Source organism: Idiotropiscis lumnitzeri, chromosome 4, assembly GCF_059441095.1.
Source record: "Idiotropiscis lumnitzeri isolate Australia: NSW breed Sydney's pygmy pipehorse chromosome 4, RoL_Ilum_1.0, whole genome shotgun sequence".
NCBI classification, from domain to species: domain Eukaryota; kingdom Metazoa; phylum Chordata; class Actinopteri; order Syngnathiformes; family Syngnathidae; genus Idiotropiscis; species Idiotropiscis lumnitzeri.
Window position 1 is genome coordinate 10,717,942 of NC_142394.1, and position 232,505 is coordinate 10,950,446.

Genomic DNA, 232,505 nt, shown 5'->3' on the forward strand with positions numbered 1-232,505 from the left:
GGCCTGAAGCCCAAGAGCATCATTTGAACATGCATAAAACCTCACAGTAATGTTGCCAGGTTCAGAAGTTAGAATGCAGTGATCAACAAATTTGAACTAATTACATTAAAAATGAATTGTTGACATGACTCAAGTCAAACTGCATAACAAGTTTGTGTATCTTTCAGCACTTTTTTTCCATGGCCATTGTTCAATATTTTTCAAGATGCATTATTAAGAGTATTATGTACGGTATAAACTATATTCACTACATATATGATCAGCTGAGTGAAATGGTGAAGCCACAATGACAGATTGACTCTGAACAACCTGAGTGTGAGTCTCACTAAACAGCAGAATGTCCATCATGATTCAATCAACTGCCATATAAGACAATTTGGGATGGAAACACACTGAGAAACAGATGTTTCTATATGTGTTGGAGTCATTCAATTAGTACCTTTCACAGGGTGGGTGTGGGTGTTCCATTGACGTGTGAAAATACTCACGGGAACATCACTGGAACAAGTGTGTGTGCAGCCAAATGTTCACTAGCTCCAAGTGACAGATTTACAGTAGAAAAGTGGCCATTCAAAATGACGAATGTGAAAAATGAGAAAGAGAGACACGTAAATGTAACACTACGCGCACATGCACACACGCAAATACCTAGACACACACATTCACAGTGAGTTTTCTCAGAAGTCATAACTTTCTATAGTGTAACATGAGCTGAGAAACTTGACGGAAGCGTGTATATAAACATTTGATGATTCAATTGTGAATAATAATTATTATCACGTTCCAAGTCACAGTGAAAAAATAAGTGGCCACTGCAAGATAAAACAGTGAAAAAAAGGAAAACTAGAGGACTTCAAAATCATGGGAACCCAAACATAAATCTTAAAGGACCTCAAAGATTTTTTTTAATCTGTCAAATGTCAATTTCTTAAAGTTGTTTGGTTCTTTATTTTTAATTTAAAACAACAACATCAATTCCAATTGACATGGCCCAAAAAGTCCCCTTTGACTCATCATAGTGGACTCATCTAGACCTGCATTTGTTATGGCATAGCACGGCTGCTTAGGTAGATCAACAGCGAGTGATGGTGATATACAGTACGAAACACAAGGCATACTGGATGGCCATTGTCATTGTAATATATCAATTCTACCTCAGAATATAGCACAAACACAGAGCAGAAGAATTTAGAACTTCAGAAGCAGATATTTTCTACTAAATGGGGTAAAGTTGTTTATTTATTGATCCCAGTGCACATTTCTTTCTAAGTAAATGCCCCTTTAACTTTTGAGCTAGTTGAAAAGTTCTAAAGCCATGAAATGTATTTTGGAAAAACAAGCTGCACTTTTTTTTTAATCATAGCACATAGCAGCATCAGATAGGAAAGGAAAAAGATAGAAATCTTCAACCCCTGCAGGTGAAACGACCTAAACTATTTTGGTGCACCAACGCAATCGCAAAGTCCAACACATTTTCAAGCACAAAATGCATGTTTGCTATTTTGCATTTTCATCTCCTCCCTCTGTCCTCATTGGGGGTTACAATGATGGGCCGGGGTGGGGGAACGGGAGGCTGATTATCACAATGAAATTATCCTGATTTTCTGCTCCACTTGGAGCCGGGGGGCCGAGCAGCTGCTGCCTCCCAGATCGTCCCATCCGCCTCCCCTCTAATCATTTGGAAACAAAATTTCTTGTGGGCTGGAAACCTGCCGGTTCCTTCCATGACGGCTCTGGACAGCTGTGTTTGTAGAAGCGAGAGAGACAACAGAAACCAATGGAAGCAGCTTCTACTTTTGTTGGGTGTGTTTTGCTGTTGGTCGTGTGTTGTTGCATAATTACATTGTGAATATTTTGGCTGGGTGCAAAAATATTTGATAAAGCAGCGGAAGCAGCTGTGTCTCCCTAACGCCTGCAGGTTTTTCTCATATAATCTGTTTGTTATTGAATGTGTTGCAAAAAAAGGTGGTAAAAGCAACACAAGTAAAGTCACTTGTCCCGCACACGCTCATTTTGTTCGTCGACGGAGGCTGCCACCAGCACTTTAAATGATAAAATGGAGAATTTTGATGCTTTAATTTGAATCAGTGGCAATTGAGTGTAGTGCACGCTTTACAACCCTGGATAGCAATAAAACTGGACGTCAAGAATATATCAATTCATTTATTAAATTTCTCTTCTTTTGTCACAATTCCCGAATTGAATTAAAATCAAATGACTCAACATGCAATAATAGTGCATCTTTAATTTTAACTGCATTCCAAATCATTCAGGTGGCATACCAATAGAGAAGTTTGCAAAGTTGGGCACAAAATTGAATACAAAATATTTGGTAAATAATGATTTTGTGTGTGTTTGCATGGGCCATGCCTGTGTGTTTGTGTGCGTGCGTGTGCACACGCCGCAAGCCAGTTGGCAGAATGAACTCTGGCACATCAAACATGTTGTCATCAGATGTGAGTAAGCTGTGCTTCTTGTGTCTCATCTGTACTTTTGCATCATGCATGAATGTCTGTTTACTGTATGTGATTGTGTGCATGTATAGATAGGTAGTTAGGTACGTAAATAGGTACATAAAAGTGCAGGATCCAAAGGGCCAAGAAGTGGTCATTTTTGGGCGGAGCTTCGCTTTGATTTGCAAGCAAAAGTTTTATATACGAGCGCTGAATTCAAATCAACTCCACAACAAGCCGCAGTTTGAAACATAGCAAACAATTCTTCCCAACAGAGGCTTCAGGCAGTTGAAGTTTAATCTCAAACCAAAAATAAAACATAGAGAATTACAATGAAAAACACTGCAATGACCAAAATGGTAGAATATGCATATATACAATCATACAGGCAATTGAAATGTAATTAACAACTGCGAGTATCTCAGTAATCTGCTGTAATATATTGAGTTGTTCGAAGTAGAAAAAGAATATACGCAATATAAGTTTTGTTATATTGTCTGTTGACATGTGTTGTTGCACCATTTGTGTTCAAATACTTGTTCCTGGTTCCTTAGTGTGACGCCACTCAAAAGATGCTATTCTTCAGCTAGTCCATGGCATTTCACATTATTCATTAGCTTCGAGCGAGAACACTTACAGGTATTTATGGGTGTCCTTTAGATATAGTCAATTTGTTCGTTTTATTATTTGTCATTAACTTCCTTGGTTTATTTTGGTTTTGGGTTGGCATTTCGTTCCATGTTTTTCTTGTTTTTATTTTGTCCATGTATCTCTAGTTAGGTTATTGGGTCCATCTGTGCTTGTCACCCCATCGTCCCTTGTGTAAGCAAATCAGCTTCCAACACGTCTTGTCTCGTACAGGTGTTCCTCGTTGTCTCGTTAATTTGTTTGTATTTATTTCCCTGTTTCCCATTCCATTGTCATTCGTCCTTTACATACCTCATGTTAGGTTGCTGTTAGGTTGTTTTTGTACCAAGTCCGAGTGTTTGTTTAGTTTCTCTGATCACCATTATATTGGACTTTTGTCATTTTTGAGTGTCATATGTTTGCATTTTTTGTTTCTTTAACAAAACTATTCCTTTTCTGTACCCCTTGCCTCGCTTCCCTTTGTTTGGGTCCTCCTCCATGTCAATCTCTGACAAATTTGACCGCACACTTTTGCTTGGAGTGTAATTTTCTTAAGATTTGTACACTATATGCCAAACTGCTGCTTGTTGTGAACTGAGCGTGTTTGAATTCACTACCACAATATAGCGCTGAGATCTCAAAGTGAAAGCAAAACATCATCTAAGTCGTGGTATATACAAAGTGCTGTGAGAAAGTATTTGACCCCTTGCTGAGTTCTTTTTAAAAAGAATTTTTTGTCGCTCACAATTGTTTCAAATCATTAAACCAATTTAATATCACACTAAGACAACCAAGGATATATAAAATGAAGTTTTTAAATGATGAATTTACTTACCAAGGCGGTTAAACAATATTTATAGCCGACTTCACTTTGTCTAACATATTCTATTTAAGTGATTTCTCGATTCAACAAACTCAGCTTTCCAAAAACTGTGGTGAGTCACAGTTGCCTGGTGATTTCACAAAGGGGGGCAATTACTTTTTTCAAATACGACAAGATAGGTCGGTATTATTTCCCTCACTTCGTAAATCAAATCATCACTTAGAAACCGCTTTTTATATATCCTTTGGCTGTCTCTGTGAGATATTAAAATTGGTTTGATAAAATCAAACAATTGTGAGTGATAAATGTGCAAAACACAGAGATCAACAAGGGGGAAAATACTTTTTCTCAGCACTGCATATATATATATATATATATAGATATATCGGGGTTTCAACTTGTGTAAAGGCTGAATATTGGATCTACATGTACTTTAGTTCTTGTACTGATTTCTAATCTCTTTACATAGTACCAGTGTACATACTGTGCTGGCCTGGGCGTTTGACCTCCCTCACATTGTATCTAACACAGACAACATGTAGTTAGTTACTCAACACTGCAGGGCACCCTCAGCTGTGTGTGAGTGTAGGTAGTGTGTCTCAGAGCGACTTGACATGTTCACAGTGTAATTTGTCTCTGTTTCCCATTTAGAGTGAAAGATATGTTGTATAACCATCCACCGCCTCTGGACAAGAGCGACAGATAATGAGGCGCCTTCTGTCACGTCACATATGCAACGTATCACGTGCGCCTAGAGCTGCAGTGACAGCATCAAGAAGACCTCGACTTTTGGCTGACAATATGGCATTGTTATCTTCAGCTATTAATGAATGAGGTGTGCTGCAGAAAGCAGAGGATAATGCACCTTTCAACATTCATTATTCATCACATATTGAAAAAAGCGTAAACGTATAGATGGTTAAAAAGAGAACAACAACCGGATACACGAGGACACCATTAAAACAAAGCTCTCAGTGGATACTGGATTCATTATCCGTTCGTCTTCTATAATAATAATAATAATAATATTCCCTTTATTAGTCCCACAACGGGGAAATTCGAGATTCGAACCCAGGCCTCCGGGGGAGACTGGGTCCTGAACGCGGCGCCTTAGACCACTCGGCCATCCTATACCGCTAAGATCCTATTTCGGGTTGCAGGTAGCTGGAGCTTATCCCAGCTGGTTTTGGTAAAAAGGTGGACATCACGAGTGTGAATGGTCCGCCCACTGGCTGATCAGTGACAAATCCCGATCTTCCACAGGCATGGAACAATTGTGGTTTCAAAGACTAAAACTGCATGTGCATCCAAGTGCATGGATAATTTCTACCCTTTTTCCACCGATGTCTTGTTTCCACATTTTGCACTCAAATAGCCTTTTGTTTCTGCTTGACAGTTGGTATTGTGTCTGATTCTGGCAGTGATGAAAACCTTCCATATTTCTTCTCCTTTGCATTCTTTTGCATTCAATTTTCAAATTGTAATTCTTGTCCATGTTTTGAGCTAACATTTGCGGATTCCTTTGAAACGTAAGGGGCTGTATAACAGATAATTTAGCAGTGGAGGCTTCCCGTAAATCTTCCAGCCTCAAATGAATTGGTGTTTCTTCCACCAGAGGATGAATTTCCTACACAAGCAAACAATGTGGTTTGACTGCTTTGAGCCTAGCAGTGCAGGTTCTGCGACTGGACACATTTTCTCACATGCTTTTGGGAGCCTTTGTAATGGGCCAATTAAAGAAGGTTGAACGTTGTGGCCATAACTTCAGAGGTTATATTTGGCACAATCACAACACTGCTCATCCACAAAAGAACGTCACACCTAAATTGAAGCACAGTGGTGGCAGCATCATTAAACAAAAACTGTTCTTTTTCAGGTGGAATTGGGGCTTTTGTCAAAGGGAAAGGAATCATAAACAGTTTGAAAAAGCAGCCTTGTACAAAACCTTCATGCTTCTGAGAGAAAGCAAAAAAAAAAAAAAGTCAGAAAAAGCCTACGAGAACATTTGAAATGTATGCAGGGTTAATCAAGGCACTTTAAAGACCCAGTGCGAAAATGCCAAATGAAATCTTTTTGTGTCAGAAGTAAAGTGATACAAATATTAAAACATGAAAAAAAAAAATTTGGTATATTGGACAAAATAATTGTTTTCCTGAAGTGACATTCTGCCGAGCGACAAACCCGGAAGTGTGACGTCATTCCAAGACAGCTATGGCAGAGCTCAACCTATAAAGTGTATTAATCCAGTTAGAAATTGACTCGAAAAGCTAAATCGGGAATCCTGGTATTTGAAGAGGAGCTTGTTGGAATTATGTTCGTGGGACCATAAATGCACGAACCAGATGCTCAGGACAGGTAGGATGATTTGCACGGGCAGGACATTTTGGCAGAACACCGGACATGAAGTGGAGTCACATTGAGACTGGAAGAATGGTAAGATATATAGGCTGGGGTTAATAGCTTTGAGTTATTGTTTTCAATTCGATGCTCTGTCGTTCTATAAATGACGCACGGTGAGATTAAGTCAGTTTATTCTGCTAGTACTGAGACCACACGTTATAATGGGCTGGTTTCCTATGTTGTCATTGGTAATGTTTTTAAGGTATATATATATATATATATTACGCACTTGACCCCGCCCGCTCGTTCTCCTCGGCTCCTTGGTCACACAACAGTCTTTTTTTCCCCCTCCTTTCTCACCATTCTTCTACAGCGCATGCGCACTCCGGATACATACATCACAGCTGTCACTCACACACAAGCTGTCGCGATACAAGCAACACACCACACATTTTTCAAAATGGATTGCAATCCATTTACGTGCCCGATTTTTTTGTTTTGGTCAATCAAACAGATGCTTCCCAGAATGCGAACAATGCATCACCACACAGCGCTGAGGCATTTCGGCTAATAACGCAACAACAATGGCAGTTGAATGAACAGCTCACCGGACAATCAACAATGCATTACAATGGCGACTGGCGACTCGTCATTCTGTGAATGACGTCATTCTCGAAGAATACCGGAGAGATTCGTTGTTATGGTGTTGCTATGGGTCTAACCATGAATTTAGGACCCCTGCATTAAAAATATAGTAATGTGGGTATTCTTGAAATAGATTTATTCCATAAAATAAGGTTGGTCAAGTTTACTTCACACTTGGTCTTTAAATAGTGGCAGTTGTGTGCTGACGTTAACATTGGTTTGAAAGTGAAGGTTTATACAAGTTATAGGTCTCATTAATGGTAAAAATATATTTTTGGATCATGTATTTTGCACCCATTTTTTTTCCGTCACAAGAACCTGTAATTTGAGCAGACGTGTGTGTTTCTATCCGCACTGCATCATTTGATAAACTTCACCCTTTCCTTTCAGTCCGATGTAGTTTTCAGTAAATGTTTCCAATGTGAACAAAAAGTAAAGGTCTGTTAGCAGCATTGTATTTGCATGAATTCCAAAATATTGTATCTTAATCATTGTCATAATTAGAACTGAACATAGCGGTAGCCACCATTGGATATTAGAGTTACTTGGCTGCATGAAAATATTGAATTAGACTATTATTAATAGAAACAATATAATGTCCCACTAATAAAATCTAATGGCTATGCAGACAACTTTGCTGCATTTGTAATGATGGTAATCTGAATTGTGCGTGACCTTTGAGTCTGAAACCCAAGAAAGTGCCAGAAGCATTTTGTGTTGTTACACCAAAATACTCTTAATTTCTTCGACAATGTTCCTGTATTCGTCTATAAATATGCATCTGGTCTTTCTGCACTTGTGTGTATGCCTGTGTGTGTGAGAGCATTCAGATGGCCCTCCCTCCGAATGAATTATTTAGAGGAGAGTCTCCTCGACTTATCCACGGTCGAGCGGCCTCTGGCACGTACCGTTCTGCTCACAGCGGCACAAGAGACCCTAATTCGGCAACGTCTGCCGCTGTCTTACCCAACAGCGCCACACACTCTTCCCTGCATGCTCTAGTCCACAGCTGATGTCCCTTTGCCGCGTCCTCACTTTAGCGCAACTTCTCCACCAAAGAGATCCAGTCTTTTGGCGTTTGAGGCGATAAATTTAACGAATATGTCACAATGTCATATTTACCAATACATTGGATTTAAAACAAACATTGTGGATAACCGCTATCTCTGAGCCGCACTACGTGTCCGCAGAGAAGAACCACGTAAAATATTTATCCATATGGATGACTTAATAATGTAGTATCCCTCAATTTAGCACCCTGTGCTTTGCTGTGCTCAGCTTTGCTCCAACTGCCACCAAGCACAAGAAGTCCAGTTATTTAAGCTTTGAACATATCACATTTTCACACTTACAAATTCCGATTTATGCGCTGGAGCAGCTTGTAGAAGGCGCCCCTTCTTCAACCTGAGGCTTGTCTGTGTCCTTCATATCTTACAGGGGAGGTGGAAAATGCATTGCTGAATTCTTCAGGTGCTTAGAATATTCAGGCAGTCTTGTTTACTATTTTAGGTGAGGTATTTACTGCCGGTTGTTATTAGCAGGATTATGCAAAATCTGTTTTCTTCGTGGCAGGGTGCATGCGCTAAAAGACATTTTGGTATGAGTATGACAAGTGTGGATCCAAGATTACGTTACTGATTATGGAGCATTTTCATTAAAAAGGAGGGGAAATCCATGAAGCCTTACACTACGGTGCTGATCCAAATTGTGATTGTCTCGCTATAGCAGGAGGCTGCCATCTACAAATTCCAATCTAATTGCCCATGTTTCTGAAGGGCATCTTCGTAAAATGCACTGTCCAAATATAGCCGGAGTCACTTCACAGTGTGGTAGCCTAATGTTGATGTGACCCCCCCCCCCTCTATGAGCCAGACTGATGGGATACAGCTTCATCTCTGTATTTTTAACTTGACTCCAACCTCTCTCCACAAGTAATCCCCAGGCAGCGAGGTCCTGCCTCGCATCCACACAAACATAAGGTGAAGCTCACACTTTCCATTTCTCACTTTGCAGGTGTCGTGCAGCCTTCCCCCACCTCTGCCAAGCACACACATATTGTACACACACAAGCATGCACACACACATCGAAATATGCTGCACGCAAGGGGGGATTAAGTGTGTGATCGAGTTGCTGCGAGCCACCGGGTAGGCCCATTTGAAGCCAAGCTGCGATCAGAGGAAATTTGTGTCTATAACCACCAAGAACCTTCAGCGGGTGTGCGTGTCTGCGCTGACACATTCAGACTGAGCTGTGACCATCGATAGACGCACGGAGGGAAGAAGAATGCAGAGAGTGCTGTGCTTTTGCCTTGGAGAGGACACGAGAAGTTCATTTCCCCAAAAACACATCAACATAAATACAGCAATTAAGTTCAAAGTCTTATGTGGAAAATAAAGCTAAATAATATTACATGAGAGTAACTCATGACAAAAGTCTTCATCCAACTTGGCACCAAATGTGACCAACAGAATCACTATTGCATCACTGACACATCATTATTGACACTTACTACTTCATGCTGTTAAGTGTGCTTAAATCCACAGTCCTGTGATTAAGATTCATTGGAAAATTAGTGGCCAAGATTAAACAAACATGAAAGTGGACCATTTAAAGCAAACACATTGGAAGATTAGGAATTTATGTTAAACATATTACTGATTAGAATATTCAATAATCAACGTTTTCACTTGGATTGTGGTTTACTGTTAGTATTTAATTAAGGGTTAGGGATTATATGCATGCAATATTAAAAATTGGAAAATACAGAATCAAAAAGTATAATGTGGGCATAAATGAAATATAATACAGTCTGAACACTGACTTAACAGCGAACCAAGACCTATTTCATGCGCTTGCACTTGAGTGCAGCTTTGGTATAATTTTCTCTCATTACTTAGTCACTGCGAATGCAAAGTGATGCATGAAAAAGTTAATGGAGTTGATAAAGTGTTTTCGAGGAGAGATTCCTGATATTACTGTGGACTTTGCTTTTCTTCCCTTTCCTCTTTTAATACAGAAGAACTCCAAAAAACTGACAGACGTTTTCTCCCCTGAATTTAATTTCCATGATGTAATCCAAACGGTTTTATACATGGGCTACCACTGTGATGATAATTCTACTCATTGTGACAATGAGGCAAACCAATATAAAGCCGTAGCAGTGTCTCCATGCATTTCTCACCCGTATTCCAAGAACATTTCTACAAGGATATGTCAGGTGTTTTAAAAAGAGAAAAAAAAACTACAGGCAGTGTTTCACATGATCCATCTGTCAGAAAGAATTGTCATAGATAAATATGAAAGATCATGCTGTCACTTTCTGAAAAGTACATTGTCTCTCACTAAATTTATATTAGTACATCCTTTTTTGTTCTCTTCAAGACAATGACTACGTTTACAAGCCGTCAATATTCGAGTTCAGGTCAAAAATCTGATTTTAAGGTCAAAATTCAGATTGTCAGAACCATTTGGAACACGTGTGAGCAGACATGAGCAGACTCGTGTACACACGGTAACTGTGATCAATTGCAATATCCCCGTCCAAATTGCATGACGCAAATAGTCATAATTTACTTACTCCTGTCAATAAAGGAGATTTTATTCATGTCTTTCGCCAAACTAATAAAGGTCTCATTCAGGTGTTTAAACGGCCTTGTGCAACCGGACTATTGCGAATATTCCATCTTTTTTTTGAAAGCTTGCAAACGTAGTGCTTTGTTCAATGTTTTTCGGAAAAATCCTCTGGACATTATACATAGGTGCATATATGAGAAAATAACAATAAATAACATTTGAAATACAGTATTTACTGTGCTTGAGTTGAACACTTATAAAAAGAACACCATGGCTGGTAGAAAGCGTAATGTACATGAAACGTACTTAGCCATCTTGACTCATATATTCACTTCCAGTTGTCTCTTATTTAATGGTGCCTTGACATACGAGCGAGCCGACTTCTGAGTCGAGTTGAGATTTTGGAGATAAGAGCCGTTGTTTGGCTGATTTTGTGCTTGGATTTGCGAGCAAAAATTTAAAAGATGAACATTGTATGCAATGAACTCAACTCACTTCACAACTTTCAGTTTGTCATACAGTGAAAATTTCTTCAAAATGATTCTTTTTATTGCCACTCCCGATTGAAGATTACCATTAAACTCAACGTAAACATACAAAAGTACAATATCATCGTGTGCTATTTTTCATATTAAAAACATTGTTGCAATCTTTTTTTCGGGGGGCGGGACCAACGGGAATGGATACATTTCCATTCATTTCCAAGGCGAAAGATGATTTGAGATGTTTTTGAGTTATGAGTATAATCACAGCTGAATTGAACTCATATGTCAAAGCAACACTGTATATAGGATTAAAATCATTAAAGGGTCTGGAAGATCTATAGAATACCACGTTTTAGGATGGAAATATTCGACTGGTGGGCAAATCATATGCAGCAATTGTGACCACAGTGATTATACAGGACTGTACCTTAACAACAGTTGAGAGGACATTTTGAAAGAAAACAAAAGGAAAAAGAGGAAAGACACCACGTGCCTCAAGGAAGACACGGTGACATTAGTGGCATTTGAGGACAAAGTCATCGAAAACAGACATGAGTTTGTTACTAACAGTTATAGGGGGGGTACACAAGAAGGCTTGCGTGCACATCAGTAGTGTGAGGCACGGGGTGATTGAGGAATTCTGGGTAAGTCAAGTGCAGAGATGTGCCATTGACGGCGAGAGGTGATGACACCCAAGGGAAGATCAAGAGAAGGGAAAGAAGACAGTCCAATGTGAAGTGAACGACCTGCAGGATAGATTTCTTTCCCACAGTGGTGACCAGCGAAAGTGTCCTTCATTTAAAAAAGCTGATGAGTGGCTGGAGGAAGAGCCCCAGTGTTCCCAGTACACACACCATCACAAACACCCACAGGAAGATCCTGTCAATGACCATGGCAACGTACTTCCAGTCGTCTTCCACCTATTGAGGACAAAGAAAGACAGAAGAGGCAGTTATTTATCTTGTACACTAAAAGAAATCATAAGATACAAATGATATATGATCATATTATATTTGAATACTCCACACATATTCACAGTTCAGCATTCGCCTTTTTGCCAAGTTTTTTGGGAAACATCATCTTTTATTTGCTGAAATAAGTTGTTCACTGTTTATATGCACAGGCTCAAGCAATCGGCAAAATAAATACATTGCTACGGTGCCATATTGTGTCATCTTGTGGCCAAACAATTACAGTAAAGAGAGTGGAGGAGCTTCAGTTAGTCAGACCATAGCCTTGTCTAAAAAAAAAATGCGCTTTGTCACTATCTTGTGGCATCTGCGGGCAATCAACTTGTCCAAAATGGTTTGTACCTTTTTTAAGTCAAGTCAATTTTATTTGTATAGCCCTTAATCACAGACAGTCTCAAAGGGCTTTACATAACCACAGTTGATTACTCGCTGGGATGGGTCCCTTACACAAGTGAATCGGGAAACACTGTATTTAATTTACGGACTACGTGGACCAGGTCTGTGACTTATTTCCGATTTCACGCTAAAGAGCCCGACTGCAGTGGAAACAAAATTAGACAGCGGTTTATTTTTTGTTAGTTGTGTGTAGCAGACATTTCGACAATTATCAAATTTATTGTACAGCTAAAAGTTAGCAGGATTTAGTCACGTGCCATTATTTTTTTAAATGGAAGAACTATGCTAGCAGCTTTGTTGCCATGGCGTACGTTTGAGAGATTTACAGAACTAGAGACAAATACCTATCGTAACAGCATAAACTAGGTTGCCACATCATAAATTGTGAGGATCCAATTTGAGAATATTTGTGTCTGACGAAGGCGGCCACAAATGACATGTTCCAGTCGAACTACGACCCACTGTGATTGACAGACGGCACCTTTAGGAAAGCGGTGGAAGCTGTATTCACTATTATAATGACTCAATCCTGTCAAAAAAGGTACACAGCAATGCTTATTTGAGCCTTCCACTATCGTATGGAACTTTAAAGTTTCCTTCACATGATGCAGTAGTTATATATATTTTTTCTGTCCATTTTCATTTTCCAGCAGTTTTTCATGAAGCAAGACGTTAGCTATAAACTAATAGGCCAAGGAATGGCAAGATTAGAAATATGTCACGGACTCCGTACACCATCATACAAACAAACCGAGGTAATACCATGACAAAGTGATCAGTTGTAACGTGTGTTTTTTATAAAGTGGAACTGCATTATAAGTCGAACGCTGCTAAGTGACCCACCTTTGAGTGTTTGTTCGTATACATTAAAAAGGTATGTGAATCAACAAGAGGTAAATTGCCCAATCGTGAAATTTCTGTCATGTATTAGATTTAGTGTAATGTGAATGAAATATTATGAAGATAAGCGTATAACGAAATATGAACGTGCCTGAGTAGTTATGTACTGCATTTATGTAGGCATATGTATGTCCAAGTTTAAGTGCAATTGTATATATAGTAGGTTTGTATATTGACTTTTTCCCTTTTTTTTATTCTTGGGGTTTATTATATAAATGATCTACTGTATGAACTAAAAATAAGTCAAAATACACAAAGAACAGGAGATAGGACTAGGAAAGTTCTGTATTTCCTCCTACTCCCTTTTGAACATGTAAACTGTGCTTATGGCGATCATTTTTTCGCCCTTTTTAAATCTTTTACTTTTGACGAAATGAATTTCTGTTTATATGTTCAAAAAAAATCAACCAATCAAAAAAGGTAAACATCTTATGACAGTTAAGAATGGTGAAAGACACATATACATATAACCTTCCCTTCAAATGTTTTCGATGGCATCATCTCTAACAGTGTGACACAGTTTCCCTCCTGTGATACTAGGACGATACATGTGAACCAAATACTGTAAATGTCAAGCTATTGAGGTGGCTGCCCATGTGAGCATACAATTAGTTTTAGCGCTGAAGCTACAGTATGAGGTCAAAACATGTTTGTATGTGTGCGTGTATGTGTGTTTGCGCTGGTTTACTCTTTGATCGTTCAGGTGTGTAGAATCGGATCAAGGCTGCTGTGGCCGTAATGCTATTGTTGTGCCCAGAGAGGAGCCTGCATGGCTTTTCTTCACAACCAGATCACAGCGTTACAAAGAAAAGATGGCGCAACAAACATATCAGGCCCATCCAGAGTGTGAGGATGAGATAGGAGAAGCCCTTCCAACAAGCTTTACTCTCCTTTTTTTAGCCTCACGCTAACACTCTCAGTATAGAGACACACACCGGGTAAAGTAGACTGGGGGTTTGACTCGCATATCTTTCTGGCTCTCTAATGTTGTAGGTATGGAACAGAACTCAATAGTTTTTGTTCTCTGCCTCAATGATGTCTTAAATCTTTTTAGAGGGTGCTATCAAAAGGTCACCCCACCCCTTAAAGATTGCGGGGCATAAGTTCATTTCTTCTAGAGAATTGCAATATGGGCTTCACATGTACAGTGGCAAAAAGTCTACACACCCCTTTTCAAATGCTAGGTTTTTGAAATATAAAAGCGCGAGATAAAGATACAGTACATTTATAAACGTGTTCTGTTGGTTCCACCTGTGCAACAAAATTAAAAGAAATCAAATATTTTGAAAACGGGAAGTGAAAACACCTGAAATAGCTCTTGTTACTAATTACTCTTAATTGTCTCTGTTAAGAATGCACTTCCAATTAAGTGAAAGTTAAACCGGGTGTCATTTGTTTGTTAAGCAGAGTTGTCGGTATCTGCTGTTTGTAGTGACTTTTAAAGCAAGTAATAAGTTAAGGACCTCAGCTATTTGATTTTTTTGTTTGTTTGTTTTTTTTTTTTAACGTAACGGTGGCAACACTGACTGAGTGCCACTCGTTTAATCCCGGAAACTAATTCTTCCGTCTGTGTTAAACCGTTTTAGCATTTGATGGGCTATGATTTGCGACCTCACCACATTGTGCAACTGTAATTCATATTTTAAATTGCAACAAAACCAGTGGCCGAGAGTCCTCCACTCGTGAAATCAGTGGCAGAACCCCGCACACTCGGCTCGCAAAGTTCAATTATCCTCCCCCAATTGATTAATGCCTTTTGTAATGGAAAAGCGACGGAGGCCAGGCCAGACCAGGCCAAGCCAAGAAGCAGATCGGTGCCAGGTTGTTCTGAAACCTGTAATGGAAAAGCGCTTATATATTGTATACCCTCATAATACTCGCATTATTGAACCAAAAAAAAAGAATCCGCTAATATTTCAAAAATTACGAGCTGTCAATAAATCTTCATTTATTTTTTTTGTGATGCCATCATAACAGTGATGACAGACTCAAATCGTACAGTGGTGTTTAATAGCAACTTAGCAAAATGTATCGTTAGGAGTCACCTGCCGTTTTACGCTTGTACGATAGTCAAAACATTGTTGTCTGTACAGTTCAAGTTTATGTAATGTCAACCGATTGACTGTGTTCTATATGTATTATTTTCATCGGTGAATGTTTTCAAAAGTATGAGTATAGGAAATAGATCATAAACAGATTGTGTTCAGCCTTTAACGTCTATAATTTGGATATTATTCACTCGTTCCATTTTCAGTTGGCAATGAAAAAGTGACAATTTATTTTGGTTTGTTTTTAAATCTAATGAAAAATGACAAATTTCCAGATTTTTGTGATTTACTTATTTTTGTGTTTATTTTACAAATGTGGCTGATCACGTGATGGGTGTGGTCATGGCCCAGATTGATTGTAATATGGAAAATCTTTTTTTTGTGTGCGTGTTAAAACAAGTAAAATATTGAATCATATTTTCCACTTCAGTTTTTGATTTCCAACTTTAAAGTAGTATGAATAAATACATTTTATAAATACATATAAGTAGTATATAAGTAGTACATATGAGTAGTATATTTGATCATACCTCTTTGGCTTTGTTGCGAGTCCTCATGTTCTCGGCGATGTACTTCACGCTCTCAATGGCCTGCTTGACCTCGGGCGAAATGACAGAGAATGCCACGACGGCGTTCACTTGAGAGGGGGAGTTCAAGGCCCTCGGCAGTTTGGGCAGCTCTGACTCTGGGGGTCTCTGTGTCTGAGGGCCCTGAGATGAAGGGGTCACCTTGGGAGGAGGGACAGGTGTGGGAACCTCCTTGCCTCTGTAGGGACATCTTCTGTTCATATCCCTCTTATTGTCGCGGTTCATGTCACCATACTCGATACAGTTCATGGAGCCGCCCACTGAGGAAGCGCCTCCTCCACCTGCTCCACCATCCAGCGGTGGGCAGGCCACGCCCCCTGTGATACCCCCAACGCTCACACTTCCTGACCCGCTTCCGACACTGTTCTTTCTCTTTTTATTCCCTCCGCTGCTCGCTCCTCCTCCCGTTCCCGCTGTGATGCTGGCAGTTGACGAGCCGCCTTGGTCAATTGGCCGCCTCATCAGCATGACTCTCGGCAGCACGCCGAGGAACACGGACCTTACCCACTCGGGCATCGTGTGAGTCATGGGGGTGCGGTAGTGAACATTCAGCACGAACACGGTGATGACAATGCTGAGCGTGACAAAAATCATGGTGAAGAGGAGGTACTCGCCAATCAGCGGGATGACGAGCGACGTGGAGGGAATGGTCTCCGTGATGACCAACAGGAACACAGTGAGGGAGAGCAGGACAGAGATGCACAGCGTGACCTTCTCGCCGCAATCGGATGGGAGGTAGAAGACCAGTACGGTGAGGAAGGAGATGAGAAGGCAGGGGATGATGAGGTTGATGGTGTAAAAAAGCGGCAGGCGGCGAATGTAGAAGGAATAAGTGATGTCTGGGTAGATCTCCTCACAGCAGTTATACTTGATGTCATGCTTGTAACCAGGTGCGTCAATGATCTCCCACTCTCCGCTTTCCCAGAAGTCTTTGAGATTCACCTAGGTCATTACAAATTTAAATTAAAAGGAAGCCACAAGTTGTTTTTAAGTGCATATAATGTGCCAAAAGACCGCTTTGACATTCATACCTTTGAGCCAATGAGCACCAGGTCGATCTTAGCCTTGTCATAGGTCCAGGAGCCAAATTTCATGGAGCAGTTCTGGTAGTCAAAAGGGAAGTAGGTGATGTCCATGGGGCAGGAGGATTTAAAGATAGCTGGCGGAACCCAAGTGATGGTGCCATCAAACTTCAACAGTGCCTTAGTCTTGTCCTCCACCAGAAAATCCCCCACAGCACTATAAGAGAGCATAGCCAAGAAACCCAAATGTCATTTGCACGTAAAGGTCGACACCATATTTATCAGGAAAGGTCTGCACACGGTTAGCTAAATAAGAAAATTTGACTTTTTGTTTATTAAAGCGCTTTAGTAGAGTAAATCCACTTGAGCAGCCAGAATAAGCATGCAATCACAAGAGTACTGTGTGATCCAATAAGGGTGAAAGCTGTTCTGGGTCTAAAAATGGAAATTGAAACACACAACACTCATCTCTCATTTTGCAAGTTGAGACATGAGACAACCATGGGACAGACTTGAAAATGCGTGTTCCCCAAAATTTCAGTGTATTGCCATTCACATCAAAATTCACCGTACGGTTAGTTACTTATTATAAGTGGGTGTATGAACATCATAAATACATTTAGTGAACCTTCAGCAAACAATTTGTTGTCTCTTCGGTAAAGTAGTAATCTAACGTACTTGTTGTATAAAACAATATCTGGCCTCCATATCTTATTGGACGGAACTCGGATGAACTCAATTCCATCATACTCAACCGGTGCCCATCTTAGTTTGTAGTCATTCCAAACCTAGACGTTAGAAAAAAAAAAAACAATAGCCCAAATAAATCCATTAGTCTTTTTCATTACTTTTCAACAATCAGGAAAAACATTACGGCTGACCAATGAATTCCACTTACATGTCTCAGCCATAGATTGGTTTCCATTATTTGATTCACCTCGTCCTGTCAAGAAAATAATTGTCACCTCATAAAACATATTTTAGCTTTCTTTCATTCTTCTCAGAGTGATGTCTAAGGTTCTCTTACCACTTTGACCAGTTGCGATATGGACACCTCAAACTCCACCGTGACTGGATCAGACACATTCTCCACTGGTCGGATGAACTGGTTGTACCTTCGGAATAACCTTCGAAATAAACGGTCCTCTGCTTTGGATGCAAAACAGCCTAGTGAAAGAAAATCAAAGACAAACTGTTTGAAAAGCATTAATGAAATGGGAATACAGTATGTAGTGTGATGAACGGTCACAAAATACAACCACATCAATGTTATTTTCCACTATAGACGCGACTGTCTGTCTCTGTAAATGAGCTTCACCTTTAGTAAAAGAGATCTAAGCAAATGATAAACAATCTTTAATGATATAGAGGCACCGTTTCTACAATGAAGTGAGAAAAGAGAGAAGAGATGAGATATCATTGTGTTCAAATATTTATGAGAAACATACTCAGACCTTAACTTCCTGGTTTGACTTTGGAATTTCAAAGCGTCAATACAAAAGGACGACGGTGTCGAAAGATGTCACGCCAATGAGAAAATATTCTTGACTCCAGAGAAAACTACTGTTCGACTCTTTTTGTCATAGAGTACATATATGCATGAACATTGCAAGACTGGACTCAAGGTCACATTGTGGAAAAGTGCCAGGAGTAACACTGCTGCCTGGGATGGCATACAGACCCCCTCACGCCTGTCCGAGCAGAAAATCTTGCCTCGCTTGGGACAGTGAACACTCACCCCACCAGCACACTGCACCAGTGTCCTAACAAAGCTCCAAAGCCTCCACTTCTATGCAAACATGAGTCATCAACATTAGAGTTATCAGCATCCGTGTACATCTCCATTAGCTCCAACATGATTCACGATAGAAAATATGGAAAATATGTAAGGTCAGCAATCACTTATCGACACCAAACTCAATCAAGCATGCCTTTGCTGACCTTGCATTGTACAATGAGACACAGCAATGTTGCAACAGAAAATGACCTCACCTCAGTTCAGTGTTACCAATAGCCGATAATCTAAGCCAGTGCTTCTCAATTATTTTCTGTTACGCCCCCCCGCATCAAGAAGAAAACAATGTGCGCCTCCACTCCACCACCCACTCTCCGCCACAACTATAAATAATAGCAATTTTGTTGCGAAACAAACCTACACCGTAGAGTTAATACTCGCCGCGCACAATGGGCAATGAGAGCGCCACTGCCACCTACTGGAGTGGATGTGCAATTACACTTTAGTGTAGTATGGCAAAAAAAAAAGCATGTTCCCCAGGGTGACACGCGCCCTCCTCAGCATTGCACCGCACCCCCCAGGGGGGCCCGCCCCACTATAGCGAAGCACTGATCGAAGCAAACATACAGTAGGCAAATAAAAAATGATCAAGCCACATTGCTTCAAGGTCGATGCTTCCGCCAAGCCTTTTAAGCGGAGAAATGATGAATTCAGCCCCATCCCAAGTACATCAACCTGTGCTGCACTCATCACTATATATATGGAGGTCAACGTGCTTCACCGACAGGGCAACTGGAGCGCAATCCCTTGTACACGCAAAAAGCTACATCCACCGAAGCCTAAATAAAACATGCAGCTTTCATACAATATCTTCTTGCATGGCTTCAAATTGTAGGCATGTTTAGACCCCAGTTATTGTATTCTTATCTGTATTATTATCATCTTTAAGGATGAGGAAAAATTCTGCAAAGATTGCATTATTGGGAAGCAACATCATTTTCCATTTTTATAGATAGCTATTAATAAACACCACATGAACATAAAGCGGAGTCTTCCGAGGCCTATGCTGGCTAAAGTTTAGACAACTTCTTTATGACTGGAGACTCTAAAAGTCATAAAGAAGTTATACCTTTATTGCCCTGGGGACTACACATGATGACGGAATGTAGACATCCTACATTAAAGGCTGCATTGCTGTGTGCACATCTGGCTCTTGGCTTGTGATTGTCCTCTATTCTGACCTGTCCGGGGAAATAACGGAGATGATTTATTGGAAAGGTTGCCTTACTGACGCCTCAATCTGATGTGCACCAAGAAAGATTAAAGTGTAAGACAGGGGGAAAGCTGAGAAAGCAAGTATTTCGATTTAACGTTGCACAAGAATGTCACAGTTCTGAGTGGCGGTTAACCTCCTTCTCCGGGGGAGTGTGGTCAGGGGAGGAAGAACCTTACATGCATCATAAAGCGAAAAAGATGAACAAATGATGATTAAATAAACATAATTTTATTTCCAGTTTTCTGGTCTGTACTTTATAGTGATTGGATTTCTTTGCCCAAATTGCATTGCTGAATTTAATTGAAATTCATGTTCATATAAATACGGTATATGGGAGGGACATGAAGTGTGGCAGCAAGCAACGTCCACTCACCTGAGATTGCGCGATCCCTTAACCACTGGATTGAGGAGGATTGTTTTGGCAAGTGTCTGTTTCTGTCTCCTTACATCTCTAATATTTGCAGGACCAACACAAGTTTAAAAAAAGGCATGAAATGAGGCAAACTGTATTTTGCCACACATAAGCACACTTAGCATTAAGCAAACGCAGGCAACTGCCAGGTGCCCTGAGATTTTCACCAGCCCACAAACATCTCATTTAAAAAAACAATTACTGGTAATTACATTTTCATAGATTTAAAGCAATTAGTCATATTTTAGTCTGAATTTACATGCTTAAACACACTAGAATGCTTAATCTATCATGTTCGTTTCGACTGCTCCCCCACTCCATGCGCTATTCTATTTTCAGGAAGAGTTTCAAACAGGTCAGAAAATATCAGCCGACTGCCAGGCTGCTCTTTTTAAAAATAAATACATTACTGTGATTTGTCTTCTTTGTAATTGCTAAATGTGACACAATGCCTCATCAGCCATGAACATCACCACTCTTCACTGCTCTTCACCCAACCTCAAATTCACTCAATGTTGTTGCTCTTGCATATATTACCAAGATATACGTATTTACTTCAAAAACCTGCACTGGAACACAAATCATGATGATCATAATGAAAGAGTGTTGCGTCCAAAATAATGTATGTAAAGCTTACTTATTTGGTTTATGGTGAACAAAGACAACATAAAAAAGGATAAAGATGGTCAATGAATTTCCATTATTTTTATGTATATATTTCACTACGTTCACGTTGTTGTTTATTTTCTTTTTCTTGATTAGAAACATTAGACACCAGAGAGGGATTTCAAACATTTTTTCAACTTGAGCGTCTGGGAAAAGTTGGACATGTATAATGGCTTTCCAGAAGTTTCCTTGGGTCACTGCAGAGGCAAGCTGCGTTTTCCGTAGTAATGAAACAGTCGCCCTCCTGAGACACTTGTGCAATCTCATTGCCTGCTACCTGCTTTTGAAACACTTGGTGCACTCCCACAACCTTGCTTAAGCCTCTAATTGGGTGAGGGGGAAGGAGGGCAATTATAATCAGTCAATTAATTGCACCTTATGTTCGCTGTTGAAAAATAAGTTGAGCTATTTTTTTTCTACACTGGAACTTTGATTTTCATTACTCCATCTCAGTAGTGATGACAAAAAAAAGTTAATTAGAACACTTGGCCTCTGTTGAGCCGGTGTCCAACTTTTCCATTATGGAACAGTACCATATTATTTCAAGCTTTTCGAAGTAGAGGTTTGGTTTGTGCAACTCCAAGAGTGTATTCATGAAGGCACGTGTGACACCAACAGAGTTGGTGGTAAAATATTCATGACTTGTGATGTTTTATAAAGATTTCATAACAGCTCAACGTGATTCGCTGTGACTGAGCTCCAGATAAGATCAAGAACAATTTAAACAACCTAAAAGAGGGTTTGAAGGGTGAGTAATGCATTGTAAACTGACATTTTCAATTTCATTTTAATTGAATTAAATGAAATCAGAGAGTTTCTTCATCATTCCAACATGTTAAATGGAATTGACCAAAATGATGAGTGGCCTCACATCAAGGAGCTCTTTCTTTGAAGCCTCCGCACGAGAGATGGGGACTTAACCTTATCTTGCAGTCCTCGACTTGGGCACCCTTCCATCATCATCTCTCCGTTCTTATTCATAAAATATTTGTCCTGCGTCCTTTTAAAGCTCTTCCGTCCTTGCATTTCACCAGAACCCCCCCCCCCGCCAAAAAAAAGCAGCCGTGCATGATGAGAGGCTAAATACTGATGTTTCATAATTCATAAACATTATGTAAGGCTTATTAGCAGGCAAATTTCCGATTTACACCCACTTATCATAATTTCCGGTCTACAAAACACACCTGATCAAAAGCCACAATTGCAAAATTTTGCCATAAGAAGGGATTTGTATATACATCAACCAGTTTGAATGAATAGCTGCAGGTCTCCATGTTACTAAATGAGGTATTATCTATATAATTAACACCGGTAGATGCCCCCCCCCAAACAATGTCAATCGCAGCTACCGATACACAGCGTATGGGAAACTTTCTCAATCTCTTGTTGTCGCAGGAGGAAAATTCACAAATGAGCTCCGACCAGGCTTGCAGTGGAGCGGTGGCTGTAATAATTGCATTTCATCCCTTTACTCAAATTGCACACAACCTAAGATGCTAATTTTGGCTCTCATTTGCTTCTTCATATAGCCGCGCTTATTGCTTCTGTATTTTTGCCAACTTTCAGTGTTGATCTCTCTCGCACTCTCTCTTGCTTTGTCTGCCCTTTTTCAAAAACATTTTCTTTAACACACTTGACCGGTGCACCTCGCAATTTAGTCACTAAACTTTAGACCAGCTTGGAACAGGTCTAAGTAGTGGCGCAGGTGGTATAATGAGATTGGAGTGGGCACCACCCCTGATCGTTTGTCTGCCCTCCTATGGCTGTGCCGCCTAATGGTTTAAAATATAATACAACGATTGAGAGGGTTTGATGTTTGCTCCTCATATATGTTGCTGCTCCTTTATAGATAAATAGTGTATGTTACATTTGATCAATCGTCAACCTTGTGTAGGTGTTCAACGTGGTCTTAGCAGGTGGAAGGTTTGGACTTTCTGCCACTGATTTGGCGCACTGCCAGGCACGCCTCCAACGACAATCCCTATGCTGCGGTGGCAGGCCCAGTTTGGCTCAGACTGGTCCACCAAATTGGCGAACACATACAGCAAGACTTGAATTGATATGAAAATCAGGATCCGACAGCATTTACTCCAAGGTGCAGATGCACTGTCGATGAAAACACAGCCACAAAGAGTTTACTTTCTATGGTCCAAATCAATTGATGTTTGATAATCCCTCTAAAAGTCTCCATCAGAGTGAATACGAGTGTGAATGGGTGTCTATGCTGTATTGGGCCCTGTGATTGGCTAGTCCAGGGTGCATCCTGCCTATCCCACCCCAAATCAGTTGAGATAGGCTCTGATCCATCCAGGGCCCTCATGTGGACAAGTGCTATCGAAAATGTATGCATGAATGTTACTGGAAAATAGTGCACTTACTAAACTACAGGTGCGTATGGTTCCCTCTCAAAGCCTTGTGAAACCTGTTTATATTTCTCAAGCTCAGACTGAATAATCGCCGACACTTTTGTTCATCAAAATGAGCCCCACAGCAACAGACATGAACGTGATGACAATGTGACAAAGACTTTGTTCTGGGGCGAATGAAAACAAGTTGAGCAGTCACGCGTGTTCGGCCTCAAATAGCCGCTATGATTGAGAATTAGCCAGTGTGCCTCCATATCTCATGGCTCCAGGAACCTAAAGAGCCAAAGCCTGTGGGAGGCTCTTTGATCAGGCATGTGCTTAACAGGATGAGGCTGGGAGCGAGTGCTGGACACTCTGAAGAAACTAATTACCCTCCAATAATACACGGTTGACAGCGAATGCGTTCGTGTGTGCATAAGCGGATGGACTGCGTGGACAAGAGGAAAAGGGGGAGAGTGCCAGCAATGAAGAGGTTTTGAGGCCTTTTGATGTTCTGCTTGTGACATGTTGAGTGATGTAAAAGTTCTTCAACCTACTCATTATATACATTATATAAACCCCGGCCGAGGTTTTTTACATGGGGGTTCCTATGTGCTCCTTAGTGTGTGTGTTTTTTTTATCTATGTGTGTGTGTGTGTGTGTCTCTGTGTGCGCAACACGCGTTCTCTCACCTTTGCCTGGAACAGCATGTGATTTTTGTTTCAGTGATGCGTGAAATCCAGTGGCCTCTTGCTCGCATGCTTTCATCTCTGAGGATGTGGGAGTTGATGTCTGATGCACTGAGAAATGTTAATTTATCATACAATGACGACATGTCTTCAAGACAAAATATGTTTGGAACTAGGAAAGAAATGTCATTTTTTAAACTCTGTCAAGCCTGAACCTTTAAAGACAGTAATTGACAGAAAAATCATCTTTGAAAAATTACCATGTACTGGAAATCAATTTCCATACACAGTCAGACTTTCCATTATGTATCATAAATATTGTACATGATTTACATCCGTTTTTTTTTTTATCTGGATTCAGTGATTTTATGTCATGCAACCATTTGGCGAAATAAAATTCAGTATATTCCAATTTTTTTTCAGTGTATACTAATTAAACCCCAATATAGGCCTTTTGTTTAGGGCAGCCAAAGGCACACCTGTGTTATAACCATGCTGATTAATCAGCATTTTGATATGCTTAACTTGTTCGGTGGATGGATTATCAAAGGATTGAAGGAAAAGTGCTCACCAACTCAGATTTAAACAGAGGTTTGAACAGCATTTGAGAAAAATACACATGGTGTACCTTATACATAATGTGTATTTCTCTCAAATCAAAACAAAAACTATGTAGACTGCTCATAGTTTTTTCTCTCTTCCTCTTGTGCATTACAAATATTTTTTTTCCGTTGTATTCATCTTATTATTATTATTATTTTTATTCTTATTATTCTTATTATTAATATTATTATTCCTATTATTATTATTATTAGCAGTAGTATTATTATTATTAAAAAAATAGAAACAAACGCAGAAGTTTTGTTCAGGTTTTTTCATAGCATACAGCTGGCGTTTGCCCCCCCCCAAAAAAAAAAAAAACATTACATTTGACATCAGTGGAGGCCTCAAACACTTAAGGTATTTCATATGATGGGTTTGGATTCAAAGGGTTTTGTGCGATCATGGACAACAAGCCTGACTTTATATGAATATGTTTCCCCAGGTGGAAGTGTGCAAGCAGATCGTTTTGTATGTTCTCTACGCATTACCTTCCATATATCAACTCGGCAACAAACGCGCATACGTGATGTGAAGTTATACATGAAGGAAGGTCAGATCAGGTAAGAAACCAACACATGGCACAGAAAAAGACAGATGTACATTTTTTTGTGTTTCATCTCCAGTGCACACGGAGAGATGTGTTGGATGAAGTGAGCAGATAGAGAGCCAAGAAGCCTTCCAGGTAAAATGTGAAGCAAGTCGAGATGCGAACACGGCGGGGGTGTTGAGGAAGGTGGTTGCTTCATGAACACAGAGACATCTTATGATGGACAAAGCCAAATATGACGAAGCGAGGGTCAAAACATACAAAGTCATCAAAGCTGTCATATTCATTGCACGCCTTTTCCATTAGAAACAGACAATTATGAAGATTTTTTCGCGGGAATATGGATGTTGCTGTTGAAGACATCAGTAATTAGCAATCATCACATTATCATGACCTTTTGGCCCTTTTGCATTTGCATGAGACACAGCAGGCTATTACTTTGTAATTGGTCATTTATCATAGTTGTTAAAATCCCACGTCGCGTACGTTGGGACAGCTAAAGCCATTCTTTTGTTCAGCCTTGATGGATTTTTAATTTTCCTTCCGGCACACAGACATTAATTTGCTGTGCAGGCAATATTTATTTTTATCATTAACCGTGTTTTGCTCACCATGCTGAACTGTCACCCACATGTTAAAAAAAGATTGCGGTCTTTAACTAACCAATGCTAAGCTAAAGCAGTAATTATAGCATTTGGAGTATTTGCATGAAAAATATTTCTATGCGGTGGCCCGACTGGTGAGCACGATGGCCTCACAATGCGAAGGTCATGGGTTCGATCCCGGCTCCGGCCTTCTTGTGTGGAGTTTGCATGTTCTCCCCGTGCCTGTGTGGGTTTCCTCCGGGTGCTCCGGTTTCCTCCCACATTCCAAAAACATGCGTGGCAGGTTGATTGGACGCTCTAAATTGTCCCTAGGTATGAGTGTGAGCGCGGATGGTTGTTTGTCTCTGTGTGCCCTGCGATTGGCTGGCAACCAGTTCAGGGTGTCCCCCGTCTACTGCCCGAAGACAGCTGGGATAGCCTCCAGCACTCCCCGCGACCCGAGTGAGGACAAGCAGTACAGATAATGGATGGGTATTTCTAGGCCAGGAATGTAAAACAGTCAAATAAAAAAACATAAGTATGTGTGTCTTCTTCAACTATATCGCTGGCGTTGATCAAAATTCCTCAAACATCAAGCCCCATTCTTGGTGATTTTCATATTTTTTCAAAAATTGCTACCATTTTTCATCAGCAAGCACGTTTCATATCATTCTAGTTAAGACAAAGAACGAAAACATAACCCTCTGCAACAATATCTACGTGAGCTACCATCAGCACTCATGGCGTGAGAATCAAGTCATTATCTGCCGCCTTGTGACGGGAACGTGTTGCACTTGCAGCTGCAGCTAATGTAGTGAGCACTGCTAATGTTTTCTCGTCTCTGCAGTGCGGCCAAAACAGGGGAGGCGATCACACACAACATTAGTGAATCATCAGTGTTCACTTGGGCGTGACCTGACACTATAGCTAGGTGCTAAATTACAACCGGGAATGGTCTGTGGAATTGGTCTTGATCAGGCTGGCAGACGTAGACTACAAAACAGAGAATCGATCGACTGTTGTCGAATACTTAGGAGAAAGTCGTACCTACGGCAAGGAATAGTGGAATGGATTATCACTCACAGTAGAAGTTGATACAGCCTGACTGAACTTTTTAGGGGAACCGGTGATTGCTGAGAAAAATTTATGCTGACGAAAGCAATCAAAGTATTGATTTGCCTTCATGTTGGAGCATCATAAAAGATAATAGTAGTGCTTTCTATTCATATTGAATAGTCTTTAGATCATTATTAATCTTTAAGAGGGGGTGGGATCAGTTGTGAATTATTCACATTCCTTCTTATTCGCAGCAGAGCTCAGTTCCTATCACCCGCTTCTGAATGCAGTGTTTACTCAAAAGGACCATTCGAGAAAATCACTCTGTATGGAAATCTGTGTTTTAATTGATCATTTGCGTACATAATGTAATGTAATACAATTGCTCTGGGGACAAAAAAGAAAAGAAGACAGAGCCTGCTAAAAATGTTAGGTTGATTAATATTATAAACTTGTCCCGTCACAAACATAGCAAATATGACGTTATACCTGAGGCAGCCATGTTCCTTGCTTCTATTTGACCTGGATGCTTTGAAATCACATCTTGTACATTCAAAGTTGTTTATTTCGGACGTCTCAAATGCAGCACTGTCTGTGTGTGTTCAGGTCGTAAAAGGGAAATGTATTGAACTCAATCCATGCGGTAGAGTGAGACCTCAGCTTCTGCCTGCAGTTGTAATTCTGAATGTGTGTAAGGAAGTGGCGTGGGTGGGGGCGGGAATGGGGGGTCTCAGTGGCAATAATCATACGGCAATTGTGCTAAGCAGATCCTGCAGCCCCCGCATGGGCCTTAAGCCACGCGCAACCACACGCGTTCTCGCTGATTGCCTGTCAGACTTCAATGCAACTTTATTACATCTGGGAGGGGAAACCAGAGAGCTGCTTGCTAGCATCAAACTCAAGGGAGCATTCAAGTCTGGCGCTTGGCGACGCGGTGATGCAAGGAGACATCTCATTGCAAGCACATCCAAGCAACACAGGCTAAGTGTAAACAAAGCTGCTCAAAGGGAGAATCCAAAGCCAAAAGTGATTTGACATTCAGGGTACGTAATGCAATACTACAGCCAACCAACAGATGGCACTGTGTGGTTTTTCATACAAGGTGGTGACCAAATTGGGCAATTAAGGTGTGTGTAGATCATATTCCTTCCTAGTGTCTTCCACTTCAAAGCATCATTCATTGCAGAGTGCATCTTCAGCATCTAAATTAAATGCCAAACCTCAGATTCACACCTCCTTTTTTTCTTTAAGAAAATTACGTGGTTGTAATTACTATGGCATGTGATCCTCCAATCTTGAGTACAATGACAATAAAGAGCATTCTGATTCTGTTAACAATATGTGGCATAGATAGATACAATTGTTGGGAGAGACATAATAATGGACAAATTGATTTATTTATTCATTGTGAGGAACTGACTAATCGTGTTACCAAGCAATTTAGGTTTATCCAATTCCCCATTGTGGATTCCTAGTCATTAAAAGAACACAGACCACCGACACAGCAAGCTATCTGAAAAGCAAAAGTGTAATGACTTTGATATTGTGTCAGTCCTTCTTTCATTGTGTGTGGCAACCAAGTCCTCTGCCTCAGCTGCCAAAGGGATTGTGACAAACCCTCCCAAAAAAAAAAATCCAAAATGAAAAAAAAAAGAGTAATCACAGCCTTCTGTTGTATTCTGCTTCTTTAAATATCAACTTCTAGTAAATGCTATGTTATTAACATGCCAATAAAAAAACAGTAAATGGAGCTAAAGGGTCAAGCCCAAAACCTAATACAAATCAGTTTCATGCCAGCTTGGCCAGACATCCCTCTAAGCGGCTTCATCAGGCAAACTGCTGTGGGCCGCTAAAACATATTATGCAATTCAGCTGATTTCAATCACTAAATCCTAAACCTTAAGACACTGTCTCATCTTCAAAATTTGCTGATGTGCACCACAACCAACCCACAAGCCGCCTCTTTTTCGAATGTCATATGTGTGAATAATAGCGCTTTGTATGCCGCACACCTCCAAGCCACTAGAGTCAGATTATTCTTCGGAAATAGCTTGATGCGACTGACTGCAGGTTCAGCGTTTCATCTCTTGTGTTGACAAATTATCCGATCATGGATGGCAGGAGACAATACCCTCTGCAGCGCACAATTTAAACCCCACTGTGATTTCCTCTGTGGGTTTTCTCAGTTATCTGCATACACAGTCCAGTGCAGAATCATTCTAGCCAATTAGGAATTGAGCAAAGAAGTCGAGGGCACAATCCTGTTGTTAATTTTCCCCGCAGGTTTGTACCCAAATAAGCAGGAGGACTGCGACCACTCACAGCAGATGTCCTCTTCTTTGCCCTCCAATGTCAGTACTAACTCTGTGTCTGTTGTAGTCATTGTCCAGTTACCTGACATTTTCCCAATTTTAGGGGGTGGGGGCGACAGGTTAGCCATCTGTGTCAAATCTGTCTTGATGAAGAAGAGCTGAAAGAGAAGTCGATCCTTGTGTATGCGTCGAGTTCAAGGCGGTGTGTGATCCAACAACATGCACACGATGACGACAGTGTGACAATGTGAAGCACTCAACACTGCTCCCGAGGGGGATGCAGCATATTTATTTCTGCAGTTAGGGCTTTGAAAGTGAAAAGTTAAAAAATATTTGCACATAACGAAACAGTCATGAGAACCAAAGTCCTTCTTATCTCTGCGCCGCTCTTCTCGCTTGGGAAAGACTTAGGGTCTTTTGGGAGCAACTTTTAAATGCAGCGGTATTTAGTGCGAGCAGCCATTCACATAAGATGCAGTAGCTGTGTCATGCCCTGCAGAGTTTGAGTGACGGGCTGAAAAAGTGTTGCGCAAGCAGTCAGACCACCAAAATTATTGCTATTTAAGAAAGTTGTTATATATCATCCGTAAAAATTGCTTATTTAGCTCTGGGCTTGCTATTCACAAGCGAAGATTTTCTCTTGGGAAATTTGCTTCACTTAACTCTGTGAATTGAATGAAATTCAGGGAATTAAAATAACACTACTGAAATGACAAAAATTTACATTTAGAAACACATAGAAAACTGGTGGAACCACAAATATTAAAAATCATTAGCTAATGGAAGAACACTTCATGTCAGCTAATCCTTGATGTGAGACTTACTTCCTATTATTACATCTGAATATTTACTTGGACAAAATTGCTCTTCTCCTGCATTTATTGTTCAACGTGAATAGCCAAAATACCAACTGAAACAAGCTGTAAATAACATAAACGACATAAATATAAGATGGTCCCGCAAAGTCTTCATTACGCACACGAAAAAGTAATGACTATGTCCACTTCAAAATCTGAAATATTTATTACATACATATCAACCTTTCTGATCTGAGTAACGGTTGCCGAAGCACTCAGTCATGGATTGAACGGGAAAAACAGCTAAACATGAATATAAAATGAAAGCACTCACAGGAGCAAGGCGCAAACGCTAACACTGAACGAATGCCATGGTAAATGGCCAACCCAAAGTTCCGTTAAAGCTCCAGATGTCACTCACTAAGCCACGCCCCTTAAAGGGGAAATCAACCCCAAAATTTTAGTTGAAACATGGCATTCCGATTAATATTTTTTTTGCAGCGTATGAGTCAAGCAATAAAATCGAACCAATTTTGTCTATCTCAGGGGGTGTCCATTTTGTCACTTATGTTGACTGAAAATGACATCACAGTTGCTCAAGACTGAGCAAACAACCAATCACGGCTCAGCTTCAAAAAACAGGTCAGGCGTGATTGGTCTTTCACTGCACAAATACTATTGTGCGTAGAAGTGACTTTCGGCTTCATTTCGTTATTTCGTCGCATTATTTTAACAGGATTTATTATGTCACAATAAAAAATGTAAATGGAAATTAGGGTAAATAATGTTTAAGTGTAATAATGTATAAATATTTTTTTACCCTTAAGCCAGTACTAGGCTGCTAGTCGATCATTGGGGAAGCAGGGGTGCCCATCAGAGCCTCTATGCAGCCTGTTTTGGATGTGATTCAAATGATCAGCTCATCGGCAAGCTTTGCAAGAGCCTGATAGCAATCCCGATAATTTGGCTCAGGTGTGTTGGAGAAGCGAAACTTCTAAAACATCCAGGATACTGGCCCTCGAGAACCGGACTTGGACATCCATCCCTGCCTAAAGCACTGACTGAACATCTAGCGAGATTTGTCTGAGCTCTGCTTTGCCGTCATCTATGCTGCTCACATAGTCTGCAAGTCCTTATAATGTGACATTTCACTTTCTTTTTGACATGTCATCTCACTGCATTCATACTACGTGATGTCCACTAACTGAAATGCAAACCATACAATTTAGAGCTGGTTAGAAAACTATTCCACTCAATAAGTTCTGTCAAGCACCACAACATTACTTTCTCGCGGAATTCTTTCCTCTGCCTATGCCCAATTAAGACCTCTGGCCTGTGTGTTTGCAAGGGACCCACATCCCTGCACATTGCATCAACATCAACCGTGTTTGTATTAACGTGTTTTATACAAACTATAAACTGCATAGTAGCTCCAGGCATTGAGGTATGGATATAGTTATATATCTACTGTATTTGCGTTCGCTGTCCACATAGTTGCATCTGAAAGAGAGCATGTACAAAACCTGTACAACAGCAAGAGATAATAATACAATAAAAAAAAAACGATTTGTTTATTAGCACTGGATTGCAAGTTCAGAGCTACGTGGTGACCAAGAGTAGCCATGACTACTCTTTGTTGCTTTCTGGTAACCCTCACATCAAGGGATAATTGAGCCTTTTCTGCCATTTCTTACATTTCCACAGACAGCTCTGTCACAATTTATTTAAAGTAAAGGCATAACTAAACAATAAACTTACAATTGCTCTAAAGGCAAAGTTGAAAAGAATCCACCTTCACTAAAGAACCTGACTCCTGGACTCAATATGAACAAAACATTACTTTCTTGCTATAGTAAGCAAACATGGCTGAGATGTCATTGTTCATCATACCATCCACAGTCACAGTTTCATGAAATGAAATGCACATCTTCTTGCACAGACACTCCTAATACAAACAGGAACAAGTGTAAGTAAAAAAAAAAAAAAAAACATTTAGAATAGCAAAGAATTCGGAAATTTGTGTGTTATTGGGCTTTTTACCATTCATTAAAATGAACGAGCCATCCATCGCTGTATGCAAAATAGCTTTGACCGTCTGTGAAAATTCAACACTTTGATTGGCTGTAAACTAGCGAATCAGTGCATGAGATTGAAGTAGTCTGTGTGCTGGCACACAATAGCAAAGCAACAACAAAGAAATGGTATTATCTTGTAAACTAAGCTCGGCAAAATGTTGCTTTTTATTCAGACTTGCTCCTGCTTGTATTATGACTGTTTTGGGTAAGGTTCTATATATGTTTGTGTATTTTATTTCATGAAACCTTGAATGGGCATTGTATGCTAAACAATGACTTCTCTGTAACAAATGGTGTAAAAGGGAGACGAATGGTATGTATGGCCACCCCACTAAAAAGTTCTGGCTACGCCCCTGCTGTGTTGTTAGTCTGGTTCAAAACAGGTAGAACATTTCTGGCAACTTTCTTTAATTCCAATGGAAAGTTTCCAGCTTGGAACTATCGTGGAATTTTGCAACCCTCATTATAACTGCACTGCATCATAGTGAGGTGCTTCTCATATTTATCTTTTCAAGCAAGATGTCACTACTCTCCAACCACATGAAATGACAATGTTAAAAATGATTTGCCTTCAATTGGTTTGCTGATAAATTACTTGTCTTTTCTCATCCCGCTGTCTTTGGCATCCTCTTCAAGTCTGACCTATAATACATCTTAATCTTCTCCTTTATTGCTCATTAACGCGGATTTACCTCACTTTGCTTCCACAAAAAAACTAAAACCAATTGTTTACAGATGCAAGTTGTGCCGTGCGTGTAAATTGTCACTTTTGAGGGTTGTTTTTGCTATATGTGTGCGCTTCCAGTGCGCTTACCTTGCGCTGTGAGGAGGACCAGCAGGAGAACGACGCTTGTTTTCCCGGGAAGAATCATGGATGCATCGGGTAATCTGGGATGTTCTTCGGGATTTAAAAAAAAACGTGATGGTGTTTAGTTGAAATGTCCTCTTAGTGATCAGCTCGGACGTCAGTCACGCTTCAGATTAAAGAATCATTTTTCTTTTACGCGCCGCGAAGGAGAGATTTGGATTTGCGGTGCGCTTCACCGGACAACTTCGGTGCCTCCCCTCCTACCCTCACTCCCTCCTCCTTGGGTCTCTCTCTCTCTCTCTCTCTCTCTCTCTCTCTCTCTCTCTCTCTCTCTCTCTCTCTCTCTCTCTCTCTCTCTCTCTCTCTCTCTCTCTCTCGCTCTCTCTCGCTCTCTCTCTCTCGCTCTCTCTCTCTCGCTCTCTCTCTCTCGCTCTCACCCATCGTGACTCAGAGGTGATAAGTTTGCAGTCATGGTTTCCAAATAATGCCCGAGGACGTCCAGAGGACTGTTAAAATGCTCAGGAAGGCGTTACGCATTTAGGGGTGCGTGCGTCTCTTGATTTGTTTGCACGGTTGGATTTGCGCGCGCTAAAAACTAATCGCACATCTGATTTCCATCTAACGTTGTGAAAAGTTGAAAATATGAGGACGCGCAGCTCAAAATTTTGGGACAAATTCCAATTAAAGTGTCCGTGGGAACCTTTCAGATCTGTTTTATTTCACTTCAATGCCTATTCTCGTTCTTTTGTTTGCAAAGGGAACCACAGCTGCCAAAGACTGGAGTGGACATGAACAACCATTGGTACAACTTAATTGTTTTCCATTCATCAATTTTTCTAGACTGCTTTTTCATGCCATAAATATTTTTGGGTTAATAAACATAAGCACAGTTCAGGTATATGACTATGTGTGTGCTATTGGCTGGCAACCAGTCAAGTCAAACTTAGACGAGGTAGCCTCCAGCACACATGTGAATCTAATGTACGGGACTAAACATTATGTAATTTGCTTAAATTTGTCCCCTCGCGTCGCGGCTCCTAAACCCAGAGGGCAGCCATCATACGTCGACACTGTAATTGACAACACGGTTATGAGAGATTTTTTTACATCAGGATCTCTGTATGGACTCATAAGAGCCTCTCAAAAAATTAACTGCACTCCCTACATCGACCAATAAATTATCTCAGTATCATGAATAATAACTTAGAGAGGTTTACTAATGGGCTTTGCTTTCATTTCATTGTTAATTGTTCTAACAACATGATGCAGACGAATCTTTGGCTAGCACTCAGAGATATACCTTAAGAGAACATTTTCTCTTGCATTCTTAACGATGAAATATGCATGTAATGCGTTCATTACACACGTACACACCACATACTGTAACGACAGAAAATAACCTCAGAATTCCGCGGAGAAATCGGAGTAGTGAAGTCAGGAACGCATGGCAATTGATAACGCAAGATGATGAGCAGCGGCTTCACTTCTCATTACAGCAAGTAAGTGGCATTGTTAGTCCATAAGTCTGTGCGAGAATAAGCAGTTCATTAAATGGATGGATGTATGGATGATTTTCCATAAAAGTTTTCATCGGAACTCTTCCATGGGTTATGCAGGAAACGGGGCAATCTTTAGTTGGTGCACATACTACTTAGAAGCCGTCATTTGGAAATTTTTTAAGAATTTGTTGTGCCTCTCAAGACAGCCAATAATAAAGGACAATGAGAAAGTCCACAAAGAACAAAGACCCAGATTAAGAAGGCTACATACAGCATTTATTTGCAGTAAACTAGTTTTCTAGTTTTTTATAATTCAGCCCATTTATAGGGTATTGAATAAAGGGTTTCCATAAGGCAATTTGAGCCTTTTGGAAATCCAACTTGTGCCCCCAAATTGTGTCAAAGGGCAGAAAAATGCTAATGTTATTGTGGGCCATCTTATTGGCCCTGTGAGGCAAAATTGAAATCTAGAACAGTCTCATTGCTTATACAGTTATAGTTCGATCAGCCAACAGAACTGATTCTGAAAGTATTGAGCAGGTTGTTGAGAATATATGCTGGGAATAAATTTCTCCCATTTCATGAAAAAAGAATGTTAGAATTTTGGTTTTAAATGTAGTAGGCCTTTGCTTCTGGTAGTAGTTTGGTCAGCTGAGAAGGCCTTGCAAGCCCTGATATCACACCACAGTAATATTTGTATTTAAACGGGTGGAGTGAGCCCATGAATGTTAATATACTGAATAACAATATAGTTGATTTTGTTTTCTTGTGTGTAACGTTTTTTTGGGGGGTTTCTCTTAAAGCATAAAGCTGTATTTTACAGAACTGCACTATTAGCGAGAGTACCTCTGACCTGCACATCACCAACAGATAAACTGGAAATGACCCATTGAGGCACTTAATTGATTTTATGCAAACTGCAATGCTCGGGCAGCTTAAAGCATTAGCAGCGCTGTAATAGTAGAGCTGTGTGGGCTGCTCTGTCCATCCCAATCAAATAATGGGAAGCGATAATTGCGTCGGGGCACTATGCTGAAATGCATTGTATTCATGGCTAGATTGCTGTGTCTCCTTACTAAACGAGTAGGAAGTTGCTTTGTTAATGTCTGACACGGATGTCTTTCAGGAAATCGGATTTTTTACATCTAAATATTTAGCAGAATCTTCAACAGTTTTATATTATGTGGAGTTCTAGAGCGTATGCTCACGCTGTATGAATAGCTTTAAAAGTTGATTAAAAATTGCCCATGGACTTGATGAATAGCAGTCCTGTATATGGTTTTATTATAAATCATTCATCCAAAAAGACATTGTGCTTTATTTTTGTTGCCAGGCATCCATACACTCAGCGTAAAAATTGACTTATCTTAACTTTTGTGCCGTCAGAGTCTAAAATGTAGTCTACTTTTTTTAACCAAATTTGCAGGTGTGCCGGGGGGGGCATGTACAAAGTAATAGATAACACCCTTGGTCCCCGGAATGCAAACACGTTTAACTAGACTTGCCCCGGGACTCAAAAATTAAGATGCGCACATTTTTATGCTGAGTGCAGCCTACTCTCTGTGACCATAATATCAGGTGCGTCTAAGACGAGGCGTCCGTGTGTCGTAAAGCGGCACCAAAATGATGATGCATCCGTGCAAAAATAAATCTTACTTGAGTCACAGGCGGTGTAAAGACATTTTGGTGCATTTCATCGAGGCGCAGGCAGACTCATTCTGTGTTTCGCTTATGTGTGTGATGGTCATCCTATTTCATTCATAAATATGACAACAGTGTGGGTCAGTCACTTTGAATCAATGAAGAAATCAATTCATTCAACGAATTATAATCATCATCATTTTTAAAAAACACTATATCGGGGTCACATATATGCACGATAGAGGGTGCGAGATGATCTCCAATTGCCCTTTCACATGCATTGATGATGACATCATTTGCAAGGGGAGATCTTGCTGTTTACCTGTCAAAGTCACTTGGCGCGCGACAGTGTAATGCACGGACAAGCGTATTTCAGCTTCCACAAGTCAAGCTCGGCGTGCGCGTATTTGTGATTTCAATGCAGATGCGGGATGACCCGGCAATTTCCTACTTTCCATTCCAAAACGATGCACAACGGACGAACGTCTAGAAAATACCAGAAGAAATAAAATGTAAAAAACCACAGTAAAAAAAATAAAAAAATAATATATATATATATATATATATATATATATATATATATATATATATATATATATATTGGCACTGGGTATTGGACTCCATTTACTTGAAGCTTAATGAACAAATCTTTCTCTGAATGTTCTGAAGTCCTCTTTCCATTCCAGAGCTATGTTGAGCAGATTCATTTTGCCCAGAGGAGTTTATTAACACGGCTGTTATTTTAATCCGCGTAAAATTGCCCTGCATCGTACTATGTCAAATATGTTGTGAAACTTCTCAGTGCACTTGTATCCCACTCCCAACTGCAACCACAATAATAAACATACCGTTAAATGAAAGCGGTCTGTGACAACTCTGCCATCCATGCAGAGGAGACTGGAAGACAAAACATGAAGTGACAAGCACTTATTTTTTATAATATTCACTGGCAGTTAGTACACTCTACTCTGGATACCCCTGAGGTGAAAGTCAACATGTTGTATCCACTAACAATGTAAGGATATGCTCAAGAGGGGCACTTCTATTATGTTTGACACAGCTTTTCTTGCTCCATCACGTCACACAAATGTTAGCGTCACACTAGTCACATGTGACAGCTAGATCAGTGGATCTGACGCAACGTAAGCTGCTGCTCTGCTGCGTTTGTGGCAGCAGGAAGGAGCCTCGCACGTTTGTTGCTGGTAGGTCAGCGGCCAAGAATCTGATGACCAGTGGAACTGCTCAGTCCTCAATTTTAAGCTCAATTAGTTTTGTCGTTGGGAAGGTTGTTCTCTTGGGTCTGGGGATTGGAGGCTGCGCTGATTACAGTTGGAGGCCTCCCGGCGGAATCGAAAGGGGGTAAAAGCACGATGGTGCAAGAGTGGGCATGATGGATGTGATCTCATGCAATTGCACGCAAATAGTTGAGCCTTTTAAGGCATTTTGCACGTCATCCTCAGTGTAAAGCTGTCGCCTGCCATTTAATCCACGCTGCCTTCAAATGTGATGGGATAGAAAACGTTTCATGCCTGACAATACAGACCATTAAGTCAAAAGTCACATTAGAAGAATAATATAATATTGCAGATAAACTCTGCTTGGGATTAGGCACTGAGATGAGGATGATGATGATGAAGATGTTGATGTGATGACTACAATAATGACTAATTTGTTGTTTTTGGCTAATTGTATTTTTTTCCTAATTTGTTTATATTATTATTATTCTGTTTGATTAAGATAATTGCAACTCAATCATTTAGGACAGGCATGAGCATTTGGCGATCCCTTTGATTCATTATCATTTTTATTTATTTCTTTAATTTTTTATAAACCAATAAAATTCTCCAATAAACTCTGAAAAACATTCACTATATGTTTACAGGTGGACTGTGACTCAACCTTGGCTTTGTCATTGTGTGCTCACACAAGACAGGCATGATGAAGAGCAACAGGCAAATCATGAAAGAGCTCAGAGGAAGCAGAAAGACCTTGAGGCCCTGATGGAGGCGGCCACAGGAAGAAGAAAAGGGCAAATCGTTACATCAGTGAGAGTCAGACAGGAATGTCCACGTCCATTTCCTTCAATGTGACACTCACTGTGGCTTTGTTTTTTTTTTTGTTTTTTTCTCTCATTTATGCTTACCTTCTACGGGGATCTCTCGTTCATGCATGTCTCAATTATTACTTTCAATTATCTATTATTAATTTTATCTTTTTTACCTCAGGTATGTCAGCAATGCTCTTGTGTATATAGAAGCCGAGTGGACATTAAAGATGGCATATTATTTTGCCTGCCTGTTTTAATAAGTACAATCGTGCATGTTCTCTGTCCAAATTGGAGTAATTATTTATGAGTGCCGCAAATGAGGAGTTTTTCAAGTTATGAGCATTGCTTGATCCATTTTGTTTCTTTTTTGAAAGTTTGTGAGTGTTTGAGTAAGTGAAAAAAGGGGCGTGACAATTGCACTTTCAGGCCTTTATTTTTTACAAACAGTCAAACACAAATATGAAATGAAAACACTCAGAAGGAGCATGCAGCAGACATCACATTGAACTGATGACACAGTGAATGGTCAACCACTTCTGAAGTCACAGTAGGTGATGTCATTTGCTAGGCCCCACCTCCTTAACGGCATTGTTACCACCACCTTATTTCTTGCCATATTCATTTATTACGTTTAATAATAATAATAATAATAATAATAATAATAATAATAATAATAATAATAATAATAATAATAATAACTATAATAATAATTATAATTATAATTATAATAATTATAATAATAATTATAATTATAATAATTATAATAATGAGGCATTGGATTTTCTGAACAATCGTTTCTCTTAAGTAAAAGATGCACCACTGTATCATTATCATAAAGGGCAGAATAGGGAAATTGGAGCACTTTCAGAATCAGAGCATAAAATATATGCCTCTTTTTTTCCATGTGCGGGACTTGACCTATAACCCCACAATCTAAACCTTCTTCTGTCCGATCACTCTAATCCCAACACTGCTCTCTTGCCGCTTTCTGATGACCCATTTAAAAAAAATCTCTCAGCATCTTCCTTCTTGTCCTGTCAGTCAGCCTGTGACCCTCAACCTCCTCCAGCCCATCAGGGATAGCCCCCCCCTTCCCGAACCTAACTGCTTCCTCCTCTCCCATCACATTCCAGTGACAGTAACAGCACTGCCTCATTTATTCCATCCATCCAGTGCTGACTAACTGCTGTCTGTGCAGCCATTTGGTGGCCTCCTGCAGCCACTAGTGGTGGATACTTTCTCCTGCTTGAATGCAAGGCTCTTAAGTCGTTTGTACCCACAAGGCTTTCGGAAGGACACCTTCAGTCTTATCTCTCTTGTATTGTGACTACATGTCAGAATTTGACTCTTTTCATCAACATTGATTGCATTGATTTCTCTCGAACTGTAAAGAAAGCTTCATATTGTTTGTATTCAATGCAAAACAGCGACTAACACTTACTGTAGAATAAATACTACGCTAAACTTACAACTTTGTGATTTGAAATTTTATATATAGCTTGCGTCAATAGCTCTATAGAGAGATAGAAAATGGATGGAAAAGTGTATAAAATCTTTCTATACTGTAAATACAAATTTTATACTTTAGTGAGATGATAGATAGATAGATAGATAAAATTCATTTTTAATTTTTGTTTTCGTTCTTAAGTACAATTCCGAGTTTGCACCTTTTTTTTAAAGGACAGGAGCTTGTTAAACACATTTACTAATACCACACAAAGAGTGTGAACCCTTTGCTACCTTGCTTTTTGTTTTGTTGGCGTTCTGATATAAAAGACAACGCTGCAATGACTCCATCAACCACTAGCAAGCAGCATCGAGAATTAAAGCCCCTGAGGTAAAACAACTTGAGGGAAAATTTATTGCTGAATCAGTAACATTATGGAGTTACCTCAGAGGCTATTTGGAACCTGCAGTGATGTTTGCATCACCTTTGTCTACTCCCTGGAGACAGCAGCTGGGCCTGCAGGATGAATGAGCCCCTGACGCAATTGCGTGCCCGCCACACATTCTCTAATGCAGTTATGTAAATATCGACCGGGGTGCTCCAATGGCTAGGATAAATCGTAACGGCCCTGAGGAAGATAATGGACAAGATGGACGGCAACGGTGGACAACAGGAAACACATCAAACTGCTGACAGGCTGCCTCAGTGTCGGAGCATACGCATGCATGAATGTATATATGCGTGTTTATCCCACTCGTCATAGGTTTATTTAACTGCTGACACTCACCAGACTGCATCACAAGCTCAGGGGATGCACACACGGGAACATATACCTCTTGTATTTGCTGAGTGGGCTCCCAAGATGAGAGATGAGATGACAAATAGTAGAGAATGAATACACATACATGTCGTGTAAGCGCTGCGCCCTGCACAGAGGATAAGCACTTATTGATTTGTCAGGAGAACATGAAGAGGTCCTTAATGTTGACTGCAAGGAGTCCACGTCTCCATATTTATGACCAGGCTTCATCCCCCCTCCCTTTCGCAACTTCAACTAATCCAATGTCATCGTTTCCATAAACCGCATCGCGACACCAAATCACAGAGCGTGACTTGCTCCCCTTTTTGGATGTGAACTCATCTATAGTGCATTTAAGGACTACTGTTTTGTTTTCAAATACAAAGGGGTAAAATCTCTGTTATTAATTGTTGCTACACGCAAAAAAAAAAAAAAACTAAAGTAGACCAGATCAAATTTGATGTAATCTCCAGAAAGGTATATGCAGGAGAGTTACAGGACTTTAAAAATGTATTCTGATACAGTTACAAGTTGCCTGAGAAATAATTTATTTAGTAATGTAATCCAAGTACCATCATATTAAAGTAGCCTAATAAAACAAGATAAATGGAGAGATGGGCTGACTGATTGATTCAAGTCCATTTGACCAATTGCTTCATTGCACGAGGACTTTACAACAGCTTAATAGCTAGATAGAGCCATTTTATTCATCCCATGAGGGAAGGTAGATTTGCTTGCTCCTTAACTAAATTGTGATAATGAGTGGTTAAAAAAAAAAAAGAGGACAAATAACTGTGAGTGACACTATAATTCATAGGAAAAGACCCAAGTGTGCATAGAGTATATCTTTGGAAACTAAAGGCAAAGAAAAAGTACCTCACTGACACACACGCTCAACAAAATATAATATTCTGAACGCCATGAAGCAATTGTCACCTCCCAATCTTCATTCAGTAGTTGCTCTCATGGATTGTGACGCAGATGTCTACAGTCTTATTTATGAGTCATGTGGCTACGCACAGAAATGTGCAAGTACAACTTTGCGGCATAATTGCCGAATCTGACTCCAATTCCACAGCTGTCACAACGTCCGTGGGATTATGTCGCACGTTTGTGCGTATGTTTGTGCGTGTGCATTTACTTTAATGATGTTGTGAGCCCATCACTGTCACGGATTAGCATCAGCGCAAGGAATTGTGTAAACGTGATGTGATCGGCGGTGGCATGATGCCACAAATACCCAGATTTGTATGATACCTTCAGGCTCCATTTTTGGCCTGCCGTCACAGTTTTAGGATTCATCTTCTATCTGATAACGAGAGCAAGAGAACACAAGATTTGCCAGACTTATAATCGTGTGCATGTGTGTGTTGTCAGCATTGCACTGATACGTGTTTACATAACTTAACCGAAGGTGAAGTTAAGCACCCTGCGGTTACAGAATTGTCAATGAAGCCTTTCGTTAGCTGACCAATTTAAAGTGAATTAAGCACAGTATATACATGATGCAGATTCTGAGCTTTGGGTTGCAATTCTGAGAGGGGCTTTAAAATGTCAGCAGGTTACGAGTTTACTCCTGGACAAAAAAAAAACAAAAAAAAACCTGCTGACCTGAGACTCTGGGCAGAAGTATAGTGGCGGGGCAGCTCAGAGAAATAAGGTGGGGCCATCTAGAGCAGGTCTATTCAACTGGCGGCCCGGGGCCCAGATTGGGCCCCCCAAGCCTGGTGGTCTGGCCCGTGGACGACTGCTAAAAAGAAAAAACAGACGTTTGCCACATGTACACACCGCCTGGGAAAGTAGGAGGCGCTGTGGCGTTGTACGCTGCTATCTCTACCGACAGTAGAAAGAGAATAATGAAGTCCTTCTTCCTGCACTTAAAATTGAGGTAATAACAGAGCGGGAGAGGCTGAGAATTTTCATGCCGGATGTTCCCGCCCAAAGCAGGAGGAGAAAAGGAAGAAGAATAATCAGGATCGTTTCAGGCTTCTACAGAGCTTGTTGATGTGCTGATCGTTTGAATTGGGGGGGAGACCTAAAACAGGCAGGATATGGCTCTCCAGGAACCGGCGTTCCCTACCCCTGCTATATACTATACTAGGGTCTTTGCCAAAGTCAGCTCGGATGGGCTCCAGTTCACCTCTGACCCTAAAAAAAACAATTAAATGGTTGCATAGGAGATAATAGTACAAGGCAGTTTGATGAAGATTGATAGAGAATTGCCGTCTGTGGACAAGAAACCTTTATGCAACTACAATAAGCTGTGAGCAGAGTTAAATGGTGTGATGCCTCTGCTTATATTGCTGAGTCCAGCAATGCAGAAGCGAATGAACAATTAATGTTTCATCAGATCAGCGCGTTGCTTTCACTCTGCTTTATTGATCCAGTTAGCTGACATCCACTCATTTCCTGACATCCATCCACAAGACAAGCAAAATGACTTATAACAAAAGATGCAGGAAACTTTTTTTTTTTTTTTACTCACATTGGCCTCAGTGACAGATGTAATGACAGTAACTTGTACTTCTTATAGAAATAATGATGACTTGAATGAATCTCTGAGAATAGAACAGAATTTTAGACAGGAAAAGCAAGAGAGAGGTGGCGTTTTTTTGTTCCTGTCAGTTGAGAATGTTATTGCAGCAATTTCCTTGAAGATGGTTGTGTAAAATTTCTTAGTATGTTTTTTTAGGATCAAGCGGAAAGCTTATGGTCATCAGTTGTGTTGTTTTTTTGTCACAGAAGCAGTCCCTCAATATGTTGATCACCAGTCTGACTCCAAAAACCATCTTGTGCGTGTGTGTGTGTGTGCGTGTGCGTGTGCGTGTGTGTGTGTGAGGGTGAAACTTCAAACTGTTCAAATGTTTGCGCTGCTCAGTATTATAACGATGTGTTCTACTGAGAGAGGACACATGGAGGTGATCTTCTTCTGTGTATCCACATCATTGTCAGTTCCCTTTTTTGGCACAATGTGTTCGCTTTTTAATGTCTTTTTCTGTTTGTTTTTGTCTTCGGGCTCTCGGGAAAGTAAACTAGGGTTTTGCTTCATGCGTGTGGAGCCGGGAGAGTAGAAAAGAATCCAAAAAGAAGTTAAAGGAGTACAAGGACCTGAGCCACTAATTGACATGTCATTAACATGCCATTTGGGGAGATTATTAAGTCAAACTTATGATGCACTCTAGAAGGCAATTTATCACCAAATTAATTTTGGTAGACAACTTAAGTTACTGCCAGACGGTTTTGTTTGATTTTGCTGATTTTTTTTTTAAGAAATAAAAACATTATCAACAACTCATCTTACTGATGACATGCTAGAAAAGGACCACAGAGGACAGATTCTTTTGCTAGTGAAGAAGAGGCCTCAGTAATGTCATTTTTCAGGACTATTGATTTTTACAGATCAACAAGACATGGTTGGATCCTCACTTAACATTTTGTATTCATCTCCAGTAATGGTTTGGCAAGATGACGAACTCAAAATAGTTGCTGACATCTTGGGACACACCAAGAAAATCTCCAATAAACTGCAATTTATGGAATAAAGTCTTGGGGCACACATTTTCTCCCTCGAATCCCCCTTAAACATTTATTATTAATCTTAACAGGATGTTCTGGACATCTGTGAGTTTGGGGAAGTCACTTTTCTGTTTCAGCATGACTGAGTCCTGGTGAATAAGGCAAGGTCCATTAATGGAAACTTGAATGAGTTTCGTGCTGAAAAACTTGCCCTAAATGCCATCAAACAACTTTTGGGTGAACTAGTACAAATTGTTATTTCCAACTCCACTGTCAATTTAAATTATCATTGGAATCGAAGAGGTCATACAGGGAAGATGAATTTGGACCCAACAATGCTGACATGGTCCCACAGATCTCAGCAATAATCTGTTTGAATGATTTTCACTATTAGTGATTTTGATCAAATGAAAACAACTAAAGCAGCCGTTTCTTTATCAAAACCAGATGAATTTCAGTTCTCCTGCTTGATCCGATGGCAAGACGAGTGGAGGATAAAAAAGCTGAGTGAGTTCAGGAGAAGAAGAGGTGCGAGCGGAAGAGGGCTAAAGTGCATCAGAGTGGCAGGTGATGTGGACGTTCTGTAACGTGATAAAAAAGATCGGCTCTGCGCTTTGGAGACTGGGGTAGGAATTAAGGTTGATTTTTTTTTTTTTCAAGTTCAGGTGTCATCATTCAGTTCTGGTCCATGTCTTCAACAACGGGGGTGTTGTAACTCTGGAACAGAGGCTGCATGAAGAGGCCCACGGTTCCCACCACACATACGCACACAAAGATCCACAGGAAGAGGCGGTCGATCACCATCGCCACGTATTTCCAATCCTCAATGATCTGTAACAAGACAGAGGTGAGATTTAAAAAAAAAAAAAAATACCAATGTTGCATTTATGCAAAATTTCTAAGCTAGTTTAATGTAAGTCTGTTTTTCAAATATTCATTTTATTTAGTTAATTTAGTTTAAAAAAAAATGCAGTCAGGTACCTGAGGTACAAACAGCAGTTTCACGCTAATAAAACTATATTTGCCACAATATTTACATCAAGGGCAGAAAGGAATGCGGTTGTTAATTTAGAAAAATATGAGATGAGTTTTATATACATCCATCCATCCAGTATTTGAACTGCGTTTACACTTGGCGTAGCAGCATGGTTTCAAGATGCATCTTCTGAGCACGTAATCAAAAAATTATGAAAATCAAAGCATTTGATGTTGATGAAGACTTATTTGCAAATCACACACACATTGATGAATGTACTTAAAAAAAAACTTACCCCTTCATCATCATCCTCACTCTTCATCTTGTCCGCAATGTAGCGCACACCATCCACAGCATCCTCCACATCGATGCTGCTTTTCAGCGTTGTCCTCCTCCTGAACTCTGTCTTGTCGGCAAAGTCGCTGAACGTCCAGCCGTGGCGTTTGGCCGACTCCTCGTTGACGTAAAACGATGACGACGAGTCGGCCAGTCCCAGAGACCCTGTCCCCGTATCGGCTCCCGCTTTCTTCTCCGAGAAAGATCGCTGTTGGTGTTTTTTCCGGAACCTCTCACGTATGTTGGATCGGCCTGGTCTCCGCATGAAAAGGTAGGAGGGAAGTCGGTACATGAAGACACGTTTGACCCAAGGAGGCATGGTGTGCGTACTAGGGGAGCGATGGTGTACGTTGAGCACGCAAACACTGGTGACAATGGAAAAGGTGACCAGCACCATGGTAAACATCAGGTACTTCCCGATCAGAGGCACTGCTAAAGATGTGGGTGGCACAATCTTTGAGATAAGGAGTAAAAACACAGTGAGGGCCAGGAGCACGGAGATGCACAGCGTCATCTTCTCACCGCAGTCCGACGGCAGGTAGAAGACCAGAATGGCCAAAGATGTGATCAGGATACAAGGGATGATCAGGTTGATGGTGTAGAAGAGAGGTTTTCTCTTGATGATGAAGTCGTAAGTGATATCCAGGTACCTGATGTCATCGGGGTCTTCATTCTTGCGCCCCGGCAGCGACACAATATCCCACTCGCCGCTGGGTTTGAAATCGTCGCGGCTGGCAAAGTCACTCAGCAAGATCAGGTCGATTTCGGTGTGGTCGTACGTCCATGAGCGAAACTTAAGGGTGCAGTTCTGCTGGTCGAACGGAAAGTCGCGCACCTCAATCTTGCAGGCCGACTTGTAGATGGCGGGAGGGAGCCAAGCCACTTCCCCATTGTTGGAGACCACCGCGTTGGAGTAGAAGGAGACTTCGTAGGTGCCATCAGCGCTAAAGGACAGACAGGGAAAGTTTAAGAGGAAGAAGACAAAAACACAACGGGAAAAAAACAGCACTTCAATCTAGCCAGTATCATGTCATATCTTTGATTGTCTCTCGAAAGAATCAGAATCAGAATCAGAAATCCCTTTATTGTCATTGTACTCAAGTGTGCAACGAGATTAGAAGAAACTAGTAAAGTTCTTGTTCAACAATGTATAAAAGTTGAAAGGTGATCAACTTCCAGTCCACCTGAGATGTGATTTTAAGGTTTTCTTACTGACTCATAAAATATTACACGGCTTAGTGCCTTCTTATCTTGGTGCTTTATGTGGCGTCAAGAGCCTTACACTCACAAAATGTTGTTCCTTCGGTGACTAAAAAGAAGTCAAAAGCAAAAAGCAACAAAAGCCTTCCCTAATCGGGCTCCAGAACTCTGGAGTGCCTTTCCAGTGAAAATTAGAGTAGGTATTTCCATAGAAATGACATTGGATTTTTTATAACAGTTTTAATTACTGTTTTTGTGAATATTACGTAGTTGTTAGATGACGCCTTATGACAGGTGCATGTTAGGTTTGTCAGAATGTTGTGATAATCCTTGGGGGGAAAAAAAATCTGTATCAGAACAAACTGCTGCAGCATGTCAACGATCTCTTCCTCACCGGCCTCCAATGTGCTGAGACACAGCATTTGACTTGATCTCACCGAAGCTAAAGGCGATGCATTATAGATACATGGACTATCAATTATAAAGTAGGTCGGGAATCCAGCATTACATTCACTTTCTACTTCTAAGTGAAGAGGAAGGTTCAGGCTTGGAGAGGACATGTCGACAACACTAAAAACGGGCTCCTTCCTCTTCTTCATTCTCGACATCAAGCCCCATCATCTTCTATCATTTGTCCTCGGGATCCATTTTGCTTGTTGTGCGGTCTTAACGTTGACCGGCAATCTGTCTTCATGACAGTTTTATGGCTACGAGGCGCGCATAAACAGTGGTGCACCGCTTCTGACCACAACACACATGAAGCATATCCACACAATCAAATGAGCTTCATCCATCTCACATTTACAGTTGATTGATTTATCATCATTATAATCAACATTCCCAAGAGGCAGCAGTGTAGTGGTCTTATAATTTACGTCACCACTGATACTAACATCCATATGTGGCGGCGATTATTCATTAGCATGCCGGCCAAGACACACGCCTATTGGATTTAGTAGCTTGATGCGAGGTCACTCTCTCATGGCTTTACTCAGCCCGTGATTGATGTTTATGGTATTTCTGGAGTGTCCTCTTATTTGCAATCAGAGTTTTTTTCTTTGCAGGGCTCCTCCCACCACATACCGGGACCACTGTCTTGTTCACTAACCCTGTCTTATTTGCTACTCTTTCCCACAGAGTGGAGCGCTATCATCATTAAAATGCAGCAGAATAATAAAACTTTGAAGTCAAGGGGCCAAATATTTGCACACACACCAGCACAATGATATATCTCTTAAATTAGCATTTCCTTCATTTTATGAAACTTTTTTCATTGGATGTTTGTCATAATTAATTTAATAACACCAACCAGAAAATGTGAACGTTTCAAATAAAATTCTAATCTTTTTTTAACCAAAAATAGTCTAATATACTGTCATTAAAATGCATGTTGACATCACAAACAAACATTGATGATAACAGTTAGTGTAAAGAATTATTGTAGTCGGTATGCTTCAACAACATGCGGATGCAACTGCAACACAAAGCAAAAACACAAAGATTAAGATGTTCAGTGAGAAAATGAGTGGTAGTTGAACAAAATACTGTAAATGACCTTTAGGATTTAAACTGTGCCAAAATCTTGATCATGAAATAATGTTTCCTTTCAGAGATTTTGCCATGTGTTGATTATCTTAAAAGAGGTGTGCCACCGTAGGAGGAAGCGGATATGTGAAAAAAAAAATTACTACTGAAACAAAGATGGTTTTGTGGTGCGTCTAGTCCTGTGTTTTTCTTGTTTCATTTTTAGCAAGTTGTAACCCTACTTGTTGTAGAGGACGATGTCTGGCAGCCAAATGTGTTGTGTCGGGAGGCGGATTTTCTTGATCCCATCATACTCATCGGGGTCCCACATTAATCTGTAGTCGTTCCACACCTGATGATTGTTTAGACAAAAGACAGTGAGAATACAAATGCCGCAAGTGTTTTTCAATTCTCAAACACATAAACGTATTTTTTAACAAAGATTCTGAAATTTCCGAAAACTGATCAATAAAATGGAATAACTTCAAATTGTGTGTGCCTTTATAAAATCTTTTGCGAATATTTGAACATGAATAAAACATTTTCATGAAAAGGTATTCTAAATTTGATGCACCACAGAGAAAATTGCCAATTATATGAAAGTGAGGCTTCAAAATGGTGAAAAATTAAGCCATCCTCACCCCTCTCAAATGTTGCGGGCGGGTCTGCTGAATGCCTTCTCAATTATCAGTTGTCAATCAAATATCACTGTTACAACCAAGAAAAATGGATTTGTTTTGTATTTTATGTTTACATTTAACTGAATGTTAGCGCTATTAAAAAATAGCTTATCTGCTCAAAGCCGCCAATCGTGGGAATATATTATTTTAGTTTATTTGACAACGCGGTGTTCCAAAGCCGCAACGTAAAAACAGCGTGAGTTAAGACATGGGACCAAGAGATGACAAACCTGCGTGAGCCAACAGTTGGTGGTCATGATCTGTTCCCTCTCGTTCTGAAACATACACAGACTGTAGGCTCACATCCTTATGCCTCTTAGTGAGAATTCTATTTATTATCATCATGATGGCATTTGAATGACTGGCAAAGCTGATCTTCCTCACCACATTGATGAGCTGGGCGAGAGACACTTGGATGTAAATGGTGACTTGCTGGCTATTGTTGACGGCCGGTCTGATCAGTTTGTTGTAGCGGTCTGCCGACAACAGGTGACCCACCAAACGTTCCTCCACCTCTGCACACAAAGCAGCTGCAGGCACAAACACAAAAAAAAAGTGTTATTCAGGACTGTGCTTAGCATTCAACATAATGTATATTCACTGGCATATACAGTATGTGATCGTGAATAAATAAATATAGATATTAGGGATGTTCCGATCACATGATCAGAATCGGGCCCGATCATGTCATTTTCAGCTGATTGGAAATGGCATAAAAAGATCAGGTTTTTAAAAACACATTTTTTATTATTTAGGGCTACAAAGCAACAAAATAATCCGGAGGTAAAAATATATAGAGAGTGTACATTTCATATTAGGCAACATTGCAACACAGCTGGAAAGAGTGGAAGTCAAGAAAGCAGTGCGGGAATGTTCAGGTAGTTGTTGAGGGAAGCCAACGTGAAGCTAGTGACACGTAAAAATCATAATGTCTGCAGTATTGAAATATTTTTGTGTGGGAAGTGGAGACAGAGCAACGGCAACTTGAAATGTCTCCAAATTGAGCCTTTTTTTTGGGGGGTGGGGTTGGAACAGTGTTTCGACACCGTCCGGTCAGTTTGCAGAATTCGCCAAGTCAAGATGGTGGCACGCATAGTTACGGCAGTGTCTCATGATTCATTGTATCGTTCCAATGATGCTCCAGCTAATCATTCAGCAGCAGGGCGTCTCCTGCCTCAGAGGCTTCTTCAGTTTGACACGAGCGTCACAAAGACATCACTACCGAGTGCGTTTTCAGTGCAAGATCTCTGCAACATAAAACGGACGAATTGGAATTCCAATTCACTGGAAATCGCGATGTTCATGGCTTAAGTGTTTTGATCACGGATATTTTGTTCAACCCAAGGATATGCGAAAACTAGGAGGCATATTCACGTTGTTGTATAATTCTTACAGAGTTTACTTGATTTGGATGCAAATGCCCAAAAAATAAATGCTGAAGGTAAAAGACTGAAGTTAAAACACATATTAGTCATTTAATTTCAAATCATTTGTGGTTGCGGTCAGAGTCACAAAGATGAGATTTGTGTGCGTTCATATCCCATGAATGAAGAGATGAAGTTATTTTATGCATGAGCTGAGCTAAATGACATGATTAGCTTCAGATCAATAGCAAAAATCCACATCGCAATCCGTCCCTTACTTTATCTATTATTGAATATGAACTATCACATAGTTAGTTTATGTGCATCATATTACGACGTATTTATTATATTTTCTGGACAGTAAGCCCTTACTTTTTTCCCTACTCCTTGACCCCAGTGAAAGTTTGAGCTTAGCTGACAGCCAGTATCCTGCGTTTTACACAAAGTCAGGCTGTAGTTAACCTAATGAGGAAAAGAAGAAAATGGAAAATGGAAGGATGTGTGGATGGATGATCTCGTAGTATGATGGAGTTCTACCATTTTTCATAAATAAAAAACAACTTTGTAGAGTCCAGTATATACAGCCGCTATCAGCACCATGAGGATAATTTTTTTTCTGTTACAACAAAGATCAACAAAAATGTCCCAAAACTAAATAAAACACCAAAGTAGCTTCATACAATAATGACATGTTACAGATGGAGATTGATGCTTGACACAAATTGCTGCATATCATGTGTGTTAAACAGTTACAACAAATTGCAAATCCAAATGCAAGCCCGAGGAGGAATTTAAAACATCTCTCACAAACCAAAAATGGCACAAATAAACATACACTAATGTATAGAATGCAATAACGGACGGCTGCATACACAGTAAATGTGTCTACGGCTGCATATAAATGTCACCAAGTGCAAATTTTGTTTTGAGCACCACTTATCCAGATGTGACAACATGGTTCAAATGGTTCAAAACAATTTAGTAGAGCAAAGCTTTAATGTGGCTCAATGGTTACATTCTGACAAGATAATTGGATCTGATAGCACTGACTCGCTAAATATGTGTGCATCCAAACACACTTTTTCTCTCAGCTGATTTTCTTTTTGTACCTCAATGGACAAAACCGACTCGACAAACAATAAAGCCTCATAAGAATGACACCACATGAAGCACTTCTCATAAAGGGGCATAATATATGTAACGGGATGTCGGCGCCGGCGAAGGACTGGGCTGGCCTGAGATAATGACGGAATGATAAATGATGGACTGATGTTACCAGCATTGCACAGAACGTTATCCCCATCAACAATGCTCGGTCTCCATCCCTAAACTAAATGCTTGATGCAGCAGTAAGACTGACCCGTCAGAGGCAGTACGGTGCCACGGGGCATCTCGACTGTTGGAAAACACAATGAAGAAAGACTAGTTGAGTACAGTAGCGCCTTGTGTCCGGCAACAGGACAAGCTTCAGGTTGCTTCCCAATTGGCCATTGTTACCATTCACGTCACAATCACGGAGTCCGTGCAGCGGTCAACTTCTTGTGTGGAGCCCTAGAATCAGGCCTTTATTGACTTTTTATTGACAAGGCGGGATTCACATCAATTCTTGATATTATGGGACAGATTTAAGAGGCCAGTGTCAACCAGAGTGTCATCACACATTATTAAATTTAATGTAGATGGTTTTATTGCTGGTAGGCTCGCTTTTGTTAAAAAAAATGAAAAGTTTTTGTTTCACATCTTAATATCAATTAAAAAAATGTTCACATTCCAAAGTGTTACTTAAAATATCACCTGCATAGAGCATTTTTTATTAATAAAAAAAATCCTACTCAATTCTTGGAAAAGCAAGCTCAGGCATTCCAACTAATTCTATTCCATAAAGCCCAAATATCTTCTGGCTGTTATGCAATCGTATTCCATTGGACGCCAAGCCAAAAATGTCAAACCACAGAGTGCAATTGCCTCTAAATAAACATTCCACTTCTCTGATTTTGACTTCCCTAATTTCATCATCTCAGCCGAGTGCTTATCGGGACGATGCATTCATATCAGGCTAACGTGGGGTTTCAAGGGGGCCTCATGTTGCATAATGTGTGTGTCTGAAGTGATTAGCTATGCTTACTAGTTACCCGGGGCCACATGTAAACACATTTGGTTTGATCCTGCCGCCGCGCACAGGTTGATGTTTGTGCTTGTTCTGATAGGATGCGTCATATCTGAGGTGTCGCATAACATTGTTTGGCTGTAGTGAGTGAACTGAATCGGGTTAAAGTGACATTATGAACACAAGCAGTTGGAAAAGTCTAAAACATGTGTGGGCAAACTATGGCCCGGGGGCCACATGCGGCCCATTAAACGTTTTAATCCGGCCAGCCGAACTTGAAAACAATTAAATGAATAAACTTGGTTAATGTTTTATTTTCTAAATACTCTGGTGTGTCAAAGTATTTTGTTGTATTGCTTTTGTTCATTTTCATTTAAAATTAAACAAATTTTTTTCTCTGATGAGGTGAGGTTACCAAAACACTCCATCCCTCTGCTCCCGGTCCGGCCCCTCAGTCAAATTTTAGAACCCATTGTGGCCCACCAATTAAAAAGTTTGCTCACCCCTGGTCTAAAATAAAATGCAATGCTATTGCTGTCCATTGTCTTTATCCCTGGCGACTCCCGCTGGCGGTTGTAGGGAAAGTGCACTCCATTGCTTGCCCAACTGTCCAATCGATACAGCTGCTTTGCGGTCAAAAATGACTAGTTCTTTCCCAAATTATACCTATTTTGGGGACACACATTTTTATTTTGTGGCCATAATCAACTTATTTTGTGTGCATATTAAACTTTTAAACAAATTTGTTTTTTGTGCCCACCAATGAGTAATTTGCACACATTATACTTATTTCATGTGCACCACTAAGTATTTTGTGGCTACTCAAATTAAAATGTATTTCGCACTTAATACCTGTTTTGTAAAAACAAATGATCATTTCATGGTCTCAAATGAGTCGTTTAGGGAAAGAAATTAGACTTTAGTGTGCAAGTTATACCTATTTTGTGGCCACAAATTATTATTTCGTACACAGGTTAAGCTAATTTTGTGGGAGCAAATTATTTTGTGTTCACAAATAGAATTTTTGTGATCACAAATAAGTATTAAGTGTGCAAACACATCATATTCTTGGGCTTCATACAAATCTAATGGTACAAGCAGGACATTCTTGTCAAAGCGTTTTGGTTGTTTTGATTCTTCAGTTTCATGTTTTCCATGTTTTTCTTTGTGCGTCTCATTTATTGCATACACTTGTGCGTGTCACCCTTGTGTAAGAGAATCAGCTCTGTCCTAGTGAGAGTTTAGTTTGTTATGTTTGGTGTTATTTTGGACTTAAGTATTTTTGAAGAACCTCATTTTCCTTTTTGTTTAGTTCAATTAAATACCCTTTAATTTACCCCTACCTCACTTCCATGCATTTGGGTCCTCTGCATCAAACTGCCACCAAGCCGATCCTTGACAATTCTGATCATATAGCATCTTCTCACAATGTTAAAATGTAACCAATACCAAGAAGCTTCTTAAAAGACAACACAAAAGTAAACGTGATATTCAAAGTAGTCTTCCTGGTATTTGCTGACCTATTCTAGATTACCAGCATGGATTGGAAGGAAAATGCACAAGGAGAAACGAGCATACACTCACGCACACGCTCATGGCAATAGCTGCTGAAGTGATGTTTAAATGCCGTGCTGGAAGGGCTCACTAATTTGGTGCTCGAGCAAAATAGCATGATGGTCGATTGATGCTAATGAAACAATTGCGTGTGTGTGTGTGTGTGTCTTATCTACTTAACAGATGTATTTGCGCATCCATACTGACTTCCTACATTGTAAAAATCAAGGATCATCTTCGTATGTCATGTCTATTTACAACACAAACACTATGTTGCATGTCAGCAATGTGCAGCTCATACAAGAAAGAGCCAGATTTGACACACACACACACACGCACACCCCCGCACACAAGAACGCACAGAGTCACCGCAGGGCTGTTTTCATCCATGTAATCAACACAGAACACAGTCTGACTGGGTCACAGAGCTTCAGTGACAGTTGCTGGTTTCAAACACGCTGCCAGAGTTTTGTACATTACAAACTCCTGAGCCTGTGCATGAAGGTTGCTCCCATGCGCAGATAATTTGATGTTTACAGTGTAATGTTACAAAGGACATTTATGTGTTTTTAGCATTCTCAACACAAATGGGACGTCTGCACAATCGAATGAGATTCTGCCTTTGCAAAATAATAATGCTCCTTTGTGATTGACTTTTACAGTGAGGTATTAATTGAACAATGTTTATTGCTGTTGTGTTTTGCTGCGGAGTACAGCCGCGCTACGACATACTGAGAGCTGTTTAAAATATTGCAAATGTCAAAATATACGATAAGCTCGTGTTGTTATTGCACTTTATCCTTCAATTGGCAATTGTGCGTTATTTAAAGCCTTTGTGACAGCCTGGTTTGCATTCATGAATCATGTTTGCTTGACAGGACAGTCAAAACTGCGGGGCAAAACAGCAGAAAGCAAATGTAGAATAGACAAGAGGTCAATGGTTGTTTTTACAGCCAAAAGGGACAAACGCATCCGCCTAGAACAACAAAAATATGTTGCTTAATATGTTACTGGCTGATCTTTCTTAAAAGTAGTCACAAGAATTAGCTTTGCTTTTATTTGAATAGTCACACATTTGAGTCAATCGGACCGTGCGAAAATATGAACACCGATGACCTCAGCTGCCTACGATACTATTCAAAATGAATTGAGAATTCAAAACAGTCTGCCTCACACGTGACTGATTCTGGGTTTGAATCTCATCTCAGGCCCTTCTTGTGTGGAATTTGTATGTTCTCTCCAGTTAATCCGTCTTCCTCCATTGTTCCCAAAAAACACAAACACAACACAAACTACAATGCCCATACGTGTGAATGTGAATTGCAATTGACTGACCACCAATCCAGGGTGTGCTCAACCTCGCGCCTTAAATCTGTTGGGAGACGCTGCAGCCAACCTGATGAGGACACGCACTATCGAAAATAGATTTAGTTCTTCATTTACAAGACAGTAATTACATTTCAGACAGTGACAAGAACAAATGTGCAGAAGCCGTGGAGCACAACAGAGTCCATAATGCAGTACTGTCACAATCAGCAACAACCAACAAATCCAAGTCAAAACAAAAGTATTCGATCCAAGTCGGCTCAAGGATGACACTGCTGTTGATCCAAATGGGTTTTGCACTGTAGAATTGTAGATGTGCCTTGAGCGCTCGCTAAACATGCAAACGTCTGAGTAGTTTAGAAGACTGCTCAGATGGTTCATTTGATATTCATAGGCTCGCTGTATTTCATTTAGCATGTTTTGTCTGAGTGCAGATGAATCAAAAGTGTCCCGATGACCATGCAGGAAATGACGTACCGTAAATTCAACGTCAGTGTCTTATAAGTAGTTTCAACATTATAGCTGTAGGGGGAGCACCCAAGATGTCAACGCTCCTGTTCAGGGACATTGTGAGAGGGAGGAAGGATGACTGATGGTTGGCCGTGCCAACAAAAGTGAAGTCAGCTCCATGTATAAATGTTTTTTTTCACGTTCCTTTCATAAAGATTTTTTTAAGCATTTTTAAAATCAATTTCACGATATGTCCTATAAGTAATTTCGGAAAGTTACTGTTTATTAGACTAGATAGATGGAATTAGGAAAGATTTGAAAACAGCAGTCATTGTTAAAAAAAAACCTCCAAATGTCAGAAAAAGCCTACTAGAACATACGTTTGTTTGGGTTTTTCAGAAGCATTGGCGACAGGTGTGTGCTGACTCCCATTAAACATGAGTTTTAATGTGAATAATTAATTCTGAACACTTTCATATCCCATGAGGGTGTGCACACTTGTGCAACCACATTATTGCAGTAGTTTGTATTTTGACTACTCGCCCTTGACAATATTTGGTAAAATATTGAGTTGTACAGGGTGTCGGTCACAGTAATGATGGAAAATGTTTTGCAATGATTTATAAATCACAAAAATCTGGTATTTGAATTGGGAAGTGGAGATTTTTATATTCACTGGATGTCATTGATTCCACAGCACCAATTTTAGAATTCTATATTAGAATCCTAATTTCCAAAACATTTTGGTTAAATTGGGCCATTTTACCACAGTATGCCTATCCAAGATGGGACTCTCATGGCTTTCTCTTACTGCAGGATATTGTCGTCTAATTTTAACAGAATCTGTTATTGTGATTTCTCATATCTGTGAGAAAAGACATTGAACGCAATTTGGTTGAATGATAGCTGCCATTTGACATGTTTAGTGGAAAAAAAACACCACACATTTGATTTCACTGGTTTGCTTGCCCGAAGGCCTCGGGCGTCCTCGAGCTGTCGCGTTTGACAAGGCAGCAAACCCAAGTGTGACAGCTGCATGGCCAGATTCCATGTCGACGTCACCCGGGCCGAAAATCAGCAGAGGAATATGTGCGTGGTTAAGCATTCAAACTGAACCAGTAGTGCAAACACTTGTGATCTGACATCAGCAAGATACACGTCTCCTGACATCTCAAAGTGTGTGAGTTGGCAGCTTTGGGTGACAGAGTCACGAGGTTTTGTATTTGCGGCCACACCGAAGGCTGTCACATTCTTCACGCCTGCAACGGGACGTCAGGACAAATGCAAAGAAAAGGTGCTCTGCCAGAAAGCAGAGGTACATCGTAAACACATCACTCCACATTACGCTAACACGGATATCTGAGTGAAGAGGACACATTCTGAGAGTTGGAGCATCATGACAAGGTTGAAAATCTCAAGAGACAGAGAGAACTCCCCACAATAAAAGCGCACTGTCAAGTTAATAAAATCACATGACGAAAAAAAAATTGTATGTTGCGTTAGAGAGATTACACTACACTAGGAATATCGGGTTTTATCCTGATGGGATCAGAACCAGGCACAAAATCATTCATTTGTTTGCAATAAAAGCTGCTAAAGTCAGTTCAGTTGCTGTGGAGAAGTCTTCAGACTAGAAAGTTTGTAAATCTGCTCTCCAGGATGGCAAAATTCTCTTGGACTTCATCTCACTCAGGACACCATCATTTCCAGCACCTCCCTCTAGTAGGCGCTGTTGAACAAGCAACATCAAAACCAATCAGACTTTCCAAGATCTCCTCCTGCCATCAAAATAGTACGGGAAATGATTTTTACTAATTTTTCATGCTGTATTCAATTTTTGATACACATTATCATGTATTTAGCATTACACTTTGAAAATCTTCCAGACAGGGCCAGCACGACAGTGAAATCACAAAGAAGGCGGATTTGACATCATCGAGACACAACGCTGACTTTCTGGCTGTGAGGTGTGCTCATTGTGTTTTTTCTTCGGATTAATTTTGTTTCTCCTTTAATTAATCAATAAAAATGGAGCGACCAAAACTCACCGACAGCTTGTCATCGCCATCTGCATCGTCTGAAGACGACAGTGACATCACACACGCACTGGGTCAAATAGGAAGTAAGCGGAGCCACCAAAAAAAAAAAAAAAAGTAAGCGGAGCCACCTCACGAAAATATTGAGTTTTCTGCCCATTTTTTTTAGGCTTTTTCATTTTGTTTGTATCAAAGTAATCATTGGAAAGTATTTAGGCTAACGTTTTCTTCACTCAGTTTGAAACACGTCGAGAAGTCTTGAGCTGTCAAAATAAAGCCAAGACGAGTCGATTGGACACGTCCAAAGTTGGGGAGACTTTGGGGAGGATACCAGGAGGTCTCATCACACATGTATGCAGACACACACATACACTAGTGTCTGTCTTGCTGCACTCTACACTCCTCAATAATGTATTGCCTCTAAAAATAAGAATGCCATCATTTCACATGCGCTAAGACTGCAACACAATCAGAGGTTATTCACTATGACGCTCATACCAAATAAATTTGTGCTAAACAAAAGCTAGTCGGGTTTAAAAAGGATAAATAGGCCACTGCTGATCCAAATTTTGCTTCATGTAGGGTGACTTTTAGAGATGTGATGTAATGTCAATTATTCAGTGGGTGGCCATCTGAGGTGGTCTTTCTGAGGACAAAAAAGCTGAGATCAAACCCTTATTTTTTTATATTTACAACTAACCCATTCGTTTTTGTCGGTTATAGGTCACATTATGTTGTGGGGAGAAAAGTTGTGAATTTCTCATGGCTTCCTGGGGTTCGGGGGGAAGGTGCTTTAAGTGGTGTAGCTTTCAGCATTTGTAGAGAAGTCTTAAACGTGGGTCCCGGGATATTTCAGGAGGGCAGCAGTTTGAGGGTCGGATAAGTCACTTGCAACAAATCATCATATTATATTTCAAATGTGAATACCTACATATTGACAAAGGCGAGCCAATAAAACCATAACACTAAAGTAATTACTTCTTCTTTGCGCCAATTAAAAGCCATCACATAATTGTGACGTATTGTCACATAAATCATGAATGAAGTGTTTTGATTTTAGAAATAAAAATCTACAGTATTACTGGAGTAAAGTCAGATTTTTTTTATTTTATTTATTTAAATTAATTTTTAAAAATTCTCAGAATTTAGTCCTTTTTAAGAGAAAAAAGGAGTTTATCAACAATAAATTGTGTTGTTTTAAGAGAATGAAGTTGTATTTTTTAAATTCAATTGTTAAAGTATGACTTTCTTCCCTCTTTAGCATTTATAATATAATATAACAATTTAATTCTCAGAAACTAGCATAAGCGGACTAAAATGTTTACGCAGCCCTTGTTCAAAAGTCTGGTTTTGTTACATAAAAAAAATTCTAATACTTTTTCCAATTTTTATCATGTGATTGATCACCTATACACTCAATTGAAAAAATAAATTAACATGCTTGAGACAAAGTAAACATAAACAACAGAGATAGTGTGCACACCCTCTTGTAATTGAGATGTTCAAAATCCTCACGTTAAATGGGAGTCAGTACACACCTGTCAACATTTAAAGTTACTCTGGTTAATCCCAATTCAATTTGGCTGTTCTAGTGTTCTTTTCCTGGGAGTTATTTATTTTTATTTTTGTATTCAAGCAGACGGGAAAGGTTTCGGGGTAACTCACTGGTATTTGGAATTGCTCACAATTTCCTCCACCCAAAGAAAAACATCCTAATGATTCTGTCGCCATTTTGCATCACTGTGGAGATGGTGCTCTTTTGGTAATTGGCAGTGTTGTTTTTTTCACCACCTTTTGGAATTATATCTGAAAAGTTCAATCTTAGTTTCATTAAACCATAACGAACGCAAGTGGAAAAAAATGAGTTTCAGTTGTTTATTTTTTTATTTCTGCTCTGAAAAAGATTAAAGACAAAATCGAAGGAGTTGTACAGGTAATAATTAATGTCAGAAAAAGTTTTGAAAGCATTTCTGTCACAAAATCTTCGCATTTGATCAAAGAGGGTGGACTTTTTACTTCCACTGGGCATCTTTGTTCTAAGATAGCGATTTATTGTTGCTGAAAAAATATGACTTTAATCTCACAAGATAAAATGTGATTTTGTCTTGTAAATGGGCATTTTTTTCTTCGATGGCATTTTAAGGAAACACGTGGTTGTCATGCTTAATTGGAGTTAGAATTATGAAGAGGTCCTAGGAAAAAACGCTCCCCTGTAAGGGATCCCTGGAGCCAAAAAGTTTGAGAACCACTGTTGGTCGTGAATGACAAGCGGGGCGGGGCGATTGCAGCTGACTGCTGCTCGAATTTTCAAGACTTTGCGTGCAGCAGCAAGAGGAGTTGCGGTACTCAGAGAGCAACAACATACAAATAGGTGCCAACATCGCGACTCATCTTCATCAGCTCTTGCCAAAAGAGCTCATTTGCGACATGTCAAGCAACAGCTGTTGGCCTGAGAACAAACTGGGATGAAACATGCATGTTTGTGCCCATCCACATATGTGGGAGGACCCGGGGCCACACACAATAGTGTGAGTGCTCCATACACTTAACCTGGATTCATTTTACTCCTTTTAAGTAATAAAATATATAAATATAGTAGCTTGTGAAATAAATCTGTCCCCTTGAACTCAACCTTCTGCCACATTTCAGGCTTCAAACATAAATATATAAAATTTGTTGTAAAGCATCAACACCAAGTGGAACATTTTGTGAAGTCGAAGAAAATCCATTTGATACTTAGAACGTTTTTTTCCGATAAAAACTGAAAAGTGGGGCATGCAAAATCATTATAAAATGGATGAGTCAAGGGAAGAGACTTTCTGTACTAAATTTATCAATTCTTCCGAAAAAGGAACCTGCTCTTCAGTTTTAAGTTCGGTTTTCCAGGTGGGGAACAATCGGATTATGGCTTTTTGCAAATATCATAATGTTTATTGGTTGAAGGTGTGCCAGGTCTCATTTTCTGTATGGGAGTGGATCAAACCACTCAATCATAACCACGTTATCTGTTTTGATGGTTTCCCGTGTGCCCAGTGGGAATCATTCAACATCAATATGACACCTGACTGGGTAGTAATTGCCACACACAGAACTGATCTCTGGGTCAAAAATATTTTGTTCGCATCCAACTCACCCAAGTTTTGAACTCACATTCAAACTTTTAAAGCAAAGTTTTTTTTTTAAGCCTGTTGAGTTGTGAAGCAGCTCATGCACTGACAGAAACCACATCAGTGCACCGTCCTCTATTTTTAATTAGGGTTTTATTAGGTTTCTCTCAAAGAATCCACTTCCAACACTCTTATTTTTAGATGGCCTTGGCATTGCCGGAAAGCCATTAATGCACATGCATGAAGGAAAACAAAATCACATCATGAGATTACATTAGGTACAAGGCAGTACTTGTGTGTGTGTGTGGGGGGGGGGGGTTGCGATACCTGGTCTACATCCCTGCGTGAAGCTATTTGACCACCACGTCAAATTATGTTAAATTTATGTAGTTTGTGTTATTGCATACTTTTTAGAGCAAGTTATTAGGGACATCCATGACTGTGATGCTGTACAGTTCTACCAATGTAAACTGCAACTGCAAAAAACTCTGATATTAATACTCTACTTGTGAGGAGCTTAACAAAGTAACATTAGAGAGCACTTTCCATAAAGACTGCAACTGAGATAGATAGATAGATAGATCGATAGATAGATAGATAGATAGATAGATAGATAGATAGATAGATAGATAGATAGATAGATCGAGCTTTTTGTTGATATTAGATTGCATAGGTGTACCTAATGATGTGGCCAACACAATTCATCTCGTAGAAAGTAGCACTTAAGGAATCCGAACTGAGATGTGCAACGCTTCTCTCACAACCACCGCAACCTTCATTGTTCGGTTATTTTAATGTGGACTGTATATTTAACAGAGGTAAAGAAGATTAAGCTTCCCCGAAAGAGTCAACGCGCCGCTGCGCATGTGACAAGTGACGATTTATCCAAAACATGTTTGATTCTCTTTGACTGACGCCCCAAAGTGCAAGCCCCCCGGTCCCGATTTGGAAGGATATTGAAAAAGCAGATTACTCACTTCGTGGCACGGTGGCAACCAGGAGAAGCAGCGCAGCTTTAGCCAGGACCGCCATCGTCCAGAGGCTGCGAAAACGCGCATAAACTTGCAGATGACGCTCTTTTTGTGCTCCTCTCCCACTGAAGACTTGGAGTGCAACTATAATGGATTAGAAAGGCCGCTGGTGCGTTGGATGCCGCCGGGGAAAAGTGTCTAGTTGAGGCTCGGAGGCATGGAGAGCTCCACTAACCGCTGCCTGGGCGCAGTCAGTCTGCAGGAGCGCACCGATAGTGCCTCAGCGGCACCCGGCTAAAAAGAGCACAGTGTCCCCCCTTGTTTTCCGCCGATGCAAACGAGGAGTTGAGAAATGTGCAGCCATGCAGGAGAAAACAGCAGTGGCACAATCGTGCTAAATGCAAGGTGGTTATTCTTCCGATAAAAGATGCTGGCTCCCCGGTCTTCACATGGCTCTGCCACCCGCCCAATGCGCTCCAAGGACGGCTTTCACTTGCACGCCAAGTAAATTAAAACCCGAGCTGGGAACCCTGGCTGGGCTTTAAACCACTAGCCGGGAATCCTCACTGTGTTTAGCAACCCTGTTTGGGAACTCTAACTATGCTTTAAAAACCTCACTTGGAACCCTAACCTTGTTTTAAATCCTAGCTGTGACCCCTAACTGTGCTTTACTACAACCCTACCTGGGAACCCTGATTGTGCTTTAAAACCCCACCTAGGAACCCTAACTGTGCTTCCAAACCCTAGTTGGGAACCCTAATTATGCTTTTAAATCATAGCTAGAATTCAAACTGGTAAAACCACTCCTGGGAAGCCTAACAGTGCATTACATAAAAGAAAGGACTCTGATTTCACCGACCAACCATCTTCAATGTGACGTCACCCGACAATCATGACCCCCATAATCACACAGACAGGGAATGGCAATACATATATTTACAACATTAGAAACAAATATTTATCTCTTCATTTTACATTCAGTTAATTATTCAAAGTTACTTCACGTAACACGTAAATTGTACTGACTTTGTGAAGATAAGCCCTTATCGCCCTGCATGTAGTTATTTAGTGAAATGAATGAATTTCTATCCTGATAAAATAATAATTTATTTATGGAAAACAAGGAAAGTTTGAAGAAGGTTTGTCTGAACAAATTTTGATGAACCAGAACAACAATTTATCTGAATCAGCCATCTTTGTTGTTTACATTCCCCTCAAATGTGTTCTGGTCGGAACTAGGACAATACAAGTTTGAGACTGTTGGCTTTAGCTAAGATGCCAGGGGGCCAAGGTCAACAGGGTTGAAAGTAGAAGGGCCATTGGGAGCCAATACCATAACTTCTGTCTTCTTTTCAGTGAAATTCAAGGAATTAAGTGACATCCAGATTTTGATTCCCTCTATACAGGACAGAAGTGGTCTTTTTGGCACAGTGGGACATAGATCTGATTGTCTTCCGCAATGGAAGGAAATTCCATGTTTTTGTACAATGGTACCTGAGCTAGTGGCCAATGAATAAATAATAGTCTTTATATATATTGGGAAAATAAAAGTACTCTAATAAATCAAGCAACAGCAGAAGGAAAGTGAAAAAGAATTTGTCGGCAGCGTGCCACTGAGTTGATGAATCAGACATGACGGCCATCATTTTGTACTGCACATTCATGTCATGGTGATGCAGCCGCAGCTGGTGGGTCAGAGGTCTGATCGGTCTTTTTGGTGGGGTGTGAGAGTCTGCGCATGAGTGGAAAGGCTCAAGGCATCCTCAGTCTGCACATTTCTTGGCCTCCCCGGAAGGCCCCTGTGGTGGTGAGTCGGGAGGGCTGGACTCTACACGGAAATGAATGTGCGTCACTCATAGTGTACACGCAGAAGAAAAGGAAAAGTTAAAAAAAATAAAGAAATCAGGGGTCAACTGAGGCTAGAAAAAAGATTTGAGATGGGGGAAGCTGCAAGAGATAACCCAGAATAAGAACTCAAGATATTAAGCACAAAGCAGAGATGAGCAGACTAAAAACGAGCATGACTTATACGCTATGTGCCAATTCAGGGTCTTCATTCTCAGCAGGACCCGGCCTACTCGGTCAACAACATCTCAACCTTTGTTAGATGGGATGGCATTGAGAGGACTCGAGAGAGTGAAACCAGTTACTTGGACCAACATTAATATGATCATTAGTCGTAATTATGAAAACGACTATTTTGCACTTCCATTTACAAGTAGTCATCCATTTTCAACATACGTACTTGACCTCACGAGGGGCACAGGTTCCAGCACAACTGCTGGATAGGCACGCTGGGATTGGCTCCATATCCCAGATGACTTCAAGTAAGAGGCAGGGTACACCCTGGACCGGTCAGTCGATTTCAGGGCAAGACAATATTGAGTCTTTGCTGAAGAATAGCTCTTCATTTTATCCAACCAGTGCTCAGTTTTTGCAAGTCAAAGTAGATTCGCCACTGTATTTGAGTCACCTTTTTCAACGACTTGAGAGGCAAAAAATTCAGAACCTCTTTCAGCCGTTCCGCACATGCAACAATAAACATATTAAATGAATCTCTTGTCGTTATGAAGGCAGCTTTGGACTGTAAGTGTCCATGTTATTGTGTTTTTTTTGTTTTGTTTTTTTTTGCACAGCAGACTGCCCAAAGAGTCACACATTTCTTTTTGGACAAATGTAGTCATGAGAGCGTATGCAACATCAAGTCTCATCTGAACTCAGCTTCACATCATCACCACACAACCAAGTGATTTCATGGCTGACTCATTCGTGCACACAACTCAAAATGAACCCCGTCACAAGCAAGCCAATTGTATTAACTTACCATCTCGTTCCATTACAGACACTCCACTGCAGTCCCCCACCTGTCCTGTCTAATGAACATTATCCATGCAACCTAAAAGCAACCGTGGGGAGAAGAGGGAGGCCAAACCTAATCAGAGTCACTGAGCACTCGTTGTTAAGTCTAAATAGCAGCACGGCACACACAACACGTAAGACAAACAGCTGTTATGAGTTTAGCAATGTTTGTGATAACTGGGCCATCTCATACAGTACATCGACCTGTCCATAGCAAACTGTTTTAACTTGGACCAGATATGGCCCGGTAAATGTAGCCTAATTATATTCTAATGTGTCAATACAAATGTAAATTTTTTTTTATAGAGTTTGTGATAGTAAACATTTATGTCTGCGTCCTGCAAACCAATGAGGGAAAATACAATCAATCAGAGGTGGCAAAAGTACTCATACTCTGAATCCCAGAAAAAAAAAAGATGTGGAAAATGAAATTAAGTGAGTGAGTACTGAATAGGGCAGGAACATTTGAACCAATTTCTTCCATTGCTCATTATGGACAATGTGAGGTAAGTCACCAACAGACGGACTTATGACTATCTGCAGTTGTTTGTTTACATTAAACATTAAGATGCTGCATTCAAAGCAAGTGATGAGGTGATTTAATCGCAAGATTACAATTTCCTCTTTCATCTATGAACAACTTCACGCAATTTGATGACTGTGAAATAAGAGGGAATAAGACTCTGGACCTCCTGTATGCTAATGAACAAAGTTATTTGGCAAATATGACGCAAGGAGTAGAGAACGGAATCTGATAATACATCCGTCACAGTCAGTACGACAATCATCAGTATACTTTATGTAGTAGCTTGAAGGGTCTGCAGTACGTCCCTGCTGCTCCCAGCTCGACAGTCAACCCGAAGAGGCAAATTCCCTCTTTGCCTGCCAATGCAGACATGCGTCTCTTGGAATGACTGTAAGACTGGTGGCTTGTCATGACAAGTCATCGTTCTTATCCACTGGACAGAATCAGAATGATGTGGAAGTAACTGCACCTCATAGTCTATTTTTCTCTATTTTGCATCGACCTTAGGCTTCCTCCTCATGTTTTATTTCTTTTTTATTTGGACTATTGGTGACCTTTGTGTCCATTCTTTCCACTCATGTACCCATGCTGCATTTTGAGAAAAAAAACGATTTCCGCAAATGATTCACCTTCCTGAGTTTCTAACAGAGAAAACTGTATAACTGGAAAAAATCAACATGGTTGTAATATACGTAACTGTACATACAAACTCATTTTCGTGAAGCCCTCACGGGACCACTCCGTCTCCATGGCAGCCCTGTGACACATAAAGCTTCTCACGTAATCTTTACTTGAGGGAGAAAGCACACAGAACACTGCAGCGTAATCCAAAGCCAGCAGCAATCTGACAGGCTCGGATACCGAACACGTGTAGCGGGGAGGAAATGTGACATTTAAACCATAAACCATGTTCCCATGTCGTTGTCATGCTCATATCCGACAAGTGTCTTGGAGAAAAGGATCGTCAGACCTCCACCAAGGAAGATCCCCATGAATCAGCCTGCTTGCTAAAAGCCAGTGGACCATCATTTGACCAAATGACTTCAATATCAACTATGATACTGTGAAGAGATTCACCTCTGTCGTTCATCATCAGTTCATGGAGTGTACACAATTTATTATTTTTAAAATAAATACAGCTCCAACCTTCTTTTCACACACATATGGCAGTTCCGAATAAAATAAATAAAATTTAAAAAGTAAGATGCTCCAATTTGTATAAGGGCGCAAGTTGATCTAAACATGAAAACGCATTACATACAACAGAACTGTGGAGAAAAAAACAATGTGTTGAGGTGCTGGTGATGTTAAAACTCTATCTCTGATTGATTGTTTTTCCTTGGGCATGGTGGTTTCTTAAAATGAAATTAGAGGCACAAGATGGGGCCAGAGAAGGATGATTTTTTTTCGCTCAAAAGCATTTTCATCATATATTACTGACAGATTTAACAAAATTGATTTAATTTTTTTTTTTTTGACAGCGATGGCTGTGCATATGGAGAAACACATGGCTTGAGGGGTGCTGGAAAAACATTGTGAGATTATTTTGTAATAATACATTTTTATAAACATGAACAAATGTAATTCCTTTTTCTCTGAAACTTTGATTCATGAATAATATTCAATTTACTAATTAAAATGAAAAACTGAAACGATCCCTTTTCCATAGTTTGAGCTATACAGGATCACGAGGATATTCTTGGCCCGCATCAAAACTGACCGGAAGCATAATCATAGAAAAACAAGTTCAGTGTTTTATGTTATAACTATAAAATCTGAGTGACTTTTTTTTCCCCTGGTAGCTCCCTGCAGGGTGAATGAGTGTAGCAGACTATGGAGAAGACTGGAGGCTTGTGTTGTCCATATCAAGCATGTCCAAGTATAATTCCAGTGTCACACATTGCACATGTCATAAGTAAGCTGGCTCCACAAGCTCGTCTTCTCCTCTTTGAATTAAAGTCTTCACCTAACTTTACCTCTCTAACTGAGGCCCTCCCAGCTTCTATATCCATATTAGTGTTCACATCCCACTACTGTAGTCTGTCTGTCTGTCTGTTTCAATCGTCATTTGTGTCCTCCTTCTACTCGGCTCGCTTTCCCGCGCAAGTGTGTGACGCCGTGACAGTGATACAATCTGACAGCCAGGCCGCTCGCCATGCGACGGGGGAAATCCCCTTCAAATAAATGTTTCTCTCTCTCTCTTGCCCAATCTCTCTCTCTCTCTCTCTCTCTTTCTCACACACACACACACACACTTTTCATTTAAAGAACAACTTGGCTAACTGATGCGCGCACGTTTAACCCACAAACTGCTGAGTGCAGGTGCATGCATTGTGATGGAAGAAAGGGAGACAGAGAGTGCTTGCATGTAAGAGTGTGACCTTAAAGGAAGCAGGCAGAGCGCCGTGTTTCACTTTCTTTTGATATGTACATAAGAGCACAATGGAGAATCCATGTAGTCTTTCAGCCTGGGACAGCACACACACGCATCCCTGCATGTTAATCTGTGAAGGACAGAAGCACAAAGTCATAGTGCTGTTGTGGGCAAAGTAGAGCCCGGGGGCCACATCCGGCCCACCCACAGCCTTTGATTGGCCCCCGCAGGGACCATGAAGTGAAAATAAAATTATGCTATTACTAAATTATGCAGTGCTTTTATTTGGAAAGTGTGGTGCAAGTGCAGCAAGTAAAGGCTATGACTTGTGTCTGCGGTGTTGCCTATTATAACATATTAAACGTATTAAGCTATAACATATCTACACACATAGCATTTTATTGAAACAAGATAATGCTTTTTCTCAATACGTTATAGACAACATAGAACAAAGATGAAGTTAACGTTTTTCTTGGCCCTTAGCAAGTGTTCCAGTTTTTCATGTGGCCTTGTTTCAAAATTAATAGCCCACCACTGTCATAATGATTCTCACAGTCTTCCATTAATGCAGATTATCTTTAAAAAAGGCAATTTAGAAGAAACGGTTCATTTTTGCCTTAATAACATTTAAGTTACTATATTTGTTTACTGTGTTTGTCCACGACCATATTCAGTGGTATGAAAAAGTGTTCTTTTTTTTTTTTGCATGTTTGCCACACTTAAATGTACATCGTCATCCAACAAAATTGCGGTAAATATCAGTTAAAGACTACCTAAGTAAACACAAAATGCTATTTTTATATGAAGGTTTTCATATTTAAGGGAGAATGAAGGAAAAAGTGATTGTCCGCTAAACCTAATAACGGGTTGGGCCACCCTCGGCAGCAACAATCAAAATCAAGCATTTTCTACGAATGACAATGAGTCTTTCACATATCTATGAAGATGTTTTGGCCAACTCTTGTTGCAGAATTGCTTTAATTCTTCAACACTGGAGAGATTTAGCGCTGAACAGCCATTTAAAGGTTATGTCACAGCATTTCAATCAGATTCAAGTCTGGACTTTGACTGGACCACTCCAAAACTCTGCTTTTGTTTTCATTAATCACAGTTAGTCGTCCAGGTCTTGAAATAGCATAGCAGCCTCAGACCATCGCACTACCACTACCATGTTTGTGATGCATCAACGAGACTCACACCTTTCAAAAAGTTCAACTCTCTGCTCCTCAGTCCATTGAGTATTCTCTCGGTCATTTTTATCTTAATAAATGAAAAGCAGTGACCTGAGCCTGCGTTTAGCATCTTTGAAAAAGTTACATATTATCCTACATTATAGTCCAGTGGTCGCAAACCACCAGATCGCCGGTATCGATGCACAGATGACAATAAATGGAGAAAAAAACTTGCAGTTGATGTCTCTGTCGCATTACGTTGATGTTAAACGCACAATTTAGTAAAATGAGTTCGATTATTACGACCGGAGCGGCACAAAACGACCACGCTACCCCCCCCCCCCTAAGGTGCCATGTTTGTGCGAATAATAGTTCCCTTGTTGACGCATTGTGAATTGTACATTTATCCCTCGTGGTAAAATAACTTGATTACATCTGTTGTTTGAGCCACAGGATACATATTAATACTGTGCTCCTGTGGGTTGTGCATGTAGATGCTGCGTGTGTCCTCCTCTGCGTCACCACATGACTCCAAGTGTGGGCTGCCAGCGAAACAGCTGTGTGCTTGCATAGAACATGCGCCTGGGGGATGATGTACTGAAATTAATGTATATAAAGTTGAATATTAAAAGGAATTGTTCTCTGACAAGCAAAAAAAAAACCACTCGAATTCCGGCAGATGTTGACAGGGGGTAGTGTAAAAAAACGTCAACACCATCTTGTGGTAGTTTCAATGTAGCGCATCACTAAAACAAAATTGGTGGAAACAACGGGGAGGATGGGCGCCAAAAAAGTAATTGAATTTACACATGATGAAAAATCACCTCGAAAGCTTACGTTAAGTAAATTGGGTCAGTTTCAGGTATATTTTGGGGGTGCACCATCTTAATACAAAAGGTGCGCTCCTTGGAGCATCCATGATCCAAATCGCCTCAAAGAATGAGGACAGGGGTGGGGAAAAAAAGCCAACGACCAACTTTAAAAAGTTTATATCAAGCCGTTTATTTGGTATCCAGATATTCATACATTTATACAGTATATATGTAGTATAGTGAGATATCTATATAACGTGCCACTGCAAAGTCACAAACATTCAAACTAAGAAAATAAAAGGAACCAAAAATGCATGTGCTTAGTTTAGTGCTGTGAAGCACTTGTAAAAAGTGGAGACAGGAATGAAGTAATTGCCAGGCAGGACAGTCATTCATTATGGTCAAAAAAATTATTAATTCATGATGATGTGTCAACTTAACACAAAGAAACAATGATTAAATAGTGGCACCATGGACCCTTGAATACAAACTAGAGAAAAAGGAATTTATTAATACACATCGTTTATACTGTACATAAAGACGCATAGTGCAGAGACGTACAAATGGGGCATTACCAATCGCTCATGGAAAGTTGTCATGTTTTAACTGACACACACGCACACATGGACACCCACACACTCATGCGCATATGTCTAGAAAAATCTTACACACAATCCCCTTTCCGAGGCTTGCATAATAAAGATGACCAAAATACATGTTAACTCTCATGGTGTACACACCAACACGCACATTAAGTATGCAAAGTAGGAAGGGTGTGCCGTAAAAAAACAAAAACAAAAAACAAACAGCGGGCACACACACAACTTCAATCGACATATGAAGGAAATTGTGTGTCTGTTTGTCCGTGTGTATACAATCATGTACATGTATGTAACAGATGAGAAAGAGGCGGAGCAGGCAGTGCTGAAAATGTCAAGCACATTATGTGATCACTCAGAGTCTCTCTGGACCTCGGAGGCGTCTGCCCTGCAAATGGGACATGTACGATTGGCCTATGGAAAGAGAGGACTGGTTTAGTTCACGCCATTAAAAATGCACATTACTGCCACCTAAAGGAATGGCAAGATAAAGGTTCCAAAGAAATCGCCAGTCATATTCGTTATTCTGCTCTATCCTCTCTCTGTATGTATTTCTGCTCATTGCACCAAAGTATCCTAAAATATATCTTAACTGTAACACCGATGGCAATTTCCATTAGCTCATCTATGGAGTTTTGCATAAGTTAGCGTTAAAGTAGCAGACTTTTATTTGACAAAATAAGCTTTGGTAGAATATTTTGGTATTAAATTTTTTTATGTTTTATTTTGTTTTGTCAGTTGTAAAGAAAAGTTAAACTGGGGGAGACAAACACATGACAAATGACACTTTGCGTCTTTAGAAAATTGTGACAATAAGTGAGAATGTGAGAGGGGTAAAATGATTAAAAAAATGTCACATAGTCTTTCTACATCATGGAATTTCATCTTATAGAGGTTGAGTCAGGAAAATATCCCCAAAAATAAATGACGGTTCGCTTACTGTAATAGAAAATTTACTCTAATGTTCGGAAAGAAAGAGTAGGGTCTCTGGCGCGTTTGTCCACCAATCGAATGTGAAATTGAGAAACCCATTATATTCGTGTAATTCTGAAAATATGTCTGTGAGTCAGCCGTTTTGAATTGTTACGAAACTGTAAACTAGACACTGATGGCTTTGTGCAACTGGCATTTATTTGCAGTTTGGACACAGTGAAGTGAACATCTCTGAAAGGGGTAGCAAAGTTTAAACAAGCCTCAAATACCAACAAAATGTCACTAGGTTTGTTGTTTGTTGATTTATTAATATTTTTTAAATAGTCGCAAGAGGGTGTAAAAAAGTTGCTAAGGTGACAACACAGGGAAGCCACTTGCTTTGTCATGTCTCTTCCTCAGTTGTTATGTTAACAAATGCATGGCCAATGATTTGTGAGAAGTAGATACTGTGCTGTAAATGTGTCTTCAGCCTTTATGTAGTTTGACTGAAGAATGTGAAGAGAATTTGCTTTATAAAGACACCTGGAAATTGTTGAAAATTATGAAAAAATATTCATGAAGATAAGACTCAATTTACCATCAGGCTCTGTGCATTATTTCCCTTTTAGCTGCTAAGCAAATTCACCTAAGTTGTCATATATAATGGATTATTTCAGGTACAATTCGATATAATCGACAGACAAGCTGGAGGAGGTTTCAATGAGTTGTGTGTTGAATTCCAAACAGTGCGAGTCAGCCAGCTCCACGGGGCGGGTACGCACCTTTAGCCACTTGTCGACACACTTGCCGTGGAATTCGTGGCTGCAGGGCAGAACTCGCAGCAGTTGTCGAGACTCAAAATCACTCATACACACCACACACCTGCGAGATGACAACAAAAGCACAACAAACTTGGAGTGACAAACTGAGTTTGAAAGAGCTTCAAAGGGAGTATTTTGCCTTATGAAATTGCTTTAAATAAGTGGTCCCAAGCCAAACTAAAACTTTTTTTATCATTAGCAACTGAAATATATTTGCAATTATTTATTGGCGTTTGCACTTACAGCGTTTGTTCAGACTGGTGATTATTTGGGTTGAAGCGATAGGAGGGAAGTTGCTCAATATCTCCCTTGGTAAGTCCTCTGAGTTTGGCCTCCCCGAGACGCTCTGCAAGATTGAGGAGTGCCTGCAACAGAAAATAATTAGTATTTAGGTTCAATTCAAGCGTATTTTTGAAACTGTCCAATCAACAAACCTCATAATTTTCTACTTCGCCATCATCGACATCCAGCTCAAGACTGATTGCAGGGCCAGTCGGCTGGACTGGCAGCATTGATCTAAAAAGAGAACATTTTGACCCGTTAACAACATAAATTCATTTCCATTGAAAAACTGTCCAATCAAGTAAATTAGATTGCTAATTCTGGGGGGGGGAATCACTTGACAAAATGATCAACGTGTATACTTTCTCAAAATGGGAAGCTGTCTTCCAAAGTAAAAATGGAGTGGAGATCAACTTACAGGAAGTAAGGCAGGAGGCTGGGGTGATAAGGCGAAGGCGGTAGTGGCTGTTGCGAGCGGTACCTTCGGCCAGCGAGCCGACGGGGGATGAAGTTTGGGTAGGACTGGGAGACAACAGACAGAGGTGCGTCAAGCTTGATGGCGTGCCATTCAACAGCCAACTGGAACAGTCTTAGCACTCACCACTCCAAAGAACTCCTGGGGCAGGGGCTCGTGGGAGAGGAAGTGGAGCTGTGTGGAGTGAGGGGTGAGGGCGGGGTGGGTTGCAGGGGGGTAGTGCAGTCCCGCACCCAAAGAAAGATGCTCTCCCAAAAGCTCCACATCATTCTCTATCCTTTGTAAAGGCTGTAGGAGGTAAAGGAAAGGGGTGGGGTCACAAGTGTGTGATCTCAGCACTGACAGATCAATATCATGAGAAATACAACAACTGTATTTATACATCACTTAAATGATTACACATTGGTGTCAACATTGGATCATTCAGAACTTCAAGTGAGTTGTCGGCACGGACTGTAAAACATGCCACTTGATGACTGTGTCCCACTTGGTGTTGATTCGTCACCCCCCAAAAAAAAATAATCTTTGAAGCCTGAAATGTGGCAAAAGGCCAAAACGTTCAATAGGGCTGAACACTTTAGCAAGCCATTGTAACATACAGAATCCTATCCAAAAGGATGACACTTAAGATGAAAATGAGACGGGAGACCGATGTTTGATTTGATCTTTCAGGTCAAAACATTTGGAATCATTTACAGTGTTTCCTTTTAAACATTCCTTAGGTACAGTTTGTATTTAACCTTTATGTGCAATGCATTTCGTTGCATGGCATTTTTTTTTTTACTATATTTAAGCCCAGTGATAATGTTCAAAGGACGTAATTTAGGGTCTTACAATAATGACATTTCTTTTTTAGAAATAAAACATCTTGTTTTTGATGAACACGCAGGCCTACTAAGCTACTGTATTTTAATGCTGGTCCTCATGGTCGTATTGGAAAAGCCAAGAATATTTTTAACTGAGTCAATGCCAGCCATCTGCACTAATCACAAGCCTAATGCCCCAGTGATTTAAGAGCATTTTCGATTTTGCAAGTCACACAGAATATTGTGTTTGAGATTATTTTTTTTTTTGTATCAAACCTACCAAACGAAAGACGAGACTGTCTTCTTTCACCAAAAAAAACCCCAAAATGTTTATACAAGTTTGTTTCCTCTAACTTCTGAACGGTGACTTTATTCTATAAAATCAGTTAATTTAACAATTAGGAACAATTTTGACTGAAAAACAAACTATTTGGTGAAATACAAGCACCATGAGTGACGCCAACTCATCAGGACTACAGCTGTTAGTGGCTGTTCACAAGAAGACGTTCTCATACCCGTCATATTTCCAAAATTGTGGCTGTACATAAGTTATGACACACATATACTTCTGCTATCAGAACACATCCTTTTTAACTTCTCAGCCATGACAAAGACCGACCATCGTGTAAAATCCAACAAAACATGTGAAAGAGGGAGGGAATGGGCAATCTATTCAACTTTGTTGCTTTACGTTCAGAGTGTGTCAAGATTTACTGATTGTGGTAATTAATTTAGGTAATGGTTAGTGAGGTAATAAACTGCTCTTCTGTTAAAATTATGTGTGAAAATGTGTGTTGTGGCCCTGAATTAACTAGAGTCAGTAACTGTAATTTTGCAAAAACATTAAGATTACTGGCAATTATAATGTATTACTGTAACTTTTGTAATGCGTTCCTCCCATTGGTGTCTGCGATATGCAGCCAGATCGAGACATTTTCCAAAGGTTTTCTTTATAAAGACCAGAATTATCAAGTTCTTACATCAATAGCTATACCATTGTACAGCCAAAAACGGTGCTTTTAGGCATTGTATGGTTTCTTTTGCGTCAGTTAGTCTCCTGGTACACTTTTAGTGGTACTAGAAATAAACAATAAATTGAAGAAAACGTGTCGGTTTTATAATTTTTTTCTTGGCTGTACAAACAGAAATATGTTCCCTGTTTGAATGAGTGGTTTCGATTGTCCAACTACAAGTCTGTTGACGTTATTGCGCCACCATGATAATTAAGTCTTGTTGTATTCTTCTGCCTTGCCACTTAGTGCAGAAGGTAAGAAGATGTACCGTAGTATAAGGCAGGCGAATGAACAGGACGAGTCAAGTGTTATTTCAGTCTGTGCTGCAAGCCGCTAAAAAATGAACGGCCGTAGTTTTGACACCTCGAAAAGTATTGATATCGAGAATCGTTTGGAAACTGAATTGAACTGGAATCGTTGAAATTAACATGAAGCCCAACCCCACTCTTGGCTCCTTTGTTCTCCATCTGTCTTTTGTACCCCTGGCAGTGACTTCCAACATTTGCAATAAATAATATGCCGTAATGCTACATAATGACATTTAATACGGCTATTGGCAGCATGAATGCCTTTTATTTGACACTATAGCGTAGAGAGCAACCAGCGCGAGAAAGGTCGAGTAAAAAAAGAGTGGAGTAAAGTTAAAAAATAAATAAATACATGTGCAGGGGGAAATTCTGATTCACTGGAAACTTTAGAGAGTCACCAGTGCAGGTGTTCAAAAAAGTTCATTTAGAATGCTGCTTATAGCCTCAAACAACCTATGCTTTGCTACTTACCGAACGGGCCTGCTGTGTCGTGTAGGGTCCAAACTGTCCAGGCTGTGGCAGGTGAGGTGGATGGTGGGGAAGGTGTGTGGGAGGATGTGGGAGGTGAGGAGGTGGGGGGAGGAGAAAGGCTGGGTCACTGGACAGCAGAGAAGGGAATGGGTAGGCCATGGGTAGGTGCTGCACGGAACAAGTCTGCAGGACCTGACAAGAAATAGGAGATTTCAGAATACAAATGACTTGGTGCAAACAGTAACTGGGTAGAAAATATCCAAGCAAAGCCTGAAGATGCCCAAGATGTAGACTATATTGTATAAACGTAGCTGGCAAACCCACAGGAGGAGCGACGCTGCAGACAGGATAGTGCTGTCCACTGAAGACTACCGAGCATGCTGGGATTTGCTGAGGGGCTGAACGAGGCGGCAGACCAGGTGGAACGCCCGGGGGCGACACAGTATAAGACACTGGAGCTGAACCCTAAAAAAATGGAGAACAAGGATAGTAAGTTAGTAACCATTTTTTAATAGACACAATGGTTGTCTGAACTTTTGGGATCATTTGTAGTTCAACGAATGCACAGGAATGATCAGGATTAAGAGGTGATAACAGGGGTCAGTTGAATTCCAATATGTGGGAGTGAGTCGTTCATGGACAGCGCAGGTTTTGTGTCGTCAGGGCTGAGTCGTCGTTCGGGGGCGATGTATAGTCCAAGGGTGAGTCTTGGTGATTGTGATTGCCAGGGTGAAGACAGCTCCAAAATTTCAGCTGAATCCAGTGGTGGATGTAGCCCAGAAGTTTGCTTAATCGGTTCTGGAGGGAGAGGTGTGGGGGTAGAATTTCATTGCGCGCTTGTTGGTCCTTCGTAGTCGTGCAGGAATCGCATTTTATCTAAGCCTGCTCCTCAGTTGTTTTGTTTTTTGTTGTCCATAAAATGGTTTCCTTTTTCTTGCCAGTGCCATAAACCAAGGTTGATTTCTTGGTGTTGATACAATCTCTTGCATGAGCCGATGGCGTTTGTCAATAATTCGTTCCCAGTCAGGTCGAGTTGGACGAAAACTCCTCACTTTTGGCTTTGTTCCCAGCAAATTCCAGGGAGGGCTGGTGGATAGAGCTACCCGTCTATTAGCACGCTCGTGTCCACTGGTGTGTGGTCTCATTGCCTTTTCCCATTCATCTCCGCAACCACTCTGAGGCGATGGATTTTTGCCTCCACAGCAGCCATCTTCTGAAGGAGTTCTTGGGAGTCTTCTGTGGAGACGAGAGGTATCTTGCTTCTGGCCTTGTTGCTACCAGCAGTCTTAAATTAATTAGCAGGCCGTGTTGACATTATCTTGAGGAGGCAACGCCGGCTTTATTAAAAAAGTAAAAATAATACTGCCCTACTGACATAAAAAGTATCCAGAAGTCCAGAGAGCGAGAAAAAAAAAATGAAATTATCAACGAAAGGAGCTGACCAGCTGGCATCTACACACTACTCAAGCCGGATGCAAAGAAGAGTGGAGAGAGTTCTGAATTGCAGCTCAAATACATTTAAGACAAACCAATCATTTGAAAAATAACCAATCAAGACTAATTGACACAAATTCAAGTCGTCATTGAAACTCACCTGTTCCTGGAGGTCCAACACCCCGCTGCTCTGTTGCTGTGATGGGTGTGGGTGAGGGTGAGGGTGCTGCGGATGTGCCGCAGGGTGCATCAGTCGGGGAGACAGGTTTGACGATGGATGAAGGGGCCTTGGGGAGGGATTTGACGGATGGTAAACTTGGCGTTCTTCCAACCCAGGCCCTGGTCCTCTAGGGGGCTGCTGGCTATAGAGCGGGTAGCCCTGAGTGGGGGCTGAGTGACGGTAGTTCTCGTCTTGTTGGACTGGTGACAGCCCATGATGGGAGTGCAGGTGGTGATGGTGGAGGTGGGGGTGGTGGTGAGGGTGAGTGTTGGGGTGGTGATGGTTGCTGTTGCTGTTGTAATGGTGGTGATGATTGTGCGTGTGGTGATGACGCGTTAGGCGGTCTCTGCGGCCACGCGGGCGTCGCATTGGAGGGCTGAGAAGGGAGAAGAAGAGGCGTCGGTATAAGATATTGTATGTTGCCCTTCGTAAATATGAAACACAAAACCAATCAATAAATGTTTCTTGAACTAACTTCAAAACGGAGCTCAGATGATTGAATCTTTAATACAGAAATAGGTTTTGATTTTATTTTTGAAACATCAGAATTTTAAAATTGACAAATGGGCCTGCTCTTTAAAAAAAAAAGGAAAAAAAAAACTTATTCTGTCACTGCTCTGAAATTGCTCCACAATCATCTTGCATATTGGAGGCTAGCGTTTGCGTCTGCTCTGGCAGGCGCACACCTCATGTGCCGCCAGCCTCCGCAGCACTCGATTAGTGGGCTGATCCGACAGCACACCGCACTGTCCTAAGTACAGCGTGAAAAGTCCATTACCCTGAGACATCATTACTTTATTTCTTGTCTGTGATTAATATGAAGTAAATCTATTAGTCACACTGGCATGAAAATAAATAGATAAAATAAAAGTGAGTGGGTGGGTGTGCTCACCTTCTTCGATTGCGGACAGGTGTGTGACATCTCTCTGTTGCATAGTGGGCATGTGGCCTGAGACTCGGGGGGAGCTCCCAGGGGCGAATGGGAGAGGAAGGGGTAGAGGGAGGGGCGGAGCTTAGATCTAAAATGGACTGCTGGGAAAGACGCTGCCTTTTTGGGCTTGGGCTGTCTTCCATCTGTGAACAGTGGACCAAGAAGGGGTCGTGGTTAGGTGGTTATTCAGGAAAATGCGCTGTAAATACATGGAAGAAATCACTACAACAAAGTTAAAAGACCCAAAAAAAAAAAAAAAAAACATTTGTAAACTGAGGCCAAATGCAGCGATCATGTTTCATGGCTTACTTTGTCTCGATCCTCACTGAACACATTATCTGGATGAAAGTGTAGCACTCCTCCTGCAGGCAAAAGAGAACGGGAGAGAGGGGGAAACATAATCAGATAAAGACTGCGCTGAGAAAAACATCATCACAAGACACAGGCATATGCCTGTTAAGCCAGCAGGACAAACTGGTCGCTTCAATCGGATTTTCCTGTGCAGGATCACAAAGGATGTGAAACAGTGATCGGTCTGTTACTCCAAATACAAATGGGCATCAGATCTTGACCTAATCAGTGTTGCGCTTCTTTGGTCTGGCGGGCTTTTCCAATAGCTGCTTGAAAATAAGCAGATGAAGCTCTCTGTGTAATAAAACACACTGGATCTTTCATTGCCTCTGATGATGTACCAAAAAACATCTGCCACCATTTGCTTTTCCTTGTTCAAGGGACTCAACTCCTCATCACTGGATAGTCACATGCTATCGTTATTACTTTACTCAGTTCTCTCTATTAATTGACAAGCCAATGTGCAATATGTCACGACGAAGTGATAAGGCTTAAATTACCCTGAAACAGCTGGAGGATTTGGGGATGGATTCGGAGTTCATTCCAAAAAAGATCTAGATATCATATCTTTACAGAATACAAATGCAGCTTGATTCTGGAAGAACAGAAATGCTGTAGTGTACAAAAAGATTACATTTAGATAGACACCAATTTGCAAAAGTTCATAGATAGCAGGCCTCCTGACTGAATGATGTCAAACATGAATTAATTATTCAAAAACAAATTATCCTAATGGACCCAAAAGGTCCAAGGCACGGCAGTTTGCTCAATTTATTTTCGGTATAACTGTAAGGAGAACCACATATTCATGAGTGAGAAACCAGAGCTTTTGAAGCAGCCCATCATGCAATTCTAACAACACAAAACTTCAACAGAAGTGTTCTTAAAAAACAAAATATTTCACTTTAGAAAATAATGTCAATCCACTCGGCAAAGTACAAGTGTAGTAAAAGCTGGAGTTATAAAAACTATGCTACAGTATCACCATCCACATTTAGTTGGCATTTCCACAAACGCAAGCATATTTTCTACTTCCTCCAATATTGTTTTCATCAGTAGCGTTGTTTTTGTTAATGTGTTTTGCAATTTTTTTGTATATGACTCCGAAACCATGTTTTTTTTCTGTTTTTGGCCAGAAACATTGTTTATGCTGTGCCCCCTGTCTAAAACAACGCATCACAATGAAATCCCAACTTGGCCAATTCCTATTAATTAAACAAGCAGCAAAGAAACGTCTTAGGATGGGATAATAACCAACAAACATCCCAGTAATGTAATAAATATGCACTGGAGAAAAACAATGTGAGGCTGGCTGCTTATCTAACAGGGAACATGTGCAATCTGAATGTAGCACACACACACATACTTTTATGCAGTATGAAAAGACGTCCTTCAGATGACAAGATTTTGGCTTAAGCATGGCCCAAAAATATTTCATCACAAAGAAGAAACAAGAAAAAAAATCTCTCCCGCTTCTACACCCTCCATTCTGTCTCCCTCCTCCAACGAGTCTTCTCAGAAACAACAGATCTGAAAGCAAACCCCACCCCTTTGTTGTCCTTTGCAGAGCCACTCGGGGGCCATGTGAAGTTGCGATAGTGACGGCTCAAAGACGCCCCGCTAGCGACTGTGAAGAACACACGCCAAGACGGCTGACTGACCAGCTGACATTGGAGGCAAAACGTTGCCTTATATCTTTCTCCATCAACTTCTAGACCTCGCTGGGTTCTTGTCCTTCATGTGTTTTATAGAGAACGAGATCTTTTCAACCTGGGGGCGGGGGGTGTCAAAAGAAGGGACACTGAGGCAGAGTGATGGGGCTCTGCTGGAGAGAAAACAACCTTATTTCCTCCGAATAGTGGTGCCCTTGAAGCAAACACAGAAACTACTCACAAGAATTGACAGCATTCTGCAAGTGAATAGATAAAAGTGGTCATGTTTACAAAGATAGGTCTGCAGTGGATGATTGTCTAACAATGCGACCCATGACCAAAGGGCTCTTTCTTTGATTTCCGCAGCTTGCATTTGGCTTGGGTTGCTTTTGAGCTTCAATGCATCAACAAATCGGTCTTAATTTGAAGTCAGTAGCTACTTAAACATTGTCTTACCATTTTAACAAAACGCAAACAAAACAGGGAGACAGAACAGGACGCTGTGAAGCCTGCAACAGCAAATGTGTGTGTAATAGGGATAGTCAGAATAATGCACGCCAACACTATTAAGTGACATGTCACGCCTCTGACTGTGGAACATTGGCTCACAATCTAAAATTCCAGACTGAGGACGGTTTTGCTTCGGTCAGGGTAGCCAGAAGACAGAGTTATGGGGGTGGGTATTTTAAGGCAGTAGAGTATTGTCTAAACAAGTTCAAAGGAGCTACAGATTATGGGTGAGATTCACACAAGAATCACTCACACACACCACACACTCAAGAGCAATTCTGCAATGATAAAAATCCAGGGGGATAATTCCTCTCTGATTTGCAATTACTGAAAAATATTCAAATCTAAAGTTTGAATTTAGCTTAAAGTTTGAATTTAATCAGTGCATTGAGGCCTTGCTTACTCCAAGTAGTGATCTTGCTCAAGTTTTTTTTTTTAGTGTGCACACACTTGGTTTATATTATCAATTTGTATGACACATTTCTTAATGGCCGCTCAGTGGGGGTTATTATGGCATTTCTGGCAACACAACAGCAGCCTGGTATAAAACATTCATTCATGCCATTCTCTGTCTTTGAAATGAATCAGATTTCAGATCGCACCCAGTCTGATAGCACATAAATGGCATTACTTTTTCATTTGTAAAAAAATTTTTTAAAAATCTAAATCTAAATTAATGAGTGTGGTTCAACAGCAGTGAAACAGCTCACCTTTCTCTAACAAAAATAAAGATGACTGTGTAAATACTCAGCATCTAGACAGACATCAGGCTCTTAGATCCAATGTTAATTTATGCAAAATTATGCTCATGCGTAATTTGGAGGGAGGCAAACAAGTGAGGTTTGCAGAGAGTGGCGAGGGTAAAGACTACATGCAACATACAGGGCTAAGTTGAGCCCCCCATTTGTTTTTTGGACAGATACGCTCACTGTCCACAACAAACAAAACATGAGCACATGAGCATGCTCTGTAACCATGCTCGTAACTCAAAGCACTTGTATCTCAAAGCATATTACTCTCTAACGATTGCAAATGTTAATGCCATTAATGCGTTCCAACCTCACCCCTGTCATAAAAAGCTTGTGATGCTTTTTGTTTTGTTTTTGAGAAAAAGAGCAGTCTATAATATTGTAATGTATAAAAACATACAGTAATGATATTGACAAATTTCCATTGTTCAAAGGGACAGACGGTGTGTAGAATTTAGTGCCAGTTAATGGCAGACTAATTGAATGCAATGACCTAAATCTGAAGCATGTACATTTTGAAGCACACGCAGTAGGTGCCTCAGCGAGACCACACTTCGCTAGCCTACCACCAATTTCTTCAGCAGAGGTGCAAGCAAAATGTCATCACAAACTACTCCTGGTATTCCCTCAAGTGCCGAAGTAATTGCACTGCATTTGTCACACATGCTATAGTCATTGATCTAGCAAATTTATGATCAGGTGATTGATTCCTTTGCATCTCTGTAGCAGGACAATGGCGGCAAGACATGTCACCGTCATGTAAGGTGAGGTGCCACCCATGTAATATAATCTGCAATAAGACCTACGATTTTATAAATAAAATGTGATAGAACTTTTTGCATATTATTGATATTAAAAGTGGGTTTTTAAAATTAATGAAAAATCGAAGCATTGTACACACCATCTCATGACACAATGCTATTCATTAGTCCTTCTATGGTGTATCTATTGACATGTCAGCGTTTAGCTCACTGTCTTCAGGGCAAAGTTATGTAGTCACCGTATTTAAAATACACAGACTGCAACTCTTACGTCAATATGACAGAAAAACTTCAACTTCAAGCGGCAAACAGATTGAAACCTCTTATGTGAACAATTTGCTATTTGCAGCTTGTTGCTTTCCACCATACAAAGATCATATCTCAACCTTTTGCACAAGAAAAACATAATCAAACAAATGACAGCTCTGGCGCAAAAAACTTCGATTTACACATATCTCAAAGAATTATTGCACATTTCAATTCAAGAAATTAAAAAAAAATTGCATTTATAAAAGTGTTTTTCTTAATTGACATTGTCAGAGGCGTAAAAAAATGTACCACATTCATATGTTATCAGCAGCTCAAATGGTATCTCTTTTTTCCATTTGCGAGGGATTTAGATTGTTTTCTTAAAGTGAACATCATTCGAAGCACAATTTGACCTGATCTTAAAACTGATTTATGGTACTTAGTGGTTATTTTGCTGTGGCAGCAACTCACCACCTAGCATTTTGCCGTGAATCATGCAAGAACTACAAGTACAAATTCGACACCTGTAAAAGTGTGCCAGCTTCTGGCCTAGTGGGCAGAGCAATTGCCCTGAAGGCGCTGCTTTAATCCATCACGTCCCACTCTGCACCTTTTTTATTTATTTCTTTTAGTATGTTTAAAATTTCTTGCATCCAGTGGGGAGTTGTTAAGGAGCTGTTTTTCCCCACTTATTTATTGCTGGATTGAACAGTTGTAGGTAAACAATTTCGATGTAGCTTGTGAAACTAAAGTTGGAAAAATGTTCAGGCCCCACAAAAATAACAGTTTATGGTTAGGGTATGGATAAGTAATACTAAAGGAGGCAACAATCTGGAAAAAGGGCTGGGGTTAGTGTTAAGAAAATATTCAAGAGTTAAAAAACAAAGTTTAGGTAAGGTGGTGATTATGAAACACAAAGTTACTGCAATGACACTACCGTAACAGCCATAGCTGAAATGGGGATCCAGTTGAAGTAGAACCCAGTTGAACCCTAACACGGCATCATAAAATAACCAATTTGCGGCCAACCTATTGTAATCACAGTAAAAATAGCCAATTCATGAGAGGCCCTAAATTCCTCACTCTGGTGATTGACCAATCAGAGACGTTCGCTGCAAAATAACTCCTGCCTTTATGGTAAACAACTGGCGCATACTCAGTGTCACAACACAACAAAACTAAATCATAGTGTCAATTTTAAACTACTCACGTGAGAAAAGCAAATACCTCGTTTGATGTGGTGCAGTTCTAAAATCGTGCAAATTACTGCTAACATCGTGTCAAATAAATACCTCAATCAATCAAAATACATCAATGTTATGGTTGGAAGAGCGAATTTGTGATACACTACTATCGCATTGAATCTTATTGAGCTGTGGAGGTGAGTTCAAATAGTGACAAACGTTATCTAAACCTGCACTACAACACAAAGGGGTTTTGTTCGAACTACAGCTACTCGATGAAGCCCAGAGGTTGCCTCATAGTAGTCTTCCTCTAAGCTATCACGTACGAATGTTATGGTGCATCTCGCAGGCCCACGCCACTTACCGTTTCCAGGGTGCCGGTGAGCTCCGTGTCGCTGCGCCCCTGCGGCCAGGTAAGCGCCCGGCTGCTGCGGCTGACTCTCTGGGTAGCCCCCGCGACCGCCGTGGTGCGGTGCCCAGCCGGGGTTGTTCTGCTGCGGGAAATTAATTCCTCCTCCTCCTCCGCCGCTGTTCATCATGCTCCCGTTACCAAGCGCGTTACCGCCGCTGTTACCTCCGGCGGGGTTGCTCACGGCGAAATGATAGAAGCCGGACCGGGACCGAGAGCGTGTCCTCGGGGGGTCCATGGTGGGCTGGAGCTGACGAGGAAGGCGGCGGCGGCGGCGGTGGAAAAGTAGGCGAGAGACTCAAAAGAGAGGAACCTCCCTCGTCAGTCTCGCTTTAAAACTACGTAGCTCGAAAGATGTTCCTAGTGCTCCCTAATGCATTCGAAATGTGGGTTTTAACAAGACATTTGACATCTTTAAACCCGAAAAGTGATGAATAAAAAAAAAGACCAAACAAAAATATGTTGACACTCTATTGTCTTTTTTCCTTCACTTAGTTGATCAACTATGGTGACTTCTAATAATTACTAACAAAATCAACACATTTGGTTTCTTACTAATTAACTTATCTTCGATATAAGCAAATCTTTTCGTGCATGTATCAGAGAGCTTTACTGGGCGAGTTAAAGCCCCAACAGAAGCAACACGGCTAAGCTACCAGGCGTTAGCGAGCAACAAGCGAAGCAACGAGAGCGACACAGTTGTCGCCCTAACTTTTATATTTGAAATTACACGAATCGATAAACCTACCGCAAACGGGGCACTTTCACCCCTTTGCGATGGCAAACTATACTGACACGTTCATTAGCATAATGTCGGCGCCCCCGAGCTAGCACAAGCTAACAGGAAGCGGGCTCCGGCAGGAAAAACAAGTCTAACCGTGGCGACGTTACGTTATGTCGACGTATGACCGGCAAACGGTGCTTACGGGTAAGATGCTTTCGACAGAGTTCTTCACCGGGCACCGTAGATGAAAAATATGAACGTTTTTTCGCGTTAATTAAACCCCCTTCTTGGGTTCGATATCAAATGTTTTCTCCGGTCAGCGGGGAGTGTAGTGAAGATCAATCAATGGGAGTTTCATACTATGTCCAGTGAGACCCAATCGATCACTGAAAAACTATGCAACGCATACCTGCCTTGTTTTGGAGTAATTAACGCACACATAATGTCCAGGGGAAAGTAAAATATTTAACGTGTACCTGAAAATAAAATAAATGTGCCGAAACAGCACAATGATTGATTTCAAGCGCAATCTTGTTTGCAGCTTCTATTACTAATGCCTAGCAAGACTGCAGGCTGTCGCCCAGCTCATTAATAATTCAGCAGCTTCAAACGAGAACTACTACGGTACTAACTGTACAAGATTGAACGCGACGCGTTTCACGTTGCCATTTTGAGCAGCAGCAGAAAGAATTAACCATACATTTTATTGTGACACCAAAGGTATCACCATAAATGCTAACGATTCAACGTGACTGCATTTGTCTCTAAATTTCAAGACGGTGTATTTGTAAAATCAAACTTATAAATTATTCGTATTGATAATTATGCATGTATGAGGTTTTTTTTTTATTCAATTGCATGTCATTTAAATGATAGCATACCAATGTAACAAAGTCGTGCAGAACTATTGATACAACATAGAGCAAGTAAAAAAAATTTTTTTTTACTCGTTTATAGGTAACATTGTTTCCAGTGGTGTATGTTACATTTCACATATAATACCAGGGAATGTGTTTATTATGCAGTATTTAGTCATTTGGGGGGCCCAAGGCAAACTCAGTTATGAGGTCCTCCACGTGCATGAACTGCACTGGCATTTTTTTCACCTCAACACAAGGTCTTTATTGATGATGCTTAAAATCCTTCTTGGGAATTTATCTACCTCGTGAATCATTTCAACGCTTACAATGTATTTGATTCGAACATAATCAGCATTCAACATAGTGTGTCACTTATCCTGAACAGAGTTTGAGGGGAGCGCTGGAAACGATCTCAGCTGACTTCGGACGAAAGGTGGACTACACTCTGAACTGGTCGCAAGCCAGTCACAGGGCACACACAGACACCGTCACTGAGCATGAACTGATCTCATGCTGCCTCTACCCAAGGCAGACAAGAGTACCATTACACTATCACTGACCTCATTTCACATACTATCAACCGTTTTAAGACTCAGTATTACAGTCACATCTTTGTGATGAAAAGCAGCCGCACATCACCCTCCATTTCATTTCTCCAGCACACTCCTCAGTTGTGTAACAGGCTAACTGCTCATGGCAAGTGTGTCTGGTTGTTGTTGTAAAATACACACATTGGTGTCACTGTGGATTAAAGTTGAAACCGGATAAGATTTTTGTTTCCAATTTCATCCCACCTTCTTTTTTTTTTACCACACTTTATGTTCCTCACAATTGCACCAACATGTTTGCTTTGTTTCATCTTCCTGAATCAAGTCTGCACATTTGCAGTAAGAAGGTGGAAAAGCCCATTGCATGAGAGGGGAGCAGGTGGCAGTCAAAACGATCATGATAGAGTAATATGCTTTTTTTATTGCTTCAAATTTAAGTAAAAAATATGAATACATTTTATTTTATTTTGGGATCCCATGGAAATCTTGAGCCTTAAGAAATGGCTTGTTTCCCTGAAGTAAGTGACCATACCAAATTCTACTATACAATTGATACAGGATGATATTTTAATATTTATGCATTTGCAAGTGTTGGTGTGAAATCTCACAAGTACATATCTTCCATGAAAAACAAACACATGTTCATCAATATTAAACCTGGGCAATTTTTCACATGAATTATGATAGTGTGGTGTACGTGATAAGGGTTTTTATATTGGGGGTGTTACATTATATTGACTACTTCCTCATTTATAAATCACCAAAGTGCTTCCTCATTCTCAACAACCTGACCACATAATGACTGAATGAAAAGGGGAGGGAATATGCTTGAATCAATCACTATTTTCAGGAACAGCACAAGGAAAGCACAGAGGAAAAAGCTATGCGGGTGCACTGAGGAATTTCTGGACTGCATTGGAGAGAATTGAGGCCAACTTGGATTAAACCAGGATTGCAGACGCTCCCAGAACTCATAACGTTCTGGATCATGTCTGTGCCCCCTAGAGTGGTCCACAAGCGGAGAACCCATATCACTGCTCTGCCACTCTACTACTCAGGGCACCTGCTCAAGAAACACTCCCACGAGACGGTGAGGGCAAATGATCAGAACTGGTTTGGAATACAAATGCAGCGTGAAGCTCAGCTATCCTAATGACACCTATCATCTTCAGGATTTCAAGAAATACTACGCAGAGCTGCGAGGCGACACCTTGTTCCTATACAAAGACGAAACGCAGGATACAGTGAGACAAACTCTTGCATTTTCTTTATTTATGATTGGCTAAACTCATCATTGAGCAAGCATAAATATAAGACCGATTTAAACATTGCTACTTAATAATCACAATGACAACTAGGGTGGCTGTTTATGTACTGAAAATTGAGTAGTCCCCATAAAACAACCAATGAGTCGTAATTCATAAAACAGATGGAAAATTGTAACATTTGCCAGCAAACACACCAAAAATTGGACATTATTGAAAACAACAGCAATTCAAACACAATTTAAAAAAACAGTATTCGGAATCTCTCCCTATCCACTATATATTTAGCCCTACATTATGCTACATAGTGAGTTTGCCATTTTGTAGTGCTGTTTGAATGTCTAGTGAGGATGTCAAAAAAAATTTTCTCCTAGGCGTCATCATAGTCTTCCTCCCATGGTTTTGGGCCATTATGACAGTGAAATTAAAGTGAATACCATATAACCACTTCGTCATATGATTATATATATATAAACAGGTTTTCCTGCATTTGTTTGTTATTATGTATATCTATTTTTAACAACAATTTGAAGTTTAAATCAATCGTAGTGGCAAGTAAATATTATAGTATGAGTAGTGGTAATTGGTCAAAATAAATGGTTGTAAAACCAATGAAGAAAATTTTTGGTGCGGATTATCTGCCAATATAAATATCCAAAATAAAAGTCCTTTTATTCAGAAACATTTCATATTGCTTTAGTGGGGCAAATAAAATTATACTGGAGGCCGTATCTAACCCCGAGGCCTTGAGCTAGATACCTGTCGATTCAGTCAAGTCGTTTAAACGAAGTCCTTTCCCTGTCAGTACACAGAAAAGCTGAATCTACTTCAGCTGCGGTCCATGCAGTTAGCTTCTCCGTATCAGAGGAAGATGCCCACTATCTTCACCCTCATGATGCACACAGATGAGGTCCACTTGAAGGTGTGCCCCAGTTCAAAAAACAAGCTTTGATACGATAACTGCAATTCATTTGATTTATACATTCATTTTTTTTATTTATTTCCTTGGGCTGTGCAGATGGACAACCCTGATACAGGAGAAGAATGGCGGAGTTACATCATGACCATGGTCAAAGTGAGCTGACAAACACTTTCAACCAGGGGTGCCAAGATCCAGTCCAGGAAGGCCGCTTTCCAGCATGCGTTCAATCTCTCCCGGCTGCAACACACCTGATTTAAATGATCAGCTCATCAGCAAGTTCTGAAGAATCCTGATAATATATCCTGCTCATTAGAATCAGGTGTGTTGCAGCCGGGAGAGATGGAAAACATGCAGGACGCCGGCCCTCGAGGACTGGAGTTTGACACGCTTTAGACGCTCTAATACAGGGAACGATTTTAAGACCTCAGGAAGCCATAGGCAACGTATGAAAACATTTGAGCATCTTGGAAAAGCACAACGTTAAATAAATGAATAAATACCGTATATATATTACTACCACATATGATACAATAAACAAACCAATGTTCATAATTTCAAGTTATGGGCACTTAGGTATAGTCACTAGGGTGGATTGATGGGCAGATGGACGGACTGATGGAAGGTTAGAAAGAAACAGAAGGACGGGTGGGCAAACAGATAGGTCTGGTGAGAGAAAGAAGTATAGAAGGAGCAAACGATAAAGAAAGAGAAACAAAAAAAAGAAATGCAAAAAAGAAATGTGGGAGAAAGAAAGAAAGACACAGTGGGAGTTCTTTTTTTATTGACATAATCACTGGCAGGATGAGAGGGAAGAACCGAGTGCACCGAAACCAGGAAACATTCATGCATGTGGTCAACAATTAACTAGCCCATTTAAACACAAACTTGCTTGGGGTTTTTGTTTTATTTTGTGGGCGATTTCAGTTTCAGTGAGACTACAATTCCCTTTAAGCAACAAAATGGAGTCGGTGTAATAATCTACTTGCTTCCATCAATCCACCCATCCATTTTCTATTCTGTTGGATGTTAAGTAATTCTATGTCACCCTGCAGAAAGAGATTCCCAGTCAGGTGCAGCTCCTGCCGGGGCAAAGGTTGCTTCTTGAAGATGCTCTGGCTCAGGAAAAGATGAGAAGCTCCCAAGTACAGAAACCCCCCCTACCACCTCGACCGGCCCACCTTCTTGGGACCCCTGCAGCCGACCCTCCCAATAAGGACACACCTGACTACAGCAGCCCAGAGATGTTACCGTGACTACCATTTTGTTATTTCTATTGTTTTTAAAAAAAAAAAGTCCAACCATTAAAGGTTTTCTCTGATTCTTTCAGGTGTTTCTTCAAAGTAACTCGACAGGAGGCTGAACAGATGTTGAAGCAGAACCCTGAGTATGGAGGCATCATTCTCCGCCCGTCTACCATGGCCAAAAACTATGCGCTCACCCTCAGGCAAGACACACCTAAGTAAGTTACTGATTGTTATTATTAATAATTACTACATTGTCAGATTAAAAAAAAAGTATATTATATATATATATATATATATATATATATATATATATATATATATATATGTACGTATATATGTATGTATATATGTATGTATATATATATATATATGTATGTATATGTATATATATATATACACATACATATATAAATCATTTTGTTTCAATTTTTTCTTCTAATTGACTTTTTTTTTTTAATCTTTTTGGTGAACAAGTTTGAATAGGCATTGTAGTAATAATAACTTGTGTTTTAGGGGGCCTGTCATGAAGAACTACAGGCTGACCTGCACCAAGTCAGGATTCATCATCCAATTGGAAACAGCAGTATGTTACAGTGACGGTGTGAATGCTTGGTGGTCTTTATATGTGCCCTGTGACTGACTGGTGACCAGTTCAGGATGGAGTCCGCCTTTTGACTCAAGTCAGCAGGGATAGGCTCCAGCGACCCTGAACATAAGCGCGGTTGAAAATGGATGGACGTTTTTGTGACTACAGTAGCAATGCGTCACCTCAGATATATATGTAATATTTTTCCCTCATAAAAATGGTGATCAAAATAGATCTGAGAATGCAGTGCTATTCTGCATCACTGTAAGCTTCAACCCCTATGATAAATAATTAGATTATGGTAACAACAATGTTGGTATCTTCTGTGACACTGTATACAGGACTATTGTCAAGGACATTTTTTTATCTGCCTAAGACAGTCTGTTTCCCTTCAGGTCGAAGTCTCTTCCCTGCAGGAGGTACTGGAATATTTTCTCGAGAAGACAGAATACCGACTTCATCCTTACACGCTGGGTGACGTCTACGACACTCGCATTGGTGAGCACTGCATGGAATTAGTGACAGTCTTGAATTTTTGTCCCAATGACTGAAATACTTTCACACTTTAGACTGAAATTTGCCCAAATAATATTCAAAAATATGTATTATACAAGCTCATTTCAGCATGGTGTGAAAGGATTTCAGTAGTTTGTGAGCATTTCACTCCATTATGTTTTTTTTTTTTATCCATTATCTGCCACTTATCCGGGGTTGGGTTGCAGAGAAAGCAGCTTCAGCTGGGAAGCCCAGACTTTCCTCTACCCGGCCATGTCTTCCAGGTCTTCTGGAGGGATCACCAGGCGTTCCCAGGCCAGTCAGGACAGTCAGGAGCCCGGACACACTGCGAAGGAAACTCATTTTGGCCGCTTGTATCCGAGATCTTGTTCTTTTGGTCACAACCCACAGCTCATGGCCATAAGTGAGGGTAGGAACGTAAATCCACCAGTAAATCGAGAGCTTCGCCTTTTGCCTCAGCTCCTTCTTCATCACAACAGACAGATACAGCGTCACAGCAGACGCTGCACCGATTCACCTGTCAATCTCACGCTCCAGCCTCCCCTCACTTGTGAACAAGACCCCAACATATGTGAACCTTTCCACTTGGGGCAGGATCTGTTCCCCGACCCTGGAGAGGGCAATCCACCCTTTTCTGACTGAGAACCATGGTCTCAGATTTGGAGGTGCTGATCTTCATCAAAACCGCTTCAAGCTTTTTAACCACCTCGGTTACCCAGAGATAGGCAAGCCCGCCTCGGCATCTTCAGGCTCTACTTCCTCAATGGAAGGCGTGTCGGTGGAATTGAGGAGGTCATCAAAGTATTCTCCCCACCGACTCACAACGTCCGGAGTCGAGGTTAGCAGCACCCCATCCATACTATAAACAGTGTTTATGGTGTACTGCTTCCCTCTTCTGAGACGCCGGATGGTGGACCAGAATTTCCTCGAAGTCGTTTTTCATGGCCTCACTGGACTCTTCCCACGCCCGAGTTTTTGCTTCGGCAACCGCCAAAGCTACATTCCACTCGGCCATCCAGTACCAGTCAGCTGCCTCCGGAGTCCCACAGGCCAAAAAGGCCCGATAGGATTCTTTCTTCAGCTTGACAGCATCGTGTCCACCAGCGGGTTCGGGGATTTCCGCCACGGCAGGCACCGACCAACTTGCGACCACAGCTGCCTCAACAATGGAGGCATTAAACATGGTCCACTCTGACACATTGTCCCCCTGCCTTCCGCGGGAGGTGGGCAAAGTTCTCCCGGAGGTGGGAGTTGAAACTTGACTTTGCCAGACGTTCCCAGCAAACCCTCACAATACGTTTAGGTCTGCCAGGTCGGACTGGCATCATTCCCAACCATCAGAGCCAACACACCACCAGGTAGTGATCAGTTGACAGCTCCGCCCCTCTCTTCACCCGAGTCTCCAGAACACGTGGCCGCGAATCCGATGATACGACTACAAAGCCGATCATTGAACTGCGGCCTAGGGTGTCCTGGTGTGCACAAATGGAAATCCTTATGTTTGAACATGGTGTTCGTTATCGACAATCCATGACGAGCACAGAAGTCCAGAAACAGAGCACCGCTCGGGTTCAGATCGGGACGGACGTTTCTCCCAATCACACCCTTCCAGGTCTCGGTGTAATTGTCCATGTGATCATTGAAGGGAGTCAACGAGGGGGGAACAGCCAGGGGGCAATAACTATTCCCACACCTGCTCGGCATCTCTCACCTTAGGCAACTCCAGAGTGGAAGAGTGTCCAACCCCTCTCTCTCCATCCATCCATCCATCCACTAGTGTATGTGAATAATAAAAATAAAAACCACCAGTGTGGGCAAAACAAGATTTCAGTTGGGCGTATGTCAGAGCGCATGAGAAAAATCAAAATGCAGTTGCAATAGTGAGAGAATTTCAGGAATATGTGAGAGGTCATCCGCCCTGACGGTATCTCATACTTTTACAGAGGCGCCACCTCCAGTTTGCATCACTTCCTCAAGACAGAATAATGTACCCAAGGCGCAAGTGGCGCCCGTGATGCATTCACAGACTAAACCTGGGGAAGGTGAATATGTGGTTCCTGAAGATCACAACGTGAATAAAGGTATGAATAAAAATCCATCCAAGTATTACTGTAATGTTTTGCGTTCAAAGAAACTGAAATTCTAAATGACTTTGGAATAGTTCAGATGGATGAAGAACTGTGGCAAGTTGTACAACTGCAGAGAAACTACACCAGGAGCGAACGCACTACGAAAACCTTCACTGGCACGGCATCATTTTACATGCAAAGTACATCCATGTGAGACGTTTACAATATCGTTAACATTCAAAGTGGGGATCGAAAGTTTTGACCCGAGGTAAAAGTATGTATTTAATGTGCATAGAGAAGCCTAGAAAAAAATGGTATAATCTTCAAAAGAAATCAAATTACAGGTGACACATTATTATAAAAGATTTTTTTAAGTTCTATTTTAGTTGCATCATTTATCATTTAGTTTCAAAAAAACAAATAATGGCATCTGCCAAGGTTTGGGCATCCTGTAGAGTTAAAACCTTGTACTGCCCCTTTTGGCAAGTACTGTATCATCTTGTTAACATTTTTTGTAGCAGGCCAAAAGTCTTTCAATTCATGTTTGAGGTATCTTACCCCATTTTTCCTGACAAAAGTCTTCCAGTTCTTTGTGATTTCTGGGTTGTTGAAGCTATCTTCAAATTCAGCTTTTTTGCAGATGGCATCATGCGGTTTAATTTGCAGTATTTTTTTTTTTCAATCCATTTTTCCTTCTATTCCTGAAATGTCGGTTGCAATACAACCCCAAAGCATGATTGCTCCACCCCCATGTTTAACAGTCAGACAGAGTTTTTTTCACTTAAATTGGTGTCCTCTCTTCTCCAAACACGTTGATTTTAACCTCATCGGTCAGCAGAACTTGTTTCCAAAGTGCATCAAGGTCGTCTTTATATTAGTCTGCAAAATTTAAACACTGATTTTTGTGGTGAGGACGGAGAAGAAGTTTTCTTTTGATGACGCTTCCATGAAGACCATATTTGGTTAAAAATCTCTTTGTAGTGGAATAGTCTAGCGCAGCTCCAGTGTTTGCCAGATCTTTCTGGGGGGATTGAGCAGTCAAACGTGATTGCTTGCTTTTCTCAAAATCATGCCAGCTGTTCTGTCTGATCATTAACTGCTTTCTTCCAGTTCTTGCTTTGACTTCCATCCCTGACTGTCATTTCAGAATTACATTCTGAACAGGATATTGGCATCTTCTTATATCCTTCTCCTGCATGTGAGCATCAATTATTTCCATTGTGCCGATTGTTGAGGTAACGTCAGATGAGTCGGGCCATTTCAAACCTTTTAGATTAACATAACTTGGTCTTTCCAGATCCTCGAGAACAATCCATGACAGATCTCAGCTTTCCTAAGGGGGAAGGGCTTGCTATAAAACTCTACAAACTGCCCACACTTTTGCAGACGCCATGATTTAGTTTTTTTTGTTATTTTGAACAAAATGGTGGAAATAAAAACGAACTTTTTTGGACCTATAAGAATGTGTTATGTGTACTTTGGAGTTTTTTTTGGAGATTGTTCCATCTTTCCTTTGCTTTTTCTGCACATTAATGCATACTTTTACCATGGGTGCCCAAAGTTTCAACCCCACTATATTTAGTCATTTAGAGAATATATTCTTCCTTGGGGATGTTTTGCCTTGGGCTATTTATTTAAGGACAACTGGTTACTGCAACAAAATCCAATCGGTCTTCTATTATCCCACCAACTGTTTATACCGTCTTTTAGGTTTATGGAATTTTAAATATGATAGTTCCAAGACCAAGTTAACAAAAGTGGGTTTATAGAATTTGCCACTTCATTAAGATGAAACAAGCTGAAGTCCAAAGTGGACCCTAGGTTAATCGCCTGAGGCTCTTCCAAATTTAATGTATTATTATCATCATTATTATTATAATTTATTAGCATTTCGTGTTGGCCAGAATAAATATTACTAATGTTGATCTTATGTGCACTGGAGTGAAAAAACGAGAAAAAAAAGGGTGTTTTGTTTTTTTTCAATTATTTAATTTTCGCACCAACACAAGAAAATCAAATGTTTCAAAGAATCAAATATTTGTATATGTTGTTTTATTATGCTTTTCTTCATCGGTACCATGGATCATATTATAGGATTAAAGAATTAAGACCATTCATCACTCTTCAAAGGCAGCAAGACTCAGCACAAAATATATATTAAAAAGAAAAAAAATAATAAAAATCCCTTTCGTCTCCTCCTTCATTGTCATGTGATTCTAAGTTAAGTTTGCACATTTTGTCTCTCATTCTTGTTCTTCGCACTTTTTAGGGACATTAATCAAATAAGGAAATAAATAAAACATCTGTAATAACTTAGCATCTCTTGGTTAAAAGAAAAAAACACAAATAAACCCAGAATTCATTGGGAGTTTTTGTCCCCCATCGAAGACCCACCTCCCCATTTAAGTGACATTACTTCTCGGTGAGTGACAACTGCAGGATCCTCTCTAGTTCCTCCTCTTCCTCTTTATGCTTCCTGTAAAATGGTAGCAAATTATGTCGTGTTGTTATAATCTTTTGGGAACAAACATTTGAAGTCAAATGGGTTCACTGTAACAATGTGTTGGGGTCGGGAAAGGGAAACTAATTACATTGATGGTATTTATAACTGTCTATAAGCTAATCAACGCTTCCTAAAGGACAACCTCACCTGTCTATCTCCTCCTGCTCACGGCATGACAGCTCCATGGCGATGCGCAGCTGTTCATCGAAGCTGCTCGCTCCACCAAAGTGTCCCGATAACGGCGGCTCGGTCGCTGTGTTGTAGGAGAGCGCGTAATTGGTGGCGGGGTTCAACGGGGAGTCGGATGGGGGCTGGCTGGGCTCCTGTGTATCATCTTCCCCTCCTCTGCTAGCCAACGAGATGGACAACGACTCCTGAATAGCCCTGTTCAAAAGAGGTAGAAATTGGGAGGAAAGAAAGAAAGGCATCACTGCTGGGCCTCAGTAGAGAATGACTGGGAGTAGTCGCTGTTCCCCGAGTGGGTTGAAAGGAAGCGCTAATCACAGAATTCTATTCACAGATGCTTAATTACATTACTTAATTCCTTTCTTCCACCAAATTAGGCAGATACAATCATGATTTTAGAGAATGGACTTCCACACTGGTTCGCCAGACAAACTGTTAGCTCACCTCTCCAGCTGAGTGTCTTCCTCATACAAGGGTGACTGAGGGCCTGGACGACTGTTGGTCAGAGCCTCCCAGATGGTCACCTAAAAAATTTTAAAAGTAAGAATGTCAATTACAAAGGCTAACCTGTGTCAATCAATATGCTACACTTCTTTGGCCGCTGACCATGCATGTCACCAGACAGCACAGGAATTACACCTGCAATTTCTCAAAGTGTATTTCTAGACGGCAACATTGCGAGAATGATGGTGACTGAGGTGGCGTCCTCACCTGGTCGCTTTCTGTGCCAGCGTCCAAAAGGCTCTGCTGGATGGCGAACTGCAGCAGGTTGTCATCTTCGTCTCTCATTGGCTCGCTGCGTCCCGGTCCGAGGGTGGTGTAGTCCGCCGGGGGCTCAAACACAGAAGGGTCCACCTCGCAGTGGAAGGGAGCAGCTGACTGCCCTGTGATGATAGTTGACAACAAAATGGAGATGACTGCTACATGCGACATTCATTGCTCTTGATTCAGGAAATAAACATCAAATGTCATTTTGCCAACACCTCACTACGGGACCACGGCACTTGGCACAATCCGAGAGAGGCTGATTTTGGAAAATTCTACTCTGACCATATGAAATATCATTAACACACATTTTGACTGAACTTTCCCACTCGCCAAGCTATTGTAGCGGCAGTGGGATGTTTGTATGTTTTTATGTTTAATCTTTTTGTGAAATTTTCCAGAAAAGCATTACTACTTTTTAACTCCAATCGGAATCTTCTCGGAAGTGTCTGGTGTATGTGATATTTATACCAGCCATTGTCCAAAGGCTATATTTTTGCCATACTGGTAGCGCCACCTACTGTCTAAAGAAATATATATTTTTTATTTGTTTTATGTTTTTCCGCTTGCAGTTACCTAGATACAGTATACCTCATGTTTGCTCAGAAGACAGTTTAGGCAACAATTTTCGCAAAAAGCTGTCACCATGGCAATGCTCCATTCACCAAGAAAACAACATTATTTTTATACATGTAATTTTTCTAAAATATCAGGCCTGGCAGGAATATCATTGTTTTAGTAGGTTATTGTGCGATTCAAAAAAATGGACCAACAACACCACCAACAAATTTTTAGCCAAGCATCCCCGGTTGGATGCGTCATCAAGATTTAGCCAAAGTTGGAGGCACGTAATAGCCCAAGACTTACAAAAAGTCACTGCAGCCCCCATTTTAAACTCAAAAGGAAGTCATTCATTTTGAAATTTCTTTCGAAATGTGCCCAATCTATGGCTGGTCGTAGCATAGTTTATTAAAATAGCTTTTAATTTGATTTAAAAAAAAATTCCAAATCCAAGATGCGAGTATCCCAACATGCTAGTACAATAACGTGCTGGGGCTGAAAGGGCTCTTTATGAATGCTCGCATCTCTAGTTAGTACTATTTTTTTACTCTTCAAAATAAGGACCCAGAAGAAAAAGGCTGAATTTCGGTAATTTTATTTTAAAATATAATATTTAACCTTCAACATCAGGTAAAAAAAACTATGAAAAAGTCAAATTAACCAGTCAATTTAAAGAAAAAAAAACATTTTAAAACAACGTGCCAGGTCAAGGTGGGCGGATAACAATGTTCGTTATTTCATATTAGTCTACCGATAATTACATTACTACCCGGACTATAAGCGGTTAATTTTTTCTTCCTTGAACCTTTTAATGTGACGCAGTTAATACATTTTTACCAAACAGTTGACTACTGAAACTGTCCAAGACCGCCCACATACTCATTATTTATCATCCTCTTGTTGGTTGGAGTGTGCACACATGAGGGAGAGAGAAGTGGGGATGCTTTGTGGAAGTGAATATAGAGAGTATATTGTACAAGTGCCAACAGCTCTCAGTTTTCTTCCTGTGTTTTTTCCCCCATCGATATCAAATTGAGTGCAATTTATATCGATATTGATCAGGTGTCTATCGCGATATACAGTGGCTGGCTAAAGTATTTGGCCTCCTTCAACCTTTTGGCACATTTCAGGCTTTAGATGAAGATATAACATTTTATTTTATTTTTTAGGTGAAGAATCAACAACAAGTGAGACACAATCGTGAAGTGGAGCAAGAATCATGATATATTAATCATTTTTTAGAAATAAAAAAAATGAAAATGCGGCGTTCAAAATGATTCGGCTCCCCTGTATTAATAATTTTTAAAACCATCTTTTTGCTAGGATAACAGTTGAAAGTCTTTTTTGGGGTATGTCTGTATCACATTTGCACATTTAGAGACAAAAATGTTAGCTCCCTTTCTTCCTTGCAAAACATCTTAAACTCAGGTCGATTAGATGGAGAGCGTTTGTGAACAGCAGTTGTATATCACTTGAATATCAATATTGAGAGTGAATTAATAGTTACCAGCTTCTTCTGAGCTTTCTGGTTTGTGAACCGTCACTGAGCTCACTGGCTCGTCACAGCCGCACAAGTTACTGAAGGTCACTCTGGCATTCAGCACGTGAAAAAGTGGAATCTCTGCAGGGGAAAAGCATTTCAATCAGAAAAGCAAATGAGGGAAATGATAACTAGTCCCCTAACGGGACATGGCTCTCACCTATTTTAACTGGAAAACCTGGAGGCAAGCGTAAGGTGATGAAGTCCCGCAATTTAGCAAAGTGAGCATTGGAGATGGCCATGAGGTCGATGATAGGTGTCACCTGTTCGGCCAGCGACAGAGGGTGAGACTCACTCAACCACAGATTCGCCTTGAACCTGGAGATGACGCAGATGGAACAAATGTTGAATTCCCTCATGCATGGTCATGTCTTGTTGCCATGGCTCAGTCATACCTCTGCACTTTGCTAGTGAGCTCGATGGGACGTCCAATGTCCCGGCCGTTGAGGTTGAACTCTGGATTGAAATATTCTTCAGCCGTGATGGCCGTGGGGTTGTGTGGACTGGCACACTGGGACACATTACTCTACATGAACACATGAGAGACACTGAAATGGCAACTTATGTGACAAACAAAAATGTGGAGCACAGTACATAGTGTTTTATCGTCACAGCAAGGTGCCAAATTGTCTGTTTGTTCGTATTGGTTCTGTACGGCAGTCAAAATCAAATCTTCGTCTAAGCCGAGATTCTAAATTCGTTTAAAGGTGCGAACACAAGTGTTTTATTGGATCGCGTGCTCATTTAACATGTTCAGTATAATCCATATATAAAAATTTCAGTCCCTCTCGGGGTCTAATAAAGTGTTATTTTCTTGAAGGAGGCGGCATGTGGTGTAGGTGGGATCATTTGATTCAGCAGTGCTTACCCCATTGTGAGCTGTGTGCTGTTCAGCTATTCCCAGGAAGGACTGCAGAGGAGTTTTGGAGCCTGATTGGGATATATTGCAGAAAATGAAACGGACATCATGTATTCTACAGTTTAAGGTTTCAATCATGTACTTTTGGGTTTGATTTGAAATATATGAATATGAAATTGATCTGCGAGCTCACCTTTGCTCCGGGATTTATCCTGGTCTGATAGATGCTCCGTTCTTGACCGAGTTATCAGCTCCACATTGGTCGCACTATAAACCTTGAACACCAACAGAAAGTGTTATCTCTAAATAAAAAACATCCACAGTTCACACTGCAAAGTCTAACTTGACTCGCCATATTTATTGTGTATAGCTGGACACTAACGAGACATAATTAGTGCAGTAGGTCATGTTTTGGAATCAAAAATACACTACAGTGTACGCATATGAAATTACTCCTCCGAGTAACCTGTCAAAAAAAAAAAAAAGAAAAAAATCCCAAGTCTCACCTTGGCTTCATATCCACTGACCATTTCACTCTTCTCAGAACGCCAGCCCCAAATACCAGACTTGTTCCTAAAGAGAAAAGCACAAATAACCATATGGCTCACAACTAGCCTGTTTTATGTACAGAGGAACCTGGACTTGCGTATGTCCCCGTTTTAAACAATTCAAGTTGCAGGAAATTTTTGTTGAAACATTTGCTCTAACTTATGTAATATTCTCAATATATGAACAGTCGTGGAATGGACTAGCGGATGGATCTATTTTGTGCTGCTTCTCGGGCTGCGTAACATTAATGAGGAATGTGCATTAGACATTGATGCAAAGTACTAAAAAATAGTTGTATCCCCCCACAGCAGAAATCCCTTGCAATTGTAGGAAGAAGTTACGCCTCCGCATCTTTGATCATCCAATCACAAATGATTGACATGACAGACTTAACACTACACAATGTTATTTATTGAATTGTATCGTTTCTTTACTTAAGCAACAAATGGGTAATGTCGGTGTAATCACGTCAAAATAATCATCTAACTTTCATCTATTTACAATACATTCCCGCAATTACAGATGCTAGAAGCAGCCGCGTCCACTCTAAGGAAGCTTTCCCTCCCTCACTTGCTAGTGATAGCGCGAGTGAGACAATTTTTAAAAAATGACGAGAAGAAAATGCGTAGCAAATTACAATGTGACAACCGACTGATTTTTTTTTTTTTGTATTGCCTTTCTTTTTAACCACATATTGATTTAAAAAAAAGCCAATTCTAACTTAGTTTGGGGGCTGAAATATATTAATTGTATATCCATTTATTTCAAACATGCTCACGGAACTAATTAAGCTTGTAACTTGAGATTCCACTAAATTCAACTATGACCCACTCTTAAAGCTTACAACCTTTCATTATTTCACTCGGGGTAGAGACTGAAGGATCATTGATCTAAATTCAAACAAGTCAAAAGCATTTCCTCACTAACAATATACCCTCTGGTGGCTCTTACAGCACAAAAGAGGCATTTATTTTCGACAGTACATGCGCCTTACCGCTCAAAGGCAATGTTGTGCGTGTTGAGGTGCGTGGAAACGATGGGTGACGTAAGTCTTTGCGCAGTGTTTTCCTGGGAAGGCTGCATGGCGGCCAGCAGGGATGGCGCATCGCGAGGAGACAAGACAAGCGGCTCTGTGTAAACCACCTGCTTCTCATGGTCCACCTCCATGACCACGGCTCCATTATCTACAAAGGAGGAGGGCGGAATGACTTTGGAGCACAAACGGCTTGGTCGGGGAAGACCTTCGCCACACAAACCTCCACCCTTGAAGATGTAGCTCCGTCGACCTTTCAACCAGGTCATGTGCTCAAAACCTAGGAGGGTTGTATCGACACGGAGACACGAGCCACTCTTCCACACTCGGTACACGTCACTGGGGCACACCTTGGACACCAAAGGCACTGAAGGGGAATACATACAAGTCGGTTTTGAAGAAAGAAGACAGGAGCTGTGATGTAAACATAACAACTAAACATTAAAAACGCCTGCACAATGTAAAGAGGTGAAACACAGAACCCACACGAGGAGAGAAGTAACGTTTTAAATGTACACCCAAAAATAAATTAGGTTAAAAATAACACAATTTTGGTTCAAAAATGGATCAATCCACTAGTTGGGTCAATTTGACAACTTTCTTTTTTTTGTTTTGTCTTTTTTGTCGTGTTGTTTTTTTGCAGAAAACAACTAAAAATTGGGGTGTTTTGGTAAAATTGACCCAATTAGTGGATCGGCCTATTTCTGACCGAAAATGGTGTTAATTTTAACCCAACTGTTTTTAAAGTGCAGAATGACACTATCACACTCAGAGGAGTCCCTAGTGTAGTGTCTCTCTCATATCCATAAAACAGTAAACAAATATATTGGATGCAGCCCAATAAATGGTACATTAAACGATTAACGTTCTTGGCTAACGGGCACTGGAATTCGACGCCCTACCATGGCAATATCTTTTGTATGGTACAAAGACCGCAGGCACATCTCAAACTTTTAACAAGTGTCCGTGGTTGATATTCTCTGTGCCCTAAACCATAAATTGAGACTTTCAGAGATAAAGGAATAACATTTACTCATGTTAACTTATTTACTAATTAATTCTACTTATCTAAAAATAGATATACATATAATTTTAATATTTTTTTCTTTTTTTCAGGTACGCAGACTGATATACACGCTAGTGTCCCTATTATTCAAGTTATTTAACATTTTAGCCTGTATTACTGGTTAATAATAAGGCGTGTGAAACGTATCATGAGGAAAAAGTGCCATTTTGTACATAAGGCATTTGCAGTTCGAGTTAAGGCTGTTTAATATATTTTTTTTACATTGTAACATTCACTGAATGTCAGTTAAATATGTTATATGATTGCCCTTGAAATTGTTTTTGTTGTATTTCCACTACTTCCCGTGGGGAAATGTTTGCAATCTAAATGAATCAGAAGCTTTTTGTGTTTGAACTTTGAGGTTCCACTAATAGTAGCTTCAGTGGTGAAAAGATGATTAATAAAAACATAGTCACCCCAACTGGTGAACTCCCACTTCATCTCCACATAGAAATCCTGCGCCTGTAACAGAGATGAAAACAGAAAGATCAGACAACTCAGTGTTTATCCCACATTTTAATGAGCCACTGCAAAGTTTACATTACAAAAGAAATCTCAAGACACACAAAAATGTCACCAAATGAGGACAAAGACATTAATTACCATTTAATGGAAGAGACATAAATTGTTCTGCCTGTCACTATACTTTGCTGTCATAGATAGACGACAGCAGATCAGATTATCTCTTGCAGTATACAGTTTGGGAATCAATCAGATAAACTTGGATCAAATGTGGGAAAAAGTTGCAGCTTCATACTTGTTTATTCTTTTTTTTCCTACCTGTCTTAGTTTGCTCAATAGCTCTGGGATGCCTGCCAGCCGCTCAGTCGCCCGTTTGAAGTCTCTGTACTGAAGCACCAGTTGAACCAGCTCGGGATCCCCAGTGCTGACTGCCTCCTGCAAAACTGAAACCCAAACACAAGACTGTTCATCAGTGATGCTTTGTTTATCCGAGCAAGAGAAAACGGGAGGCCACAAGGGAGCACCCACTCGTCCAGCCTTGTGCGTTGCAGTGTGTCGGGTCTGCCGTGTATCTGAGCAGCACTCGGGTGGACTCCAGGTGGCCCAGGGACACTGCGAGCTCCAGCGGGGTGCGCCCCCTCGGATCCACTCGCTCCAGGTCCTGCTGCGGCAGCACACACGCGCAACATGCAGCTTCAGCGCAATGCAGTGCGACCCTTTAGATAGAGAGATGCCGAACAAACCTACCTCTGCCTTTTGCATCTCCTGGTCGAGCTCCTGATACCGATTATTCCACACCAGGAAATGCAGCGGAAACTCGTCTTGGGCCATGTTTGTCGCTAGCTTGACAGTCTAATTGGTATTTTTTAAAGCTTTTTTTGCGATGGGACTTAGCGACTTCTGGTGGCTAGCTAGTTGGTCAGCTAACAGACGAGCTCTGGCAAAGCCGTATCAAAATATATAACCCAAAGACGAAAGGAGGGGGAACTGGTGCTTCGCTGGTAAAACCTGTCACGAAACAAATATATCCGCGTTGCGAACGCGAAGTCAACGAACCTGAATGTGGTGTGTACCTTTTTAAATTAGTGGGCTGAGTTGCCTGGTGAACTCAGCCCACTAATTTGATGTAGCGACGAGAAACTAAAGGCTAGTGAGCTAAGCTAACGTGGATAACTGACGCACAACTGTTTTTGCTCCACCTTGCCATTATGAAGGAAAACCACTAAAGGCGGTCAACACCTTACATCCACGTGCGTTCATTATCTTCCCTTAAATCAGTGGAATCCGATGGATGTGAAAGCATGCCACCCACATCCCTGGTGTATTCGCAGGACTTTCCCCCCTAAATATATGGCCTTTACTCGAGCTGGACATCCACGAGTCCCCCGGCGTCCAGTGTTGGGGACAGCTGCAGACGACCACGCTCAACTCGACACTTGTCTACTTAAAATCCAGGCGCATCACTTGTTAAAGTCTGCGGAATCTCCGTGACATCTTTGGCTGAAACGCAACAGGACGGCGGATGCTAGTTTTATTTATCTCAAGAGGCGTCGTTTCTCTTCCTGGTTGCGGAGGGTGGAGCCGCCCATCAGCTGACTGGCTGCAGGTCATTCGGTTATCTATAACGATTGTGTGTCGTTACCAATGCAACGTAAACTAATGTAGTTATTTTGACTTACAACTTGGGTTGATATGTTTATTTTCTAAGATTAATTTGTGGGGCGGGGGACATCAGAACACAGAAAGATTCGTTGTTTTTTGTTTTTATTTTTCTTGAAAAATACATAAAGTAAAAAAAAAAAAATCTGAAATAATGCTACAAGGATCCCCGTTTTTGAACACCTAAAAGAGGGAAAACATGTACACGCAAGTGCAAAGGAATTATATATATATATATATTTATATATATATATATATATATAATTCCTTTGTAGAGATGAGGCAACAAGAGCTCTCTCTGCCAGGAATTTGTATCAGGGAAAAGTTTTACTTGTTGGGTGCAAAGAAACAGACAATCATATCCCCATTTATGCTCCCTCCCCCAAACAAACAAATTATACAGCTCTACAATGAACGGCATCATATTCCGTGAAAATTTTTAATCCAAGAAAAATATATCAGAGGTGGGGAGAAAGGTTATACCTACATATCCCAAAACAGTTTCTGTACAAAATCAAATAGTTTGGAAATAATAGCACCTGATGTCTCGTGGTCAAAAATGCACCATTGATGTGACACCTACTCCTTGGCTTGTCATTAAACATTTAAGGAACACTGACACCCGCTATCGCCCTCTCGTGGGGTAGGATCTAGTTGCCGTATTGATTAGACTCATTCGTATGTTCATGCATAACTGCAAAGTAAACAGATTTACAACTTAATAGAGACTGTTTCCAAGTTTGACTTTAGTTTAAACAATATCACCCCACAGTTGCTGTGAGTGAAGGAAAAAGGCGTCACCAAAATGGAAGCAAAAGTGACGCTTAAACTTGAAGGAGCTGAAATTTATTGGAGATATGTATTCTACAACAGCTAATTAATGACCTATTTTCTCCCCATCGCTCAAATGGTAAGACAAAAACAAAAATAAAGACTCCTGAGTCTCTTTTTAGGTAAATTGTCCCTTTCACCAACAGCAGATGAGTGAGTAAGCACTCTTGGTGAGGTCCTCACCCCTGCCTAACTGTAGTAGAGGTGGAAATGAAAGTCCTCGCTTTGCCGAGTCATTTTAAAATTCAGCTTTAGGATATCCTCTGGATCAGTTTTTCGTCCGACAGGCAGTAGAGTGTGTTGACTGATAGCTCTGAGATAAAGGACTCGCACGCTTTGCGGGAGACGCCTTTACAGCCTCGCAGGTCGAGTAGTGATATGCAGGACAGGCGGCGGAGATACATCAGACACGTGTCTGTGAGTCTACTGCTCCCTGTAACAGAAACGGACACAGAAGTCATAATTAGAACTGGTGAAATGAAACCATGCATCTGTACTTTCCATTTTAATAACAGCCGTCCGTCTCTTACCTCCCAAGTTGAGTTCTGTTAGTGTGTTCCGGGTGGACGAACCCACCGCAGTCAGCAAGTTGATGGAGTGGTCTGTGAGGCCGTTGCAGTGTGAAAGGTCCAGTTTCGTCAAGTGGGGCATGTGGCGGATCACCAGGCGCAGGGTAGAGTCACTAATGTCCAAGCCAGCAAGTCGCAAACACTGCATGGTCCTCAACTGACTGCGGTTGTCACTGCCTAGAACACCACCGGGAAGGAAATGCGCCAGTTTGAATGCTTCAAGAAACACAAAACGTCTCACAGGTATTGTGAAGGTATCATCACATAAAGTGACATATTTTCAGTCAGAAAAAGGATTGTAAAATATTAATAAACATAACTGTCACATCTTGTTCAAGTGTTTTCAGGTTGATCATTTAGCACGCTGTTAGTTAGTTCAGTGTTAGGAGCTTCTCCATATTCCTGGCAGATGTTTTAGTTTTTGTAGTTGTGTGTAAGACTGTATCCAGTTCAATAAAAGGCTGAGTGTGAGACTGTCACATTGTTTTTTTGTTTTCACGTTACACAAGCGGCAGCTTATCCGAAGCTTGCTCTAATTCCAATTTTGGCTCACAACAAAAATCAATGAAAATAAAAAAAAAATTTATAATTGACCAAGCGACAGCTCACAACTCAAAAAATTCTTACGTTGTGCCACTCAGAAGTGACAATTGTATTGAGGGAAAAAAAATAGACACCTGGAGGAGTGACCAAGTCCCTGATCTGAGCATCTTTGACCCCGTCTGCATACCGCACATCCAGAGTGCGGAGGAGAGGGCAAGCCGAAGAACAGAGCGCTGAAATGGATGTCCAGGAGCAACCTGCCAACATCAGATCCTTCAGACCTAAAAAAAAAAAAAAAAAAAAAAGATTGTAGGTTTACTGACAGCAGATGCTAGCCCTGACATTGTCATGATTGTGTGATGCCATGTTGCTATGTGAGCTTGGCCTTGTTCAATAGGTTATATAAAAGACCTGGAAGGCGGCCAACAAGCCAGCTGAGTTGTTTTTTGGAGATGTTGGTCCAGGATAGATCAAGCGAAGCAGGTTGTCTCTTTATGATGCCCGTTAGCGCTTGAGGCGTGATAGTGCGTTTGATGCTCAGGTCAATCTGCGCCCAAAGTCGCTTATCAAGGCACCTGCAGCGAACATAAACAGTAAAGTATGACTATTTATGGGCAACAAGCTTAAGTCTTATTGTATGCTAAAACTGAAAGCAATCAAATGTCAAACACTTACCATTTGTACCAGTTCTTGCAGACTGCCATACAGACACAGAGATCTGCTCGACTTAAGTAACGGAAGACAGACACCCACACTTCCCTCTCACAATCCGGCCCACTCCCAACTCCTCCCTCCCTGTCAGCTTCAGTGCCTCCCTCCTGCAGGGCAGACAGAGGGATGCAATGGTGTGGAAGCTCAGAGGAGCAAGAAGACGAGGCACCGTTGCTCAGCTTAGCTGCACTGCTTGGCTTTTTTCTTTTGGAGACGTCTTGTCCCTCCATGTGGTGGGATGTGCGTGTGTGTCCACTGCGGGTAATTGCTGACACATGACTGTTGGAATGTTTAGTTGGGTTTCTAATAGGTGGCCTGATGAGGGTTTTGTTGTGGTTGAGCTTTGCCGGTGCAGCAAATTGAGGAGTGATTGCCTCTAGTTTGGGAACAATTGCTGAAGGCTCCCGCTTGTCACTGGTTGGCCTTTGGAGTGTCACTTTAACAAATGAGCCATCAGTGCCCTGCTCCATCTCATTAACGTCATCCTCCGTACCATTTTGGTTGGCGTCTCTCCGCTCTTCCTCTTCTTGGTCTTTGGCTGTTTGTCCACCTTGCCTCGACTCTGGCTGATTCTCTTTATTGCCTGCCCGTCTTCCATTTTGCGCCCTCTCCTCTTCTTCGTCATCAGAGCTGCTGCTGTGAGTGCTGCTGCTGCTACTGTTTTCACTCTCAACTTCTAACCCCTGATGGTAACGACTACCTGTCATTCCTCTACCAGCTCCTCCTCCACGCAGCCTTACCCCTCTCCCCCGCCCTCTACGGGGCTCTCCCTTGGGTTCAAAAGTAAGACCGGAATATGACTGCTGCTGGAGGGACCCAGTCATTCTGGAAGTGTTGGCGTGAGGGGAGCCACTTGGCCATGAGGTGCCCCGACCTCTTCCCTGAGATATTGTGCTCACTGGAGATCGCAGGCGGGACTGTAACCTGGCGCGCTCCATTGCTTGTTTTTGCTACACACGAAAAGAAATATTTACCAACACACATTGCTTTACATATAGGTTTAATGCCAAAGTATATATTGAACTTACTGCAAGAATTTTGCTGCGCTCTAGTTTTATCTGCAAAAATAAAAAAATTAGAGCATTATTCTCACGTTACATTGCACACACGAGTACATTCCTACCACGTTCCAATAATTGCTGATAAATGCAGCAACAATTTTTTCAAAGTATAATTATTGCTAACCCTTTTTTTTAGTCGAAGCTCCAGTAGACTTGCTCTTTTGCGGTTCTGTCTATGCTGCAGTAGCAATTTCTGAGAGGGTGGCGGGGCTGTAGGTCGAGCTGTGGGTTGTGATATGGGTTTGCCACGTCGGCCACGCATTGCCCTTTCGCCTACACCGATACCTTCCCGATAGGCAAGTTTGGACAGGGGCAAGGATGTTGAACCTTCTGATGCTTCACTTTCCTCCTCACTGGAAGACTGTTGAATCAGGAAGAGATGGATCATGTCATTGGTAAAGAGAACATGAGGGTTTATTGATTAGAATGAAAAAGAATCTGAGTACATACCTCTGATTGTGAGCCTTTGCTGTTATAACACCTAGGACATTCCCAAAGGCTTGGCAAATCTGTATTAATTTTCCCCTCCCCAGGATCCTGAGAAAAAGCCATTGAGAGATGCAAACAGGCACCAGATTAAAAAAAATAACCAATCAATCAATTTGTATAAGCTTTACTTTGTTTAAAGCCCACTCACCTTCATGCAACGCCGATGGGTGATTCTTGAACAAACAGAGCACTCCATGAGTGTGTGAGTGCTTGGGTGAGATTCTTCTACTTCCCCTTCTCCACAGATGGCACATCGAGCTGTATTTGGCAAAGCAGGCTACAGAGACAAGAAATGCTTGGTTTGAGCACATTCATTTAAAAAAATAAATAATATTGCGCTTTTATTCAAATCAAAGAGATCCCAGGATCCTCATAAAGACAAACTCACCATGAGACACTGTCTCATGATGCAGCCCTTTTTCATTCTTCCAGGCCCACCAAACTTCCTCATGTCAAGACAGAACTGGCAGTCACCGCACTCTTTCCTGGAGCAGCCAGCGCAAGTCTTGCACCGCACTCGCCGCCGCCTCAAAGCAGAGATGCGCGATCGTTTGTGGGATGTCTGTCCCAATGGTTTGTGGAGGGGAGGGGCCAAGCGAGGACGGTAAAGTGGCGCTGGTGGAGGTGCTGGGGGTTGGTACCATGAAGGCTATTTAAGAGAAAGTGAAAGATTTATTAACTCAATTAGTCTCTCTCACTCAAACACTCACTCACTGCAGTCAGTACAATTATGATTTTAGACACCTTATTGCAATTTAGTTCCCCGTGCATAATACCTGAATGGAATTGTGAGATATTTTGTATAACTTTGTAATCAAAACATTGTACTTACCCTTTTGGGCCACTTGACAATGGGTTCTCCAGTGTAGGACAGCTTAGGGATATCGGCAGCATGCTCTTTCAGAACCGCCTACGCGTGAACAAAGGTGGAGGAAACTATTAATCCCATTTGGCTATGTCGTTATCAGGAGACCTTGGCTAAATACCCACCCTCACGTCTTCTAATAAGGCCGTAGCATTTGCGATCCCAGAAGGGACGCACTTTTTGTTTTCAGGCAATTCCTCCAGCTTCCCCACAAGATTCCACAGCCCCTCAAGCTCAAAGGGTGTCAATATATGCCGTGGTCTGTTAACTTGATCGTTTTCTTCTGTTTGGACTTCTTCGTCTTCAGATTCCTTTAACTTTATTTCAACGTCGCCATCAGTGCCATTGGAGGTACCGTTGCCCGTGTTGGTGTTATCGGTCCCAACGTCAGCTCGAGTCAAGCCTGTAAAAAGACATATCTTCCGCTAAGTATCAAATAGAAAAGATAGTGGCGTAGCAACTTTGACGGCTTGTGTTAGGAATCCTAACCTATGCCAAGGGAGTATTTCTGGAACTCAGGGGTGAGGTGGGAGATCTTTGTCAGGCAGTAGAGGTATCGCTCCAGGACATACCAGCACATCTCGTAGTAAAATGGATAGCGAAACTTGGCTGGGACCTAAAAGGAACAGACCAAACCACATGAGAAAAAAAAATATCCACTTTCCAGAAAAAAAATAGAACTACACTGATAGTTTTTTTTGGTTAGGGTTCATTAGAGATTGCCAAAACATTTACCAGACATTAGTAGTTTTAATAGTGGCAAAAAAAAATTCTTGTCACGTGCCAATTTTGAACATAACACAAACACGCTGCTCACCCGAGTGCGATCTTCAATGCTGTAGATGTTGAGCTGCATGGGAATATTAAAGCTGTGAAGGAAATTCCCCCCAAACACCAGGGTGTCCTCAGGTGTGTACACAGCATGGATCCACCCTGCAATGACCCACAAACGATGGTGATATGCGTCTTTACTCTGTATTGCAGAGTCAGTGTATTTATTAGAGACAAACCTGATGGAATCATGAAAGTGTTGCCCTGCTTGAGCTCTATTCTCTGACAGTCATGACACTTGTCACCCAAGAAAATGTCTCCCTGTTTTCCTGATAAAACCCAGTTCTCATACATTTCCAGGTTCTGAGGACTGGGTGGAATCAACCAGAACACCTGCAGGAGACACAGGTGAAAAGGCATCAGAACAGGACAACCACATCAGCTTAAATCCTTCCACAACTTGCACAAGATAGGACAGAAAAAGGCAAAATATTTAGTTAGATTTTATACTACCAAAAAAATGCACATACACGTGAATGTTATTTTCCTAAAGGCTTAAACAATAGAGGCCCAAGAGATTTAATGAATTTTTCAATTAATGGTTTCAGCCCTAAGCACTAACCTTTCCTCCTCTGAGTATGTGGTACCAGACTGAAGTGCCTCCAAAGTCAATATGGAAATCTGTGAAGCAGCCCTGTACACTCATCAGACAGTACCTATAACACATGAGACAGGGATGAAACATTTAAAAAAATAAAATAAAATATTCAAAAAAGGGATTTTCATGGCAAATGTTGCTGGACTAAAAGAAAGGTGACAATGTTTTTTTTCCTGATGTTTCGGATCAACTTACTTCTGTACTTTAGGATAGTGCATGTCAATGATGGCATTGGTAGAGTCCCTCTGTCTCTCTTTGAGATGGCGGGGCCACATGTTGTCCACCCAGTCAATCAGGTCCACCTGAAATAAGTAATAAGTAGTGTCAGTATAGCACATTTTCTGTTTAAACTTGGATCCATACGGCAGAAAAGCCAGTGGGTTCTTACTGAAGCCGGTCGTTGGACCAAATTCTCCAATCTGGTGTGGCTAAACTCCAAGCTGATAACGTTGTAAAGTTTCTCTCTTTCAGATGGCGGCGTCTCATAGTAGCGCCGCCACTGCGCCATTGACATCTCGATTCCCTTCTGGGTATTCACATCCATCACATCAACGATGCGCCGACTGCCTGTGATAAAACAAACAGGATTTGACTTAGAAAAGGAACCTTCAGTGGAAGGTGTTTAGTGATGGAGAATGGACAGGAACTTACCGACAAACACCTTCACATCGCTCACGCTGAAATCAGAGTCTGGCATTCTGCAAAAGTAAGTGTAAATTAAGCAGTTTTTAATCCACATGTGAACGATTAAGATCTGCCGAAATGTGATGTAATGAGGAAACTAACTGTATTCCAAGGCCTTCATCTTTCTCAAAGATGATGGGGTCCCGCAACCCTTCCCGTTGGATGTACTCAAATGTAAAATCTGTGAGTGAAAAAAAAAGACAAATTAGTCTCATTCATCTTTGAACAAGACAGCAAGAGTTCATGGAAAGCCCTGTCCTAAATGTATAGGCATGAGAGAAATACAACTATCTTTACAAACATGACTGATGAGTGCGTCATAAACTCACACCAACAAAGAGTATGTGCGCCGTGCCATCTGTTGCGGAGTACTTTCATGTGACTACTATTTATGAGTGCATACCTGTTTATGAGATATAGTTCCATGATGGCTAAGACTCTACAGTCCCCTAGCTAGAAATCTGGTCAAATAAGTACAGTAAAATCCCAAATGTCATTTCAGTAGTTCCTGTTTGGTGGCGGCACGGTGGCCGACTGGTTAGCACGATGGCCTCACAGTGAGAGACAGCATCGGGCGTGGGTTCGATCCCGGCTCCGGCCATCCTGTGTGGAGTTTGCATGTTCTCCCCGTGCTTGTGTGGGTTTCCTCCGGGTACTCCGGTTTCCTCCCACATTCCAGAAACATGCATTGTAGGCCGATTGAACACTCTAAATTGCCCCTAGGTATGAGTGTGAGCGCGGATGGTTGTTCGTCTCTGTGTGCCCTGCAATTGGCTGGCAACCAGTTCAGGGTGTCCCCCGCCTACTGCCCGAAGATGGCTGAGATAGGCTCCAGCACCCCCCGCGACCCGAGTGAGGAGAAGCGGTATAGATGATGGATGGATGGATAGTTCCGGTTTGCCTTTAGAGGTTTTAGGATGGAGGCAGTTTGACTGTTGAACTGATTATTTCTTTTAGGAAGTCTCATACGTTTGATCAGTGCTTCTTAGCTAATGGGTAATAAACTGTGCTTTTGTGCAATACGATAGAAAGTACAGAACACTGATGAGCTCAATCGTTTCTAGCTCAACTTATCCGTAAACATAAAACTGAGAGCTCACCTTTCCCCTCCATGTGTTTGACCAAGTCAGAGCCAAACCTGCTGCACTGCAACTTTTCATCCAGGTCAAACATACGTCTCCCTTCGATTTCATCATCAGAGATTCCATCATCCTGGTACCGCCGCCGCGTTCCGGTACGCTGGTAACAAAGAAGAAATATCAATTTTAGCATCTAAATCACGATTTGAAAAAAAAAGTCTTAACACAGAGCAATCTCTATTAACTAAAAAGAACTGAAATAACAAAAATTAAAACTGACTACATTTAGACGCCATCTTTTTCAATTAATTCTAGACATGAGCTTTCAAATATAAATATATAAATAAAAAAATGTAAAAATATACTTAAAAAAAAAAATATATATATATATATATATATATATATATATATATATATATATATATATATATAAGGGCTCGATATTAACTTTTTTTTTTTTTTTTTTTACTTGGAGCACAGTGGCTACTAACCTGAATTTTATGGGCCCAAGTAGAAAAATTAACACACTCTAAAAACTAATTAAAACTGTGTTTTAAACACAGAATTTAAAACGCAATTAAAACTTACAATTTAAAAAAAAAATCACAAACTATTAAAATCTTACAGAATGACTACACAATTTGTGCTTGTAATATAGCTTGATTAAGCCTTAACATCACATCACTTAAGACATTTTTGATATCAGGACAAAGATGGCCAGACAAATTGGCAGCTTGAAATCTATGAGCTGTCTTTATGATGTGCTTGAAGGTTTAAAAAAAACAAAGGAAAAAAAAAACTTTGATTTTTAGAGTCTGTTTCCCAACAATGGTTGCTTGTTTCAAAACATATCTGAGACAATTGCTACAATCTTATAAAACAATCCCTTAATGATACCGTGCCAGAAACAGAAGGAAATTTTTAATTCCGGTTCATGAGGGCACCAAACAATATAGCGCGACAATAGAGCAGGGGTTAATCTTCCACACATTACACCCCTCCCTGCCTCTCACCACATGTAACACTGTTTGGCTAGACAGATGGATCAGGCTCTAAAAAACGCTATCAGATTTCCCCACCCCCACTCCTTTCTTTATGCAAGTAAATTGTACTGCTATTAATGTAACCCCAAGACATCAAAGCTGTACACAAATAAAAGTGCGATATTTTTCATAGAATGGTTCGTGTTTTATTGTCATGTTTGCAATATTTTGTTACAAAAAAATGTCACGGAACTTAAGTTCTAACAGCGTTTTCAACAAATGCTGAGCGGTTCAATAAAAACAGCTGTTCCTTTTAAAATAACTTCTTTAGACTTAAAGTCTACAAAATGTGGCCCATGTACCCAAATGGTAATTTAATAAAATATCAATTACAGGTGGGACATTAGAAAAGAAGCTGGTAGTGGGCGTGAAGAGCTCATAGCAACACTGTCAGGTCAAGACAATGAACTTGACCCTCTCTTGAACCTGAAGTCGTCGAGACACGTTCATTGCTCCGGTTTTTCCACCCACACCACACGAAACAAGAGTTGGACCAGAACCGCAGTCAATTGCCCCACGCATTGAACGAATTTTACGGATCATATTTCGCAGGCGACCGTAAACATGTTTATATCCATCACAAATCGCGATCAGCTGCTTTTGGTGACACAAAACAAGAGTCAGTCAGGAAGCAGTTTACTTACCAGGCGTTTGCTGTATCGCGTATGTGGATCCTCCATAGTGTCTAAACGACAGGCAAAATCTCATGAGAAGCGTGAAAGCAAAAAGTCCAGTGCACTTTAATGTTTTGGCTCTGCTTTGACACTTGGGTTCTTTCTCGTTGTTGAAGCTAGCTACACATCACAGCTAACATTAGCCAACAGTGTTGTTTAAGCCAGGGAGCTAAGGCTAGCATCTCGTCCCAAAGATGCTCAAAAACGAGGAAGTAGCGTCTGTTAATATCGACGAGTGTTGACTAAAGGGGTGTTATTTAAAGAGTGACATTCCGAAAGAACGTTGGTGTTTACGTGGTGTTAATTACACGTCGCTGCGGGCTAGCCTCGTCCCAATGTCTTCGATAAGTGGTTGCGAGCTACCTAGCCGATATTAGCATCGGCAGTTGTGAGCTTTCCAAGCATTTTACCTCTACGTTGGGACGCCGTTTAGTCGCAGCAGCCTGAGTGACGTTTCACAAGAAGAGCGTGGGAAGCTTTTCGGATAAGTTTGTCCCCATGTTACGAGGCCGAAGCACTGACGTATTGTTGTGGTAATTATTATGCCATAAAGTTAGACGGATTCGACGCTCGAGCCGCCATTTTCAGCTGGTCAAACAACACACATATACAACGAACCCAGGAAAAAAAAACAGTTTAACCACACCCCCTACTTAGAACAGTTTTTGGATATATTTGCATAGAGGCCTTCCCATTGGACACAGCCTGTGCTATTTCAGCACGATTAGAAAACGTAGACATACTGGCGCGTTTGATTTGGCCTTCTGTTTGTGCCGTTTAGTAAAATTTCGACGGGTAATCGATTACGCTGGTCAAAATATTTTAACTAAATATCTGAATCAGTGATGCAAGTAAACCTTTCTAGATTATGTTTTTACGATGATTCCGAATATGCGTGCGTGTTTTTATCTAGTACATATTAAAAAAAAAATAATGAGTAATATTCAGTATTTTGTAATAATTATAACTAAGGGTTAGGTTCAGGAACAGGCTTTAAATTACAACGCATGGTAAAATCTGTACTGTGCAGGCTTTTATAAGTCAAACTTAAAAACAAAAAATAAATATTTTTTTCATGTTGATGTTAGAAAAAAATAAAGACTTTTTTTAAAATCAACTTTAAAAATACATTAAAGGATAAATACATCCATCTCTGATTAAAATTTGCTGTCGACCAGTGTAATTAGGACAAATTAGTGTTTTAGGCCACATTTGCTTTAAGGACAGGTGCGGAGGAAATAAGTGGTAACGGCACGGTGACCGACTGATTTGCACAGGTAATGCGGTTGGCTAACAACCTGGGATAGGCTCCAGCATTACCTTTGTGAGGATAAGCGGCTCAGATAATGGATGGATGAATAGTCTGTAACAATTGGAATAATGAATCAAGTTTGTTTTCGAATATTGGTGATTATTCAATTTACAATAAATGAACTAATAATAAATGTCAATGTCAAATGTATATTTTACTAACATTTCATTTTCCATCCATCCATCTTCTTGCATTTATCAGCTGTGGTGTTACCAGGACAGCACCTTTAACAAGTCCAGACTTCCTCTCCCCAGCCACTTCGTCCTGCTCTTCCAGGGGGATTCTAGCCGTTCCCAGGCCAGTTGGGAGACATTCTCTCTCCAGTGTGTCCTGGGTCATCCTGACTTTTTTTTTGACTTGCCTTTGGCAAGTATTTTATTTTATAATGCAGAATAAATAAAAGAACCCAGTGTTTCTCCAACTTTTCAGATAGAGTACCACCTCAAAAAATACTTAGCGCTCCAACTACCACCATCATAATTGACATTAAAATACAGTAACAGAGTAGGCCCCAGTGTTCATCAAAAAGGGGAAGAAAAAAACATTTTAAAAATAAAATTCACATCGTTGAATAGAGAAAAATCTAGAAAAAAAAAAATACAATTTAAATTAATGCAACTGTGCAACTGTATTGTTCCTGAAAGTTTAACACAAGTGAACTGTATTTTAACAAGAAACACTTAAACTTCTGAAATATGTAATGCAGTTTATTTCAGTGCTTCTTTCACACACCATAATGGGCCAAAACTTTGAAAACCACTAACCAATCGTTTAATAAAATCTTTTTTTTTTTTTTAAAGAGATTAAACATTTATTGCAATCACGTGCCGAACTCAAGGCTCGACTCCCCGTTTGAAAAGTTGTCCGTTGGCTGCTCCGAGAGACAAATCAAACGCACCGTTCTCTATGATGACGGCATAGGTTCGGACGGCCTTGTTCTCTTCTTACATGTCGGAAGAGAAGGAATAAAAACAAGGCAGATACAGGATTTTCCTTAATACTCGCAGGGTGATATAACACGAAATCGATTAGGACCAGAAAAACCATGAGAGTAATTTTTAGGAGATGTGAAGTGTAATAAGAATCCAGTTAGCCGAAGAAACGACACGTACGCCAGCTGGTACAACGCACAGCTATGGTTTATTACATAACACGCTTTTCTGGGTTGACAGGCAGCCAGGGAGTGAGTGACAACTCAAGACGAAAAAACAATTACCGTGAACCCATTTTGAGAGCACACACGCACGCACAACACGATCACGCACAAATCATGTTTGTGACATCTGACAAGTCTTAAAATAATATTTCTACCCCAGTAGTCATTTGAACGCGGGTAATCTGTTTTTTAAATCCGACAAAAGACAACTTAATCTCCAACACAATTTTGGAACGCTTGGAAAATATTTCATTTAACCATTTTTACATTAGCACCAGGGGGTGGTGTGGTGCGGCGTGCCAAAAATACATCACATCATTATGATTCATACAGAAAATAAAACACAACAGTTACAATCAAATAATCTATCCAGGGGGAAGGAACTGCAGGAGCAGAGAGGGACACGATCAATTCACGCAATTCAAACAGGATAATGAAACGTTTTGAGAAATCCCTTGAAACAAACACACACACACACACACACACACGACAAAAACGCATATTTAGACTGACTTTTTCTTTCTTTAATCGTTTCATGTTTGATGAATGATACCTTTTATGAGAAGAAGCTGTAGAGATAGGAGAACACCACGATTCCAATGATGGCACAACACAAAGTTATCATCATCTTTTTCTGCAGACACGGGACATAAAATAATTACTCAGGCGTTGTAAACTCAAAATGAGGCACACCAAGTGGAGGTGGGGAAAACCAAGGGAAAGAGAAGTGTGTGCACGTGGGTGTGTCTGTGTGTATTAAAAGAGGATTATCAGAGTAAGGAAGGGGGGGGGACTTACCTCTTTGAAGACATTTCCATAGATTTTGAAAGGTGATTCATATCAACAAATTAACCAGATGGCACCGGATTATATTATATTAATGGCGCCATGCAGGCTGCAGTCTTTCAATGGCACTGTGCAACTGTTCCACTCATGAATTGCAGTCACGGAGCAGGCCCAAGGAAGAAACTCTGTGAGACTCGAAAATAAGAACTCATACTAAGTTGATTATTTTTGTTAATAATAAAAATACCCCCCCTGACCATGAAATTCCATCAATAAAACTTACGATCAGAATTATTTCTTTCAAGTGTGATTCCTCACGGTACCGTCACTCTTGTGATTTGTGTGCTAATTTCCCGCTAATTTCCATGACACCGTCTGGAAAGCGCTTTGTTATAGCTCCAGCTGTTGTGAAATGTGCTATAAAAATAAAGTTGCATTGTATTGTATTGTGCGTGGGATGAAAAAATATTTTGGAAAACAACAGAGATTTTTGGATGAAGTATGATAGTCAGAATACTTGAGGTATTTTATTTATTTGGCAATTATTTGCTTGAAATCATGAACTAATCTGAATACAACAGCACTTTGGTAAAAGAAGCCACCAGCCAGGCAACAGCTTTGAATGGTGTCCATTATGTTGGCGCAACTTTATTAGCAACACATCCATTGACAAATTAAAACACAGACATTTTGGTTACCATTGCTACTTGTGGTACTTCTTGAGGCCTTTTTTTAGCCCTTGGCATTAAAATCTTTCATAAAAAATATTTGGTATTATATCATGCTTGTTCACTCATCAACTGCAATGAGGAGCAAGGACTTCACATGTGCACTTTTAAACAGGCATATTCAGGGCTCAGGGTTGATGACAAACAAAGACATAACTTGACTATTTATAATAACATATTTACAACTAAGCTCAATTACGTGAAAGTGCCACAACTCCCACGAACCAAACAATTCCCAGTACATTGTGAAATGTGTCAAAGGCTCATAGAAGGCAAGTCGTAAAAATAAGGAGGGAGGTGATGTGCTTTGAGCAGCGAGTCAGGTCCTTAACTTGTCGCTCATGAAGTCACTTTCCAACACTTGAAAATGTGTGTGTGTGGGGGGGGGGGAGACACTGGAGTAGCGCTACATTGTGGCCCATCACCAATGTTTGCCACATACCAGGTTCAGTCTTGTGTCTTCAATTGAAGCAAAACAAACTGTCTTTAGCTTCAGAGAATTAAGATCATAATCATTCTGTATCACAAGCTGTTCATCCAGATGTTCAACCAGATAATGAATGAGAAGTACATGAGGTACAGTGCTTTAAAAGTCTTTCCTTTGGTTTGCACATGAGTGATGGAGTGAAGATGATGGTGATGACGGACGTCCCGCTATAGAGTCTGTGAGAGGATGACGGCGAGGAGGATGACAATAAGCACCGCACAGATGACACAGATAATGATCGTCTTCTACAAAGAGGGAGAACAAGAATTAGCGAAAAGTCAGTCTCTACTTGCACAGGAAAGGAAATGCCGTCGCCGCTAGCACCACTTTGTTTGTTTGCTCGATGGAGGGAGAGAAAACACCCACCCGCCCAAAAGAGTTACACCGCATACACATACAATAAGTCGTGTGCACACAAAGCCTTAGTGGAACAGCAAACTCATGCAAACCCTTTTAAAAGAAGGCTGAACACCTCCACCCTTTGTGAGGTTATATGTGCCAGAGTTACTCACCCTTAGCAATCGTCTTACTCAAACATCTCGTCACCTGCGCGTCAGGCCCACTGACAACCCGATTATGAGAGCTAGCACGGCCAGCAAGACCAGAACAATCAGCACTACTTGCACCAATCTCTGTTGGGAAGTACAGATGGGACCCTTCAAAAGAATTTCCACCCTCCAGTGCTATCCTCATGACTGTTATTTGTGTTTGTCACAATCTGTTTTTTGGCGACTGCACAGTACAGTAAGATATATCGTATTTCCTCAGATAAAGGCCTTCATTCTAATAGCTGGTATGACCCAATTTAATCGATGGGCGTGTTGTCCACATGAACAATATATAGAGGACTGATTTTTAGAAATTATATTGGGAAGTTGTAATTCACTCACCATCACTTGTCGACAAATTCAAGGTAATGTATGTATAAAACGCGGTGTTGAAATGAATGCTTGCAACCAACTGTGAGAGTTAGCGTGTCTGCAGTTGTTTAAATAAATGGTAGAGTCCTGCTCCAAAGGCAGATAACGGCCATGCTAGCCAGCCGGCAAATCTAACGCAACGCGGAGAATAACAGAAACATAGCTACTTATTTTCAAAATAATAAATACTTCGACTGTTGTACCATATTTTGAAAAAAAAAAAAAATGGATTCATTCCTTTATGCTTACAAATTTACAATCGGAGCGTGTTCAATGAAAAAAAAAAAAGTCATTTACCCAAACATTTCAACAGAGTTGTAATCGCAATGGTGTGATTCTGTTAGAGCAAAATATTTTTGCTCACGGTTAACATTCAGTCAGCATCTGGTAACCGCCCGTGAATACTTACATGCCAACATTTAACATCATAATTTATTCTGCCCGTCATGCTTGGATTACTTTTAAAGCTTTAGGGTCTTTCTTTTTGGTTGTGTTTATCTTATTAATGATAGAATATGTGTGTGAATATCGTTGCTATGACAATCTATCTACCTTTCATAACATCACAATCGATTGTAAATATAATAACCATGTAGTCCATAGCCTAATCATTTGTCCAGTTCAGTAAATAGACACACCTGGCAACAATTTGAGGAAACACGGTATATAGATGCCACACATACTATAAGTTCAGAGCTTCAATGATGGTGAGTATACTCATAAATTGAAGTCAACAGAAGGAAGTGGGTCAGTTCCACAAGATGAGCTTGGGCTTTGTTGCTCTTCTTACAGAACTACACAGTCCATATCAAAACTCCCATCAGAGCTCGTTAGCGACATCAAATACAAGTTACATACATTTCACTTGCCATCAAAATTGGCATTAAAATAAACATGACTAATGTTGACTACAGCAATGTATCAATTTTGTCATGAACGTTGACTTACATTGGCAGGTCAATATAAATTCTTAAAACACAAAAACACACAAACAGTGGTTTTGGTCCACTGTTTGGTCCATAGAAAATATTTAGTTTTTGTTCCTTTGTGTGTATGTGTGTGTGTGTGTGTGGGGGTGTTCATGTATGTGTTTTGGTATGGTTGGGGCGGTAGGATCATAGAGGAACAGGCAGGATTACAGTGAGGGTCCGGAGAAGGGTACTGAGCTCCCAAAAGCATGATTCAAGAGGAATTTGTCTTCTCTGCACTTTCTTGTACTGACAGGATGTGGATACACAATGGGCTCCGCATACTCATGGTTCGGGACCTGCAGATTTGCATATTCGTTGATTTGTTTTCAATTTCTTTTTAAATATTAAAAAAAAAAGAACTTTTTAAATTAGGGTGTTCTCACCTCCCACTCTCCGTTTTTCATGGAAAACATTGTATGTTTATAAGCACTTTGATAAGAATACTGTTAAGTGACTGCATACATTTTGAACTGCAGCACTCCAAAGTATCACATAAAATTAATAATCTATTTGCATGAGGGAATTCAATAAAAAAGAACTTTGTTGGTTACAAAGTTGTGAAGAAAAAACACAGAAAACGTCCATGACGCTAATATCGAAAGAAATGCTTTTAAAATCAAGCCCAAAGGCTCGTGTATGAAATTACTTACCAAAGACGAAAACGAAGCACATTTTCTTTACAATTATAGTTAGTTCTGTAAACGCAAAATGTAGTTTGTTAGTTTTCGTTTTTCTAAATCAGTTTAGTTTTTGATTTTATTTTGTTAACGAAGATGTCTTCTCAATTTCGGTTTTAGTTATTTCGTTAATTTTTATGAACTAAAATAACCTTGGTAATACAGCTCTTGTATTGGAACTCTCTTAGACAAGCTGAGCCGAATGCTTCTTTATAAGAGGTCTTCATTTAGTCTCAAATCAAATAATAGAGTGTTTTGAATACTATTCTAATGCTTGACCACATTTGGAACTTATTGTGGCGCTGTACTATGTGGCCGCTTTCATTTTACCATCGGTATCAGCAGACTACCAAAAAACAGCGCTGAAATGTTCAGGCCTCGGCTGCGTCACAATTTGAGGTGACAAAATAAAATTATTTCCATGCTTTTGGGAAACAGACCCACTGATAACCACGGTGGTGACTCACGCGTCGGGCCTCTTGCTGAAACTTTGCAGCTTTTTTAGTGTCTGCAACTGCACGCTCCACGAAGCCCACTGATTGGTCCATGTTGCTCTCAATCCTGTCAATCATTCCCCCCTTTCGTGGTGCATGGTGTCCAGAGTAATTATGAATTCATTAATACATACTAAATACATAACATAAGAGGGGGAACTTGGAGATGAATGAATTGAAGATGCTTTGTGTGTAGCTAGGCCCTTCTCTGCTTGTCTGCGTGTGTGTATCGGGCCACTAAGAGCGGGCAGTGAGAAACAAACAAATACAGGTCAAACTGATTATCAGTTGGCTGGATAACATTACCTTGCGTGCTTTGGTCTGGTACCTTAGAGCCTTTTTGGTCTGCTCTTTCGCAACCATGATGTGGTCCACTGACTTGGAAACATTCTGCTCTATGTTGTCTACTATGTCACCCTGGAAATTACAAGTAGGTCACTTAGATAAAGTTCCATTAACAAGAAAAACAGATAGAGTGGTGCCTTAAGATATGACTTTCATTTATTGGCCGCGCTCCTAACTGAAAACACATTTTTCCGATTGAAATGAACTTAAAGGCCCTTAATTCGTTCCAGCGTAAAAAAAAAAAAATCCCTCAAACAACAGCTCATAACTCAAAAAAATTAACTCATTCACTGTCAGCCCACGTCAAATGAAAGTCCTTTTTGACGTCAATATCCGTCAATGGCAGTGAATGAGTTAAGTCGGGTCACTCTCATCTCAAGGCACCACTTCATTGTAATTGAGCGGTAAAACGCAAATGAACAATTTATAAGATGCACTTGAAAATATGTTGAAGTGAGAGAGACTAAAAAGAGTTTGTAAAGAAACAGTGCAATTAGAAACATATCAAGCGCCCCTTACCTCAATATAGAGTTGCCCTCAAGAAGCATGGTGATCAAGCAAATATATTATACCAGATGTGTGTTATGGGAAAAAAAGTCAAGGCTGTAAAGGCTATTATGAGAGCTACTCTGATGATTTGAGTCTTACAAAAGTCTTTCATGTTGACCCATAAATGATGAGCGATGATGGGATGCAGTTGGTCTAAGACCGTAATAGGAAAAATGAAATTTTCATGACGCTGGAAAAGACAAAAGGAAGACAGACAGAGACAGATGAACATAACGAGGCGAATGCAGTCCGGATGCACACAAATCAGAGGGAAAGAAGTCAAAGAATGCAAAGTGTAAGTAGTACTCGAAAATGAAGGTGACTGACTGGGAGACATGTTGGGCAGGTGGATGGGGAGATGAACGTACCTGGTTCTCCACCAGCATGGCGATGTCTACAAACATGTCGTGCAGCTCTTTGATGCTACTTTCCAGACGAACAATGTCTTTGTGTCGGGCTTCAATCTCACTCAAGGCTTGTTTGGAAATGCCAGAGTCCACAATCTGCAATGTCAGTGCAAACATTTAAACACATACACGTACACACACTTTTTAGCTGTCCCCACTTTCCTCAGCAAGAAATAGGGCTCTGGTAACGCCCAATCACAGCTCAGCTTGCGAGTGTCACAAAACCCAACTCAGAAGATAGGTGAGCCGTGATTGGTCGTTATCTGAGCCCTTAGGCACTGTGATGTCATTTTCAGTGAACAGAGTGGAAAAATGGCCGCCGCCCCCCCCCCCCGAGATGGCTAGAAAACGGGTGGATGCTGCTTAATTCATATTCCACAAATACAATATTAATCAGAATGCCGTGTTTAGACTCGTGGCGGTGTATTGAACATTTTAAACTTAGCTTCTGCTTTAAGTTTACATGTATTTGAATAATGTTTGACTTTAGTTCATGAGATTTGTGCATGTGCATTTACACGTGTGTCTCGAGAAGAAGAGTGTTTGATCCAGTCACCGGTCTGAGTATAACTGGAACACAGCACTTTGCATTTATTCAGCAGTGTGCGACCAATAAGTAGTATCATTCAAATACATACGCATGCCAAAATAAAGTCATGATTAGTGAGTGATGATCATTAGTGAATGTGTGTCGTGATTAGTAAGTTACCAACAGTCCGTCAAATAGTGCACTGAGTTCCAAATTAAGTGTGTCAAAATGGGAAGTGCTGTGTTGGCTGTTTAAATGTTGCTGGCTAAACAGTGTTTATGATGTGTGGACTTGCCTACTTGTACTTTTTTCCTCCTTCTCTTTTAGAAAACCACACACCCACAAAACTGTACAAACTTATGCACCAACTGCATTGAAGAGGAAACTGAAGTGAAGGAGGAAAAGCCACACATTTGTCCAAATGCATTCACAATGATCCCTTCTCTGTATTGGCCTCAAGTGGTATTTGGCAACACACAGATATGTGAAGATATCCCACTTATTCTGAACAGTGAGATAGGAGAATAACTTTACTTCATCTAGTTTTCTCAAGTGAATTGACCTGCAGGAGAGGAACAATATATTATTTGCATTAAAAGATACTCAGAAAAGACTTAAGAAATTAAGTAACTTAAATAGTTCCTCAAACAACGAGTAATCATTTTAGGGGATGACGTCTTTGCCAGAGGATAAGCCATCAAAATAGGACGATCTAAAACCTTTAATGTCAAAAAGCTTAATGTCAACACAGTGACCAATCATTATCAAAAATTCACATGCACATTTCTACATATGCCCACTTCAAACTCTGAAAATATCAAAGCAATCGCCACAGTAATTTGGATTCCATAGGTGTGCAGTCAAGCTTAATGTCGGGACTTCCCTGTCAAAGACAAATGATGGCTATAGGAGATCTAAGGCGTTTTAGAATTTGGGTAGTCCTGGTGTTAAACACAAGAGCGGTCCTTTTTATTTTTGAGTCCGTTAAGGACTTAGGGCTAGGGTTACATCACGTCAGCGGTACGCTCCTCTATAGTGTCTACCCCACACTGGAAGCTTCGGTGCCTTAAGACAGAATACAAAAGTGCTGCATGGATACAGTTCATAGAAGGATATTGTTTGTCCCGTGTTGAGATGCAAATATACCATGTTGACATAAACATAATGAATTTAATAAAATACCCCTCTGACAGCTCTTGCGCCTCATCTCAGTTTGCGTAGGCGTACCAAAGTTTGCAGTGAGTGCATTATTGTAGTCAAGCAGCCTCAAGTGTAATATCCAATTTCCAACAGGAAACATTTCAAAGCAGCAGCCTGCTATGACCAATGGGAAAAAAAAATTCTATCCAGGTTGCGATCAATACATGTATCAGTGGAGGTGCACCGATGAGCATTTATTTGTGACGGCTCAGCCCTGCATTTGCGCAGTAAAACAAACAAACACTTCTCTAAGGCATTTTACTCAGTCTGGATTCAAGGCTCAACAATGGGAAATGACTTTTGAGCTCACTGGACCAAATCCAAAGCTAAACATTAACCAGTTATTTTGTGTTTTAATGAGAGCGCTGACAGCTTGGATTGAACTCTGTTAATGAGCAAGGAAAAGTGCAACATAAAGGCACCACACTCACCCCTGCAGTAAACACAGCAGCATTGCCGCTCTCCAACATCTCCTCAAGTTCGTCATCAGTTGTTGCCTTTCCGGCTAAAATAAATGACAAATTAATTGTTTGAGATGGAAACATATGACTGTCACACTTGAGCCTGGATTCTTTATGGACAGGCGTCACTCACTGATCTCTAGCTGTCTCTGAATACGTCCTTTACTCCTCTCCCTGAAGTCTACCTGAGCTTCATTATACTTTGTCATGACCTCCACAAACTTCCTCGACAACACTGCGTGCTGGAAGACAGTAACAAAATGATTAGCAAGGAAATAAGAAATTGATCATTCAAAGTCAAATTATGTTTTTAACCTGTGATTTACGTATCCGCATGTCAGCAGACACCCGCTCCTGTTCTTCTGACTCCAGATTCCTCTCGATGGCTGCAGAGAATTTCAGATTACTCACACAAGTCTGATGCGTGTATATTGAAGGATCCTGGCTTACTCTTGAGTTTGTTTCTTGCGTTGTTTGCCATTTTCTTGATGTCATTGGTTATTGCTTCCAATTCATCCTGTGTTTCTGAAAGGAACAGACATGTTTCTAACACATTAACATACAATCAAGTCAAACGTCTTTATCCTAAACCAGTTTTGAAGCCACCTTACATTTATTGTTATGATAACATTGAATTAACACGTGTATTTTTGTGTGGGTATGGAAAAATGTCAGCCTTTATGTACAGCATAAACCATTAGTTATACATGCATCTGCACTCTCTCTAAAAATCCGATACAAAAGCTGTTCCAAAGAGTCAAACTTCATGAAGAGAAAAACTGTGATTAATCCAGCAAATACTTTGTGATGGACATGAGGTATACGGCATCATTGTATACAGTACTGAGAATATTTTTGTGTTTATCTAAATGAGCTGAGCATAACTAAAAAATATACAATCAGCATTTCAATGAAGTTAACGCAGAAACTACAGCATTTAATTTTGATAGAGCTGCTCTTACCAGATATCAACTTATTATATAGGTGTGCCGAATAAAGCGACCATTGAGAGAATTTGTCTGTATAGTAAGAACATTGAAAAACTAGATAACATTTAACCATGCATAAGCAGGATATGCAATAACAAATTGCACCAACATGACATTGCGGTGGTGAGATGTCTTACTTTGATCTGACGTGGGAGCAGACAGAATGACAGAGAAAAGCTTTTTGACCGTAGCCACATTCTCGTCAATTTTGTCGATGCTGTTCCTGATGTCCTCAATCTGAAAGATTCAAAGGCAAGTTAGCTGCGTGTATGCTAACATCTGAAAGTAGTAACTTGCAGGGATATTGTTTTCATTCAAAAACTCACCTGGGAGAAGAACTCATCCATAAAGGCCGCATTGTCCATAGCAATCTCCACTTCATCGTCATCTTGATTGCAAGTCTGAATCCGCAAAAATAGAACAAGTGTCAGAATTTGAAAGCTAAAGCAAGTGTGAGGATTACTTCATTAATTAAATGTGACATTTTATGCAGTTGCTCCATGAAATTATAGCAGCCCCCAGGTTTCCATCCATAGATTTTAAATCGCCAAATTACAGAGTGTGGTGCAATGGACACACTACTTAACGCAAAATATAACCCTCATGCCGCAAACGCTCTGCCTCTCATTGTCATAAATTACAATATTTGACAGTTATTTTGCTTGGTTGTGAAATTTCACACTTGATGGGTGGCTAGGCATTCTTGAAACACAATTATTTGTATTCAAGCAATTAAAAACTTAATTAGACATTAGACGTCCCAGAAGCAACTTTGTATAAACACGTTTTTAAATTAGATGTATTGTCACGTGCGTGCATTTTGTCGTGGAAACACATGGGAGTTTTCGTTCAAAAAGTTTCAAAGCAGTCCCAATCAGTCACCTTTCCTTTAGTGAGAAGCAGATAACAATCCAGCCACTTAAGAGCGCTGGCGCGGCACTGTTAGAGACATCCTGTTGAACAAACTAACCTTAGGCCAAAGTTGCTGCAGATAACCCCAATGTACACAGACTGGCTTGTAAATTAGTTTTGATTATAAGGGGGAAGTTGGAAAATGTATTTCCTAGTACTTAATGGGGGTGGAGGAGGAACCCTCTTAGCTGTTTTAAAACGGTGCAATAGAAATGACAGAGCCCTGCAGAAATCTATTTTCTAATATTAGATCATTATAACAAAAAAAAAAAACCCTGAAACTCTCATACAATAAGCAAACATTTTTTTAACGGGGAAGTCATCTTCTAAAAAAGAATTCTTTACAAGAATATGTTCAATGCAGCCCCACGGTTCTAAGCATACTGATTGAAATTGTGTTTGTGGAATATGAGTCAAGCAGTAAAGTCCACCCGTTTTTTGGGAGCGGCCATTTTGTCACTTGCTCTCAACTGAAAATGACATCCCAGTTGCTCTGGGCTCAGGTGACAACCAAGCATGACTCGGCTTCAGAAAACAGCTGTTAAAATATAAACTATTGGAGCAATGTTTTTAGGGATATCTCTGCTGTTGTGTAATAAATGTGATTTTGATGCAACACTGTGATCGTACAAGATCTTGTTGAATAATGACTTCCATATACCTGTCATCATGTGAAAGTAGGTGACTGTAAAGTTGTTCTTCTGCCTAGAAATTCCAAGTGCAATTGTCTGCCTCAATGCCTCATGAGATAAAAACACAATAATAAAATGTTTAGCTTTCAAAATCTGTGCCATCTTGGAGGGCGAACTCAACTCCATACGGCCCGGCATGTAGTGACGCATCACATTTGGTCTGAAGTAGTGTATTGGCGGATTACGCACACAAGACAGGCTGGGTGTGTTTCGGTCAATGCAATGGGCGGCCGCGGGGACTTGACCGGGTTAGGGACGATTAAAGACACAAAAAAAAAAAAACACTTCTGTCCTTGTTTAGTCCGTCCTTCTTTTTTATATTTAAATTATCTTCTCCAACCTCCATCCCTAAACGGTCCCTGGGAAGGAATGCCCATCTCTGATAATGGCGATGCTCGTTTCACTACTTCCTGCCACAGAAAACCAGAATGATGAAGATGGCAGCTAAATATGAAAAAAAGGAACACACCCAGAAGCAACGGAAAGAAGACAGTCATATTAATGAGATGCTTATTTCTCTTTTGGCTCGGGCTGCGTTGAGGATGCACTTTTTTGGTTTTGAATTTTAAAACAAAGATCAGTGAAACGTGAAATTATGAACTTTTCGGTTACAGTAGATCAATTTTTTCAACTATCACTGCAGTAAACTTAATGGAGATTTTTAATTGTTTGTTTTCATTTAACTTTATAAGACATGCTGCTGAGTCCAGGCGATCCATGGACTTTTTGTTAGAATTTTAAAACAAAATTATTGATTCTCTATGCCCTAAAAAACTACTGAAAAAAAAAAAATCACAAAAGCGGTTTAATAGATATGTGCATAAAAAAGCATTTAAACAGTCAAGAGTTGGGGATTTTAGTGTGAAAAAAAATGTGATATAAATTGTATCCTTTTATTTGTGTGTACCAGCTTCAAATATCGGTTATTGGCCTTCTTGATTAATAATAATAATAATATTAATAATAATAACATCGACCCTGAAAAAAAAACATATCGGTAATCCATGTTATGTGAAAACATGTTGAAAAGCCATCATAAACTGTCCAAACACTACAGACAATTAAGGCCAGTATTGATTGAAAAATAAAGATCACATTAAATCCATTATTAAAACAATATTTAGTTACAGTTCTATTCTCAATTATTCGTTACATAGAGCACCTTTAAAAACATGACTTTGGTGAAGCACTATGGAAGGAGTTGTTTCGTCATTAGCAGCATTGCAACAGATACACGAGTCTGATCCTGATCACACCAAACACATTTTGGGTGCTTAAGAAAAGTCACAAGGTCAGTAAACACAGATGGGGCAGCAGGTTGCAGACACAATATTGATGAATGACAAAAGTAGCTCAACCCATTTTAAACAAAAAGTCAAACACTGCCATCAATATTTAATGCAAGCGGTGTAGACTCGCATGGCTCTTCTCCATGCAGCAAAATGTTGAAGTACATGAGAAATACAGATATTGCTGTGTAGAATATGCTTTCCAACAGTTACACACATTGAGTTACATTTTTTTCGAGCATTAGATCAGTGAGACATGCTTACGTGGCCTCTTTCTTCCACTGTCCAAAACCACCAATTTCAGGTAATTTCAAGACTGTGCCTGTAAGAGTCAATGTCATTCCCGGCAATTGGTGACTTTTCTGTCTCCAGAATGTATACCGTAATCCAGCAGCGGAGAGAAAGTTTGGAGCGAATGAGAAACTTGTTAGGGACTGGCAAAAAGCGGAGGCAACTCTTACTGCGATGAAAAAAAAAAAAAATGAACACTTCATGGTCACAGCCACAGAGGAACGAGTCCACCAGTGGCTGCTTGAACAACGTGCTGCGGGAGAGTCTTGTCAACGGTGCAGTTATGCTCAGGTCGTTGTCAAATAGGGCGGTCGATACAAGCCGACAATTAATTAGCGTTAACATAGTTTAGTCAGGAAACTCTGTCCCCCACAATGCTGCTTCTTTTTTCTACCTCTACTTCTTACATATTTATTTTTTAAGTTTCTTTCCACAAAGGTTAGGGCAGGTTAAGTTACCAAAAGCCACAAATGATCCAAATCATAAACGATCCTTGTTTGTATATGACCTGGGATTGACGGATAACATGTCCCGGACGCACTATGAGGGCTAGACTAAAACGTTTTGTCGTATTACTCCTAGACTGGTCAAATTGCACAGACTTGTCATGTGATTTTAAAGTTTAGTTACTAACTCATAAAATAATACATTGCTCAACACATTCCTATCTTGCTGATTTAGTGGAACTTTATGTTATATCCCAGGCTTTACGCTCACAACATAAGGTCTTCTGGTGACCCTGTGAGCTAAAAATAAGTCAGTGGATTCAAAAGCATTTTCAGTAAAGTAGTCAAATGTCCTACACAGGGAGTTTTGAGTGTCTATCACTCTCAGTAAACATGTTAAAATACTGCCTTAAGACTACTCTCACATTTGGTGAAACCACATTGAATATGCAACTAGTATCCTGCTTTGCCTCACCACCTGACATCTGGATTTGACCTGTTTTACTGACATTTCTCTTTTCCCTCAATCACCACATAGCCCACTCTTCACGCAGGAGAGCAAACGACACAGGAATAGTGAATACTCTCTCACTGTCATTATTTAAGTTGAATACACATATTTAGCCGAGTCCAAGTATGACGTGGGAAGGGCGAGACGTGCTTCGGACGGCCCACAAATGATTGTGTTTGCGTCTGCAAAGTTATGAAGGTTACCTTGTATTGATCATATTTCAATTAAATTTGATTCCACTTGAAAGATAAAAGTAGCCCAAAGTAATGTTTGAGTTGCGGAGATAGCTGATTCATGACAGTCTTTAAGTGAAGTCTCAGGTAAACTGTGTCAACGAGGGACTATCGTCTCATTTCTGCAAACATTTGTCCCTCCTCCCACCTCCCGCCTCTGTCAATCATCAAGTCGCCTTAATGGGATGCGTGGTGGAAGGCGCTGACATGCAAACAGAGGAGCAAAGAATAAGAATTTAGGAAGTTGCAAATAAAGAAATGAGGTGGGCCCACATTTACTTCCATAAACACTGCACCGTGTGAAGTCGTGATTTGTGTCACTGATGTATTTCGTTCATATTGGAAGTCATATTTGTTTCGCAATGTCAACAAGTACATAAAAATATGAGTTTAACCCCACAAAGAATATATAGACTATTTAATTACCTGTTGAAAAGAGATGATCTGACTCTTTTTATTATCTGTAATTTCTTACTAAAATGAAGTTCATCCTTATCAGATGTTTTACAGTATTTTCACACCATTCACGTTCAACACGAGAACTCTCATTTGGATATCAAATTGCTGCTTTTGATATTTGACTTTGGCCCCACTGTGGCAACTGTGGACACATTCAAGTATAGTGACAAGTTTTTCTTTTCTTGATGCCTCAGCAAGTCATTCCCAGAATCTGAGGCGTGAATGAGATCGATTAGAGCAAGCGCTAACTTCCTTCCACAAATATTCACTCAGTAAAATAAGCCAGAAAGCAGATGATGTACAGTAAGCAAGAAAAGCAAATCAGTGGTGGATGAATACAACTAAGAAGTCTTGCTCATGTAAGTATTTCAATTTAGACAAGTATTGATGCACAACTGCTTTAAAAATAAAAGATGCATCCACCTATCAGTATTTTCTATCAGAAGTTTGTCCAATCATTTTCTGTAGTCATTGTCTTTTTAACGGCAACTGCTGAGCTGAGGCGCATCACTGATGACTGACATCCTTCCACTACAATCCAGGCAATTCCCTTCCCTTTATCTTCTCCAAAACTCTTTCATATGTGGTAAACTGTCAGCCTTTGTCTCCATAAACCGTGGAAAGGACATGACGCAGGACATATCAGGGGCAAGAATGCCACCACGACATAAGGTGTGATCCTCACAGTAGCGTGGACAGTGCTAGCACAATCAGCATAATCTGATAGCAGGATTTGAAAAGCCTGCATGGTTGATTAGAAGCCATGACGGTCTTAGGCCAAGCAGTACTTTGGAACTGTTCCACTGTTACTTTAATCAATCATACAGCAAATTTAAGTAATGTCTTTATATTTTTAAACTGTCATGAAATTGTATAAATAAAATGCACTTGTCTAAATAAGTTAAACACTGTTTTTATGGATATGTATCTGCAATAGTCTCTAAAAATCTCACTTTTTAACTGTCTAAAATGGCACATTGTGTTTGCTTTAAACTGAAATGAGAGTTGTGGATGTTGATGATACTGCAGTCTACACTGCTTTGAATGCGAGTGTGTTTCAGCTAAGTACAGTACTTATTATCCTTGTTCACCCAGGTCTTTATTTGGGGACAGTGTAAGTATCTCGAAAAAGACAAATGATCCAAAGTGATACTCACTCAACATATATTCTAACCTCTCTTATGTCATGTGCAGCACAACGTCGAAGTTATGTGTGACATTAAAAACTGAGCTTTGTCATTAAAGCAGACGCCCACATATTCACAATTTCATCTTTTGGCATTTTTCTCTTTCATGACCAATGCAATTACCAACTCAATAGCACCAAGAAGCAAAACACGAGCCACGATCTCTAAGTCAGAGTTTATTTTTGTGGCAATTGCAAAATAGCTTCCACAATATGTATGATATGTGTGGTATTGTAGTGTCTCTTTAAACGAGACAACAAAAGGTTACTGTCAACCATAACCATACCAATTAAACCTCAAACTAGTTATCTGCTCAACCAAACTTCCACAAAGGACAGCACAAGGTGAAAGTTCCGCCAACATGCAGTCAGCAGATGCACATGGAATCACAAATTAAACAGCAGTCACGTTAGATTTGTGATTGACAGTCAGCGTAGGAGGGCTATTGTAATGGAGGCGTCCATGTCTCCTTAGGTTCTTAATAGTTTCCCCAAACTAGGACTAATAGAACATCAGAACAAGTGAATCCAAAACAACAGTTCTGCTGAACATTTTTAAACCCGTCTACGACCACCAGTTTGTGACATCATTGCATGAATCCAGCAGTTTCAGGTCAGTCAATGAAGATGCTCTAACTGCTATGTTGACCAAGCGGGCTAAGTAGCAGCGGGCTTTTGGTACCAGCACAAGCTGCCCCAGGAACATCGGCACCATTGATGTAACTCTTGTGCTTCACTGTGCAGTCAAATATTCATTGTTTAACACTGTACTGAACTATTACGGTCATTCTTTATCATCATTGACATCAGAATCATTGACGTGCATGCATTGTCACTGTACGTTTTGTGTTTTGTATCTGTGTTCTTAGCTGTAAGCTGATTACTGTATTATTTTTATAAAGGTAAAAAATTTTTCAAGATGTTTACAAGCATCTGAAATGGTATTGTGTTGTGGGATAATACTTTGTCATGTTTTTATAGCGGTCCATTTTATATGAAGGATGTTACAGCGCCAATGTTTTGCGTGCATTTAAAGGAACATTTTGCTCAGAAACGTTGCAGTGATGACAAACCTGGTCTACCAAAGAGTGACCAACAATTTTATTTCACGGTTATCGCTTGAACCAGGTAAGTGTAAATGGTTGTGACAAACAAAAAGCTTTATTGGCAAGTCGTGGAAAAAGTAACAAAAGAGAGAACAGGTAAATGTCAGCTGACCTCACAAAGCATATCACATGAGCGATACACAGCCGGAAAGTAAACATATTAACATGGGGAAAATTGAACTGGCAATAAAACCTTGTGTTGGGTTCAGAGGAAGGGAAAAAAAGTGTTGAGAGTAATTAGAGTAGCTATATGTGCCCCAATAAGGTCAAACCTATTAACTTCCCAGCATGCCTTAGCTGCTATTTGTTCTTCATTTCCCTGAAAAACAGGCCAGCTGTGGGAGACACAGAAGCCTGGGGTGATAGCACAGTTGAACAACTTCAAACACAACAAATATTTGGCCAGGACTTGGGTGTAACTATGGTAACACATCCCGAATTGGACATGATACAATAACGTTTGGCCTCACCCTGTATTGTATTGTCTTATATGATTCTGTCAGCAATGTGGATGCTAAAAAAGGCACCTTATGATGCACATTCAATCCACTATTCGTCTGCAACCATATATTTTGTATTCTCTCCTAGCAGGTGCTGTAATGGTAATAGTCACATGATCCTGGCTTGAAATTAACAGTCACAACCGAGGAGGAGCAATGCAAACCACCTCCTTAACAGACTGGCCTATGAACAGTCCAAATGGCTGTGAAGCACTACATATACGGCAAATCGTAAAAAAATAAATCAAACATAACACATACGTATATTTAATTTGATTATTCATTGATGACATGATGTAATCAGATATGAAAATAGAAGATTAAGGGATACACTATATAGATCAAGTCACGTGACACAAATTGATGACAAGAAATCTAATTAGTGCCGCATTTGTTTGTCTACTTGGCACGACATCGGCTGTAGATCAATTTAGGGCATACGTTACTTTCTGTATAGAAAAGTTAAATGAAGATTCTTTGAAGTCTTTAAATATTTAAAACATGACTGTAATCTCATGTAGATAATTTAAAATCGGTCATAGGTTTATGAGAAGTAAGGCAATAAAGGAGATACAAAAAAGAAAACTGTGTATTCTCAGACTCACCGCTCTTAGTTGCTCCAATCGGTCCTTCATGTTTCAGCGCGTTCAATAAACGCCTCGAAGACAAGTAATTGGGCCCAAATAATTTGAAAACTCGGTCTCTCTCTCTTCTTCCCAGCCAGCTGGCGAAGCTAGCTGTCCAACATGAAACCCACCGCCAGTGGCCTTGAAGGCGAATTTAAACTCCTCAAAAGTCTTATCAGGGTTGTTGGACCAAAGACTATACTTTTTTGCGCGGAAAGTGGAGTCCTCTCCGTTTTTCCATACAATATGGCTGCTGGGTTCGAAGCCAGTGTTTTCTCCTGTCTAAATCTCCTCGCTCAGGGGATTAAAACAACAGTTGCGTGGAGCCGCGTAATCTGTCTCTGCGCTGGCCTCCGCCGGTAATCATTCTAAAACGCACTTTTCTCACTCGGGCATGCGCAGACAAATGCCCCAACATAAGGATGAAACCACGCCCACAGCCACCTGCGCTGCCGGTGCATTCAGGTGTCGTGGGACGAACGACACTCCAATGGGCTCCCAATATCGCACCAACTCATCAAAAAAACACTTTAATTTCTTTGTTTCATCATTAAATTCTTTATGGGTGCCCAGAGACGAAATGAATACTTCACATTGTTGACCTGGCGCCTGATAATCACAACTAGCTACAAATTGTTACATAATGATTAAATACATGTTTGGATCATCTTGACGACCTGCAGTAAAAGATGTATTCATCTGACGCGTGATGTGAAATTAGCCAGCTCATAAAAAAACCTACCATGGGGCCATACAAACTATATGTAAATCCCGATCACTGTTGCGGGTACGGTATCTTGATGTCGCGGGGCACATTTTTACGTAACAAGAAACACTGTAGACGTCTGGGCTCTATACATGACTGACCCCTGGTGGGCTTGCGAATAAACACATTTAATTGTGCTGTAATATTTTTTAATTGTAGACTGGCGTTTGTGAGCCAGACTTTAATTAAGACAGAAATCTTGCAGTCTTCTGCCTTTATTTACCAGACCGTGTAAATTACTTCAATATGAAACTCATTGTGACAACACCTTGGGTGAGCATTGAAAATCTATGGTGCCAATAATTGCCCAACAAAACAGAAACACGACATGTCTTGAGAACATCTTTATTCAAACGTTCCTCCCTTAGTGTTTCCAACACACCGTACAACAGCATTGCAAGCTGGCTACGTGCAGTGGATGGTGCTCAATGAAGAGAAGCATGTTGTCATGCTAATAAACACTAAGGTGGTTGGTGTCTATACAGTGAAATTGAACGGCAACCTTTTCCCACCAGGGTTATTTTTTTCCAAACTGAGTTTTAAAACAAAAACAAAAAAATCTGAAGGGTTTTTACAGTTGGGGATAAAATTCCAACAACTTGACTTCCACAGGGGCGAGGGGGACCAAATGAGACTCTGGAACATGTTAAAGGTCATCATCTTCATCTGGGAGTGCCGTAGATGACGCAAGCTGGACAAACAATAACAATTAGATGAAGTCAACACCTTCTGAGATTTAGAGTAGAAATCATGCATATTTCACTTACTTTAAGCTCCTGCTCATACTTGGCAGCCATAGCTGGGTCCATTGCAACTTCTGGGGGCGCAAGAGCGGGCATTTCCACAAAGTCCATGTTGGGATCCCCGGCTAATTTCTTTGCTAGCCACAGGAATGGCTTCTCAAAATTGTAATTACTCTTGGCAGAAATGTCGTAGTACTTGCAAAGAGACGAGGCAAAATGTCAATTTCAGGATTTAAGTGGTTTACGTCTGATGTAGGGTTGTTTGAGAGTACTACCTGCAGGTTCTTCTTGCGGTGAAAGACAATATTTTTGGCTTTGACTTTCCTATCTTTGATGTCAACCTTGTTACCGCAGAGCACGATGGGAATGTTTTCACATACGCGCACCAGGTCACGATGCCAATTGGGCACGTTCTTGTAGGTGACTCGTGAAGTGACGTCAAACATGATGATGGCACACTGGGCTGTACGAGAGAATGGTTAATGTTTGATTGAAAGCAAACTATAGTTTGGTTTTGACTCATTTAATGCCATGTGGAGTATGACCGTCACCTTGAATGTAGTAGCCATCTCTCAGGCCTCCAAACTTCTCCTGCCCAGCTGTGTCCCACACATTAAACCTGATGGCTCCTCTATTGGTGTGAAAAATCAGCGGGTGTACCTCCACCCCCAGAGTCGCTACACGTACAAGAGAGAAGATATACAAATGGGCATTAAATGGAACTTTCGGGCTTGGCAAGCATCCATATACAATCTTCGCTACACCTTATTTGTTATTTGCAGTTTCAATTGCCAACTGAAAATCATAAAAGTCACGGGGACAAAAAAAAAAAAACTCAAAATGACTGATTTTCATTATTCAATTCTCAGCTAAGCTCAAAACAGGCCACAGGACTGAGTTTGATTTTAATATTTAGTTGGCTGGGTTTGTCTAACCCGGAAACTTGGTGATGAGCCTTAATAATCAGGTACAGGATTAATTTGTCATAATCAGTTTGGACCACAATCCTGCAGACATACTATGTGGATATTGGACCGCTTAGAACAGCGTTTCCCAAACTTTTTTTGAGACAATCCAAAAACAAAACAAAAAAATGTGGATACTAGGGTAATTATGTACCTGCGAATCCTTTAGCGGAAGAGCATTAAATTATTTGATTGTGAACTCTGTAGCTTTTAGCCAACATGAGTGATATCATGCATCCATGACTTATTTGATCTAATGATGAAAGGATACTTAAACCCCTGCTGTCTTTAGCCACTTCAAACAACAATGTAAATAAGTTTGAAGATATTTATTTTGATTGTGCAATTGCTCATTTTATGTCATGTTTTTCCAGACGGTGGGCCCATGAGAATGAAATTTTGATCCTCGCACAGCCTGTGGACTGACAAATGTATATAAGAAATAATCCTGAGTATGAAAAAACGTATTTCCCATTGAATACTGGTTGGTAATCACTGGTTTCGAGCAGTGGTTACAAACCTTTTAGAACTAGTACCATGATAAAAACTAATTGGCTACTTAAATACTACCATACCGACCAACGGTGCAATGCAGCAGTACAGTAGGACTAAGAGTCAATCAAAATCAAGGCAGAGATTTTAATGTTCGTTAGCCACGCTAATATTATGCAGTTTGAAAATAGAGAAAATGCCTAAAAATAAAATGACTGTGTTTCAATCATTATTCTATTAAAGCACATGACATTCAAGTTAAATTTTGTACCCAAATACACATTTTAAAACAAACAGTGAAGGGTTATGTGCGAATATATTGTATTTATCTATTTGAATTCTTCAGCCACAGTGAAAAGAAGTGAGGAACTGTTGTTGGGCATTTGTCTAAGTTGATTGTGACAGTCACTTAAACACAATTAGTTTTTTTAATCAGCGTTGGATTAATTAATAACTAAACGGGTTACATTTTCATTTTGGGGATTTTCAATTTCCAAAATAAAATGGAAAGAATATGATAATGTGCTTTACATGGGTTGGCCTCCCCTCAATGAATTCTGTATTCTTTGCAAGCACTCACCAACATATTTCTTTTCAAACTCTCCTGTAAGATGTCTCTTCACGAAAGTTGTTTTACCAGTGCCTCCATCACCCACCAGCACAAGCTATAAAGGAGTCAAAGCATTTTTACCTCACATATACAAAACTGTGGTACAATAGAAGTCCATCAATTATGTGAACCATTTACCTTAAATACAGCCACAGCAGTATCTTCCAGGGCCATGTCTGCGAAAACTAGGAAAACACGAGGGATTTATTAGCACGTTTGTACACCATCATGCTGAGATGGTCAGAAAAGAGCGGCATTGTGCCAACAATGGGCTTGGGCCAAATTGCAACTTATATCAAAAACTCTTTTTTTTTTTTTTAAGTAGCCATTTTCTAACTGACGCCCGTTCTCGTTACAGCGCCCAGTTCCAGTATGTTCCATGGTAGCCTAGCTCCACTGTCTACATGCGCACTTTAGCAAATTATATATTACTATGTGTCGGTGAGGAAGGAAAAAAAAACAGTTGAGAAGTATCTAGCTGCCAAGCGCGTAGCTTTACTGTGAGCCATCCAAATGCGCTTTTGCTAAACAATCGAAGTGGAAGAAAATTAACAGTCTCATGTCGTTGCAGAGTTGAGACGACAAACGGCTCACGCCACAATATTTAAAGGGAGTAATTGGACCATAGTGAATGTATTTAGGCTATTTTCGAGATGTTTACGCAAGGAAAGCAACGGCAAAAAAACCCAACAAAAGTCTGTAGCTAGCCCATTAGCACGCAGCATGGGCGCCATTATTTCTTTATGCTATGCTATGCTAACCGGCTAGCAGTTACACAAACGGCCAACTAAAACCGTCGCATTAGCTGCACGGAAGGACGACTGACAACGCCGCACAGACGTAAGCACGCACATTAATACTTAGCGGGTCGTTAAAACAAATGTAATAGACTTCTGTCCGCACTTCGAACCTAAAGAGGCCCGCGAGGTAATGCGCAGGCTGACTTACCAGTGGTGCTGCGAAGCAAGGAAAGAGTAAATGGCTGCGTACGCGGGAGAATCGGCGTGGACTGTGAGTCAGTTTCCGCCCTTATCACGTGACCAACACAGCGGCAAAATCTCCCTCCAAAGGCAGCAACCGCGGTTGTTATGACGTCACCACCTTTTGTCCACTTCGTTTATGACTACATAATTAAGTGCACGCCGTTTCATGTGACGTTTGAACGTGATTTTGTATGTGTAATGTTTAGGAAGAATAGAAAACAGGACAACGTTTGCGGGACCCTTCAGCTTATTCCAAAGCACACGCATCTTTTAAAAGTATTCTTTTTTTCAATTTTGGGTAATTATATAAAATTATCAAGAGTCATCAGACATAAGCAGAACATGCAAATTCAAATTCAGAAGCAATTGGCTGAGAATTCTAAAAATAAAAAAAATTAAATGCTGGATTTTATAATTTTATAAACTGAATTGTTGAAATGTAGAGAATGTGAGACTTGGAATGGTTTCCATCAGCTAGCGGAGAAATGTGGAAAGACGAGGTAATTATGTCAACAATATTGAGAAAAATTAAAAAATTAGAGGCATAGTTTCATATTCAATCATGATGTCAATATTTTGAAATTTGAGTGGTTCTCAAATTGGTCAAGAAAAATAGGTGTAAAATAGTTCTTAATTTGGGGATTTTATGGAGAACATTTCTTGAATTTCATGAATAGGATTAATTTCCAAGATGCCCAGGATGAGCTGAATATTTTTAAAGTGTTAAGAGTGGGGGCGGCACGGTGAAGACTGGTTGGCACGTCAGCCTCACAGTGCACAGGTCGTGGGTTCGATTCCATCCCCGGCCTTCCTGTGTGGAGTTTGCATGTTCTCCCCAAGCCTGCATGGGTTTTCCCCAGGTACTCCGATTTCCTCCTACATTCCCAAAACATGCATGGAAGGTTGATTAAATGCTCTAAATTGTGCCTAGGTATGAGTGTCAGCGAGGATGTTTTGACTTTGTGTGCCCTGCGATTGGCTGGGAACCAGTTGAGGGTGTAGCCAGGCCACCTGCCCAAAGTTAGCTGGGATAGGCTCCAGCATGACCGCACTCCTCGCGAGGAGTGGCTCAGATGGAGGGATAGTTAAAGTGGTTTGCATCTGTCAGGAAATACGGAGAAAGGGAGTAACATATCTCTCAAATTTGGGTAATTTTTGTGTTAAAATTTGAGAATTTGGGGGACGTAAATAGTCTAAATGATTTGCATCGGTCAAGAAATGTGACAAGAGGCAATAAACGCAGAAAATATCATTTTCATTTGAGAACGTCTGTGTGAAAATATGAGGAATTTGCAGAGGGTAAATTTTAGTTCCTCAGATGTCCTGAGGTAAAAGTGAAACATTTGGAGATGGAATAGATTTAAGTGGTCAAGGAATATTAAAGGATCTGGTAAATAGAGAAAATACCTCTTATTTGGATAATGTATTGTGAATTTTTGGGAATAGGAATAGTTCCTAAGAGCATTGTGAAAAGTGGAGCATTTCTGGAAAATGAGAATTCTTGGAAGGAGGAAAATATTTTAAATGGTCAAAGAAATATGTTCTAAACTTCAGACACAATCACACAGCACCGATTTCACAAAATTTCTAAAATGAAAATGTTGCAACTTTTTGTATAGTCAATGCCCATAAATCATGAAATGATATATCTGATTTATTGTGACATTTTCCATCCACTGTAGATCAGATCACTAATAACCAAACAGTAAAATAAATGCTGTGATCCAATTTTGAAAACCTGCTTTATTTCAAGATTTTCATGGCGTCGGGAAAAATACAAACACAATCCTGCCTCAAAGTCTCAGCTGTAAAACAAATGCAGTAAAATTATGTATTTATGTCGCTGGAAGCATGTGCAGATACTGCAGGCTATAGCTGGACTTCAGTCCTCATTTGGGTAAAATAGTTGTGACGCAACAGTTGCTGATGCACTAGAGGATAAATTACATTTTCATGGTAGACACATCCGGACAGCTTGGCCAGGCAGCGACACCCTCTCACTCTACCTGTACAGGTAGTCGGCTTGAATGTTGGCTGCAATCTCAGCTTCCCATTTGTCACCGTTGTTAAGCAACTTCTCCTTGTTGTATAGCAGCTCCTCATGCGTTTCTGTTGAAAACTCAAAGTTCGGACCCTGGGGGAGGAACAGAACAGCCACAAGTCTGTAACTGCTTTCCACATTTGGACTAGTAAAACTAACACAGAAATAACATGCTAATACTTGTTGCTCAAGTGCGTTTTACTCTTACTGTGCACGTAGAATGTATCCATTGCAATGAAAAAAAAGCCTTCATCTTTAGAAGGGGGAAAAAAAGCATGTTTGTCATTGAAAAAAAAAAGTCCTAACAATAACCAATTCTCACTACCTACCTATACACTCACCCACAATTCCGAGATCCATTTCAAGGGCAATATCAAATTCTACCAGAGTAAATGCTATTCTCATTTTTGATTGACAAAGACCTTTATGATTTATAGCAGCGGTGGGGCGCCACATTGCATCATACTACTGTGTCACACTCAAGGACCAAATGTCTAAAACATCTCTCAATATAACCCCAACAACAACTAGAAAAGGCATAGTCACACTCGACCACCCTGTTTTCCCAACCCAAACAGAACATTTTTTTTGTTTGTTTTACATTTTGACTCCACTTTTGTACTAAAGCTTGCTCGATTGTGCGACTGTACCTCATCATTTCAAATAAGCCCCAAAGCACCCACCTCAACAATGGCATCCACAGGGCAGGCTTCCTGGCAAAAGCCACAGTAGATGCACTTGGTCATATCAATGTCATATCGTGTGGTTCTCCTGCTGCCGTCAGCTCGAGTCTCAGCCTCAATGGTGATAGCCTTGTTAAAAAAAAAAAAAAAAAAAAAAGAAAAATTAATCATTAATGAATCGTGGATTTCAAATGAAAAAGATCAAGCAGTACAGATAGAATATATGATCATGTTCACCTGAGCGGGGCAGATGGCCTCACAAAGCTTGCAAGCAATGCAGCGCTCCTCCCCGCTGGGGTAGCGACGGAGGGCGTGCTCCCCACGGAAGCGAGGCGAGAGCGGACCCTTCTCAAAGGGATAGTTGATGGTCGCTGGTTCCCGGAAGAGATAACTCATTGTCATACCCAAACCTGAGAAAGGAGGGGCACCCAGCAACATAGCTGTCAGTGCATTTCACCACAAAGAGTGGAGAATTCTTCAGAAATTCCCAATAAATTCTGTCTCCAAGCCCAAATAGTTTTAGTTAAATAGCGCATATTATGTTAAATGTACTTTTGTATACAAGAGTCTCTGCAGTGCCTGCCCACCCATTAAGTGTGAAATTAAACAACCTTTTTATTTTGTTGAAGATTTAATGTACTGCTGAGCTGCAGACAGAGGAGGATTATTTTATTTGTAACTCAGGGAAACCATTTTATGTTTACAATTATTTAGAATCAGCACTTTTTCGAGCTGCTGGTACCGACGTACATGCTCATTTTTAATTCATCTGTAGTTTTTGTCTTCATTTATCTAATTTTATGTTGAAAGACTGCTACTGCTTTTTTAAAATTTATTTATTTTGCAAAATGCCATTTATTTGGGTATTGTAATTTTTTGGACAATGGTTATTGATTCCAACATTGCACAAACTCTGTAACTTTTCAGTTTAGATCAATGTCCATGACTTTTAGAAAACACAATGGGAATGAATTAATCTATTGTTTCTTCTAACAAATAGTTTTTAAAAATCATGAGTGAATTGATACTCAATGAGAAAAAAAGTTGTGAATAAGTGCACCTAAACAGATCAACTAAAGACGCCGCAATAATCGTTTTATAATCGAATCGTAGCCCCTGATTCATAATAATCTCGTTGCACACTTGAGTACAATGACAATAAAGGGATTTCTGATTCTGATAATCCTAATTTAATCATAAAGTGCCCAAGCATTTTTACCCCTAGCACCTGGTCTCATAAGTTACATTTTTTCCGACCAAGCTTGTATAATACAATTTACTCATTTATAAAATCCCATTAATCCAGCCTGCAGTATTTGTGTGTTTGATGTGTGCCTTGTGGTATGGCCGAGTGAAGTTGGGTTGGCTTGCTATAAATCAGGGTGAGCGTCTGGATAGTTGTGACAAACAGCGGCTCAGAAGTACAGCAAACTCACTTGATAGCATTTGTTTGGGACAAGAAAACAGTACTGATTGCGCAGAAAGATTCTCTTTGGTCAACTGCACTTAAACAAGTGGCAGTCTTTGCAGAGACTCGGCTTAGTTTTTAGAGATAATTTCAATTGATTTAGTTATGAGTTTGAGCGATCAAGCTTCTATCTTTCAGGGACAGACCAAAACATCAACTGCAGAGCACCAACTCAGGACAAAGGAGCAGATTCAGTGACACGCTGCTGTCACTGCCCCGTGCTACAGACAAGACTGAGAAAATAATACCTCTCCCATTCCATATGGCTGTTTAATTCCACCATGGGAGAAACACACGAATATCTTTTTATCTCATCTCAATATTGTCAACATCTATCTTTCTAACCACTATCAAAAGTAGTTTGGCTTTTCTAATGGGGGTAGTCGTGTTAGGATACTGGGATATGAGACCTCTGAAGAGTTCAGTCCACAGGAGAGTCGTTGCAGCACGGTCAGTGATGGACTTGAGGTCTGTCGGCTGCTCCGTGGCATTAACATATTCTGTGATAAGAGTGAGACATTTAAAACATGTAGTGAATGCAGATGCAATACTTGAATCAGTTCGCTGGTTGAAGGACTCACTGAAACCTCCACGTTGCACACTGACGCTAAAGGGACGTACACTAGCACATCCCAACGTGCCTGCAAGAAACATAAAATTATTTCTGTGTCAAATTAATTGTGTCCGCATTTTGCATATAAGAATATCACTGTTGAATCGGTAGTACCTGTCTTGGAGTAGCAGTAGAGAAGACGCAGACCCAGTGAAGCAGACATCTGAAAAGCATTTTTTTATGTAGTAAGTCCTTGGCTGCGTTTGGAATCATTCATGCGCTCCCTTTTAAGGAATAGTTTTTTAACATAACTCAGGTGCATTATTAATTACGTAATTTCTGTAATACAATTACAACTTACCAGATCAATATCAACATTATAAGCCGAGAGTATTTTACATACCTAAAATGAACAATGAACCTTATGTTCATTTGTGTTACTCTCCTTATATTAATGATACGTTCACGCCATCACAGATGGATTTGCCAAAAATCCAACAATATCCCGGAAACTGAAAATAATTTCCCCGTATAAGCGCAGCTGTTGTGAAATGTGCTATATAAATAAAGTTATATTGTATTATACATCACGGGATGTACTGCTTTTCTCGTGAACGTTGTTGTCTAATACTTTTCAAGATGCATTGCAGAAAACATTGAGGGCGTTATAAAGAGGATAACTAAACCGAAACTCAATATACATTCAAACAGCTCTACAAAATAGCAACCCCAATATATAGACCACTATGTAGTGGATATTGAGTGATTCCAAACACAACTTTAAACTCTAATTAAAAACCAAACATAGAAACCGTCATTTGTAACGTTTAAGACTGATGTCAGAAAAGCTATCTCTCAAACCCAAACTACGAGTATTCCCCTTCAGTGTGAACCAGATGACCAACCAGCTTCATTCAATGGGCGAGAAGATTTGGTGCACAGAGGGTAGAAGGAGCTCAGGGAAGTAAAGTGGGGAAGACCATTTAAATATTTGCAAACAAATAACAGAATCTTAAAAAAAAAAAACTCTAAAATGTGCAGGGAGACAACTAAGGGACGCCAAAGTAGGAGTTGTAGGAGTAGGCATATGACCCCTATTACGAGTATAAATCAAGGGATGAGCAACATAATTTTGCACTAACTGGAGACAATTGATAGAGAATTAACTGACTCCAAAATAAAGTGCATTACAATAATCCAGCCGAGATGTGAACAAGGCATGAATTACTGTTTCAAAGTGCTGTTAGTGTTGAGAAAGGAAGGGCTTTAACTTACTTAGCCAGCTGTTTAAAATGAAAGAAGCTGAATTTAACAACAGCACCAATATGCCAATCCAATTGAATCACTTTAACATAACTGTCCAATTTGAGATTCAAGTTTGATACTGATGGCTTTAGAACAGGCGCCAGGGGGCCCAAGTCACATGTACAAGGGTCACTGGGACAAAAAAATTATCAGTTCTGTTTTCTTTTGATTGAAAGGACAGGATAAAAGTAGCCTCAAGCCTCAATGAGAAAGCATCTCTTTTTTTTGTTATTTTTTTTAAAATGTATTATTATTTTATGTATCAAGACTTGCAGTGGGGGAAACTTGTAGTTTGCAATTTGGATGTGAAGCGCAGCTTCAGGGGGGAAATTGAGCCTTTTCTGTTGCCGGTCCTTCCCTATGGAATGACCTCACATTGAATGTTAGGCAACCCCCCTCTCTTTCACCTTTTAAAACTCGTTTGAAGACACATTTTTATTCTTTAGCTTTCGACTCAAGCATGAGACTGTTGCTGTTCTTCTGATATCTATGATTTATGTGTTTTAATGTGCGTTCTAATTTCCTGCTAATTTATATTACATCATATGGAAAGTGCTTTGTTACAGCTCCAGCTGTTGGGAATTGCGCTATATAAACAAAAGTTGTATAAATATAATTTCAGTCCTGGAACTTTCCTGACAGACCCAATATTGTGGCACATTTAAGGTATGCCGGAAGACTGAGAAACAAAAACAAGTCAGGAGCATTCACGTTATAACTAATCACTGTTGACGGATACCTCATTACATTAAATACGTGCCCAGTCGGCAACTCGCGAAATGTGTGCCACAATGGCAAGGCTACAGCCATCGAGTTATATGATCCAAAATGTCGTATCGGCTAATTTCTATGAACGCAACTGCAAGTTAAGTAATCGCGTGTATATTGAGCGCATCCTCGTTGAATATAAATAATAAAGAGCGCAGATTGCAGCAAAAGGATGGTGATGTATTGCGCTTCTGACGTTTAATAACACGTGAATAAGTCATTTGCCGATTTGTAATCGCATAGGCTAACACGAAAGCTAATTGAGCAAAATAGAGGACACGTTTAAAGCATTTGACGTCCCCTTTGCTGTTGCAGCTCAAAAGAGCGGTCATCAGTCACTCGACAGTTGATGATGTTGTCATCTGAACGAAAATGTGCTAAGTCTTATATTGCTTGTGTTGACCTTTGAAAGAGTCTTACCTCTGTTGCTTGTCGAGCTCCTACCGGAAGACACCACCGACTGTCATGCGCACTGAAGGCCAAGATGCATTCAATGGCCCTCGGTCATTTGTGTTTTCAACTAGGAATAGCAATTCATTGAACTAACCAACCAACCTACCAACCAAACAATCAATCAATCAATCAATCAATCAATCAATCAATCAATCAATCAATCAATCAATCAATCAATCAATCAATCAATCAATCAATCAATCAATCAATCAATCAATATTCAGGCGCCTTGCTCTTTTGGAGAATTGTTGCATACAAAATGAGCTTTTTTCCAAATAGGGTGAGCGCATTGTTACGCACGCTGATGTCATGATGAGTGTGTCATCTTCCAGCAATAAATATGCCTCAGACAAAAATTTTTTTCCATAAAAGCCCACGTGGTTCAGTTACAGAGAAGTAGATTTGAGGCAACAGCATGCGTCAGTAACAGTGGGAGATGGCTGCAGAGAGAAGAGGAAGTTGTTCATTTTCCACCACCACAGAATCTCTCACATCCTCAGTTCCGTGACTTTAAGTGATGAAACAGGACGGACATGCGAGAAGGTAATTAATTTTAAATCTATGTCGAATTAACCATTTGTATGTTTAGTTACAAGGTGAGAAGTTATCTAAAATTGCATGTGTAAGTTTGAATTTTTCTTTTATTTTTTATATTAACACAGCTTTAAATCCGTTTCATCATCTCTCATGTCATCTTCCAATAAAATGGGAACATCAAGTCATGCATGTCCAAAGATGTCCAGTGATGAAGACAGTTCTGGATCTGATGCAGGGTCAGAGGTCAGTCATGATCTTCAGACAGACCGCTTTGGCTTCATCGTATCAAATGGATCGGAAACCCGGTAAGCAGTTCCTCCTTTGTGATTGTGGATAGCCTCACTTCTGATTCACAGTTTATTAAACTGATATTGCTTGGTTGCTGGTTATAATTTTTTATTATGAAACATGGAAATTGAGGGCAGAACAGTGATCTCATCTCTGTCACAGTGCTGAGGTTTGAGGTTGAAATCTCAGCTGTATTTTCTCCCTGTGTTTGCGTGGGTTTTGTTTGGGTACGTATGTTAGATCGACTGAAAAGTCTAAATTGTTATTAGTTGTCAATGGAAGTGTAAATGGTGCATAAGTGTGAATGGAACATTTTCTATATCAGGGATGAGCAAAATGACGGAGGGTGGACAAAACTATTCATCTGTGCAAACACACCTCCTAACCTGCTGTCTGACAAAAATGCCACTTTAAAAAAAAAATTTAAAACATTCAGTTGGGTTGGGTTGGGCTCCAGTTCACCCTTGACTTGACAAGTAGTCTTGAAATAGATGAATGGATTTTGAAATTCGTGTTGTCTTGAGTAAAGAACACGATTACCAGCATGTTTTTTTTTTTACAATTCTATAAGCTACATACACAAACTGATATTTACTATAAAATACAACTAAAAGTACAAACCTTTGACGCTAAAATAAGCACTTTATGGAAGTACAAAACTAAGGATCAACCATGCTGATGTGGAACTGAAGTTGAACACAATCTATATACTAGAAATATTTCGTATTTGTTTTCATGCTCCTCGCTGACAACACCTTAACCTGTTACCATGGAGCTGTCACACCGCTGCTGTGTGGTTTTCCTGTTTCCTGTCCTGCTTCTGGAACGCTCAATGCTGAAAGCGTAGATAGCGCACAAGTCCTGCATGCAGCAACTCTGCACAACTGTTTCCATTACCGTACATTGTGTACGATACTTCCTTCGTTTAATGCAGTGATTCTCAACCAGTGTGACTTGGCACAATTGTGTGCCATGAGAGATTTTTCGGGCCCGGAGGAAATTATCCAATGTCACTTAATTGGTCAGAAAGTTTTTTATTCAATGCAAATATTGCATTGTTGTTCATCATTCACATATTGTGCCGGGCAAACCGATGAAATGATCTTCGACCAGAATGCAACTATCCACTTTTTGTGACATATTTGTTTTGTGGTGTGTATTTTTTTTTCTCATGTAAAATATATGTCTTGGGTCAGTAACTGTTGGGAGAAACTGCTTTAATGAGATGCCATTATGTCGCTACAGGTGTAGAAAATAGCTAAATATGTTTTTATGATAATACCAAAATATTGCAATCACAGCCTATATCAGAAGGTGCTAAGTGTCATAACAGGAAAAAAGAAAATACATTGAAATCAGACTTTTATATTAGGGATAAAAAGTGAGGTCTTCCACATTGTGTTCTTCCTCCTAGGCTGAAGTCATCGAGGACAACAGTAGTGTAGTGATATATGTCAAGAGGTCTACATACAGATTTCGAGGTATGGACTGTACAGCCCCGCCTTTACCAAAGGGCTGATCTGGGCTGGAGCGCAGTGGCCTCCACGAGTCAAGAGCCAACCAGAATTAGGGGGGAAAAAATATGTTCATTTTTCTGTCAATCGCTTTACATTCTTGGCATGAGTTGACCAACCCGCAGGTGATTCTGTGCAGCCCGCTCTAGGGGCCTAGCTTAATGAATGTGAATGAGAATGTGGCGATTTACTGTAATATTTTGTGACAACTGTATTAACAAGATGGCATTTTACATTATTTCTGAGGAAAGTGAAATTTCCACTTGCTTGTTTATCATCAGAATGGTGGGCCCACATCCTCAGCTAGTCAGGCAGAGGGAAGCTAAGTGGATCAACATCATGGACCAATGGCAGAGCATCTTGTTCAAGAAGACTAACATGGTATGTGGTGTGATTAAATGCTCCAAATAATCAGGATGAAAGATGTGATGCTGATCTTTGGTCGTCTTATAGAAAGTTAAAATGTCAACATTATCGTGGCTGTCAAGGATTACCATCTATACAAACCCATGTGACCTTTCTACAGGTCAAAGTGCAGTGTCAAAAAGGAATCCCGAGTTCACTCCGAGCCAAATGTTGGCCTCTGCTGTGCGGTGCCACCAACAGAATGAACCACAGCAAACAACTTTTCCAGGTATAAAAACATACCCACCTATTTCAAGATACATGAAGCAATGAAAGATTTTCATTGCAAAAATTTTCAGGTGCAAAAATGATCTCAGAACTTTGGTCTAATGTAGCGTCACCGATTTGTCGAGGATGTCTCCTTGTGATTAAGGCTCAGTTTCCCTTGGAAGACTTTGTCAAGCTTCGAAACTTGCATGGATTCGCCTGAATTTCCTGCTTAAAAACAAGATGGCAGACTTTTCTGTTCAATTTCGGGCACGGGTCCTTCAAACCTTTTTGTACATTCTGTTATGAGAGACATTTTGTTGAAAAAGAATTGTTGAAACTAGTACGAAGGACTATTTTTTTTCTCATGTACCGGGGGCATGACTGAGTGAGTTTTGGGGATCATGTTTACAACCCCTAAAATAAATAAATGCTCACCATAGGGACTGAAACGGTTAGTAAACTATTCGAATTTACTACTGCGCATTGACGCTTGAAATCACGTTTTTGGCATCTTGTCTTCTAATTGGCCAATTTACAAACGACTTTGGACTCGCTTTAAAAAAAAAAAAGGCAAAATATGGCTTTACGTGAAACCAGACCATAGCAAAAAAACTTAATGACACCATTGATTAATTGTCACCTACTTAATCACTTACTGGTTTATTTTTTTAATTTTGTTTATGCTATCATACGTTTGGCTTTTTTTTTTGGTCAGTCTCTGGACTCACAAGCTGCTCTACAGAAGTGGGTGGATATTATCGACAGGGATTTGGACAGACAGTTTCCTTTCCACGAGATGTTCCTCTCTAAGGATGGACATGGGTATGGGACCTTTCTTCTGTGAAACAGAACATACATTCATTCACGAATGCTGTCAAAGAAACTTTAATCAGAACATTATTATGTCTTGTGTGTGTTTAGGCAGCAAGGTTTGTTCCGGGTGCTAAAAGCATACACTCAGTTCCAACCAGAGGAAGGCTACTGCCAGGCGCAAGGGCCAGTGGCTGCTGTTCTCCTGATGAACATGCCTGCAGAAGTAGTTGCAATTATGATTATCTATTTAACACATAAAAGATCACATGTGGTTTTGATGTCATCTTATGGAAGCTAACCTTGGCAGGAGGCCTTTTGGTGTCTGGTCCAGATTAGCGAGCACTACCTACCTGGGTACTACAGTCCTCTATTGGTGAGTATGCTCTGCTTAGCTGTGTTTCCCAGCCTTTAGTGAGCCAAGGCTCATGCTGTATGCTGAAATAATGATGATGTGTGGTGGCACTGGAAATGCATTTAATTGTTCCGCCTCTCACTAGATGTTGCTGATAGATACATGAGCAAAGATACATTATTTGTAGTAAATAAATAATACTTGCAAGGCCAATGAGGACATTTGATATAGACTGTGAGTGTGATGCAGGAGGGAGTCTTGTTCGATGCAACCGTGCTGACCTGGGTTTTGAAAAAGACGTGTCCATCCGCGTACAAACACCTGCAGCGCCACAAAGTGGAGCCCCTCATGTTCGCCACAGACTGGTTGATGTGTTTATTCACGCGCCACCTGCCCTTCAACACTCTCCTCCGAGTGTGGGACCTGTTTTTCTGCCACGGTAAATCCCTATCTCACACTGAAACCCCCCCCCCCCCAAAAAAACACGAAAAAAGTGACACAAAAACACTCACTAGACACATGCACAATTTCACGAGATCCTATTAGGTAAAAACTGAAAACTCCTGAGAGTTTTGCCTGCCACTGAGCGGAATAACAATTTATAGGCGTCATATGGAAAGTTGACTTATTAATGACTTGTATGCAAGTAATTGGGTCACTGGACCAATTCTGAATACAATCAAACCCTTATGTTAGCTAAAAAGGTTTATAATGGCCTATAGATGCCACAAGATGGCGGCAAAATACGACTTGAAGCTCCTCAAGTCACTTCTACATAGCTTCATGGCACCAGAATGCCACAAGATGGTGCCAAAGCAACACTCTTTCTTCTTTGTCCTATGCAGAAAAACAGGAAATAGATCAATTTTGAGCTTGCCCTAAAAAAAAAATATCTGCAAATTCAGAATTACAAATATCCGGGCGTCACTGATGTACTATCATGCATACCCATTACACCCACTCTTTGTGTACAAGGGGTGAGAGTGCTGCTGCATGTGGCGGTGGTGTTGGTGCGTTGTGTGTTGGGTCGGGCAGAGCAGAGAAAGCAGTGCCAGGGCCAAATGGAGACTCTTCAGAAGCTGAGGGATGTCAGGTGTGAGGTCCAAAAAGAGGATGACGCCTTCATAGCAGAGGTATGGACAATAGGCAGTAGAAGCCATTGACATTACATTTAAGAAGGCTAGCAGAGAATCTTTTTCGGGAAATTTCCATTTTAGTTTTTGTCTTCCTGCAAAGGACATCCTAAATTCAAGAAAAAAAAATATTCAATGATCGGATTTATTTTTGTTGAAGCAGGGGTCACCAACCTTTTTGAAAGTGAGAGCTACTTAATGCGATAAGCCCCAAAACAAATCATTTTTCTTTGTAGTGTGTTCCGTTAAATATAGGTTTAACACGATTTACAAATCATTGTATTTTGTTTTGATTTATTTTTAAAACAACGTCATTGGAATTGGGTTTTTAGCTAAATGAGAAAAGCTGTATTAAAAGCGCAAATATAAAACTCCATTTGATACAGTTAGCCTACAAGCGCTATATAATATGTAAAACAGCAGGGGTTACCAAATCTTTTGAAACGGAACTACTTTTTGGCAACTGAATAATGCGAAGGGTTACAAGTTTAATAGTACACACTTCTTGAATAACACGTTTGCTCTAACTACTTTTATGCTAATTCGTCCTAATTACATAACTGCCCGGCTTTTTTGCTTTTTTTATATTTTTGCCCAAGTCTGATTATTGCAGAGAATGAATCTTGAAAAAGATACAGATAGGCAGGTGTTTTATTAGCGTGACAATATGTTATTAACAATTAATGATGTTCAATTTTGAGAAGTCTGATTACTTTTATAATTACTCACAATAATTGGGAAACTGATAAATATCAATAGGCAACACATTGTTATTATAAATTTCTGCCAGTGTTCACATTTTCAAATGATAACGTCAACAACATTTCTAGGAAGTCAGTCTTCCATCACAGGAGAACTATTTTTATAATACTACTTAGGTGGTCCTTGAGGGTACCACACCGATGACCCCTGTTATACAGTATTATTAAATGAATACCTCTCTGGCTGTGTTTGTCTACATTGAACCTGACTCCTGAAAAGTGGAAGTCAATGTAATGTATGATTATCCTTAGCTATCAACAAACATTTTACCTGTACAAATGAGATACATGTTCATATTGCAGGTGTGTGCTGTGCCACTTTCCTCAAGTGATCTGGAGAAACACACTGAGAAAGAGCTAGCAAAGTGGAGAAAAGACAGACCCTTGTCCACCTTTGACCCCCGAAGTCGCTGCCATGGATACCGTGTGGCTTGGGAGAGGGCTCAACTCAACCAGGCGGAGATGGACAGGAAAGAGAGAGAGACGAGAAACCTGTCTCTGCCTCTTGCACGATCGGTCTCCTGCCTGTCACTGTCGCCTTCGCTCTTTCACAAGAGCTGGAGGAGAGGGGACGTCAGAGTAGAGAAGGCCGCAGGTGGAGTTTCGAGGCATCACTCCATGGGAGCAAATGATTGGAGACGCTGCAATGAGTTGAATTTGCAGGTGACAGTGGAGGGCAAAGATATCAAAAAACAAAGCAAAGACTCAGATAAAAAGAAGCGTACTGTAAAGCTGACAAGTGTGATAAGAGAAATGTCCCAACATAAAGTCGGTCAAAATTTTCCTTTGGCTGTTAAACACGCCTCTCACCAGGATCCGGAAGATAAGTTGGAAGTGGAGATAACTTTAAACAAGAATAACACAAAATCAGAGTCAAAAGTGAAGAGTGCTAAGACAGACACAGCTCATGAAATTGCAACGACTCAGCTTCAAACCAGTCAAGAATTGGATCAGGAAGATGAAGTCAGGAAACACGTAACCACGCAGCAGAAATTACATGACATTCGAAATGGTGCCAAGCTATGCTCCAAAAATTATACTTCTAAGTCCTCGCTACCATGCATTCATCAGGTAAGAAGAACAAGAGACGTGTGTTCTCTTTGTTGTCAGACAAAAAGCGACAACACAACTCAACCAAAACAGGCACATAAGGAAATAATTCCCAGCCTGAAACAAGCCTCTGTGAACGAGACTCCCCACTTTTCTGGTGACGTTTGCATCCGTAAGTCCTCCAGTACCCGCGGCACAAAGTCACCGCGACACCTGTCAGAAGATCTCTTCACCGACCCTGGTCAAAGCATTAAACATGCCGAACCTCCAAACCACACAGCTCATCAGACAGAAACTCACAAACCTGCTAAACAGTTCAGTCTTTTCCGCAAACAGCCCAGAAAGCAGACAGAAAAAGGCACAGCAAAAATCCAAGTCCCCACCATCTTGATTCAGGATTTTAGTGATGGAGTGGGAAAACTGATTGAGGAGGCGGAAGAAGCGAGCTCCAAGGAGAGGAGGGGTTGGTGGAGGCGTGAGGCAGAACGAAGAGAGAAAAAGGAGGAAAAGTTGAGGAAGAAGAGAGAGGAGGCGGTAAAGGAGGAGAACAAAACAGAGAGGAGGAAACCACAAACGAGAGGAAAAAGTTTTCAGGTGCAAAGAGATGCAATGAAATGTTCAATTTCTTATGCTGAAGCTTACTTTTAATACCGCACATCCTCTTTCCTTCGTGTTCGAGTTGAGTTGATGCAACCAAATGCTCTTTGAGTCGTCTACTAAATAAACAGAAGAATCAAGTTGTTTTTATTTTGTTTAATTTAGTCAGAGGAAAATATTTACATCTTGTATCCAAAATAAATTGCAAGTGTTTCATGTTTCATTTCAACATGATTCTCAAAGTTCACAATGTGACCAAATAATATGAATAATAAAAAAATAACTTGCTATTTTACACTGGCAGTTGCTCTCCTTTGCATCATCTTCTCATAGTAAAGAGAAGATATTCAAAGTCTATCACTCAAGAAATGTCAAATTAGCAAGTATTTTTTTAACCATCAGTCGGTCTGTCTATTTGTGTGTCGTCCTCACTATCGCTGGCCAACACTTCCTGGTTGCTCACCGGCTGAGTGCTCAACTGGGACGACAGCGGAAGCACCGATCCAAACAACAAGGAACAGAACTGGGACAGTACACAACAGGGAAAGAAATATTGTCAGAATTTCATCAGATAAATACATTTTCCGAACTATTCAATGTTATTTTTCACCTCAAGTTGTGCCTTGAGATATATCGAACAATTCTTGACAAATGAGGCTATTTAATGCCACTCCCAGTTGACGTTTATTATCAAACAGCCACTGTGTTTGTTTTTATGGAGAGTGGGAAAATGAACCTTTTTATTTGGTGGTCCATGGTTTTCTGCAGTTTCCTCTTCGAAACTGTGCGGCGGATTAGCTCGCGACTGCCGCTTTGAACTTGTGGAATCCACTGTGGATGGACCGGGCGCCATACTGGTATCCATGGCTATGAGGTAGGAGTCCATGTCGTCGTTCATGAAGTCGTCGGGAGGCGGCGCTGAGGGCGTGTCCCCTCTGAAGAAGTGGCGTGAGGAAAGATGATAAGAATGAGGACATTAGAAAATAGGTTTGGGGTACCAAATCTGTAATGCATATAGTACTCCTACTGTCACCCTCATGTTTACACAAATGTAAATATCAATTTAAATAAGAGGCATAAATAAAAAATGCTTCTGACAGAAATTGATTTAAATGAATAAAATAAATAGATAAGCTCTACTGAAATGTAATCTTGACAACATTTACTGTGCAGATCTCAAAAGTCAAAATCTAAACTCAGGACTGTATTGTAAAGACAGCTACATGTGTCGGATTGTTTTGGATCAATTCTATCCTCAGACGTTTTGGGAAATTGCCTGCTCTTTTGTTGATCAAAGTTGGATACGGTCCGCTTTAACGCTCTTCCAGTGAGACTTCTGTGACGTGTTCATCTACACTAAATTTATCCAAGCAGGCCTTAAGGAACTGTGGCACAGGGCCAAGGTCAGGCTGGGTCAAAAATAACCAACCCCACATGACATCCAAAAAGTTGGAAAAATACCAAACCATAACCCGAGATTGCATAACTCAAGACTCAGAACATTTCTAACATGCATTGTGATTGTTTGTAACCTTCTTGTGTCGTTTCTGGTATTTTCTGAAAGTGTGGCCAGCACAAAGTTGCCTTCCAGGATGCTGTCTGATACCGAGAGCACCAGAGGGCTGAAACAAACATAAACACAAAAACACAGTTACATCTCAATATGCAGAAGTGATTGTCCATTCAGTTAACATCTGGAGTGAACATTCATACCTGCCCGGCTCATCAAAGTACATAAAAATAGGGAAACCTGTATTCTCAGCAAAAAATAACAAACCCTGCAAGAGAGATGACAAAAATCAACTCAGCAATCCTAGCTCCTCTAAATGAGCCTCCTTTAAAAATCTCTTTCATTCTCTCATCACCCGTAGCTCCTTTAGGCAGAAGGTAATGCTGATGTGAGCTTGGACAACAAAATGGTCAAACTCCTCAGATGCCAGACACAGTTCAGTCAGCATGGCCTTGGACTGCGCTAAAATAGGAAGAAAAAAAAAAGCCCACAAAATTTAGGTAAGTGAACAGATTAATCAATTTGGGGGGAATTAGAGCTTCACTTTAAGGACAATTACAATAATCAATAAAACAAAAGAAAACAACACTCGGGAATCACCTAATTCCTCTTCCACATGATTCCTGAACCACATTCGTTCATCGCTGACTGAAAGAGTGACTTCCTCCAGCGATGTCGGGAAATGTGCAACGGTGTCGACCAGCAACCTGAGCATGACAAGGCATGTTAGCAGTTCATGAATTTCATTTTGCAAGTTTTTTTTTTATTCCTTTAAAATGTATATGTACCGATTGCAGTTTATTTATAATGGAAAAATGAAAATGCCCCCAGTAGTGTAAAGCAAAAACATAACACATTAAAATCAAACACATTTTCATAAAAAATGTAGGAGGTCACAACATCTCATATTGGTGAGTACTCAAGTGTACAGTAAGTTCTTTTACTTGTAGTGGGTCTACAAAAAGTGGTATCTGTGTCTTCCTATCAAACAACAAACCTTGGATTGGCTCGAAATACATTTTTGCAGCTGTCCTTATCAAACACGGCCTGTAAGCTCTCACTGTCCTGGAAGGACAGGTTGTGAGTCTTCAAGAGACCTGCAGATAACAAAACAGTGCTATGTGATGCGAATAAAGATTTTGTCAGTGTCAAATGAGATGAGGCGTTTTAAATCTCTCACGTGACGTAATGTCATCCGATGGAGATGCGGTGACGTGGCCATACCGTATTTGCAATGCAGCGTGAAAGTGAGGCGATCCTTTTGCTTATCCAGATGGATGTGACACTTTTCCACCGTCTTCTCCAGAGATGCCAACGACCTAAACACCGCTTGCACACTCTGGATATTTACATATGACAATCCACGTACACACGTACGGTGGCACACAAACACGCACACACAAATTAAATTAAATTCATCCTAAGTCATTGTAAACTGCAAAACTATGATATTCATTCAATCAATCAATTACTTGCTGGCCTAAACACGATCATAAATATAAATTCAAATATTTGTTTGAAGAACGGATTTATTCCATCAGTCTATTTTCTTCATTTTGTCGCACTTCTCTTTGCTGCTCAGCTTCCAGTAATGCATTTTAAATTTTTTGGGCTATCAGATATCAGACTATGTATTACTATGTTTATTCTAATCTGTCCAAGGCCATCAGAGTCAGTAGTGTTGTCCGATATAATTTAAGGTATTTTTCGGACTATAAATCGTGCTTTTTTTTTTCATAGTTTGCTGGTCTTGCAATTTATACTCAGGTGCGATTGAGAAATTATAGCTCGGACTCGCACCCAAAATCCCTGTTCCCAAATCGTTTTGACTTTTATTTTGCCGTTTGACAAATACTTTTGGTGCATTACCGCCAGTGGCCAGAGGAGGGAAACCATTCCAGCTTCACACAAGTTGATTTCAACCCAGAATTGTGAGACAGACGTGCAAAACACTAGTCCGTGTTGGCACCAAATGATAGATGAAGGTCTCATCTCCTAACACACCTTTATTGACAACCTGCAGCGGAAGGAATCCCCATTGGGGACAATGTACCTACACAAAACACAGAGAGACGGACAATTGGTAAAACATCCCATGCAAACCCGGAGAACGATCCATTACACATGCACATAGTATACCCTGCCCACACAGTCTCCACCTGCTGAAGAAGAGAGGCGAAAACTGGAAGCAACCATATGCTGACCGGGAAGAGTTCACAGACCGCAGGGCTAGCTACAACAGTGGGGGGGGGAACAACAACACTCATAATAAATAGCAAGTGTCTCTCTACGGGAAGTGTCATCATTCGGCGAAATTTACCCCATAATCTTCCTGAGGCTCGACGTACAGTTCGTCGCCGATTCTGGACAAGGAATGGATGGCTTTGGCCAAAACTGGACCGTAGATACGCAAATAGAATTTTATAACTTGCAAAATAATGACAGCAAGACATAAAATGAATGTTTGGGCGAAGAGTAACGGTCTACCTTTCACGTTTCCACCAGACACAACGCAGTCCATTTCTGTAGCTACAGTACTTTCACGAGCAACTAATCGAGCAACTTCATGCTAAGGAGGAACAGCGGTGTTTTGCTCTGCAGGAAAATGTATTCCATATGCCGTCATGGTCCGTTTGGGCAAATATTTATCTTATTTAATCCAATAGTTAACCGACTGGAAAACTCACACTACGAATCAATGTTGTTGACGCCGCCACAAATCCTTTCCGCACTATGGACCAATCGGAACACAAACATGTCAAAAAGAGGCGTGTTTTATTCTACGCATGCGCATTTAAAAACGGCATGATGCCCGCATATCATTAAAATAACTTTCATTTAAAGCATAGACCATTTTGGATTATATTTATAATATCTATATCTATATATATATATATATATATATATATATATATATATATATATATATAGAGAGAGAGAGAGAGAGAGAGAGATAGATATACATCTATAAAATTTGAGCCATTTACTGAAAACGTACATGGAGAATGCAACCCCACCCCTCCAAATAAAATTAAATTAAAATAAAAAGTAAAACTCCTTTACTACTAAAAAAAATAATAAAAACATATTACTGTATGGACGTTTTTAAATAGAATATTTCTACTTCTTTTTTCTGTGGTAAATGGCAAACATAAGGTAGTAAAGTCTCCCAGCTAGTCACACCAAAGAAATACATTATAGGATGGCTCAACACTCAAAATCAATTCGGGGAAGAGGCTAATTATACTTTTGATTCCTTAAAGCAGTAGTGCCTTTAATTCGTAGTCCAATGTTGGCATTTTATTATTCAAATAAATAACTCATGAGGGAACTCGGCAGAAGATGCTACCAGATGCTCTCCCCACCACTACTCACGTGGAACCATGAATACAACTAGAAAGAAAATAAAGTGCAAGAGCTCGAGAGTTGCTGTCAGGGCACAATTATCTCACCTTACTGGTCTTTCTTGTCAGTCGGCTTCGGCGTTTCACCAAGCATCAGGAACATGTTGTGCACTGTCTCTCCACCCATCATTGCTGACATAAACAGCTACTTGACTGAAGTGGAGCCACTGGACGTTATAAAGAAACAAGGACAATTTGAACGAGAAGGAAAAGCAAAAAAGTGACGAATCTAGGGAAACTGGAGCTTGACTTGTCTGATATTTCTGCAGAAATTGCTGAGAATCAGGTGGAAATATGTCCAGGATTACATCAAGTTTGACAAGAAGCTCCCACGTGTGGAAATGTGGAATTAAACATTCTATCTGAAGAGGTCTTAACACGAGGAGAGAAGGTGAAGAAATCATGGGAACCAACTGGAACATGTCTAAAGTGGATAACAACCATTCAGAGATTCTTTTTATCAGCATTTATTCTGTTTTCAACCACCTTCATTAATGAACTGTGCAGATGTGTTTTATCCCATGTGCTCTATCTTAACTCTCTTGGACTTGAAGTCTTACAATTTTGTAATTCGATGTCTCAGTCGAGCAATCAACCAGACAGTCAGGCGTTACTGCAGTCCATGTTGGAGAGACTGAAACTCCAGCCTGGAAGAGAGCGGCATGCATACGAACATACGGCTGTGCCACTCCCCCCTATCCCCGTACGGGGGAAAGATGGAGAGGGATCAATCCAAAACCACAAGAAAGAAAACGATGATCTTACGAATGGTTATGTATTTGATGTTTCTGCAAAAACATTTGGGGTAGCGTCTGTGGACAACATAGGGCAACACCTTTCGGCAAAAGCTCTTCATTCCATAGAGAAAACTGATGCTGGTCTCCAACGGGATAACATATCTGGAAATAAAGACCCGGGCCAAGGGTTTAAAGGCAATGTCCATGACTGGTCATGGGGAAGCACTAATTTTACAGCGGACAATAAAGGAAATAAATCCTTACATGCTGAAAATGGAGGATTTTTTGGAGATTTGCCTAAATGGAGAGACATGCAAATGATCCCTCCTAAAGGCAGTCTGACCAAGAGAAAGCAACGATCATCTGATAGCAAAGGAAGGAGATGGACTCAGAAACTCAAGGAGAGATGGCTGGAGAGGCCCGGCAAAAAAGGAAAAGATGAGTCCAAGGAGGATGGGACAAGCACGGTGAGTTTTACAGAGTGAATTGATTTCCTCCCAGGAGACTAAAATCATCTTTGTGATGACAGAGTTCAGCACAAAGCACATCACATCAAGATGCCGAAAGGACCCTCCCATCGCTAGGCAGTGGTGAAAACGCTACTGCACAACCAGAAGACGACATGATTGACGGAATTTTCAGGTACTGTACTTGAATTGAACTAAAACTATTGCAGGAAGCTACAAAAGTCTGCCTGAGACTTTTTATTGGCACTGGACATTGTAAATGTTGAGGTTTTCCTTTACAATATTTACAAGAAAAAAAGCCTTTATTTTAGATTTCATCTAAACATTCCACTATGTTAGGAAAGGTAACAAGTGATGGCAAGAAAGTCTGTCTTTTTATTTTTTCAACCCTAACCTAAAAGCAAGTAATCCATCCATCAATCCATCCATCCATCATCCGAGTACCTTATCCTCACAAGAATTGCGGGTGTGCTGGACCCTACCTCAGCCTTCCTCTGAGCAGTAGACACGGTACACCTTGAACTGGTTGCCAGCCAATCGCAGGGCACACACACCTAGGGAGAATTTAGAGTGTTCCCTTAACCTTTCAGGGATGTTTTTGGAATGTGGGAGGAAACCGGAGTACCCGGAGAAAACCCACGTAGGCACCGGGAGAACATGCAAATGCTACAGAAGGCCGGAGACCTTATTCGAACCTATGACCTCTGCACAGCTGAGCAACTAATTTCTATGTCAAGCATGGTTGTCAGTGTCTGCTAATTATAAAAGTAACTTATTAAAGTAACTTGTAATCTAACTTAGTTACATTTAAAATCAAGTGATCATTAGAATAACTAAATTGATTTTTAAAGCAAATAATCACAGAAGTAACACAGCGGTGAATTTTTATTTTCTTATTTTATGTGAATACAAGGAAATTTGTTTCACAGATTGTACACAAGAATACAAATAACAATTATCAGTGGCCTGTATTCTGAAAATAGTTACTGCACATTATTTGGGGCCCATCATAATATGTACAAGACCTCTCAGTATGACACAGAGCAGTTCTACACCACGGCAGACTTCACAACAACCACACTAATAATTATGTTAATTACTACCTTTGCGGGCATTACAGTGGCTTTAGTGGTTAGCAAATCTACTTCACATTCGAGAGTTTCTCAGCTATGGCCCTCCTGTGAGTAGTTAACATTTTTTCTCCATGCTTGCGTGGGATTTCCTTGGATATTTGAGTATTCTGGCATTCCGACTTCCTCCCACGTTCCAAAAATGTGCACGTTTGATTAACGACTGAACACTTAAAAGTGTCCATTGGTGTGAATGCGAGTGTGAATGGTGGATTGTCGATATGTGCCCTGCAATTGAGTCAGCTCAGATGGGCGCCAGCTCACCAGTGACCCTAATGAGGACAAGCAGTATAGAAAGCAGGTGCAATGAACTAGGCCTGAGAATCAAATAACCAGAATGAATGACAACCATCAATGGCATAAAGTACTTAGAAGAGCACTACAATGTAATGTCAACTGAGGGAAATGTTGTATTTGCTTCGATTTGAATGTTTAGAATGACCAGGCTTATCATTTAAGACTCTTCAACTGTGTGGAAAACATCCATTGTTATATTTTTGTTGATTTCCTTTTCTTTCAGATCAAGCGATGACTTTCAGTTTGACTTCAGCTCAGTCAGCTTGCTGGAGGAGATAGTCTCAGGCCAAGAGTGGGCCAAGTTCCTGAACAATACCTCGTCAGTCCCGTCGACACCAGAGAAGACACTTAGCAGCCTGGATGTCGCACCGAAACCAAATCATAATGGCCCACCCACTTTTGTGTCAGGAGGTTGGAAGAGGCAGTGGAGCTTCAGGGGTAGCGAGTCATTGCCAGTTTGTAAATTTCTTGTCAGTGCAAACTTTCCAGAAGCATCTACACAGAACAGCACAGCACACAGAGAAGCTGATCAATCAGAGCCAATGGAACAAGGTCAAAGTCAATCACATGCGCAATTCAAGCAGAGTGGACTCACACAACCGAGAACATCTGATGTGGAGGTTAGATACCACTTCATTGTTCATACAATACAACTCTATTTATATAGCGCATTTCACAACAGCTGGACCGGTAACAAAGCGCTTTCCATATGGTGTAATATAATTAGCGTGTAATTAAATAAATTAAAACACATATACAATAGTTACCAGAAGAACAGCAGAACAGTGACAGTCTCACGTTGAGTCGAAAGCTAAAGAATACAAATGTGTTTTCAAACGGGTTTTAAAAGTGGACAGTGAGGGGGCTTGCTTAACATTTAATGAGAGGTTAAAGGCACAGCCAAACAAGAATGAATGACGTTAATATATATTAACACATATAAACACTTTGCGACATTTATTGGCATGTACTTTACATTGCAACCTTCTTCCATCTAATGGACAAGCATTTATTTGTTCTGTCTGTCACTAAACACTACTGGCAAACATAGATGAATAAAAATATCCTCTGTAGTAGATAAGTAGTAATTTTCAAATAAATGAAATGAAATCAGATAATTTCTCACCACACAGCATGCTAATGTGAGGTGGCGCAAGAACAATACTTTGCATCCTAATTTCTCATCTTGCAGCGTGCAGACATTCTGGATGATTCACCGCCGACCAGCAGAGTCAACAGGAAGCGGCAGCATCACTCAGCTGAGACGTCTCAAATGGACTGGAGAGGAGAGAGCCAAAAAGGACAAGGTCAGACCTCGAAGGTTATCTAAAACAATAATACAGGTTAAAGGATATGATGGACGTACGTAATTCTTTCTTTGGTTTCAGACAAACACTCAAACAGAAAAGAGATGGACAACGCAGGGCTCTTCGGCCAGAATGGATCTTCAGCACCTTCTGTCCCCTCCCATTTTTCTCCTTATGGTTCTGCACCCCGAGGTGTCCTCAGACACGCCACATCCCAGAATTCCGAGTCCTCATGGAGAAGCAAAAGGGTAAGTGTCATTCTGAGCTGGAGTACCCCATGCCAAGCCTCATAGCCGATAATGCCACTTCCGGTGCCAGGTGTCACACAACTCAGAGGAGTGGATTTCAGATTTTGAGTTTGTGATTATTAAAATAGCATGCTCAAAGCAAGCAAGTTATTTTCCACGCTGATGATCACTTAAAGGAAACAAGAACATCCATAACTTCTCATTTTTGGACATGCAGTCTGACTGCTTTGAGCAGAGCTCTTGGTCTTTGATTTTAGTTCTCTTGAAAACAAAATATCAGCAGAATTTCAATGAAGATGTCATAAAACCCAAATAACTGCTAAAAGTTCATCCTACATCTTTGTAGACCAGTGTTTAATCACAGTTTTATTTTCCTAAGAGATCACAATCGCACATGAGCGTACAATCACCAAATATGTAATTACTGACACTGTTAAAAAGATAATGACGTCCATGGTGAAGGGTTTGGCTGCCCTGCTTGTGTGGAGGTATTTACAGTATTACGTACTGTAGCGCCAAGCCTTATTCAGGTCTGCCTTAATTGTGTTACTCTTATGTACAGTATGTGACAGAATGCACTGACAAATAAGTGAATTATCCTTTCTTAAACCGGACACCTCTTTCTTTACTTCAGAGACGAGTGGAGCCCAACCGGCGGGTTCATTTTGCAGAGACGGTTCAAGAGATACCACCGGTTGAAGTGGATCTGGATCCTTGGGACTCGGAGGAGGAATATGGGACAGAATTGGCCACTGGATCTGAGGAAGAGGAGGAGGAGGAGCTCGAGGTGCCGGCACACCGACCTGCTCTTCCTGCGTGGATACGAGCCCTGAAGAAAAAGAACACTGGCAGGAAGCACAGATAGTCATTATGCCAGTGAAACACATCTTTTACTCACTTATTCACAGCTCACTTTAACATACTTATCTATGCGATCAAATACAATTCATTTATCAAAATTGTGCCTTTAAGAGGATAATAATGCACAATTTTGATAGACAAAAAGATAGTAGCTGAATAATGCATATTATTAAATATTCTTTTATGGTGGTGTAGAATTGCTCTGTATCATATTGAGTTGTTTGTAGTACAGTACTGTATTTCGGTTACCTCATGTAGTTACTAAAGTGTTACATTAGTGAATTTTCATTGTGGATGAATCAAGTGTTTATCCATTGATGGATCTATCTATCTATCTATCTATCTATCTGTCTATCTATCTATCTATCTATCTGTCTGTCTATCTATCTATCTATCTATCTATCTATCTATCTATCAATCTATCTATCTATCTATCTATCTATCTATCTATCTATCTATCTATCTATCTATCTATCTATCTATCTATCTATCTATCTATCTGTCTATCTATCTATCTGTCTGTCTGTCTGTCTGTCTGTCTGTCTGTCTAATGTTGCGCAATTCTACACCACTGAAAACTAGACTGGCCTTAATAAACACTGTACATATAATGACCACTGAATTTATATTTTGGTTTCTAAATACAGTGTAAATACATTTGAAGATAATTTCTGAAAACATTTGCGAAGACTGAGAACTATGTGTTACTGAACTTTATCGAGATATATCATTAAACCGTTCATTAAACCATTTCAGTTTTCAAGATTTTCGGGTGAAGCGTTGTGACACAATTTGGAATTTTTTACATGTTTTTTTATAATCATTAAAATTTGGTATAGGTGTTAATAACGCACTTCTCCTTGTCGTCTCAAATTTTGAATATCTTTACTTTTCACTTTTCACCAGTTACACCTTTCTATCAGTGTCATTCAAAATTGAACAATATCTTTAAGATGGATTATTGTGAAAGTGGTCATGATGTTGTGATTGGTCCATTTATAAAACACACTCTCGTCACTTAATTAAGTACACTTCGCACAATCTCACAATGCAGTGTCATGTTCTTTCTGAAGGTAATGTATGGTTTAGATTGATAGGACAAGTATTAAGTAACAGTTTGAAGTGTTGTAGAATTACGCCACATCATACTTAGAGACATTAGTAATACTTAGTAACACAGGTGGGGCCAATCCAAACCTTAATCATCCGTCTTGTAATGGATCACATCAGGTAGGTGTAGCAAATGAAGTGGCCAGTTAGTGTATGCGATTTGATTTGCCTCACAATACTGGTAAAACTATTACTGGCCTTAATGGTATTGTTCTCCAGGAAATGTCACTTATTTCGAAACTTACCTTACCTATAAGCAACAGCATGTAGCGTTATTCTGAAATCTCAAAACTCAAGTATCCTTAATCATTTATATACAAAGACATCTTATTCCACTTGAACTTGTTTGCTATATCAGTGTTTACTTTGGCTAAGGAATCAAGTTCAAGCTCCAATCAGCTTTGAAAGTGTCATAGCATTATGGGAGTAGCCGCGTATGTTAAGAGGTGTTAGATGAGATTCCTAATCGAGATGATGAAGAATTGTTTCTCATAATTGTGTTTCCTTCCATCTTTCTTTCCTCGTTTCTTTCATTCTTTCTTTTTCAAAAGTATTTTAAACTCAGATGTTTAGTTTATTAGTCTTACCTTTCAAAACATTTTCAATGTGATTATTGGATTACGTAATTGAAACATTTTAAACATTTAAGACCACGTTTATTCTTTTTTTTTTTAGCTCCAAGAAATGAAACTGAAGCAACATTGTCACCTACGGGTTAGCACGTTTGGCTCACGGTTGAGCGATTGTAGGTTTAAATCACAGCTCAGGCCTTCCTGTTTGGCCTCCGGCTTCCTTCCACATTGCAATAACATGCAAGGTAGATTAACTGAAGACCTTAAAATAGTCTCTGTATGCAAATGTGAGCAATGGTTGCAAAGTTTTATGTGTCCTGTGATTACCTCGCAACCAGTTCAGGGTGTGCCCCACTTCTTCCTCAAAGTCGGCGTGCACTGGCTCCAGCTCACCGGCAGCCATAATGAGGAAAATAGACGGATGAGTAGCAGCAAGCAGCATGCACAGTCACGAGTGAAGCCGCTTATTTTCTAAACACTTCAAAGTAAAGTTATTCACATGTTCGACATGCTGATGGGAAAAGAGGCCGGCTTTTATGTCTCGACCCGTTTCAGTTGAATCATGATGTCTGTCAGTCACGGCCAAAGGGTGGAACTGATAATTGGAGCCACACCTCATGATGCAATGAAGAACTCCTAACCCTTTTTTAACACCTGCCTTCCTGCTATATTTGGCCAATTATTAAATTATTAGATTAAATTAGATTAGATTAGTTTAGTCCACAGTGTGCATAGTTTCATCAGAAATAGTGGATAGAGGAGAGGAAAAATGAAAATAGACAGCTAACAAGATGTCGGTATTGTATATTATCATCACATTAACATTTCATTATTTGTTGGGAGAAATCCTATTGGATTAATATTGCATTTGTGGATTTTTAAAAAAAAATTTTATCTGAGGGGGCGGCCAGTTTATCATTTTCTGTCGCCTGAAAATGACCAAACACGGCTCACCTGTTTTTCTGGGTTTGGTCATGTGATGTCTGCAAACTGAGCTCTTCGGCACTGTGGTGACAATTTCAGTCAACAGCAAGAGGTGAAATGGCCGCCCGCCGAGAGGGATAAAAACAGGTAGATTTTGCTGCTTAATTGATATTCCTCAAACGCAATGCCACTCAGAATGCAGTCAAAAAGAAGACCCCCCCCCCTCAAAAAAAAAAAAGCATTGGCAAATGTGTCCTGCTGGTATATTGCGTGGTAGGTTACTTGACCATTTTTTTTCCCAGCAGGTCATGAAGGAAACATCACTCCTTAAACTAGCCAAAGAACACCGGCAGACATAAGATTAATGGGTCTTTGCTGACATGCTCACATTTACAATTTGTCTGTACGCCACCTAAGTTCCATTACCTTACAATTACAAGCTGTGGTATCCATTTTCATACGATACAAAAATATAGCTCCAAGTCCTTTAAAATGTGACGACCATTGACAATCCAAGCTACCTCCAGTTAGGGAACAATTCAGCAATTCTGCATTCAGGCCTTTCCGCTTCAGATAGGGACCATGAGAAAGCAGTCAGTGAGTTTGAGTAGTTCATAGCACTGCCATTTCCATCACATGCTTGATATTGATTGCTCTAATCAAATTAGTGCATCAAACCTTGTGGCTAACTGCTGTCAATTCGTCTGAGACTTCCCTTCACACTCACGAGGCTGGCTAAATCCCACTCAGAACCATAAAGAGCCTCTCAGCTGATCTAATAGCCACTTGGTGATAGGAGGAGGGCTCCATTTCAACGTTTGGTGTGTGTTCATACCAGACAATTATGTTAGTATCTGAAATGAAATCACGAATGTGCGAAATAAACAGGAATTCTATCCGCGCTAATGTGATTTTGCGCCGAACAAAATAGGAAGCACAAATTAGTACATTAGGGCTCAGCTGACCACGAGTGACTAGAAATCGACTAATAATGGTCCATTTGGAAATCTCAAGCGAGACGCATGTATATCCTGATGGTGCCACGCACACACACACACACACACACAAAAGAACAGTCTTAAGGAGTGCAAGGAAGTCATTCTGTGAAAACAGTATCAGTCACAATGCATACACAATAAAGATGAGGACAAAGACATAATATTTATTTTGTGCCAAGGGAGAGGAATTCCTACAAGTATGTGTGATACATTTCTTCTTGTTATGGCTCATGTAAGCGAAGCAAAAGAAGACAACTGTAATATCATTGAGTTGCGTAGGTTCATCGTTAACTGTAGTAACAAGCCTATAAAGCTATGAAATTATGGCTTTAATTATTTATTAATGCTTCCCTTCTGAGTTTCAATAATTAACACAGTTCCAACAAAGTTCTAACCAAAAGGGAAAAAGTTAGAGAAGTGTGCCTTTCGACTGTTACACTTTGTTTTATTGAAATAAGTGTGTCTTTTTTATTTTTTTTAGTTTTCTGTGCTGTATAATTTCAAAATGGCAAACCCCTGAGAAGGATGAAAACAGGTTGATTAATCTGCTTAATTCTTAGACCACAAACACAATATTAATTAGAATATGGTGTGCAAACTAGTAAGGGCTCAAAGAACATATTATTGCAAATATTTTTCTTTACTTGAGTTCTCTTATGTAGAATAGCTTATAGTTTAGTTTGCGGCAGTTTCCAAGAAGCTTTCCCAACAGTGATTTTGAGGGGCGCATTTAGTAGAGTTTTTGTTTTAGAATTGTGGTGTGTTTGATTTTGTTCGTCTGCTTCTATCTTGTTAATCGATGATTCCAAATGTTATTTATGAATTCATGTTTCCGCTCTGAGTTTCATTAATAGACACAGCTCTAGCAAAGCTCCAACCAAAGGGCAAAATCCTGCGGGCGTCGCTCTTGAATGTGTACTTCTTGATTTGCTTATCATAAATACTCCTTGATGTTGCTCTGCAGTGCAGTCCGTCTTTACACCAAAACAAAAACTGCAGGTTCCATTCGATCAACCATGTGTCACATAGGCTGGTCAGCAGCAGCTAGCGAATGGGCTCCAGAGTCGCAGGAGCGCTTCATAACTTCTTTGATGGACATCTGGCTGATGGGGCTCGGAGCTCGCGAAGCTTCTATCTGAGCCTCTATCTGCTCCTCTGACACCTAAAGAGATTTTTTTTTTTTTTTTTTTTTACAAAACGATGGTTGATCGCAGGATATTGTAAATTGAAGAAAATGCTTTTACCTCTTCAAATTTCTTAGCTTTGTATTGCGCCGCTCCTTTTAGGAAGTTCAGGAGGATGAGGTCACAAAGAACTGTACCCTACCATACACAAGAAAAAATAAAATAATATGATGGCAACAATGCATGAAAATATTACTTTTCATGATTTGGAAACTCACGAGTCCAATGGAAGTGAAGGCAGCAACCAGGTTGATTAATGTTGGGATCATGTCAAACTTTCCCGCCTAAAACAAGAAAATAAACTTTTTTAGTATCTACTGTAAATGTGTTAATGTGATTTCATTTGTATTCTAATTTCCTACTAATTTATATAAAATAATAAAATTTTATCCATGGGAGTATAAAAATACACTTGCATACTTAAACAGTTCCGGTTCACAGTCCTACTTCAAACCATGGTGATCAAATGTGGGTTAAAACAAGAAATTCCGCTCTTCAACTCACTTTGCCAGTGACCATGACATCAAAGCGAATGGCGAAAGCTTTGTGCAGCGTCCGAAATTCAGTACCATTCGGCATCTTAAAGTATTTGGCAAACCTACGTAAAGTGAAAGCCGGCATGAGGCAGAAAAGGGAATGAAAGCGAGCGAGATGACGGCGCGAGAGAACGAGCAACCAACCTAAAGTTGAACCCCTTGGAGACAGCGTTCTTGGCAAAAGGAGCATCCAGGCGGCTAAACGAGTACTTGGGTACACAATACTCAATGTCCCAGTCGAGATTACACTTCCACTCAATGTTTATTCCGATTTCACCACCCTGGAAAAAAGAAATCAGAGATACTGAAAAATACTGAGGATCTGTAAGGAATTGCAAGAGAAACTGAAAACAACTTAACAGAAATACTGAAGGCAGGTGTGTCTCAATAAATTATGAAAAATAATTCTCAGACGACAAATTGCTACAAGCTCACGGAGTGCATGCAAACTCCACACAGGAAGGCCGGAACCTCGATTCAAACCCCCGATCTTAGAACTGTGAAGTAGATGAGCTAACCACATTTACACGTTCCAGCGTTTGAGCACAGAAAGATCTAAAGAAGAATCTAAAGAAAACCTTTTGAGCCAGGCCCGTCACGTTCTGTCCAGTGTATTTCAGTACATCGCCCACAGCGAAGATGGGGCAGAACGGGTTGGTTTCGGGGTCGTATTTACACTTCTTTATTTCCTCGGACGTCATGTTGGATGGAAAGTTTCCTCTGCGGGAGAAATATGCAAATTAGTTGGCGATGCAACAAAGCCGCAAAGTGTGCGACGAGTGTGCGTGTGACCTACCTGGTGATGTTGAAGAGAGGGAAGCGGATACTGTTCTTGATGAAGATCGTAAAGTGTTCCACGTCGAACATTGGTTCACTGCAGGAGCAGGCGGACAGAAGGCGTGTGAGAATGCAGCGGAGCGTCATTTCGACTATCAGCATTTGAGGGACATGTCTCACATCTCGATCCTGTCGTTCTCGACCGGACACCATCCCTCCACCTCACACTGACCTTTGAACTTGTCGGCGTCGTGGAGACAAAAACCAGTAATCCTCCCTTGGTGGATCAAAGGGAGTGACAACAGCTATTGTTTTAGTCACATTCAATTCTTCCAGTCAACATGAATCAAAATCCTGACGTTGAGACCGTAGCTCGCAAATAACGTGGCTGAAAAGTCATAGTGTATCATGACATCAACCGTCATGGTTTCATCAAATAAAATGCATGCATACCGTGCACCAATTTTGCACACTCACTCATAAAAAAAAAAAAAAAAAAAAAACACCATTTGGAATCGTGAATAAGATTTTCCTTTTTCAAAATGATTTGTATGAATAAGCCATTGATCGAGCATTGTTTTTTTGCAAAATGGTGTTGCTGCCAGTGAGATGGTACACAACAGCAACATGACAAAGAACATGGCATTATCGAGTACTTGTTCCTGCTCCATTATGAATGTGATGGGCATTGTTCTGGATATCTGCAAATTTTATTTCATACCCTGACTGTGGATGGTATGATAAGAATGACGCACACACAGCCACATCTGGCGAGCACTCACTAAGCTGGCCAGACGATTGAAAAATGTTTTCCTTCATCCCTGGCAATGATGAATGGCCATATTTGAGAATAAAGCGTAAAACTGCAAAAAAAAAAAAAATCCCCTTTCAAATATTAATGGAAAAGATTTTATGGTTGCAAGATTTTGAGCTTGTTCCAATCTAATTAATTCTACTTCACAAATTTCCGATATGAAAATTGTCTGGGAATTTTTTAAACCAACCAGCATCACAGAATGGATCGAAAATTGACGTAGGGGGTTTTGCCGTTATCAATCCCTCAAGAAGAAAAGGTTCTTTTACCGTTTGTAAGGATGGAATCAATATGCTCCTCGCAGTCCTCGTCTGTTTCACAGCTATACCTCCTCCCATTCTGAAACATGCAAAGACACGCGTTGTGGTCATTTTTAAATCACTTCACACAAAACTCATTTTCACATGGTAAAAGCGAGCACATTTATTTGACATAAATAGCACATGACAAATGCATCATAGCCACATTAAATACCAACCCACCGGTTGAAAATCATTGCTTTCATTGATGCGAGTGTTTGCCACAACCAAATCCCTTAAATGTTACCCTGATCAACAGCAAATTTCAGTCAGACGTTGCTTTATGTACCCCTTAAAGTATTTTTGCCGCTGAATTAACAAAAACATTTCTTTACATTTTTGTAGTGAATCAGGTTTGAAATATTTTCGATTGACTAAGAAAAGCTTGTGCAATGGATTTTTTCATACATTGGAATTGTAGCTATGACGTTTCTGAAGATTATACTTATTTCACAACCCAACCCTTCATTCGTTATTATTATTATTATTATTATTATTATTATTATTATTCATCCATCAATTATTATTAAAACTTGATTTGCTCAAGTCAAAAAAAGAAGAGATACGTTCAGAATCAGTGCAAACAAATCTCGAAAAAGGGTTGTAACAATTTGGTGACCAGTGTTATTATTGCCAACTCAGCCATATTTTACTAAGCAGCTAAAACAGAGATGTTTGTATGCTTGCTTGATCCTATGTGGGACAATATTCCGTTTCCATCTCTACGATTGTCATCAGAATCCTTCTGTGGCGGTATTGTAAAAAAAATTGACAAAAAGAACATTTTGACTTTAGAGGTTCCGCTAAAAATGTGTTGACCAGTGTAATTATCCAAATTAGCTATAGAGACTCGTGAGACAAAAACTGAAGAAAAATGCAGCCAGTGGACAGAATAAAAAAGTGGGCTCATAGGGCATCTTTGAGCTCCTAAAGACTATCATGAGTAAAACATTTAATACACGACAAGGTGAAACCAAATTGTTGCCTCACCTCTCCACATTTCCCTTGGAACTGATTCTCAGTGATGATGAGTTTAGTCATGATGCAGAACACAGCTGCACCCTGCAATACACGCGCACAACTTTAGGTGCAGTTGCGGCAATTCAATGAGAATACTTTAAGCTGCATCGAACATTTTGCCTTTCCAAATGTTGCGTGTTGGGTGCTGTTCGTACCTGTTGGGGGAAGACGTAGTCGGCCACATCCATGAGACGGTTTTGATGATAGCCGAAGCCCTTCACTTTAGTCATGACGGATGACTCTATGCCGGTGTCGGACACCTGGTAGGCTTTCTCGTGGAGGAAGACCCAACTGCACGGAACGTTTTGTTCAATGTTAAAACACACCAAACTACATCATTGAAGAAGCACACTCTATTTTCTAGAGCCCATGTACACTGGTCAATAGGTTTGCAGGAAAGTTGGAGCATTTTGGTGTAATTTTATTGAATTTTAAAAAAAAATATTTTTATATTTTTGATTGTTTAAACAATTTTATTTCCTCCATGCATTTGAATGGCCAGCCAGGGCCCAGTCCCAATTAGTGAAAACTGGCGATCAAATGACAAACGGTTATTAGCAATCACACCTACGTAAGCCGAGCAGATGCACATAAACTGGAAGAAAATGGTGTGGGCGCTTCCTGTTAAATTTCCTCTTCATCATTTTTTTAAATGACTGAGGCAATTATGCCATATTACTGTGTAATAAAATAATATTTTGCCTCTCTCATGTATAGTAACACTTTTAAGTACGATGTAGTGCTCCGCACATTGTTAAATTAATGAATCTCCAATTTTTTTAACATTAACGAATGCTAATATCAACAAAAAGACAACAAATTTGAACAGATTTTTTTTCTTCAATTGTCCATGTCTACTTTTTGTCAACACTACCAGCAACTTTATCATAACCTACACAAACGCTGTTGTCACAATATTCCCCGTTTGCTCTTTTATCACGATAAGATGTTATTTTTAACCATGAATAGAACATTTTCAGTAAACTTGCTGGGTAACAGCACACCTGCAATCACTCACCCTACAAAATAAGAGATGATGAAGACTTGCACGATCCTGTTGATGATGCCCACCGACCAGCTCTTGACCACCACGGATTTGGTGGTCTCGTAGGTGAAGAAGTCCGTGACCCAGCCCCACACCATTGTGGTCAAGCTGGAAACCAGCACTCACTTCTCACTGGAGGATTTCTATGAAATAGCTGAGGAAGCTGGCTTGCTACAAGGGGACTTCTCGTTAAAGACTGACCCGGGCTCAGCTGAGATTTATTGATGATGTGGCTGATGGTTGTCCTTCTTCTTCTGCCACTCCATTGCTGGACCTCCCCTTCCTCTGTGCAAATGAGGGGAAGAAAGTGTCCCTCCCTCTTTGTCCTCATTCTCATTTTCCATTCACCACAAACCTCCAGTGCTAGTGTGTGCATTAGCACAGCAAACAACAGATATTCTTATATATATATATATATATATATATACATATATATATATATACATATATATATATATATTAGTGGTGTCAAGTGATAATTTTTTTAAACTAATTAATCACAAAATAATTCCATGATTAATCACGATTAATCACATTTTTCAACTACTATTTTTTGCAAAGCTTGTAACAGATATTTACTTGAATAATATCTTGGAATTAATGCAAAATCACCAAACATGAAGTATACATTTAATTCAAAGACTGTTCTAATAGCTTTCTTTGATTCTTGAATACGATCTAAATGGAGACATCTTTACAGGCATTTTTCTTCAAATCATTTCTCAAAACTGCCCACAAGCGTCACACTCGAGCAGTGTTGGTTTGCAAGGCCCAGTGGTAACTTGAACGCAGTGTTTTGTTTTTGTTCTGGGACGTGCTAACGATGTACAGCTAATATGGCACAATATTTGCAAAGTATGCAAATGATTTTTGAAGTAAATCAAACTGAGTTAACTGAGTTAAAATATTTAACTGAGTTGAAAAAATTTGGATTAATCACCTGAGTTAACGCTTTAATTTTGACAGCCCTAATATATAATATATAGTACTGTATTGTTACGCACATTTCTAGCTTATTGAAAAGGATGTACATTAAAAATATAACATCTCTCAATTTAGCGGTGCTGGAAATCAATAGAGCACCTCTAAAAATGGGCTACAAATGCCCATATGTTATAATACAGAATGAAATACAAAATCCATTCGCTTGTCCGGAATCTTTCTTTTGTAGTTCCATTTCCAGAATCTCTTAAATTTGCAGTTTTCAAGCCCCTCCTAAAGAAAAGCGACTAGATCAAGTCTGAGTGAAATAATTATACGCCAATCTCCTATCTTCCATTTGTTGGGGAAATTATTGCAAAGGCAATTTGAACTCAGCTGAACAACTTGCTCGATATAATCTGCCTCTGGGATGGATTTCGGTCAGGCTTCAGACAACACCACAGTACTGAGACTGTACTGATAAAAGGAATGAATGACATTCGGGTAAATACGGTTTTAAACACAAGTTCTGGTGCTGCTTGATCTCAATGCAGCCTTTGACACTGTTCATCACCAAATTCTTCTTGACAGAAAAAAAAGGGTGGGACTTTCAGGCACAGATCTCAGATGGTTCCGATCATATGTTGAAGGCAGGTTTTTTTTTTTCCATTGGTAGTATTTCTTCTAAGTGGGTCTCCATGACATACGGAGACCCTCAGGGTTTGATTCTTGGACCCCTTTCATTGAACCCGCACCTGCTTCCATCGGATCAGGTCATTCACACTCGCTCTGTCGCCTCGTGACTATGGTCCCTTCAATTCAGTTTGTCGGTGCTCATAGCAAATTAACTGCTGGATGCAATCAAATTTCCTTCAGTTAAATAAGGGAAAGATTGAAGTTGGCGGGCATTGACCAGCTTGATTATAGAGGTACAAAAACAAAAATTTAAGTTAGAAATCTCTGTGTTATAACTGACTGACTTGAAGTCACATTCAGGCCATAACCGAATCAGCTTTCAATCATCTCCAACAAATAGGCAAGTTTAGAGATTTCATGTCCACAGAGAAGACCTAGAGAAACACATTCCTGCCTTTGTCTCTGTAAGGACGGACTACTTTTGTCTGGGCTTCCGAAAAAGACTCTTATTCAGAATGCTGATAACAGTTTTGACTGGAACTAGAAAAAGCAGGTTTGTCAATCGTGTTGTAAATCCCGACACTGGCTACCTACAGAGTTGATTTTAAAATGATTCTGTTAGTTTAGTACATTAGCTGGGATGGCACCAAAACACATGTCTGAGCTCCTTAAAGTATATCAACTTCGCAGTGCACTGAGATCCCTTCAAATTGGTAATTGGTAGAATCTCATGTCAAAAGTGACCAAGCAGCTGCTTTTCGCCATTATACTTCACACAAATGGAACCAGCTTCCTGATTGTCTTCAATTTGCCCCAATTCTTGCCATTTTTAAGTCCCTGTTGAAAATTTGTTTTCCTGGGCTTTTTTTGTTTCGGTTGCAGTGTAACGGTCGCAGTTCTTTTACTTAGGTTCTTCATTTGCTGTTTCCTTAGTTTTATTTATGATTTTAATCATTATTTAATTTATGGGGTATTTTTTTTCAGATTTTAATAATTGTTTTAGACGCTGTTCATTGTCCTTTGTGAAGCCCTTTGAATTCCCTCTGTCTATGAAAGGTGCGACAGAAATAAATGTGCCTTGCCATTGTCATTTTGTCGAAAGGAACATTATCATTCAGTGACCTTAATATTTAGAAATGTTCCTAAAAGTAGAAAAACATAAAACCTACTTAAATGGATCATGATGACAAAAACAAACACTTAAATTGTCATCATTAAACATCACTCACAGCATATCAAGTAGAGTACAGTAATGTACAAGTCCAAATAAAATAAATTGGATTCAAAGTGTGCAGGCCCCACCAAGGCCTCATCCTAAATGCATCGTAATGCATTACAAAGTGTATTATAATTGATAATAACAGCGACATACGATACAACCACTTCTCATGCACCAGCAGCATCAATGCTTGAGATAATGCAGTGACGCAATGACAGTAAAAGTCCTGCATGTGTATGTGTGTGTTCACTCGGACTGTGTCATTTCTTAAGTGGATCCATTATGTTTGCGGTCAGTTCATTGTAATGCGATCCATGACCAAACACATGCTTATTGGAGGGGTGGCCGAGATCCCAAAGGAAGAAGACGATTAGACTTCCTGTTATAGACCCTTTGAAACCGATTACATTGATGCAAATAGGACGCACATTTGTTTTTAGCCCATATGCAAATGAAGGTGATATGTTTCCCTTTGTAATGAGGCAAGCCTTGTCCTCATGCGAGTTCCGACCACGTATGAGCACATGCACACGTTGCTCATATGGAAAGACGCACTGTGGTCTGAACATCAGTGTGCGACATTCGACGTGTACAGTCAAGACTGTAAGGAGAATTTGGACCAATTTTGAATTGTGAAATGAAATCACTTCATTCGGAATGGGTGGATTTTCTTCAGTTTTGTAAGTTTTTGCAGTTGTCCTTTCACTGGGCCATGATAAAATCTCCCAAACGTATCAGGAAAATGTGTTATGGTCTGATGTAACAAAGGTTGAACTTTTTGGCCATAATTCCAAAATATATATTTGGTCGAAACACAAATTCACAGCAAGACTCCATCAATATGTTTAGGTTGAACTGAGGATTTGGCGAAGGTGGAAGGAATAAGAAACACTTTGAAACAGCCAGTCTGAGCACAAAGGATTCTGCTAGAAAGCAAGACTATCAAGAAAAGCCAACAAGAACATCTTAGATTTGTTTTAAATATATTACAGGTCACTTAAGATAGTGGCCGGTCTTTGTTGACACAACATGAGTTTAAATGTCACAGCCAAATTACCGTTATGAGGGTGCACTGCCTTGTTTAGAAGTGCAAAGATTAATTGATGAATCAACAATAAATCAATTATCAAACTAATTGAAAACTATTTTTGATGCTGGTCATTCGGATATCCTTTTTTTATTTAAAATTGTCCAAATCCTCAGAATTTCGGCTTTTCTCCGTTTTCTTTAGTCCTTCATGAAAGCAGACTGATAGTGTGACCACCATAAAAATTGCATGAACTTAAGTAGAAAACAATCAACATTTTTTACTCAATTCTGACATTGCACAGAACTTATAAGTATCTGAATCATAATGAAATTTTGTTTTGCGCAATTTGCAAGTTTGTCCTGTATTTCAATAAAGGTTTTAAGTGTTATAAATCTTGGTTTCATTCATTATATCACTGCAATCTGGCATTTGAACAAGGGTGGGTAGACTTCTTTTCGATCTACTGTATGAACCTTGACTCAAATGTTTGAAAATACTGCACAAATCAGCCCACTCTTACTTCTCCCATGTAATGCTGATTTCATTCAATGATTCTTCACATTATGATTCATTTCTTTTTTTTTCTGAAACGAGCCATAAAAGTAGAGAACAACATAAGTGACAATGTGATTATGTGACAACATGCAGTCAAACTGATAATGAAGAGGAGGAGGCCGACAGGAAGAGCAACTCATCACGGAAATGGAGTCAGAGTGGTGGCAGGCCAACCACACACGAGGGGGGGAGTGTCCGCATCTTAGAAACCAATCTCTTGAACCTCGAATTATGCTGCCTTTTAACAAACCTCCGTGTACTTAGGCATCATCAGCCTCCCGTTTAAAACCAAACCTCTACACCACCGCCAGTGTCACCGGCCAACTTCCCGCCGTTAGAGCACACTCGCAAACCGCCTGACTGGTTAATTTGGCCTGATGCAAGACGCCATAGTGCAAAGGAATCCCGCGGGATTTTTCCAAAGGGGAGGAACTACAGCAAGAGTTTCTTTTGTAATGGAGGAAAGAAAGGACATCTCAAGATGTCAATTACCCGGGAGCACCATTTAATGTGGTATACCGTTTAAGAGCTGCTTTCGGTAAAAGTGAAGCTCAGGAGGGAGGGTGGGAATCTCAAATGTGGCAGAACAGCCCAAATGGGCTTGTGTTAACTTTGACAAGAATGCAAAACGACCGCCAGCCATCCATTTTCTAAAGTGCTTGTCCTCATTGAGGTCACGGCTAAGGAGGAGCCACATCCTGGACTGGTCACCGGTCTATCACAGGGCACATAGTGAGAGACAACCATGCACTCACATGCATGTTTTGGGATGTGGCAGGAAGCAGGCAAGCACAGGACAAACATGCAAACGACACAAGCAGAGATTGGAAACAAACCTCAGAACTGCGAGGCAGCTGTACTAACCAGGAAAACAAACAAACTGAATCTGAACGTGGGCTGATAATGCTTCAAGTGACGATGTTTATGTTCTAATGCTAACAGGTGCCAAACAAGAACATGCACGTCAATGAAGCAATACAGGCTAGTGCTCACAGTACAAGCCCACGCGATACTAAAGACGTCAATTTAGCCTCACAGAACATGCGTGTTGGTGAATGATTTGTACGTCAAAGCAATTAGCTGCCATTTCCCGCCATGTGTCTCATTGATTTGAATTGAATTACAGGCAACAGTAAAACAACACATTCATCCTCAGAAAATTGATGGAGGTAAAGATGCAGCTAAAGAACATTTGAGTTCTTTATTAAAAAATATTTTTTATTCAAGCAGAGAAAATGACAATGGGAAAGGAACTAATAAATGCACCGTTTTCTGCTACGAAACTACAATTTGTATCCACACGGAACGTCAAATGTAGGAAGGGGAGAGGAAGAAAAAAAAAAAACGTAAAAAAATACCAACATTTATTTTTGAGGAAAGACCTAGAAGATAGACAGCTGGGCATATTGTGCTAAATCTTAAAGAAAAACTTACAACTCTGCTGTTGTGTTTTGTTTTCAGTCCGGATGTGAGAAATCAACACGAAAAGTGTAAACCTCAGGTCCTTGAGTGGGTGATATTGTGTGTGTGGGGGTGTGCGTGTGTGTGTGTATTTAATCCGACTCTCTGTCTGAGCTCGCAGGTGTGGATGCAATCTCCTCTTCCTCCTCCTCTTCTTCTTCTGATTCCTGGTTCAAAAAGAGAGGACAAGAAATTTGAGCAGTACTGAAAATAAAGTTTTATAACAAAAAATGTGCAAGCAGGACCTCAATAATTTGACATGTACGGGGAAGGACTTTGATCAACAATGGTAATGGTGGGCTATGTTCCAAGGTCATGAACTACACATGATGGAAAAAAAGGGCATAAGTGTGTCACAAATCATCGTCAAGTAGTGCAGTAGTTAATATTCTTAATTGGTCAGTTTTCTTTCTTTCTTGGCCGAGAAGCGTTCTGCATGCAATTGTTTACAGTACAGAGGTACATTTGGGATAAAAGTGACCCGACTTACACATTTTTGTTTTTTTTTAAGCTTTATTTCTATGTCCGTGAGCTTAATGCTAACAGATCATGCAAATGCGATAGCTGGGCTAAAGGGCTAATGGCATCTGTTGCAGTGTTACAACACTCAAATCAAATGGATATTTTGGGCAAGCAAAACATGGAGATAGACAATCATAAAATACTCACAAGCATATATTCTTTATCCTTTGTGAAAAACAACTAAGATTACTGCAACTTTTGAGTAACTTAGTCAAACAGACCAAAAGGAAGAGTTTCACAACTGTTTTCTACTGCCCCCGGTGGCTAAGGTGCGCACACCGGAAGGGTTGGAATGCATTCACGTTTTGTTTTGTTTTTATAAGGAAATGAGGAAAGATTTGAGTAACGAGCATGGTCACTGAATGAAGTCAAGTCGTAGGGCGAGGCACCGCTGTGCTTTCATTGAGTGGCGGAACAAAATAAGTTTGTGAACCAAGGCGTTGCAGTATAATAGGCCAAGTTGCAGTTTGTTCGACTGTATTGTGTTTTGGCTTCTTAGACTGTAACATTACTCGGAAGCGATTTGGAACTTGAGACGGTGAAGATATTGTGCAGTGTTTGGTTTTCGAAAGTGAAAGAAAGCCACAGCTGAAGTGGATAAGATAATGCATGTCACCATGGACGCTCATATCCACCTTCTTCTTCTTCTTCTTTTTCTTGGACTTGCTCTTGTGGTCCGAGTCAGACGAGCTCTCGCTGGTCTCGATGAACTCTTTGCTCTTGAAGCTCTCGTTACCGCCGCTGCGCTCCCTCTCCTTGTCTCCTCCAGAGGACTTCCGCTTCTTGTCATCCTTTCTGCCTCCAGACTTCTTAGTATCCCTGAAGGGAGAGACGGGTCAAAAAAGGAAAAATCAGAGAGTAGCCGGACCGTCATAAGCCATGTGAGGTTATGAGTCTTACTTGGAAAGGGAAGATTCTCCTCCACCGCTTTCCCTGTACTCTTTCTTTGCAATGTCGTATTGCCTCTTGGCTTCTCCTGCCTTCGTATCCCATTCCTAAAGAACGGACAACAATGTAACTAGGCTTGTTTTGACACCAAGAAAATGGAGCTGAGCACAATAGAATGTAAATTTAATAAAGCAGGATAGGGCTGCAGCAATTGAATGTCTTCAGAATATTCTGCCGGGAATTAATTTAATAGATATCGACTTTGCATTATTAAACAGAATGACATATGTGAGAAGCAGACATCCTCAAATTCTACTAAAGCATCTGTGACTGCACACATTTGGCTTTAAAAAGGTGAGGCTAGGTGAGTGACATGAGTGTCATTGAAAGAGAGCGTGGAGGTGGCTGCCTGTTAACTATGCATTTTGAATAACTACGTGAGTGGCAACTATCGGCAGCTCTTTATATTATACCTTGCATTGGTCGGCTATATTAACATAAATTAGCGACCATCGATAGAAGGTTACCTTGTGTTAGCGATTACAGACATGTTACACGCCATCTTGCTTGTTACGAGTGAAACGATAAACGAAACGAAAAATTGCAAAAGAGCAAGGTGAGTATGTGTGTGTGTATATATATATATATATATATATATATATATATATATTTTTTTTTTTTTTTTTTTTTTTTTTTTTAAAAGTCCTCACTTGAGCGAGAAAATGATCTTGTGTGAACCAACCAACCAAATGGCACAGTCGACGTACCCTATGTCCTTCTCATCACTCACCTCTTTCTCGTCTTTGCCCAGCTGCCTCCACATTTCTCCGGCCTTCTTGGAGATCTCTGTGACAGAGATTCCGGGGTTCTCCGACTTGATTCTCTCGCGGCTGGAATTGAGCCACAGCATGTAGGCACTCATCGGCCTCTTGGGGCCACCTTTGTCTTTCTGCTTCTTCTGTGGTGTTTGGGTTAAAAATTATGTTACTGCTGCAGTTAAATGTGCGAAGCATTGCAACTTCCTGCTTCTCACCTCTTTGCGTGGCTTCCTCTCTTTTTTCTCCTTCACCACTTTGGGCCTTTCAACTTTTTGCTTCTTCTTTGGAGTGTCATCGTCACTCCCATCGCCTTCGTCGCTGCTGTCGCTGGCCGATGCCTTGCTGTCGTACCTGACGGTGGAGTAGAAAATGTTATGTCTGCGTGGTGAAAATCGGGAAAAGTGTTTCGAGGATCCCAGATTATCCTTACTCCTCTGCAATATCGTCATCGTCTTCGCCAGGGTTGAAAGACTCATCTAATAGAAAAGGGAAAGAAAAGCCCATGGCAACTTTTGTTTGACTTCTGTTCAAAAGTATCCATCGAAAAAAGATAATGGCAATACAGGGTAATTAAAGCAATGAGATAAAGTGCTTATTAAGATTCCCATCTAAAATATATCAGGTAACAATCAACAAGTATAACTAATTCAGTCTGCTGTAGCCACACACCTAGCCTGAAGAAAAAAAAATACAGTGCAACTTAGCATCTGGCTAACAGACATTACTTTTTGTATGGTATGTAAAAATTCAACTTTTACAGGTTTCAGATGGCGCCAAAGCAGGTGAAGCCCTTAAATGCTTCATTTTAAAAGGTCAATAAATCTGTACTGGTTAACATAAAATATGAAGTTAAAAGAATATTTTCGCTACAATGAGTATTTTATCCTTTCAACTTCTGCCTAAAATATGTGCATTTTATGGGCAAAACGCTAACATTTTAACTATTATGATTTGGCCGATTTTGGTGCAAAATCCCACAGAAACAAGAGAGAAAGATTAAATGAAGCTGTCAATTTACACAAACAATAAATAGCTTGCTTTTTGTTTTTTGTTCCTTTACTGCGCTGAATGTGAACCAAACTATAAAATGCTGAACCGCGCTTTCTGCCATAAAATTACACCCATTTTTTGTTTTCTCCTCCAAGGAGCTTAATATGTGACCTGCAATGGAAAAAAAACTTGACGGCCTTCTTATCAACAAAATGCACCCGTCAACTCACCGCTGCCACTGTCGGAATCGTCGCTGTCGTTGCCCTCCTCTCTGATCTTTCCCTCGGCCTTCATGCGCTCCAAGTAGGCGTCGTGCTTGTCCTCATCAGAGTCGCTGTACTCGTCAACCTTGCCCTTCATGCCCTGGAAGAACAGTACCTGGTTAGAAAACACCTACAAAAATAAAACAATAGACTCCACACATAATCCACCATTCCCATGGAGATGCTCCTGCACCTGACTGTTGAAGTTCAAAAGAGGAACGCGTATTTCAAAAAAAGTAACATTCGGTTACAATTAGCCTCAGATTGCATTTCGGGCCAGCAACGATTTTGCATAAAACTGTAACGAGTCTGTGAGTTAGTGCTGCCTCCAACTACAGTTGTGTTGTGTTATTGCACACCAAAAGCCGCCCCAGGCCACAACTCTGCACAATGCAAAGACACACACAGTTATCTGCCACACGCCTGCACCCCGTCCAAGTACCAATGTTAGTCAAGAATCACTCCTTGAATTTTCCCCAACCCAAAACCGAAGTTCGCATCACCCCCAACCGAGATGTAAATCAACAATACGGGGCTGGATTTCGGGCAGCACGCCATGCAAGCACAAATCACACCAACCACGAGACGAACATACGAACCTTCTTCTACACAGGTACAAGCACACGCGCACAAGTACAAGGAGAAGGGAGGGTGACAAGTGTCATTAAATGGGATGGATTATGATTGATAAATCAGCGTCTTGACCGAGAGAGGGCAACTGCGTTACCTCTTTGAAACCTCTGTTCTTGATGTTGAGCTTCTTGGCGTTGACAAAGTCAAACAGTTTGCCGTACTCTTCCCTAGAGTGGGGAGGTCGAAAAAATACGTTAGCCAAGGTGAAGATAGCCAATGAAAAACATTTGACATTTACAGGAGCACTTAATTTAAATTCAAAACTTATGATGTCCAACTGTTCAGTCTTTCAAAAGTGTAAAGGTTCAAGTGCATTTGAACCAAAAGCCCTGTATCTCAAACTCGTGGTGAGTAGTGTATATTATTGAAAGGTTCGGTTATTCTTGACCACTGAAATCACTCAATAACTCAGGATAAGGACAAGACGGTGTCACCTCTCAATGTTGCTGAAGGTGTACTGGTTGCCCTGCTTGGTCTCGATCTCAAAATCGAAGGAACGAGTCGTGGTGGTGCCTCGGGCAAAGTTGACGCAGGATATCTCCTCGAAGCGCAGATGCACGGGGGGCTTGTGGACGTAGATGAAGCCCCTCTCCAGGGGATAGAGGAGGCCTGAGGTTGCCTTGTAGGAGCAAGTGATGCATTGAGCCCCAGAGTGGCTGAGAAGGAAGAGGAAATTATACATCATTTTCTTTATTTCATGAAAAAATAAAATAAAAAAAGAATTTAAAAAGTGTGTTTTGGGGCGTACCCCTGGAAGTTTCCAGGTACTGTGATCTTTCTGTTGACCAGGGCCTTCATCACCCGGCTGACCAGCTCGTAAAGAGAGCCCGACATGTTCTTACTCAGTTTGCCCTCAAAACGGCGCTCCACATCATCCCTGACGACACAGAGGAAAAACTACAGTCAAATAGTAGAACTGTGCTTCCCCCCAGTGGAAAAAGATCTTCAGAACAGCTGTGTACTGCAAAGCCGTAACACGTACATCACCAGGACATATTTAATTGGCTTAATGGAAACCTCCTTAGGTACAACAGCGTAATTTTCCATTAATACAAAAAATATTTGTTTGAGGTATTATTTGCAGACATGATCATCTGGTATTGGAATGGTAAATTGCGTGTGGGTGTGGATATGAGAGTTGTGATGTTTTTAGAGGTGTGCAATGACTATAAAAGTGATTCTGGTTCATGTTTGTATTACTTCTGTTTTATGGCTTAGTTTAGAGTTGTAACTTCCTGGTTTTGACTTTTGTCCAATTTGAGCATACGGGGGCATGAGCGTTGTTTTGCGATCCATACACGGACGGCTATATTGGTCTCAGACAATATTATGTGACTCACTTGAAATGGAAACAGAAATAGCCTAGAATAAAAAAAATTGTGGCACTTTGACCTGAAGTATAAATCAAGCATTCTGAAATTTGTAGTTCGTGTACACAAAGTGTCCATCAAGTGTACCTTCAGCACAAAAACTCACTCGCTCATGTTGAGGGAAAGGCTGATGTTCTCCTCTTTGGAGAAGAGCAGAATCAGGAAGTGGTATCGTGTCTGACCCTGCTTGATGGGAGGATCCAGACTAATCTACGCCAAAAGACAAGAAGAGCGAAGCGAGCATATGTGACATTCACAAAGAAAAGGTATGTAGACATACAAGGAAGAAAAAAAAAACATCTTAACTATGAGAAATTTTAATATTCCCTTGAGAGCTGAATTAGGTTGAAAAGAGCTTTAAAGCACAAAGCCTACTTACGACAAAGAACATTTGCCTTTGGTCCTTGTGGGGCAGCAGGAAGAGACGAAGGACGGTGGTGTAGGGAATCTTGTAGTCAAACGTCTTACCGTGGAGATGAAGGAAGGTCGGGTAGATGCGAATATCATACCTGGCATAGACGAAACATGTTGAGAAACGTCAGGGGTGGGCATCAAGGGCCACATTTGCACCTGGCGGGCATTTTACCTTCCTCTAGGCGTAAGACACTGGAGCTCTTTGAAAATACACACGGCATCGCCCGTAGCCTGGATCACATCCGCCTTTGATAACACATTCTGGGCGAAGGCCTGCAGAGGGGAAAACAAGACCTCAGCGCAGTCGCGAAATGTCATTACAAAGAAAGTGGCGGAGGAAACGCCTCCTCACCTCTACCGGGTCTTGCCGCTCGTCCGCTTGGCCTGGCGGCACATAGAAGCGGACCTCCATGAGCGAGACTTCGGCGTCGTCGTTCTGGTGGAACTCCAGGGTGACTTCATTTTTGCCCGTGGCGCACTGTGACACATTGGATAGGGGGACCTCAAAGGCTGTCGTGTCATTCACGTCGAATGACAGGAGCGGTCCTGAAGTGGAAGAAAAAAAAATATATGGTAAACGTACCCTTACTAAAAGCACTAAAGCAACGTTTTTGCCAACCTAACTGAAAAACTACATAACTGATCCCCTTGAGCAAATTCAATTTAAGTATGGACGTGATTCAATATAAACTGTGACTCGCATACCCTAAAACAACTACAAATCCACAATGAGTGCTGATTGCCACGCTGTGTATTTACCAGAGAACTTGGCCGTTCCCCAGTTCCAGCCCTTCACACACATGTCCTTCTCTGTTAGCTCCATGCTGTAGTTTGCTTTGAAGAACTCCGAGATCTTCTCAAAGTCCTGATACAGGGAGAGAGAAACCAATAATGTGTCGTCACAAAAACTCTACAGTGATGCATGGGTCAAAGCTTAGCAAAACATTTCCTCACCCACTCGAAAAAAAAAAAAAAAGTGAACAAGGGCTCGAGGGGCTAATTAAACGGACGGAGTAAAAACCACGCCTGTCATTTGGGCCTCCCAAGACCACAGGAGGTGAACATCATCCATCTAACTATTTTGTCCTCCTACACTCAACGTTGCCGCTGACAGACAAAGTTTATTTAGATTGCAGGCTGGCTTACAACCACACAACACACACATCTTAATACACACCCAGGCACTGTCCTCGTCACATGTGGAAGTGATTGCGGCACTCACGGAAGAAGAGAATTTCAAGACTCTGTGGGAAGGAGAGTTTACACACCTGGATATGTGCTCGTCTGCGTGCTTATTACAGCTAATTAGAGCCCACATAATCAGTGAGCGTGCACGTGCATGTGAGGCTCATCAGTCCGTTTGTTCACGCTGATCAAGGCACTGTTTAAACGGAGAGCACGTGTTTTAGTTTTAAGTGTTTCGCGGCGGACTCATTGATGACCGTCGGTGTCGTCACCGTTGTTGTTGTCCTAATAAACACACATCTTACAACAAACACACACACACCTCAGTCCAAACTGGAGTAGCCATGATGTCTACTGAATAAGATTCCAATGATTACTTTGGTGAAAACTGCACGGAAAAAGACGCAAGTGGTGTACGTACAGGGCCAGCGTGGTAAGTCCATGAGTGACAGAGTCTTAATTTTTTTTACATTATTATCCAGAATGTTACATCTCCCAAACGCTTATTGAGTGCAGTCAAAACAAAAGGCGATGTAACACAGTGTCCTTGTGAAAATTTTGCGTTGACCATTTTCACCCCCAGCTTTAGCTGGAACAATAAACATCTTGTCTTTGGTGTATTCAATTGAATATTTCGGTAGGTTGAAAGTGTGACAGGGTTCTAGAAGGTCCTTACTAATAATATAGCTTCACCCAAGAATGAGGTGCTTTTTTTTTTCCTAGTCAAAATAATACTCCTTACATGCAAAAGGTTGTTCTTCTCAGTTATAAGTCAGCTCACACTGACAGAGAAACAAAGGATGGCCACCATTAAAACACATAGAGGTCCGAGGTACTCGTATGTGCGAATGTGAGCCGCTCAACCAGAAAAAGGATTTGCAACTCATTGTACGGTATTCTGTTTTTATGTACATTCACGCAATATCCCGTCATTGGAAATGTCGCTTGATTATCACGGTATTGCTACAAAACATGTGCAAATTGCTTACAACAGAAGCAGTAAAAAGTAATTCCTCCCTTTCTTCCCAGCTAAATAGTTGCTTAAATGAGCTTAGAGTGATTCTGAAAGTATGACTTCATGACCTGCATTTAATTACAGTAGCTTAATAGGCCACAAATTGCAGCTATATTTAAGTTCAAAACTAAACAAATCTTAAATCTTAAATGCAAATGTACCAAAAAGTTAAATATAACCAAATGGTGGGCAGTTATTCTATCACGTACCACTAAGGGTTTTTAACATCCCAAGTTTTACACTGAGCAGTGTGGAGTCAAATGAATGATGAACTTTTTTCTTACAAAAGTGATGCTCCAAGCTCCTATCTAAGGATTTCTGTTTGGTTTGAAAATGAGGAAAAGTGTTTTTGGAGCATTCAAATGACCAGAGTGTAACCGCATTGAGATCATGTACTGGATATATTTCAGTACTGTATTCTTGCGATCCGAAAAAGAATGAGCAAATCGCCTCCTAAAAGAAAAGTGAACATTTTTTCTTGAGTATTTAAAGGCGAGCTTGGTCCTGAACAGAGCTGCTCCCAGGCACACGTTCAACATCTCGCCAAGGTTACGACACGTCAGTGTCTACACAGCCAGAGGCTGAACTAGCAGTCATTGACCAATTACTGACACTGAGGCATACTAAACAATGACATCACACACACCGGTGCTCAGCGACGCAAGGATTTATCTCTGAAAAGTGGTCTGATTAACCCCAGGAGACGCTGCTCACGCCACGTCGGGTTATAGCAGAGCCTTCTTTCCACTCATTTCCTGGCATCCTGACAATCTTTTTGCACGCACGGCAGCGAGGGAGAGGGAAAAGAAAAACACACAGGGAGATAAAAACAAAACTTTTTTTTTCCCTCCACAGCAGTCTCAGCCAAATTGTTCCAGTGAACTGATATAAACAGTGACTTACACGAGGCCGTGATTACGCTGTTTATGCAGCACATGTGCGAGCGACGCTTTCGCTCATTAATCCTATTAGGGCCTGACACACACACACAAGCAGACTTTTCAACAATTCGTTCACATGGGGGCAGCACAGTGGCGCTGCGGGTTGCGCTGCTGCCTCAAAACCAGAATTTTAAGTTCGAATCTCAGCTAGGGGTTTTCACGTTCTCCCTTTGGTTGAGTTATCAACGATTGCTTGCTTGATTTTTTTTTCTGCGTGTTGGACGCAGAAATTTCAATTCTGACTTGTGTTGTCACAATACCAAAATGACTTTGATACACCCATACAGAAATGATACCACAGCAAAAATATCTGTCGAAACTTGCCGTACTCTTATTGTATGGGGCCTCACAGGCTTAATAAAGTACCACTTTCAACATAAAATAGTGCACATGTTTCCCAGGAGTGACTAATGATGCAACCACCCATAACTATTTGCAAACTGCCCAATAGCGCAGAAGTACTGCCACTAAAAATATTGAAACGTGATTTTTCGGACAGATACTGCGATTTCAATTCACAATTTATTTTTTCTACAAATGCAGTTTCAGGCTACTATTCATATACGTGTACTGTTCCAAATATGACAGATAATTACATCATAACATCAAAACACATATTTGAGATATTACTGAAATAACATAAGGACACAAAATAGGCTGTGAGAGGGAGGCTGTCCTTTCTCAAGTTTTTTTTTTTTTTTTTTAAACAAGGCGAGGTTTTGCAGTACTTAAGTATCAGTAAATTACGCAACATCAGTTACAAGCAAGCTTTAGATATGCCGCCGCTTGAGAGAAGTGGAAAACAAAAAAAAAAGCAAGAAAAAGAAAACCAACAATTGCCAATGCACTTTCATCAGTTTCTTAAACGGGACAAATAAAAAAACAACCCCCCCCCCAAAAAAATGACAAAATGGTAAGCTTGCAAAAAAGAGCATGGAGAAGATGCCAACACTGCACTAGCCGCAAGATAAACTGCTAACACGCCTGACTCCAGCCTCCTGAAGTTACATAATGCACCTGGCCACTCTCTACTCTTAAATATATTATGTAGTGCGCTTGACTTTCTGCTTAATTTATTCTTTTTTAAATTGTTTAGACTTGTAAGTCACCACATATTTTAAATTTTCTTCATTAAAAATGTGACAAAAAAATGGTGTCCGTTTTATTGAGGCTGGAACGGATTCATGGAAGATCACTTCATTTCAATGGACTTTATCACGGAATGACTCAACTCTTAAGTGGAGGTAGAGCAGTACTGTACGTTGCCCGTAGGTGTAAATGTCTGCCTAATTGCAGATAGTCGTACGTGTCAAACCTGTTACTGGCAGGTTCCCCAGACCCCAAACAGGATGAGAGGAAAATAAATAAATGGATATTGATCGAGATTGTTACGGAGAAGATCTCTTCCCCAAACGTCAACATAAGTAGTTTTTAAGACTCCCCCTTGCTTGTGTTACATCCCACTTTCATTAACAATCCACGAGACAAGCATGCCTGAGTCTCTTGCAAAAGGAAGGTATCATTTATTTCATGGAAACATTTGACTATGGGATTCCCAAGAGAGGAAACTATGCCAAGCCTTAACACAAAAACAGCTGTTGGACCACTCCTCTAAAAGAATTCATAGGGCCCATGGAGATGATGTACACGTGTAATTGGACACTCACCGTGTCCCTGAAGCCGTCGTATTTGTAGATGTGTCCCGTGCTGGTGCTCAGCTTGATTCCATGACCTAAACACACGCGTCGCCACTGAGCCAGGCTAAGTTCACCTGCCGGGATGCTGTCGACCTTTCCCGTCTTGCTGCTCTTGTACACCACGTTCTGCTTGCTGAAGCGCAGCCGGCCGTCATTCTGCAGGGAAGGCAAAAAGAACAGGGCTCCTTTGAACAATGAATAAGTAATGTGCAAATATTTTGGAGGGTGTAAGATTGTTTTTTTTTTCCCAATCTAAAATGTGCAAAAAAAGGAATTTTTTGGGCAACCGAGGACCTCATGTATGTACCCCGCCTACTGCACGAAAATAGCAACTCCCGCGACCCTATGTGAGGAGGAGAGGTAGAGATAATGGTCGGATGGACAAAGTTATAGTATAGATTTGTGCGTAGTAAATAACAAGGCCAGTGTTATTTGGGTAGATGTTCCGTAAATGTTCGAGTACATATAATTAGATACAAGTAGCAAACATCAGACCATATGACGATTATTTCTGGCCGATGTTTCAAGAGGCATAATAAGCTGATTTAATTGTTTGGGTCCGAGATATTGACAAATGTTTCCCTTTAATTCAGTGCCCAATGGACATGCCTTGTCCACCTGGGGGCAGTATAATACAAAATCATCAATCAATCACAGTCATGCTGGAGCCTATCCCAGCTGTCTTTGGGCGCTAGGCGGGTTGCACCCTGGTCTGGTCACTAGCCAATTGCAGGGACATGTAGACGAACAACCATTCACACTCACAATCACACCCATGGACAATTTAGATTGTTTAATTCATCTACCATCATCATCGAAAGCGCTTATCCTTGCAAGGGTCGCAGGCGTGCTGGAGCCTATCCCCACTAGCTTAGAGTAGAAGGCAGGGTACACACTGAATTGGTTGCCAGTCAATCGCAGGGCACATGCAGACAAACATTCATACACACACACACGCACGCCCCTGCACGCGCCCGCCCGCACGCGCACACAAACACACGCACACACACACGATATCGCCTTTGGACAATTTAGAGTATTCAATTTACCTATCATGCATGTTTTGGAATGTGGGAGGAAACCCACGTGGGCACAGGGAGATCATGCAAACTCCACTCTGGAAGGCCCCGCGCTCCGGGATTCGAACACACAACCACTGCAAGATGAGATGCAATACTTTTGCATGGGACATGGCGTTGAAGCAGAGAGAGTAAAAACAACAAAATGCTAATAAATGAGTTTTTCGGTAGTTAATGAGAAAAAAATGTGAATTGGTGAATGCGTGGATGTGCAAATGACGACTTCACTTGGAAACAACAAATACTTTGCTACTAATGCATTAATCCAATCAAAGAGGATAACATCGGTCAATCATTGTAAGGCATTATTGAGAGTATGTCTCATACTTCCAATCGGGTCAGGTATTCTTTGACTGTCACACGGAACATGCTTTATGCTCGGGTCCTTACCCAGGAGCCTTTGACTTCCTGGTAGATCTCGTTGAACTCCAGTGTGTCTCCCATCTCTGCTACAGGATAATGCTCTACAGACACAAACACGGTATAGAAACATGTAAACACGCAAAGCGACTAGTGTTTTCAGACTTGTTCACACTAAATGACGTTTAGCAAATAACACGAAACAAGGAGGCAAAAGTAAAGAGGGACGTAGCTTATTGTCCACAATACCCACACTCGGGAGTGATGATTCTGTATATTTGCACTTTTCTTTCAATATCCTCGTTTCAATTGCAAGTTTCACTTTAGCACTGTTTCCATGCAACACGTAACGTAATTTATTAAAGTATGGAGAACACGTAAAACTTATCACTGCAACGTTAACTCGAGCTAAGCTAACTTGAAATCCACGAGGTACGCTTCATTTACTCCATTGCATTGCGCCGCAGCCTGAAAGCATGCAACTCGTATCTGGGTTAAACATTACGGGATCCCGCACCGCCCCATTTAGACACAACATGCTCGACATCGAGCGCTCCAAGCAAGAAAGGCCGGTGTACGCAAACAAAATGATGGTATATTGAATCAATTGCAAATATAAACTGAATTAAAAAAACAGATAAAACGCGTCTTGTTCCTTATAGATATTAAAGGCTCGTCTATAGTTAACCATTAACGCTTAATGTGAAAACTTCAAAGTCCTACTGTCAATGTGATGAAAAGGTCCGCCTGTTTCCCGCGTGTAGCATCAGGCGCTAACCCTACGTCACAGGAAGCACTTCACTATTATTTCCCGTGGCACGCTGAAACGCACTGTTTAAAATATACATATATTTTTAAAATTACAGTACAAACACCTTTTTCATTATAAATCGTCATATTCGACAAGCCAATTTGTTCGCATAAATTATTTTATAGGTTTGTTATAGCGGTTTCGTGGCCATTTGATGCAGTGATTATTTTCTACCACTAGATGTCACAATGGAGACGTTTCACATTTTTCCCAAATAAAAATGAAAGCACTTTTTTTCTAAAGCTTATCACGAAGTTCGATGTGTCATGATGAATGAATAAAGTCAGTCGAGGAATGTAACGAAATGTGCCAATTTAAGCCTCAATTGTAATTTAGATCAAATAAAACACATTTTAATTAGGGACTGTCATTTAAAAATAATACTAATATTTGTGTTATTTATAAATTAAACCGAGGAAAGAAATTAAATCACGACAGTTTTTTCGTGGACACATACATGCGACTTAATAAAATACAAACAGAAATTTAGGGAAAGCAGGACAGGCCTGACACATGCAATACCCTCCGATCAGATCGTGCTTATAAAACATATAATTGAATTTCTTGTTGTGCCAAAAACATGCATCTTTCCAAGCTGTTTCCTTCCTCATATTTGAATAAACTCCCTGACACATTATAAGTATGTTGCTTTTTGGGAGGTCTGCGTGGGGGCTGGCTTGTTTTCCAGCACGATTATAATCAGTGCACATAATTTGTCCATCTACGTGCTGCAATACAAACCGGCCAGCGCTTGAACACACGTTGGGAATATATCCTTGACTTTACTGCATGGGATAGCATTTGAGGCCTCACGGGGTGATTAGGACCTACAAAGTCAACAATAATTTTAATTGTATTACATAGAACGAGCAGAGGCATAGAGAAAATCAAGACATTTAAGATTTCGATTATTCACTCCCACATTACAGTGCGGTTGTAGCCTTTAAAAATGTAGGTAATTCTCCCACATTGTAGTCACTTTTCAGAGCAGCGATTTCCAACCCGCTATAGATAATCAAGCGTGCTGCGAGGAATCATCGAATTTCACTCAACTGGTCCGAAAATTATTATATAAAGAATTTGATCATCTCCCAATTTCATCATAGGCCACTTATACCTACCTACAGGCAGAGCAATTAAATGCTCTTCCACTAGATGAAAGAAGCATACTTAACATGTGTCATTTTGTTTCGTGGCTTTCTTTAAGAATGCAAAATATGTGCTTAACATAGGTAGGGAAAAACCGATTTTAGAATATTATAATTATGCGCGAGGTCAATTATTTTTCTCAAATGTATATTGGTGCGTCTTTCAGAATTTATTTTGTTTTTTAATGTGCACTTTATTTAGCTTAATAGATTTGAACGAGCGTGAGTAGAAGACGATTACTTTGTAACCATGGTATTGGATTAATGTTCCCAAATATTTTAAAACAGATTAAATAAGTGGAGGATGTAAGGGGAGCGGAGACATCAAACGAACACAATTTAGCGTGCGTGGAGGCTGATGACGATTACGTGCGTGGAGACGGAGATGGGTTGAGACAAGTCCCGTGGTTCCGGGGCGAGCAGTGATGCGTCAAGCCGGTGAATCAGCCGTAAGGATAAAAAAAGTAGAATAAAGTCGGGATTCAGGGATGGAAAAGGGGGTAGGAAAGGAGGAGAAGAAAAAGGGGGGGGGGTGGAGGATACAAAAAGCTTTCGTCGCCTCGGAGGTTGTCACACGAATCACAGAAGTCCGAGCAGATTCTCCATCCTGACGAGTAGCTTCTTCAGAGCATCTAACATCACCTGCTTGGATCCTCTCACCATTCGCAAACTTTGGTTCAAAAGAGAAGCTAAAAAAACAGAACACTTTCAAGGGCTCCGCAGCTGATTGATGAACCTCTGAGCACTGAAGGGAAAATAAAAGGATTTGGAGAAAGGAAAATTATGTCTCGCATTGGTAAGTACAGAAAAGGAACCATTCCAAACTATTTAAAAAACATTTTCCACTTCTATTTATTTGGTAAAACGCCTTTCTTATTATATTTAGCATGTCGTCTCTATAATCCAACATCAAAGACACATATTCTATACCAAAATGTACATAGGTGTTCATTTTGCTTTGTTCTAACATAAGTGGCTCAGTCATTATTTCAACAGTTTAAATAAAAGAAATATCACATCAAATATGTGAAAAGAGTCCACTTGCCTCGATTAAACCTTACCACGTCTTGCATGACTAAGAATCAACAAAGAAAAAACACAATTTTCAGCAAGATTATTGGTGGTTTATTTGATATTCTAAAAGTGACTAAGAAAATTATAGTAGTTGTGAATAGCTATAAAAAATATAGTATTATAAAGATTACCCTGGAGACTCTTTTTGTGTGTAAAAGTATTTTTTGTTTTTCTGACCCAGCCTAACTTCACTATTGACCAGAAATGACTCCAAAAAATTCTGTCTAATTGATTTTTTAACGAAATAAACATGGACGACAATGAGGGATAATTCTTATTTTACACAGAACAAGGAGAAGATAGGGTTATGTTTGGTTTTAGTACTTTTGGATTCTCTTTAAAATGATACATAGTTAAAGAAACCAAAAGGTTTAGGGGTCACAGCAAACTTTAAGCGCCTGTCTCGTTAGCTGTCACTGATATGTGAAAGTACATGATTCATGTTAGTCACACACACGCACACGTGCAGACACACACACGCGCATAAAAAATACACGCACATACACACGCGCTCACACACTGATTCCCATTCCCTTTTAAACAAGAAGTCTGTCCTCTGGCGATTAAACAAACATAACGTGCAGGCATAAACAAAAAATGTATTATTTTGATGGTTGAGTGGATGAGCATGTGAGTGCACACGGGCACTAACACACGCACACACACACACACACGCACGCCCACGCACGCACTTGCACATACACGCACACGCACGCACCCCCACACACACACGCACACAAAACAAAGAACAATTGAAAGATTGTGCAGAGAGGTGGGGATCATGATGCTATTTGATTGGCCTGCACAGATATCAAGCAGCACTGGAGGGGTTAATTCCAAGCAGACTCCCCACTGACACATGTCCACAGCACCCACAGGGGAAGAGAGAGCAGCGGGAAGAATGGGGGGAACATATAAAATGAGTCGGTCACGCTTTGAACAGTTACACATGCTGTTTACATTTTTGCCAAATTAACATGGCCCCTCGGCGTAGAAAAAAACTCACCACAGCCCCCCTTTCAAATCCTCTCTTCCACCCTCTGTCTGTCCTGAAACATTGCTGTAAGTCAACATACAGTAGGCTATACTACAAAATGTTAAGTAGCTGTCACATTTAAAAGTGGATCTGTTGGAACCATTCTGTGAATTTATCACCAGAATGCAAAGAGAATTTTACTGAATAGCAAACAAGGGGTCACCTACTTTCACAATTTCATAAAGACGTAGGAGACATTAAACCACTAACTCAATTGTTAGTAAAAACGTCAAAGGAAAACATTTGCAATATAAATCACGATCCATTGTATTGTATTGTATTATGTTATCTATTAACAGACTCATTGTTTGAATTAAAATTCAGCAAATAGCCACAAACGGGAAAAAACATACTAACTTTTCGCTGTTGCTTGTCTTTCAAAACAAAGTACGTAGTTAGAATAATAAAACAGCATGAAGAACCGAGCTTTGAATTCTGCAGGTAAAATTGGAAGATTTGGAATGACAGTTAATTTCCACACTCTTCTTTAAATTATACATATTCACAGTCATTTTTATATATTTGCACAAGCAGGGGAGGGGCTTTTATGAAAACTCCAAAAAACATGTAACCCACAAATGCGCATTATAAAATGTGCTTGACGTCTGCATCAACCTCTCCACCCTGAATTTAGGACTTAATAAAAACTGGTGCAAAATAAGTTCCCCACCCACACTATAAAGAAGTAGGGATCTGATGGGGGTTGTCTGAAAAAGAGGAAGCAAGGAATGAAAGATGAGGATGGAGGCAACAAGTGGAGCCAATTAGTGAAAGGAAAACAGAGTGAAGGCAATTAGGCCGAAGCCTTAGCCAAGTTTTACTTTTCACTGAGCTTTTGGAAGAAATTCGGATGGGGGAGGAAAACAGAAATTGACAGGTTGTGTGAATAAATGAGACTATCATAGTGGCGGCGCAGTCAAAATTGTCAAACAACACAGATGCTCATGTTTGAAAGCATGCACCAAGGCATTGATGTTCACAACCATGGTAGTAAATCCAGTGTGGGCGTGATGGACCAGTGAAATGTATGTGACGACACACTGGTTTGGTTATACGGATTATTCAGCCTGTGTGTGCGCTTGCGGATCTGCCCTACCCTGGATGCATATGTCTGTGTCCATGCCTGCTCGTTTGAGTGTGTTGAGTTAGTGAAGGAATGCGCATTTGATTGGCTACAGGCTGCTCATAAATCTGGCCTTTAACTGTACACACACACACACACACAAAACAATGACCCTGACCCTCAACTGTCACCCCTACTCACCCTTCCACTGGCCTCACGTGCGATGTTAAATTAGCCTTGAAAACAACAACAACACACTCAGGTGTCATGTCATGACCTCTAACGAGTTGTTCATGCTGTTGTTGTTCCTATGACAACCAACCTATGACGTTACTAAAATTGAACCAAGTTCGAACAACAAGTCCTCGTGGGATTTGCGGGATTTTGTGTTTTGACGTTGCAGATATGAATACGGTGCGAACTCAAAGAAAAAGGAGAGTGAGGTTGTTTTTCTCACAAGTATATTTTCATGCTACGGTTTCAGATGAAGTGTGACTGCCGAGGTTAAACACAGAGCCAAGTCACATGCGACGTGAACCTGAGATGTCGTTGTCCTGTCTGGAGAATTCTTGGGTGTTCAAATTAAACCGCAATGACACACATTTTATCGTTTGATGGCGTGTCTCGCCTCCTCTCTCTTATTTTATTTAATTTCTACCCAAATAAAACATACTCGACACCGCTGTAGAAGTGATGAAGTCATTTTTATAACTACATCAGAAATTCCCAACCACTGAGCTGTGAGAGATTTTCAGGTGTCCGGAAGAATTCCACAATTTATCCATTTGCTACCTGCAATATACGCCAAACAAATAAAATGCTTGTTCCCAAGATGTAACCTATTGTTTATATGGTTTAATATCTGGTTTTATCTGCAATGCTCCCCCCCAAAAAAATCATGTCATTTTATCAGTCAAAAAAGATGTTGTATATAACACCTTCATATGATTCTTTTGAATTCTATTGACTTGTTTTGTTTTGGTTGTTTGTTAAGTTATATGCCCTTGAGATTCATCCGGTCATTCTCAAGTCATTCTTTCAACAAATAAATATAGTGATTTCAGATCAACATTTTATAATACTAAGAGACACAATAATTATTGGAAGGTAATCTGTTGCTGTTGTGTCGTGACGTTTTCCGACGTAAAATATATTCCTTGGCGTAATAAAGTTTGGAAAACTAGATATTAAAATTCCTTCAGATGTTACATGGGAATGCAGAAAGAATAAGTTGAGGATGATAAGCACTGGTTAGTGAAATTGTAGATCAAAAATAAAATGAAATATATAAATAACAACAACAATGTGGACGACTTAGCGCTTAGAGAGTTGAGTACAACTCTGTTTCAGATAACATTTGGTTCCACTCAAAAATAGAAAGCTAATTTATGCATTTTTCAGTTAATTGTACTATAATCTGTGTCAAAATCAACAATGGACTGTATAAAAAAAATTTACCAATGTAGTTTGCTCACACAATTCAGAGTAATATGATTACATTTGCCTGTCATTCATTATGCCCCAAATCTAATATGCACTTATGTGGTGTTTTTTTTTCATGTCGCAACAGTGTTATTTTCTACATGGAGGTCATAATATGTTATTCATTCTATTACACAGCATTCATGAATTGCAGTGATCCAACCTATGAAATTGAAATAAATACAAACTTATAGTGCAATATAACAACAATAGCGTTGATTAATTATTTTTTGCGAGTGAACGTCACCCGTATTTGGCTTAGTCGAGATGTTAGTGCTATGTATAAGATTTCGGTGGCGGCATGACATAATTTCATCACTTCTGATCCTATTGAGCAAAAAACCTCTTAAATTTATAGACGCGATGAGAGAGAAAAATCTCAGCCGTCCTTAAGGAGCCGCACATTTTCGGCTTTAAATGGATCTGAGCATGTTGAGTGATGGCCCTGCTTCAATCGGGTTGCTTCGAATAAGGGAAAGGATGATAAAAGTCAAAAGATAATCAATGGTTATGCGCGCGAGCATTAGTCGGTTTGATTGTTTGTCTCTCAGTATTTGCATGATCACAACTTCAAACGCGGCTTCTTTTCCACTAATGGCTTCTTTCTCTTGGATAATACAACACGGCTAATCTGGAAAAAATACTTTCAAGATAACGTATCTGCCGTCAGCGAGGGAATCAACATTCCCTTACACTGGGTCAGTAACCAGTGGGTAACAGGTATCCTTTTACACATAACCAGTGAAGGGAGATACTAATTTGGAGAAGACTGAAAGACTTTGTTGCCCATCGTGTTTCCATTTGTGAGTTTTTGCACATTGAGTCCATGTACAAATTTGTGTTGACTCAGCATTAGGGGCTGGAAGAGGATGATTCCAGTTTTCATGTGTTTTATATGCAATAGCAGTATCAATGTGGATTATATATATCCCTGACATGTTCCCGCCATGTCTTCTTACATTCAATGGGAAACGTCTGAATTTTCCAACCTCCATCTCAATAACAACAGTTACTTCCAAAGAGACAAACATAATAGCGCATTATTTTGCCATTAAGGATTACATGTAGTAAATCGCAGAATCCTTTCTGCATTTTCAAACAAAGCAAATAGTAGTTCTCATCAAGTTTTCCATTTTATTTTACGCATGAATGGTATGTGAGGTCTGACCTTGTAATATTTCGGACTTCTGTGGAGTCTGTAATGCAGCATGTGCATAAATTAATTAAGAAATTAGAAAAAAACGTCGCTTCAATCCAATGGACATTGTGCAGCTGAGAGCAATATAATACAGATATCCAGTTATATGTGGAGAATGTCACTCCTCAGTAACCCGCACTAATATTAGTTGTTCTTCTTAGAGGATAAAGATTGTATGCCTGTGGTTATTATTATATTGTCTATCTACGTGTGATGCTCCACTGTTTGTACTCAAAAATCAGTTGCTTAAAGGGTTGTAGTTGTTTTAAATAAAGGCGGATTTATTTTTGTTTCTATGTTTAGTTTGACAGGGAACTTCAAATGAGAGTGGCTATAAACATTTTGAAAAATGATTTACTATCTGCCACACTGCTGCTTGTTGAGGAGTGAGTTTAGTTCAGTTGAGCGGTCGACATTAACTTCCAACCACGGTACATTTGAATTAAATGTTTTTAGTTTTTTTTTTTCTTTTTTGCTTTGGTTTCGATACAATTTATATTTAACTTTTACACGCGATACATTTTAATATGATCATTATTTCAGTTTAGCTTTTTTTTTTTCCTATATTGAAGCATATTGTTCAAGTTCAAAATGTTCCCTGTTACAGTAGCTTAAAACAATGAAGTGAATTTGCTTTTTAGGAATAAAACCTCTTCTTTTAGGCTTACTATATCAGTGAGTACCGTTGTTTTCTTGGTATATTGCCGACTTGTCTGATGGTATTTCATTAGTTTTTTGCATATTAAAAAAAAAAAGTCCTTTGCAAATAGGCAGTTCATGTTCGGACAATGTGGGCAGGCACTTGTGTTGCTAATGCAGTCGCCCCTCAGAGAAGGTTCTGGTTTCAACGGTGCACTAAAAAGAAGGTGCATCCACTCTCCACCAGGTACATGCATGCAGCCTCAAGCCTGCGGCACTCACCTTGAAGTCTGGTCCAATGCCAGCTCTAATGAAGTCACTCATTATAACATTATATAACAAGAACATGGAGGTTGTTTTTTTACGGTATGTTAGTTATGCCACTCATACAAAAACAATTTGGCCACGGTGGAGGAGGATTCTCAGCAAAATTGAAAAAAATATCATGAGGATGTATCACAGGTGGAACACTTTGGGCATTTTGTGTATTTTCATCTGTGTGGGACCCTTTCCAAGCTATTTTTTCCTCTGTGAAACGGATCCATTTTGTCCAATCAAGTGTGGATGCTAATGAATGTTCCATTCACAGGATGAAGCTCCATTTGACCTGATGGTCCTCAAACGTTCACATGTGGCAGTGGCACAAAAATGCGAATAGCCTCTGAGAGGTGATAACGTTTGGGGAATTAACCCATCCGAGCGGGTTCTGTCGGCTGACGTAGGTTGTTGGAGATGATTTATTTTAAAGTGCGTGTGTGTGCATGTGGGAGCGGCCCGGGACTACCGAAGAGTTTTCCAAAATACTCCGTGGAGACGCTTTGATGTGGGCAACCGGAGGCTTTACGGGTAGTGTTACAACTAATGAGCTCTAATTAGAAATGTTGCTGCGTGTAGTTCTGCATCAGCCTGATTACAAGATATCCATCACTCAATTTGTCTAAAACAGTGGTTGTCCAATGTTTAACACCAAGTACCGCCTAAAAAAATACTTACAGTAACTCATAATCAAGATTAAAATACAGTTGGCCTAAGTGCTCAGCAAAAACCAGAAAGTGATTTTATTTCTATAAGAGGAACGTGCATTTAATATTACTGTTAGCCACTGAAACATTCTACACACTTTGAACCTTAAAGTGAAAGTTTGAGCTAAGCTGGACCGACCGTATTTTGAGTGATAAATCTAAATAGTAAATCTCTGCCATATTCCCTTGGTATGACGTCACACTTCCAGGTTTGTCGCTCACCAGAATCTAACTTTGGAATACTATTATTTTCTCAAATATACCAAATAAAAAAAAAAATCTTTATGTATGATGTATTATTGTGTTATGTGTAATGACTTTACTTGTCACACAAAAAAATTTGATTTGCCATTTTCTGAACTTACCTCACACAAGGTCTTTAACACAAAATACATGAAAATACAAAACCTATTTAAGTAATGAATCCATGAAAATGAATTGCAGATGAAAAGTGAATGTGCCAAAATAAATGCAGCTGAACTGTGTTTGGTGATTCTTTCACGTCCCACAATTTGAGAATCACTGGAAGTAATCTCTTTAACATGACATGCTTGTCTTAAAGGTTTATTTGGGGAACTGTCACGTCAACGTTGATTTTGTGAATAATTACATTTATGTCTAGCATTGTAGAGAATCACAGATGAGACTATTTCATGACACTTGTACTGAATTCAAAGCTCATTAGTAAGATGTCTCAATAGAATACAAGTAACAAATTTGGAAATTATTTCCATTTCAATTTGGCTCACTCACAAATGAAGTTAGAAAGGAAATACTATAGTTTAATATACGTTGTATTTTACACCTTGTAATTTATTGTATGTTTGAAGAATCGCTTCAAAGATGTTAATACATGGCATATTTTCTTGTCAGCTTGTTCCCCGCAATTACTTTGTCAGCTAACCACAAATATATCATATATCAAACTAATATGACAAAACAATTACAGTATGTGAAAAGTGATTGACGAGAAAATATGCTACACAGCACCATATAATAAAATGACACAGTGCAAGATACAACCATAATTAACATATTGTAAGATTAATACTGCTCTGTCAATGAAATTTTAGCATTTATAATATTTTTAAATACATTAATTGATGATATTTTCCCATTATGGATATAGTTATTCTTGTTATCAGTGAATACTTGGTTTTGATAACCTAATAAAAATGTGCATATATAACCCTGAAATAAAATTCAAAGTCATATTCACTTAGAATAGAATAGAATAGAAAGTCTTTATTTTCATTGTATGGTGTTGATACGACAGAATTGGGGCACAACTCCCAGTTTGTTATCTTAAGATAAAAAATTAGAATAAAAAAAATGTAAAAAAAACCTCCAATAACAAAAAAACAACTTGAGTTTTGGGTAATTTTTAAGTGTGTTTCTTCTCGTTTTATGGGGTATCAATCTCAATATCAGCAAAGGAGACATTTTTGTTGATCAAATCATAACTGGCACTGAAAGAATTAAATAAACTATTTTGTTTCGACAGGTCATTTTAAGTTCCTTTGATCTTAATTGAGAGGCTGCCATGAAGGCAGGGAGGGGAAAAAAAGGGGGCCTAGGTGGGCTAATCAGGGTTAATTGTCTGCTGGGGATAAGCGTTTGAAGGGGGAGTCAGGAGAGGTAACCAGGCGGAACGACAAAGCATGGGCACGGTGACGCAAACGGGAGGCCTCAGGTGTGTCAGTCAGACAAAAACTGGCAGGGTCGTTGTGCAATCCATAATTCACACCTGTTAAACAGCGGCATGTTTCGACCATAATTACACACATGAATCATCGCCTGCTGTCTGGGTGTCATGCAGCGTGAGACAGGCAGTTTGCAAAAGGATGATAGAGAGAATATGTTGGTGTGTGTGTGTGTGTGGGGGTGTGTGTGTGCACGTGTGCGTATATGTGAGTGAAAGCAGGATGATGAGAGGCCAGCGAACATGCGGTCCATTTTTGTTGAAAACCACCTTTCAGCTTCAATTTTCTCTGTTTGAAACCAGAGTTAGATGCACTGAAGAATTTTCTGTGTGCCCTCAGAAACACACGCACACACACACACAAAAATTACATCGTGCTACCTTGACTTACAAGTTTCATTTGTTCCAAGACCAAGCTCACAACTCAATTTACTCATTCACTGTTACTATCAAATACATTTTTCATATTAAAATGAATTCAAATTCCATCCATCCATTCCATCAGCCTGCAAAAAACATTAGAAAACTAGTACGGTATTTTATAAAAACATTACGGAAAGCTACGAGAGTATCAGGAAAAAAACTGACTCAAAAAAAAAAAAAGAAATTCAACCAAGCGATGCCTTGCAAGTCGAAAAACTTCATAAATTGGGACACTTGGAAGTCATGCATTCTACGGACAGGATATGCATTTTGGAAATGTAAGCATCTCTACAAATGTTCTACAAACAACACATGACCTCTAAAAGAATTAACTAATACAAAAACATTCATCAGGAAATGCTTTTGTTATTCCTTCCATGACCATGTGCGAACATGAAAGCCATTCATGCGACCGTCCCGAGCTACTAAGTGAGGTTTTATTTGACACCAGTGTAAACCTTTGACAGCCACAGAGCCCTAAATAAGAGTGGAAACGGAAAAAGCTTTATTGGCAGTGTTAGATGAGTGCACTGGCAGTGTGTAAACAGACAAGGCCATTGCCATAGAGACAAAGAAATACACCGGAATATTGTAAGAGAGAAAAAAAAAACTGAACAATGACGGAGCTGCAACTGGAGCAAAGTTTGGAATAAATCGCCATGGTCATTTCTTAAGCTGTGGAATGATATCCTCTATGTTGTGATTTTTAAAACCTCTGAAATCTGTCTATGATTAACTACCAAAAATGTTGCAGTTGGAACACTTTGAATAATATTTGAATATGCTGTCTTTCCAGTTCATCAAATCCACCTTGTGCTCTTATTGGCTGCTGCTTTGGTGGCCACCGTGGCTTCGTCCCACAGCTTGGCCAGTGAGAGGAGTTCAATAGAGAGCACATATGAGCTCACCAAATTTCTGGAATACCAGCTCAAGGAAATCAAAGATGTCTATGTGAGTTTTATTATTATTTCTTATTGATCTACGTGACTTCATTTGTTTATTTGTGTGCTGTGCTCTTCCTGTCTATACTTTGATTAGATCTAGGTGCAAGTTGCACTCAAAATGATTCAGCCTGCTTTGGACATCTTTTCTTTCTTTTTTCTTTCTTTCTTTCTTACTTTCAAATATTTACAAATGTCAGGTATATTGGAGTTAAAAATATGATAGTTGACAATTTCAATCATTATTATTTTTAGCGCACCTGTTGATATTACTTCATAGTTTCTCAAATATTTTTTTTCAAAACCCTTATACATCAGTTTCTATACCAATTTCTATGCTTTATAATGGGCAGAAAATGCGGAAAAATGTGGAAAAAGCATAACATCTCTTTCAATTCTAGTTTCGAAAGATTTGTAATATGTTTGCATGAATGGAGAGTTAAACAAAACAAGAAAAGTCCACACGTGCACACACACGCACATGCAAGCACACACAGTCAAATCTGATCAGAAGGTTGCATTATTTGTTTTCAAATATAATTCCCCTAACCGGCTCCATTATAAATTCTGTATCGAGTTGAAAACGTATCACCTTTTAAGCTGGTTTGGTCAAGGTCTATTAACACATACATGTGAAAAACTGCAACACAGAGAATCACATTTTATCTTTAATTATTTTACCACATGAGTGCGACGGAGCAGTGCTACTTCTGGGGAATTCCTCGGGGGAATTATTTGAGTTCAAAAGAGATTTATTGACATAAAATACCTTTGTGCCATTTCGGTGTCAGTTTATATTATTTCTAATAGTTTAAGCAGATATGTCAAGGTTGCGTTAGAGTTATTTCAAACATTTACTGCACATGTGTGTTTCTCAGACAATGGAAGCATTTTGTTTTTGCTGACCCTCTTGTGGGTCTCGATCACAACATGCCTGCACATCTGTTTGGTTCTGCTTAATGTGCTTGACAAGATCTGAAATTCTTGAAATTCAACTTGGACATGAACATTCTTGCGCTTGTTTGTGTGTCTGCCCCCCTAGTTGACATACCTCGGCCCCCCGTTCAACGATAAAGACTTTTCTCCGCCGAGGCCCAATAGCACGGCTCTCTCCTTACCCAGCGCCGCCACCCGCCTGGAGCTGTGGCACGGCTTGGAGAACCAGGCCCGTCTGGCTCAGAACCAGAGGGCCTACTCCGTCCTGTTGGCGGCTGTGAGGGAGCTGGCCCGCTCCACACTCTGCCCCTCCCTCAAGATCTCCCTGCTGCACTTCTGCACGGGCCTGGATGGCCTTTTGGGCTCCATATCGGCGCTGATGACAACTCTGGGCTATGCCCTTCCTGAAAAGAAATCTGGTGACCACCCGGCGCCTCTGATCAGCAGCAGCTCGTACAGCAGGTCCAGAACCAGGACGAGGACGGGGAGACGGGGCAGAGGGGAGAGGCAGGGAGGCCTCAGCGCGGATGTGAAGCGAGGGAAAGCGAGGAGGCGACTTGAGGCGACTGCAGATGGAGGAAGGAGCGGCGGATTGAGGGAGAAGGTGAGAGGAGAGAGGAGGAGAGGGAGGCGGGAAGAACCGGACGTCTGGAAGTGGGACTGGGAAGAGGAGGAGCGAGCGGCAGGGACGAGGAGATGGGGGAGGAGCTTGTTGAGCGTCAGCGAGGATGCCGAAGCGGAAGAGCGGCACCCTGACTCAGCCATTATCGCCCGGGCAGGCGAGGGTTACAGCTACCACCTCGACTTCCTTCACACGGACACGCTCCGGAAAGAGGACGGCGTCATCGTGGATGGAGGCAAGAGCTTCTTCGTGGACTTCTCCTCATCACATCATCAACGCCGGCCTCCTCGCTCCCTCCTCCCCGCCACGCTGCATCCACCTCCTTCCAGCCTCTCCCTTCTCTACCAGCTCGGCCCTGGAGAGGAGCACGGGCTCGTCCCCACGCCCTCAACGCTGTCTTTGCACGGAGGCCCCTCGCTCCTCTCCTCTTCCTCGTCTTCGTCCTCTGTGCTGCTCTCCGTACGGCCAGCCATGAGCGACTTCGCCAGGAAGGTGGAAGGCTTTTGGATACTGCGCGAGCTGCAGAGCTGGTTGTGGCGTTCGGCAAAGGACTTTAACCGCCTCAAGAGGAGACTGAGAGGCTGAAAAGACGTACCACACCGCAATGGGCACACAAAATGTGCGGTGTGAACCTTGACAGTATTTGCACTAGGGATGGGCATTGACGCCATTTCCTTGATTGACTACGGGGGAAAGCAATCAGCAATCAATTAATCGAATACTTGTTATTTTAAAAATTATTTTTAAGGTGGGCGGCACGGTGCACAACTTGTCACCACATCCATCTCATTTTTGAGATTGGGAGTTCGAATCTGGGCTGCGGTCTGTCTTCGCATGTTCTTCACCTCTTCTTCCCGCATTCCAATAGGTTCATTGAAGACTTTTCATTGTCCTGGGAATGAATGGCTGTCTTGTCTCCGTGCTTTGCAATCTGCTGGCAAACGGTTCAGTGTGTGCCACACCCGTCCACGAAAATCACCAGGGATGGGCTCCAGCACACTCGTGACCCTAATGAGGACAAACTATAAAAAACATGAACTGGAGAGCTCCTGTTTCCACACCCGTGCTGTTTTACACACGCAAGTATCTCAACATGGATGTAGCTCAACTGAACTGGCGCTCATGTGGGTCTTCTTTCTACTGCAAACTAGTTGCTAGTTACTAGCGCTGCTAAAGACATACAAATCATTCATCAATTCCACACAATCAAACAAATTCTTAACGATCCATGAAAACGTTATTCTGCCCATCCCTTATTCACACAAAGAAATATGATGACATGACTGTGAAGCCTTAAAAAACACTTTCATGCTAAACGGTATCCGATATCCAGCTTAAGGTTCCATTTGTCCTTACTAGTAGGCTATTCACCTCACTAGAAGACTGATTGTCTTACTCGTAATGTTTTTTACACGACTAGTGCCTACTAATATGAAATCAAACCTTACTAGAAACGTAACTACTGTGCTTCACTAGTTGCATTACTATGTTCAACTAGTAGGCACGTGACACAAACTAGTAGCCTGTTGGACCCTGCTAGTAGCGCCATATTGCTTAATTAATTTTATCTCAAGAGGAATATGCAGTTGTCCCACTAGTACGCCAAAGTTGTCTCATTGGTGTGGAGAAACAGTCATACAGAAGACGAAAAAAAAAATTACTCGTAAGACACCATTATTCTGGTACTGCATCACAGTCGGTCTACTAGTGCACTGAGTTTTCTTCAGTGCATGAAAAGCACTTTGTCATTTATTCAATAGCCTTGATGACCAGCTTAAGGTTCATGTTCTTGTCTGCTTTTTGTCCTTGTGCTAGGACAGATTTGGCATACTAGTAGGACAGCGGCATTTTACTATTCACTGGTACTACTTGTGTAGTTACAAAATTCTACTCACTAAAATCTGGCGCTTTGCTAGTAGTATCAGTAGCCTCAACAAGTTTTTCATCACAAGTAACATACAGGATACCAAAGTTGTCCCACCTTTGAGCAGAAATGTCAAACAGTTGTAGAAGTCAGTAGAGGAAAATAAGTTAGTAAGAAGACATTCCTTGTGCGCACCGAAGTCTTTATACCAGAGCAATAAGTAGTCTTACAAATGGGGACAAAGAATGTACTAGTATATGGAGCTGGTTATCAAGACTATTGAATATATGCTCAGATGGCTTTTCATAAAGCTTTTTGGTTGTTTCATATGGGAATGGGAGAATGGGGGTCATTTGGCAGGTCACCACTGGGACTAACTCACGCTCACACACGCACACACACGCACACAATTACTTGCATTGTTGCACACACTCTGAGACTGGCCTGAATTACCGGACTTCATGGCTCGTAGATCACCACCAGAAATACTGCTGCAGGTGGTTTTGCACGCAGACACATCCACACACACGCACACACGCGCGCCGGCACAGTCACACACTTGAGGGTCAGCTGAGTGACAGTGCAGCCATTGAGCAAAAGCAGATTCAGTGACACAACTCGTGTGAATCAGCAAACATTCATCAGAAATGTTATGAATGGGAAAGTAGACAAAAGAAGTGCGGCGGGAGAGGAGGAGAAGGAAACCGCCGGATGGGTGAACAGGTCGCAGACGAAGGGGCAAAAGGGGGGAGATAAACGAGATGACTCAGTGGATGAGCGTTGGAAAGAATGGCCGGAGGGGGAGAGCGATGCTGAGTAAGCACAAGTCGGCTGGTCAGTTACAGTAACTGTACAAGACCACAATACACTATAACCAGACAGTGACGGTAGCTCACACACCCACACACATAGTAGAACCTTTAACACCAAACATAATCCTGGGATGCTTTGTGAATTTAGAATCCAGCTTTTGCATGGAAAATATTACAAATTGATGTCGCCCACTATTTTTCAAGGATAAACTTCCACCTTTATAGAAATTTGACCAACATGTTTTTTTTTTCATTTTTAACATACTTAACTGTCATACAAATGTAAAATTTATTAACAATAGGCTTATGGCTTGTATGACAATTGAGAGACAATTCAGCCAGACTGAGCAGACAGAAGAGAGCATTTGGCGTATTTTTACAGATTATTTAAGTTAAAAAAAAAAATAACAACATTCCGATAACCAAGAAAATATTTTAGCCTCCAAGAAACTCCCCTCCGTTTTTACAAAACAGAACAAAGTTATTGCAAGAACAGGTTCCTCCAAGAATCGAACACAGCGCTAACATACCACTAAGTTATTTCTCGGATCATTTTACGGTTATCAAATGAGTTTTCCTTGGCTGTAACGTTTTGGGCTCAGCAAGCACCTGCGATCCAGAAAAACTCAAACATGATGCAGCCTGATGGAGGTTATATCTAAATACGTGAGCAGGAGAAACTTGATACCCCACTATAAATCTTTACCACAGGTATCTTTGATGAGGTTATTGATAAGCTCTCTTCTGAAACATAAATCCTTGCTGACTGCCTCTGCATAGCTGAGTGTTATGCACGTGTGTTTGGGCTTCACTGCATGTTGGTTTGGGCCTCCTCGGTACAGTTCTAGTGTAGAGGAGCAGGGTGCACCCTCATCTACTGGAAATAAAAAGGACAGCAGTTATGTTTTAGAGACAGTTGGAACTTGAGTTTTGTGTCCAGAAGGCACAACTTGACACAAATGGACACAAACCTGTGTATGTTTGGGACGCTCATGTGAAAGTGATTATTTATGGCTTTTTAATAACTCTTGTGTCTTGTTTCTTCACCTCCCCCCCCCACCTCCCAGAAGAATATATGATTTTTAGAATTTGCCTTAATGATGTGGTTTAAGGTTTTGAGACAAAAGTCTTAGGCCATCATTAGATTTATTGTTTTCGTAATGTTGGCATGACCATATGCAATTCATGTTTTTATAAGGATACAGTCAGAAATCAAGCAAGTATTACCGTATTTTTCAGACTATGAGCCGCTACATTTTTCCTCGATTTTGAACCATGTGGCTAATAAAACGATGTGGCTTTTATGTGGATTTTTGTTTCACCACTAGGGGCGCTCTATAGTTCAGAAAATATTCTCAATAAATCCATTTTAATTTTTTTTTATTATCATTTTATGTAATAATATGATATTATTACATATCTAATTTTGTGCAATATGCACAAATAAGACAAAACCAGAAAAATTGCAAATGAATGTAAACTTATTTGGGACGACTGTAACTAATGTCACATTTCCCACTACTGTGTTGCATGTCCAAATCAATGCTGCACATTAAAACAAACAAGCTAGTGGTGGCCTAAGATATTTGGGTGGTACTTTATTGTATTTATTAAGAGATGTTTATTTATTTTTACTCAGTGTGGAAAATACTGTATCGAAAACTCAACAGAGAATAAATAGTAGCTTTTGTACACAATGTGCTGTTATTGGTCATTGGGGAACCAAGTTTGGATGTGATGGGCAGAGTGGTTCAGGAATGGAAGCCAGGTCATATTTATGCCCCCAAGAACAACCCCCCCCCCTCCCCAACTCTGAGTACCCTCCAACCACCAAGGCATGGCTATGCCACACTGCGTTTGTCTGCTCAGGTGAAAATTTCCAATCTTTCCCCTTTCATCTTTCCCACTGCATCGTTCCTCCTCCCACTTCTTTTCCTCATCTCCCTATCTCACGAAGCTCCTCTTCCCACTAAACATCCTTCTGATCTGTGACAACATGGATTGACATCACCGCAGGTACAAACGCACCTCGTTATGTGGTGTCTTCTCTTTTCATCCCGTTCGTCCTCTCACACCGTTTTGTTGGACCTTCTCTCTCATTTTTATTGCTTTTATCTGAGCATTTTTCCCATGTACTCTCTGACTCCTTCCTTTTTGCCCCAGGCTGGATATCACAGGATCAATGAGGATATCCCAGCTATCACCTCCAAGGTTCACACCTGCAAAACAACGGCGCACCATCGAATGGAGTGGAACGCTGCTGCTGCTGCTACTTTTCCACCGCATAGTAACGCCTTTACTTGCCACTTTGAAAATGTCCTGTGGGAAAAGTGCGAAAAAAACATGGCGCATTAAACACATCAATCAGAATGAGACATGCTAAGAATCAACAGGAGGAGAATCAGGCTGCTGAATTTACTTTACAATTTTTTTTCAAGAGGATACTGAGGTCTCTGAGAAAACAGGTAGCTATTTGCTGGCCTACACACGATGGATCAGACGCTCTGACTCATTTTCACAAGCAAATTTCCAATATTTCTCAATGAAATTGTTTTACTTTATTCCCAACAGCTTTTCTTTTTTCTTTCACTTGGCTACACATATTTGTATGTTGTTGTTGTTGTTTCAGCCTCCGTGTTGCCATGTCTAATCTGCCTGGCGCCACAGAGCAATCTTGCTTGCCCACAATAACACAAAATTCCACGCTCGGATTGGTTGGGCAGAGAAGAGAGAAGCATTAAAGAAATAATATTTTATGAGTCTAACTGTCCCTTGTATTGTTCAATTTCAAAACAATGCAGCAAGTTCTTTTGAAGCAAACAACTTGCCTGTTTTGGTCTGCGAACTCACATTGCTGCCAAACATGTCAATAATTTATATTTTAAAGTTCTTCTAACTTACATGACTGCTTTAAAATAGAAGTTGCAGGTTTCATAGTGGGGGTCACTGTTTTTTCCCTCGTATCGATGTGTTATAAAGTTGCGCTGTGGTGGTGGTGGTTTAAAGAGGTGGATTAGGTCCACTATGTCCTCACTGAAGGTCCAGGTTTCAAATGAAAAACATGCCACAGGGTTTGTTTTTTATCATTTCTCACCATAAATCCTCAAATGTTAAAAAAAACAAATGGTTGTTTTTCCAAAACAGGGTACATTAGAGCAAAACAATATTTATTGGTTTGAAATGCATTTCTCTGTTTTCATCTCGCTACTGTCTGCCTGAGACATCCCTACTGCAAGTAGCGCATTATTTGCACATGTCAAATTCCAAACTCACACAAAAGGTACGCAGAAGACAGTTTGAAGAAACTTTTTCATAACACAAGGGAAAAACATAGCTTGTCGATTTGCTAAGGCGCCCTTAAAAGCAGCATTAGTGGAGCAGGAAGTGACTTCTCTGCATGGTGTCACTGCTGACACATTATCACACGTTACTCATGAGTGCAAGTTGGAGATGTGGGGGGGCGGTGCTGACTGGGACATGACACATGTACGTGAAAACACGCTCAAGACATGCGCTGTGTGTTTTTTACATTTAGTTAGCAATGAATGAGTGGCTGCCACCAGTCAACAAAGACAGCTTTGTATGCTCTCCAGTGTGTGAGCATGTGTGTGAATCATTAGCTACGTGTCAGAGATCCTTCATGCAAAGCCAACTGGCTTTTAATTGCATCACCACATTCCCACTGATACGTAATACAATAGGACAAGCGAGTATGACGTGCTGTACAAGCCAAAAATAATAGTTACTGCTCACGTACAGCTAAAAAAAAAAAAACACCTCACAATCACAAAGCAACCTCCAACCTACACAAAAAAAACACTTGAGCGTTAACAATTTTTGCTGGATGAGTGAGAGGATTTTTTTGGCAAAGAACTTTTTTGTATGTGAGTTTTTGTGTGAATGGGAAGATTATTGAGAAAGTGACAGAGTTTATTTGGTGAGTGTGAGCGTTTTCTGTGAATGAGAGATTATTTTGGTGTCTGTGAAAGTTTTTGGGTGAGTGTGAGAAATTACTATGTGAGTAAGATTATTTTTGTCTATTAAGCTGTTTTTTTTTTTTGTTTTTTTTTTAGGTTTTATTCTTTTCTTGCATGTTCAGATTTTTGGGGGTGAGAAGCCTTTTGTGTCCATCTTTTTTACGTGAGGTTTTTGTGTGGGTGAGAATTTTTTGGGGTGAGTCTTAAAGATTTTTTGGGAGACTGAAAGGTTCTTCGCTCTATATTAAAGATTTTTGTGATAGGTTATTTTATGGGGGAATGTGTTTTGGGGGGGGAAATGTGAAAACTTTTTTGGTGAGTGAGAGATGTCTTTTTTTTAACGTGTTAGCTTAATGTTATTTTGGGCTTCATGGAACTACAACATGAGATTCCCCCAGTAAGAAGACAGGCGATGAGTGACGGGTCATCAACAGACAGTGACTGCCTCATTAGGCTGATGAGTTTAGCTGCTGACAGATGAATGCTCCACACAAGCTGCTGACTAGGCTGAAGATGTGAAGAGCAGCTGATGTGGGAGCAATATTGTTGAGGGAGATTTGAAAAATCAAATGTGTCCTATGAAACACCACCCCTCTTATTTTCACTGTTATTTGTACTTTGTTTATGCTACCGAGATTTCTATAGCCAGTACTGCAGATAAAAATGGAGGCATGGTTCTCAAATTACTTGTTGTTTGGGGCTCATTTTTTTCTGATCCACTGATCTGATGGAAGAATTTAATAGTAACATCAACGGTCAACTTCAATCTAAAAGCATAACAACATTGCACATGGATATCAATGCCTAACGTAGCTTTTATTTTTAAGTCTACCCTTGGGAGTGATAGTTGTGGCAGCTGACTTGGCTTCGAATTGAGGCTGGACCGACCTATTCTAATGTGCAAAAGGGCGATGACAGACTTGAACTGAAGCGCAATATTCACTTTCCAGTAGTCATGCACACCGGCGCACCACTTATGTGCACCTCTGTCTATACCGCTTATCCGATTGAGGTCAGGGGTGAGCTTGTGCCTGTCTTAGCTGACTTTAAGCGACCGGTGATATCAAGTCTGGGCTGGTCGCCAGCCAATCAATGGGCACATATAGACAAACATCCATTCACACTGTCTGTCCATTCACACCTATGGACAATTATGAGCCTTCAATTATCCAAAGATGTATTTTTTTTTTTAGATGTAGCAGGGAGCGTTCCTGGGGAAAAAAAAAATAAACGCTCACACAAGGGGGGAACATGCAGACCAGGAATGCTGGAACCAGGATTTGAATGCAGAACCACAAAACTGCTAAACTGCTTTGGCTACTACAATTACGCTGTCATGCAAAAAAAAAAAAAAAATTACCATCTTTAGTCACTGTAGTAATTGTGTTAAATTTGGTTTTTGAAATATTAAAGATACTGTATATCTTTTTTTTTACCATTAATGTGAACCTACAATCTGTACAACTCATTTAAAAAAAAATAAAAATTTTTTTTTCCAGAGGGGAACGAAAAATACAAACAACAGAAATAATGTGGTTGCACAAGTCTATCACACCCTCCCACCTGGGGATGGGGCTTTTATTAAACAATCACATTCAAACTAGAGGTAATTGGGAATCAGAACACAACTGCCACCATTTTAAATGCCTGATTTGCCCTGAATGTAGTTAAGGTGTTCTAGTAGGCTTTTTCTGATATTATTTGCTCTCGAACAGAAGCGTGAAGGTTTTTGCTATACAAAGCAGAATTGTCTCTCATGAGCCATGTAGTGTAAATTCAGTTTTTGATTGTTGTGTCATTAACGCAAGTGCCCATCGTCTTTTGTCCGACACAACCCTCAATGGATATCCAATTAAAATGATTGAACTAAAGAAACTCACGAATAAAAAAATGTAGCAATACAGCCGAGGCTTCTTTCTACTCTTTTGAACGTTTGCTCACAGTAGCTCTCAAATGATTTTCCATGTGTGTCTCTTCCTTCCGCCAGGTCCTGTAGCATCCCATCTAACTGAATAAGTTCCCATTTTGTCTCATTTGGTGTCATTTTTTTTTCTCCCCCTCCATTTTCACCCCACGTGTCCCCTTTAGGTCTGCTACAATCAAAAAACCTTTTCACGCTTCCTTTCAATTCCCTCGGCCACCCCCGTGTTTCTCCCTCTTTTTCCATCTGTCCAGCGTCTTCTCGCTTTTTTGTCCTTTCCCTTCCCTATCTGTTCTGCTCACCTGCAGCACATAAAAATTCCTCTTTTCCTTCTCCAGAGAATTGTCGGGTCGCTTGGGGATTTACCGCATTCCTCTATGCTGTCTCTGTGTGTCTGTCTCCCCCTTTTTCTCGGGCTTTGGCAGCACTACACAGCTTGCGATCCAGCCCATCTTCTCCTTTGTCTTTTTAGCACATTTATATCCCCCATCTGGGCTTTTTTTCCCACCTCCCTCCATCCGTCTCGGTCTTTATTCTAACACGCACTAATCCTACGAGCTGTCAGCTTCGTGACCTCACCCGAGCCACCATACCTGCCCCACCTGGCCTCTCCCTCCAGCTGCCACGAGCTGGAACATCCTGCCTACGCTCTCTTCGCTGGAGGGCGCAGGGTTGGGCTGCAGCTTCTCACCGATGTTTTGGGGATGCATGTAGAGGGGGGGGTGTCGCTTCAGGGCTCGGGGGCCTGGAATGAAGCTGATTTATACATGTATCTATTGTTCCACCAGTTTTGGGGAAGCTAAACGTTTCAGGTCGCAGTGTGAGACCTCCAATGAGCTAAATACGATGACCTGCCGTTACTCCTTGTTGCTCTTTCAACATGTTTTCAAAGGCAATTAGGGGGGAAATTACTTCATCAGACAGTTGAATGGCATTGTGTGTGAAATTGAAAGACGGAGGACTCTCAAGCCATGACAGGCGAAGACTTATCTGATGCTGAGAAGCAACAACAATACCTTAAACTTTTCACCCACCTTACACATCTACCAAGTGTATTTGGTCACTTCAACTTGCATCATATTGCCAGGCATCTGCCTCATTTCCAAACAATACAACCGTTTTGTGATTCATACCAGGCATTTAGAAAAAAAAGGTAAGCATACATACATAATATTAATAATATTTTCATTTAAATACACTTAAAGGAGCGCATTTTATTCTTTCATTATATTAATACCACAAATACTGTGACTTCCCACTATTGACGATATGAATGGCAAAAATCCATAAGTAATTGATGAGCCCCCAAAAGGTTTGACTTTTTTGACAGGGGAGTGGGAAAGCACAGCTTTCATTTTTAAATCATGTTCCTCAACATACTTCTTCAACATAGTTGATCAAAGATCTACTCCAGCCTCAGAAAAAAATAATAGCTGCAGGATTTTTTTTCTCTCTCCCAGGACTAAAGTAAGGCTTGACCAATACATATAGGAGGGAAAATAATGTAAATAAATATATATTAAAATCAACTTAAAAACAAAACAAATAGTGGACAGTTTAACTGAGCCTACACAGATTTCTTACGGTCCTATAGCACCCTCAAGCCCCGGCGGAGCGTCATCCCGGCATGTTAGTAGAGAAAACTAGTACAGTGTATTGTACAGTATAAATTAGATCAAATGTAAAGAATTAAACAGTGTATGCATCATGATTTCATGATTAATGATTGTGCTCCTTTGGCCACCAACAATTTGTGTTTAAATATCTGTTGCTTGAAGGGTTTTAACTACCACAACAATTAGCCTGTCTACAGTCTTTTGCACTGTGTGTTAGCATTATGCTAGTGTACTTTATGCACAAGTTATGTGATTTGGTTGAATCACAATGTTCATTTCATTTGGGAATGCTGATTTTTGAAGTTCTTTGCCACCATTTTAGAGGTGATAATTCAAATTTCTGTTCAGAACTACTCACAAAATAAAATGTCTGAGTATCAGCTCATTTGGAAAAATTTCCAAGTCAATGTGCCACTGCAATTGTGTTTGATGGTGCTAAGAAGACTTTCACTTCATTTGGTAAGATATCCCTTTTCCACTACTACTAAACTCAGAACTGAATTTAGTCTGGCAGGTAAAGTCAAATCAAATTGTGCAAATTTGTGAGCAGGATGTTTGTATTCAGGGTCTTTACGTGGTCTTTGTGGGGTGGAGGGGGGAGTTGAAACAGCCATGATTTTAAGCCATGCCGGGGGCTATAGTAAGTCAAGTGTGTTTGTTGGGGTCAGGGGTTGCGGTGGGATTAAGGGTTGGTTCGAGTTTGGGTTAGATTAGGGTTAAATCTGGTTAGGGAAGATCAAATTCATCAGACGTTTTGACAGGATCAGAAGCTGATCTGATGAAAAAATTGCAAAATGGATATTAAACCTGTTAAATATTTCTACCATTTACCCCAAACACAACAAATATGGCTGCTCATTTAGCTCTATATTCACTCTCGTCGCTCCCCAAAAAAAAAAAAAAGCACAGTAAATCCAATGTAGCGCTTTGGGAGCAGCATGGAGCAAAAAAAGTTCCTCCTCTCAATGTAGCATGTGTTTTCTGCTTTTCCGAAAAACATTTGATGAGTTTAATGCACTATTGTGTGCCTCGACGTCGTCTTCCTCATGCTTGTGTGTCTCTGTGCTTTTGTAGAAGACGTAATGAAAAGAGACAAGCGAGAACTGTTTTGAAGACAGGAAACTGTGAGTGAGCCAGGCCAGATGACAGTCGGAAGATGACCATACGAGTTTGATTGTGAGTGATTACGCTTATGAATAACATGCAAACATAAAAGCAGAAAAGTCAGCTTGAGGTAAAGAAAAATTCTGTTGCATGCCCATATTGAGGGGGCATGTCATCACTATAGCCCATTATAGCCTCACAACACAGTAGTTGTCATGTAATTAATTGTTCATCACTTTTGTTTTGATCATTTTAATGCAATTAAACATATTCCTCTACAGCACTCATTCGTGGATGATTAATGGCATCTTCCCTCAAGGCTTCGACTGAGTCAATGAAGCATTTAATACGTGGTCGACGGTACACGTTCGACGCGTCACGCTTTGTCAGAGTCAAAAAAGCTTGTTGCGGGCCAGCTGTCGAGCCGCGCCAACAAGACATACGTTACGGTCTCTCCTGCGCGCTGCATACACACAGGAAGAATGGTGCGAAAGGTAAATAAAAAGCTTTTAAACTGTCTATGTGACACACAAAGACTGGAGAGGATAGACGAAGCAGACGCCAACAGCGGCGGTGGCCACACACACTTGTTTGGTTGGCCTTTAGGAACACCAAATTGAATTAGATGTAGTATTTGGACTAACACACTTTCAACCCTGACTTTAAACAATAAGTCTGGTATTGTTAAAGTCTTTGAAAACCAGTAACCTTTTTCGGAAACTCAAAAAAATAAAAATCTTTAAAGAAGAATTTAGTGGAATTAAACATGAAAATTGATCAAATTGAGTCTATCTTAGCTGACTTAATTTGAAAATCGGACTTCACCTTGGACTGGTCAGCACATATACACTCCCATTCCCACTGTCACTGAGTGGGAACTAAATTCAGGTGTGTAACCTACGACACCATCGGCGGCTGATAATAAAATATTAACTTCAATTCAACAAAAGTGTTTTTATTATAGTACAAAACAAATTAAAATTTTATTTTGGGAATTTTATCGTAGATTCTTCACAAAATCTTGAGGAAATAGTTTTAAGTGGGGGGATCAAGTGCGACAACAAATAGTGAAAATCTACAAGTAATTGACACCCCCAAAATGTTTTGAATTTTCGATGGAACACAATGGCATCAAAGCACTACTTTGTCCAAGCAAAAGGCTCCAATTGGTTTCAACATGCATTTTCTTGAGATAAATTTAATTCCTTCTGAGCACCTAACTCAACACACTCGCATTTGAAATCATATTTTCCCCTTGAATTGAATGGAAATGTGGTTAATCCGTTCCACCCTCTCCCACTAAATATAAAGTGATTTTTTTTTTTTTAAGAAAACACCATTCTATAATATTGCACTTTATAATAACGTATAGCAATAACAAGATTCAAAAGAATGTGAAACTAGTCTAATTCAGGCTTTAGGATAGTGCTGGAAATTTCTGTACAATTCGTTGTAAATTATCGTGGGAACATATTACTGGAGTCTGGTTCTCACAAAAATGAATCTGTTGACTAAATTCTCTGTGGTGGACTCAATCCGAAAATAAAAGCAGTTGCCAAAAAACAAAACAAAAAAAAAACAGGTTTATTCCACTTGGATTCATGTGCGCTCTCACACACACACACACACACACACGCACACCCCCACACACAGTGTAAAAATACGTTTTGTGCACTACAAACGGGACAAGCAGGAATGTTCAAGCTGTACCAGCACAAGTTGTTTTCAATAAATGTCATCAAGTTCCATGTAGTTTGGTCGACAGAGCAGAGATGACATGCACAGGTCACTTTGCCGCCCTGCTCATGTGCGCGTGACAATCAACATGAATCCTCATCAAAGGGTCGGGCGGGCGATCTAATAAAAAGTGACGAGAATGTGATTTGCTGTTACGTGCCCCGACTTGATTGACACATTCTCGAATCAAATCAAAGCAAAGACAGCTGGGAGTGATTTCCCACAACTATTGTGGTTTAGGCACACAGAAGGAAGGAATGGGGAAGTTCCAAGGAGATGGAGGCGCTTTCTTCAGTGTCACCGCAGGACCTCATTTGAAGCTTATTTGTTTCATTTGTTGATTGCTCAGGAACATTGTAAACTGGAACACATGAGCAGCGCACACAGCTAAACAGAGGTTAAAAGAAGACCGTTTTCAATGAGCGCATGCATGCATGCATATTGTGTTAACGTTAATAGTTCAATCATCGGAGAGATAAAAGAATCATGAAATGCCAAAAGGATCCATTTTCGGTCATAAAATGAAAAAAAAATAAAATAATCATCCAAGCACACTATGAGACTCTTTTTAGTTTAGAATTTCCCTAATAATTTCCTTCCAAGTAGCCCAAAGATGATGTGTGTTGCTTTTTTAGGGCTTAAAAAAATAGATAAGAACAGAGAAGGTAGCTATATTGTTTTTCCTACTTTTTTTATGGATGAAAATTTTTCATAACCCATTATTAAGGAATCATTGTCATTGTCATTATTACCCACTTAAAATTATAATTATAAAACCTTTGCTTCGGGTACTCATGGTGTAAATTGTGACTAGTAAAACACTTTGGTTCAGGCAGCTTTCCTATCGCCACCATTTTAAGAATTTCAGTGCCTTGCTTCTCATTTAGCGTTATCCAGAAAAACTGTGATGTGCCTTATGTCAGTTTACAAGCTTTACCTAAACTCCAAAAATACAACTTGCCTTTGAATAGTCCAATGGCGTGGTCCCTTTTAGAGTGCCTCGTTGTCAGCCATTAATATGGGGATTTTTTTTTTTTTTTTTAAGTTTGACTTGACAGTTAGTATGTGGTTCTGTGGGTTGGTATGGCTGCTTTAGAGCGCCTTGTTGTCACATCATGGAAAAGTCCCGCTGCTGAGTTGTTTTTTTTCATCATTGAAATGTAACAGTGTCATAAACAGCACTCATTCTCTGCGGTGTGTTAAATTGAGAAGACATATTTATTTGAACTTTACAAGGATGAATTACTTTTTCAGCATAACATGACAGCCACATGTGATTATTAAGGACAAGTCGACAGATCAAGCTGCTCAGGTCAAGGATTTGATACATTCAATCAAATTTTAAATCAGAAGCGAAGGAAAAATAAAAAAGCTAAAAGATATCAATGTATGGATACTTGTGAATGTTTTTTCATGAATGCTGTATGGCCTAGAGCGATTTCTACATTCGTTTGACACTTTCTTGAATCACTTTCAGCCAAACACCCAGCCAGCCAATGGCAATTCTCTGATGCCAAATTTGACATAGTATAGGTATGAAACATTTTGTGCTGCATGTAAAAGTTTAATCATATTGTTCTTGCAGGAGATACATCATTATTTGAAATTATACATCAGTACTATGCATAAAGGCCAAAGAATTCACCTTTAGTGCAAAGTTGCTTTTACATTATTTTCTTTGGACTCTGGGGCCTGCAGGGATGCTAGCAGGGATGATGTGCCAGGATTTATTCCAAGCTGACAAACCTTCAGTCACAATTGAAAGAAGATGTGAGAGTGCAATTTAATGTGGCCTGAGTTATGCTTTCAAGGCCCATTTGGACCTTCGGGGCACTGAGTGATTAGCATCCCTACTGCTCCTCTGCACGCTCCTGCTCTGCAGCGCAGTGAGTCGATCACAGCACAGGCCGGGTTGTGGTCACGGGTTCGACTCCCACTGCGACTCCCTCAAACTGAAATTGCATGTTTGTACTGCGGTTCGACAGCAAAGATACATTATGTTGGGAAAGAGGTGATTAAAGATTAATCAGCGCATTTGATGCAACAGTGTGACAATGACAGTGACCACTAAAAAGGGGGTACAATCAAAGAGATCCCACAATGCTGTTGGGCCCGCTGGCTTGAATTGTGACATGGAGGCTCGCGAGTTGCCAGAGTGTCCAATGAGAATAGAAAAAGCATATTTGGATAAATATGAGATAATTACAAGACTGGGTGACAACCGGCGGGGACAGGACATGATGGATGAGGCGAGGAAAGACAAAGGGACCGAGCTACCGCTGTAACACAAACTGCGGATGGAGGCTTGGGAGTGGAAGGCCAAACAAAAGATGAATGGCAGGAGGTGGGGGTGCACGACAGAAGTCTTAATTTCTCAGGCCTCCAGTGTCGCCCTCAGACCAGGCCCAAATCTCCATCGGGCTCTACATGTAAAATTTAATTTGGGGGCCCACTCTATCTGCCAGTCCATTGTTGAATTTTCTCTTGAGGGCTTACAATGAGTATGATACATAGAGCAATGAAATAAGTACACTGTAAGAGGCGACTGGGTTTGATTTACGCAACATTCCAAGTGATAAATTACTGAGTGGAATCCATGTTGCACATCATCTTGGCCTAATAAAACTGCAACAGCAAAAAAAACTAATCACTCAAATATAATTGAACAATTTCAAATCTACAAAATAGAGGAGGCTTAATAAGTAAGTCTGCAGCTAGCATAGGTAGGAAACATAAGTCAGGAGTGTAAATAAGTAGCGTTAAGTATTAAGTAACATTGGTAGCATATGTAACTAAGTACGTATCTTATAGAAGGATCAGGGGTAAGTAGAACATGTAAATAGGTAAGTTGGTACGTAAATATTTTAAGTAGCACAATTAAGTATCTCAAGTTATTATTAATGATTAATAACATAAATTTACAGACAGTATGCGAAGACACTCATCATGGTAATTATTTTGTCACAATAAAAAAACAGATGAATACCAAATTGCAACACTTTAAAGGTATCTTCCATTTTTGATGATCACTTATTCGACATTCCTAGAAAATCACTCTGCCATGTCACTGGTGAGCTATTTTTGGAACAGGCCAGTGGGCACGACATTGGTGACCCCTGCTCTAGTGACTGTTAACGCCCCCTAGTGGCCGTAGGGCTCTCAACAGGTGCATATTGTACCCTTCATCTTCTAATTCTGCCTTTTAAGGCGTTGCGTCGCAGTGTGAGTGAGGCGGCGGGAAAAGGTGAGCGTGAAAGACTGTGGGATACAGTGGAAGAAAGATTAGGAGGGAAAACAAAAGAAGAAAAGAGCCAGCAGTGCACGGAAAGAAGATGCGTGATAAGATCATGCACTAAGTTAAAAGCATACTTTAATGAAACTCCAACCACATATGGCTTCAATGCAGGTTATGAAAATAGATCATCATGGTAAGGATTTTTTTTCTGTAGCTGTTACCCTCCCCTTTTACTTTCTTAACAATCTTTTTCCAGCCGTTGTTGGATTCCTCTATTTGGGTATGCCACACTGAGGCATGTTATGACTGAAAAGAAGATCACAAGATACAATAAAATGTAGCTTCAAGGAGAGTGTGACCTTGTACCTGCGAGCAAAACTCTGTGGTTTGGGTCCTTGATTGAATCCTATGCAAAAGAGTAAAGACAAAAAAAAAAGGCCCAGTATGCTTCAAATAAATTGGCCACAACATTAGGTACACAATAGATTTAGTGCCCAAGTGCAACGCGGTCCACAAGTAAGGATTTTCAATGTAAATGTTCATCATCAACTAAAAATTGTGAATTTGAGAAAAAGCTCCTGTTTTTTGAGCTAGAAAAGTCAATATAATCCTATTTAACAATTATCTGAAAAGTGAATCAGCTCAATGCTTTGACTGTAATTGATAAGAACAACATTTGACCACTTTACTCATTTTATTACACCCATATTGGCGATGAAAAGCATCACTCATGTCACTCTCCACTTCATCTATTCCAGCATCCTCGGCTGACACTGACAGCAAGGCTACTGCAATTGGCAAAAGCAGCTGGCTCTCGAAATTGTCCGCTACATGTTCTGCTTTGGTTTGTTCACATTGAGCCAGCAAGCTTGCTTCGCTATCTGCTTTCCGAATCAAGCCTGTTTGCGCAATACAGACGGCATTTACACAATAATAGTTGTTTTAAATGGAAAATAAAAACTTTGTTTTCCTTTTAGTGGCTATTAATCAGTTTTTATTTGGAAAAATTTGGGGGCACCAAGCAATTGCAGGTGTTTTCCGAATGACATGTCCACCTCTGATCACAACAATATGTATTTATTTGACAATATGCTTATTATCAGAAACACACCCACAGTCAGACAACAGATGACTCAATATAGAAGTTTCTGAAAGTCTTGGTTTTGTGCGACGCTGCCTGCTAGTGTCATTATTCTGGAGATGCCTTCATTTGTTAGATATGTGTTAGCATGCGAGTGTGACAATTACATTTGTACAACACATGCTTTCAAAAGGCTTGGCTGAACAGACTGATTTCTATTAGTTAGACAAATGCACAAGACAGAAATGATAGATACCGTTCATGAATCACAGTGTGTGTTCTATAGCCTTCAGCGGGCTTTGTACCTGAGCTGTATTTGATTAAAAGGCAATGTTGAAGCTAAACGCAAAGGATTTCAGCTGTAAATGAGGATCCACACGGGCTGATGGATCCAAACTTTAAAAACTTAGGATGTGTGTCAGTGAAAATGCTTCTTACAAATACAGTCTCATAGAGGCTTGGAGCACTTGTCAACACATTGTTGTAGGACAATTATAACAATAAAGAAAAATGGCGACCACATGTGCCATTTGGTACTCTCTTTCTAAAAGATTTGGCAACCGAGGGTGAGAGAAACTCTGTGCACAAAATAGTAGTATTTACAAATGCCACTTGAAGAGGGGGGAAAAAATCTCATCTGTATTATAAACAAAACGCTGTTGGAACGCGTAAATTAATGTAACCTGCATAAATACCTTAATTCTAATGTGGGGGACACTATCACATAAGACAAATAAATATACGTTCAAAAATTGTTCTCCATTATGATTTTAGTTAATAAATATCCATTTGTTTGTTCATATAACATGTCGCAACACGATGTTGATCGTAATTTTATCTTATTGCCATTATGGCTGATATAAGCAGGCTTCCGTATCATATGCCATTATTAGTATAGTTATTGCTATGCTATTAAAATCTGTAGTTATCCTCTGCATTATCTGCACAATTTGCTGATCAAAGATATAGCTGGGCCCCCAAAATCAGCTTTTACAAAACCAATGCGCTAATGACTGCCACTATATAAGAATTATTAAGTTAACATGATTTTAAAAAATTTCAAAAAATATGTTGTCCCTATTGTGTAATATTAAGATGAGCAAACATATATATTTAAGGTAGTTTACAAACTGCTAATTTAATTAATACAATGTTGTTCGTTAGTAACTGTCACATTTCAGCACAAAACTCAGCATGACTTGCTTTGTAATATATATATATATATATATATATATATGTATAACATATAAATATATAAATATATAAATATATAAATATATATATACGTGTGGGTGTGTGAGCGTGTGCGTGCGTGCGCGTGAGTGTGTGCGTGCGTGTGTGCGTGCGCGTGTGGGGCGCGTGTATTTATGGGGTGGCGCTTTGAATAGAACGTAGAACTTTTCTCTCTTGCTGACTTTGTCGTAGAGCATGTTCCAAGTTAAAGTTACACAAGAGCGAGACAGAATTTAACAACAAACTGGAACGAAAGGGAGGCAGTGAAAAGAGACAGACTTTTTTACATCAAGGACATTAGGTACCCTCTCCAAATCTTTTCATGATGTGAATCACACCAACGGAGACTGTTCTGTTTCAACTCGCACATCTGCTACCCAAAGAAGAGCTGGTCACAAACTTTTAAAGAAACTTCCCTGGGAAATGTAGAAACTTTTATAGGGCTCTACTGCCCCACTGTGGTCAAAAGTGGGAACTATTTTATTTTTCACTCATTTTGAACCACGTGTGTGAAGTTTTCACAATGGAAAGAATGATGTGTGTTGTTTATCTTCTGCTCATGTGAATAGATAATGTATGTTTGTATGTTTCAGGTACCCCGAGACTCGCGCAATCCCTGCCAAGTCGAAACGTACTCACATGAATGAAAATTAAGACCACATTGTCTCTCGGTTCGTGTGCGTGTAGGTGCGGGCGCGTCTGCGTGAGCGCGTGTGTGCGCGTGTGCGTGTGTATGTGTGTGTACTGATTGGATCTAATTTAAGTAGAAACAGATTCAAGAATGATAATTGCTTCTAATAGGGTGGGATTTCTTGAACTGTGTCAAACAGCAGCATCGAAGAGCTGCTGCGAAAGGGCCTTCAAGTCTATTGAAAACACGCACGCGGTCGCGCACGCGCACGCTCAAGCAACGTAACAGTAAGAAAACAGCTCTGAAATGACTCTTACACAACAAAATTATCCGGAATGTACTTTTTCTTTTTCCTGCTATTATTTGTCTGACGTGTTATGTTGACAGTAGCAACAAGAAAGCCCACAAAACAAGTCATTGTGAACCATTCTAAAATATAATGGAATTAACTATTTATTATTTTAGTTGGATACTCTAATTGACTCATTTGGTACTTGTTGCTAGTCACACGAAAACTACTGTTGTCAAATTTCCAAATTTTTTGGCACTTTCTGAATCATTTAGACAGTGATTAGATTAGATTAGGTTAGACTACCTTTATTAGTACCACAAAGGTAACATTTTCATAATTTTAGCAGCATTAGAGGATACAGGAAATCACGTAGGCACAGGAAAAGAGAGTAATTGTGGCTATGAATGTATTCCTTAAACAAAAAGGGCAGGTGTTAGCACTGTTAGCCATAACCCTGTAAACCAGGTGTGGGCCAACTACGGCCCGGGGGCCACATGCGACCCGTCAAATGTTTTAATCCGGCCCGCCTGACTTGAAAAAAAGTAAATGAATACCCTGTTAATGTTTTATTTTCAAAATGCTGTGGTTTTTCAAAGACATATATATTAATGTATTGCTTTTGTTCACTTTCATTTAAAATTAAACCTATTTTTTTTTCTCCGATGAGGTGAGGTTACCAATACACTCCATCCCTTTGCTCCTGGTCCGGCCCCTCTGTCAAATTTTAGAACCCATTGTGGTCCGCCAATCAAAAGGTTTGCCCACCCCAGCTGTAAACTGTGACAATGTTGCCATCTGGAAGTTCTTCTTCTGTCTCCATGTGAATTAAAATTAATAGAAAATTACAAGAATAAATCAAAATCTTAAAATGTGCAGGTTTGTCTATCAGGTAAATTAATTTGCATTTGATTAAAAGACCGCAAATAAAAATAAATAAATAAAAAAAACACATGCATTCAATCCCATGGAATGAGTCCAACTCATAGCTCTGACTCATTTTAGGGCCACAAAGTTGTCTGCTGCTGCATATAGCACAAAAAGTCCAGGGAGAGGTGACAGGAACACAGTCACTCAGACACAGGACTCAAAAAAAAAGGGATAATGAGAGAAGCTTGTGTACATGTACTCACTACTCCATTGTTGTTGTGACTTTTGGTTAGCCTCTTCACGATTCCTGATTTGTATGACACAGTTTTAGTAATGGATGCCCTATCAACCCACAAGATTTTATTTCATCTCGTCTCTGGACTGGCATTGGCTGTTTACGCTCACGACCCTGCTATCAAAAATAAAAAAAATATTCCAAACAAGGAACGGGCGCATGTGTTTTTTCATCACATTCATTGCCGCTACTGGGGTGTTGTTCAACTTGTCACAAATGCAAGATCCCCCATGAATTTATGAGACAATTTGTTGAAATATTGAGAGGAGACAACATTAGTTGACTTGTGTGACTTACAATGGGAGTTTCTGCGGGCCATGTAGAAGCATAGCATAACTTGGAACATTAGAAAGGTGGAAGCCTGGCGGTGTGATTAGGACCACACCTCACACATCTGACAGAGATGCACTATAGGCCTACGTCATGTCCTGATCAATCCCTGCTCTCCTCCAGAGGGACAATGTTGCCGCCCGTCAGTCTGGACACGCAGCCGAGGTCACGCAAAAAGCGCAGAGACTTCAATCAAGCCTGACCATTTCCATACAAAAGAATTGAATAATCACCACGCTGAATCTTCCAACTGAGCAAGTGCCGTGCCAAAGACCTTGACGAGCAAAGTCCACAAATCCCAACAACTGTTCATCATCTGTGGATGTGCAGGCTTCAATCAAGATCATGAGGCCTCCATGAAGAAGACTGAGATGAAGGATCAGGGCTTTGGCACTATCCCAAGTAGAAGAAAGATGACTGTCAGAGAGGATGCCAAAAAAATCATCTGAGGCCTTACAGTAGTACCGATACATGTAGCCTTGACATTACATACTGTTCATAGACAATATTGATGTTTGTATAAGGATGGGAACTACTTGTACAATATTTGCACTATTGAGGAGTCGCTGTGTGTACAAAGTAATAAGTCTTTAATGGGAAAAACAGAACTTTCGTTTCACTCACTGACAGGCATTATTGAGGATATCAACATTTTCAAGTCCCACGGGATATTGTGGTCCATCATTTTATTCACCAAACTACCAAATGAAAAAAATAGACGCTCTTCTTTCGTCTTTTCTATTCTTTTATAATCAGCAGTAGAAAAAAAAGGTTGGTTGCACAAAAAGTCGCCGTTTCTCCCAGTGGACTCACAAATTGTGTTGATTTCATACCAAAAATGAGACGTTGATGTCATCTACTAGTGATTGTGCATCAGTGAAATGGTTATGAAGTTTTGAATTTACAGTATATCGAATAATTCCCCACCCTGCCCTGGTGAAGAAACGTAATTGACCAATTACGAGATGGAGAAACTTATTTATTCACGATCTCACACTTTCCACCTACTAAAGCTATTGCGTGTATTTAATTTACCCACTGTGGCATACCTTTTCAGAACACTTAATGTTGAACGTGTGTGATGAGAGAGAGCAAGAGAGAATGACAGCCAGAAAATCTCTTGCTCTTTTTGAAAGCATGTGTGCGAGTGCACCTTGTGTCGAATAACAGACTCTTCTGCATGTTTTAGTACAAGAGATTTATTAGTAAATTAATTGTTGACAAAACACAAATAATATCAAACATTTATTGAATGGAAGTATTCATGTGCCATTGACCCTGTCATAGTGATAAACGTGCTCCAAAGCTTTGAGCCACTGGAACTGAGCAGTCTAATCCCCCTACGGCCGGTCACGGCTACCATGAGAGACCGTGAGTAAACGTAGCAAGACACCATTTTGGGCCAACCTGGGTAACAGATGCCTTGAGAAGCCTCATCTAGCTTTTCTCAAAGCGGAGGTGGAAAGAGGCTCTACTCTCAGACTCTACTGGAGGACCAAACTTCTCACCCGAGCTCAAAGGTAGTGGTACTCAACGGTTGTCAGGATAAATAAATTAAACAATTAACAAATAATACACCACAGGAAGACAGTCAAATGGATCATCTTGTGGATTTTCACACTTTATCAGGTTCTAGTCAGCCACCTCCCTGTAATCAAATTGGACCAAATGTCCCCCCCCCCATGATTTGCTCATGCAAATGACAAAAGATGACGCAAGTGTAAAATGCTACATAAGTTTTCACTCACAATATCTATAATAGCTCTCTTGAGCTTAAGAGGTACGAGCAAGTCTGTACTGTATATTAATGGAACAATGCACTACATAACAAGCCAATAACAATAATCACAGCATCTGCTCAGTGTATTAGCTGCAGGATGTTTGTGATAATAGGTAGCAACCAAAACAGGAAACAACTCAGCCCAATAAAACACAGCACAAGTGTTTACAATCAAGCTGTTGTTAGAGAACAAGCACACCCACTGCGATCGCCCATTGCATGTTCTCGGAGAAGAGTGAACACACGCTGTGAGTAAATGAACACCATTCGCCCGCAAATGTTATTTGTAAATTTGCTAACTGCTTTTTGGGTAAAGGTCCTCTTCTGTTCCGGCACGTCTGTGCTCCAAATGCACAAACCAAGGCGCTTGACGGCATGCTTGGATGAGTTTGGTGTGAAAGAACACCACAAGGACAAACTGGAATGGAGATTGTGAGGTAGGTCTACCTGAATGAAAACATTCCACAGGCACCAAAATCTTCAGAAAATATTTAAACGGTCCATATTGTTTTCCATCTGATGGCCTCCTCAGAACTAGGATGCAAACATGCTAACTTCCACTCATTCGCCGTGCTACGGTGCGCAACATGCAACATCAACAAACAAAATCCACAAGAGGCGACGTTTCACTTATTCTGCTACATCACTCACGAGACTTACACCTTGACAAGTGAGCGAGTCTGGGGGAATTTTGCATTCTGTTCTCACCTTGTCACAATCACATGAGAATCACTGCAGCAGCCACTTAAAAAATATGAACAGTTCAGCTACGATTGACATATTCATTACACATTTGCACAATCCAATGGGGTCCAATAAAAAAGCTGCATAAACTGACTGGCAGATCGGTCTTGACATAGTAATGTTTATAATTGTAGTTGATAAATGTGCTACGGCGTCAATTCCAATGCATAATGTTGAGAACTGTTCCAAACTTCTCATGTGGGGAGGTGGAGGTGGGGACTCTCAGGGGTCACCAACCTTTTTGAAGTTGAGCGCTACTCATCGGCTGATGATTAGAGTGAAGCACAATCAGTTTGATTCTCACTTCAGATTTGCTCTAATTATGTTTGTGGATAAAAGACATAACTCAGCTAAGGTAACCAGCAAAATTGATTGACACAAAAACGTCTGGCTCCAGATTAGAGGGGGGGCGATTTCCCATGTAATCAATAAAATTATCTATAGGATAATCTATTCTAAAAAAATATATATTTGTCAGTGACATAATTTATAAATGGAATGTGTTTATGTGAAGACATGCTAATGAATTCTCACAATTTTATCTCATTAAGAAACAGGTACACAGTAAATCTGCATTGCTGCCCGAAGACAGCTGGGATAAGATCCAGCACATTCCACGACCCTTGTGAAGGGAAGTGGTTCAGATAATGGATGGATGGATGGATGTTTACATTTTCCGATGATCATTTCTAAAACACAATGCCTCATTCCCTGGTGAGCTATTTTTGGAACAGGCTCATGGTGTACTCAGGTGATCGTTGGAGGCTACCTGGTGCCCAGGGGCAACCTGTTGGTGACCCCTGCTCGGGTTATGGCCATTGGGCCTACACGAACCACTAGTCGTATTTCAGTCAATTAAGTCTCCCACTTTTCACTGTTGCCTTTTTTGCAGCAGATGGCGCCATTGGAAGGCAGTTTGCATCTCGGAACGTGCTGCAAACTCCTCCCAAAAGCTCGTTAGCATGACGAATTCACATGCAATAGAGACAGTAAAAAATAAAAAATAAATAAATAAATAAATAAATATATATATATATATATATATATATATATATTGTGTTTGGAAAACCGGTACACTTTTTGCGAGCCAAACAGCCTTCTTCAGGTAATTCATGCCGGCCGCCTCTGCTTATTACATTGCTTGGCTTGAACAAATCGACTGACTTATAGCGAGTGTGTGAGTTCCATTTTAAGTTGGATGACAAAAATGGTTCCTTAGCTGATGGGACAAGCCGAACGTGGCAACTATTGCAACAACTCAACTTTGGATCAGGGGTTAGTCACCAACCTGGTGCCCACTGGCACCAGTCAAGTCAAGAAACTTGGACTTGTAAAGACCAGACTGCAATGGATGATAATGGGCAACTTTTATCACATGACAGGATGCTGTTCGCTGTTAGTTGAAATTGATTTTGATTCTGAGCATGGGAGTCCATTTAGTCAAATGAAGTGTAGAAAACAAGTCTTGTCGGGACTTGTGGAATAAGTGGCAGTGAAACAGGCAAAATACAGATGTGAGAAGGCAAGGCGATTCAAGATACTAACTGCATACTAGGCTTTAAGAGGACGTCAACCCCCAAAATATTTACAATGTGTGCCTTCACGAGTGTAAACACTCTGATTAATATTATGTTTGTGGAATGTGAGTTATGCAGCAAAATTCACCCATTTTTAGCCATCTCAAGGGACTGCCATTTTGTCACTTTCTGTCGACTTAAAATGACATCACAGTTGCTCAAGGCTCCGCTAACAACCAATAATGGTTCAACTGTTTTCTGAAGCTGAGCCATAATTGGGCATGTGATGCCATTTTCAGTCCACAGCAAGTGGTAAAATGGCCGCCCCTTGACATATATAAAAACGGGTTAATTTTACTGCTCCACTCACATTCCACAAATGCAATATGAATTAGAATGTGGTGTTTCGGTTAGTGGGGCTGTATAGAACATATTCCTGTTAAGAAATGTTTTGCGTTGACTTCCACTTTGAAAAAAATCTGTGTGTTGAATTTACTCAATTTTATTTGATCAAATGGGCGGCGCGGTGGACGACTGGTTAGCACGATGGCCTCACAGTGCAGAGGTCGAGGTATCGATTCCGGCTCCGGCCTTTATGTGTGGAGTTTGCATATTCTCCCCATACCTGAATGGGTTTTCTCCGGTTTCCTCCCACATTCCAAAAACGTGCATGGTAGTTTGATTAAACCCTCTAAATTGTCCCGAAGTGGGAGTGTGAGAGGTAATGGTTGTTCGTCTTTGTGTGCCCTGCGATTGGCTGGCAACCAGTTCACGGTCTACCCCGTCTACTGCCCGAAGATAGCTGGGATAGGCTCCAGCACACCCCAACCCTCGTGAGAAGAAGCAGAACAGAAAATGGATGGATAGATTTTATTTTGTCAAGAGGCTGCATGCAATAAAATCATCTGGATTTAGTAACATTTTTTTCAGTAGATGTGTATCAAATTAAAAAACATATATATATTGATCCAGACGAAATGAAATTGAATAAATTCAACACACCATTTTCTTCAGTGTAGGTGGGTTTTAACCTGATGCAAAAGTGCAGAAATAAGTCTTGATTTGAGATTTAAACATTGTCACAAAGGAAGCCGCTCTAATTACCGCATAGGTCGGGCATTCCAGAGTACATACTGGAGCCCAAATAGAGAATGCTTAAGAGGCTGCAGACTGGTAGCCAGGCAGCCCCCCCCCAAGGACCACATGAGTAGCTCTGGGTCTGTTATAATAGCACAATCGTGATGCGACATCGGGAAAAAAAGTCATCATCTGAAAATGTCAACATTTCTCATGGTTGTTCATGTTTCCTCCCCTGTTAAATCATCCACCCATCCATTAACTGAACCGCCTAGTCCCACTCAGTCTTGCGATCATTTTCTTAATGATCAGTGTGTTCACGCTCCATACATATAGTACATGAATATTCTGAATAATTTAAGGTCAAATGTGTTACTTTGGAAGTGTGACTCATATTGGCCGCCCTTTAAATGAATCAGCATCCAAAAAGTAGCTCTCATTTTCAAAAATGTTGATGCCCCTGCTTTAAATACTTAAATCAGGATGATTCCAAATAGTAATAGCTTAATTGTTTTGCCAATAACCACTAAAAATGTTGCTTTGCAGCATGTGTGTTCGTGTCTCACGTTCTCTCACAGGGTGAGAAAAGTACAGTGGCGCAGCGAGTTTGAGTGTAAACTGAGCTGACTTGTACCGACTCAATTGGGGATTGCAGAATGCAGGTGGGGTCAAATGGGACATTTCCAGGTGTCCACAGCTGGAGAGGGCTCACACAAATTCCGACGGGATTATTTTATTAAGAATTTGGGGCCCCTGCGTTCCTATGTCGACCTTGGAACAAAGAAAAAAGATGACATGACTCTAACGTGGGCAAATTGCTATACATTGAAGACCTGCAATGTGGACACTTGCCAGCAGAGCCCAGCAGGGTGCAGATTTCCACGACAGGAATTGGTAAGACCTTTCCATGAGAATTAGGCTTCCATCTCAGCAGTCAGCCCAGGACAGTAATAACATGTGATTAGAGGAACGGGGTAGCTGATAGTGTGCACTTTCAAATCCATGACCTCTCTGACACGGGGTGGTGTCACATGACAGAAATAGGGCTTCAAATATCATTGATACTGGTGCAACATGGATGATTTACAACCCCACACATTTGCAAATCTATTGAATCATGCAAATGACCCTCTGCTTTTAATAACAATTGAATGAATTTCAGCCAAAGCCCTTGTGTGTGTGTGTGTGTGTGTGTTACTCACGGTTTTAACTAAATGAGATCAGAGCTGAAAAAAAAACCCAATGTGCAGAGCAAAGTAGCATTGGGTCCATGAAAAAATTGAGCAACGGGCCCTTTGCAGAATGTGTGACTCAACATATTGACTTTGGTGGGCTGCAACCTGTCATGCATTTCCCAACATTTTTTCTATGCAAGAGACACGCACGCACTGTTCTTCTCTCGTCTGAACTTTTGTGGGATCTATTATTCATTTTCCTCAAAAGAATGGTCTGCTTCGATGGGTTTCTGGTAACATCTTGAGTTCTAACACCCAAACTACAGATCACGGTGTGGTGAGATGGGAACCGGACTTTCAAGCTGAGTATCATAAGGATTGTTGGACTATATAATTCAATATTTTCAATTCCCTTTTTTAAATAATGTTTTTTTAAATAACAGATGAAATTTGGGATAAATCATAGACAACACAGAACAACCCCTCAAATGCTAAACAAATTTGATCCCATTAGGTTATTATTGTGACTTGAAGCTATTAATAAATAGCTAATCAATTATCATATTAAACAAAAAATATTTTATTAACTGAATAATCAATTAGAGCTGTATTACAACTGAAACTTTACCAAATCCTCTGATCTCTGCCTCTCAACAGTAATTATTCTTTGATTTCTGAAGTCCTTCTTGAAACTAGACTGATTATCTTTAGTGTTTACTCAAAATAAGACATTTGCAAACATCTTCTTTTACGTTGAAAAGCAATGACTGAACCAGTAACTGACAGTTTCAAAAAGTTGTTGTTTAGCTATTTACACAAATCAATACCCAACAGATGATTATTTGATTCATCAATAAATAATCAACAGAATAATCAATTCTAAAAATATTTAATAACGACAGCCCTATTTATAAGTTTTTGCTCAAGAGGTCTGGGTATCTGGAATAGCTGCTATGCTAACTTGACAATAACATATTTAGCTCTGTAATAGGAAAAAAAT

The 232,505-nt window shown here is 40.3% G+C and overlaps 15 protein-coding genes across 29 annotated transcripts; 4 read left to right on the forward strand and 11 right to left on the reverse strand.

The window, feature by feature from the left end:
* Positions 1 to 9,994: 9,994 nt before the first annotated feature.
* LOC148338071 (neuronal acetylcholine receptor subunit alpha-3-like) lies at positions 9,995 to 33,044 on the reverse strand. Its single transcript, XM_088293374.1, has 7 exons — positions 32,783 to 33,044; positions 17,899 to 18,038; positions 17,770 to 17,814; positions 17,550 to 17,659; positions 16,881 to 17,088; positions 15,793 to 16,791; positions 9,995 to 11,867 (listed from the first exon to the last, which is right to left on the reverse strand). The coding sequence occupies exons 1-7, from the start codon at positions 32,838 to 32,840 to the stop codon at positions 11,742 to 11,744; spliced, it is 1,686 nt and encodes a 561-aa protein (XP_088149500.1). The 5' UTR covers positions 32,841 to 33,044; the 3' UTR covers positions 9,995 to 11,741.
* A 9,524-nt stretch (positions 33,045 to 42,568) lies between these two features.
* On the reverse strand, positions 42,569 to 62,145 carry LOC148338072 (neuronal acetylcholine receptor subunit beta-2-like). 2 transcript variants are annotated; one of them, XM_088293650.1, is made up of 7 exons: positions 61,363 to 62,145; positions 48,826 to 48,971; positions 48,672 to 48,716; positions 48,004 to 48,113; positions 45,560 to 45,981; positions 44,997 to 45,289; positions 42,569 to 44,556 (listed from the first exon to the last, which is right to left on the reverse strand). In XM_088293650.1, exons 1-7 carry the CDS (start codon positions 61,415 to 61,417, stop codon positions 44,401 to 44,403), a joined length of 1,227 nt encoding a protein of 408 aa, XP_088149776.1. In that variant the 5' UTR covers positions 61,418 to 62,145; the 3' UTR covers positions 42,569 to 44,400. The 2 variants fall into 2 exon arrangements, with proteins under 2 accessions (XP_088149776.1, XP_088149775.1); XM_088293649.1 differs by having other exon boundaries at positions 44,997 to 45,981.
* A 7,119-nt stretch (positions 62,146 to 69,264) lies between these two features.
* On the reverse strand, positions 69,265 to 84,320 carry LOC148338073 (E3 ubiquitin-protein ligase RNF38-like). Of its 3 annotated transcripts, XM_088294602.1 has the most exons (13): positions 84,163 to 84,320; positions 83,192 to 83,486; positions 77,681 to 77,733; positions 77,333 to 77,514; positions 76,381 to 76,816; positions 75,111 to 75,251; positions 74,787 to 74,978; positions 72,315 to 72,476; positions 72,132 to 72,235; positions 71,866 to 71,947; positions 71,675 to 71,796; positions 71,393 to 71,492; positions 69,265 to 70,112 (listed from the first exon to the last, which is right to left on the reverse strand). In XM_088294602.1, exons 2-13 carry the CDS (start codon positions 83,472 to 83,474, stop codon positions 70,050 to 70,052), a joined length of 1,920 nt encoding a protein of 639 aa, XP_088150728.1. In that variant the 5' UTR covers positions 83,475 to 83,486; positions 84,163 to 84,320; the 3' UTR covers positions 69,265 to 70,049. The 3 variants fall into 3 exon arrangements, with proteins under 3 accessions (XP_088150728.1, XP_088150727.1, XP_088150729.1); XM_088294601.1 differs by having other exon boundaries at positions 83,192 to 84,298; XM_088294603.1 differs by lacking the exon at positions 84,163 to 84,320 and having other exon boundaries at positions 77,333 to 77,570; positions 83,192 to 83,287.
* Positions 84,321 to 86,229: 1,909 nt separating this feature from the next.
* On the forward strand, positions 86,230 to 93,926 carry LOC148338074 (signal-transducing adaptor protein 1-like). The gene is made up of 10 exons (XM_088292824.1): positions 86,230 to 86,458; positions 86,541 to 86,612; positions 87,439 to 87,555; positions 87,652 to 87,708; positions 88,608 to 88,804; positions 88,883 to 89,014; positions 89,313 to 89,382; positions 89,781 to 89,883; positions 91,845 to 91,982; positions 92,063 to 93,926. The coding sequence occupies exons 1-10, from the start codon at positions 86,357 to 86,359 to the stop codon at positions 92,182 to 92,184; spliced, it is 1,110 nt and encodes a 369-aa protein (XP_088148950.1). The 5' UTR covers positions 86,230 to 86,356; the 3' UTR covers positions 92,185 to 93,926.
* Positions 93,927 to 94,005: 79 nt separating this feature from the next.
* On the reverse strand, positions 94,006 to 103,092 carry ankrd13d (ankyrin repeat domain 13D). Of its 2 annotated transcripts, none has more exons than XM_088292823.1 (16): positions 102,242 to 103,092; positions 102,023 to 102,155; positions 101,813 to 101,937; positions 101,449 to 101,494; positions 100,190 to 100,333; positions 99,928 to 100,117; positions 98,891 to 98,957; positions 98,578 to 98,659; positions 98,394 to 98,455; positions 97,921 to 98,051; positions 97,686 to 97,843; positions 97,493 to 97,606; positions 95,371 to 95,543; positions 95,104 to 95,183; positions 94,621 to 94,857; positions 94,006 to 94,446 (listed from the first exon to the last, which is right to left on the reverse strand). In XM_088292823.1, the coding sequence occupies exons 1-16, from the start codon at positions 102,323 to 102,325 to the stop codon at positions 94,383 to 94,385; spliced, it is 1,890 nt and encodes a 629-aa protein (XP_088148949.1). In that variant the 5' UTR covers positions 102,326 to 103,092; the 3' UTR covers positions 94,006 to 94,382. The 2 variants fall into 2 exon arrangements, with proteins under 2 accessions (XP_088148949.1, XP_088148948.1); XM_088292822.1 differs by having other exon boundaries at positions 102,023 to 102,158; positions 102,242 to 103,091.
* Positions 103,093 to 103,241: 149 nt separating this feature from the next.
* Positions 103,242 to 113,778, reverse strand: kdm2ab (lysine (K)-specific demethylase 2Ab). The gene is made up of 23 exons (XM_088292821.1): positions 113,542 to 113,778; positions 113,102 to 113,142; positions 111,436 to 111,574; positions 110,438 to 110,516; positions 110,303 to 110,349; positions 110,040 to 110,218; positions 109,847 to 109,953; positions 109,616 to 109,709; positions 109,233 to 109,386; positions 109,040 to 109,155; positions 108,712 to 108,838; positions 108,348 to 108,625; positions 108,190 to 108,267; positions 107,746 to 108,006; positions 107,506 to 107,634; positions 107,319 to 107,405; positions 106,993 to 107,229; positions 106,836 to 106,865; positions 105,772 to 106,757; positions 105,508 to 105,671; positions 105,231 to 105,377; positions 104,515 to 104,730; positions 103,242 to 104,417 (listed from the first exon to the last, which is right to left on the reverse strand). Exons 2-23 carry the CDS (start codon positions 113,135 to 113,137, stop codon positions 104,236 to 104,238), a joined length of 3,873 nt encoding a protein of 1,290 aa, XP_088148947.1. The 5' UTR covers positions 113,138 to 113,142; positions 113,542 to 113,778; the 3' UTR covers positions 103,242 to 104,235.
* Positions 113,779 to 115,564: 1,786 nt separating this feature from the next.
* stx3b (syntaxin 3b) lies at positions 115,565 to 133,800 on the reverse strand. 4 transcript variants are annotated; one of them, XM_088293290.1, is made up of 11 exons: positions 133,373 to 133,800; positions 125,469 to 125,543; positions 125,280 to 125,379; positions 124,604 to 124,678; positions 124,469 to 124,539; positions 124,287 to 124,395; positions 124,124 to 124,197; positions 121,925 to 122,059; positions 120,636 to 120,746; positions 116,153 to 116,233; positions 115,565 to 116,053 (listed from the first exon to the last, which is right to left on the reverse strand). In XM_088293290.1, exons 1-10 carry the CDS (start codon positions 133,400 to 133,402, stop codon positions 116,156 to 116,158), a joined length of 858 nt encoding a protein of 285 aa, XP_088149416.1. In that variant the 5' UTR covers positions 133,403 to 133,800; the 3' UTR covers positions 115,565 to 116,053; positions 116,153 to 116,155. The 4 variants fall into 4 exon arrangements, with proteins under 4 accessions (XP_088149416.1, XP_088149414.1, XP_088149415.1 ...); XM_088293288.1 differs by lacking the exons at positions 115,565 to 116,053; positions 116,153 to 116,233; positions 120,636 to 120,746 and adding exons at positions 116,886 to 117,845; positions 118,113 to 118,232; positions 120,969 to 121,079 and having other exon boundaries at positions 133,373 to 133,799; XM_088293289.1 differs by lacking the exons at positions 115,565 to 116,053; positions 116,153 to 116,233; positions 120,636 to 120,746 and adding exons at positions 116,886 to 117,845; positions 120,969 to 121,079.
* Positions 133,801 to 134,488: 688 nt separating this feature from the next.
* ran (RAN, member RAS oncogene family) lies at positions 134,489 to 138,038 on the reverse strand. Of its 2 annotated transcripts, none has more exons than XM_088294730.1 (7): positions 137,918 to 138,038; positions 137,108 to 137,154; positions 136,940 to 137,024; positions 135,454 to 135,579; positions 135,178 to 135,365; positions 134,927 to 135,097; positions 134,489 to 134,850 (listed from the first exon to the last, which is right to left on the reverse strand). In XM_088294730.1, exons 2-7 carry the CDS (start codon positions 137,141 to 137,143, stop codon positions 134,806 to 134,808), a joined length of 651 nt encoding a protein of 216 aa, XP_088150856.1. In that variant the 5' UTR covers positions 137,144 to 137,154; positions 137,918 to 138,038; the 3' UTR covers positions 134,489 to 134,805. The 2 variants fall into 2 exon arrangements, with proteins under 2 accessions (XP_088150856.1, XP_088150857.1); XM_088294731.1 differs by having other exon boundaries at positions 137,822 to 137,919.
* Positions 138,039 to 139,675: 1,637 nt separating this feature from the next.
* Positions 139,676 to 145,326, reverse strand: ndufs8b (NADH:ubiquinone oxidoreductase core subunit S8b). Its single transcript, XM_088293534.1, has 7 exons — positions 145,191 to 145,326; positions 142,872 to 142,920; positions 142,726 to 142,785; positions 142,555 to 142,644; positions 140,914 to 141,086; positions 140,677 to 140,805; positions 139,676 to 140,086 (listed from the first exon to the last, which is right to left on the reverse strand). Exons 2-7 carry the CDS (start codon positions 142,918 to 142,920, stop codon positions 139,955 to 139,957), a joined length of 633 nt encoding a protein of 210 aa, XP_088149660.1. The 5' UTR covers positions 145,191 to 145,326; the 3' UTR covers positions 139,676 to 139,954.
* A 294-nt stretch (positions 145,327 to 145,620) lies between these two features.
* tbc1d10c (TBC1 domain family, member 10C) lies at positions 145,621 to 153,100 on the forward strand. Of its 2 annotated transcripts, none has more exons than XM_088293526.1 (10): positions 145,621 to 145,766; positions 145,943 to 146,065; positions 147,844 to 147,943; positions 148,089 to 148,196; positions 148,893 to 148,999; positions 149,099 to 149,213; positions 149,298 to 149,363; positions 149,592 to 149,781; positions 150,318 to 150,475; positions 151,540 to 153,100. In XM_088293526.1, exons 1-10 carry the CDS (start codon positions 145,741 to 145,743, stop codon positions 152,932 to 152,934), a joined length of 2,388 nt encoding a protein of 795 aa, XP_088149652.1. In that variant the 5' UTR covers positions 145,621 to 145,740; the 3' UTR covers positions 152,935 to 153,100. The 2 variants fall into 2 exon arrangements, with proteins under 2 accessions (XP_088149652.1, XP_088149651.1); XM_088293525.1 differs by having other exon boundaries at positions 145,636 to 145,766; positions 145,886 to 146,065.
* Positions 153,025 to 157,140, reverse strand: rad9a (RAD9 checkpoint clamp component A). Of its 6 annotated transcripts, XM_088293527.1 has the most exons (12): positions 156,881 to 157,140; positions 156,714 to 156,787; positions 156,553 to 156,626; positions 156,398 to 156,446; positions 155,618 to 155,732; positions 155,391 to 155,490; positions 154,994 to 155,100; positions 154,749 to 154,855; positions 154,597 to 154,661; positions 154,416 to 154,505; positions 153,620 to 153,818; positions 153,025 to 153,406 (listed from the first exon to the last, which is right to left on the reverse strand). In XM_088293527.1, exons 1-12 carry the CDS (start codon positions 156,912 to 156,914, stop codon positions 153,275 to 153,277), a joined length of 1,146 nt encoding a protein of 381 aa, XP_088149653.1. In that variant the 5' UTR covers positions 156,915 to 157,140; the 3' UTR covers positions 153,025 to 153,274. The 6 variants fall into 6 exon arrangements, with proteins under 6 accessions (XP_088149653.1, XP_088149659.1, XP_088149654.1 ...); XM_088293533.1 differs by lacking the exon at positions 156,553 to 156,626; XM_088293528.1 differs by having other exon boundaries at positions 156,533 to 156,787.
* Positions 157,141 to 157,877: 737 nt separating this feature from the next.
* LOC148338082 (uncharacterized) lies at positions 157,878 to 163,697 on the forward strand. The gene is made up of 6 exons (XM_088295215.1): positions 157,878 to 159,001; positions 159,064 to 159,176; positions 160,652 to 161,048; positions 161,621 to 161,735; positions 161,817 to 161,983; positions 162,618 to 163,697. The coding sequence occupies exons 1-6, from the start codon at positions 158,372 to 158,374 to the stop codon at positions 162,846 to 162,848; spliced, it is 1,653 nt and encodes a 550-aa protein (XP_088151341.1). The 5' UTR covers positions 157,878 to 158,371; the 3' UTR covers positions 162,849 to 163,697.
* A 3,427-nt stretch (positions 163,698 to 167,124) lies between these two features.
* p2rx3a (purinergic receptor P2X, ligand-gated ion channel, 3a) lies at positions 167,125 to 172,460 on the reverse strand. Its single transcript, XM_088294137.1, has 12 exons — positions 172,097 to 172,460; positions 171,234 to 171,369; positions 171,049 to 171,120; positions 170,029 to 170,098; positions 169,126 to 169,222; positions 168,965 to 169,042; positions 168,747 to 168,888; positions 168,313 to 168,449; positions 168,137 to 168,230; positions 167,851 to 167,916; positions 167,693 to 167,770; positions 167,125 to 167,610 (listed from the first exon to the last, which is right to left on the reverse strand). The coding sequence occupies exons 1-12, from the start codon at positions 172,219 to 172,221 to the stop codon at positions 167,470 to 167,472; spliced, it is 1,236 nt and encodes a 411-aa protein (XP_088150263.1). The 5' UTR covers positions 172,222 to 172,460; the 3' UTR covers positions 167,125 to 167,469.
* A 5,211-nt stretch (positions 172,461 to 177,671) lies between these two features.
* Positions 177,672 to 190,922, reverse strand: ssrp1a (structure specific recognition protein 1a). The gene is made up of 18 exons (XM_088294310.1): positions 190,844 to 190,922; positions 190,151 to 190,224; positions 188,652 to 188,837; positions 184,603 to 184,708; positions 184,196 to 184,389; positions 184,016 to 184,116; positions 183,809 to 183,938; positions 183,536 to 183,639; positions 182,808 to 182,936; positions 182,494 to 182,715; positions 182,154 to 182,226; positions 181,394 to 181,526; positions 180,604 to 180,649; positions 180,389 to 180,524; positions 180,146 to 180,313; positions 179,368 to 179,462; positions 179,103 to 179,286; positions 177,672 to 178,112 (listed from the first exon to the last, which is right to left on the reverse strand). The coding sequence occupies exons 2-18, from the start codon at positions 190,202 to 190,204 to the stop codon at positions 178,038 to 178,040; spliced, it is 2,136 nt and encodes a 711-aa protein (XP_088150436.1). The 5' UTR covers positions 190,205 to 190,224; positions 190,844 to 190,922; the 3' UTR covers positions 177,672 to 178,037.
* A 1,759-nt stretch (positions 190,923 to 192,681) lies between these two features.
* Positions 192,682 to 205,057, forward strand: clcf1 (cardiotrophin-like cytokine factor 1). Its single transcript, XM_088294150.1, has 3 exons — positions 192,682 to 192,875; positions 202,515 to 202,669; positions 203,702 to 205,057. The coding sequence occupies exons 1-3, from the start codon at positions 192,863 to 192,865 to the stop codon at positions 204,800 to 204,802; spliced, it is 1,269 nt and encodes a 422-aa protein (XP_088150276.1). The 5' UTR covers positions 192,682 to 192,862; the 3' UTR covers positions 204,803 to 205,057.
* Positions 205,058 to 232,505: the final 27,448 nt, after the last annotated feature.

Bases quoted from the DNA above. Each gene is read 5' to 3' on its own strand.
- LOC148338071 (XM_088293374.1), bottom strand. From the start codon at position 32,840: ATGATTCTTCCCGGGAAAACAAGCGTCGTTCTCCTGCTGGTCCTCCTC. The intron at 16,792-16,880 runs GTATGAATGTCA...GTAATGACCTAG, and splicing joins TGGTGCTCATTGGCTCAAAG to GTGAATCTCAAAGACTTCTG. The intron at 11,868-15,792 runs GTATGATCAAAT...TGTCCTCAATAG, and splicing joins CTCGCAACAAAGCCAAAGAG to GTGGAAGACGACTGGAAGTA.
- LOC148338072 (XM_088293649.1), bottom strand. From the start codon at position 61,417: ATGGCGGTCCTGGCTAAAGCTGCGCTGCTTCTCCTGGTTGCCACCGTG. The intron at 48,717-48,825 runs GTGAGGAAGATC...TGTATGTTTCAG, and splicing joins TCGCCCAGCTCATCAATGTG to AACGAGAGGGAACAGATCAT. The intron at 44,557-44,996 runs GTAAGTTTTTTT...GTCTTGTTACAG, and splicing joins GTGAGGATGATGATGAAGGG to ATCATTGAGGATTGGAAATA.
- LOC148338073 (XM_088294602.1), bottom strand. From the start codon at position 83,474: ATGGACCCCCCGAGGACACGCTCTCGGTCCCGGTCCGGCTTCTATCAT. The intron at 77,515-77,680 runs GTAAGCCATGAA...CACTGTTCACAG, and splicing joins TCAGTGAGGATCGAGACAAA to ATGGAAGACAGCCCAAGCCC. The intron at 71,948-72,131 runs GTAAGTTGATCT...TTCTCTTTTTAG, and splicing joins AGCCTCCTGCCTTACTTCCT to ATCAATGCTGCCAGTCCAGC.
- LOC148338074 (XM_088292824.1), top strand. From the start codon at position 86,357: ATGTCTGTGCCCCCTAGAGTGGTCCACAAGCGGAGAACCCATATCACT. The intron at 87,709-88,607 runs GTGAGCTGACAA...GTCACCCTGCAG, and splicing joins ACATCATGACCATGGTCAAA to AAAGAGATTCCCAGTCAGGT. The intron at 88,805-88,882 runs GTGACTACCATT...TGATTCTTTCAG, and splicing joins AGCAGCCCAGAGATGTTACC to GTGTTTCTTCAAAGTAACTC.
- ankrd13d (XM_088292822.1), bottom strand. From the start codon at position 102,325: ATGGCCCAAGACGAGTTTCCGCTGCATTTCCTGGTGTGGAATAATCGG. The intron at 100,334-101,448 runs GTGACTATGTTT...ATTCCCCTTCAG, and splicing joins GTGGGAGTTCACCAGTTGGG to TGCCTTTGGTGTCCAAGGTG. The intron at 95,544-97,492 runs GTAACTATTAAT...CTATCATCACAG, and splicing joins AGAAAGCTCAGAAGAAGCTG to GGCAGTCAGCTGCTCCCTTC.
- kdm2ab (XM_088292821.1), bottom strand. From the start codon at position 113,137: ATGGAGGATCCACATACGCGATACAGCAAACGCCTG. The intron at 108,268-108,347 runs GTGGGTATTTAG...GTTCACGCGTAG, and splicing joins CCTTATTAGAAGACGTGAGG to GCGGTTCTGAAAGAGCATGC. The intron at 107,635-107,745 runs GTGAGTTTGTCT...TTGTCTCTGTAG, and splicing joins TCATGAGACAGTGTCTCATG to CCTGCTTTGCCAAATACAGC.
- stx3b (XM_088293288.1), bottom strand. From the start codon at position 133,402: ATGAAGGACCGATTGGAGCAACTAAGAGCG. The intron at 124,198-124,286 runs GTGAGTGACGCC...CATTTATTTTAG, and splicing joins TCAGAGACAGCTAGAGATCA to CCGGAAAGGCAACAACTGAT. The intron at 121,080-121,924 runs GTACGTTCATCT...TGTAATTTCCAG, and splicing joins CCATGCTGGTGGAGAACCAG to GGTGACATAGTAGACAACAT.
- ran (XM_088294730.1), bottom strand. From the start codon at position 137,143: ATGGCCCTGGAAGATACTGCTGTGGCTGTATTTAAG. The intron at 135,580-136,939 runs GTGAGTGCTTGC...TTGTACGTGTAG, and splicing joins GTTTGAAAAGAAATATGTTG to CGACTCTGGGGGTGGAGGTA. The intron at 134,851-134,926 runs GTAAGTGAAATA...TTGTTTGTCCAG, and splicing joins AGTATGAGCAGGAGCTTAAA to CTTGCGTCATCTACGGCACT.
- ndufs8b (XM_088293534.1), bottom strand. From the start codon at position 142,920: ATGTCTGCTTCACTGGGTCTGCGTCTTCTCTACTGCTACTCCAAGACA. The intron at 142,786-142,871 runs GTACTACCGATT...TGTTTCTTGCAG, and splicing joins CTACTGCTACTCCAAGACAG to GCACGTTGGGATGTGCTAGT. The intron at 140,087-140,676 runs GTGGGTGCTTTG...TTCCTCCCCCAG, and splicing joins CTGTGGATGCCATTGTTGAG to GGTCCGAACTTTGAGTTTTC.
- tbc1d10c (XM_088293525.1), top strand. From the start codon at position 145,741: ATGAAACAGGACGGACATGCGAGAAG. The intron at 148,197-148,892 runs GTATAAAAACAT...TTTTTTGGTCAG, and splicing joins ACAGCAAACAACTTTTCCAG to TCTCTGGACTCACAAGCTGC. The intron at 150,476-151,539 runs GTATGGACAATA...TTCATATTGCAG, and splicing joins ATGACGCCTTCATAGCAGAG to GTGTGTGCTGTGCCACTTTC.
- rad9a (XM_088293527.1), bottom strand. From the start codon at position 156,914: ATGGACTGCGTTGTGTCTGGTGGAAACGTGAAAG. The intron at 156,627-156,713 runs GTAAATTTCGCC...CCACTGTTGTAG, and splicing joins AGCCTCAGGAAGATTATGGG to CTAGCCCTGCGGTCTGTGAA. The intron at 155,733-156,397 runs GTGTGTTAGGAG...GTAAATATCCAG, and splicing joins GCTGCAGGTTGTCAATAAAG to AGTGTGCAAGCGGTGTTTAG.
- LOC148338082 (XM_088295215.1), top strand. From the start codon at position 158,372: ATGTCTCAGTCGAGCAATCAACCAGACAGTCAGGCGTTACTGCAGTCC. The intron at 161,049-161,620 runs GTTAGATACCAC...CTCATCTTGCAG, and splicing joins CGAGAACATCTGATGTGGAG to CGTGCAGACATTCTGGATGA. The intron at 161,736-161,816 runs GTCAGACCTCGA...CTTTGGTTTCAG, and splicing joins AGAGAGCCAAAAAGGACAAG to ACAAACACTCAAACAGAAAA.
- p2rx3a (XM_088294137.1), bottom strand. From the start codon at position 172,221: ATGGTGTGGGGCTGGGTCACGGACTTCTTCACCTACGAGACCACCAAA. The intron at 170,099-171,048 runs GTGAGGCAACAA...TGCATGTTTCAG, and splicing joins TCCAAGGGAAATGTGGAGAG to AATGGGAGGAGGTATAGCTG. The intron at 167,611-167,692 runs GTAAAAGCATTT...AAATCTCTTTAG, and splicing joins AAGCTAAGAAATTTGAAGAG to GTGTCAGAGGAGCAGATAGA.
- ssrp1a (XM_088294310.1), bottom strand. From the start codon at position 190,204: ATGGGAGACACACTGGAGTTCAACGAGATCTACCAGGAAGTCAAAGGC. The intron at 180,314-180,388 runs GTGAGAAGCAGG...CAAACACCACAG, and splicing joins AGAGGAAGCCACGCAAAGAG to AAGAAGCAGAAAGACAAAGG. The intron at 178,113-179,102 runs GTGGATATGAGC...TTTTTGAACCAG, and splicing joins AAAAGAAGAAGAAGAAGAAG to GAATCAGAAGAAGAAGAGGA.
- clcf1 (XM_088294150.1), top strand. The intron at 202,670-203,701 runs GTGAGTTTTATT...CTGCCCCCCTAG, and splicing joins AGGAAATCAAAGATGTCTAT to TTGACATACCTCGGCCCCCC.